The 225225-nt window shown below is 38.6% G+C and overlaps 4 protein-coding genes and 1 long non-coding RNA gene across 9 annotated transcripts; 1 reads left to right on the forward strand and 4 right to left on the reverse strand.

Moving 5' to 3' along the window:
- Window positions 1–40247: 40247 nt before the first annotated feature.
- Window positions 40248–98104, reverse strand: RBM38 (RNA binding motif protein 38). Of its 2 annotated transcripts, XR_015742682.1 has the most exons (6): window positions 97465–98101; window positions 89642–89765; window positions 84820–84874; window positions 59638–60439; window positions 42954–43023; window positions 40248–42566 (listed from the first exon to the last, which is right to left on the reverse strand). XR_015742682.1 is itself a non-coding variant. In XM_026697452.2 (4 exons), exons 1-4 carry the CDS (start codon window positions 97630–97632, stop codon window positions 60136–60138), a joined length of 651 nt encoding a protein of 216 aa, XP_026553237.1. In that variant the 5' UTR covers window positions 97633–98104; the 3' UTR covers window positions 58949–60135. The 2 variants fall into 2 exon arrangements, 1 of the variants encoding a protein (XP_026553237.1); XM_026697452.2 differs by lacking the exons at window positions 40248–42566; window positions 42954–43023 and having other exon boundaries at window positions 58949–60439; window positions 97465–98104.
- A 3511-nt stretch (window positions 98105–101615) lies between these two features.
- On the forward strand, window positions 101616–139863 carry LOC148126012 (uncharacterized). The gene is made up of 3 exons (XR_015742683.1): window positions 101616–101685; window positions 110730–110827; window positions 139741–139863. It is a non-coding gene; the product is annotated as an uncharacterized LOC148126012 (long non-coding RNA).
- On the reverse strand, window positions 107775–115996 carry LOC113434224 (uncharacterized). Of its 2 annotated transcripts, none has more exons than XM_026697290.2 (3): window positions 115862–115996; window positions 112333–112390; window positions 107775–109003 (listed from the first exon to the last, which is right to left on the reverse strand). In XM_026697290.2, exons 1-3 carry the CDS (start codon window positions 115994–115996, stop codon window positions 107835–107837), a joined length of 1362 nt encoding a protein of 453 aa, XP_026553075.1. In that variant the 3' UTR covers window positions 107775–107834. The 2 variants fall into 2 exon arrangements, with proteins under 2 accessions (XP_026553075.1, XP_087785086.1); XM_087928960.1 differs by having other exon boundaries at window positions 115844–115996.
- Window positions 124317–143511, reverse strand: RAE1 (ribonucleic acid export 1). 3 transcript variants are annotated; one of them, XM_026697453.2, is made up of 14 exons: window positions 143427–143511; window positions 141394–141490; window positions 140616–140720; window positions 139859–139951; window positions 139241–139327; window positions 138285–138371; window positions 137298–137369; window positions 136910–137017; window positions 136266–136372; window positions 136075–136150; window positions 134625–134819; window positions 132591–132676; window positions 130013–130046; window positions 124317–125170 (listed from the first exon to the last, which is right to left on the reverse strand). In XM_026697453.2, exons 2-13 carry the CDS (start codon window positions 141481–141483, stop codon window positions 130043–130045), a joined length of 1110 nt encoding a protein of 369 aa, XP_026553238.1. In that variant the 5' UTR covers window positions 141484–141490; window positions 143427–143511; the 3' UTR covers window positions 124317–125170; window positions 130013–130042. The 3 variants fall into 3 exon arrangements, with proteins under 3 accessions (XP_026553238.1, XP_026553239.1, XP_026553240.1); XM_026697454.2 differs by lacking the exon at window positions 130013–130046; XM_026697455.2 differs by lacking the exons at window positions 124317–125170; window positions 130013–130046 and having other exon boundaries at window positions 132590–132676.
- A 1595-nt stretch (window positions 143512–145106) lies between these two features.
- Window positions 145107–171455, reverse strand: SPO11 (SPO11 initiator of meiotic double strand breaks). Its single transcript, XM_087928963.1, has 11 exons — window positions 171337–171455; window positions 166301–166414; window positions 163199–163287; window positions 161931–161997; window positions 159131–159239; window positions 158222–158308; window positions 154056–154155; window positions 151841–151878; window positions 149663–149739; window positions 147643–147754; window positions 145107–145548 (listed from the first exon to the last, which is right to left on the reverse strand). Exons 1-11 carry the CDS (start codon window positions 171453–171455, stop codon window positions 145429–145431), a joined length of 1032 nt encoding a protein of 343 aa, XP_087785089.1. The 3' UTR covers window positions 145107–145428.
- Between the last annotated feature and the right edge of the window lie 53770 nt (window positions 171456–225225).

Genomic DNA, 225225 nt, shown 5'->3' on the forward strand with positions numbered 1-225225 from the left:
CCCGTGCCTGGTGCAATGGAACTCATCTGACTCTGCTGTCACATTTTTGCAAACTAAGGATTTTAATATTTTAATGATTTGTAGTAACAAAAAAGCCCATAAACATTAAAATACCTTTATTTATTCATCCAATTTGCTTGACACTAAGTATCAAAGCTTCCAAGTGGTTTACATTACCATAAACTCAAAGATATTAAAATTAATATTGAAGAACAACAATTAAAGCCTGCTTTAAAATTATATCGTTAGGTTCTTTTAAAAAGCCAACAAAGCAGCCAAGCCTTTAGCACAGAACCTGCTCCAGTTTATAAACCATAGGAACAAGGCAAATTAATGTGTAGCTTTAATGTGTAATTGCTGCTATTGCTTTTAATGGATTGCTCTTGTCTTGTTTCTATTAGGTGCTTTGGGTGCAATCCCAAAATATATAGAGCACCACTCGAATACTATTGGCATTGACAAAATCACAATCAGTCAGTTGCAGAAGGCAGTTTTTCTCAGAACAGCTTACATCCTGCAACGATACCTTTAATGCCATCAAACAACATATGCTTATCCCAGGTCTTTGGAAAGCACCTGACAGCTGGATAAAAATACCAAATCCAGTCTTAGCATCTGGCTGATTGTGCGACCAACTATAATAATAATAATAGTCTGAAAAAAAAATCATCAATAGAGAATAAATGCAGGATTTTCTCATAAGAATCACATGTTTGGATTTTAAGGCTGCAACTCAAAAATTGAACCTTGCAATTTCCATGCCAGCTATTTGGAAAATCATTAAACACCTGATGTCCTGCACAGGTTTCCATGCAAGTAAAAGATCTGTAACTGTCTCAGACTTGCTATGAATTCTTCCAGTATTGGGTGTCTTGTTCTAATTGCTGAAAGCTATCAACATCAGGTAGCATAAGGTGTGTGATGGTGGCAATGGATGAGTAGCATATGATATGGGTACCATAAACATTCACCTCCCTAAATTGGGTTATAAGGTGGGCAGCTATGTAAATAAAGTAGACAGATAGATGATAGATAGATGATGGATAGATAGATAGATAGATAATTGTGGAGTTTATGCAGGAAAGGTAAGTTTAAAATGATCACATGAGTAAGCAAGGCTAATTATAAGGGGAGGAATCTGATTATGATACTTTATTAGAGCTATTCTGATATCAAACAAGGATCAAGCATTTGTGTGTTTTTAGTCTTCCGACTTTAATAAAAGTTTGTGAAGGAGGAGGAAGGATAGCAGTAGCACTCACACTTATACACAGCTTTGCAGTGCTTTACAGCCTTCTCTAAACCGTTTACAAAGTCAGCATTTGGGTCCTCATTTTATTGACCTTGGAAGAATGGAAGGCTGAGTCCACCTTGAGCCTGGTGAGATTTGAACTGCCAAATTGCAGGCAGCTGGCAATCAGCAGAAGTAGCCTGCAGTACTGCATTCTAACCACTGCGCCACTGTGGCTTGTGGATGAATATGTTTAGTCTCCGGTAAGTATATTAAATGCTAATTTCATGGCATAAATATTGTTATTCTGTTCTTGGTTCCGACGTGCGTTGCTAGAATGATACTTTCCCCCATAATTCTTATAATAGGATCAACAGAGAGAATTAGGCCTAGCAGGACAAATAGAAGAGAGATGTGGTTCAAGCATCCAAAGAAATGGATCATTTCAAATTATAAGACTGCCTGCTAGAATCTCTAAAAATGAAAAGTGACCTGCAGGAGAATTAAGACTGTGGTTCTGACTCAATCAAAGTTGAAGTGAAAATTGATTTAGGAAGCATTCAAAGGAGAGAATAGACCAGTGGTGTGCAAATCATCCAAGATCCAATCTGAACCCACAATCAGTTAAAAGAGTTCCAACTTGTGGTTTGATTCAAAGATTAAAACTAAGTTAAGTTAAAATTGTACTTCAAATAATTGAAACAATTTTTTTTCAATGAAACGTGTGTGCACGCGTTTAAAGTCACTAAATCTTTGGAATCATTTAAAGTCAACTGATTTAATCTGATGCATCAAATTGATCCAAGAATGTGATCTGAACATTAATGTTGAAGGGATGATTTGATTGCTCTTTGAATGAAAACTTTGAAAACCCCAAAATAAGTCATCACTTAAGGATCTAAAATGTCTTTTCAATTAGTTTTCAATTAGTTTGATTTCTGGAGGTGTCCATTTATTAAAGCAAATTTATCACGCATCTCATTGTACTTTCATGATGCACCTGTAAAATGGGATTGCACCATTGACTGCATCATTGCAGTCCTTTCCAGGGGGAAGCAATACCTTGAGAACAACTCTGCCTACATTGCAGACTTTGCAGTAGTCTTATATCTAGTGCAGAAGGATACAGTGATAGATTGGGCAGGGTCCTTTAAGAGTTTGTCCCAGGCAGAACAGCTACCAACAATGGATTAAATAAATAAAAAATTCCACAAAAAAGCACATTCTAGTTTCCTTAATTTAAAACATATTTCCTTAATTTAAAACATGGCTAGTCTAGTGAAGAGAAGGACCATGATAACAGTATTCCAATATTTGAGGGGCTGCCACAGAGAGGAAGGGGCCAAGCTATTTTCCAAGGAACCCAAAGGCCAGACAAGGAATAATGGATGGAAATTGATCAAGGAGAGATTCAACCTAGAAATGAGAAATTTTCTAACACTGAGAACAATCAAACAATGGAACAGCTTGCCCTTGGAAGTTGCGGGGGCTTCATCACTGGAGGCTTTCAAGAAGAGACTGGACTGCCATCTGTCAACAATGATGTAGGGTCTCCTGCTTAAAAAGACATTGAAGGAGGTGCAATGCCTTTTAGATGTTTCTATAAAATGCCAGACTTTTTAGGGTTGAGGTTAATGTAGGAAGGTGGAAGAATTCTGAATGCACAAGGATTGAATGGCAGTATTTGGACCAAGAATGTCCACACCCAGTAAAACTGTTGGTTAACTGGCAGATTACCATTTATATGCTGCTTATCCCAGCCCCCTTTTTTCCTTTTCCACCAAAATCACTTTTTGCTGCTCCTCTGCTGCTGTTGAAATTTACCAGAAATTGTGGAGAATCAGCAATATAATTTTTCAAATATTGGGAGGAAAATTGGAAAATTGCACTTTGGCATCTGGAAAGTGGAGGAATCGTTATGTATTTTTAAAAAACTGCAGACTTCAGGCACAAAATGTCTCCAGCCTTGGTCTAATTTTTGTTCCTTTTTTTTTTGTCATGAGTATTCAATGAGAAGTTTTAGCTCAGCCCAAGAATATGTCAGATGCAGTATTCATTAGAAGGATAATTGCACTGGAATAGCATGAATCATCACTGCATGGCGGGATTTTTCTCATGGTCACCCTAGGAAGATTGCCTTTCTAATGCATTTGTTACCAAAAAAAATATGAAAAAACATGAAAGAAAAGAGGGCTTACCATGCAGCTGGCATCGCTAGTTCTGTAGAGTCTGCTGTTATGAATGATGACAGCTTGAGAATCATAAGGGAAAACTCCAGGGTAGAATAGAATAGAATAGAATAGAATAGAATAGAATAGAATAGAATAGAATAGAATAGAACAGCACAGAATTACAGAGTTGGAAGGGACCTTGGAGGTCTTCTAGTCCAACCCCCTGCTTAGGCAGGAAACCCTACACCACTTTAGACTCTCTTTTAAAATTTCCAGTGTTGGAGTATTTACAACTTCTGGAGGCAAGTTGTTCCATTGATTAATTGTTCTAACTGTCAGGAAAATATCTGGTTTGTAGATATTAATTCCCCTAATGAAAGTCAGCTACGTGCCAATCATAAAAATGGATGGAAAGATGATAAGGTAGATTGTAGACAAGGGTTAGATAAGAGACATGGTGGCACAGTGGTTAGACTAGAGTATTGCAGGCTGACTCTGTCCACTGCCAGGAGTTCGATCCTCAAGGTTGACTCAGCCTTCCATCCTTCTGAGGTGGGTAAAATGAGGACCCAGATTGTTGAGGGCAATATGCTGACTCTGTAAACCACTTAGAGAGGGTCTGTAAAGCACCATAAAATAGTATATAAGTCTAAGTGCTATTGCTATTATATCACTGCCAGAATGGAGGCTTTTCATCTCCTAGCTTATACCATTATGTTTAAACAAAATAATAATGATAATGCTTTCCCTCCAAATCTGTATGATTTCTTCTGAACAGAAACTCTTCCCTTGTGTTGATCAAAAATCCAAATAGTTGGAGTTTCATGTGCTGAAAGATGCCAGGTAAAAGAATGTCATTAAGATGGGGATTGCTCCCACCTTCCTTTTCATGGTCCCTTCAAATACAAACTCATCTCAGACTATATCAATTATTTCAGCTTCATCCCGTTATTGTAGGAGTAGACAATCTTTTGTTGCCAATAAAAGAGAATATTTATAACTCAAGGTTGAAATGAGGATTGTTTGATACTCTTTGAGCCTGGTTAGTTCCTTGCAGACATTTCATTACCCAAACTAAGTAACATCATCAGTGCTAGTCTAGCACTGATGATGTTACCTAGTTTGGGTAATGAAAGGTCTGCAAGAAAACAACCAAGCCCAGACAGAATCAAGGATCCCTAATCTTTTACTAGCCAGCAGTACATTTTTCTTGAGCTTTTTTATAACACTGCAGGGAGTGAGACTGCTATCGTGGACATCTTTCATTCCATTATTATTGTTGTTGTTGTTGTAGTTTGATCTCTAGTGAGATTCACAGCCTTTGGGCCTGGTTGATAGCTCACAGCTCAAGTCCTAACCAAGGACCTAGGAACTGTTCGGGTAGCGTCGGAGGATATAAGCTGTTCCAAGTAGGGTGGGTTTTTTTGTAGAATCAGGGTATTCAAGTCTGATAAATTCAGAATTTCCAAAGAGCAAAGTAGCCCTTTAGGTATTGCTCCAAGGGCTCCAATTACAATTGGGATAACACACGATTACTTTTTCCAAAGTTGCTCAACTTCAATTTGTAAGTCCCAATACTTGGTGATTTTTTCTTGCTGCGTGTCTTCAATTCATGCATCACCAGGTATTGCAATGTCAATGAACCAAATCTTTTTCTTTTCACCTATTGTTATGTCAGGGGTGTTGTGGGCCAAGTGCCTGTCAGTCTGAATTCTGAAGTCCCGCAAGATCTTGACTTTTTCATTCTCCAGAATCTTCTCAACCTGATGTTCCCAGTAGTTGTTACGATACTCAAAGCCAAACTTTTGGCACAGTTTCCAGTGAATAATATTTGCAATTCAGTTATGGCATTCTAGGTAGTCAGTTTGTGAAATTTTGCTGCATCCACTGATTAAATGGTCAACTGTTTCAACTTTCTCATTACAGAGGTGGCCTTTGCTGTTGTTGCTGTTATTGTTGTTATTATTATTGTAATTATTATTGTTATTGTAATTATGGTTGTTGTTGTCATTGTTATTAGTATTGTTGCTATTGTTATTGTTGTTATTATTGTTTTGATGTGGGGGTCATTAGATTTATTTTAGGATTTATTTTAGGACTTTCACCAGAAGTGAGAAATTGTTCAATTATTTGCTTTTATTCTTGTTTAACATTTTTACTGAGTTATAAGATAAAATAAGATGACAAAATACAAAAGTAAATAGGAGAACGGTGGGGAGGAAGAGGAGAAAGAGAAAGGGTAGGAAAAAAAGAAAAAGAAACATTAACTTCCGACACTCTCTGTTGCAGTAAAATAAAGCATTAACATTAAATCACAACTTTCCACAATTATTTGTGACTTGCCATTCAGTATAGGTGGCATGTTGGTTAACATTAAACAAAAAAAGAAAGAATAGAACAACTCAGCCTGATCATCCCTGGTTTTTCATGTCCACCCACAAGGGTGATTTATTCCCCTTCACAGATGACAGTCTTCTCTTTAAAGGCCTGCCTATTCATGTATTTATTTAAAGATAAGATGTCCTAAAAGTGCTTTTTTTCAAGAAGCAACTGGACTTTCTGTTTCTTGTTTTAAGACATTGCGCTTCTCATCCCAAAAGGTCCTTCAGCTCTGAATGAGATGAGATTCTTAGATGAGATTCTTGGATGAGAAGAGAAACTGTCCTCAAAGAAAAACCAGAAAGTCCAGTTGCCTCTTGAAAAAGCCCCTTTGGGACAACCATGACCTGGAGGACTGAGCATCTCCATAGACGTTTAAAGATAAGAAACTTTTTTTATTTGATTCAGTCTGGATGCTGTTCAACTCCAAACAAATCTGGGAGGCTCAAAACCACACCAGAACATAAAAACACCCCTGTCCAAAAAAACAAAAACAAAAACACAGAACTAGTACTAAAATATAGCTACAAAATAATTACAGGATAGCAGACAAAAACATCACAAACAGGGGAGCCCCATCCACCAATTCTTCAAACCTTGGGTAAACAGCCAACACCCCAAAAGTCTGAAAGTACCCAACAACAGCAGAGGGAGCAAATAATCACCAATTTGCCAATTATGATGTCTTTCTGTTATAATTATAGAAATTTATTTCTAAACATGCCTTATAGAAATTAACAGATGCGAATGTTACATGCATCAATAGCATCATTTGTCCTTTTTAAAAGCATCGGGTAAGCTGCTGTCCTGTCCTGATTCTTCATAAATATTAATAGTTATCTTTGCTACAACTTTGTAAGGCAAGTCAATTATTAGCGTATTCCAGATCATCATCATCTTAAACGAATCCATAATCCCTTGTGGGGTGGAGTCTGGGCAACTGAATGGAACTAGCAGAGTGTTTAATGGCCGGATGCCCTTCCTGTCACCAATGTGGAGTTTTGTTCAACAGATATATTATCATTGTGCCCAGAGAGGGAAATATCTGCCTCGACCTAGGATTGAAATCACAGCCTCCTGATTGTGAGGCGAGAGCTTCTCCTCTAGGCCATCGCACCATTCCTAAATTCTAGATATTGAGAGTAAATAAATTTCAGTATACTGTATAATTCATATACAGTATCAGTAGTTGACCAAGGCTGAGCTTGATTGTCAAATGCTTAACTGGGTTAGATCTGTTTAGTAGTTGGACTCAGTGGGTATTTGGATGGAAGGTCTCCAGAGAATATAGGAGACTGGAAAGTTGGGGGTGGGTGGGAACCTTCCTGGGGAAAAACATTGGCACACATAATTGATGTAGCTGACAATAAAACAATAGGGACATGTGTATGAAGTCATCAGGAGTCAGGCTAAAATTAATCCAATGTGTTTGAAATCTGGCTGAGCAGCAAAAGAGGCTCAAAGCCATAGAAAGGCAGAGTAAAAAGCAGATTACATTTGAGATCAACGCTGTACCCAGCACACTGTTCCAAGAGAAAAAAAGAGATATCTGCACGATTTTATCTAGTTATTAGTAATAGGAAAATAAAATGCCTGTAACAATTCTTACCAATCTAGATTCTAACGAGAATTCAGACAGCTATGAAACAGTATCTGTTAAATATTAGTTGGTCTGTTAAATAATTTTTATCCCACCTTTATTACTTTTATATGAATAACTCAAGAGGGTGAACATGATTATCTAATGCTCATTCCTCCTATTTTCCTTCAACAACAACCCTGTAAGGTGAGTTGGGCTGAGAGAGGGTAACTGGCCCAAGGTCAACCCAGCCAATTTTTCATGCCTAAGGCTGGACTAGAACTCCTGGTTTTTAGCCTAGAGTCATAACCACTAGACCTAACTGGCACTCCTTACCCAACTCCATATAGCCGGATTATAGTTGATTAAAATCTGAATCAACTTGGCTTCAAACTGGCAATGGAGTTTATAGTTTATAGCTACAACCAATAGCCATCGGAGATGTTGGACTTCAACCCTGAGATTTCTCAACTAGCCCCATTCTCTGAAGTTGAAGTCCAGCATATCTGTAGAACACCTATATATGAAGGTTGGAATATAATTTCTTAACCTCAAGCACCATTTATTTCTTCAGGTGCTTTCTTGTCTCATCAAATTCCAGTGCCATTTGCAAACATCCACATATCTGCTTTCCTAATTTGGATGGCATTCCTGATTTAGTTGATCTGTCTTGTATACTGAGGTTGTAGCCAAGAGTATATTTTGTAATATTTGATGCACGGAGTAACATCTTCAGTTTCCTATAAGTCAGTTTTAATAGCATCATGGAACTCTGCAATATGTTTGAAATTCTCCCGATCTTGCAATGATAAAATAACAGGTGCTGGGGATTTTTCTGCCATATGTATAATAATAAATTACCCTGTATGTTTCCCAAGCAGTAGTAATTAGCAAATCAAAGTCCTTTCTTCAGCAAGTATGTATTTTTAGCACCAAGCTGCTTTATAATTAATATGCACCATATCCTGGGATTAGTTTCTGGAACTGAGTTCTGGGTTACATCCAATACATGGTTTTTGAATCTGACCATACAGTAGCTAAAAATTTGAGAGTGTTGTTTGGGTACTTTATTGTAATGCCTTAGATATTAGAAGACTGTAGAATTTCTAGCAAGTAAATTAATGTATGAGATCTTGCTTTCAAAGAAATGTAGTCTATATTCAAGTAACTACTTTAGTTGCTATCTAGTATCTATATAGATGTGTGTTGTTGGGGGGTGTTTCCAGGCAGTTTTATAATTCAGGTTCTTTTTTTAAAGAATGAAGTATAATGAATGAAGTACAATGAAGTACAATGACACATTATAAAAATGATGTTGAGACTCTGGAAAAAGGTACAGAGAAGAGCAACCAGGATGATAAGGGGACTGGAGATTAAAACACATGAAGAATGGTTACAGGAACTGGGCATGACTAGACTGGTAAAGAGAAGGACCAGGGGAGACATGATAGCAGTCTTCCAATATTTGAGGGGCTGCCACAGAGAGGAAGGGGTCAAGCTATTTCCCAAGGCACCTGTAGGCCAGACAAGGAATAATGGATGGAAACTGAACAAGGAGAGATTTAACCTGGAAATAAGGAGAAACTTTCTGACAGTGAGAACAATCAACCAATGGAACAGCTTGTCCTTGGAAGTTGTGGGAGCGCCATCACTTGAGACGTTCAAGAAGAGATTGGAGTGCCACTTGTCAGAAATGGTGTAGGGTTTCCCGCTTGGGCAGGGGGTTGGACTAGATGACCTATAAGGTCCCTTCCAACTCTGATTATCTGTTATCTGACAATGGATAGAGATAGTTCCATTCCTCAGTGCATATGTCAAGAAACCATCTAATCTTTCAATACTATCAATTTTTTCTACAGAGGTGTACTAGCCCAGCAGTTACTTGCTAAAGGTCCCAGCTTTAATCCTTGAGATCTCTGAGTAAGATCAGGGAATACTCGTGTTGAAGATCTGCTGACTAGAGACATCAGTGGTCAAATAATTTTGACTAAGAGCAAAAGTATCTTAACAAGAGTTTCAAAAGTCTCTTGTAGTAAAAATATCATTGCATGAGCCAAAGGCTCTGAAGCTTTTTGGTATTTTAGATGCTTCCTACTCTCACAAAACAGCTGTCCATCTCAAAAGGGAAAACCATAGTGAGAATAGCTAGTCACAATTGTTTATTTAATAGACACAAACTATAGCATATTATCAAATCCTCCCCTGTTCTTTGTTAAATGATTCATGTTCTCAGATTACTTTCAGGACTATAAGCAAGTTCGTCAACTTTTTTCTTTCTTTTTTAATGTAACTTTTATTGAGATTATCAATATATACAGTACAAATGAAAATAAAGATAGTAGGGAAATGTGGAAAGAAAAGAAAAGGGAAAGAGAGGTGTGGGTTAAAGGGAAACAGAAGAAAAAAGCATCGACTTCCATCACTTTTTCCACCCATTCTTCCATTGTGTGGATTAACAAAACTTTCCATTTCTTCACATGAAGGATTTGAGCTGCAGTCAATTTTGCTAATATTGTTTTTTTTTAAGCCATTAGCAAGTTGCATTGCAAGATCCAGAGAACTAGAAATGTTGATGGATAACAAAGTTTCAGTTTGCATTGGTTTGAAAATGCAGAATTAGAAAATGCATTTGAAAATGCAGAATGAGTAAATTATTAAATCAGAGTAAATTAAGCCTCTGTTTTGAAATACATCAGAATAAAATGTTGAACCCTTTATAGTTGTCTCTCTCGGGATAAGACATTGCCCTTTTGCCCATTATGCTGAGCTATCTAAAAGAGAAGAAACAGACAGGATCCTGGAAGATTTTTTGCCTAAATAATATCTTCTTTCTAGTGTGCCACAAGAGCAGCACTGATTGCTGAAGTTCATCAGTAATGTAGATTTGAAGTGGGCAGTGTGCTGCAGAATTCTGCAGTGGAAAGATTTACGAGCGAGTGCTATCTAATGTGAAATGATCTTGAGGTTTTGCTCTGAAGTTCTCTGTGCTTGACCCTATTAATCTAACTGCATTTTCTATAACCTGAAGACTAAGATGGCCCATGGGATTTAGAAAGATCAAGAATCATTTTCTGAAGACAGAGCATTAGTATCACATCTTACCCCAAGACAATGTGGACATCACTGTGTACGGCCTTCAAAAAGTTTAGGAACTCCTACTAGGTAGGATTCAACTAGATTTTCATCTGTCCAAACTATCATAAACAGATTTTTGCATTCCTAAACAGATGCAGATGACAATGTAAAAAAAAAAAGTTTCTTAACTTTTTATTCAAATACATATTGAAATTAGGAGAATGGGGAGTAGGGAGAAACTGACCGGCAGTTCCCAGAGCAAGGGTTCCCAAAATGGTGAGCAAACATCCCTCAGGGGGCTGTGAAGAATATAAAATGCTAAAATTATAGAAGAAAATATTAGCGTTAAGAAAAACTGGGAAGATAGGTATGGGTGGGCAGGTTAGTGGGAAAGAGGAAGTGATCTAAGAGGATGGCGGGAAGATAAAGGATGGGTGAACTGATGAGAAGATCAGCAGGTGTTTGCGAAGATGAGGGTTGGAGAGCTGATATGTACATTCGCACATGTGCAAAATAGTAGGAAGATTAAATGGATCTTTAGGCGGGGAGACATAAGGGTACTGAAGAAAAGAGGGGGCATCATGCTGAGATGTTTAGGAGAGAGGCAGGGGCCAACTGCAGAGGCCAACTGAGCAGGATCCTGAAAAATTTGGAGGCTGGTTGACCTGGGAAACTGAAACACTGTCCCATCAAGCTCAATGATCTTCTGCGTGTAAGACCTCCAAGGTCTCTCCCAACTCTATTATTCTACATTATGTTCTGTATTCTTAATTAAAAGCAATTCATATGAAAGTATTCTAAATATGAAATATTATTTTTGATGGATGCAGAATCATAATTAGTTGGCTCTATCTACCATTGTTCCCTACTAGTTTGGAGAAATGTAAAGCAAACAAGTAAGGAACAATAATAGATAATGCTTTTTCTCCAGAAGCAGATCAGTGCCAAGTTAAAAGAAACAAATAAACAAGTGTGACTCAGTGGCTGTGATCACACAAAACATTTAATCTATCTGCTGCAGTGTCTGCATTTGCCCAACATGCTAAACTTGGTTATTCTGTTAGGAGAATTCAAATGACTTGGTTAGATTATGATTCAGTGTATTCTGCAAATGAAATAAAATGGCTCACTACATAACCAGGTTAAACTTTGATGCAGACAACTAAAATAAAGAATGCATGTTTATTATGGGACCCTTTCCTTGGAAAAATTGACCAGAAATTTTAGAAGAACACACATCATCCAGAATCAAGACGATGCCCAACACCTCTTGAAGTCCATTATCTGGCATTCCCATTTTAATTGGACTGAAGAACCCCTGGAATTCTCAAAACATACAATCCTGGGGTTCTTGTTTGCTACTACTGTTGTTATTGTGGTGGTGGTTTTCATGCATCTTCTGCTAAGAGCATACAAGATTTTTTTAAAAGCAAGTTTCCCCTTAGGGTTTTATAGTGGAAAAATGCTCACCACAAAAGCAGTTGAAATAGGAGCAGGAAATGAAGACAGGGGTTAACAGGGAGGAAATTGTCATGTCCATTTCAGCTTAATTGCCCTGTTATTTAAAGCTGCAGCTCGGTATAGTATCTTCTGATTACATAATAAGACGCCTATCTTTTCAAACGTTGCATAGTCTCCCTGAGCAAATGGGACGACGCAAGCAGCATTCATATAATGCACACACCATCCCTTTTCTGCTTCTCTCCATCATCCCACCCACCCCTGTGCTTCTTGTAAAGACTTTGGTATGACGAATTCTGTCAAACAATGCCTGGTGCCAGGTGCCTGGTGCCAGTTTTTTTTTTTTTAAACAAGAATCTCACACAATACCTAATGCCAAACATCCTCTTTAAACAATGCTGAAAGAAGGATCGCAAACACTCCGTGGTAGTCATAGAGTTAGTTGCTTGCAGACCATATATAGGCAAAAGGCAGGGGATTCCCTTTGCTGGGGAGACAGTCACCCAGTGACTGAGCACAGGCTCTCAGCAGAATCTGTAGCAACCTAACTGTTGTACACATCGCACAACTCTCTCCCAATGGACATGGTAGGGTATCTTATTGCAACACATGCACTGAAGATACAGCTCAAATTGCTGGGAGAAGCATAGAACAAACCAATACTGAACCCACCAGCCTTTGCCAAAGGAGCTCTATGTGCTGTCCCCTTAGTAGCAGAAGCCAGAACACACACACACACACACACACACACACACACACACACACACGCGGGAGAGAGAGAGAGAGAGAGATAAAGAAAGAAAGAAAGAAAGAAAGAAAGAAAGAAAGAAAGAAAGAAGATGAAAGAAAGAAGAAAGAAAGAAAAGAAAGAGAAAGAGATGAAGGAAAGAAAGACAGAAAAGAGAGAGAGAGAGGAAAGAGAGAAAGACAGAAAAAGAAAGAAAGAAAGAAAGAAAGAAAGAAAGAAAGAAAGAAAGAAAGAAAGAAAGAAAGAAAGAAAGAAAGAAAGAAAGAAAGAAAGAATCTCTCCTGGTAGTTGGGGAAGCCAACTACAGCTCACAATTGGAACAGTCCAATAATGAATTGGACTTTGTCACCTCATGGTGACAAAAGAACAGCCGAGGGAAGTTATAGCCAGAATGGCCTTGACTTTCGTCAGCAGAGAGGAAGAGAAAAGGTCTATTTGCTAGACAAACAGCTGCATTCGTGCAGTCTGAAGGAGTGGCAAAGAAACAAAGCAAAGGTAAAGTTTCTGTGGTTTAAGTGCCTTTCCCAATTTCCTTTCAGGCAAGGAATTTCCCAGTTCCACCACACCCTGCCCAGGCAGCCCTTGGGTTCTTCCCTTTTGGAGACACCCCGCCCCCTCCAAACAGTGCTTCCTCTAAATGGCGTTTCTTTCACGTTCCTCTTTCTCAGCCATACGCATGACATCTTGGCTGCTTTTGTGCCAAGGTGGTTTTGCCTTGGCTTCCTGCCCATCACTGGGTGTCCAGAGGATTCAGTGCAATTCACAGGCTGCACGCCAAGACAGTTCATCCTGGTTTAATGTTCTGAAGTGGCAGGTGCAACCGAGCTGAAGAACACACCCTTCACCTTTAAAGTCCTAGTGTTTGTGTAACTGGTTATGCTTTAAAATAATATTCTCTGTGTGCTCAGGTATAATATTCATCTTCACGAATACGTATCCGTATCCATTCCTGTGGGAGCTAGCCATTACCTAACTTATATCGTTCCCACAGCCCTGTAATGGGGTTTATAGGCAAGGTTTTCCTTGCTCACACCCCATATTATAAGTGTAGAAAGTTAGCGCCCACCCCTCTCCTAGAAGAATAAAATGTTTTAGGAAATATTAAAAAGGCAGAATATTATATTTCCCTAAATGAGAAATGGAGAAGGGTTTTTTTAGAGACAGGAAGCAGACTCATTTAATAGCCCCCAGCAGACATTTTGGTGCCCATTAAGAAAGATTGGTCAAGCCTATTCAGAAACAAAACTGAGGAGGCCACCTTTAGAAATGCAGATTTGGTAATCCATTCAAAACATGACATTTTGAAATAAAGGCAGAATGGTACGACTCAAGATGTAACATAGGACAAAGCATCAAGTCACAATAGTTATTATTGCATCACCCTCAGAGCAGTCCAAACTTCAACCAAGCGTAGCTCAGGCAAACACCTAAGATTTGTACTTAGCCTGTAGAGCCAGCTATAACCCCTACATAACCCCTACATGGCCCCATTGGAGTATGAGGACAGCCAATACAATGCATGTTCTTGCACAGGAACAGGAAGCTCAAGTGCAAAGGCCAAAGATAAAAACTCCCACTCTCAATTCCATTTTGGTCAGCTGCCCAGAACCCCTGTGGTTCTGCTCCATCATTAAACATCTTTCCAATCAGTCTCCATGTTTCCACTGTCTTTGTTCCAGCTTGGAATTGAACCAGATGGATATTTCTTCCCACACAAGGAAGGTGAGAGAAAAGCTCTATGATTACAAGGAAGTGAAAGCAAAACTTTACAATCTTGCTACTACTTTGAGGTTTGGCGATAAGCTGATTCCCAACTTTCTGCTATGGCAGAAGGGATGTACAGTCCCAGGATCTTGTGTGGATCTTGAATTCCTTCTGTGGGAGTTTGGTCAATGCAATACCTTCTTAATATGTTTCCTAAATATCAAGGCCATTGTATATCTCATTATTCAGAGGTAGGCAACACATAACGGTAGAATAAACTCTAAAACTGGGCTCTCCAACTTTAAGTCCTGTGGATTTCAATTTCCAGAATTCCCAGCCAGCCATGGGGAATTGAGGAAGGACACCCTTGCTCTAAAACATGCTTTAAAAGTTCAGAAAAACTAAGTCTCCTAAACTACCTATGGCAGCGGCTGCCAACCTTTTGGGCACCATGGACTGGTTTCATGGAAAGCAGTTTTTCCACAGACTGGAGGGGGCATGGTTTCATGTTCTGCCTGCATCCCACGGATGGGGTTTCTGGCATGCCGTGGCCCGGTATTGGTCCATGAACCTGGGATTGGGGACTCCTGAGCTGTGGCTCACTCCAAACATTTTGAAACTTATTAGTATGAATTGTCTGAGCTCAGAAAAAGTTCAAAATGAGTTGAAGTTAGAATAGGATGCAAAAATCACAGAAGGGGCTTCTTCAGATATAGTCAAAGAAAGGGAACAGGGGGAAGAATGAACAGAATAACAGAGTTGGCAAGGACCATGGAGGTCTTCTACTCCAAACCCCTTGCTCAGACAGGAGATGCTATACATTCTGGATGAAGGATTATCCAATCTTTTCTTGAAAACTTCCAGGGTTGGAGTATTTACAACTTCTGGAGGCAAGTTGTTCCACTGATTAATTGTTCTGACTGTCAGGAAATTCCTCCTTAGTTCTAGGTTTCTTCTCTCCTTGATTAGCTTCTTGTCCTGCCTTCAGGTGCTTTGGAGAACAGCTTGACTCCCTCTTCTTTGTGGCAGCCCCTGAGATATTGGAACACTGCTATCATGTCACCTCTAGTCCTTTTTTTCATTAAATTAGACATAGCCAAACACATATTCTGTAAAATCAGTTTGATCATGTGACCATTAAGAACATTACGGGCAGGGTCCATTACAACTGTAACTAGAGGACTACCTATATTATACTTAGTGGTAACCAGCCTTCCAAAATACTCAATCCTCAAGCCTTCTGACCATTTGCATTAAAAATTAAACCACTACATTCAATCACTCAAAAAGTGATTCCATATAAAATCCCTTTTCTTAGGGATAAGACAATCAAAATTCTTCTGCTTTGGTTGGAATTAAGCCAAGGAAATTTAGGAAATTAAATTAGAGAAGCAGTAAAACTAAAGCCAAGCCAACAAGCATAGTAAAGACTTTAAGATCAAAAGATGGGAATCATTTCTAGAGAGGAAAAAAATGAGTAGTTGGCACAGTTCATTTGACTCCTGATTATGCAATGAGACCGAGCTGAATTGTGGTAGGCAAACCAACTAACGTCTCGTTTGACAAACGAATAATAAACCACCTGCCCTCTTGGTCAGCATTAACAAAGCAGGCCAAGGAAACAGTAAATAAATAGCAACTAACTTTGTTAACGGATTTGCTAAGGAACAAACCCTCAAAAGAAAGGGCAAACAGCACCTGTTCAGAGTCCCAAAGAATTGTTTATACACTTAACCAACAGTCAGACGAGGCGGCAAAAAGGGCGCAATGCTTAATAATTTTGCAAGAAAGCGAAGCACTTGCAGTTTCACCTTCTTGCTTGATTTATCTAACAGGTGTAGGATCTAGTTGGTTTGATTTATTTCTTCCTCTTCCCATAGTAATAGTGGTTGGAAAAATTAAGCAAAGAGTCCATATCCATTCTTGGTTTCTGGGAGCTATGTTTTTTTGGAGGGGGGAAATCTTACAAATGATTCCTTACTTTTTCAGAATATGAAGAAATATCAAGAGTTCTTAGTTATTTTGACTGACAATATTATAATGTTGCAAGATCTCATGTGAGATTTGAAAGGAAAACCAAAGTGTGATGATGAAAGAGATTGAGCCAGAAGGAGCCATATTTTGGACTAAGGATCAAAATGGCCTTTGGACAACTATTGAGAATGATTGTTTGATTGTAGATGTCTTGTGAAGGAGGAAGATGAAGTAGTAGTAGGAGTGTGGGTAAAAAAGTCAAGTGTGAAGCTACACCCATTTTTTATGTGTAATTACATCTTTGTGGCTGCCAACTGTAAGCCAACGAAGCAATAATGAAGCCAAACCCCAGTTAACTATATCTTTAATAATATGTTGGTAACACTTTGCACAATTTCCCATTAAAAGAGTGGACATCAGGGTAGAGGGGCCTAAGTTTCAAATAAAAGTTGCATGGACCAGCAGGGAGTCTCAAAGGCCAAGTTAGATTCCAACTTTCTGTATCATATAGAGATATATGATTCAGGGATATCCCAAAGGTGCTTTTTTCAAGAGGCAACTGGACTTCCAAGAGTCCAGTTGTCTCTTGAAAAAGCATCTTTGGGACAAATTCAGGGATATCCATGAAGTATCAGGTGGTGAAAAATTCAAGAGGCATCTACAGCTACACACTCAAAGCCCTGTAACACACCGAGAGATGGGGCACTCAAATTGTGCATTTCATTCTTCATCTTGGCACACCCCTCCTTCTGCAAATTTTCCTGACAAAGTTAGAAATAACTGGAAGAAGCATGGATTGCAGCACAAAGATGTCACTCACACATCTTCCACTTTTGTAAGAATCTCAAAATACGATTAAGATAGCCCTTTGTTTCATTTTTATTCATTTACTCTTAGTGTGTGATCTGTTTTTATAAGCACAGTGCTCCTATCATAACTATGAGTCATTCATTCTTAGCTGATTAGCATAGAAAATGGTTTCCAAATTGGCCTTCGGGAAAAAGCTGCCCAGCAGGAATTAGTCTGTCAAGAAACTTCTACAATCTGCCAAGGATTCTGGGGTGGCATTCTCAGTCACATGTACAGTTTCCATGGGATATCTGGTTATCTCCCATTTGAACAGAGAATATAATGCTAGAACATACTTAATCATTCCATGCAAATGCAGATTTCAATGAGAGGTTTTCAAAAAATATGACGTAGTACTTTTGTATAATTAGTTAGAATTAAAAGTATCCACTATTGACTTCACCCCATTCCTAAGATGTCTATAAGCGGTGTGTATAAGTGTACCATTGTGCCTACTGTCCCTGTCCTATTGTCCCCATTTATTCCTACCAATTTCCTGTATTCTTACTCATGTTTATAATTATTCCTATTATCTTGTAAGTGATTGACAAATCAAATCAAATAAATAAATAAATAAGGGACATTTGCAACAAAGCTATTCCTTGCAAATAGGTTCAGCATCTTTTATTGCTTTCTGATTAACATGAGTAAGGTGACTAATGATACCTATTAATTATCCTTTGAATAAAACTATCCTTTAAATAATCCCTCAATTTTACTAATTGTGTCATTTCTTACCAAGCAGGTAAGGCCTTAATCATGGATTTCCCCATTTTATAGCAAAATGACAACCATTATGCAATACAATTGGCCCAAATAATCCCTACTAACAAGGTTACTAAGCTAAAACTTGACTTGTCAAGTTTTGTAGGTATTTAATTGGGGTGGGCTGCTGGGGGTTAGCAGGGGTTCGGAATATGCTCTAGCTAAGAACCCCCAAATCCCACTCCTGGCTGGCCCTGCCCACCCCACCCTGCCCCTCCGAGGAGTCCCCATGTGGCCTGTTTTGGATGCAGGTAAGTGCATGGTATGTGCAGAGGCTCAGGGAGGGCAAAAAATGGGCCTGCCAGAAGTTCAGGAAGGCCGGAAACAGGCCTGTTTCCAGCTTCCAGAGAGTCTCTGGAGCCTCGGGAAGCCGTTTCCCCCCCCCCCAGATGCTCGAGGAAAGCCTCTGGAGCCCGGGGAAGGCAAAAACGCCCCCCCCACCATGGTTCAGGAGGCCGACTAGGTCACACCCACCATAGCCATGCCCACCCAGCAACCAGACAGAGAACTCATTGCTAAAAAGTTTGAAGCCCACCCCTGCATTTAATCTTTATGTACGGTAAGAAGTCTCCATTTTGGGGTCTCCAAATGTTCATGAACTACAAATCCCAGAATCCCACGCTCTGTTAAACATAAAGCATGTATGACATGCCACAGCATAGAAGACTCAACAAGAAAAAAAATTCAATAAGTTCAAAGTACTTAAAATATATTTTCTAAAAATGTATTACCACAAATCAAGAACAAAAATAGGGATGAAATGTAAACAGTATGCAAATAGAACCAATGCAAAACATAAATATATGTGAATCAATTATAGTGGCTGAGAGCTTTGGTTGGGGCAGAGATGTTTCTAGCAAAACTTATATTACAAATAATAATAATAATGTTTGAACATAGCATTATATATTATGAGAATATAATTAAGAGTAAACCTTGACAAGTTATTAGCTACTTAGTTTCAACACATAAGAAATAGGTATGACCAGTAGCCATTAATTTGATAAACTGATTATTGTATGCAAGAGTTCAACAGTTCATGACAATTGATATTATGAATAGGCTTAGGTGACTCAGTACAATTTTAAAACGTGATAATTTACAGCATGGATGTCCAACCAATGAACAATGGTTGCAGGAATTGGGTATGTCTAGTCTAGCGAAAAGAAGGAATAGGGGAGACATGATAGCAATGTTCCAATATTTTAGGGGCTGCCAAAAGAAGAGGGGGTTGGACTAGAAAACCTCCAAGGTCCCTTCCAACTCTGTTATTCTGTTCTTGTTCCAACCTTGGCAACTCCAAGATTTGTGGATGTCAACAAGTCTTAAAGTTGCAGCTGCAGTGGAGGAGGAGGAGGAGGAGGAGGAGGAGGAGGAGGAGGAGGAGGAAGAAGAAGAAGAAGAAGAAGAAGAAGAAGAAGAAGAAGAAGAAGAAGAAGAAGAAGAAGAAGAAGAAGAAGAAGAAGAAGAAGAAGAAGAAGAAGAAGAAGAAGAAGAAGAAGAAGAAGAAGAAATAGAAATAACTTGGTTGAAGGAAATGACTAGGATAGTTATCTTTTCACTGTCAATACACTTTGGCTTTCCCAAAATCCCAAGAAGCAACAAAAAGAAGCTTGTTCAAGCTTTGTGCCAAATTGCAATAAGCAAAGAGAAAGAAACCCCATATTTTGCAGCCTAAGTTCTGATTAAGTCTGCTCTCCTGACTCCTCTTTCTGAACTCCCCACCTCTGCCTAATGGAATCCAGAGAACATTTTTGTTTATGCTAACTGCTGCACCATTAATATAAGCCAAAACTAGCTGTTACTGCAACAAGAGAGATTATTAATATTTATTGAATTTAGTCTATGTTTGGGGTTGCATTCGGGGTCATCTGTTTAAAAAAATGAAGGGTGTGGGAGATGCTTTGATCATGTGGCCACGGAGGTTCTTTTGACTTTTTAGACTCTCACTTTTTTGCAGACATCCCTGAGTTCTCTGTAGCTTTTCAATCAATTAACACAGGTTGCCTAAATATGGACTGGAATTAGATCAGGAGCATCTAGTTGTGATGCTGGCTCCTGCTTTGAGTGTATTTCTATTCCAGTACCCTATGTCCTATGCCTGCAGTTCTTTTCCCATGTTGAATAATGACAGAACAACCAAATTCCTGTAGGTTTATGCAAAATATTGCATAAGTTTTGCTTTGAAGATCTGTCCTTATTGCCAAATAGTCTCTGCATATAAGAAAGACCACCTAGCTAATAAATAGGTGCAGACTTGACTCATATGGAAGTACTAATGTTGATGTTTGAAGCAGTTTTTTTTCCCTGTTGCGGGATACACTTTATTTTTATTTTTTAATTATTGTTAGGCCTCCAGGCACTGCAGCACTGTAGGCATATAACTCAATGAAGTCATCAGATCATCCAGAGCCAACCCCTTATTGGCCCCAGTATACAGAAGTGTGGATTTGCCCTCTGCTACTGATAACATATGTATTTTAAGTCCTTATTTTTTTAGATGTCAAATGAGCCAATCTTTATAGTCTTTAGCATCATCTAAGATGCAAATGTTTGAGCTGAACTTTGAGCAAAACTTTGAGCTGAACCTTTGTTGTTTTGGCTTTTTGTGTATTTCTCTCAAATTCTTCTATGGGCGGTTTTAACATTTAGAATCCTGTGTAGTGGTATTAACTGAGTTATGTTTGGGTGCTTAATTGTAGTGGAATTGCAACATGTGCATAAATGAGTAAAACTGAAACACAGAAAAACTGAGAATCAACCCATTATTGAACTTCAGTGGTACAATCTCTTGGATCTGGGAGACTACACTCAATCCATAATCTTCAGATTGTTATCCCTATCCTAGATTGATATTGTCACAGTTATGTTTGAATAGTATTCTTCTGTAAGCCCATCTGTATTAATTTCAAATTGTGAAAACTGTTATCTTTAAATCTTGTGCTATATGTGATACAAACTCTGAGTTTGGGTCTACCATCTGTATCTGTTGACGTATCCTGTTAGTTTACAGTAAAAACAGTGTGTTGAATACTCCTGGACTTCTGCCATCACTTGTGTATGGTGCCCTTTTCATTTGGGCTGTTCTGGAAATTAAACACATGTTGTAAACATTCTCACAAAATGGCTGCCATGAGGAACCAGCCTGTTCATAAAATAATAGTTGCTGGGAATGTTGATTATAAGCTGCTGCCATTCTTACAATCAAGATGGGAAGATTTTTACCACCTGCTCCAAACCTTCTCTACACAGATGTCATCTGCCAAATAACAAAGGCTTGTCTTGAAAGCCTTTACTTGCTTTCTCAAACTGGGCTAGGCAACGGCGTGAAGCAATATAGCCATGTCGCACAGAAGAAAAAGAGAAACACGTGTGGTGTCTTAGTGCACTTCTGTTTCTTGAAATTCAATAGTTGATTGGTGATTGTATTCTCCTACTGACGGTAGCATCTCTTTGGGGACAACATGATATGGATGCTGCAAAAAAATGCAAAAAAATGCAGATTGATGCTTCCCTGATCCCCTGAATTTACAGTATTATGCAGCTTCATTTTATTCAAAGCAAGCTTTGGGACACCACACACAGAATCTAGTCCCCTTTGAACTGTTTTACTTTAAAGGATCTGAGGCTCTTTTCATTTAGCTCGATATCAAGGTTCAGACATCGCAGTAGAAACTAGTAGAGTGGGAGTTCTAGTCTCATCTTGGACACAAACTCAACCTTGGGACAGTCACTCTCTCAAGGCTCTAGAAGGGAGGCAATGGCAAACCACTTCTGAAAACTCACCAACAAAACTGCAGTTGCCAGAAGCTAAAGCTGACTACAAGCTTGAACAACTTATTAATTTTATTGTTTATCTCCATGCCAGCAATCAACACCCAGTTATCTAACTATTTCCCTGGTTTTAGTCCTTCCTCCTATCTCTCAAGGTCATTCCAACATACCATTACATTCAACAGTGGTCATACTTGCACAGAAGAATTTTATCACTTTTTCAAAGAAGGTGATCACAGGATCATGTTTGAAACCTGTGTTTGTATAAACCAGGGCACCATTTTTTTGCAAGAACATTAAACTGAACAAAATAATCCATTTAATTAAGTTTGATTTAAGGGTTCTCATATAAATTGTAAATGTTTTAAAACCAATTCTATTACATTACAGCCAACCGATGAAACATAGAAGAGTGAGCAGAATTAGGTTTCTTTCTCCAAGTTGGCATTTAACAACAGGCTGAAGTAATGACTTTATTTCTGTTCAATGCCAGCTTGAAGAAGGAAACCCAATGTGAAATGTTTCTGTTTTTACTTTTAAGTCACAAAAAGAAAAGAAAAGAAAAGAAAAGATTAATACATAAACAAAAGTACCAAGATAATGTAGCATCAGATTTTTACCAAGGAGAGGGAAATCTGGAGAAAATATTATACTCTTTCAATCCCCTTTCCTTCTTTCTGTGCCCTGGGGGAGCAGGTTTTGACAGATGGCTAAAACCAATTCTCCCTTAAGCAAGGGGATATGGTATGCTTAACCATTTAATTCACTGCCCCTTGATTGCACACAGCTGAAGTAAGTGGCTGTGGCCTGTTGGCCGCCACCGAATCAAATGAGGAGGAAGCGTGGTAGTCAGAGTCAGCATAAAGGCAACCTAAGAGCTCAGGGGGGCGGGGGGAGCAAGGGAATGGAGCTGTCAGAGAGAGAGAGAGAGAGACAGAACCTGGGCCATCCGTCAGCCCTCAGATGGAGAGTCAACAGCCCGCAGGCTTGGAGGTGGCTGATGAGGAAGTGGAGAAACAGCTGGGTCCAGTGCCTGACGCATGAATGCGCAGAAGGCAGAGGAGAGGAGAGCAGTGGAAATCTGTGGACAGATCCTCGGGATGGAAGAGCCACCGTGTTCTGACCCAGCCGAATTCCCTGAGAGCAAACACAGATAAACTCAATAACTCAAACTTTCACGGCTTTAATCTACAAATAAACCTCTTTGTAGATAACAGATGGCTTGCAGCCAATTAGTCCAATTAGAAAAACCTCGGCAGAAGTCTTCAAATAAATCAGAGTCTGTAATCACAACATTGAGTCCTTCGAACGTTTTTGCCTTTTGCAAAGGCAAAAAGCATTTGAAACCAAGCTTATATTCCTTAGAGGGAGGGGCCATTACATTGCATCCTTACTCCCGAGTTGTCAGCTGTTCTCTTCTATGAATCATCCTGCGCTCACGCCTACTTAGCATAGGCTCTTCTGGAACCTCCTCATCAGCCCCCACCATCCCTGAAGTCAGCAGTCCACTCCCTGATGGTCCCGGCCCCTCCTCTGAATCCTCACTCTCCTCACCATCCGCACCTGCTGCTGGCTAACCACAACACACTGCTGCTAGAGAAGCTCTGATGATAAAGGGCAGGGGGAAGAGGTGAATAAATGTGGCAGACAATTATTCATCTCCCTGCCGGACAGACTTGTTAGCCTGCTGTGTGAGAGAGACCTTTTGGGGGGGCTGCTGGCACTTCTAGTAAAGGAATCATTGCATTCACTACAGAGCAGTAGTGGGATTCAAGTTTTTTTTACTACTGGTTTTGTGGGCATGGCAGGGGAAGGATACTCTAAAATCTCCAGTCAGAGGTGGTATTTGTTGGTTCTTTGAACTACTCAAAATTTCTGCTACCAGTTCTCCAGAACTGGTCAGAACCTGCTGAATAACACCTCTGCTACAGACGGTTTGTTGTGATCAGGGAGCTAAGTCAGAACATAAGTTATAAATGGAAGGTTAAACCTAAGGTCCCCCTGTGTGGATCAGAGCAGCCCAATTTTATAGGGTCTTTTGTAAACTAATCAGAATAAAAAACCAGGACAAACCAGGTCAAACTAGAAGTAATCTTAAACAGAAGCATAAGAAGCACGGAAGATCTTCCTATCAGCTTTGCCCTCACCAAATGAGGCCAGCCATTTATGAATACATATATGAGCTAAACTGTCCTTCAAATTATGCAGGTTGGTATGAAATATGACCAAAAAAAGACATTTGCCAAGACATTTGCAAATGTTCAGCAGTGAGATGTTCATATAAGGGGAGAAATAAATAATTAAAGGAGCAGATATATAAACAGGGAGCTTTTTTTTCCAACACTACAAATATAGTTGTTGCCATGGTGTTCTCTGGATCAGAGATGAAATCAGGGATAGGTAGTCTTCAATGTACATCCACAGTCAGGACCAGAATTTCCACTGCTAAGCAGTGCAGTTGTTAAGTGAATCACACATTCATTAAGTGAATCCAGCTTCCCCTCCATTGACTTTGCTTGTGGAAGTTAGCTGGGAAGGTCATGATTGGCAATCACATGACCCCAGGACATTGCAACAGTCATAAATACATGCCAGTTACCAAGTACTAAATTTTGATCCGGTAACTGTGGAGAGGCTGCAACAGTCATAAATGCGAGGACCAGTTGTGAATTGACAGTCGCTAGTCATGGACTTCCTTGTATTCAGAATTGCTCAGGATTCTGTAGAATCCAATTCCCACAAAGGAGGAAGTGACATTACCATACAATACCACACACACTGGGCATCCATCACCCAGACCACACACTGGGGCCAATTAACTTACTTAAAGCCTCTAACAAATTGTTCAGTTCCTCTTAGAGAATCTTTGGCTCCACTTCTGGGTAAATAGACTGATGGTTTCTCAACAATAAATGTCAAAGGCGCAGCCAGCATGAAAAGGAGTTGGGTAGGTAATGCACCAGAATAAAGTGCGTTATTGTGAGGAAGCAGGTTGAGACATGTCCACAAAGCAAGGGAAAGTGCCCTATTCACCTCTTTTGATACAAGGAGAAACTCAAGTGCCAGTTTTATTAGGGAGTGCAACAGTAATTCAGATGGGGTGTGAGGGGAAGCTACAGAGGAACTCAACCCATTGGCAATATTATTTAAAATGGTAATTATGCTAAACGGCTCCTTTAGTTTTCTACGACCTGCCCAAAAGAAAAAAGTAAAGTATCAGTGCCATTTCTTTTAGTGAGAACTGAAGTCCAATCCTTTTGCAGGCCACCAGCCATGAAGGTGGTGTGGACATTTTAGATCAGAGGTGTCCAACCTTGGCAACTTTAAGACTTTTGGACTTCAACTCCCAGAATCAAGGAGAAAAGCAACCTGGAATTAAGGGGAAATTTCCTAACAGTGAGGACAATTGACCAATTGAACAGTTTGCATTCAGAAGTTGTGGGTGCTTCATCACTGGAAGTTTTTAAGAAGAGACTGGACAGTTACTTGTCTGAAATAGTACAGGGTCGTGATGGCGAACCTATGGCACACGTGCCACAGGTGGCACACAGAACCATTTGTGTGGGCAAGCAAGCCCCAGCCAAACTTACCTGCACTGCGCATGTGCGGACCTCCCACCTGATTTTTGGCCTGTTTGAAGCTTTTCCCCCCTTCCCGGGAGCTCAAGGGAAGCCTCTGCAATCTTTGGAGGCCAAAAAACAGGCCTGTTTCAGCATTTCTAGTATTTCCGGAAGGCCCTTTTTTCAGTCTCCCGAGGCTGCAGAGGCTTCCCTCGAGCCTCCAGGAGGGCGAAAAAGGCCTCAAACGGGCCAAAAATCAGCTAGGAGGCACGCCCATGTGCAGTGCAGGTAAGGGGGTGGAGGGAGTGTTCCATGCGCATGCACGGGGGGGGAACACATTGCATTGTGGGTGCCGGCACGTACGCACATGCACTATCTCTCTCACACGTGTTTTCAGCACACCACAACAAAAAGGTTTGCTATCACTTGTATAGGGTCTCCTGCATGAGCAGAGGGCTGACTAGAAGACCTCCAAGGTCTCTTCCAGCTCAATTCAACTCTACTCTATGCTACTATAGAATAGAATAGAATAGAATAGAATAGAATAGAATAGAATAGAATAGAATAGAATTCTTTATTGGCCAAGTGTGATTGGACACACAAGAAATCTGTCTTGGTGCAAATGCTCTCAGTGAACATAAAAGAAAAGATACATTCGTCAAGTGTCAAGAATCATAAGGTACAATACTTAATAATAGTCATAGGGTATAATAAGCAATCAAATCGTACTAGGAAATAGTCAATAAAAATAGGATACAAGCAACAAGATTACAGTCATATAGTCATATGTTCTATTCCCAGCTTGGGAGTTGAAGTCCATGGGTCTCAAAGCTGACAAAATAGAGAATCCTGTTTTAGATAATACTACCCTCTTGACAATTTGCAGCCACTTTGTTTTTCAGATCTATAGTATAAAAATGTTTTTTTTAAAGAATATGTTGATCGCCCCTCCCCTTGCAAAAGATGGCATTCATCTTACACTCCCTTCCTTTTTGTCTTTTTCTGCTTTGCTGCTCAGTTTCCGCTCAGTTAGCCTGAGCCAACAGCAGGGGGAACATCCTTTCCTGAAGCCCTCGGCTGTTGGCAACTGAGCCCCGAGACTTGCGGTGAGAAGCTGATAATCAGAGTGGAGCAGAGCGTAGTGCTGTGTCCATGATGGTTGCACAAACTCCCCTGGGCCAGGCGGTCAAAGCAAATCTCTAAATATAGAGAGGAAAATATTTATGTCTTCCGTCAGTTCAAAAGACATGGCTGCAGTATGTATTACTAACGGCAACCCGGTCTTCCTCTGTGTGAAAAAATGTTAAGAAGGAAGGTAACTTCCTAAATCTCAGTGGACCAGAATGTTTTGTGTGTGTGTGTGTGATCACCTGCAAAATGTTTTGGCATCTGTTAAATGGTATTAATTATTTTTTGTTGATTACATGTTTGGGAGTTCAGATGGATAGGTGGTTCCTTCTCTTTACAATTCTCACCATGAACTTGGGGAATATCTTCAAATAAGAGGCAGTGCTTCGTTGGAAGTCAACATAGTCGTGTATGGCTTTGAAATACATTTCTTCAGATTTAGTACAACTCACTCCCCCACCCCACCCCAAGCCAGGGCACTAGACAAACCTGTCTAGTTTCCCTTTAAATGCAGCTACTGTTTTTACACAACAAACAAAACTTGTTTATTCAACGTATTTGTTTTCTATCTTTACACAGTGCTGAACCATAAACAAAGCAAACTGACTGACTTTGCCCAATACATACAGACATACTACAGGCAACCAAGAAAAAACAAGACAGTCCAGTTGCCTCCTGAAAAAGCACCTTTGGGACAACCATGACTTGGATTACTTAGAATCTATACAGACATATAGGCAACCAAGTCTAGTAAATGCAGACTGTGTCTTTGTTTGATTGCATGAATGCAGCAGCCCTTGTTGCCAATCCCTTCCCTGATTGTGAGTAGACTTTAAAGCAGCAGGATGTGAGTTGCAAAGATCCAGACAACCCATAGATGGCGGTAAAGATTAGGAGCTGTCACTTTTCTGTCCCTTGTGGTCATGCAGATATTGACAGACCAGATCCAGTAGCCCTAAAATACAGAATATAGGTCAGAGCAGTATTTTTCAACTTTAGCAGCTTGAAGTTGTTTGGATCTCAATTGAATTTTGGGAATTGAAATTCACACATCTTCAAGCTACTAATGTTGAGAAACATTGGGCAAGAGTATACGTGGGCACGGCAAGTGTTTTTCTCTTATCTCATGTCTATTATAGGTTTCACACGACTGTTTTGGCAGATTGTCATTCTCAAAATGTAAGCATTTTTTTTCCAATCATGTTGCTATAAGCCTATATAAAAATACCTAAAACTGTAAAATGTTCTATAGCTGGCTCTTACCCCCAGCTAGATTAGCAAAAATGTTTCCAGATAGAGCGTCTGAATTTTGGAAATGTAAACAAAAGCAAGGAACATATTATCATATGTGGTGGATGTGCCCAGTAGCAAAAAAATATTGCATTAGGATAAAAAAAAAGGAAAGAGGAAATAACTAAGCAACAAATAGAGTTAAAACCAGATATATTCTTACTAGGTATAATAACAGGAAAATATGACAAACCCCCCCCCACAATATCTAATGCTACATTTAATAACAGAGGCTAGAATCGTTTATGCGCAAAACTGGAAAAATTATATTATGCCGTCAGAAGATAGTGTGATAAAGAAAGTATTAGAGTGTGCCGAGATGGACAGGCTGACAATGGAAATAAAAGACAGAGAAGAAACCGAATGTTATTTGATTTGGACTGCATGGTATAATTGGCTAAATGGCAGACATAAAGATAAATAAAGAATATGAAATATAGTATAACGATAAGAAATATATATGGTAGATATTACAGTGGAACAAAATATATAAAGGAATATATATAAATGTACATAGAGTTAAAAACTGTGTAAAAAGTATATATACTGACACTGAAGTGTTGCAATGAATGGAAACTGTGTTGCAAAATAAGGAAAACTATTTAATAAAAATTTATTTAAAAAAAAACACCTAAAACTGAACTTTGCTCAGTTTGCTGACTGTAACTTTTATTAAGAGCTTTTCCCTATCCTCTGCTAAATCAAAGTGTTCTCCATCCATCTTTAACTTCTCCATCAATCTCTGAGTTGGCAGAAAAGTATCTTGGCATAAAATCAGCTGCTCACGCTGTGAATCCATTTTCTGCCTCTATTGCCTCTGTAGCTAGTCATTGACAGGGGCCTAATTTTGCCTCAAACTATTAGTTACTAATAGGTTACTAACAAGGAACAAAGCCTAACAGAACTTACATACTTTGACACTGTCCTGGATGTGTTGGAATAAGGGGGAGAAACCACCCTCTCAATTTAAGCCTATGTAGCTGATGGACTGGGAATGAGATGAACAGCACGGAGATATCTGTAATGTTCTGGAACATGGCAAAAAAAAAAAAGATTTGTCCCAGTATGTTTGGGCTACGGTTAAGTGTCAATGATCCACAATCTGACTTTCCAAGTCAGGAAATGCACTTTGCATTCTAAGTGCGGTTAAACTTCCCTGGGAAGGTAGAAGTAGACAGCCATTTGTCTGGGGTGTTTTACAGTCAATCCTCAGCTACGGCTATTTATTTAGTGATTTTTTGAAGTTACGATGGTCCTGGAAAAAGTCCAGTCCTTGACCTTAGAACCATCAAGGCATCCTCACAGTCACGTGATCAAAATTCAGGTGCTTGGCAACTAGCATGCATTTATGGTAGTTGCAATGTCCCAGAGTCATGTGACTGGCATTTGTGACCTTCCCAGCTGGCTTCCAACAGGCAAAGCAAATGGGGAAAGTCAAATTCCCTTAATATCTTAACAACGATGGCAAATCAGTTCATAAAATTGGGTGCAACTTACTTAACAAACTCTCTTTTTAATTGAATTGGATTGAAATGAAGTTCTGGTCCCAACTGTGGTCATAAGTCAAGGGCTTTTTGTGTTTAGATATCTCCACTGAGCAAGCAGTTGGGCTCTCATGTTCTCAGTGGTCCTTCCCAACCCTTCCTACTGAAAGCAAAGCCAAAGCAGAAAAGAAAATTCCCACAATTTTTGTTCTAGTTCTATCGTTGTCCATTGCAATGTTCATTATACCACATACACAGCAAAAACTGGTCTGTCAGCTCACCCTAAGGGGGTGAAAAACTGCCTATCCTAAGCTAAAAAAGTGTGTAGGATGAGAAAATGTATTCATGACCCAGAGAGGCGGTGAATTTCCTTTCACTGGATATGTTCAAGGAAGCTCTGGCTGGGCTGCATTAATTGCAACAGAGAGGTGGATTCAGTGGTTCTGTGCCCTCAGTCAATTTGGCTTTTAGAGAGGGAGGGAGGGAGGGAGAGAGAGAGAGAGAATTACCAGTAAGGATCATTGGAGAATTCCATAAAGTCAAAATGATAGCAGATGGCACAGCTTTTCAGCTTTTTTTTTTTAAGTTTCTCTACCCAGTTGCCTAATCTTAGCGTTGTTACAAAAATAGTACTGAAAAAAACAGCCCCAATCTAAATAGTTTAAACTATCTGGTGATCTTTTTGCTTCACATGAATAAGGGTAGGCGGCATATGTGATTAGAACACTTAAACAAAGAAGGTTTAGTAGGTCGAGGTTCTCAGTTCCATTCTGCTCTCAAAGCTCAAAAAATGATCCCAGATCTTCCGCTATATTCCTGCAGAATTTGCAAAAAAAATATCTTTCTTTCTTTTTGTTTTTCTTTCTTTCTTTTTTCTTTCTCTCTCTCTCTCTCTCTTTCCTTCTTTCTCTTCTTTCATTTCTTTCTTTCCTCCTCTCTCCTTCTCTTTTTCTCTTTCTCTCTCTTTCTTCTCTTTCTCTCTTTCTCCTCCTTCCTTCCCTCCCTCCTTTCTCCCCTATCTCTTCTATAATTTTCTCTATGCTGCTCTATTCCCACAACCATAGAGCAGCATACAATAACCAGAAAATAAATTAAGGACCCAACAGAATAACAAATCATATAAACTCTAAACAGCAGTATCAACTCCTTCCATCAGAGATAGGTTAAATCTCAACCTTCTGTCAAAGCCACTTATTTTAACAGGAATTCACCAAGGACGTAGGGGTCCAAGATATGTCAATTTATTCCCCAGGAAGGGACCACCACTTACAAGGCTTTATTACATGATCCGTGGAGATGGAATTGTCTTGCTGATGGGACTTTAGCTAGCCTTTTCTCCCCAATCTTGTTGGACAGGCAGATTCAGCTTCATTGGTCCTGTAGATCAGGGGTGTCAAACTCGCAACAACACGTCACGTGATGTAGCTCAACTCCCCCCCTTTGCTAAAATGTGGGTGGGCATGGCCAGCACGTGGCGCATCCAGCCTGCAGGCCGTGAGTTTGACACCCCTGCTGTAGATTAACCCTCTCTGATAATGGTGGCCTTCAAGTGGGTTTTAATGACAGTTCTCACAATTTTCAGTCTTTATTGCCTTTGGCTGAGTATTAAGAGGTGTAGGCCAACACATCTGGAAGGCATCAAGTTGGGAGAGGATAGATGACCCTGATGACTCATAAACTTGATCGGTTCTTCAGATGAATATTGGGAGAGGACATGTGTTTATGGTGCAACAACAGCAGATATATATCTGACACAACTTGTGAAATGAGAATTAGGATAGGAATAGAGAAGCTGCCTTGATTCTTACAAAGATGCTATTCTTTGACATTAAGGCACTTTTCTGTGGTGGCCGCAAATTTCAGGGGTTGGGAAGAAAGGAATTAAACCACTTTCTCTTCCAGACAAGTAAATGCCATTTTATTTGCTCCCATCAGGGGCACGAAGGCTCAGTGTTTAAAGATGCTGAGCTTGTTAGCTGGAAAGCTGACGGCAGGGTTTCAAGACCTGAGCTCCGTGTGACGGGGTGAGCTCCTGTTATTTGCCCCAACTCCTGCCTACTTAGCAGTTTGAAAGTCTGCAAATGCAAATAGAGAAATAGGTACCACTTTGTTTGGAAGGTAACAGCATTCCATTCATCTTAGCCACCTGACTGTGGAAGTGTTTTCGGACAACCCCAGCTCCCTCAGCTTAAGAAATGGAGATGAGCCCCGCCTCTTAAAGTTGGACACCACTGGACAGGAGAAACATTTACTTTTACCTGTATTTGCCTCCAAATGCTATTTTTATTTATCTACTAAGTATTTTCCTCCTCTTTAAAGAAGAATGTTTACTCAACCCCAAGAGAAAGAAATCACAAATGCTATAGGAGGAAAATCTACAGGAGTTATTTCCAGTACAAGAAAGAAAAACACCTTTTTCTCTGAAAGAATTCCTGAATAACTCTTGGTAATTCCTGCTATTATGATGGTGCTTGGGATCTAGTGGAAAAAAGGATTTTAGACTCTACTGAATACACAGAGACTTTCCCAAAATACAAGTTTTTTGAAACAAGCGGGCTAAACCATTGTCAGCGAAGTCTGTCTGGAATAGCGTTTCTCAGCTCTCAGAATTGCCTTGCTGGCTGGGAATTCTGGGAGTCAAACTCAACACACTTTCCAGTTGCCAAGTTTGGGAAACACTGCTTTAGAGAACACAAGCACAGCACACCTTCAACTTCTCAGGTAAGTCTAAGCAGCATCCCTCGTTTTCTTGAATTCCATTTCCGGCTGGAGATTCTGGGAGTTGAAGTCCATAGATCTTCAAGGTGGCCAAGGTTGGGAATCACTGATTTGGAAAGCACACATTGGCTGAGAGAGAAAAGTAAACTGCCCATCTTTGCAAGGCCAAGGCAAACTTTTCAAGAAGAGAGGCAGGGAGATGGTGAGCTCCTGATGTCATAAATCTAAGCTCTTCGGAATCAGAGTCAAAAGAAGAATAAAAACTTCTTTCCCTATGTATGTCTATATTTGGCCATTTCACTACAAAAATAAATTACTGGTCAGATCAAGAGGAAGTAGAAGTTTCTGCAAAAAGAGGGGGGTAGGTTTCAGAGAGAAAAAGAAAGTTTTAGGTCTAGGGAATTATCTGCTGCTTAAAACCAGATAGAGAATGGCTGTGACTACTGTAGAACCTTCCAAACTAAAGGATTTTACAAGCTAAAGGCTCCGTTTAGCCTGCCCGTCCTATTCATTTTATCTGCCATTGTTTATCCTCCACTGATCTAAACTGTTAGGCACATACTTGGAGGGGAATGGAAGTTGCAATCAGAATATATTTCTGAGGGTGTCAGTTGAAGAAGGTTGATACAAACATAAATAAGCCATGGACATAATTCTAATTATTGTTATTGCCCCAAAGCAGTGTTTTTCGAGAACTTGAAGGTAGGCGGATTTCAACTCTCAGAATTCCAAACCAGTGAAGGAAAAACACTGCTCTTAGCAGCCTTATCTGAAAATGGCTTGTAGCCTGCCTTTAAAAAAAAAAAACATTTGGGAAAGCTTCTGTATTTCATAGAGTCCAAAATCCCTCATCACCCAGAATTCTGGAAATCAATGCACCTTCAAATGGTCAAAGTCAGTGGTGGGATTCAATTTTTTTTACTACCGGTTCTGTGGGCATGGCTTGGTGGGCATGGCAGGGGAAGGATACTGTAAAATCTCCAGTCAGAGGTGGTACTTGCCAGTTTCCCAAACTACTTAAAATTTCTGCTACTGGTTCTCCAGAACTGGTTAGAACCTGCTGAATACCACCTCTGGTCAAAGTTGAGAAACACTGCCCCAATCCAAACAACCCAAGGCAAGATGGAGGCCTTTTCATGAAAGGTTATGTCAGCTTTGGAAGCTATATTCCACGCTGCCACATAGCCTGAATGTTAGTGTTTGGGGACAAACCCCCAAGCAGAGTGCACAGCAGCAGTCAAGCCAGGCAGCCAAATGAGAGAGAGGCTGGGCCCAAAAGTATACACACACTGGAGACAAAAACACTGTTTGTAGTTTTAAATAGTTATTTTATTCATTTAGAGTTTAAGCATTGTCATTCAGTCCATATGTCATTATCCAATATATCCATCCAGTAACCTAGTCCATTAACTAGTCAGTACAATGTCCTTATCTGCTTGTAAATCTTCTCCTTCCGATACCTTTCTCTCGAGGACAACGCTGAGTATGCACAGGATATCAGCTCACCAAGTAAACAGTCCTTTTGTTCAGTAGAAACGGTATCCAGCACAGTAGCCAGCAAACATTAACAAGCAGACGTCTCAAACAGGAGTAAACAGCAGGCAGCAGACATCAGAGAGACCAGCAGACCAGTGACCAGGGACCAGAGACCAGGATCAGTAACCAGTGACCAGGAAGTGTTACGTTTCTCTTACTGCCTTATATTGCTGCTTGCAACCGCACCCTTAATGACATTGCAGTTTTGTGCTTAAAGCTACAAAACACTTAAACCTAGGTTTATATATTTAGTCACCCAAACCTAGTTGGTGTATCCATATACCCAACATTCTCCCCTTTTGGGTGATATAAATATATAATACCCTTACAATCTAAACCCATACTTTTCACAACTCTCTAGGTGCTTAATGGCACCTTGGGCTTTAGTAAAATTATCAGCTATATTGTCCTCCGACATGCAGTACTCCAGCTGTATCATTTTACTCTTTACAGATTGTCTAACGTTTAAATACCTTAAATCTGTATGCTTGCTCCTAGTTTTTACTGCAATATTTGTGGCCATTTGAATTGCTGCCTGATTATCTTCATGTACAATTATAGGATAATTTACAGTTAATCCCATGTCATTCAACATTTGTTTATACATAATTAATTCAGTACATAATAGCGATAAACAGGAGAATTCTGCCTCCATAGTAGACAAACTTATATGCTGTTGTCTTATTGACTTCCAACCTATTAATGTCTTACCCAGCATTATGGCTGTTCCTGAAGTCGACTTTCTTGTATCTCTTTCTGATGCAAAACTAGCATCTGCATAAGCACTCAGTATTAGTTCACCTTTTGGTTCTAGATACAGTGCATGGTGTAATGTTCCTTTAAGATATCTTAAAATTCTTTTCAATGCTATCCAATGACATTGAAGCGGATCATTGCTATGTCGTGCCAGTTGATTAATACTATAAGCTATATCTGGCCTTGACCAATTGCTAATGTATGATAAGCTACCAATCAAAGATTGATATATTGCCTTATTAAACTTGGGACTTTGAGCATCCATTTTGCAAATATCCTGACTCATTGGAGTCTTTGCAGGCTTACAAAGTTCCATCTTATAATCTATTAGCAATTTAGATATTTTATCTTCCTGAGATATCTTAAAACCTTTCTGTGTTTTCAGTATATTCAAACCTAGATATTTCTTTATCTCCCCTAATTGCTTGATTTTTATTTTCTTATCTAATGATGCTATTATTTTATTTGCTTCATCATTAGTCTCAGTAATCAAGGCAATATCATCAGTGAACAATAATAATAATGATATTTTACCATTTGTCTCTCTTTTAAATAGACATGGATCGGCTAAACCAGCTTTAAACCCTATATTGTTTAGCTCCTTCACAATATACTGGTTCCATTCATAGCCAGATTGTTTAAGACCATAGAGGCTCTTTTTTAACAACCAACAATCATTATTATTTTCACCTTTCAATCCACTAGGCTTTTTCATATATACAGTATGTCTTAGTGGAGCGTGCAAGTAAGCAGTTTCCACATCTAAATGGTTAACTATATACTTCTTGCTTGCTGCCCACACTAAAGCTGCTCTTAACGTTGCTGCTTTAAGACTAGGTGCAAATACTTCATCATAGTCATTGGCACTTTGTCTAAAACCTTGGGCTACTAATCTTGCCTTATGGATTATATTTCCATCCTTATCAGTTTTTATCTTAAAAATCCATTTGCAGCCAATGGGTTTTATATCACCAGGTAATCTCACATTTTCATAAACTTTCATATCCTTCAAGGATCTCAATTCCTTATTCATTGCTGCATACCAACTTTCCTTATCTTTAGAAGGATACTTTTTTATCTCATCCACAGTATATGGAACTTTATTTACCTGGCACACTGTGTTAGCCTGGTATCTATCAGGCGGTCTAGATATTCGTGTAGTTCTTCTGGGAATTACAGGGCTTGTATGAGGACTTTTATGAGTTACTACCTGTTCATGTTCCTCATCTTGCTCAGCTATTGGTTCTATTTCTTCTTCTATGGGCACAATTTCTTCCTGTATTTCTCTTTTTACTTTATTTTTAAAGTTACAGGGATAATTAATGGGATTTCTATAGGATTCAATAATCACTTCTTTATTGTTATCCTGTTCTAACTTATCCCATCCTACGTGCTCTAGAAATTGGGCATTAGCACTACATAACACCTTAGATGTGCCTTTCTCCCAAAATCTATATGCCCTATGGTTAGCTTGGTAACCAACGAAGAAAAATTGTTTAGCTCTGTGTTGCCCTTTACGCCTGAGTTGTGTAGGGATATGCACCCATGCTGGTGCACCAAATGTGTGCAGGTAACTCAAATCAGGCTTCCTGCCATGCCACATGGTGAATGGTATTTCACCAGTAGTTGAGTTAACAACGTTGTTCAATATGTTATTGGCACACATTACAGCCTCCCCCCACACAGAATCAGGTAATCCAGAATCAGTTAACATTGTTCTAACCATTGCCTGTAGTGTTTGGCCTCTTCTCTCTATAAATGCGTTGTGTTGCGGTCTGTATGGTGCAGATTTCTTGTGCTCTATTCCAGCTACCTTTAATCTGTTCTGGAATTTGCTGTTAACAAATTCCGTACCATTATCTGTCACCAGGGTTATCAGTTGCCGTTTAGTCTTTCTTTCTGCAAACTTTAACCAGTTGAAGAAATGTTGATATGTTTCAGTTTTGCTTTTCATTAAGTAGCAAAACCCATATCTAGAGTAATGGTCCATAATGCTCAGTATATATCGAGCACCCCCATACTGGGTTTCTTTGGACCTATAATGTCTGCAAATACTACTTCTAAAGGTTCTTTAGTTTTGAAACCATTTAGCCTATTTGCAGGCAATATTTTACTCTTATCTTCACAGCAGACATTACAACGCAAATATTTATCACAAGGTTTTAACCTTATTCCTTCAGATAACTCTACTGTACGTTTTAGCATTTTAAAATTTACATGCCCCAAACGCCTATGCAATAAATGGATACATTCATTATGAGGCTTTATATTGTTAAATACAGTCTGTGCCTCCCCTTTCTTACTATCATGTAAGACATACAATGCTCCATTTAAAGCTGCAGTTACCCTTTTGTTATCTTTTTCAAGTATGCACTTATTATTCTTAAATGTAATTACATAACCTAGTTTATCTAATACTCTTACAGAAAGTAAGTTCATCTTTAACTGTGGTACATACAACATTTTTATATTCTGGTTTAAACATGGACAATATGCAATACCTTCACCCTTGGCCTTGAGGTGCCAGCCATTCGCGAGTGATATATGTTGAGAGCTTGTAGACATTTTTATAAACTTTGTCTTATCTCTCGTGATGCAGTGGGATGCACCACTGTCCACCACCCATAAATCATTCTTCACATCACAGTTGCTAAACACGGCTAGTTCAAAGGATTTCTTTGGCTTCTTTACATTCTGGCTTTTTCCTTTTCTGCAGAATCTTGCCAAATGTCCTCTGCCTCCACAATTAAAACACTTTTTAATTGTGTATGCCGTCGAAGATAAATTCTCTTCTTCCGGGTGCTTTACTTTACTAAGCTGGTTTCTTTCAAGCTTTGAAGATAATTTCTCTTCTTTATTAGGTTTATCTTCTCTCAGCTGGTCACGCTCAAACCTTCTTCTGGCTTCTTCTAATAGCCTGCCGGTAATCTCAGTTACTGATAAACTGTCTTTTGGCAATACCTCTAAAGCAGTCACAAAATCATCATAACTTCGATCCAAAGAAGACAGTATGACGTATACTTGTTGCAACTCATTAAATATAAGCTCTTTTTCTTGTAATTCCTGAAAAATGCTTTTCATACAGTTTAAATGAGTTAACATGTCTCCATTCTTCTCAAGATGTGTTCTAAACAGCTTCCGTGTAAGATTGATATGAGCTCCTACACTGTCTCGAACATAAATCTTCCTGAGACTCTCCCAGCAGTTTGCAGCATTTTCCTCTCCACGGATATGAATCAGTTGCTGGTCTGAGAGAGTTAGTCCTATGATGCATAAAGCCTGCTCATTCTTTCGTTCATAGTCTTGTATCTTTTTGGCATCCTCTTCAACATTAGGATCTAAGTTAGATACATCTGGTGGGTTTGTTATTATGTCCCACAAACCTTCTCTTCGTAGCAGTAAACTACATTTCATTGACCATGAAACATAGTTTGTTCCATCTAGTCTGGATATCATGGACAGACTTGGCAAATTTACTTGTGCCATTGCTCTTCAGATAAATAACTATTCAACAAACAGTTTGTACAGTAATGTGCAACTCACACCAACTCTCACTGCTATATCCTGGTTAGTTAGACTGTGCTCACTGCTGGGCCCATAACCAATGTTAGTGTTTGGGGACAAACCCCCAAGCAGAGTGCACAGCAGCAGTCAAGCCAGGCAGCCAAATGAGAGAGAGGCTGGGCCCAAAAGTATACACACACTGGAGACAAAAACACTGTTTGTAGTTTTAAATAGTTATTTTATTCATTTAGAGTTTAAGCATTGTCATTCAGTCCATATGTCATTATCCAATATATCCATCCAGTAACCTAGTCCATTAACTAGTCAGTACAATGTCCTTATCTGCTTGTAAATCTTCTCCTTCCGATACCTTTCTCTCGAAGACAACGCTGAGTATGCACAGGATATCAGCTCACCAAGTAAACAGTCCTTTTGTTCAGTAGAAACGGTATCCAGCACAGTAGCCAGCAAACATTAACAAGCAGACGTCTCAAACAGGAGTAAACAGCAGGCAGCAGACATCAGAGAGACCAGCAGACCAGTGACCAGGGACCAGAGACCAGGATCAGTAACCAGTGACCAGGAAGTGTTACGTTTCTCTTACTGCCTTATATTGCTGCTTGCAACCGCACCCTTAATGACATTGCAGTTTTGTGCTTAAAGCTACAAAACACTTAAACCTAGGTTTATATATTTAGTCACCCAAACCTAGTTGGTGTATCCATATACCCAACACTGGGAGAGTGGAAGGGGGTTGATTTTAATTAAGTGGCTCTAAGAAGACCCAAATAAAGTTCTTTATTAATTCAAGATCATTTAGTATGGCGCAGGATGAAATAAGGATCTTACTTTTGGAAGGATCGTGATTGGGCCATGCGATCTGATGACGATCCAGGGGGGATGGATTTGTAGTTTGGGAAATTGTGGAAAGCTGAAAAAAACTTTTAGATTTGGGTTTCTACAGAAGTTCCAGGTGCTATTTTCTAATAAAGGTACTTTTGAGATATGTTTGTCTCTGAGTTACTGATTGGAATGGAAGTTTGCTGGAACGCTGACAGGGTATGGAGTGTGAGCTACCACAGTGGGCCAGCGTGGACTGGTGGATAGATATAATTTGATTTCCCAAAGAAATGAATGGTTCCTAGTTGGCTTCAATGCTGAAGGGAGAACTAGAATATAAGTCTCTCTGCATCTTAATCTCACTAGCTATGTCCTTGAGCATATGCAACTTCAACCCTCCTAGATTTTTTGAAGCAGGTTAAAACAATTTCATTTCATTTGTGAACTTGGTCCAAGCTGAATGGTGGCAGTATGGTAGCTTTTAGGCAGAAGCTGTCAATTGTTTAAACAGTATTATTTCTGTTCTACTACCCATTCACTAGAGCCTGTTGAGAGTATGGCAGATTAGAAATGTTGCAGAATAAATAATTGAGATATTTAGATACCAGATGTAGTTGACATGCATTTCTGACTGCAAACACCATCCCTTGAGGTGGATACCTACCATAATAAAGAATGCAGCTGCCAGATTGTAAGCAACATATTGTAGATAGAAAATGTTTTTCACTGGTTATAAAAGAACATCCTCAGTTGCCAACATGTTTCAAGATCAGGTCTAGGTGTTGTTGAAAGCCCAAAACAGTTTGGAATTGTGATATTTCATGGAACACCTTTCCAATTATATCTTAGTGGTTTGTTAAATTAAGTTGGAAACTGAGAAATTAAGATTGCCCATAACATGTTTATAAAATACCAGATGTATCCATTGGCTAAAAATTCACACCTGAAATATTCACACCTAAAATATTCACACCTAAAAATTAAAAAAGTCACACCTAAAATCCACATCTAAAATATTGAATACTTAACAGAATAACAAAACAACAGAGTTGGAAGGGATCTTGGAGGTCTTCTAGTCCAACCCCACTTCTCAAGCAGGAGACCCTATACCATTTCAGATAAATGGTTGTCCGATCTCTTCTTTAAAAACTCCAGTTTTGAAGCATCCACAACTTCTGAAAGCAAGCCATTCTACTGATTAATTGTTCTGTTAGGACGTTTTTCCTTAGTTCTAGGTTGCTTCTTTCCTTGATTAGTTTCCATCCATTCCTTCTTGCCTTGCCTTTTGGTGCTTTGGAAAACAGGTTGACCCTTTTTCTTTGTGTACTACACTTCTAAGTTTAAAAAAAATGGTTTGCGAAGGCCTAAATTAAACTCAGAGGTAAAAAGACGATTAAAGGCAAATTATTGTCCATCGTAGCTCCAGGGAAGGATCCTAGCTGAAAGAATTCCAGACAATCAATGATGGGAACTGTTTGAAAATCAGTTTTATTCATAAATGAAAGATCTCCAAAGATCCATCTCTGAAGTACAGTTTCCATGTATAAAGAAGTTATTTCTCTTTTAACAATCTTTCCTCCTCATTCCAAGACTTCAGATTTTGGCAATGTATTTGTAATCTTGTAACCCACCTCTGTTTAAACTGTTTCCTAGCCTTCTGTTTTTGCAACCATGGACTTCTAGCCTTATTGCCAGCAATGGAATGAAAATGTGAATTAAAAAAAAAAAAACACCTTTGTGTTTTGCAGAACCTTTGCAAAAAATAAAAAGCACGGACAATTGTACAAGGACCAGAATCAACTCTCTTATTTCAACTCTCTTTTTATGTCAACTCTCTTTTTTCCAAAGGATATGAGTAATCTTGGAGATTTTTTAATTGAATGATTGTGATGGTTTTATCGTTGGTGACAAACAAAGAAAGCTAAAACGTTTACATGTCTTAGAGTAACAAAGTTGATCAATGAGAAGAGAAAAAAAAAAGGGAGGAAAGATGACAGAAATGCATTTTAGTCTAATGCATATTTATTGAGAAGTACAGGCTAAAGTTTGGTCCTTTTCCCATTCAAATAAATCCCACATCATAATGGGCAGGTAGATTTACAGTGGCTTACAATACAGCCTTCAAAGTGGGTGCCAGTACATCAACACATCTTACAAACAGTCCTTTTAATCAACGCTAAAGTGCTTTTCTTGCTATTTTTTAAAAAGTTTAATTCCCTTTAATGGAATACCACTCTACACTATATAGCTTTTTCTTACTTTTTTTAAAAAAAGTTATCATATTCTGATCAGTGCTACCCTAGTAATGTAATAACAGTGGCCAGAAAGGTTTTGTTAAATCGTTTTTCCTAATGGAACTTATTCTATAGCATAACATAGCCTCTGTGGCGCAGTGGTTAGAGTGCAGTACTGCAACCTACTTCTGCTGCAGCCGGCTCCCTACAATTTAGCAGTTCAAATCCCATCAGGATCCAGGTTGACTTAGCCGTCCATCCTTCCGAGGTGGGTAAAATGAGGACCCAAATTGTTGGGGGCAATATGCTGACTCTGTAAACCACTTAGAGAAGGCTATAAAGCACTATAAAGTGGTATATAAATCTATGTGCTATTGCTATAATAGTATGTATTGTACTGGGCAATAGGATAAAATAATCCAGAGAGAAGATGAAATTATTTTCTCTGGGTGTTTCAAGGAGAGATTGAACTTCCGTCTGTTGGGATGCTTCATTCATTTGGATTTGCAAGAATGGTACTGAATAAGCTGGTTGGAAAGAAGGTATTCTTTATTCTAGAGCATCGTTCGAATGTAGGTTGCAAGATGAAGTAGAGAGGATGGCAATATTTATAGGACAGAAGGTCTTTTGTGAGGTGTGTGTCTGTGTGTGTGTGTGTGTGTGAATGATCCTTTTGTAATATTAAATGTGGTGGAATATTTAATGTGGAGCGCAGTCGTGCAAGCCGTCATAACTTTGAGTGGTGGCTAACCGACAAGTCATAAGTCAAAGACTACCTGTATCCGGTAGGATGTTCCAATTATTTCAGAAATAGGGATGAGTAAGTTTAGCCAATGGAAGCCTTGTCTTCCTTGACTTTGTCATTTGCCATGTTGTTCATTTCTGACTCTTCAAAGAGAGAAATTGTTCTGACCTAGGCTTCCCCAACAGCACAAAGGCAAGTCCTCATCCTGATAAACCTCCTTTATTTGATTTACAATGAATTTCCTATCCAACAAAGTCCCGGCCAACAGTCTTTCAAGATAGTTTCCAATTACAAAACTTTATCAAGCTTGGAGCATGGCCAGGCCGATATCCTTCAGATACCGCAATACTTGGCAAGCATGCTGGAAGGAACTAATTGTCTCCTGAAAAGCCTCATTCCCCTTTCGCTCCTCTTTTATTCTCTAGTGGAGGGGACATTCACTGTCTACCTGTGGCTTTACTTCCAAGTCAACCCTTGTTCCTCAGCTGTTCCCTTTGTCTGGCAACCCTGCGCATGTGCACACTGGGAACAGGCTCCAACTGTTCTTCTGCCTCACTGATGTTTGACTCTGAAGTCAGCTGATAACTGTCAGATGGCCCTGCCTGCATCTCTGCCTCTGATGCAGAGCACACATCAGAGCCTTACCCAGACTCCAGGAGTGGCCCATGTTCCTCCCCAACCTCCTCTCTGTCTAAACCTGCTGCCAGCTCCTCTGTCCACTGTCGGGCCACAACAAAAATACCACTGGGAATTTCTCCTGCACCTCTGGGCTGTTCCATTCCTTTTGAACAAATGCAGCACTGCGTTTCAGCATCTTTGCAAGCCAATGTATCAGGAATATGGAGAAGCTGGAAAGCGGCCATGTTGGACTCTCCACTCATGAAAACGTAGATCATTTGTCCCATCTGAAGACTAGCTTCCTCCACTGCTGTTTCTTGAGTGACATACAGTAAGTAATAGGGCCACACTGCTTTCACAATGTGCCATCTACAGCATCTGAGGAATGGCAGGGGCCTTACAGAGATCTCTTGCCTGACTGGATCCTTCATCTGGAAGGGAAACTGAGGCAGAAAAAGAAAGTGTTAGTAGCAGTATTGAATAAGCCTCCAGAGATTTCATTCATATTATGTACTTTTACTATGATTCAGATTTGCACATTAAAAGATCCCTAATGCCCCCTCAAAGAACAAATAAAAAGGTAGAACAAATAAAAAATGGCATGATGGAATGGATGCAAACTTTAAAGAAACAGTCACAAACCAACAATGGGAAGAATTATGGAATAAATAAATAAATATAAAGAGAAAACATATTAAATGTATTAAAGATGATATATAACTCTGTCAATAATCACCAAGGTAAACTGATAATGTTGAAAATGTCATGACCCAGAAAGAACCCTTTGCTGTATGTGATGGACACGTTAAAAAAAAAGTGGAAAGACAAACCCCTCAGAAAACTTTAGAAATCATACTTGAAATGAAGCATAATTCTTCTTCTTAGGCATAATTCCAAAATCTGTGAACAAAAAAAAATCACAGTTTACTAAAATACATGTTTATAACTGCAATGATAAGTTTAGTACAACACTGGAAAAAAGATACATTACCAAAGAAATGAAACTGTGATGACACAATAAACAGTGTATATTCTCAACAGACGTTTAACCAAATTTAACCAAGAATAGGTTTCACACATACTATATATTATATAGCAAGGCAAATACAAGTATTTAAAATATAGTTTTATAAAAGGAAGAAGAAATGACTAAAGAACTGAAATCAGAAACACACACAAATATGTAATGTCTATAAATATCGTAGAAAGCCAGTACAATGTAGTGGTTCAGATGCCATATTAGAAACAGGTAGAGTGTGAGTTCTAGTCCCACCTTAGCTATGAAAGCCAGTTGGGTGACCTTGCCAGTCCTCCTTGCTCATCTCTAGGAAGAAACCCCCCCAAGTACTTACAACATTATGTATCTGATATTAATACAATTGAGAAAGTCCAGAAATATTTCACAAGAAGAGTTCTCCACTCCTCTACTTGTTGCAGAATACCTTATGCCACCAGATTTCAAATTTTAGACCTAGACAACCTAGAACTACGCCACCTTTGGTCCGATCTAAGTATAGTATATAAAATCATAGATTGCAATGTCCTACCTGTCAATGAATACTTCAGCTTCAACCATAACAATACAAGAGCAAACAATAGATACAAACTCAAGGTAAACTGCACCAAACTTGATTGCAAGAAATACAATTTAAGCAACAGTACGGTCAATGTCTGGAATACTCTACCTGACTCTGGTTTCTTCCCCAAACCCCCAAAACTTTAACCTTAGACTGTCTACTATTGACCACACTCTTTTCCTAAAAGGTCTGTAGGGGCGTGCATAAGCGCACCACTGTGCCTACCATCCCTGTCCTATTGTTTTTTTATATATGTATCCATTTCATGTATTCATAACTATGTTTATACTTATACCTGTTATAATTGCTTGACAAAATAAAATAAAATAAAAATAAATAAATAAAGGAAAACTACTTCTGAAATCTTAGCAAAAGACTAAGCTAAGCTAAGACTTAGTGAGGATTTGGCAGTCCCCAGAAGCCAACACTGTCTTGAAAACAAACAAACATTATGCAGATAATCCCCCAGTTGTGGACATTTGAAGTTACAACATAACTCCCCCACCCAAGTACTTACAACACAGTCCTGAAATTATGAATGTTGCAGCACCACGGCAGTCGGTCACACTTACAAACAATTCAGAGGCTCTGCAACATTCGCCCTGCCTATTCCACCCCGCCCCCCCATCCCACCAGGTCTACTCCCCTTGGGAAGATCTAGAGAGCCTCTGGTTTCTTGGCCTGTTCAGTGCTTTAGGCCTTTGGTGCATTTGCAGAGAACTTAAAGTACCGCAAGAACATGCAAGATCAGTAATGCAAAGTGTCTCACTACTGATCTCACGGTACTTTGGACCTCTGTTCTCTGCAAACAGAGGCCTGGAACAAGATCTGCAGAAAAAAGCATTGCAAACGGAGAGCAAAAACCCTTTGCCACGTGCATCCCTCTGGGCCTCCATTTTTGTTGACAAAGGCCTCCTCAAGTCCTTTGCCAATGAGAACAGAGGCTTTGCTGATGAGAACGGAGGCCCAGAGGGATGGCTATGGCCATCCCAGCTCCATTCTCATCCACAAAGGGTTTTGCAAAAATAACCAGAGCCTATAGCAAGGGTCTTCAAACTTGGCAAGTTTAAGACTTGTGGACTTAAACTCCTAGAATTCCTGAGCTAACATGACTGGAGGAGGAATTCTGGGAGTTGAAGTCCACAAGTCTTAAAGCTTTCAAGTTTGAAGATCCATGGCCTATAGGGATGCAATATCTTGTCCATGCTCAAGGTGAAACCGCAGCAGAGAGCTGGAGAAAAGACAGCTCCATTGATCACTGAGATCTACCTATGTTAAGTGACCTCATCAGGCAGGAGGAGAAGCATGAGATATCTCAGTGGTTTGGAGAAAGCACTACCCCCCTCCCAATGGCTTTCCCCACCCTGAGATACCTCGGGCACTTAACAACCTGCATATTCGATTCGCAAATGTGTGGGCGAAAGCATAGAATGATCACGTCAAATTATGTGATTCACTCCTATGAATCCTTGGGTTACAAATGTAATTCGCAGGTTCTATTACATTAGTAACTTGAGAACTACCCGTACCTGAGTTGAGACTTTGGTACTTAGCTCAGTCATTCACATCCGCTTGTTGTCTTAAAATAATTCAATATACTTTGTTTCTTATGGTTAACTACTTGTCAACAATAAAATGCACATTAACTGGAGAGTAACTCCTTTATCCACTTATTCACATTGTACTACTCTATCAGTTTTTTTTAATGGCTGTCAAATGATCGATGAGAAAACTCAGTTTGGATGGGTTGCATTCAAAATACTTAAAAGAAGAAAAAAATGCATAAAACATTAGGCTGTGTGAAACTCAAGGACCGGGGCCAGATATGGCTTAGATCTGGCCCACAGGCCCTCCCAGGAAACAGCAAAGGACCAGCCCACAGTGCCTCTGCCAGCAAAAACGGAGCTCGGGAGTCCTGTGTGCAGTCCTCCTGAGCTCCGTTTTTACTGGCAGAGGTTTGCAGGAGGCCGTTGCAGCCTAAAATGGAGCTCCCAAAGGCTGCAGGCAGCAGTCCCAAGCTCCGTTTTCACTGGCAGAGGGTTGGAGGAGGCAGTCACAACCAAAAACTGAGCTCGTAAGTCTGTTTTTGCTGGCAGAGCTCAGGCCACCACAGGGCCCCCGACATGAGTGACGTTGAGCTTACCATGGCCTTTCCGGCCCCCAAGGTCAACCATAACCCTGATGCAGCCCTCAATGAAATTGAGTTTGATACCCCTGGGATAGGATGTGATGATTTATGGCCTTCAGAACCCCTCTAACTACTGTTGGAAGAAATATCCTTCTGGTTCAGTTCCAAATGGGGAAAAAGACACTGGAAACATGGAGGCTGTTTGAAAGGTTTAATGGTGGACAGGAGGACCACATGGCCAGAGTGAAAAGGAAGGATAATCACATGCTTCAAGGTGAAGTAAGAGATCAAGAAAGGGCTGAGGTGCTGAGAGTGCCTGGGTTTTATAACTTTTGTTGGGATTTGAATTGGATTCTGATTGGTTATCAGACTCCCATGGGGCCATGCAGGGCCAACTCTGTAGGCTGTCCTGAGTTCCAGGCTTGGTTGAGCCTTGCTGGATGATGATGCACTGAAAGGGCTTTTGAGCAATTGCTATAGCTTTACCTGGAGATCTTTGTTATGTAAAGTATTCTGGCCCAGGCCTTAATGGCCCACCCATTAACAAAGGTGGGGGGTGAGCTTCTACTTCTGAAGTGAGTTTCTGCTTCTGAGTTTCTTCTCTTTTTAGGGGAAATATTCTGCCTTTTAATATTTCCTAGGATATTTCAATTTTCTAGGAGACGGGTGGGTGCTAACTTCCTACACTACCAATGGCTAAAAACCTCCTCTTAAGGAAGCTAATAAAAATTAGGCATAAGCCATAAATTATGCACCTCATTTAAAAAAAAAACACAGCCAAATAATTCCCTCTGTTAAATGCTCCTTAAATATCCAGCCCTGCTCATAAGTAGGATCATGCCTGTTTTGCAGCACTCTGTCCCATTCTTGTGTCAAACTGGGTATTTTCTTTCCCAAAGAAAGAAATCAGCTATGTAGAAAACAAGAAGTTGATGGCCCTTTCACAGCCAACTAGGAAGGAGTTAAAAATTAGGCTTCATGCTCCTAGCAAACTGAAATGGCCTTTCATAGCACAGACTGGATTTTTTCCCCCAGCAATCTTTGTAGCCAGCATTCAGTGTCTGCCGCTTAACTGATGTGCCCTTGCAAAACTTGTGCAATTCATCCTAGCAAACAAAAGGCATAGTTGCTAAGAGAGTGTCAGCCTGGGGATACATAAAACAGAGGAAAAAAAGGGGGCGGCTTTAGGTCTTGCAAAAATGTTTTCTCTTCTTAAATGTTGTTTCTTTCTGTTCCTCCTCCCCAGCCCTGGGCTTTATCCTTTCAGCCAGAGTTGCTTTTCCTTTCAACAGCTTTGTACTTTTTGGGTGAAAGTAGCCAAATGACATTGGCCGAGAGGTTTAATTTCTTTGTTGCAAATGCCAGTTCTGGGCTCTATTTGGCACTTAGGACCAAAATGTTGTTCTGCATGATCTATCTGTGTTTTCACCTGGCAAGCTTGGAGGTCAAATCCTTTAAACACTTTCTTGTCTTCTGCAAACATAACAACATAACATTCTAGAACATAGAACAGTAGAGTTGGAAGGGACCTTGGAGGTCTTCTAGTCCAAACCCCTGCTTGAGCAGGAGATCCTATACCATTTCAGAAAAATGGCTGTCGAATCTCTTTTTGAAAGCCTCCAGCAATGGAGCATCCACACCTTCTGAAGACAAGCTATTTCATTGGTTCACTGTTCTCACTGTTAGAAAATTTCTCCTTCGTTCTAGGTTGCTTCTCTCCTTGGTTAGTTTCCATCCATTGTTTCTTGTCCTGCCTCCTGGTGCTTTTGGAGAATAGGTTCACACACACACACACACACACCCATCTTTGTAGGAGACCCTCAAATATTGGAGCACTCCTATCATGTCATGCCTAATCCTTCTTTTCATTAGACTAGACCAGGGGCGTCAAACTCAAGGCCCACAAGCTGGATGCATCATGTGCTGGCACCGTCCCATTTAGCGAAGGGGGGAAAAGTCCCGATATGTCATGTGATGACGCCGTGATCACGTGAGTTTGACACCCTTGGACTAGACATACCCAATTCCTGTAACCATTCTTGGTATGTTTTAGCCTGCAGTCCTTTAATCACTCTTGTTGCTCTTCTCTTTCAACATTCAACAGAGGAGAAGAAGGAAAGAATGTCATTAGATATATCATCAGTCCAATATATATTTACTTCCTTATCTAAAATGGAGCATAAATAGCCTGTCTCCCTCATCTGTTGGCCAAAACCTAGGTTGGCTTCATGTCCTATAATTTCCTTTGGTTTCAAGTGAGCTTTGTCAGTTGTGGTGCCTTTGGTTTACCATGGGTAAGCAAACAGAGGTGCCAGAGGTGGGTATTCAGCAGGTTCGGACCAGTTCTGGACAACCGTTAGTGGTTTTGAGTAGTTCGGAGAATCAGCAAATATCCCCTCTAACTGGAGATTTTACAGTATCTTTCCCCTGCCATGCCCACCAAGCCACACCCACAGAAACAGTAGTAAAAACAAATTGAATCCCACCACTGTACCAGAGGTGGGATTCAGCAGGTTCTGACCAGTTCTGGAGAACCAGCAGCAGAAATTTTGTGTTCGGAGAACCAGAAAATACCACCTCTGACTGGTCCTGCCCCCATCTCTTCTCTGCCTCCCAAGTCCCAGCTGATCATCTGGGTCTTCTTTGGTTGCCCTGCACAGGAGAACAGAGCTGAAAAGCAGGTGAGTGGGGTGGGGAGGGAATGGAGATTTTACAGTATCCTTCCCCTGCCATTCCCACAAAGCCACACCACGCCCACCAAGCCAAGCCCACAGAACTAGGAGTAACAATTTTTGAATCCCACCACTGGACTTAGTGCAATGTGTGAATAAGTTTGAGGGCCCTGGGGCAAAGTCAGGAGTGGGTTTCTACCAGTTATGTCTATCTCTGTAGAACCGGTAGCTCTGAAGAACCGGTTCTATGTCTGCTGGTGTTTTTGCCCACCCGCCCACCTGGGCTTTTATCTGATCTTTATTTCCTGATATTTCAACTTCAGCAGGAACGAGCCACAGCTGCAGTTAAAAAAAACAAGAAAAGAGGCCTGTTTCAAAGGCTGCTTCTCAGCAGGCCGCATGCTATGATTTATGACGATTTATAGGTGTGTGGCTCATAGAGGGCAGGGAAGCTCCTAAATCCTGAACCGGTAGATGACCCTTTCGTATCTCACCCCTGAGCAAAGTTCCACATTGTGCTTCTACTCAAAAACTGATAAAAATCTCACAAATGAATAAGAAATATCTTCTTCTGCATATTCCTTTGGTGGAGACAGATGGAAAAAGCTGCTTCTCTTCTTCAGGCCTTATTCAAGAAAACATTTGCTGAATGACATGCAAATTAAAACTCAGTTTCTAGAAAGGCCTACAGCTAATTGTGGAATGTGGAGGCTTAGCTTCGGATGAGCTAAGTTATCAGATGAATTTCAAGTAGTAAAAAAGAGGAAAAAAAACAGAAAAAACTAATTTCTTAAATATTTGCCTTCGTTTTAACAATGACTTGGCTTCTCAGTGTTCTTTCTATTTGGAGTATAAGTAGGTGTTTAGGAATTTTCTGGTAATGTGCCAAGAATGGACAATGACAACAGCTACTTGCATTGTCTTTAAAATCAGATGATGCATTTACTCACTCATGGATAAGAAGTGGGAGGGAAGAGAGAGAGAGAGAGAGAGAGAGAGAGAGAGAGAGAGAGAGCGAGAGCGCTTTAAATAATATGACTATTTAATTTAAATAATATGAGAATAATATGAGAAAGGAATAAGCAGAGCCAGGTGTATTTGGGCTACAAGATCTGGGCTGCAAAAATCCTACGTGACTGACTACTTAGGTGGCAGCAAATACATCCAGAATATTCTTATCACTAGGTTGCCATCTAGTGGCTGTACTGATTTTTGCAAAGCAGAATCCCAGGATAAAGAAACAGCTGCTTTAATGAGCTACTCATTAAGTCCTGCCGGTTCCCAAACACCTTTTCCAAAATCAAATCTGAAACACCTCATATCCATTATAATTTATCAATAGTAAAATTCATGGTAGAATTTCATTACATTTCAAATGACACACACATAAAAACAGGTGAAGATTCAATGACTTCCACTTTGACTTTTTTTTTTTTTACTGTATCTTGCAGGCATCCTTGGCAGGGGAGATTTATAGCACTGCTGTTTCTTTCTCTACCAATTTTCCTCTTTTTCTAAATAGGAGGGTTTTTTTCCAACTTCCCTTGCTGATAAAACTATTGAAAGGGGAAATTGGAAAGGGAAATAAAATATATTTCTTGAACTGGAAAAATTTCTTCTCTGCTTTTAGTTTGGGGTTTTTTGGGTAGTGGTAAGAGAAGATCCAAAATTGCCTTTCCTTTTTCTTTTGGGAAAATCCCTTTTTATCACATGGTAGCGATCTATAACCTAACAATGGCTGGTAGATGTTTACAGCTTTCGGTTGCTGTACTTGCCTTTCCTAGACCATTGGACTTGCCCCAATCATGCGCAATCCACTTTAACTAACAGATTAACAGAGTTGGAAGGGACTCTGAGGTGGTATTCAGCAGGTTCTGACCTGTTCTGGAGAACCGGTAGTGGAAATTTTGAATAGTTCAGAGAACCGGCAAATACCACCTCTGACTGGCCCCGCCCCCATCTATTCTCTGCCTCCCAAGTCCAGCTGATTGGCTGTGTTTTCTTTGGTTTCCCTGCACAAAAGAACGGAACTGGGAAGCAGGTTAGTGGGATGGGGAGGGAATGGGATTTTGCAGTAACCTTCCCCTGTCATACCCACCAAATCATGCCCACCAAGCCATGCCCACCAAGCAATGCCCACAGAACCGGTAGTAAAAATGTTTGAGTCCCACCACAGAAGGGACCTTGTAGGTCATCTAGTCCAACCCCCACCCCCATCCAAGCAGGAGACCTTACACCATTTCTGACAAATGGCAGTCCTATCTCTTCTTGAAAGCTTCCAGTGATGAATAAACAAGCCTTGTGTCAGGGCTCCAACAAATCCACCCTCATTCATTCCAAGAGTCTCTAGCCGCATCTCAGAGAAAAGAAAATTGGTTTATTAGAAATTGCCATGTTGGCGCGTGGCTGGGTGCAGCCAGTACTAAATCACATCATACATTTCCCCCTTGACCCTGGTCTTTCCCCTGGATGTGACTTCTCCAATGGGACACATCGGTCTCCAAGAGTCATCCATCATGCTCTCCGATAACCTTCTTATGCTCCGACAACTTTAGGCTACCGAGATGATTATCTAGGCATTTCAAGAATGCCTTGTTTTCTCCCACTCCTATTTTCGGGCAGCTAAAAAGACCAAAGGGTATCTTTTTAGTTGACACCTTGCTTATCATGAGAACTCATAAAACATTCTTATTCTAGTAGAAATGTAGATGGTCCTCGACTTATTAAGCCCAATATTTTTGTTGTTAAGTGAGACATTTGTTAAGTGAGTTTTGCCCCATTTTATGACCATTCTTGCCACAATTGTTAAGGGAATCACTGCAGTTGATAAGTTAGTAACCCTGGGAGTTAAATGAATATGGCTTCCCCATTGACTTTGCTTGTCTGAAGGTCACGAATGACATGACCCTGTGACACTAAAATGGTCATAAATGTGAACCTGTTGCTAAGCATTCGAAGTTTGATCACGTAACCCTGGGGATGCTGCAAAGGTCGCAACTCTGAAAAATGGTCATGTCACTTTTTTTCAGTGCCGTTGTAACTTTGAATGGTCACTGAGTGAACTGTTGAAAGTCGAGGACTACCTGTACTCTGGAAGTTTTAAAACATAAAAAGCACAGATAGTCCTCAACTTACAGCCACAACTGAGTCCAAAGTTTCCGTTGCTAAGCCAGGCAGTTGTTAACTGAGTTTTTACAACCTTTCTTTTAACCACAGTTGTTAAATGAATCACTGCCTTTGTTAACTGAATCACACTGTCGTGTGAATCTGGCTTCTCTCATTGACTTTGCTCAACAGAAGCCAGCTGAGAAGCTTACAAATAGTGACTATGTGACTCCCTGTTTTAAATTCATGCCAGTTGCCAAGTGCCCAAATTTTGATCATGGGAACAAGCGGATGCTGCCACGGTTGTAAGTGTGAAAAACGGTCATTAGTCACTTTATTGTCAGTACTGTAATAACTTCAGTCACTAAATGAATGGTTGTAAGTCAAGGACAAGCTGCCTGGGAAAGCCAAGGAAAATCATCAAAACCATGAAAAAGCGAAAGTTAGAATATTTTGGACATGGGATGCGGCACCCGGAATAATACGGCATACTTAATCCTCCAGGGAAAGATTGAAGGCAAATGAGGTCCAGGCAGAAGAAGAACATCATGGCTTCAAAATCTAAGGGACTGGTTTGGAGAAAACTCAGCAGCACTTTTTTGTGTGGCTGTTGATAAAAATAGAATCACCAACATGATTGCCAACGTCTGATGATGAATATAGGAGGAGGAGGAGGAGGAGGAGGAGGGGAGGAGGAGGAGGAGGAGGAGGAGGAGGAGGAGGAGGAGGAGGAGGAGGAGGAGGAGGAGGAGAAGAAGAAGAAGAAGAAGAAGAAGAAGAAGAAGAAGAAGAAGAAGAAGAAGAAGAAGAAGAAGAAGAAGAAGAAGAAGAAGAAGAAGAAGAAGAAGAAGAAGAAGAAGAAGAAGAAGAAGGGGAAAGAGGAGGAGGAGGAGTCAAGGACTACCTTCAGTAACAAAGTGTCCCATCTTGTATTTGCTTCTAGGCTCCCAGAACATCTTTTTTTTCAAATGATCTTTTCCAAAATTATTTTGCCACATGTTTAACACTGACAACTACCTTACTGGTGGTTTCTGCCTTGTACATGCTTATTTGGATTAATTAAAGGAAGCCAGTCTAGTCATGTCATAGCTCCTGACCAGGCACATCCTACTATGAGCTGGAAAGCCACAGATACGGACGAGAGAGTATTCTAGCGCAGAAAGCAGAAACTTCCAGGCATGAACTGGTGGCAGGCACACACACAAATTAGGCACACACTATGCCTCTTACCATGTTGCTCTAGGAGAGGTATTTCATATGAATTAGTTTTGTAATTCAAACGATTTCAGTAGGGTTTTTCGTTTTGTTTTGTTTTAAAGGTGGGAGGGTTGCTTTGGAACAAGCAAATCGCTCAGTTGACGAAAGTATACAAAGAGGGTAGGGAAGAAGGGAAAGAGTTTTTATTAACATTTTCTCTCTGGTAATACAAAGGTTGGTGCTGGTCATGGACATTCTTCTGCATTTTTTTCTTAACAACGTCACATCAACCAAGGAGAAATTGAGAAACAATCCTCTTGATGGATGCAGTTTTATTTACAAGGTAGTCAAAACTCATTAGAATCACAAAATCATTCGGGTTGGAAGTGATCTTGGGGACGTTTTAGTCCAACCCAGCCCAGTGTAGGCATCTTCATACCATCCCAGACAAATGCTCTCCAGTTTGAATCTCTCACTGTAGAGCATGGTTGTCAAAGTCATGGCCCACAGGCTGGATGTGTCATGTGCTGGCCATGCCCACGACCGGTTTAGTGGAGGGGGAAAAAGTCATGATACGTCACGTGACGCCACCATGAGGTCGCAAGTTTGACACCCCTGTTGTAGAGCTTCTAACCACTTCTTGCTTAAGCCTCTAACACTATGGGGAATAAATTCACATCCTCTTCCCGATGAAACCCCTTCATCTGTGGGAAGTGTGCTATCATGTCTCCCTTCTCTTCTTCAGACTAAACTTGCCAAGTTCTTTCAATTGCTCTTTATAGGATTTCACCTTCAAACTCCTTATGATCTTTCCACTGTTCTCTGCATTCTTTCTGGTTCCTCACTGTCCTTTTGTACTATGACGACCAGAACTGGAAACAATATTCTAGGTGTGCTTTGGACAGTGCAGTATGGAGCATTTCTAAAACTTCCCGTAAAATTGGATACTATATTTCTCTATTAATGCAAATTGCATCGGATCTCATGCAGCTGCGTCGCATTGCTGGCTCATCCTAATTTGTGGTCTACCAAAACCACAAATTAGGATAAGCAGCATTCCAATATTTGAGGGGCTGCCACAAAAAACAAGGGGTCAACCTAGTTTCCAAAGCACCAGAAGGCAAGACAAGAAACAATGGATGGAAACTAAACAAAGAGAGAAATTTCCTTACAGTTAGAACAAATAACCAGTGGAACAGCTTTGTCTTCAGAAGTTGTGGATGCTCCATTGCTGGAAGCTTTTAAGAAAGATAAGACACTTGTCTGGAATGGTATACGGTCTCCTGCTTGAGCAGGGGGTTGGACTAGAAGATCTCCAAGGTCCCTTCCAACTCAGTTATTATTGTCAGGGCTCCAACAAATGCACCCTCATTCATTCCAAAAGTCTCTAGCCACATCTCAGAAAAAGTACATTGGTTTATTAGAAATTGCCATGTTGGTGCATGGCTGGGTGCAGCCGATACTAAATCACATCATACATTTCCTCCTTGACCCCGGTCTTTCCCCCACCCCCTGGATGTGACTTCTTTAATGGGACACATCTCTCTCCAAGAGTCATCCATCATGCTCTCCAATAACCTTCTTATTCTCCGACAACTTTGGGCTGCCGAGGTAATTATCCAGGCATTTCAAGAATTCCTTGTTTTCCCCCACGATCTTTTTCTGGCAGCTAAAAAGACCAAAAAGTATTTTTTTTTTTTGAGTTGACAATTATGTTAAGAAACACAGATCATAAATGCTACTCCTAAACCAAATAATACCTTGGGGTAGGATTCAGCCGGGTTGGACCGGTTCAAGCAAACTGGTAGTTCCAGTGATTAGTTGGCTCCACCCACCCACCCCTGACCTAGTCTGTCCGATATTTCCATGTTTCTCAGCCCAGCTGATTCGCATGACAGAGTGTATTACCGCGCCTCAGCTGTTTTACTCACTGGGGCTGCAGCAGAAGGTAAGTTTGAGAGATGAAAATGGGCAGTTTTCAAATGTTGCGAGTGACCGCAAGGCGTGTTCTCACCGAACCGGTTGTTACACCCGTTGAATCCCACCACTGGTCATGCCCCCTGGCCATGCCCAACCACCCAGTCAGTCATTAGGGAAGAGAACTGGTTGTTAAATTATTTGAATCCCACCACTGTAATACCTGGTACCTGGTTATTTTTCCCTACCAAAGAACTGTGCATTTCTCCCCACATTTTATTCAATAGGGCCAAATGTTCAAGTCCATCAACAATTCTTTTGAATCTTGAGCCTCTCTTCTGATGTATTAGCAATTTCTCTCCCCACTCACCCTTTGTGCAATTAAACAAATGTATTAACGTTCATTTTAAAGACCCACTATAAAACGTTATTGCCTCATCGTGGCAGGACCTGGATAACCTTGAATGAACTTAGAAAGTAACCAGGGTCAGTATTTGATTGGAAGACTATTAGGAAATCCCAGGACTGCAGGCTGAGAAGCATAGTCGTGAGTGATCATATCCCTGGTAGAAAATTACAGGATTGTGCTTTTGAAGTCTCCGAAGAGTTGAATGTGATTTGGAGACTTTATTTTGATTAAAGTAAAAAATGAAAGCACATTTTATTTGCCTGCCCAGGCTGTGCTGGGAGTTTCCATTCCAGGGAATGGTTGAAAAGTTATGGCTTGGACTTGTGCTGATCAACAGTTCCTCTGCAGCCATTAGCTGGCTCGCTTGGCAACCATCTCAGGCTAGAGTTGCCCTTGCCAGAATGCCCTGTTACTGCCTGATAAGCATTCCTTCTACATTCTCTTCATTCCAGCATAATCTTCCTCCTGTTCATCATGAATGGTCTTTTGACAATCCCATCCATCAAAATATCCCAGCAACAAAACGCATGGAGAAATTTCCCTCTTCACTGCTCTCCTGTTGTAAAAACTGCCTTCCCCCAAATTCATTGAACCCCAACCAAGCTACGAAGATTCTTTTTAAATATTTATTATAGGTGGGGGTGAACTTTACAGCCTGTAAAAAAGAACCAGAATAGCACCCTCAAATTACAATTACAGAGTTCAAATTTTGTGTTGCTAAGCAGGACTGTTGGGTTTTGCCCCCATTTTATGATCCTTTTGCCACAGTTGTTAAGCGAATCACTGAAGTTGTTAAATAAATCATGGGGTTATTAGGTAAATCTGGCTTGCCCCATTGACTTTGTTTGTTAGAAGCCAGCAGGGAAGGTTACAAATGGCAATCACATGGCCTTGGGACAGTGCAACTGTCATATGCCAGTTGCCAAGTGCTTGAATTTAGATCACATGACTCAGGGGATGCTGCAGTGGTTATAGGTATGAGTTATAAGTCAGTGCCGTTATAACTTCAATCACTAAATGAGTGGTTATAAGCCAAGGACTATGCAATGGCTAAATACACTAGGATTGGGGAGTAAAAGGTAAAGGAATCCCTGCAGATTTTACTCCACCAGTCGTTGCTGACTCTAGGGGTTGGTGCTAATCTCCGTTTTAAGGCCATTGAGACAGCACTGTCTGAAGACATTTCCATGGTCATGTGACCAGCATGATGTCCTGGAGCACTGTTACCTTCCCAACAAAATGCTACATGAGACATTATAAGCTAAGAATAGACAAGAAAATCATGTTCATGACGTAAAACATTCAGAAACTAAATTGAAACAAGCTTGGAGAGCAAACCACTGCCAAAAGTGGTACCTATTTATCTATTCACATTTGCATGCTTTCGAACTGCTAGGTTGGCAGGAGCTGGGACGAAGATGGGAGTTCGTCCTTGCATGGCACTGAGGTCTCAAATCTGGGCTACCAACTTTCCAGCTGACAAGCCCAGCATCTTAACTGCCACTGAGGATTGGGGAGACCCATATTCAAATTCGACTTGGGCCTTAGAAGCCTAGTGAGCATTTGGGCTACTGTTGCTTTCTCTTGCCCCGACCTATTTTACAGGATTTTTGTGATCAAACATTTGGGGGGATTTGAATGTTCAGGCTCCCCAATGCCAGGGAATAATGTTCATGTTGCCCCCTAATTTGTAGCCCATCCCCTCTGCCAAGTAGCCGAAGGTAGTAGTATAAAGCACATCCTCAGAAATTGGGTTGTGATGAGTCAGCCAGCAACCAAGATATCAAAGAACAAATCATTAGCTGAATTTATGCTATGTCCTAAATGAGAAGTCATCAAATTTTTCTACGTTAAGGTTTGGTATGACGTACTAAGGAACAGATTTCCAAAAGCAAGAGATCAGTCAACAACATTAAATTTGAGTCTGCTGGTTTAAAATGTAATATATTAATATAATTATTCTCCACTTGGGTATTTAACCATGTTCATCTTCTGCATTATTGACAATTGCAGTTGGATAACTGGGGGATATATGAAACCTGGGGACCAGGGGTGTCTGTAGGGGTGGACTTCAAAAAAGCTAAGATGTCCACCACCAAGCAGATACCCGACTGGGCCCTCCAATTGTGCTTTTCTGCACGAAACAATAAACCATAGCTAGGTGCTACACATTGACTGTGACTAGTTTAATATAGCACAAAGGTAAAATCACATTATGGCTTTCTTCAATGTCTGAACCCAAGCAAGACTGCAAGGAATTTCCTCCTGGCTCAGCCAAGGACATCCTATTTATCATTAATATATTGCTTGCATTCTCTGGCAGCCATGAATAGCCTCTTGCCTATTGCCTGAGGCCAATCTGCTTATATCCTAAATTGATTCACATATTATACCAAGTTACGGTTTCTTCTCTGCTTTCCTCCCACTGCAGCAATTCTATAAATGCAATAGAAATATGATGGCAGAATGCAAAAAAAAAAAAAAAAACAAACCTTGTTCAGTTTTCCTCCACTTATCTGAAAGGAAATGTAATTTTTCCCCCTCATTCATTCACTGATTCATTCGTTCGTGTCATTGTTAAGATATTGAACCGGGATTGTGAAAACTCAAGTGCAAATAGATTCTCAGCCATGGAAACTCTCTGGACAAATTGATGTCTTTCTTTTTTTTTTCTCTCAGCCCAACCTACTTCACAGGGTTGTTGTTATGAGGATAAAAAGGAGATACGCCACCTTCAGCTTTTAGAGGAAAAATGGGATATAAACAGCGGTGGGTTTCTACCGGTTCTGTCCACCTCTGTAGAACCAGTAGCTCTGAAGAGCAACATAGAACCAGTTCTATGTCTGCTGATGTTTTTGTCCACTCGCCCACCGGGGCTCTTATCTGATCTTTATTTCCTGATTTTTCAACTTCAGCTGCCAAACGAGGCACAGCTGCAGTTAAAAAAGCAGGAAAAAAGGGCTTTTTCAAAGGCTGCTTCTCTACAGGCAGCGTGCTGATGACAATTTACAGGTGCGCCAGCGTGCAGGGAAGCACATCGTAAATCACCGAACCTCATAAATCATCGCACCGATAGTTAACCCTGTCGGATCCCACCCCTGGATATAAACCAGGTAAAATAGGATCTTTTTCAATTCTTGGAGATTTCTCGTAATGGAGCCAAGTGCTTTTCTGACTTTCCTTGGTTGGCCTGTCTTTATTATGGATAAACAGGGCAAGTGTGTTAGGCTTCAGATTAGGTCTACTGGAACTTCTTTTACTAAAGGTCATCTCCCTTCCACGTTTGTGTAAAAAGAGGAAAAATGTGAATAGTGTCATTGCTACACACAACAGGATCCACAAAGGCTGACCGTCAGTAGAGTTTTCTACTTAACGTAGTCCAGGATGCACAAAGCAGAACACTCTCATCGAAATCCTAAAGGTGTTTTTCAAAAGGCAACTGGACCTTCTTGGGTCTTTTTTTTTTTCTTGAAAACATTTCGCTTCTCATCCAAGAAGCTGCATCAGTTCTGAGTCCGGTTGCCTTTTGAAAAGCACCTTTGGGACAATCATGACCTGGAGGATTGAGAATCTCCATAGACACTCTAATCCAGTGGTGTCAAACTTACGGCGTCATGGCGGCGTCACCTGACGTATCGGGACTTTTCCCCATTTTGCTAAAAAGGGCATGGGCATGGCCAGTGCGTGTGCACCCATGGACCAGGAGTTTGACAGCCCAGCTCTAATCCAAGATATACAGGATAAGGATACATAATCCAGTGAGGTAGCAAGACACAAATATCTCCCAGTTTCTCATGAAGCAGCCAAGCACAACACGATCTTAAAATTCAAAATAGTTTATTGCTCTTCTTTGTAAAAATGCACTTCTTACACTGCCTTTTACCTATTCAGCACTTTGTATCATTGGGGGTCAACTTTTTCAACTCTCTTGTTTAAGTGTGTAACACCGTAATAGAACTCTAATTTATTCCTGACATTTGCCTAATAAAACAGTGCTGGTTGAAGACCCCGTTTGGCTTTTATATAAATACTGTAAAATTTCTCTAGACCTGCAGCATCATAAACAAAAGATCTATTAAAGTAGACAATGTGTTCAATATTTTTTTTTCTTGCTTTTCTTGCTTTAAAAAATATACCTAAAACTTTGAGATAATCTTAAAAGAGTAACAATTACAAATAAGAAAAATACAGTGCATCGACTTGAATATTGCACCGTCCTTAAAGCCAATATTACTTTTGCATGTCGAAAGCAATTTAGAACTCCTCCAATACACAAATAATTTAGGTGTGAACATTAGACAAGGCAGATATTACTATATTTTTCACCTGCAATTCACAGCCCCTGTGAATAGAGATCACAATAAATATTAAAATACGCTCTTTTTTTCCCTTTCCTATAAGGCATTTGAGTATTACGAAGCTTTTAATGGAAGGATCCTCCCACCCCTTGATCCCCAAAACTTGCTCCTTCCTCTCCCCCACCTCCCCATTTATGTAGTCTCCAAATACCTTTTGCAACAAGGCTAAATAACAGACGGCAAGAGTTGGATGGTGCATAGCAACTTAAGTAATAAAGCAGAAAATGGCTGGTGATGAAATGAACTGCTATGAAGTATTCAAGGGTTTGCAGTTTTCAACTTTTAAGCGCAGGAAGCGGGTGTGTGTGTCATTTTAGTCCATCTTTGCAATAATATCTGTCTCGATAAAAAGGAAGAGAGGGAAAGATGGAAAAAGAGATTTCCAACGTTCATTGTAAGTTAAAAATCTTTTTTTGTTGTTGTTGCAAGGATGTTTTTAAAAGTCTGTAACACTATAAATAGCTTAGGTATTGATATGCATTCTCCCTAATATGATAATTTTTTCTTTTTTTCTTTTTCTTTTTTTTTACAAAAGTTTGATTTTTTTTTTAAAAAAAATTATTATTGTTTTCTTCTTTGTTTTCTCGGCCCCTTCTATGTCTTTGCATTCCTTCATAGCCAGAAAGGTCTTTCCGAAGAAGATGGGTTTCTATTGCATACGGTCTGGTTGCAGCTGTGTTGGTGGATACTGCACAAAAGTTGTGGGTGCTGCTATTGGTAGACTGGCAGCCGTGGCAGGTTGAGGAACGGCGCCTGTGTACCCGTATCCCACAAAGCCAGAAGCAGGAGAAGGAGCATAGGGATACTGGTCGTAGGCAGCAGTGGTGAACTGCGAGTAGGCCTGGCTTGCCGTTGTGTAGTCTATGTAAGGAGAAGTGATGGACTGGACAGGAGTTGGGATCACCATGCTGGGCTGAACAATTGCTTGAGGGTAGATAAAGTGATGGGCCAACCTATAAGAGGAGAGAGAAAGAGGTACAATCAGATTTTTTTTCTCTAAACGGTAAGTCGAGTCGTAACTGCGATATGGAAAAGGAACAACACAGCTGAGGTGTAAATAAGAAATAAGGGTGACTGAAATCATGGAACGGTTGACCTGGTATATTCCTGGGAAGACATGGGTCATGAATAATGCAACACAGAAGCTTCTGTTCACACCTACAATCAGCCAACGGCTTCAGAAGTATTCTACGGCACCCGCTTTCACAACTTATCTGAATGTTTAAATGCATGCTCATATTTATTGTATTAATATTTTAATGTTTTAAATGGTATTTTAATTGCAGGACAGTTAGCTGTATAGAATCGATGTGGCAATGGGGGGGCACAGAAGAGATAGATAGAAAGATAGATAGATAGATAAACAGACAGACAGACAGATGATTGATTGACTGACTGACTGACTGCTCACATGTTCTCCAAAAGATACTACTCTTTAACAGGGATGCCACATGGATTTCTTTAAACCTTGGTGTTTCTTTCAGCCTGTTTGATTCCTTCATTTTAGGGCCAGTCAAATTCCATTCATATGGGGGCCATAGTGATCATAGTTAACACATGCAGAGAGAGGATGTTTAATTATTATCCTTCTGTGATGCAAATGACGACACTAGAGAGCCTTCATGAGTTCCTGCCATTTGTTTTTGGAATGTTTGGGATTACTACTACTAATACTACATTCGCATGGTTTGAGAAGACTCTGAGTGGCTAAAAAGGAAGAGAAATTCTTGTTGATTAACTCAGGTTCTACATTGGGGTACAAATTTCCTGTTGGTTTGAGACCCATGCTAGCCTTGGGTGGCATGTTTTTGGCAGCACTCCAGAAATAAACAGGGATGGGAACAAAAATAGGCCTGATTTTCATGGGAATGTGTAGTAAAATACATGTTTTGAATATGTGCAAGGCTTACCCTGTTTTACTCTCTAATTCACTGCATCCCACAAACAGGCCACAAGTGTCCGTGAAGGGCTTGTAAAAGGTGCGCCTAACTTTTCATACAAACTCTTATTTGCATTTCTATCACAATTATGACAGTAGATTTATAAGATAGGCTTCCCCTCTACCAAATGTATACATCACATTTAGTGTTAAGCCTCACACAGTAGCCCATAACCAAGAAAATAAGGTTCTCATATGGAGCCTGATTAGGAAGAATTACTGCAAGAAAAAAAGGGATAATTTAAAGGCCATTCTATTTCCCCCCCAAAATTATGCTAGGGAAGGCCCTCTCAGTTGGCTCTGATCTTTCTTTCTAACTGAATCTTGTTTTAATGAGGTGGGTGTTAATAGCTTATTTAAAACAATGAAATGGCCATCTGTTCTTCTGCAACATTTTGGAAATATTTATTTATTGTTTCCTTGCTCGGGAAATTCCAACACACTTGATAAAGTAATGATTTAGCAAGCCCGTTTGCGCCACATGCTGAAGAAAGTAAGCTTCACTGTTAATGCTTGATCGTTTTTTGGGAGGGAAGGGAATGGCTTAACATGTTGGACAAACCCAGCCCCTCTGATAAGTATATTGTAGATTGGATTGTGCTATGTGTTCTGCTGTGTGCTATGTGAGTACAAGGCAGTCCTTGATTACAACCACAATTGCGACCAGAATTTCAATGGCTAAGCAAGACAGTGGTTAAGTGAACTGAGCCCGACTTTATGATCTGTTTTGCCACAGTTGTTAAGCGGACCACTGCCGTTGTTAAGTGAATCATATGATTATTAAGGGAATCCAGCACTGACATTTTGTGTCAGAAGCTGGCTGGGAAGGTTGCAAATAGCAGTCATATGACCTGGAGTTCAAGTTCTAGCACTGTGTGGTGGAGTGAGCTCACATCACTTGCCTCATGCTACAAACATGATAAATACACACTGGTTGCTAAGTGGCCAAATTTTGATTGGGGGGATGCTGCAACGGTTGCAATTGCAAGGACTGATCATAACTCATGTTTTTTTTAGCGCTGTTGTAACTTTGTATGGTCATTAAATGAATGATTGTAAGCCAAGGACTACTTGTAGAAATACCAGGCAGCACAAAGATTATGGCAAACCACGAGTGCACCCAGCACTAGCTAGGACAAGGAATTGCTATGTACATCCATAGATGCCACTTAAGAAAGATATGATCATATCTCTTTCCAACAAGCAAAATCAACGTGGGAAGCCAGGTTTACTTAACAACCCATGTGATAAAAAGTTTGTAAAATCAGGCATGACTCACTCAACAACCATCTTACTTAGCAATGGAAATTCTGGTCCCAGTTACAGCAAAAAAAGATTGAGGTCTACCTGTATTTTGAGCTGGGAAACCGAACATCCTAGACTAAGTCCAAAACTGCTATGGATTTCCTGGAAGCTTGGCACTCAGACAAATCAGCCATCAGCAGGCACATAGAGATAAACAACGTTTACAGGCAATCATTAGACACTGAAAAAAACTAAAAAGGAAACAAAAGGACAAGAATACCACCTTGGCCAACAATCAGCACCCAGATAAGCAAAGCTTGACATTAGAATACTTAATACCAGAGCAACTATCCAGCACTAAATAATACCTCAATCAAGGAACTACCAACTCAGACAAATAACTGAACACTAAAAACCAACCTAATCAAGGAATTATCAAAACAACACCCCCGCAACCAGTACTGACCTAGCTAGCCGCTGTATACAAACAGAATGCAAACCCCTCACTCACTAACACTGATGAGGTCGGTTAATGAAACATCTGCAAGAAAACAACCAAACACAGAGAGCACCAAGGACTCCACAACGCATTCATAACTGTTGCAAAGCAGCTTGGAAATAGCTTCTTTAGATATTTTTCTTTCCCATTGTTTCATTCTCTTCTTTGATTTTTACAATTTCTTACTTTTTCTTTTCTCTTTTCATACTTCTTTTTCCCCTTGAATTTTCGCTTTTGATTTTGTAGCTTTTAATCCTGAATAAAATTATTTCTAAATATGATAAATAGCAATAGCACTTAGACTTATATACCACTTTACAGTGCTTTACAGCCCTCTCAAAGCGGTTTACAGAGTAAGCCTATTGCCCCCAACAATTTGGGTCCTCATTTTACCCACCTCGGAAGAATGGGAGGCTGAGTTAACCTTGAGCCTGGTGGGATTCAATCTGCCAAATTGCAGTAGGAGTAGCTTGCAGTACTGCACTCTAACCACTGCGCCACCAAGGCTAAGATAGATAGATAGATAGATAGATAGATAGATAGATAGATAGATAGATAGATAGATAGAGTGAGTGAGTGAGTGAGTGAGTGAGTGAGTGAGTGAGTGAGTGAGTGAGTGAGTGATAGGATTCAATTTTTTTTACTACCAGTTCTGTGGGCATGGCTTGGTGGGTGTGGCAGGGGAAGGATACTGTAAAATCTTCACTCCTTCCCCACCCCAGTAACCTGCTTCCCAGCTCCGTTCTCCTGTGCAGGGCAACAAAAGAAGACCCAGCCGATCAGATGGGACTTGGGAGGCAGAGAATAGATCGGGATGGGGCCAGTCAGAGGTGGTATTGCCGGTTCTCTGAACTACTCAGAATTTCCGCTACTGGTTCTCCAGAACTGGTCAGAACCCGCTGAATACCACCTCTGGATAGATAGACAGAATAGTAGAGAACATACATATAATATAATATATAAAAAGAAAAAGGCATGAAGTGTTGAGATTGAGGTTTCTATCCAAATGGAATTCCTCTTTACAATACCTATGAGGTAATAGCAAAGCTCCCCATACAGTCTGTTCTCTGATAGGCACAGATTAATTTATTCTGCATTGAATGATAGGAGCCCCTTTTCAAGTTTATGTAACATGTCAGGCTGTTGTGAAGGATCCCACATTTAGACATGTACTGGCACAACGCTGAAGGCTTCTTTTTCATTTTTTTATTTTTGCAGGACAGCAGTGACTTCAGGGGTCATCTGTTGTCAAGCTTGAAACGCTTATTCTATTCAATTTTCTTCCTCCTGCCTCCCTATCCCTATTTTTAAGACATAAGAATTTATTTGTCATTACACTCGCAAGCGGGTGCAACGAAATGAGGTGCTCTTCCACAAGTAAAACTGGACAACACCATTGAAAGAAAAATAAAACTAGACACAACAAACCATACAATAATCTCTATACAATTTAAAAATGTAAATACCCCATTACTCTCAGCCATTTTGATGAAATACCAAGCAAGCACCCTTTTTACTTCCTCTATAGACTGAGACCCGTACAGGTTTCGGCTGAAAGGGCACCAAAAGAGAGAGAGAGAGGGAGAGAGAATGTAACCGAGTGTAGCTAAGCATTTCACGCTATGCTCTATTAATTCCTTTTCAGAAGAAATGGCTAAAAATAGACTGGAGCAGGTGGGGGCATCCCACGGGGCTAGAAGGGATGGCAGAGAACAACTTCACAAGTAGATTTTATGGTTAGATGCTATATTTTGACTAATTTAGCAGCTCTTCCCTCCAAGGGGCCATTCTGAGGGGAAGACCCACCTACTTTCAAATTTCCAAATGCCATTAAATGGTGCAAAACTCTGTCTTACTCATGCAGTTGTTGCACAGATCTTAACATACTACTTCATCTGTCTGAAGTCCTATCTGCTTCATCAGTATCATCCTTGGAGGTCTTCTAGTAGTTCAAACCCTGCTCAACAGGAGACCTTGTACCAACCTGGACAAATGACTGACCAATCTCTTCTTAAAAACCTCCAGTGATGAAGCACCTACAACTTCTGGAGGCAAGTCGATTAATTGTTTTTAACTGTCAGGAAATTTCTACTTACTTCTAAGTTGCTTCTCTCCTTGATCAGATTCCACCCATTGCTTCTTGTCCTGCCCTCAGGTGCTTTGGAGAATAGCTTGACTCCCTCTTCTTTGTGGCAGCCCCTTAGATATTGGAACACTGCTATCATGTCACCCCTAGTCCTTCTTTTCATTAGACTAGACATACCCAGTTCCAGCAACTGTTCTTTAGATGGTTTAGCCTCCAATCCCCTAATCATCTTTGTTGCTCTTCTCTGAATTCTTTCTAGAGTCTCCACATCTTTTTTACATCATGGCGACCAAAACTGGATGCAGTATTCCAAGTATGATCTCATCAAAGCAGCATAAAGCAGAACTAACACTAACACTTCGTGTAATCTTGATACTACCCCTCTACTGAGGCAGCCTGGGACTGTGTTGGCTTTTTTGGTAGCTGCAAGTGGAAAGTGAAACAGTATTTGCTGTGTGAGCAAGGAGACAGCAAGGAGCCTGAATGCTCAACTATTCTGTACTAAATCTAGTTGCTGCTGTGAAACTAAAACTGAAACTCCTCTCCTCTGCTTGCGTTTTGCATTTGGAACAGATCTGTTTTCAGGTGGGGAGGGGGAATAAAAGTCCTAAGCATCACAGCGTGTTAATAATAATATATGAAATACTAATGCTCTGATGGTCATTTTGAAAAATGCCTTCTTAGTGAGCACCTAAAAGCCAAGAGGAACATCTGTGCCAAATTTCAAGTTTGTAGCCTCTACAGTTCTGGAGATCTTGTGATGATGCATGAGTGGTATTTCTCACACACGTCTATTACATTCTACATGATACACACACACACACACACACACACACACACACACACACCTCAATGGGCAAGAATCATTAGTTGAGGCAGAAATATTTTTTCATGTGTACCAATTTGGCATTTATCACACAGAGTTTTCTTGGGCCACCCCAAATCCTTGAGAAAAGCCATTTATATGAGAACTCAAGAGATCTGCACAAGGGTTTCCCCCTGTTCTTATGATTCTGAGCAGTTGATTATCCATGCTGCGTGCACCTCTGCAGGTCAACCATTCCTCATAGGGCACCATCCAAAAGTATTATGGCTACAACTTCCAAACTTTCCAGAAAGCAGGAGAAAAGAGGAAAAATTATTGGAGGTGAGTTGCAAAAAGATTGAGAAAGTACCACGTTGGGCACAGCTTTTCCAGTATAACAAGTGCTATTCTGATGTCTGGAGTTGTCAGCTATGGTCACAAAGTTAATGCAACAGCGCTCAAAATCATAAGGTAAGGGAACACACGTTTGCAGTTCTATGACTTTTCGCGTGAAACGCTTTCCTCAAGGATTTGGGACTGCCCAAGAGAACCTTCTAATAACCTGACATCTGGTTATTTGGTTTAGATTTTATTCATCATAGAACCTTTGGTTTAGATTTTTTTCATCACAGAGAACTGATTGCAACCATACTACTTGATTATAATGTTTCTCCCCACAAAAAGTCTGAAATTGATTCTGTCACTGTCCTAAATGATAGAAAATAATGATCTGGAATTGCTATACACAGTTGTCTTCATAGGGTTGTGGATGCTCCAACACTGGAGGTTTCTAAGAAGAGATGTTCCAATCATTTGTCTGAAATGTTATAGGGTCTCCTGCTTAAGCAGGGGGTTGGAGTAGAAGACCTCCAAGGGCCCTTAACAACTCTGCTATTCTGTTAAGTACAGTAGCTTCAAAAGGGGTTTCCATATCTTATTTAGTAGCAGCCCTTAGCCATTAATAACCAATGTTGGCAACTAAGCCGTAAATACTGTTAAGGAATGGGGTAGTGGGAATCTTAATTTAGACCAGGCAGAGAAACAATTCATTTATTCATCCTTAAGAGACAGCTGGTTTCTTATGGATTGCACTTTAAACAAATTTATATTTAGTCTGCTGCAGGAATAGAGAAGGCAGAGAGAGCCAAAGGTAGAAGCTATTTCTGCCCAGGAATGTCTCTGTAATTTCTTTAGAATTAAATTCCACATAATAAACATATTTTTATGTGTCTGAAAGCTTCCACACCTCCTTTTTCTTAGATGTGTAAGATGGCAGTTTTGTTTTAGCAATTTGAATTTAGCTTCTGTTCTGCATTCCTAACCATAGCAATTCACATGCATGCTCTAACACGATTGCCTATATTTTTCCTTAGTCAAACAAACATTGTAACCAAGTTAAAATAATTTGCAGCACTTCAAACATTACTGTATTACAACCCCTGGCTTCTCTTACCATTGGCTATGCTTCTTAGGAATAATGGATGTTATCTCCAGTGCCTATGCTTAGAATAAATCTTACAATCCTTCTTACATCAAACATAGATATTAATTTAATATGACCCAAATCTCAAACCTTTAAAAGTGGGTTGTTGGAAGCCTTAAACTGGAGGGGAAAAAAATTATCAAACAGAAATGGCAACAAGCTAAAAGTTTCCTAGAGTAAGAGCAATTATTTAAATTAAGCCTGGATTAAATTTGGGTGAAAGAAAATACATTGATATGCGAAGCTGATTGAGTTTTATTTTATTATATTTTATTTTTCTGACCAAAACAACACACCAATTTTGTGATAGTTATCTTCTGGCTAAATTATTAAAGATGCATCATAATGTGTTAAAAGTACAAGACTGTAATCTGAAAAGGCTGTTCTTTGATTTTTCATGTTTTGAAAATGAAAGCATGAATTTCCTCTGTGTTGCAATTCTGTTTAAAATGTGTGGGAATCCAAGGCAGCCCGAGACAACAACTCTAAACACCAGAAGAACATTTCATCTGAAACACAATTATGAAAAAACATCCATCTTGAAATGGTCAACACACATCAAATCTACCCTCTGAATGGGAGCTTGGGAGTTTTTCACAGCATTACTGATTAACTCCTGGCCAAGACCACAAACAGTCTGAGCACATACCAAGAAACATACTCAAACCTAAAATTAGAACCATTGAGGCTTGTTGCAGAAACACACGCCAGGTTTCTCTTGCTACCAGGAGAACAAAACGAGAAAGGCAGCATATGGCCACAATCAAGGTGAGACAGGAGTTACAGGGCTGGATGACTCACCAAAAAATCAACAAGACACAAGAACAGGATATACAGTATGCATTCATGGAAATTTGCAATACTTGGGAAAAATAAGACATACCTAGTTTTAACTTAAAGTCAGTTAATTTTATAAAAAGATTAACTCCATGTCTAAAATAGCCAATACATATATTCTCCAAGCATCTAACTGAAAAAGTGGAATATGAAAGACCTTCTGGCATGTTTTTCTCCTTCCTTCCTTCCTTCCCTTCCTCCCTCCCCTTCCATCAAAAGCCACAGTACACAATTAAACAGAATAACAGAGTTGAAAGGGACCTTGGAGGTCTTCTAGTCTAACCCCCTGCTCAAGCAGGAAACTCTATACCATTTGAGACAAATGGTTATCCAATCTCTTCTTAAAAACCTCTGGGGATGGAGCACCCACAACTTCTGAAGGCAAACTGTTCCACTGATTAATTGTTCTCACTGTTAGGAAATTTCTCCTTAGTTCTACGTTCTAGGTCCTCTTCTTGATCAGTTTCTTGCCTTCCAGTGCTTTGGAAAATAGGCTGACCCCTTACAACAATCAGCTCCATGATTGCCTGGAGATGTTGTCAGCTTGTTTGACTTCTATCCCATCTTACTTGCAGGAATGAAAGATGCTTTCCCTTATTTTCCATCACAACAACCCTGTGAGGCAGGTTGATCTGGCAGTGACTGGCCCAAAGTCACCCCATGTGCCTTTTGCATTTCACTGGCCTACCATCACACTGTTTACCACTTCTTTCCAAACAGGTCCTTATGTATGATACAATTGTCTATTGTTTTGGGTGTCTGGTATAATGAGCTCAAGTGCACCAAAGAGATGTGGTGCAATGGTTCAGCAATATACTAAAGGTGTGAAGGTCCAGGCTATGCAAGTTCACTAGTGACTATGGATCAGTCACACCCCGTCAGCCTAACCTACTTCACAGGGAAGTTGTTGCTGTGAAAAATTGGAGAAGGAACATTATGAATGAAAGTCTATGGAGATTCTCAGTCATCCAGATCATGGTTGTCCCAAAGGTGGTTTTATTCAAGACGCAACCGGACGTTCTGTTTTTTCTTTGAAGACATTTTGCCTCTCATCCAAGAAGTTTCTTCACCTCTGACTGGATGGTGGGGAATGGAAGGATGGAATAGAACATTGTCTGCAAGGAGTGTAAGTCCTTCCATTCTCCACCACCCAGTCAGAGATGAAGAAGCTTCCTGGATGAGAAGCAAAACATCTTCAAAGAAAAAAAGAGAACATCTAGTTGCCTCTTGAAAAAAGCACCTTTGGGACTAGGAATGAAAGCAAACATACGTGTCCCAGGATAATGGTGTGCGATCAGATTTGGGTCAGTCCCCGGGAGCAGAGACTTACTCTTCCGAGCTTTCAAACTCATGCAGGAGCCCATCTTCAGGGAATTTCTCTCTACTGAAATGCATGCTTTGGGCTGTTCTGTGAGTCGAGTTTAAGGAACACAATGTTTATGACTCTCAAAGAGAAGTTGGATATAGTCAGTGTGATCCTTATTAAGATGTTATGTTCTCAAGAGTTCCAAGAAGGTCAATGGTCTTGGACAATTCTTAGGGTTCTTCTAAATGCAGGAGTGCTGCTGTTTCTTATATCAGCCCTACCCCCTGAAGTGTCATGAAGCTTCCATGGGAACCTGTGGTTGAAAGTTGGGGGCTACCTGTAGTTAATTTTATTGCCAGGATTAGGCAAAGACATGTGAGTCATTTGACATGAGTGAACGCTGGCTGACATTTGATACTTTACCACAGGCTATACAATGTCTGGGGCCAGCCTTTTGCTAGATACTTGTCTCTTCAAATCCTGAAAGGATGGAGGTTGCATAGAATGCAATGCACAGGAAGGGCACATATGCATGGGCTTTAAAATGAAAATTTAAGGACCCAAAGTTCTGTACAAAGGATAGGGGATCCTCTGAGGCCTTGATTTATGTCCAACTTTGATTCTTTCATTGGCCTGTAACAGGATCCAGAACAGAGGTGGTATTCAGCAGGTTCTGACCTGTTCTGGAGAACTGGTAGTGGAAATTTTGAGTACTTCGGAGAACCGGCAAATAACACCTCTGACTGGCCCCGCCCCCATCTATTCTCTGCCTCCCAAGTCCCAGCAAACTGGCTGGGTCTTCTTTTGTTGCCCTGCACAGAACGGAGCTGGAAATCAGGTTAGTGGGGTGGGGAGGGAATGGAGATTTTGCAGTATCCTTCCCCTATCACGTCCACCAAACCATGCCCACAGAAGCGTAGTAAAAAAATTTGAATTCCACCACTGATCCAGAAGTGCCTGTGAATCATCAGGGCATCATACAATTTGTGCAGTTTCCAAGTTCTCATTTTGCTTCATGTTCATTCTTCTTCTGGCATCCTTTTAATCTTTGAAACATCTCCTTTTTCTCCAGCCTTTGACCACTGAAACCTTTCCAACCACCTACTCAGCTTTTTCTTTGGAAAGTCAGCATGTGCAAAGCTATGCCAACAAGTAGGAAACCAGAAGGGCTACAATATATATTTAAAAGGTCAGTTCATCAATGCAGTAGATTCGTTCCCTCCCCGCCAGTCAGAAGCTTCAACATTTCATTTCTAGACACAGGTTATCCACTGCAGCAATGAGGCACATTAAAGGCTGGAAAAATCAGAAATGATTCTAGGAAGTTTACAAAAGGTTGTTAAGCAACCAAAGGGAAGATATAATCGGCATGAAACAACAAAATACAAAGGCAAAGAGACAGTTTGTCAGCCAAGTGGAAAGAAAAAGAAAGAAAGAAACAGAGAGAGAGAGAGGGAAAGAGAGAGAGAGAGAGAGAGAGAGAGAGAGAGAGAAAGAAAGAAAGGAAGAAAGGAAGGAAGAGGGATTTGTCCCCTTTTCTAAGAAGGAAGAGAATAAATAAATAGGGCTGACTCTTCTAATCTGCAGAGGCAGAAAAAAATAATTTTCAAATGTGGACACCAACATAGAGTTAAGAAGATAGTTATGAAACCAGATATTTTCATAATTGATACTAACCATCCCATTTCTCTGTGGCTACTTAATGGTTGATTACAACACTCTGAAAAGGAATTGCCCCTGACTTTAAACCTTCCACTTTAATCATAGCTGGAGCTTATTATTATTATTTTTTTAGGTAAACTTAAACAGGAACTAGATGGGGGCGTAGCGAAGGAGAATTTGAGAGGAAACATCATACCGAGGGAGGAAGTAGATCATGTAACACTGCAACAAAACCAAAGTTACAACACAGGAGAGAGAAAAAGGAGAGGGAGGAACAAACGGATGAAAACATTTTCACTTCCATGTCTATCAATGTAGTGTTATCATCACCACTCCTTCTATTCCAATGTTTAAGTTATAAAACTGACCTGTGCCATCTGGATCATCAGCAGGGGTGAGGAGGTGATACATCAAAAAGTCAAGATGGTGACTTTGATTTTGTGATTGTAGTCACCATTCTGACTTTTTTTGACATATGCACACACACATACACACTCTTGTATGCATGCAAAAAGAATCCACCCACAAACACAGGAACTCATGAACAAAATTACAATTAGTTTCACTAACTTGTCCAGAGGTACTTCAGTTTCTATGTCCCATCTGCTTTTTTGTTTAATTGAAAAAAAAAACCTTGCACGAATGAAGATTGAGTGGGCCTGTAACAACAGGCTGGTTATTTGATTAGGAGTATCTTAATAGCAGAGCATACGCTTGTTATGTGCAGACTTTGGGTACATGTGCTCTCCCCCATCACTCTGGAATGGTCACCAATCGCCCTCCAAATGCTGTTAATACAATTTCATTTTTTGTGAGCTAGAGGTAGAAAATTAGTATCTGTATTACAGAATTAAAACTAGTATGTGCTCTGGTTACTCCCATTAGTTAATTCTGGATCTATTTCTGTTTTGGTGTTGTACTGGGCATGGCTCTGAACACCAGGTAGGGCACTGAAGTCTGAAAAAAATGTTGTATACGCTGATTTATGAGGGCTCGGTGTCAATATCTGTCCTTCAGAGAGTTCCTGGATAAGTTGTAGAAGTGATTTAATTCAGCTAAATTCAGTTTCCTAAAAACCTGGTGAGCTTAAGATTTAGTATCTTACACATTTCAGCAATTGGCTATTCTGACAGAATGCATCCTCAAATTGAACCAATTCTTCTGATCCCTCAACTCTTTACTTTGTCCCTCAAACTTACCGGTAGTTCACATCTTATCTTCACATCTCAATATCTGCATTACAGCTTTGAAGATGAAAACTCATGAGAAGTCTGCATCAGAAAGACTTTTCCTTGGTTTTCAGAAAGGGTATTAGGAATTTGCTTTTAATAGCTGTTTGTGGTTTGATTGCCATTTTAACGTTTTATGTTGGCTGGCTAGCACGTTTTTTAGGTTTTATGATGTTTTATGTGGGTTCATTGTGCATTATCTTGATGGTTGCTATAGTTTCTTTCAAAACAACTCAGGCGTATAATACAATCCCATCTTCCATTTCTAAGATTGGGATTCTATTGGGCATTTAGTACCACTGGATCTTCTGAAGAGGCAACAATTCTCTTTTGAGAACATTATCTGTTCTGTAACAAAATGGATGTGAGAGAAAAGGTATTTGTTCAAATGATGGACATTTTCTGCGCAAGGAGGCATATATCTGGACGAAATACCCATTTGCCAGACGGCAGATAGGTAAAGTTCTTCTGCTACAATCCTTTTATTTCAGGAGTAAGCAAATGGGCACACTCTCAAACAAAACATCTAATTGCACTTAATCGTAATTTTTTTTTCCTTCCTTCCTTCCTTCCTTCCTTCCTTCCTTCCTTCCTTCCTTCCTTCCTTCCCTCCCTTCCCTTCCCTTCCCTTCCATTCCATTCCATTCCATTCCATTCCATCTCCAAGATATTGCAATATTGTCTCCAAGTTATGGAGCTAGGCTTTTTGTTTTTTTCAGTAGCATCTGACTGATCATTGACCAGTTGAATTTTCAGTTCGATCCAGATATCTCCTTCTGGAAAGTTCTGCAAAAGGCTTCCCAATTAGCACATGCAATGCAGAATGTACTGACCACACAACTTTAGATGCTGGCCATTACAAAGCAGTCTTGTGTTAAGACAATCAATTCAAATCTTTTTTGCAATGGCATGAAAATAAATAAATGCTGAACCAACCACATTTGATGGTAATGCAGTGAAAGAAAAAATTGACTCCTTCAGTTTAAGCATGAGCAACTTGGAATGGCAAACTAAATAAAAGGCTCCATTTACCAGGGATGGCAACAAGTAATTGTTTCGGCCATCAGAATCATTACACATAAGCACAATTGCATGAATAATACTATCAGTGGAAATAATAGTTTAGTCATAAGGCTAAGAGATATTTATGAAAACAAGAGTGGTGCTAGCACTCTGTAGCCTTCCAGTTTCTACTTGATTTATTTTGTTAACTTTAAGAAGCATCTAAAATGCTTCAAATCAGGCAGATCACGTTGCCTGACAGATACAACTGCCCTTAGTGTGGGTACTATCCTTTCCCTTTTTCTCCGAGCTTCTTTATGAGCAGATGGGTCCAACCTTATGCCCGTACCATTCACCTTATCTTATGCTATCAAGGTTTCATTAGGCCATCAGTTTTATGGCTCATTTTTCATCAAAAGCCTGGCTGTTGGCTAATGCTGTATCCCTAGTAAAGCATGACTGAGCTTCCATCGCTTCTCTTAGTGGTATGAAATATCACAAAAGTGGTTTCTCTTGAGTCGCAAAGCACTTTGCCAAGTGCCAAGAGTAAGACCTCATTAATACAGTTGTTACTCCGCCCCTTTTCTAAATTATTTCCTATAGACTTTTAATCCTTAAACCCAATAAAACGAGCCAGACAGCAAGAGGGTATGGAAACTTCAGTGAAATCATAGACTTTAAAAACCGGTAAGGCTAACTGGAGAGGACTCCTCCAACTCCACCAAATTTATCTACAATGTCATAATGGTTTCTGGCTGCTTCTTGGCATGCATTATCCTCTAGGAAGATAATGCTTCTTTTGTCCATCTTGAGGCACAGAGTCTCCAGGGCATGTATGAACATGTTCCCCATGTGATCAGTTATATGGCTATACATTAGGAGGACAAGTTTACGTGATTCTTCTACCTTACAGGAATGGGAAGAAGTAACATGATTCTTCTCTCTCTCTCTCTCTCTCTTGTTGGCCAAATCATTCATTCATTTATACAAACACACACACACACACTCATATTCACATGCAAATATGCATGTGTGGTCAAGTAAAATATCAACTAAAGGCCTTAAACAAGACACAGTGGTCCCTCTACTTTGGTATGCACTTATTATCACTAGCAAATCTTCTTTTTCAGATTCATGGACCGAATCTTCTTAAGGGGGGAATTAGATGAGAGTTTAACTTGGGCACATATGTGTTCATTTGTGTTTTTAGAAGTATTAATATTTTTAGTATTTTTCCATTTTCTGAAAAATGGGGATTTGTTGAGCAAACAGCTGGTATTTGTGGCTGTTCCTTGAACTCACTCTGAACCTCTGAGAATTAGATTCTCTCCTTGAAACTGAAGAGCAAAAGGAAGCCTAAGAGATCAAAAGGATTGTGTTGCATTTTGAATATGCTGTGCTTGGGTCCTAGAAAACGGATCTTCTCTTAGCTTTAATATCGTTTCTCTCTGACTTTGGGCCAGTCACTCTCCCATAGCCTAACCTATGTCTCTGGATGTTTTTTTGGGGGGGTATCTTGTACTGCTTTTAGATGTAAGAATAAGAATTGAAATATGAGGTAGAGTTATATGTAGTAATTTTATACAGAGGCAAGTCATCTACAACATTCATTTTATGAATATAGCTACAATATTTTCTGAAAATTTCAAATATGCCCACCGGCTTTATGATCTCACACTACTTCCTAGAATTCTTAATCTATTATTTCATACATTGCCACAGAGCTACACCATCCAGTCAGAGCTGAAGAAGCTTCTTGGATGAGAAGCAAAATGTCTTCAAAGAAAAACCAGAAAGTCCAGTTTCCTCTTGAAAAAAAGCACCTTTGGGACAACCTGGAAGACTGAGATTCTCCACAGACAAGCCCTTTCTACAGTTTATATACATTATACGAATAGCAAAAAGCAAGTGTTCACTCATTATTTTATGTCTATTGCACTTCAGAAAGAATTTTCACATCAGAACGACAACAACAGCAACAACAAGTGAACATAACCACAGTGTTCAATGAAAAATGTTGGTAGCAAACTTTCCGTTGAACCTGCAACACTAAGACGTTACCATTATGAGTAATGCTGTCAAGAGAAGCTACGTGATACATTTCTAAAGTATTGGACAACAATGCTCAAAATCTCTCAAGAAACACAAACCAGCAAAGAAAATGGGACGATAGAGCCCAACACATGTGGAGATTGGGAAAAGCAAGTTAAAACACCGCAGTTGCTTTTTGTGGAATCATCGCTGGAATAAGGTGGCAACATCATCAAGGCCAAGTCCCTGAGAACCCAAATGAAAGCATTTCTGGAAAATGACTGTACAGCCTTTGTTTGAGGATATCTAATGAAAGAAAGATGGGCTCCATTGTTAGTAATTGGCTTCATCATCGCACATAAGTATGCTTCTTCCTAACATGTAAACAGAATCTACTAGGAGCTAATAAGTGTTTGAAAACTGCCACAGGACCAACTTTCTACTCTCCTCAGAATTAAGATCACCTAGTTAAGAGCTCCATTTGCAGTATTTCTATTCCCTGCTGATTAATGATAAAACGATTGCAACGATGTCACTTTATGCAGCAAACAAATCTACCAACTGACAAAAAGATCCATCCCTTGCAACCACGCTGATCTGTCAGCTAAGCTCTCCGCCTTCACACACACATTTGTATTTTTTTGGAATCATGAATGTGTTGAGCCCTTGTTTTAAAGCAAGCATCAGAGGGGCTTCCAAAAGAGAAGAGTTATATCAGTTTAATGGGAACAGTAAGTAAACTCAGAAGAGACAAAATCTGCTTCCTTTGACCTTCCTTATATACATACTCACACACACACTATCGGTTTAGCAAATTTGTTTTCACGGTTGTTTTAAAAGATCTGTAGCCACACAACGCTTAGAAATTTTGGTCTTTTTTTTTTTCTTCCTAAACTAAAGAATTCTTGGGTGTTCACAGTATGTTGCTTTAATGTTGCAGCCTATGTAATGCCAGTTGCCCCAGTTGGACAAGAATAGAGCAAGTTGCCAAGCCTACGTTGCTAGGAGAGTGTTTGATGCTTTGCTAGAAAAAAAAGGCTCCATAGTAACCGAGATCGTTCAAGCAAATGGCACGGGCCTTGCCAATCTGCATTTCTCATAATTAAACCACTGCTGGAACAGAATGTGGTGAAATTCTTGTTTACTGATCCAAATGATATATACTAATGATATATCCCCCACTTTCTTACCTCCATTCATCTCTCAGCAACCAATAAATAATTTATAACAAACACTGTCCAGTTGGCCAAGGGGGCGGTTGGGATGGTTTTGATCGGGGAAGTGGTTGTCTAAAATCTAGAAAGGTAATTGCTAAAGGCATGCGTATGGGCATTTGTGTCTACGTGCACACTCTTATACAGACATAAATATATGCCTGAACAATTCTTATCCATGCACGAAAGTTTTCTGTGTACAGGAATGGGGCGGGGGGGGGGGAGTTGCAAAAATCCTCAATTACATGCTTGGAGAGTAAACTTACAAGCGTATATATGGACAAATGTACTTGAGAAGGTGGCCATATTTAGCCAATGTTGGCTGACCTAAGAAGCAGTTTAAGAAGAAAAAGAAAAGAAGCAGTTCGTACTTGAAAAGAAGATTGCCTGGGAACTCCAAGCTCGTTGGCTCAACCGGAAAGTCAAAACACATCCAAGAAGGAAGTCACAAATCATTTCTAGAACATGCCAAGCTCCCTTACACGAATACAGATACTCCTCAACTTACAATCATTTGTTTAGTGACTGTTCAAAGTTACAACAGCCCTGGAAAAAAACATGGCAATTTTTTACGCTTACGATCACTGTAGCACCCCCATGGTCACATCATCAAGTGAGGTACTAATACCACTCTATAAAGCCTTAGTAAGACCACACCTAGAGTACTGCATCCAGTTTTGGTCACCACACTATAAAAAAGAGGTTGAGACTAGAAAAAGTGCAGAGAAGAGCAACCAGGATGATTAGGGGACTGGAGACTAAGGCATATGAAGAACGGTTACAGGAACTGGGCTTGGCTAGTCTGGTAAAGAGAAGGACCAGGGGAGACATGATAGCAGTCTACCAGTATTTTGAGGGGCTGCCACAGAGAGGAAGGGGTCAAGCTATTTTCTAAAGCATTTGAAGGCCAGACAAACTGAACAAGGAGAGATTTAACCTGGAAATAAGGAGAAACTTTCTGACAGTGAGAACAATCAAACAATGGAACATCTTGCCCTCAGGAGTTGTGGGAGCACCATCACTTGAGACCTTCAAGGAGAGATTGGACTGCCAAGTGTCAGAAATGGTGTAGGGTCTCCTGCTTGGGCGGGGGGTTGGACTAGATGACCTATAAGGTCCCTTACAACTCTGATTATCCGTTATCAAAATTTGGATGCCTGGTCCCTGGCATGTATCTATGACAGGATCATGTTATTGCCTTTTTGCTATCTTCTGACAAACAAAGTCAATGGGGAAGCCAGATAAGCATGTTACAACTTAAGAACTGCAGTGATTCATTTAACAACTGTGGCAAGAATGGTTGTAAAATAGGGCAAAACTCACTTATCTTATGGTGTAGCCACAGAAGTTTTGGGCTCAATTGTCTGTGGAGATTCTCTGTCATCCAGGTCATGGCTGTCCCAAGGATACCCTTTTTTCAAAAGGCAACTGGACTTTCTGGTTTTTCTTTGAAGATGTTTCGCTTCTCGTCCAACTAAGCTTTCTTGGATGAGAAGCAAAATGTCTTCAAAGAAAAACCAGAAAAAAAAGGCATCTTTGGGACAACTATGACCTGGATGACTGAGAACCTTCATAGGCAACTGGACTTTGTTTTTCCAACAAAATTCAGTTGCTTTTTGAAAAAAAAGCACCTATAGACTCAATTGTGATTATACATTGAGCTCTACCTATATATCCATGCCTATCCTTCACATGGAGCTTATAGTCCAAGCCCATAAGCTCCATGTGAAGGCTGATGCACTTTTCCTTCAAAGGACATGTGTTTACCTTTTCAATCCCTTAACTTGAATCTGTGAGCAGAAAGATTTGGGGACTGTTCACAACCATGTATGAATTCTCTCAGCATGCTCTAGGATTACCTTATTTAGGCTGACAGCTGTTCACACCAAACAATCTGTGCAACCATGTGCAAATGGTATCCTGGCAGCTGCTTTAACTGTGTCTACCTACATTTGAAGCCAAATGGTGCTTGGAAGTAGAGACAAAGAGATGAAAAAGAAACTGGAGGGGAAAGACCATGGGACGGTTGCAATTTCTACTATGTTAAGTGTCTTGTAGTTGGATGCGATTAAAAATAAAAGCATCAAGTGATGAATTGTCATACTTTGTCATCCAGTGAAGGGTGGAGAAGCTTTTTTACAGTGAATAAATATATTATGGTATTTGCTACTGGCTTTGTCCTGGTTCAGACTCGATCCCACAGGAATGCAAATGTAGTATTGGCCTGCAATTTGTTACAGCAGCTGTGCTTTTTTTTTCCTGGAATCACCTGGAAGCTGTGGATTCCTACAGATGACTTAAGGAGATGCAGACAGGTGCTGTGTTTGGGCCCCTTAAAGCACCTTTTTGGAAACTAATCTGAAGTACTGCACAAGCTATTAACTACTATATACCGTTCTTTAAAAATAGGACAGCTGTAAAGAGGAATACACACATTTTGGGGAAGATACAGTTATTGGTAGTTACTTGTCACATTTTTCTTATGCAAGTGCTTCCCCTCAACTGTTCCTTTTCTGCCCTCAGCTAAAATGGCTCTTCTTATCTTAAAGCCATCTGTCAAGGCAGCCCAGCCAATCTGCAGGGATTCAACTCAGCTATTTTTCCAAAGTCTTCATCCTCCCCAATTCCTTTTCTCCCTGTCATCCTTGTAGGTTCATGGCAAGAATCCTTCATCAAGAGTAGCCTTGTTATTTAATCCTTTGGGGGTGGTCACAATAACTAGCATATAGGAGCCTGTGTGAAAGCTTCCAAGGAAGAGTTTGTTTGAGAATTGAGTGACCTAGAAATGTGACAAATTAAATTCAAGTCACTCTTGGCACTTTGGAGATGCACATAGTCATAGAAATGAAAGGAACCACAACAATCACCCTGTCCCAACTTTCTGCAGTATGCTTGGAAGACCAGTCATGAATTGGTTTTCTGGGATTCATTCAGCCGGTGGGACAGGATTTGCATGACTGCCTGATTCTATTCTCCAGAGTGTTGTAAAGAAAGCTTGATTATGCTTTATTTATTTAAGTTCGAAGTATACGTTGGAGCTAATGAAAGCTGCTATTGAAGGAAATGATTGTTTTAGTTACACAATGGTTACACCTGGTCTTTGCTCAGAGTCACCCTTATCACATTGTCATACCATTAGTCCAGGGGTCCCCAAACTTGGCAACTTTAAGACATGTGGACTTCACCTCCCAGAATTCTGAGCATTGAAGTCCACAAGTCTTAAAAAGTTGTCACGTTTGGAGACCTCTGCATTAATCCCTAGAAACAAGGAGCAGTGGTAGAGCTATTCACCACATAGTCCATTCAGTCATAGCTTGTATACAGTACAGTTAAATATGGAATCTTGCTAGAAAGGTGCTGTTCTTCTTGGACTCTCACAAATGACTGCATTTTAAAGTAATAAAAAATAAGGAATTGGTATGTATGGTACACCACAAACTACATGGAAGATCCCAGTTAAAAAACACACAGGTCAAGTTACATGCTCTATTGTTGCAACCAAGCACAGTACACTACAATTTTCCTAAGGCCTGTTGGGAAAAGCAAAATGCAGACTCTTTTATTAAACACATTCAGTTGCATAGATAGATAGATAGATAGATAGATAGATAGATAGATAGATAGATAGATAGATAGATAGTTCTTGTCTTACATCTATTCATTTAATGAGCATCTGAAATTACAACGGCACTGAAAATGGGACTTACAACTGTTTTCACACTTAAAGACCGTTGCAGCATCCCCACGGTCACATGATCAAAATTTAGACATTGGGCAACTGGCATGTATTTATGATGGCTGCAATGTCTTGGGGTCATGTGATCACCTTTTGTGACTTTCCGACAAGCAAAGTCAATGGGGAAGCCAGATTCCCTTAACAACCAGGTTTTATTTATTTTATTTTTATTTGTCAATTGCTTACAAGATAATAGGTATAAGTATAAACATACTTATGAATACATGGATACCTATAAGAAAAATAAAAGAAACAGTAGGACAGGGATGGTAGGCACGTTTGTGCGCTTATGCACACCTTTTACAAACTCAACCATTAACTCAATAATTCAACAATTATAATAACTCAACCACTGCAGTGATTCACTTAATGGCTGTGGCAAGAAAGGTCGTGAAACCGGGCAAACCTCAGTGAACAACTGTCTTGCTTAGCCATATAAAAGTTGGCTCAATTGCGAGCGTAAGTCGAGGACTAGCTGTAAAGGATAAAGCTGGAAAATGGGAGCAAGCAAAACCACAAAAGGTCAGGTGACGAAAGAAGACGCCCCAAAAGGAAACAAGTCTCAGGAATTCTGGAGGGAAACTGAACCCAGAGTGCCAATGCATTATAGAGGGAGAGAGGGAGGGGTAGAGAGGGAGGAAGGAAGAAAGAGGGAGGGAAAGAAGGAGGGAGCGACTCCCACCAAACAGGTTCAAAATGCTTGCAGGAAGGGAAAGGAAAGGCTGCTTACAAATGGGAACTGGATTGTTCAGTTACAGAAACCCTCACATCCAGGAGGCCCAAGAGCAAGCATGCTACTCTTCGTCGTCTCTAGAGGCTCTTGGTGAGATTGGAGGTAATGAGTCTTCAGTCTTCAAAGTTAAAAAGAAGCTCTCTATGATGCCCCTTTTGCTTTTTGACCCATTGAGGTCATACAAGGAAGGGAAGGCTAGCCTAGGCATCCTACTCTTGCTGATGGTGAATAGATTTGCACTATTTTCATTAAACAGAGTTTAGGTCCTCTAAAATATTCCCCAAGTTTTTCCGGTCAGACAAGTTACCTCTGTAAGCACTCTACTCACCAACATCAAACACTTCTCCCCTCTTCTCTGTTTGCCCACCAACAAATCCACCTGCAGCACCTGATTTCTAGATGATTTCAGGGTGGACTGGAAATTACAGTGACCTTTGACCTGTATTTTCTCCTCTTACTACAGTTCTTACTCTGCATGTCCTTCTTGCCACTGCTGCTTCATCAGCTATATAACCAAAGCCCTCAAAATTGGGACTGACCCAATTCGTATTATTATGCAGTACCAAACTTTGTCATAAAAAGCTGATTTAAAACAAAGTTTTAAACAAATGCAAGATTCATATTCATAGCCTCTTACTGTTCTCTTTTTTGGGGGGGTGGGGGGAGCACTGTAAATTTAAAACACATACTCATAGACAGGTCAGGATTCAACTTCTCAAAGTCATTGTGCAAATGCCTATCTGGGCTTCTTCAGAGAAACTGCAGAATTAGGAAACATCAACAATTTGAGAAATGTGGCTATCAAAAACGCAGCTACAGAAAGCACCAAGTGAATCGAACAGGGCTCTTGTTATAATTTTCAACAACCTTTTCACCATAACAGAAAAACAGAGTTGAAAGAGACCTTGGAGTTCTTCTAATCCAACCCTCTGCTCAAGCAGGAAACCATTTATACCATTTCAGACAAATGGTTGTCCAATCTCTTCTTGAAAACCTCCAGCTTTGGAGCCCCCACAACTTATGGAGGCAAGTTGTTCCACTGGTTAATTGTTTTCATTGTCAGGAAATTTCTCCTGAGTTCTAGGTTGTAACAGACTTTACTGAACAAAAATGCTGCTGCTGATGACAGTAAGAAGACACATCAGAAATTTGAGTATTCTTACACTTGGCTATTAAGAACAAGAAAAAAAAAAAGATTTCTTACTTTTCTTCCGGAATAAAATGATCATTCCAAAATTAGCATTAAGAATAGTGTGGAAAAACTTGTTTGAACCCTCTATTCAAACCATACAGATATTAGCAATAGCCCTTAGACTTATATACCTCTTCATCATGCTTTACAGCACTCTCTAAGAGATTTATAGAGTCAGCCTATTGCCCCCAACAATCTGGGTCCTCATTTTACCCACCTCAGAAGGAGGCTGAGTCAACTTTGAGGCGGTCAGGATCGAACTCCTGGCTGTAGGTAAAGTTAGCCTGTAATACTGCATTCTAAGCACTGTGCCATCGTGGCTCCCTATTAATTCCCTATTATGATGCCACCAGACTAGCAAGACAAAAAAAAAAAAAACCACCACCACCACTGGAATTATAAACTCAGAAGAGTGGAATAATCCAGAGCAGGAAAGTTGGAGAGGGAAGCCCTAAAGAAAGACAGTCTATGTGTGGGTTTCTGGAGGGGGGAGACGGGGGAGAGACACAGAGGAGACTAAATATTAATTCCTCTTGGCAAAGAAAAAATGGTCCATTGTTTCTTAAACCATCAGCCTTCCAAAGTTTTTTCTCTCCTCTCCCCCCCGCCCCCCCCCAAAAAGAACCGAATTTTCCCAAATTCTTTAAAAGACACACACATACCCCCAAGCTTCCATTTCCAGAAAGCAGTGCTGGAGAGCGAAAGAGCGTGATTCAGAGAATTACATCAATCATTAAACAGTTAAATGAAGTTAGGATGACAGTTGCTATTGTTGTCTCTAAGCTCTCTTGGCTTTTCCAAAGCAGCTGCCAGGTCCTATTAGATGTATAAAAAGAGGATGCTTTAGACCAAAGAGAGCTGGGGTATTCTATTGAAAAGAGGAGACAATGGCTGATTTCTATAAACTCCTCAAGTCCTGTATAACATCTGTCCAGAATCAATTTTTGACCTAATGTTTCTTTTCACTGAATATTAGATTTACTATCTGAATGCAATTTGTTCTCTGGCCTGGAATTGTCACATGGAGCCCAAAACATTTGAGATGCAACCCGTTGCCAAGGCCTCTTGCATCGGCACCATTTAAATTAGAACTCAAAAAAACAAACAAACAACAAAGCTTTTCTTGGATTTTATAAAACTCACATGGCATGTCTTTGTAAGAAGTCTTTAGGTGCCTCAAGCCCAGAGAGACCACGGGACAAGACCTGACTAAGGTCCTGCCATGCATAAGAAACACAACCTCAGAGAATCATATGAAGGATTGTTTTAACTTCAAAGATAAGATAGAAATGCATGAGTTCGCATGTCCAGCTAAGCCATAAGTTGGCTGAAAAAACATCAATTGGTTAGATTTTTCATGTTGGGAGGATGTAGCATGTTAGGCTAAAGTAGAGCAAGCCACATTATGGGTTAGCATTTTATGTAAATGCAATCATTTTGCATAAGATATGTAAGCATAAAGGCTAAGCCATAATGGACTTATTTTTTCCCCCTGTATAAATCCAGTCAACCGTGGTTCATTTAAATAAACAATAAACTATGACTTTAGGTTCTGAATAAACCCAATCTTAGACTTGTCATGTGGGAAGCATTATGGGAAGACTGCAGGGGTACACACCACCCACTAAATCTTAAGCATCAGTCACATAACTACTGGGTATACATTAATGTTCTACCTAAGAAAATAAAATATATTAAAACTTAATATCATGGTCAAACTCTCAAAACATTTTAAGACCACTCAATACCTTTTGAGCTTAGCATAGTGCATGTATGTATAGAGTTACCCTGTAGTAAGATGGGTGACCAATAAATTTGATTAAATAAATAAAGAATGTATGAATTTAGCTGCTCTGCTTACCAGGATAGGGTAAGAACCATCACTCTGTTTCATCTTCAACTACAATAATGAAATAGAGGAATTCAATTTAGCAAAAGTGGAGATCATAGAACAAGCTTATAGAGGGTCTGTCTCCGTAACAGATCTGGGACATAATGAAGAGTACCAGAGAAACAGAAATGAATTGAGCTGTATTAGGAAGGAAATTTGTTTTTAATGTATTTTAAGATTATTCACACTGACTACAGTCAATTGCTGAGTTAGGTGGCCATACACATTGAATGAATGAATAAGTAAACAAATAAATCACTTGATCCAAGCACTTGTACAAAATGTTTGCTTCATATTCTAAGTGAGGACCAGGAATTCTTGTTTCAGATGCTATAGCCATACTAAGTTTTGTAACCTATAGCTTGTCTCCTCTTTCTTTGATGCTTTATTAATTAGTACCCAGAATGGCTGTTAACACAGATAAAAAGAAAAATTCCACTTACCCATAGGGTCTCTGAATAAGAGCTGGATGTAACTGCTGCACCCCTAAGGTAAAACCTAGGGAAAAATGGTTGAAGCAAAGTTAATCTAAATCATGCAACTTGGTGGCTTCTTCAACAGTGCAACCCTACTATAGGACTGTGCATCTTATCAATTTCACATGTTCAATTGTTAGTATGCACTAAGCTGTTTTGGACTGTGCTAGAAAGATGTATAATAATATCGCATGTCTTCCCTTTCTTTAAAACTTTCCATCCTCTCTTACACATTTGAGTAGAATAATGATAGATAGTTGATCAATCGACCCCAAACGTCTAGATTGATGTTCACATTTGTATCTTTTATTACTTTCTACTCAGGAGCTTCCAGTTTATTTATTTAGATTGTGATAAAATTCAATTCCCTTAATTTTCACCTTGAGATTGTATTACATTTACATCTTTGTTTCCTTTTGGTACACCTTCTGGAAGAAGATTAATATTTAAAAATAACTTCAGCATGAACTTTTGAAATGTTTTAACTCAAAATAGGGTCTCCTTGGGCTTCTCTATTTTTGACAAAGTTTCAAAAATATCGTCCCCAGGTGAAATAGTAAATACTGTGGAGATGCACTTAAATCACAGCCTAAACTTTATTAGCATCAATCTTAATTAGGTTTTCCTTAATTATTGTGAACTCCGTCCACTGCATTAACTCATAGTTCTGTAAACTGCACACCAACAAAATAATTTAATTCAGTAATCAGGTTTAGTATGTTTTGTGAACTTAACTAATGTGTACCATGAAAAGAGCTGGTTATGCTTTGTAGAAAAATCCATGTATTGCAGAAACCATATTCAAAATCTGCCTAATGTTGTTTTTTTCATACATTTTCAAAAAAGACGATTAAAGAAGAAATTGTACAGAACAGAGTATTGTTCAGATAAATGCAGCACTCACATGAACCTGATTTACACAAAACCACTCCTACCTAATTGGAAAATATTTGGCTGTAGTTTTTTCAATTCCGTATACAAATTGAAATCATTTTCATCTTTATGCAGCAATTTCTTTCTGTTTTTGCAATACATTTATTTTTAATGCATAATTCAAAATTGCAGATAATATATATTCAAATATACTGCACACACTAAAATATATTTGAATATACTTTCTGTTTTCTTTTTTTAAAACGATTAAGATCTTCAGCTTATATCTTTTCAGTTTCTATTTCATGTCTTACAAATTGCTAGAAACTGAGGAAACAGAATGTAAATTGAAGCACAGGGCTGAAGATTTCTGTTGCTGATTCCTATTTCCCCTCATTTTGGCTTTTATTTACAAGTGTGACATTTCGAGAAATCCTCTTGTTTTCGTGAACCTCACAATTTAGGATTCTACATAGGTGGTATTTTTATTAATGAAGCAGTAATACAGCTGCATATACCCTATGGGACATAGAAACACAGAGTTGGAAGGCTATTGAATCCACAAAATTCCACCCTCAGCTTCATGCAAGATTCCAAATTAAAGTCTCCTTCGAGATCACACCAAGAAAGAGAAAGTCAGCATCTTTCTGGGTCTACTGCACTTTCTCCAAGGAAAATATTTCTAACCTTCAATTGATAATTTATTATTCTCTGTCCTCTATCTGAAACAATCAAAAAGTTCTGGTGTTCTTCAGTCTAGCAGAGATATTTGAAGACTGCATTATATCCCCCTTCACTCTTCAGGTTAAACATACCAAGTTCCTTCAATCACCCTACTTAATTCAGAAAACAGATAATCAGAGTTGGAAGGGAACTTATAGGTCATCTAGTCCAACCCCCTGCCCAAGCAGGAGACCCTACACTGGTGCCCACCTTAATGTTCCTAGGCCAGTGATGGTGAATCTATGGCACGTGTGTCAAAGGTGAAATGCCACACTCTGTGACACACCAGCAATCCCCAACATCCAACCATTATTTTCAGAAGCATGCTTGGTTCTCAACACAATTTTTGGAGGCTGCAAGGACCATGAGACAATGGGGTGTACTTTTTGCATGGTCTCTGGTCTTTCCGAAAATGAGTTTGTTTTACTTATATTTCATTTTTGTAATAACTTGACATTTCTTTATATAATACATGATTGAACCGTATTTTTTAAATAAATGAACAAAGAATTGTTTCTCTTTTGTTCAAGGGGAGAAGGGTTGACACGCCAGCAGAGTCAAATTAGGTATTTTTTCAATTTTTGACCAGAGCTCAAATAAGTTCTCACCCCTCAAGGGGCATTCCAAGAAATTAAAATGGTAGCTTGGTTACAGCCCAACACTGTGATAGATAGTGTGTACATTTTCTAGTGGGGGAAAAGTCAAAGGTAAGATTGTTTTAATTTAAAAATAAATAAATGAGAAGCTAACATGCATCAAAGCGAAGTGCCAACTCAAGCATTATCATCATTTCCAGGAATGTTTCTGGGCTCAGAAGCTTTCTTGGAAAATACATTGACAGGACTTTCTGGCTGTCTTCTGTTTGGAAGTGTGCCTGTTCTCCCTACCAGGAGAAAGAAGATGGAAGATGAAGTGGTGCAGAGGATTCTGGGAAATTACATCAGTTGGTGGAAGCAATCCAGACAGATTGCCTTCCAAGAAATAAGTGATAGGTGATTGGTTTCACTCAGGGGTGGGATTCAAATGTTTTAAACAACCGGCTCTGTGGGCGTGGCTTAGTTGGTGGGCGTGGCTTGGTGGTCATGTGACTGGGTGGACATGGCTTGGTGGTCATGTTATTGGCTGGGCGTGGCCAACTCAATATCACTCACATCGAGGCACGCGTCTCCTCGCCTGGCCTCTCATGACTCTGAGGATGCTGCAACAGTCGTAAGTATGAAAAATGGTCATAAGTCACTTTTTTCAGTGCCATTGTAACTTTGAATGGTCACTCCACAGAAGGAAAGTGCCATCAAAGGAGGGGAAAAAAACTCCAGAGAAGTTCCAGAGACAGGAAGTCTAGTCCTGCCAAGAATGTAATAAGGGTTAACGGAGAGGCAGTTTCTGTAAGCAACACCAGAATGTTTCCTTCCTTCCTTCCTTACAGGATTAGGCCAGTAATTTCTTCTAATAACTGGTTCTCCGAACTGCTTAGAATGTTAACAACCGTTCTAGGGAATAGGTGCGAACTTGTAGAATCCCACCCCAGGTTTCACTCATTGTGGCTGCCATTTTGTGAAAGTGCTTGTGACATGCTCTCACCAATTCAAAACACTAACTCTGCAAGTTGTGGAAAATCAATTATACGTGCATATTTTAAAATATGCATCACAGTGGTTTTTAATTTCTCTTGAACAGCAAATGAAGGATGGGCAAAGCATTGCAAATTGAACTGTCCCAAATTCAAAACACCCAGTTTTGAGCACAAAACAGCCCTTTTAAGTATTTTGGAAACATTTCAAGTTTGCCAGTCAGAGTTTCAAGCTCAGAACAGTCAATCTTGATGGACTGTCGAAAGGCCTCAAAAACCAGTTTTGTGTCATAACCTAAAACAACTGGTTTGTACTCAAAAAGAGAGAGAGAGAGAGACTATTTAAATTTGAAATATTTGCTTATACCTAGCAAGAACATTTCATGTAAAGGCAAGTATTTTAAAGCATCAAATTGATGAGATCATGAGGATGATGCACTAATTCCAATTTCTGCTTTGCTTTGAATGTGCCCGTTTTGGATGGCATGACCAATTATGATTAAGGCAAACAAAAAAAAAAAAAAGGACAAAGCTTGGACAAAAATGAAAAAGGGAACATTCACACCCCCTTCTACCATCTGACTCTGGTAAACTGCTACAAAAGGTTGCCTAGCTTTGCTATTGAAGTATAAATTCCAGACACTGGTTTTGTGAACATTGTTCTTGATTCCCCATCATGATATTGGTCAGCTGAGCTTTCATACAATGCTTGTTAATAAAACAGAGAAAAAGATACTTAGTGAGTTACGAGCCTTAATTATTCCTGTCCCATGTCTGGGACCAGGGACCAGCACCGGTCTATGACCTGGGGGTTAGGGACTCCTGACTTAGTGCAGAGTTTCCCAACCTCAGCAACCTTTAAGCTGTATTATATGCACACAGGTGGGGAATTCTAGAAATTGAAGGCCACACAGCTTAAAACTGCGGGGGTTGAGAAACCATGGCAATGTCTGAACCTAATCCGTAGCTGTTTATTGGGGCTTCTGCTGCAGTGCCCCTGCATAATAGCACCTCTGCTGATAGCCAGGAGACTGTTGGTGGCTTTGGATATGCCAAGCTTGGCAGTAGAAAACAAGGGAGAAAAGACTGAAGGGTTTACTTGAATGCTGCATAAAGCATGAGAGTTGAATAAAATTGGACAGAGAGGGATACGGCTGTTGTGAGGGGGATACGACATCATCTATCCCCAGTCTACAACACAGTCCTTTCAGCAGTTCCAAGAAGATTCCACAACCATTTGCACCACTCAGGTGACCCTGAGGACACGGATAAACCTCCAACTGGCCTCAATGACTTTCTAAAATAATGCAAATGACCAGCTATCTGCAAGAAGTCTATAAATCCTTCCAAGTCAGAGCTGAAGAAGCTTCTTGGATGAGAAGCAAAATGTCTTCAAAGAAAAAAAAAAACCCGAACACCCCAGTTGCCTCTTGAAAAAAGTGCGTATACTGGATTATCTCTACTGAAGTCCATATAAAACAGTCTTTCTCAACCTTGGCAGCTTTAAGATGGGGAATTCTGGGAGTTGAAGTTCACCCATCTTAAAGCTGCCAAGGTTGAGAGAGACTGGCATGGAACATGAAATAACTTAAGTGACGGTAAGAGAAGAGCTATTGGCCTCACCAGTTTGAATACTCCTTGGCTTTGCTCCCAGATACGCTAGGTTGACGTTTGCTTTCCGCCCATCAATGATGGGATTGGGATCTTTACAGGCTCTTTCAGCTGCAGCTCTGTCAGTCATGGTGACCTGGAAAGAAGCAGACAATTTCCCTTTGTAGAAAGACAGATCAAGCACAGATTTTGTTTTAGAAATGCACAGCACAGCTTCCCTCCAAATGGATCGGACAGGGATGTATGCAACAATTAAAAACAAGATGTAGGAAAAGCAACCTTAACATTAAAGCATAATCAGGAGCGTTAAAATTGCATGCATTGTCTTAAAAATTGGCTTTACATTAGATAAAGGTAAAATTTACATTTTTTTCACTTAGTGTTAGCATTGCACAGGTGTAGCTCCCATCAATTAAGATGGAATCAGAGAGTCCACAGGAATCATCTCTGTATATGCTTGGTACGTATTCTTGCAAATTATATAGTCATATATGATATAATAAAAACAAAATTAAAGCCAAGGTAATGGGTACTACTGCATGATCAAATCCCTGTCCTTTTTTATACCCACCACCCTGATTTTTTTTAACCCTAACCCAGACCACCCCAATAAAAACTTGCAGATAAGAGCCATATTTATCTGTTCACTATAGTGTTGTGGCAATGAGTCAATTTCAAAAACCATGCAAAGATCAAGGACAGTCAACACAACAGTCCATTTTGACAGGTATTGTAACCAGACGGGTCTTCATATACCCACCCCAGTTTGTTTGTTTTTAAAATATCTTAGCTTGATTATCCCCTGTGCATGTAAATATTGGCTTGGTTTGGACACTGTTTACCACTGTTTATCATTTAGCAGGAATAGCCAGTACCCCAGAAGACAAGTTCAGGATCCAAAAAGATCTTGACAGACTTAAACAATAGACCCTATTCAACAAAATGAAGTTTAATGTAGAGAAAAGCAAAGATTTACATGTAGGCAGGAAAAGCCAAAGGTATAAGTATAAATTAAGTGAGACCTGGCTCAAAAACAGTAACTGAGAGGGTTAGGGAGTCCTAGTGGATGATCACTTGAATATGGACCAGCAGTGTGTGGCAGCAGCCCAGAAAATCAAATACAATCCTGGGCTGTATAAACAGAGGCACAGAATCAAAATCACGTGACGTATTAGTACCACTTTATAAAACCCTAGTAAGACCAAACCTGGAATACTGCAACCAGTTTGGTCACCACACTACAAAAAACATATCGAGACTTTGGAAGAAGTTCAGAGAAGAGAAACTAAGATGATCAAAGGCCTAAAAACTAATACATATGAAGAACGGTTGCAAGATTTGAGTTTGCTAGTCTAAAGAAAAGAAGAATTAGGAGCGACATGATAGCAATATTCCAGTATTTGAGGGGCTGCCACAAAGAAAAGGGGGTCAAATTATTCTCCAAAGTACCAGAGGGCAGGACAAGAAACAATGGATGGAAACTAATCAAGGAGAGAAGCAACCTGGAATTAAGCAGAAACTTCCTAACAGTAAGGACAATTAACCAGGGGAACAGCTTTGCCTTCAGAAATTGTGGGTGCTTCATCACTGGAGGCTTTTACCAAGAGGCTGGACAACCACTTATCTGAAATGGTATGTTTGAGTAGGAGACTGGATTAGAAGACCTTCAATGTTCCTTTTAGCTCTATTCTATTCTAAAATTATGTTAATCTGTCTAATCTGGTAAAAATTATTTTTGAGAAATCCAAGTCAAATTTGAATAAATTAGAAGTTAAAACTATATGGTCTGCTCTGGAACTGGAATTTTAAAAAAGGACATTTCAAACACAATATGTTGCCTGGGTTCCCATATTGCTCTAATGTGTGGATCACTGATCTGAGCTAATGGATAACTTAACCATTACATTTATAAACCATGATTTATGGCTAGTCCTGCACCAACAAGACATAAACACATATTGAAATGCAAATTATATCAATAAAACATTGATGGTTAGAAGAGCCCTGGTGGTCCGGTGGTTAGAATGCAGTATGGACGGTTGACTCTGCTCACTGCCATGAGTTCGATCCTGACTGGCTCAAGGTTGACTCAGCCTTCCATCCTTCTGAGGTCGGTAAAATGAGGACAATATACTGACTCTGTAAATTATGTAGAGAGGGCTGTAAAGCACTATGAAGTGGTATATAAATCTAAAAGCTATTGCTATTTAGGTATGGCAGCCAATTTGGTGTAATAATTAAGGCACGAAGTTAGAAATCAGGAAACTGTGAGTTCTAGTCCCACCTTAAGGACAAAGCCAGCTGGGTGACCTTAGTCACTCCCTTTCTCTCGAGTCTTAGAAAGAAGACAGGAAGGGAAAATCACTGCTAAAAATCTTTGCCAAGAATAAGTAGTCCAGGAAGCCACTAGGAATCAACACAGACTCAGAGCACACTTCCCTCCCCTATTGTAGTAGATTAAGTATCCTCCACTGGGTGGGTTTGAAGAACACCAAATTGCTTCATTATTCATTCCAAGATACAAGTTCCTAAGCAAGACAAGAAAACAAAACGTTATTCTTTGGAACTTTTTACAATTGCATGGGGTGAGGTAAGAGTTCATTTGCTGGTCAGGAAACTGAGCCTCACCTGTTGCTCTTAACAACAGATTTCCTCTCCACAATCTTTTTTTTTTTTTTTTGGTCAGGGGTTTTAAGAAAACAATCAGGACAAGGGAAAGGGATGAACTGTACAAAAAGGCCTTTAGCTGCAATCCCCAGCATCTTTAAGAAGGCATGTGGGGGGGGGGGGGAATGCTCCTTTCTGAATTCCTAGCAAACTGGCTCTCTCTGCGGAACACACTTAAATCAAATCAATTGTGGGATGAGTCACACAATCACTGAACCTCAGTCAGCAGTGGGGTGGGAGAGAGTTTATTTTAATCCCCCAACAGCCTTGAGTTTTCAGGGTTAAGCTACATTCATCTGGTCAGTTACATTGTATGAACGTTACTGCTTGATCCACTACTTTCCAACCCTTATCGAGTCTTTCCGCTAAGGCGGCATATGCTGGCTGCGGAATCCTGGGAGCTGAAGTCTACACATCTTAAAAGTTGCCAAGGTTGAGAAACACAGTGATAAGAAAAAAAAGTTGGCAACACGTGCTGGCTGAACACAAAGAAGCTTTTATTTTACTGAACTTTCTATCAAGACCATAACAGCGGCCAGGGGTCACCCCACCCCCTCAAGCACGGATTGACTCCATGGTCATGGTGAAGCTATGCCTTTATGGAAGAGGTGTTTGATGAGGAGTGGTAAAACTTTGCCAATCATGGACAAACACAACTTTAGATAGGTTAGCAGGCATCATCTGAAGAAAACAGATGAGGGCTCTGTAGTCCCACCATATCAACTTTTGACTCAGTTACTGGGGCTATAAGCTGCAGAACTAGGAAATTTGACCAGGTTACATACTATGTGGACAAGGTCAACAGAGAAAATATAGAACAACAAGGGGCTGTGATCAACAAGGATGCTGCAGTCTACGACACCTTCCTAATTCAGCATGCTTCCTCATCTAACTACATCTTCTTTCTAGTAATAACAATATTCTGAGATGCCCAACAGCAATATCCAAGACTACGTTCTGTCTCCTGCTGCACATTCCAAACAACTCGTGCCTACAGGTGTGCTATTTCTGAACCTGGGGTAATACTTCGCCATAATTTGTACCCTCCTCATGCATGGAAGAACTGATCTCTTGCCCTTTGACACTGATGGCCGACTGAGAGCATCTGCTATATAAAAAGATTCCAGGGACAGTCACAACACAGCATAGTGGAGCACATTCTTTGCAAGTGCTGCTTGCGAAATACTGTTGTTCTATCCTAGGATATTCCATGTCATCATGCATTTCATGCCTTCATGCTTTTGAGCTTTTCCCCAGAAACTCAGCCAGCAGTTAGTGCATTTAGCATCATTGAAAAATTTAGTTCTCCTATCAATCTCCATTTTTGGAGAATTTAATTCTTGTTTTCCACATTCCGATAAGTCTATTGGTAAGACACTGTTTTGCTTGGCCTTTGGCTACAATACTCACAATAAAGGTAAGGTTGGTCACTGCTAATAATTATGTGGAAATATAATGACGGCAATATCATGTAAGATCTGAAGTTTCATGTGCTATTATGTCGAGGAAGGCGAAGTTACAGACTTACAGCTGATCAAGGAAGAGGGAAAGGGTAGACTGTGTGGCCATTTCTGTAGGCAGATTTGGAAGTTTGAGAGAATGTCACAGGTGTGCTTACAAAATGGCTGCTGCAGAGGGCCTGCCTCTTTAAAACATGACTATCAAGGTGAACATGTCCAGTCACAAAACACAGATTCACCAAGAAGGTAAACTGCCAAAGTTACTCTCTGCCACTCTCTTTAGTATCTAATCTTATATTGATCTTTGCTAGGTAAAAAAAAAAGATCAAAGTAAGATTAGAGATTAAATACTTCGCTAGATGGCATCCTTCCAAAGAAATCACAGGGCAAAAAAAATCTAACTTTTAATTTTTTTTCTAGGAATGCTTAGGGGAAGTCCAGAGGCATTCTTGTAAATGAAGATACTAGAGGCCAATGTTTGTAATATGGCTACTTTTAATTCAGTTTCTCTATATAGTTAAACCCATTAACAGATTTCATAAGATTGCCCTGGACTGGATCAAAAGCAAGTGACAGTATTTGTGTTGGCTGACTGCAATTGTTTTACATAGTGCATTTAAGGAAAAAAAGAGCTTAAAAGTGTTCTGCATGTGTTTGTGCCTATTTGTGAGGCATTTTAATCTACAAATTGATTTTAGGATATCTCAGTGCTTCCTTAGTCATGCTTTAATTATCAAAAAATAGTCAACAATTCCCATTGTTACTGTGTCTTTGAAATTAAACTGAAGTATGGTATATGTTCCTTCCTCTCTAGCAAACCTTTGTTCCTGGCTGCTCATGGCTTCCTACGCTTCCTCCCTTCTCCAATAATCAGATTTAGTATCTTCCTCCCTTCTGACTGTTGGCAATTTTTGTTTCAATCTTCCCAGGGAGAAAAACTTCCAATAGAAACTTTTGTTCTAATACTCAGTGACTATTAAATGTCCATTCTTCTTATTGTCCAGCTAGGTGAGAATATCTGGCTATTTTGGACAATCTCAAAAAGCTAAAGGAGAGTCAGATAATACTTGGGTGGGAGACTGTTAGGAAATTGCAAGCTGTAGATTCTTCAAGAAGGTGAAAATATATCCTGGAAAGTAGCCCCCAAATGAACTTTATTCAAATAAGATTTCTTTTATTTGCTTGTATACTTGAAAGGAGAGATATACAATATATCTCCTTCCTCAAATAGGCATCTCACAGCATACAGTGTTTCTCCCTCACCATCATGTCTAAATACCTTCCTGATATTAATTCCCTGGAAGCTCAATAATGTAGAGATAGAACAGTAATATATAAGCAGTTGCCATCCAATCTCTCTACCATTTTGAATGACCCAGAACTCACTATGGAGACAGTTTCTGTTTTCTATCCTCTACTTTTCTGAATCAGTAGTGGAAAATGGTTAAGAACCACAACAGGCAAGGAACTTATCTTCAGTATAGCATTGTATCCACAAAAACTGCATGGCTTAGAATTGACAGTTGTGGGATATGGAAGACTGACACCATCAGTGTTTACAAAACTAGAATATAGCTGTATCAAGGAGGATGTAAAGTAATCCTGTCTGACAAAAACATGTCTTTCAATTGTTCAGAGATCAGGGAAAGCAACCACCAATTCATAGTTACATCTCTATTTTTCAAGAGAAAGAATGTACCATTTTCCAAGAGAATACCATCACAAAGAATCCATATTTGGTTTTATCCCATCTCTTTGTCCATTGTTGAGGCCCATTGATCCATCATCCTACCATTCTGCAAAATGAGTTCAGTTACAATCTGGAATCATTAGAAAGAATTTCTTTATAAGATCCTATTTCAGAAGACGATTTCCCCATACAGGATAGACAGTGCTCCCAAGGCTGCATATACAGATATTAGATGATACAGCAGTGAGCCAAATATTTCTATTTATTCATAAACTTACTAGACCAGCAAACTGCCCCACGCTGTTATCAAGCCTCCTTTCTCTTATTGTGGACAATAATTCTTATCTACAATTAAATGGAATCTGGCAAGACTATAAACAGCATTTTTGAACTCAGCTCTTTAGATCTAGGGAGCTGCTTCTGATCTCTAAAGAATCGTCAAAAACAGCAATCGCTGAACCCAACTGTTCACTTTCTATTCTGTTTAAAATTGGCAGCCAACGATCTTCACCAATTCTCTCCTCCACCCCACCCCGCATCAATGATTCATCCTACCTCTGTTATGCCAAACACAGGCACTTTTGAAACTCATTCTCTAGGGACTCCTCTCAATCCATTTCAGAAAACTTGAAAAGGACCGGTTGTTCTGGGGATGCTTAATGCACGATATATTCCTTCTCATGTTTTACATTCCATTCCTCCTTCCCCAGTTCCTTCCTACCTGCTTAAAGGTCAAAACAAGAAACACAACCCAGTCAGGACCCATAAACGTGAACTGGAAGGTGTCTATGTTCAGACCACATTTTTAATCTTAGTACACATAGTCCTCGAATTACAACGGTTTGTTTAGTGACAGTTCCGAAATTACAATGGCACTGAAAAAAGTGACTTATGACCGTTTTTCACCATTATGACCGTTGCAGCATCCCTATGGTCATGTGATTTACATTTGGATGCTTGACAACGGACTCATATTTATGACGGTTGCATTGCCCCAGGGTCATGTGATCCCTTTTGTGACCTTCTGACAAGCATTTGTTTTCCAGATTTTGTTCTATTGTACTTTATTATTTGATTCTTTTTGTTAGTTTTTATTGTTTTTTGTTTTAAATATGGTTTTACATTCTGTAAGCTGCCTCGAATAGCCATGGGCAAATAGGTGGCAATATAAATAAAATAAATAAATAAAATAAATAAAGTCAATTATTCACTTAACAACTGTGTTACTAATTTAACAACTGCAGTAGTTCATTTAGAAAAGTCATAACATGGAACAAAACTCACTTAACATGTCTCAATTAGAAACAAATTTTGGGCTCAATCACGGTGGTAAGTTGAGTTAAGTACCATTACAGATTTCATTCACTGTCTGAGTACATTATAACATCTTAGATGTCATAACTACTGTAGGTGAGGTGGGTTCACAAAAATAAGCCACAAACTAAGCCCCAGCAAAACAGAACCAAGCCAGCATGAATTGGGCTGTAAATGCGATCCAGTTAAGTGGAGCTGTGAGAAAACAGCTGGGGATCTCTTGAAGAATCCCCTCACAATGAAAATGCTGTATGCTTCAAATCCAGGATGGAGGAGGGGGAAGAAGAAAAGAGTTAAGAGTTTTCCTGCATTGTGTAAAGAGGGAAGCCAAGTAGGGCTAAAAGGGGGAAGAAAGCTGTTGCTTTAAGCCAGTGAGGAGCTGAAGAGGAGATTCAGAAAGGGCATTTTCAGCGATGGTCTGGACCAATCCTTCTTCAACTGGTTTGCCCCCCCCCCCCAAAAAATAAAAAAAATAAAACGCCAGGTGGTACAGATGTGCAAAAGGGAGCGAGCCCGATACGCACAGCTGGGGATGATAGGTTGTAGCCCAAACCATCCCTACGGGACCCGCCATGGAAAGGCGACTCAGCAATGTCGCCTTTGTTAGAAGTGTCTGGAGATTAGGGGGGGTGGGCAGTCCGACGGCTCCGGGGCAAGACTCCTGGCGAAGCGGTCCCGCTCCACCCTCCGCCCCGCGCACTTACAAAGCCATATCCTCGGGATTTGCCCGTCTGCCGGTCCGTGATGACCACGGCTTCGTCGATGTCCCCAAACACCTCGAAGTACTTCCTCAGCGAGGAGTCCGTGGTGTGGTAGGGCAGCCCCCCGACGAAGATCTTGGTGAAGGTAGTGTCCTTTTGCACCGTGTGCATGGCGCTGCCGCTGACGGAGCAACCCCGGCGGCCGGGGCAGCAGCGGAAGCTGTCGCTCGGGGACGAGAAAGCGCCGGCGGCGGGTGCTGGGCAAGAGGAGAGGTTGGAAAAAGCATCCAAAAGAGGCGCGGGGAAGCCGAGGCGCGAGGGGAAAAGTTCCAGGGTGAAAGGAAAGGCGCTTACGGAGCCCGGCTCGGGGAGCTCAGGCACGCGGGCCACGGCGGGGAAGGCAAACCTGCTCGCCCGGGAGATCCGGCGCAAGGCTTACGGGCGGACCGGCAGCCCCGCGTCCCATGCACGGGCTGAGGCGGCGGCAACAGCAGCAGCATCGGCGCCCGTTGCAAAAGCGCACCGCGTTGCGCGCCAAGATCGCCGCTCCGAGCCGCCGAGGACGAAAGTAATTTGTGGCGGATGCGACCAGCGGGCTTTGTACCCATCCTTCTTTCTCCCCCCGCCCCCCGGCCGCTTCCACCCAAGACCCAACCACGCCTCCCCGTGCTTTGGCCGGTGGAGAGAGGGAGAGAGAGCCGCAGAGGACCCTGGGCTTCGTAGTTCGCCGCTCTCGGTCAAGGGCAATGGGCACGGGACTCTAAAATGCTCGGGTAGAATGAATGAGCTGGAAGGGACCTTGGAGGTCTTCTAGTCCAGCCCCCTGCTCAAAGCAGGAGGCCCTATACCATTTCAGATAAGTGATTACCTGAAATCCGGAAGAGTGCACAGGTGTTTCAAGTCACAAAATGGTGGTGTAATTAAAAATGAAGAAGTTTTCACTTTCTCAGAGGGTCATACCTACCGAATTAAAAAAAAAACCTGAACTGCATTAGAGTAACATAACTTTAGAATAGAATAGACCTAGGCGGGACCTTGGAGGTCTTCTAGTCCAGCCCCCTGCTCAAGCAGGAGAACCTATACCATTTCAGATAAGCGACTGTCTATATTCTTTTTAAAAACCTCCAGGGATGAAGCACCCACAATTGCTGAAGGCAAAGCTGTTCCACTGGTTAATTGTTCTCACTGTTCGGAAGTTTCTCCTTAGTTAAATGTTGCTTGTCTTCTAGATTAGTTTCCATCCATTGTTGGAAGCATTCTTGTCCTGCCCTCTGGTGCTTTGGATAATAATTTGACCCCCTCTTCTTTGTGGCAGCCCCTCAAATATTGTAATACTGCTATCATGTCACCCCTAATTCTTCTTTTCTTTAGACTAGCCAAACCCAAATCCTACAACCGTTCTTCATGTTTTAGTCTCCAGGCCTTTAATCATCTTAATTGCTGTTCTCTGATTTTTTTTCCCTCCAAAATCTCAACATCTTTTTTTGTAGTGTGGTGACCAAAAATAGTTGCAGTATTCCAAATGTGGTCTTGCATATAGTTTTGTAAAGCGGTACTAATACTTCACATCATTTTGATTCTATGCCTCTGTTTATACAGCCCAGGGTTGTATTAGCTTTTTTGGCTGCTGCTGCACATTGCTGGCTCATATTCAAGTGATCATCCACTAGGACTCCAAGGTCCCTCTCAGTTATTTTTGAGCCAGGTGTTGCCTAATTGGTACTTATACCTTTGTTTTTTCCTGCCTAAAATGTAAACCTTTGCTTTTCTCCACATTGAAATTCATTTTGTTGGATAAGGCCCATTGTTCAAGTTTGTCAAAATCTTTTTGGATCCTTTTTAGAACAGCATAGGAGCGGCATGCTTTCAGACTTCAAGGAATCAACTTAGACAGCAGACCTACACCCCCCGTGTGGTTCCCCAGGCTGACTCGGGCATCTCTTGTTCCCCGTTTGAATTCTCAGAAACCTCAAATGGGCTTTCTAAGGCAGTTGCTAGATATCTCCTCTAAGGTGAGGGGAAATTGTTTCTGGCTAAGTACAGGTAGCCCTCGACTTACAATTGAGCTCAATATTTCTGTTGCTAAGTGACGCATTTGTTCAGTGAGTTTTGTCCTGTTTTTTTTTTTATGACTTTTTTGCCACAGTTGTTGTGAATCACTGCAGAGGTTCAGTTAGTAGCACGTTTGTTAAGTGAGTCTGGCTTTCCCATTGACTCTGCTTGTCAAAAAAATTGCAAAAGGGGATCATTGCATGATACTTGGACCCTGCCATTGTCATAAATATGAGTCAGTTGCTAAGGATCTGAATTTTGACCATGCACATGCTGCAAGGGTTGTTAGTGTAAAAAATGGTCGTAAGTCACTTTTTTCAGTGCTGCTGTAACTGAACAATCATTAAATGAACTGTTGTAAGTTGAGGACTACCTGTATGTTCCTCGCAGCTGCAGTGCTGTGTATCGGCCAGCATCTTGTTATCCTTGGCGACTTTAAAATGGGTGGACTTCAAGCTGGCTGGGAAATTCTGGGAATTGAGGTCCACCTATCTTAAAGCTCTCAAGGTTGGGAAAACATTGGCTTAGTCTGAGGTGTAAAACACCTTATTCAGATGTAGTTGAGTCATAAGAACTGGACTTCTTTTCTTTTTGGTTTGAAACTTTTTGCTGCTTATCCAAGTAGCTTCTTCAGTCTGAGCAAGTTGGTTAGGAGAACTCCATTATATTTCCTCCAGGATGGTTTCATTTCTCACCTAATTTAAATAGGCCCATTAGGTGAGTAGGCGGAAAGTCATTAAGAGTAGTTGCTCCTAAATCCTTTCTCCTAGGTGAGTTGGGGTAGAAACACCACCAGACCAGAGTCAACAGTGTACCTTCATTTAAAAGAAAGGGACATTCTTTTGAGGACAATAACATTCATATTTTGGATAAAGATAGATGGTTTAAGTGAGGAACAAAGGAATCCATTTGGCAACCCTGAAGTTGTTGAGATGGCTTCGGTCAGGGCAACTTCAGAAACCCTGAAACCATTGATGCCAAAGTGGAAAATTCTTCCCTCAATAGAGGTGGAGGCCAACCTGTCTGCCATTTTTTAGGCTGTTCTTTCATCATTCCCCAGGAAGATTAAGACCACAGGTTCACCAGGGAGGATACACCTAACCCACCCACTAGGGTAAAGGATTTAGTAGCTACGACTCTTAATGACTCTCTGCCTATTCTCCTAGAAAGCCTATTCAGATTAGATGGGAAATTAAGGATTTACGTAGGGTAACCAGCTTGCTCAGACTGAAGAAGCTACTCGAATAAACAGCAAAATGTTTCAAACCAAAAAGGGAAAGTTCGGTTGCCACCACTCAACTTTAGACAACTCCACCTGGAAGACACAAAAACTTCACTGACATGTTTCAGTGGGGTGGCCAAGTTGAATCACTAAATCTTGAAGTTCATTGGTAAATCAAACTGTATGCTCTAAAATAGGACTGATGTAGGAAAAAAATGGAAGGAAAAAAAATGAAACGGGAGAAAAACCCTGAACCCTGAATTTGGCCAATTCCCCCATCAATTCTCCCCAAGTTGCCCTGTGTCCTAGTTGAGCCTTGCCTACTTCACAAAATAGATTAAGCAGATGGTGCAGGAAATGGTCATGAGAACCTCCTGAGAAGACACGTGTAGTTTACGCAGATTTAACAGATTAACACAGTTGGAAGGGATCTTGTAGGTCTTCTTCAGCCCCCACCCCCACAAGCAGAAGACCCTACACCATTTCTGACAGATGGCAGTCCAAAGTCTTCTTTGAAAGCTTCCAGTGGTGAAGCTCCCATAACTTCTGAAAGCGATCTCTTCCATTGGTTGATTGTTCTCACTGTCAGAAAATTCCTCCCTATTTCTACATTGAATCTCTCCTTGATCAGATACACATTTTATAAGGTTGAAAAAGAGCCCCCTTTTGTGGAACAAGAGTTTATGTGAACAGGGGAAAAAAGATAATTGGCTTTATATGCATGCCAGATAACCCGCACACTGAACAGTAATGGGGCATTCCCCAATCTACAGCTTAAAACGGAAATCGATTTGAGCGGTTGCGTGCGGACTCTTCCGCTGAAACTACATTCCCCAGCAGCCACCGCGGGAGCGGCCTTTCTCTTTTTTTCCCCCTTCGCGATTACGAAACGTCGCTTTGCAAGCGGAGAAATCAACCGAGCAATTTGCAAGGAGGCGGGAGAAGAAGAGGTGAGGAAGGAGCGCCTAATTTGATTAAGAAATGCATCTTTTGCAAGGCAAATGTTTTTGGTTTTTTTGTCCAGAAGCCCGCCGGTGGAAACCGCCTTAGGAGAGACTTTGTTTGAAATCATTTTTTTTAAAAAAATAAAAGTGGATGAAAGATGGGAGGACATTTTTTGCGCAAATCGCGATGCCGAACATTTGCAAGCGAACGGTGGCGTTTGGAGAAGGTCAAAGGGAGATTTTGGCGGGACGGGGATCGCGAGGAGAGGCTGCCTTCTGCCTCCCATCCCCTTTTTACTTGCCTTTTAAATTATTAATTATTACAAAGGCAGGAGAGAAAGGAAGGAGTTGCCCGAAACGTATTTTTCCTACAGGGCCTGGTATTTAAAGAACCGAAATTATTTATAAACTTATTATGGTATATCACGTGAACTTTAAGAAACACACAAACACCAAGAAAAAAACAAAATTATTTTAAGAGAATTGCACTTCCTCTTAATTTTCTTTGGGTTCACACTGTGCTCTAAAACCACAAGGTAATCATGACCTAAGTCCACACACCTGGCTAGGAAAAAACCGGAGAAAGTTGAGCACTAACTAAACTTAGCATTGCTAACTGATGTGGTTGATTGTGTAAACTCAAGCTGCTGTTTGGCTTAGCCTGATGTATTAACCCAGTAACAGAATACACATTTAGTTTTAGCTTTGTTCGTTCAGCCATTTTTGTAAGTTACAGCTTTTGCACTCCGGTTTGTGTGAACTCATTTTTACTTAATTCAAACCTATGATTAAGAAACCTTGGCTTAGTGTGATACATGGCTTACTGCCTTGAACCATTTGCACTAGTTTGTGGGATATACTTTTCAAACTTACTTCTTTTATCCAACTTGAAGAAAGATTTCAGCTACCAGAGACTGATGAAACAGTCGTGCAAGGCATCTAATTAATCAACTAACTTCATATGGAGGCTTTGGTTAGTTATTGCCTTGCACGACTTATTAAAAAAAAAAGTCTTAATTTGCAAGCAAGAAAACTAGTTGGAAGGCCTGGGATGATCCCACCCTTATGCATGTTATGAAATTAGCTGTTATGGGATCTGGAATATGGATGAAACCTAAGTAAATAGGCACAGGACTTGGACCTTTGATTAGGACTTGGATATGGGACATCATGGTAAACAGGACCTGGGTGGATGGGAAAATCTCAGAATAAAATATTTCTCTATTTTGCCAAGATCCCAACATGGAGGAGTCAATATGTAGCTTGATAGAAAGGAGCTTTATTTTTTTCCTCCTCTGCCATGGGAAGGACAAACTCCAATGTTTTATTGGAGATCTAAATAGTTTGCTTGCCAAAGACTTTTGAGACAGGCTAAAAGTGAAACCCACGTAGTTCTTAGTTTTATACATCTGCAAAATGCATGGTTTGTGTGGCAGAAATCTAGGATTTTGTGCTCAGCAGAAGAGAGTGCTTATAATTTACTTGGCTGCAAATCTTTATAATTTTTCCTTTAAATCTGCCTTCCTGGGATTTATATGACTGTTTGGATGAAGGAACCAGTTTCTTCAGAAGCAGCATAGCTGAATCAAGTTAAGATCTCTTTAATGCTTTTTTTTTTCTCTTTCTAGTTCACAAACCAGATTTCCCCCCATCATTATTTATAGCAGCAGCACTGAGATTTCAAAGGGCATAGTGCATTCAAGGCAATTAGAAAAGCAGAGACAAAAAGAGAAACCCCTTGGATACAGCATGGCGGCTGCTGCTTCAAACTGAAGAGGATTTAGAGTACCTTTTTTCAAGAATGCCTCATAGCCTGGAGACTAGCTTCCATCTCGATCTCATGTTCTTCCCACTAAATCTTGTAGTGGAGTTCATAACAGCTGCCCCTGGGATTATTACATCATTATAGTCTTACATTCCTTTTTAGGAAAGAGATCTAGCGTTAGAATTTGGGTCTGTTAACGTGTGAAGCTTATAGATTCTTGGAAAAGACTAAAGTCCTTTAAAGGTGGAGGAAAGACACTAGGAAAAATAAAACATACTGAACATACAGAAGAACTGACTGGTTATATATGACATCCCAGTATAGCTATAGCACTTAGACTTATATACTGCTTCATAGAGTTTTTACAGCCCTCTTTAAGCAGTTTTACAGAGTCAGCCTATTGTCCCCAACAATCTGGGTCCTCATTTTACCCACTTTGAAAGGATGGAAGGCTGAGTCAACCTCGAGCCTGGTGAGATTCGAACTGCCAAATTGCAGGCAGCCGGCAGGCAGCAGAAGTAGCCTGCAGTACCTGGACCCCCTTGGATCCTCTCCTTTGCTATTTTCTGACTTCTTTAAATTAACAAATTGACAAGCTGGCATGCTGCAAAATGAGAGTCAGTTTGGTGTAGTGGTTTGAGATCCCGGCCTAGAAGCCTTTGAGTTCAAGTTTCACCTCAAGCATGAAAAACCATCTGGGTGAATTTGAACCAGTCACTCACTCAACTTAATTCATCTCACTGGATTGCTGTGGGGAAATAACAGAGGAAGGAGTATTAGGTCTATTCACCACTTTGAATTATACAGGTAGTCCTCGGTTTACAACAGTTCACTTAGTGACCGAAGTTACAACAACACTGAAAAAAACGACTTATGACAGTTTTTCACACTTATGGCTGTTGCAGCATCCCTATAGTCACGTGATCAAAATTCAGACTGACTCATATTTATGATGGTTGCAGTGTGGAATGATGTTTTGATCCTCTTCTGACGAGCAAAGTCAAAGGGGAAGCCAGTTTCACTTAACAACTATGTTACTAATTTCACAACTGCAGGGATTCACTTAACAACTGCAGCAAGAAAGGTCATAAAATGGGGCAAAAATTAATTCACTTAAATGTCTCACTTAGCAACAAAAACTTGGGGCTTAATTGTGATCGTAAGTCGAGGACTACCTGTATATGAAAAGAAAGGTGGGATAAAGATGTAAAAAAAATAAAAAGTCTCTAGAACAGTCTGCATTTCCAAGGAGCCCATGGAGCTCCAGGTGAATTTCAGAAGCTTTCTGGATAAATAAAAATAATGGCTGGATGCAATCTACTACTTAGTTGGGCATGTCTACTTACCTAGAAAAAAGGCAGATGAACAGGTGTAGTAGAATATGAGTATAGAAGTTTGAGTATGGGAGTATGTCGGGGGCTGGCGTAATAGCATTATGACAAACCAGGAGTTTATAATTCTAACTCAAAGTCTCACTACCTGAATGGGAACATGCCAACAAGGGCCATTTCACAGTGGACCCATAACGTTTCCTGCAATTTGAGAGGTCTTCATTTGAAAATCAGAGACCTCTGTGGTTTCTTGCTGGCCTTCTTAATTTTTAGTTTAGTTTACTTTATTGTCATTGCACCGCGTACAACGAAATCCAAACACCATCTTCAGTGCACATTATGACTATGAAAATAAACACACATCCTTCACCCTCCACACATTGAGCCGAATCCCCCTGACACTGCACCAATACTGCACTATACAGCAGAATTCAAAACAGCTACTGCCCTGGGATAGAAGCTGTTTTTCAGCCTGTTTGTCCTTGTTTTTATTATTCTGTACAGTCTGCCAGATGGTAATAGTTAAAAAAAAAATGGTGGAAGCAGGTGACTTCACCAGTCCACTATGAAGGAACAATTATCTTGAGTATCCAGCTGAGAATCTCCTTGGCTTCATCCCCCAAACCTCATTTTACAACTGCCAACTTCTGACAGCTGAATATATGGCTCAGTTAGGTAATTTTAACCTGGCAATCGAGACTCCTCTCCATGCAGATCTTTAAACAGAAATGTATGTTACTTGTAGTCCTCGACTTAAAACAGTTCATTTAATGACCGTTGGAAGTTACAATGGCACTGAAAAACATCATTTTTCACACTTATGACCGTTGCAGCATCCCCATGGTCACGTGATTTGCATTCAGATGCTTATTAGCCGGTTTATATTTATGACAGTAGCTGTGTCTCCTGGGGGTGGGTGGGGGGTGTTTCATGCCATCCCCTTTTGCGCCTTGAGAAGCAAAGTCAATGGGGAAGCCAGATTCATTTAACCGTGTTACTAATTTAACAACTGCAGTGATTTCACTGAACAAATGTGGCAAGAAAAGTCGTAAAATGGAACAAAACTCACTTGATACATTTCTCCCCTTTTAGCCACATAAATTCTGGACTCAATTGTGGTCGTAAGTGGAGGACTACCTGTATTTTCCTAAATTCAAAAACTGATAAACCAAGACTACTGTATAGAACTGTGATGGCAAACCTATGGCACTTGTGCCACAGGTGGCACGCAGAGCCATTTGTGCCGGCATGTGAGCTGTAGGCAAGCTTGCCTCACTGGGTATCTGCGTGCCTCACAGCTTATTTTCGGCCGGTTTGAGGCCTTTTTTAGCCTCCCAAAGGCTTGAGGAAGGCTTCCGCAAGCTTTGTAGGCTGAAAACTAGTCCCGTTTCATCACTTCCGGTATTTTCGGAAAAACACGAAGTGATGAAACGGGGCCTGCAAAGCTTGCAGAAGCCTTCCTCAAGCCTTTGGGAGGCTAAAAATGTCCTCAAACCGGCAGAAAATCAGCTGTGAGGTGCAGTGCAGGTAAGGGGGTGGCGGGGGGGTGTAGAGATTGTGTGCGCATGCATATGGAACATGGGGGGGTGCATTGCTTTCTGGGTGCTGGCACGTGAGCGTGCAAGCGCGTGCACAATTTTTGGCACAGGAGCCCAAAAAGGTTACCCACCACTGGTATAGAATTTCCTTTTCTGGTTCTGGCCTTCATCTCTAATGGTACTATGAATGCCAGCAATGTGTGATATCCATTAGAAAGCACCTATATTTGGTGATGAGAGCAGCTCTACATCAGATAGGACAAAATGGCCCATGCTGTGGAAAACGTGGATATAATTCCCCTCCACACACACAAAGTTAGGATTGTTGGCACTGTGGATGGTTGTAGGATCAATAAAGAGAAGTTAAAATTCTACAGTCAAGTTGTGGAATCTGCTGAGTTCAAAGTGAGATGGGGCTACGTGTAGCTATTGATCTTGACAACTGTTCTTATCACAAGGAAAAATAGGCATTCCTGGAACACCAGCACCCCTGGAAGAGAAGCACCCCTGGAAGAGAGGTTTTTAACCCTTCTGACTAGGTTTATGAGCTTTCTGAAAGCATCTGGTTCACTAGTGTGAGACACAATGTTGAGTTAGATCAAGGGCCCTCAAACCTGGTAAGTTTAAGACTTGTGGACTTCAACTCCCAGAATTCCTGTGCTAACATGACTGGAGGAGGAATTCTGGGTATTGAAGTCCACAAATCTTAAAACTTGCCAAGTTTGAAGTCCCCTGAGTTAGATTGTCCGTTAGCCTAATGCAGAAGGATTCCATATGTCCTTACAAGTTGGAGAGGAGATTATGTCTTTAAAGCCTTCAGAGTCTCCCTTTTCCCTCAAATAACTTCCTCAACAAAGAACCTAGTTGCTGAATGTCTCTGGAGATTCTCAGTCATCCAAGTCATGGTTGTCCCAAGTGTGCTTTTTTTCAAGAGGCAACTGGACTTTCTGTTTTTTCCTAGAAGACTTTTCACTTCTCATCCAAGAAGCTTCTTCAGCTCTAACTGGATGGAGGGAAATGGAAGGAATTATGCTCCTTGCAGACAGCTGGTCATTTGCATTCTTTTACTTTTAGTCAAGTTGTTAAGGCCACTTGGAGGTTTATTTGTGTCAAGGTCACCTGGGTGGTGCAAATGGGCGTGGGAGCCTTCTTGGAACTGTTGAAAGGATTGTGTTGTAGACTAGAGATAGATGATGTCTTCAGATGATGATAAACGTCTTCAAAGAAAAACAATGTGCAGTTGCCTCTTGCGGCGGCGGGGGGGAAGCACCTTTGGGACCTACCGTAGTTGCTGAGGATCTCGGCTGTCATTTTGGATTAGCCTATCAATAGGACAGGTTCTGTATCTTTGCCACACCAATATGGTGCTTTATGAATCAGATTCCATAAGTGCTTTGTGCTTTGCCTTTATTTTAATGACCCCAGATATGTACCAAAGCGTTGAGGGAAGCAGCAGGAAAGGCTGTTCCTTCCTTTCTCAAGAATTCCACCTGATCTCCAGAGCCTAAAAGGATCTTATCTTCAGCTGGCAATATTGGGTGTAGTTGCATCAAGACTTTCCTTCCCTCTATCAACCAAGAGAGATGGGCTATGAGAAAACGGCTCATGGGCCCCGAGGTTAACTCCACCGTTGCTCCCTATTAATTTCTCATGGTCTGAGGTTGGCTGCAGTGATCTTCTCTGGCGCTTTCTCTCCCAGATGCTCTTGCGTGGCTTATTAGAATCGCTGCCCCCTTGGACTGCAGGGCCTTGATTACTGCCGCCCCTGCTCTGGTTGAGGGAGATTCTGTTCTCCAGCATTTCCTTCCTGGAGATGGTCTGAGAGGTTGGGAATGCTTGGTTGGGTTGCTCAGAACGGTGTTCTAGTCTAGGGTGGGGTGGACTGACCAGATAGACATAGACCTCTGCTTGCTGTGCTGCTGGCAAGTGCTGATGCCACTCTAGGCCAAGGCGGGGCTGATGAACTCTGGGAGAATGTGGGTAGACATATTCCTCAGCATTAAGGTGGGTTCTAGATGCCGTATCTGGAGCAAAGGTAGAATACAGCACCCTCCGGGGACCAGGTAAGATTGGGCTGGGGATGAAATTGGTCTCACTGTTTGGGTGATGAAAGGGCTCATGGGGCTGAGCTAAGTGGTGGGGAGCAGGCCCCTCTGTGTTTAGGCCCACTGAGCGTGTCAGGAAGCGTTGGCCGTGGGAACTACCTCCTGTGACTTCTGAACTCTGCAGCTTATCACCTGTGGCCCTTTGGTGGCTCCTTGCCAAAACGCCATAGTTGGCTGAACTGTTTACTGTGTCAGGGGTGCGTACTGGTGAGCTGAAGCTGAAACGAACCCAGGAAGCAACCGATCCCACAGGACACGCTGGCTGGGGGGTCTCGGGGTCAGACAGATGGGAGCTTCCTTGGCTGTCCTGGAGTTGTTGGTTCTTGTGCCAACTGGCTTTCTTGTCATCCATATCATGGTGGCTTGACCATTCTCCAGAATAGTAGGCCTTGTTTTTCCTGCCCAGCTGAGTGCAGAAGGCTTTGGACTCATGAGGGTTGCCGATTTTCACAGTCACTTTCACAGGATCTACAATGCAACGGAAGCGCAGAGTTGAGGGCTTTCTCTGGCTCCTGAAAAGGGCCGATTCTTTCCATAGCCTCTTGCTGCTGGAGAGAATCTTCATGGTTTTGAGCAGCCGACTGCCTGCAAACCAAGGAGAAGCAGCCTAAAAACCTTGAAAACGGGCAAGAAAACCAGGAAAGGCGGCTCACAGCTAGACGTGTATGTCTATGGAGATTCTCAGCCATCCAGGTCATAGCTGTCCCAAAGGTGCTTTTTCAAGAAGCAACTGGACTTTCTGGTTTTTCTTTTCTTTTGCTGAAGAAGCTTCTTGGATGAGAAGCAAAATGTCTTCAAAGAAAAACCAGAAAGTCCAGTTGCCTCTTGAAAAAGCACCTTTGGGACAGCTAGAGGTGTCATTCAGCAATATCCTTGCTGACCTACATCTCCCAGCATCTCTGAGAGCTAGCCTGATAGGGCTCTGGCGCATTCAGTGCTTTGGACTCACAATTTATTGAATTCTTGACTGAGCAAAAGTCAAGAGCTAGTTGTATTATTTTGCCTATTATGGAAGCAATGAATGTGAGATGAGGTGGGAAAGGAAAGATCACTTTCCTAGAATTCTCTGGAAGAGCAGTGAAGAGAACGTGAAACAAACCCCCAATTGATCCATAGGCTCAGCAAAGTGATCTCCCTGGACCTGGGGGGGATCATGTGCTAAGCCACCTCCTATACCGATGACCCCTAGCTGTGGGGTTAATTGCTGACTGTGGAAAGTGGCTGTGAGCCACTATTGGAAATTAGCAAGTACAATGTAGATACTTCCTTATTCACTCTCTCTGAATCACCCATGTGCCCCTTTTGTTGTTCTAACCAGTCAGCTGGCTAGGATGTGATGGGCATTGTAGTCTAAATATCTGCAAGGCATCAGAAGGGCAAAAGTGGATCTTAACAATTAGTTCACAATCTAATCTTAAGGCCATTTCCCATTTACACCTAACCACAACACCAGCAGTGGGATCCTACTTGTTCCACCTCTGGTTTGGTGATCACGCGTGTGCACCTAATATGTGTGCGCGCGCGCATCTTTCACACACCAGCTGAGGCCTGCAGCACCAATCAGCTGATGAGAAAGAAGAGAAAAGCGCAGTGCTGGCTGGGAGGGCTGATTCTCCTCTCAGCTGATCGTTGGAGGCTTTTTTCACTACCAGTTCAGCCAAACCGGTAGGAATTTTTGCTACCGGTTCAGATGAACCGGGCAGAACCGGTAGCATACCACCACTGCACAACACCAATGTTGTCAAACTTTGTCCCCTACTGGCTTTGTCCCCTGCAACTTATCCAATCTTCTCCGTGTCTCTCTCCGTGAGACAGCTGTATGCCATCCTTAGCTGTGCGGTGAACAATTATTTCCCCTATTCAGATAGACGTTGTGCGTGATCTATTACGCTTCGTCACCAATCATTGTCCAAGATGAACAACTATGGGTGGGGTTGGAATTAAACTTGACTCTTTCAGGCTAATGGGGGGAGGGAGCTCCCCCCACTCCCTGACCAGCCTTATCTGCCCCATTATTCCACTTCCAGAGAGTAGAAGCACTGATGATGTTAGTAGCATTACATTGTTCAGCTGGCTGTGTGCGAAGTGCTTTAAACCTACACCATTTACCATTTTAGGACATAGCTAAAATAGTAACAGTGAAAATGACAGGTCCAAACCCTCCTGGCCCCCACCCCTCATTGCCAAAATACCCCTGATTCTGGCATTTGTTGCCTATATTTGTTGTGTGTTTGGGTGTGAATAGAAGTATTCTGAATAAGCGCCTTCATTACTCTGACCTATTTTTCTTGCTCTTTCAAACTTTATCCAGAATGGAGTGAAGGGGCACAACAAGGGAGCCTGGAGATGACAGGGTCTGGCCTGCAGCCACATTTCCTCTGTTCTACTGCAACACCATGATTGGCGCACGTAAGCAGGAGGAGAAGGGCAAAGCCCGAGGAATCAACCAGTTACTGCTTATCACACGCAGAGACAAAATCAGGATGGCACAGTTCAGCAATGAGTCAAAGCAGAGGCAGGATAGGAATCAGCAATAAGGATAGCAGCCATATATATATATATATATATTGCCATTTCAAGCAACACAGCCCTTTATATCAACAGTAGAGAAGGCTCCTCAGGTTATTTTCCCTAATGCATTACACCAGTGGTGGGATTCAAATTTTTTTACTACTGTTTCTGTGGGCATGGTGTGGCTTGGTGGGCGTGGCAGGGGAAGGATACTGTAAAATCTCCATTTCATCCCCACCCCACTAACCTGCTTTCCAGCTCCATTCTCCAGTGCAGGGCAACAAAAGAAGACCCAGCCGATCAGCTGGGACTCGGGAGGCAGAGAATAGATGGGGGCGGGGCCAATCAGAGGTGGGATTTGCCGGTTCTCTGAACTATTCAAAATTTTTGCTACCAGAAATTTCTCCAGAACTGGTCAGGACCTGCTGAATGCCATATCTGCATTACACCTAATGGTGGCACAAATGTGTGTTGGCAATTGTTTTCTGCCAAGTTCCCCATGATGCCTCAATTTTGTTTTCAGTTCAAGGGTGAGATAGTTTTGGGTTTTCAATAAAGGGGAATATTTTCAGCTCAGGAGTGAAATGAGGCTGCTGTCTCTGAGCTTGGTTGCTTTCTTGCAGATGTTTCATTACCCAAACTAGGTAACAGAGCCAGTGATAGTAGTCTTAATTATTTTGCTTGTTGTAGATATTGTGATGTCTGGTTCAGCTTTCACTGGTAGGATAATTATGGTCTGGCCCCTTTTTTTAGGTTTTTGAGGGCTGGTCTGTCCTCTGCTGTAAGTTGATCCTGTTCTCGTCTTCTGGTCTGTGGAATGATGTTTTGTCTGATGTTTTCTTGGACCTCTGGGAAGTTTAGCAGTTTTAAATGCTCCCAAAACTACAAAGAATTGCAGATCATTGACATCACCTATAGTTGAGGCCTTTCTGTAGCATTCAGTATTTTGCAATGGATAGTGGACAGCTGGACTACTAGCTCTGATTAACATTTTGGATAATGAAATGTCTTCAAGAAAACAGCCAAGCTCAAAGAACCAAGGGCTCCTCTTCTTGGGTTTTCCTTAGCTTTATCCATGGTTAAAATGATGTTACAATTTACTGAGACTTTTCACTGCTCCGCTGTTTCTTTGACTAGGATCTTTTTTGATTATGAATTATCCCAGTTTTCTGTAATCTAGGCGTATAGCTTGTATTAAGCCACATTTACTGAATGCTTTATTCAATAAGCTATGGCTTTGTGGTTTTGTGCAGCATGTTAAAGCAAAGAGAACTAGAGCTCATCTCAACTTTGTGTCATATGTGAGTTGAGCTGATGATTTTTGAAGGCTGAAGAGAAAAGAATTGGCTGGAAAGGGGAATTTGGTTGTTTCCCTCCTACTTTTTTATGCATCTGTAAAATACCTTTCTTGAAGAAAGAATCATATATTTTCCTCAGGAATGGGGGAAAGGTAATCCACAACTGAAGAAGAGAGAGAGAGAGAAAAATAGCATTAAATTAAGTATCTTAGCATACTGAAATAGTTTGGATGGTTCATTGCTCATCAGAGCCTCCAACCAAGTTTTCTGATGCTCTTGAGTAAAACTGGAAGAACTTAAGTCAAGCTATACGAGATGATGCTGTGGTTATTTTACATCTAGATGACTGCCCAGAACTCCTGCAATTATAACACGAGAATTAGCTGGAATAGTAAGAATGGGCAGCCCAGGGAACAGGATTTTGCTGGTCTATGGGTGGCATGGCAGAGGGTGCTTTCCATGCTTTCATTGGACATTCCTGAAGGCGTCCTCCTATTCATTGCCTGGGTGGAAAGCAAATATTATCTTCTAATAAAAAGGACAAAATATAGATACTTTTGGGTACGGGTATAAGTAACCAGTAGGGATATAAAGACATTACTCATTGCATATAGACACAACTACCACATCCAGAACTGCCCAGAGGACGACTAGGGATCCAGCTACTGGGAATTCAACTACAGCTAGTTGAATACAGCTAGATTCAACTATAGCTACAGCTTCCCCAACAGTATAAGAAGGGATGACTGGAAATATAGTTCAGGGGCAGGATATCTCTCTGTATATAGCACTAGCAATAGTACTTAGACTTATATACCACTTTACAGCCCTCTCTAAGCGGTTTTACAGAGTCAGCATATTGCCCACAATAATCTGGGTCCTCATTTTACCTACCTCGGAAGGATAAAAGGCTGAGTCATCTTTGAGCCTGGTAAGATTTGAACTGCCAAATTGCAGTCAGTCGGCAGTCAGTCAGCAGTCAGCAGAAGTAGCTTGCAGTACTGCACTCTAACCACTGTACCACCATGGCTCATATATATTTCCTTTTAAACCCAATGCATGACTTGCAGTTGGCCTGTTTATCCCTCTCCTTCACACTACTGTTCTGAGTATCAGTGGCTATTCCAAATTTCCTATCTTCCTACTGAATGAACATTCTCACAACCTACTTATCAAAAAGAGTCATTAGCAAGAGTCATTATCTAGTTTCAAAACATAAGGAATTCAGGAGATCAGATTTGGATTCTCCAACATTTCTATTTTATGCCTATGGAGATTCTTAGTCATCCAGGTCATGGTTGTCCCAATGATGCTTTTTCCAGAGGCAACTGGACTTTCTGGTTTTTCTTTGAAGATGTTTCGCTTCTCATCCAAGAAACACCTTCAGTGCTGAAGAAGCTTCTTGGATGAGAAGCAAAACATCTTCAAAGAAAAAGCAAAAAGTCCAGTTGCCTCTGGAAAAAGCACCTTTGGGATTTCTACTTTTAGTTTTTTCAACAGCTGCAGGGCTCCTGGAATTAGGTCAGGGCAGCAGTTTGGGGAAGAGGAATTCAATCTGGGTCCAGTTACGCCTGGATAAGAGTTATGCTGTGTAATAAATTTTACAAATAAGTGACATCAGGAGACCTTGCTCATAGTGACTCACGCTTTCTTTACCTCCTGATTGGATTATTGCAGTGCCCTCTATGTGGGGGCTGTTCTTGAAGATCATTTAGAAGCCTCCAGGGGTTCATGTGGGTACTTATGGACATAGGTCATTCCCCCCACCCCCCAACATGATTGCTCTGAGAGCTGCGTTACAATAGGATGCAATTCAAGGCGCTGGTTATCACCTTAAACCTCCCATGATGCAGAACTGGGATAACTATGAGGATCACCTGTTCACAAGATTATCTGCCTGCACCCCAAATTCCCATGGGGAGGCCATGGTGCTGGTCTCTTCATTTAAGGGTTGCCCTGTCATGGTACCAAAGTGACGTGCATTTTGTGTGATTGTCACCTTCCAATGGAACTGTCTTCTCTCTCAAATGCTGCCTTTAGCAAGGAGGGGAAGACTGGGGTCCTTCCCAGACATTTGGGTCTAGTTCAATAGAATACCTTACAGCAGGCACGGCCAACCCACAGCCCACGGGCTACATGCAGCCATGGACCTCTGATAATGTGACCCCGCAAGATCCTAACTTTTAATATTATTGTGTGATTTTATATTATAAAACTATATTATGTATTTTATATGTGGCCCAAGACCATTCCTCTTTACTTGATGTAGCCCAGGCAAGTCAAAAGGTTAGACACTCATGCCCTATAGCATCAGTTGTTTTAATCTGTTCTGTCAGTTTGTCATTTTTGCATATTTGAGTTATTTTTACAAACGATATATGCTTTGGGATTTTTTTTCTTGCTTAATGTTTTTTATATGCTGCCCATGCTTCTTGAGTTCAGCGGCTGTGTAAATCCCTGCAATAAATAAATCAATAAATACTGTATATATTCTCCTCCTTTACCTGGATCTGCTATTTGTCTCTGAGTTGGGCAGCTGTATAAAAGCAGTCCATTTATGTTCCTCTCCTTTATCTGAGTCTGTTTTTTGTTACTTTAATTCATATTCACATTTTTTGCAGGGCCAAAATGCTGGAGAATAGAAGCCTGTTGTGTTAGGAGTTAGAAGCTTTTTGTGGGTTAAAGGAATGGTGTTTTTGTAATTGTTGGAAAGGCTAACATACTCTCACTAATATTAAATGTACATTCCCTGACTCTCATAGGAGAAAGCAAAGTATAATAGGTAACTTAGTAGTCAGTCCTGAGTTGCTTTTCTAGAAAATTGAATTATTGGGGATCTGTGTATGTATCTCCTATGTCCCACTTCTTTTGATTCTGAGGCAATTCCTCAGGATTTTCTTTGTAAGGAAAACCTTTATAAGAGGGCTTCCTAGCAGAACCCTTTTTTTCTTCTTATTGTTTATTTAAAAAGTAAAACTTTGTTCAGTCAACCTGGGACTTCAAGTCCCCTTTGCTTTCTTGGCAGCTATTTAGAAGTAGTTTTTATTGCCATTTTGCAAAAACTTTCTTCAGCTCCCCGTTATAGTCAACTGTGCTGATCCTCTAGTGCAGAGGTATCAAACTCGCAGCCTGTGGGCTGGATGCGTCATGTGCTGGCCACGCCCAGCCCCATATTAACAAAGGGGGAAAAAGTTGTGATACGACACATGACAATGTGTCATCACAGATTTGACACCCTTGCTCTAGTGATCCAGTACCAGTCAGGTTGAGACCACTTACTTTTTTTCTGGGATTAACCAAATTGTGGTAACATGCTGCAGCTTGATTATTTTAAGTGCTCACTGTTGACTTGTCTTGCAAACCTAGACCTAATTCACGCCTTCACCACTATCATCCAGGAAAGAACAAGCCTTGTTTTAACTACGATCATTTGCTTGGAGAAAAAGCATCTCAGCAAAAAGCCTTATATCCAGAAGAGGCTCTTAGGTCCAGTAGAGAAGTTCATAGAAGCCTCAGTGCCTTAATGCCCAGGGATGCTCACCCAATGCCGACAACTTGGAAGGGCAAATATTCCCTGTGGCCCATCCTGCTTGTGAGGACATGCGTTAATACCCACCTGATTCATTTTGCTTACCAAGGCAATCAGTTTAACGGCATATTCCAGTAAAGCAAAAAGGCCCAACACAATCAGGATGGTGGCTAAGAGTTTCTGATGGGTCTCACCAAAAGGGAGGCAACTGTTGTACATCTTGTCCCCTGGCATGGCCATGGTTGGCAAGGGAGAAACAAAAAACAGGCAAGCTGAGAATCAGAAGAGCATCTTCCCTGTCATGGCTGTGTTGCCAGCTGCAGCCACAGCGCCAGCTGCAGCTGTGGAGGATCTCCAAAGGATGGATAAGTCCAAGCATCTGCACAAGCCCTTTGTGACATTTCTTCACTGGTGAGTCAAGCTAGAATTGTCTTGGTTGGGCCAATCAGAAGTTTTCTACAAAGCTACAAGAGATCTTCACCCATTGGATAGATGTCATACCATGTAAGCCTTTGAAACCTAGGGTTTGGTGGACAACCTACTGTGACCTTCTTTTCAAATCAGGCTAAACTGTAGTGGCTGTGTTAACGTCCCATACTCAGTCAAGAACCCCATCATGTGAACCATTGAGGTCAGGAGGAAGCATGTTCACTGATTTATTCCCAAATCATACTGGAGAAATGGAATTTTTATTGTCCCCAAAGCTAGTGGGATGCTATTATCTCCTGAAATGCCAGAAAACGCTTCTTGGACAGTGAAAATGAGGGCTTCTCCAATAATTCTGTCCCATTCTCTGCCTCATTCTTCACTGGCCTTTGATTCTGCTCCAATTATTTTGGCTAGAGATTTCCAGAATTTGTAGCCAGCCAGCACCCCGACTGAAGTCCTTTTTAATGGGAGATGCTAAAAATGTAAAGCAACTGTCGTTCCTGCTGAGTTTTAGACCTTTGCCAGAATAGCTCTTTAAATAGGTTCTGCTGATTTCGACAATTCTTCTGTTATTTGTCTGTATGTGCTTTTAAACATTTTTTTCATTTATTAAACATTTAAGAAACAAATTGAGAGACTACATAAAGACAGCAGAAAAAGGATATGGTGGATGGTAAATAAAATTTCAATACGTAAAATAGTGAATGTACAATTGATAAAAGATTTAAAATGCATTATTCCATGGACTGCCTATATTAAACTAGATTTAAATCATCTTGAGAAACCACTGCAAATTACTGCAAAACACTAAACATTAATTCCAAGGTGTTTCTGGTGCCCAAGCAAATCTGTAGGCCTCTTTAAAATAATTCAGTCATGAACTATGAAACCAGCCTTATAAATACAGGTAGTCCTTGACTTACAATTCATTTAGTGACCATTCAAAGTTATAACATCACTGGAGTGACTTATGACCGTTTTTCACACTTACGACCGTTGCAGCATCCCCATTCCTGATTTACATTCAGATGCTTCATGACTGACTCACATTTATGACCACTGCTGTGTACTGGGATCTTGTGATACCCTCTTGCAACCTTCGGACAAGCAAACGGGGAAACCAGATTCACTTAACAAACCTGGCATTGGGTTAAAAAGGATATATATATATAAGCCATGATGGCACAGTGGTTAGAGTGAAGTACTGCAGGCAACTTATGTTGACTGCCGGCTGCCTGCAATTTGGCAGATCGAATCCCACCAGGCTGAAGGTTGACTCAGCCTTCCATCCTTCTGAGGTCGGTAAAATGAGGACTCAGATTGTTGGGGGCAATAGGCTGACTCTGTAAACCGCTTAGAGAGGGCTGAAAAAGCACTGTGGAGCTACTCAGTATTTCACTTAACAAATGTGGCAAGAAAAGTCGTAAAATGGGGCAAAACACACTGAACAAATTTCTCGCTTAACAACATAAGTTTGGGGCTCAATTGTGGTTGTATGTTGAGGACTACCTGTATGATGAAATCATACTGAATCAAGCGGAAATTTACCCCAAATGTCTGCACAGAAAAAGGGCCTTCACTATCTATGAGCATTTGCTGAACATTGGTACCGAGCTGATGCCAGGTTTGTTACATTTTTATGTTCCACTTTTTAGGAATTTGTACAGGTAGCCCTCAACCACAACTAAGCCCACAATTTTGGTTGTTAAGCAAGACAATCGTTAAATGAGTTTTGCCCCATTTTGCAGCCTTTCTTGCTGGAATTGTTACGTGAATCACTGCAGTTGTTAATAACGTGGTTCAAGGAGTCTGGCTTCCCTATTGGCTTTGCTCTTCAAAAGGTCACAAAAAGTGATCAAATGATCCCGGGGCACTGCAACCGTCATAAATACATACCAAGTGCCAAGCATCTGGATTTTGCAATGGTCGTAAGTGTGAAGATAGCAATAGCAATGGCACTTAGACTTATATACCACTTTATAGTGCATTACAGCCCTCTCTAAGCGGTTTACAGAGTCAGCCTATTGCCTCCAACAATTTGGGCCCTCATTTTACCCACCTCGGAAGAATGGAAGGCTGAGTTAACCTTGAGCCTAGTGGGATTCGATCTGCCAAATTGCAGTGGGAGTAGCTTGCAGTACTGCACTCTAACCACTGCGACCATTGAGGTTCAAGATGGTCATAAGTTACCCTTTTCAGTGCCATTATAACTGGTTACTAAACAAATGGTTGTAAGTCAAAGACTATCTGTATTACATATCACTAATACACACTTTGGAAAAAAATAGGCATAGCATATTTGGGCTACAAAAAGCTGAGTGGCCCTGAATGACATCACAGAGTTTTAGTTGTCTCCTTGCTGCCATCTCATGGGTATTCATGTGTTTGCAGTTGAGGTATACCTACAAAGCAATCTAGTTGCTTGGATAGAGTAGAATGAGTTGGAAGGGACCATGGAGGTCTTCTAGTCCAACCCCCTGCTCAAGCAGGAGACCCTATACCATTCCAGTCAAGTGGCTGTCCGGTCTCTTCTTAAAAGCCTCCAGTGATGGAGCACCTACAACTTCTGAAGACAAAGCTGTTCCACTGGTTAATTGTTCTCACTGTTAGGATGTTTCTCCTTAATTCCAGGTTGCTTCTCTCCTTGATTTAGTTTCCATCCATTGTTTCTTGTCCTGCCCTCTAGTGCTTTGGAGAATAATAACCCCCTCTTCTTTGTGGCAGCCCGTCAAATAGTGGAATATTGCTATCATGTTGCTCCCAGTTCTTCTTTTCTTTAGACTAGCCACATCCAAATCCTGCAGCTGGTCCTTCATTTTTTAGTCTCCAGGCCTATGATCATCTTAGTTGCTCTTCTCTGAACTTTTTCCAAAGTCTGAACATCTTTTTTGTAGTATGGTGACCAAAATTGGTTGCAGTACTCCAGGCGTGGTCTTACTAGGGTTTTATAAAGCAGTACTAATACTTTACGTGACCTTGACTCAATGCCTGTTTATATAATCCAGGATTGTATTAGCTTTTTTGGTTGCTGCTGCACACTGCTTGAAAGGCCACCAATGTAGATTAGCAATTCTTGCCTTCCCAGGCTTGTAACTTTTGGTACATATTATTGGGTTTGCAATATCATTTGTAAGTCAAGCACAAGATGCAACAGCTGGCATTGTTGCCTTCTTAAAGTGAACAGTTTTTCTCCTCATGATTAATTACTTAGCATACGTATTCAGCTCAGGAAGACATTAATTACTCAGTAGTTATTTATGTAGAATGTTCCTTTGTCTTTCAATTCCTTCAGGTTAGTGATTCTCAAACTTGGGAACTTTTAAGATGTATGGTTGTCAACTCCCAGAATGTCGAATTGAAGACTACATGTCTTAAAGTTCCCAAGTTTGAAAAAGACTATTTTAAATTATATCACTTGAAAAACCAGTTCCTGTTTGGAGTATATAATGCTTCAAAATACCCATGTCCCGCAGACATCTTACATAGTGCAAGAGCTACAGGAGATATCTAGTGTGATGAGACAGTTAAGGAATTGGGAAAAGAAACCCCAACATTCAAGTCTACTTCAGCCACCAAATGGTTTAACAGGAGATCCAAGCGAATCTATGGTGGTACCTTAGGGTTCAACATCAAGCTAGCCAGACTAGTCATCTTATGAAGTCGGCTGCAGAACATGGAAGTTTTCACCTGTTAATTAAATTGGTTATTTGGAAAAGAAGCTCCCTGGGCACCCTAGGGACAGTTCTGCTCTTAGCTCAATCTAGTTCACAGAGTTGATGGTGTGCGGATTAGAAGATCTCCAAGGTCCCTTCCAACTCTCATATTCTCTCTCTCTCTCTCTCTCAGACACACACACACACACACACTCTGTTGGAGGAATTTAATATATGGGAATTACTTGAGAGAGAGGAGAAAGATTCATGTATTAGACAATGGACAAATGGCATCTGGGTTTGTAGAAGGCATGAGGACATGGTAGAATACAGAATTGCAGAGTTGGAAGGCACTTTGGAAGTCTTCTAGTCCAAACCCCAGCCCAAGCAGAAGACCCTATACTATTCTGGACAAATGGCTGTGGAATGTATTATTGAAAACTTCCAGTATTGGAGCGCCCACAACTTCTCAAAGCAAGTTGTTTCACTGCTTATTTGTTCTGTCAGGAAATTTCTCAATTCTAGGTTGGATCTCTCTTTGATAGGTTTCCATCCATTATGTGGGTTGCCCTTAGATACTTTGGAGAATAGGATGTCTCCTTCTTTGTGACAAGTCTCAAATATCGGAAGACTGCTATGTCACTCCTGGTCCTTCTATTAGACTAGATATACCTAGTTCTTGCAATTGTTTATTTTATGTTTTGACCTCAAGACCCCAATCATCTTTGTTGCTCTTCTTGGCACTCTTTCCAGAGTCCCAACATCTTTTTGGTAATGATCAGAACTGGACGTAGTATTCCAGGTGTGGTCTTAGCAAGATAGTATATAGTGGTACTAATTCTTCATGTGTTCTTGATATTACCCTTCTATTGATGCAGTCTGGGACTGCATTAGCTTTTTTGACGGCTGTAGCAAATTGCTGGCTCATACTTAAGTGGTTATCCACTAGGACTCCAGTGGATAGTGGATAACTATCAATAATTACTACTGTTGAGCCAGGCTCCACCTATTCTTTAACGTGCATTTGGTTTTTCTTGCCTAAGTGTACAGCCTTACTTTTCTAGCCACTGAATTGCATTTTGTTGAATAGGGCCCAGTATTCAAGTCTGTCAAAATCTATCTGGATCTTGATCCTATCTTTCGAAGTGTTGGTTAATCATCCTGGTTTGGTCATCTGCAAATTTGAGGGGTTCCCCTTCTACTCCCTTATCTAAATCATTCATGAATATGTTGTAGAGTACTGGGGCTAAGATAGTACCCCACTGCATACTTCCTTCCACGTAAATGTAGTTTCTATTGAGGACTACACATTTGAATGTGGTTTGTCAGCCAGTTACAAATTCATCTGATAGTGATACTGTCTATCCACATTTTCTATCTTATCAAGAAGTAGGTTGTGGTCTACTGAAATTGGAGCAAACTTGAGCATTTCACTGGCCCACTGATTTTGTCACTTTGAAAAGAATGAAGTAAGATTAGTTTGGCATACAAACATCTTAAAGGGGCCTTTCCTATATTGTAAAGACAGACTTGGGATGAGATGCATTTTCAGTTTTGCAAGATTCTCTTAATATAACCTTACAATAAAGTGTATGCTTTTTGTCTGGACTACCTCACAAGACTGACGAGGAAGGAATGAAATTGAAGGTTTTGAATGAAAAGCAGGATAAAGGGCATTTTTTACTTTCCTGAAACCTTTAAGTTGTATATCTCACACAAGTACATATACACCCATGCTGATGAATACATACCCTAAGTTCTAATGTTTATGTGGTCAAAATGGCACTTCCAATGCCAAATGGCATATTGACACAAAGGGGGAAAGGATTGTTGCATGCTGTTGTGGAACTATAAAGAGAATGTTAGGAAATGAGAAAGGACGGAGGAAGTTCTCTCATCTCTCAGTCAAATGAAGGATATATGTCTTGCTGTTGAGGTTGTCTAAAGTTTGGAGGTGAGCCGGGAATGGAAAGCTATACTGAAAAAAATCTTTGGCAGGCTGAGCATATCACCTCCCAATATTTCATTGCAAGCTCAGCATGTAAATAAAACAATTCTTCTTTTGAAGAAATTAGCGTGCCTGGTCAGTTGACAGAAAAGGTTATTCTTATAAATGGCTTTAGGAAGTATCTAAATTCATCCTGGAACACCAGAAGGAAGCACCTGAATTTGAGACTGTCATCTATAATTATTAGGAAATCCAAAAGAAGGAATCTGACTTTTGGATGGTTCCAGCTTCCTAAGTTTGATAAGCACTTAAAGAAGTGGACTTTTGAATTTTAATTTCCTGTAATTTTAATTCGCTTTTATTAGTTTTAGGCTGATTAGAACAAGCCTTCCAAACTTTCTTTTTTCAACCTGCAGTAGATACAAATGCTGCCATCTTCTGGCTTAAGTCATGTTTAGTATCAACAATACTTTTCTTTTTAAATGTAACCTTTTAAATTTTTTTATCATTCATCCATTTTTTTTATTTACAGTGGGCAGTTAATTTCTGAAAAATTGCTTTTCAGTGCCAGGCCAAATATCATGTACAGAGATTTGTGTGGCTGTTCAGAAACATAAATCAACATAAGCAATTTGTAGATTTTTTTAAAAAAATATATATTTTAAAAATTTCATAGAAAAGACTAGCCAAAAGGGGAGGGGGAAAGGAGAAAAAAGTGCAGTACTTACTTATTTGTGCTTCGAAGACACACGCTTAGGAATTGTTTATGAAGAACTTGTGACACTTGCTCGAATCCCATCCATTTCTTGTTTCTTTAATGGTTAGTAAAAGTTTTCAATAGTAAAAACTCCTTTTACAACCTTGTAATCCTTGTTCGGGGTAGAATCGGGGCAACTGGATGGAGCTGAACATTTACTGGCCAGATGACCTCCCTGATGCCCACATGTAGTTTTACAGATAATATTACCTTGTTTTAGTAGAAATTCCAGTTTTTAGTAAAGTTTTAGTGTTTCTGATTTGATATCTAAAATATCTCAAGGGATTGGGGTCTGCAGGATTGATTTATTTATGTAAAGTTTTCACAGGGCTGTTCGAGCAAAGCTGACTACCATACTGTATACCAGTTAATAAAAATATCTGTAACAAAATGAATATCAGTTAAAAACAAGTATAACAATTATTCAGTGAGTGTAACAATTGGCCTCAAATTTATTGTGATCAGTCGTTGTAATCATTGTCCCAAATGCCCAAGGACTCTGCGAATGCCTTAAAGCAGTTATGCCTGCCATGGAAGTTGTACTTACCAAAACACTGTGGACGTGTGTAGTTCTCAACTTACAACAGTTCTGACTGGAATTTTGGTTATGAAATGATTCAGTCATTAAATGAGTTATCATGTGACCAGATCCATTTTTACGACCATTTTTAATGCAAAGTTCCCAGGGGACTTTGTTTGTTGGAAGCTGACTGGGAAGGTCACAAACCAAGACTCCACAACCATTTTAAGTATGAGCTGGTTGCCAAGAGCCCAGATTGCAATCAGGTAACCGTGGGGTATATGTGAAGCGATGGTCCTAACTTTGTGGATGTCGCCTTTTTCAAGGTGGTTGTAACTTTGAACTGTCATTGAATGGTCTTAAATTAAGGACCCCTTGTACAGTTGATCAGCAAAAGTGCATTAAGTTGATGGGGCAAACTGATTTCTGAAGTACCTTAAATGTAGATTTAAACAATTAGCAGAGGAAGGATAACATGCTTCTGGGACCTTTCCATTTCAGGTCTATGTACAAGGAATCATCAACAAATGAAAAGTTATACCGTTGATTTGTTCCCTCTAGACAGATAAAGAAGCGTAAGTCATATGGTCAACCACCTACAATTAGGAAGAGAACATTCCATAAATAATTGTACTCTATTTGCTCTTCGTGTGGCTTCAGCCTGCTTATACTACGTACAACGCCAGGGTGTAATGCTGGGGGTGGCAGAGCTCTATTAATCCTTGTTTTGCCAGCAGTGCACCAACAACTGCCATCTATGAACATGTGAGAAGAATTATTAAAATGATTCCCCTAGCAGTTCCTATATAATATTTTTAATACCTGGCAAGAATTGATCAATAAAAGATAAAGAGTGCCAGAAACAAAGAGAAATAAAGGCAAGTTATTGTTTTTTGTGTGTGTGTGGTAAAGGAACAAACTGATGATATGATACAACAGGGTATAGAATAGAATCCGCATGGTGAAAATCGTAAAATAAAACTTTTCTACCATAAGCAAAGCCAGTGTTTTGTGAAATCATCATGCAGGTTCATCATCTCTCTACATAGTTTTGTCATAGCGTAGCAACCTATTTCAGAAATTGTCAATCTGCATTTTCTTATCTGTTGTCTTTTCTGCATCAATTTGGGGCAATTAAGAGGTTCTGATAAGATGCCCAACTTTTATTTTAAAACATGGACCGCTTGCAAATTGTTAGACAGCTTAGTGAGCCTCTTAGTAAGCAGTTCGAATTCCAGCACGTACATAACTCATATAGAAAAAATGTTGCTTTATTCAGTAGCACCATCATTGTTGAAAAGAAGCATCTTGTGAAACTCTGGGGCCTGAAGTTTACAGGTTAATTCAACCAGGCTATGAAGTCTGTTCTTAGAAAATAAATCAAGTTCGAGGCCAAAGCATAAATAATAGTTGACTTTTCGATAGATATCCTGAATGGAGTTCACTGGACCACAATGTGAAAACTGATTTCTTAAAATCCCCACTGAGGCACCTTCACATTGTGCTGAAGAAGATGAGTAATAACAACCAGATTGCTGCTAAGGACACTTGCTTAACTTCCTACTAGGAAAAAAAGGTAAATTTTTAAATAACTTATAAAGATGGCACCAGAACCAAGTTAGGGCAAAAATGTAGGATCCCAACTGTGGTGAAAAGAACTTAAAAATATTTTGTTCATGATTTTATACCTTTTCGTATACTGTAAATCTTTGAGAGATGTTAAAATATTTTAAGCTGTTTGTTTTCTCACTGTTAACTATTCCACAATTCTGTTCCAAGTCCTGTTAAAGGAGGGAGCACTACGGCTGTCAGGCACAGTGCGATCCTATGCATGATTACTTGAAATTAAGCCACAGGTTATAGGCCCACAGCCTTCTAGTATAGGTAGGAACAAATGGCCAATGTACAACACTTAAAGTGAATGCAGTTCCCATAAAAACAACATGTAAAAACAGGGGAAAGGAAAAGACAACTGAGCATTTTTCTTTCTTTTTTGATTGTTCTTATTTTGGCCTCATTAAAAGCACAAGGAAGAAGCCCAACTGACAGGCACGGTTAGTTAAGTTTCTGGTAGAAATTCCTTCCTCAGTTGAAGTTCTTGTGGCACCTTCAAAATAAAAAGGAACACAAGGATTTGTAAGATAGGTTGTTTCAGAAATCATCCAATCCAAATATGGGCACAAGGATCCAAACATTTATTTTATGAACCAATTAACTCATGTCAGACATGGAAAGAACAATTGTTATGCTAAGATAAACTGACCCATTAATTCCTACAAAATCTGTAACATTTTGTTTTTTTAGTTAAGATTCATGTATATATAATAATACAATATAAGAATAATTTTATTGATGTTTGATGGTAATACTCTACTTTACAAATCCAAATTGTACTCTCCTATTACAGGTATTCCTCAACTTAGGACTATAGCTGGGACCAGAATTATCTTAAATTGTGCAGATCATTAAGGAAATCATCACACGATCTACCAGATTTTCTAACATTTTTGCGTTTCATTAAGTGAATCACCATGGTTGTTAAGTGAATGCTATGGTCGTTAAACAAATTCATTGTCTACAATGGGCTCCCCCCACAAAACCGGAAGTAAATGCTATCTGGCAAAAAAGCCACAAATCAGGGTCATATGACCACAGGGCACTGCAAACGGCTACAAATATGAGCTGGGCACAAAAAATGAATCATGTTTGAATTCTGGTCCTAAGAACATTTTGAGGGTGCATCATAACATCAAATGTTTGCTAAGCAGCCTGTCATACATTAAAAAGTACCTGTATATTTAATCTGCTTAACAGGGCTGAGAAGTATTTCAGGTTTAAAAGGGAAAACCTTCTTTGGAAAATGGTACCTGTTGGCAACTCCTAAAACTAAATACGTGAAGCTCACAGTGGAAGAGTGATTCTTAGAAAAGATGCATTTTTGCTGAATTAACTACAATTACTCAATATGTTCCCCGCTAACCTTGATTTACCAGCAAGCAGTGCAAACTAAAATTTTGGGGTCTTTTGAAGATCTATTATTCTGAGATGCACACAAATAACTGATCTCTAAGCACATGCGCCAGCACCTTTTCCATTAACCTGAACAGCTGCTAGAAAAATATAAAGAACAAAGCACATTTTCAAAGCTGACAATATTATATATACACAAACACATTCATACTCAAACTCTGAATTAAAAACGTCTCACAATGTTGTGAGTACCTTTTGTAACTTTCTTTACAAAACACCTTGGACTTAAGAGCCCCCAACATAGCATTGTAGATGTATGGGACAGAAACCCAGTTCGCCAAAAGCTTTCTATCAGAAATGTGAAAGAACTTAAAATATATTATATTACTTTAGATTGTTCTAATATTGTCCAAACATGTACATGAGAAGGTACAGCATGATGCAGGGCACTTTGGAAGCTTTTCTTTATGGCTACCACTGACTAAGGAAATAGAACATTTTGCAACATAAATGCTAGCAGAAATACATAATAGGCCAATTTTAAAAGACAAAACATAATCAAATCTGTAATATTTAATGGCAAATTGTATTTTCAAAAAGATGTATTTTTAAGATGAAATATTTGAAAAGAAAATTTGCAAAAATATAATTTAAGTATCACTTTTCTAATTAAGTCCACATAGTTAAGATTTAAATCAGTCCATGTGGATGTTATTGTTTTATCTCAAGTAGTCAATATACTTTATGAAAAAAAAACTGTTCTTCTTTGCTCCCAGTAACAGTATATCAACCACATACTACAGCAACTAACCTCCACAATTCTATATATGGAAAATCTATCAATTGCGCACACACATGGGCGTGCTGACTCTTAAATGGTTGGCCTCAAATGAACAGTAATATTGGTTGCCCTGGCTTAACAATGGTAATTAGGAATAACCAGTGCAGTAGTAAAGCACAATATCACATGACAGTGCCACTTAGAGACAGAAGTTCTGACAGTCTCCAGTTACCATTGTTAACCAAGGACCATACAGCTCATTAAGTGAGGCCCTCAAATGGCTGCAACTTCCAAACTCCTGCCAGCTTCCTCCAGTAACTTTGCTAATGGGAAGCCAGGAGGAAAGGTGGAAATTGCAATCACATAAAAATGTATGACACTGCAGCTGTTGGAAATCTGGGTCAGTTGCTGAGCGGCTGGATTGTGATCACGATTGTGAGGATGGGGACATTGTAATAGCTAGAATTTCAAGCACCGGTCTTGTTCAGTGCTGTTACAAGTTTCAACAGTCACTAAATGAGTGCTTGTTAAACACAGACTCTGTTGTATAGTTTATATTATTTTAAAACACACACACACACACTCTCCATGGCATGCCCTTAACTCCAGCATTTGCTGTGTTGGAGCAAAATAGGCATGCTCTCACCTCATATGCGTTTTCCAAAGACATAATCCAAAGACAAAAACTCCTTGAGAACACAAGGAGGAAAGGCAGAAGAGGAAACCCTTGGCTTCTTTTATTCTATCTCAAGGGCTGCCTCCCCTTCCCCCCCATTATGCACATGTATGTCTGAGATGCCATTTGTGATTTTTGTCAGTACTAAATGCCCTATTCCACCCATTTGTCATTGCTCTGGATATTTGACTACGTAAGGTTAAATGGATATTGTACTTTTTCTTGTTTTTAATTTTTTTAAAAAATTGGTGCTCTTGCTTTCTTTTAAAAGTAAAGATAACTATATTAAAGTTACTAGGCCGTACAGATGATGCTATAGAGCTTCCTATTCCATTACTACCAGTATTAGTGCTACTATTACTACTATCATTATACCTGGTTTTCAGGAAAGAAACTGCTCAAATTGAGAGATGGCCCCTCTCTCTTGTAAGCTAATACTACTGGAAGAAGAGCCAGCTCACAGCATTCCCTTCTCTTGGGAAGACAACTGGTGGCAGTAGACAAGTATTACATAAGTGGTGCACCAAAAATGTAGACCCTAATATGTTGTCACTCTTAGGCAACTTTTGAGAAAGGAGATTTTTCTATGAGCAGTCATAATCTGTCATGGCAGCATAGAAACCATGTCCTTTTCAAAAGAGGAAGAAAAAATAACTAATAAAAACAAAAATAATGAAGAAAACTAGACTGTAAAAACAGAAGTTCTGTTAAACCTAAATGAACAAAAATGTTTCATGTGGTATAAAAAAGGCCAATTAAATGCCTCCTTAGAGAAAGATTTCTTCTACCTTATGATTCAATAATGAGTATCACTTGATCCATCTACCTTATTTTAATTGATGGGAGTGTCTATACTCCTGATGAAAATTTTACAGAGAAGACAACCACGCATAAGAAATAATGATCTTTAAGGTATCTTGGTTCTATCCCATTAAAAGCACTTTACCTTGGGCCTAGAAGCCCAACTAACAAAGTATTGGTAGCCCAAATTAATAATCTGCCAGTCTTTTTCTAAACCATCTGTAGTTTCAGAACTATTTTAAAAAGCAACAAATTGCAGAAGTTGAAATGAGACGTTACAAAATTGCAGGCAATTGTGGTTTAGCTCTCAGTTTGGAGTTATAGTTGCATATAGCATATCTGCTGACATATCTTAATGACTGTAGTAAAATAATAAGCATTATTGTTAAACATTAACTTCCATTCCCTTGATGATAGCCTACTCCAACAATAGCATAGCAACTGGTTTCTGGTTGATGTTTTACTTTTGTTGTATACCTAAAAGTGCCATTGTAAAGAAGCTATGTCTTAAAGTCAAATACATGGGATTTATATTTGCAAAAAAGTAAGGCTGATACTTATAACCATGCGAAAACTTAATATTACAATTAGCTTTTGAAAAAATAGCCACCATAATGCCTGATCTGTCTTTTAGCATATTATGCATAAAATAAAGTTTTCTTGCAAAGCCTGTTACAATTATTTAATAGTTCAGATCTCTTGAATAAAAAGCACTGCATTAATTGTGGGTTTCGTAATATATTATTCTTTTTAAAAAAAGCTTTTCATAGCTGAGAATATTATTTAAATACAGGTAATCCTCAACATGGCAGAAATCTAGACCAGAATTTCCATCGCTAAATGATGCGGTCATAAAGTGCAACCACATTGCTTAGCAACAGCAATCCCTGAAATCGCGTTTGCTCTACACTAACGTAACCCCACAATTGTTGGCTGAGGCAACTTCCTGCTGGTTTCTCACGACATGTCAGTGGGGAAACCAGCAGGAAATTGCAAGTCTCAGGCCGGCAACCAGGTAAGTGGCAGCTACTGGGTGGGGGACAGAGTGAAGTATCAGGAAAGGTTGTTGGGGGACGATGCTTAAGAGGATGCAAGGAGATTCAGGAGACGCATAGCATGGGCCAGGGAAAGTACATGGGGATGAAAGGGATAACGCAAGAGGTGGAGCATGGGTCAAGAAAGATGGGCGAGCGGCAGGGCATAGATCACAAAGGGTGTGTGAGAGAGTGGCAGGGCATGGGTCATGAAGCATAATGTGAGGCAGAGAAGAAGAGTGTGAGAGAGAATTGGGAAGGGTATGGCACAGATCAGGGAGGTGCAGCAATGATTGGGGAATAGTCCCCTGAGCATAGCATAGAGGGGCTGGGAAAGTTGCTCAGGTGATGGAGACTTACCCCAGCAATTAGCCACCTTCCCTGTTGGCTTCCCCAGTGACTTTCTGAGTTAGTCATCAGAGAAGGTTGTAAATAGCAATGAGGAGGATCCAGGGCATTGCAAACTGTGAAACAGATGCATAGTGCCCAGTCTGTGAGGATGACCATAGGGATGCTGCAAGGGCTGGAATGACCATAATATCATTCGTTCAGCACTGCAGTAACTTCAAATAGTCACTGAACAAATGGCCACAGGTAGAGGACTATAATTATAGTCTAGTTAAACCAGGAGTACATTCCTCTGCATGAGTAATTGGGGTCACACACATAAACACAAAGAATGGTTACCTGCTAGAATCATAATGACTTCCATAAGATTTAACTGTAAAAATGAAAAACGCTTTTTTATAATCAGAAAGAGTATGCATTTAGTCTATATTACATTAGTTACAGCTCAGCACTCCAACACAAACGTTTAAATGTTTATGAGCTACTGTCTATGATCTAGAAATAGCACAATCAGATTCTTGCCATAAGCAGATGGTTAGGGCCAGATCTGTTCTTCCTAAAAGCCTAATGCATGCAAAGGTGATTTCAAAATATTGGCAGATAACAGTATTGGTGCAGTCAGAGTTGCTGCAGGACAGATATGTATTTTCTTGTGGCCTTCACAGTGAAACTCTGGATTGACTTGAACAAAATATTGGGCATGCACATACCTGCCTATCTGGCAGGAAGAATTCTCTCTAGTCCTACATCTAATCTCACAGATTCACATCAAAACAATCTATGGCTCTTTGGGGAGACATTTAGGTTATGTGAACTTGAAGGTAACTTTTCAACAGTGGGTAGAAGAAGGTCATTATAGGAGATGCTAATATATCAGGAATCCTTGTAAGATATCAAGCAACATGAAAACATGTGGATTAAATGTCTTTCAGATTCAGTTCTAGCATCCTCAGTTAAAATAGCATTAACTAACATTGTTCTCATCAGACACTTTCTAATCTCAAGAGGAATAGAATATTGTATTGGGATGAACTGTCTGAAGCTGCACAAATTAACTTTTTAACTTAGTATTAGCCAACCAGGAACATCAGACATGCGCTCTTTATGTAGTAGCACAACCGTGTAGTTATTGAACTGAGAAGTGTAGCAAGATTACACAATGCATAGATAAGCAGATTTCTCATTTACAGTGAAGTTAGTGATTAGTATATATATATATATGGTAGTGGTTAGTATATATATATATATATATGGTATTATATATATATATATATGGTATTCAGCTTTGTTTGGGTATTTTCCCATGTCATTATAGTTGTGCTTGTGTTCGTCTGTGTGATGGCAGATGAGATTCTGCTGAAACGTTGCTACAACTTTAAAAGCACAACTATGACGTGGGAAAATACCCGAACAAAGCTGAATACCATAAATGTAAGTACCCGCAAAAACTTAAGAAAAAAAATAATATATATATATATAATAAATAAGCAGACTTCTGCTAAATGATTAGAAAGAGCAATTGCCATCTGCCTCTATTTCCCTGCCTAACTCCAGATTATAAGCATTTGACCATTAGTCTATTAATGTGAAAAATATTTTAATTCAAATCAGTTTTATTTAAACTGTAGCAAATATTACAACATACCAACTTACAGAGATTGAATTGACAGAAATATCATAATATACAAGTTCTACAATCATGTTTTGCTCCCATTCATTATAAATAGCCATAGCATCAACCTTGAAAAAACAGTCCCTTGGCAGTCACACAGAAGATTCCGAAATAAAAATAAACCTCAACTGGAGTAACATTATAAAAGTCTTCAAACCATTTTTATTTGGTGGTATTCTGATTTGATTCCCATGCTTGATAATGTTGGAATTGGCATAAAAATGCTGAGGGCAAAACAGTTGGTAATATTTGGTAATACTTGGTAATATTATTTGGGGGGGACGGACATCCCTGTATCTACAGTCTGTTAGGGCACAGATTGGTTTACAGAAATAATCATATGCAACTGAGTCACAGAAGGTATTCGTCAATCTAAAACACTGTCCTTCATTTTTTGTTGATACCACAAGTATGGGCACAATACAATGTTAACATTTGTCCTGTTCACTCAGTCCCTGTCACTTAATACAGACCCATGGAAATGGAAGGCAGGATTCTAAATTTTAAAATTTCACAAAGATATACGGTATCATATGGTGCTTCTACATGATACAGAGCCTCAAGGCCAATAATTATCCTTTAACGCATTGCTTAAAGTTTTCAAGTTATGGTTGCATGCAGGAATTGCCCTCATTTCAAATATATAGGCCTGGTCTAGCTTGGGATTTTTAATCACAAATTTATTGTTCACGTTCATAGGTAGAAAAATAATGCATACAGGAGAAAAATAAGAACACATTATTTTGTTCTAAGTGGACAGTAGTTTAATATTAAATTGTACATTTCCATTATAAAAAGAAAAATCATTGCCTTGAGTTTTTATTGAAATAGAAAGGTGACCTATAAATATAACAACAAAATATACAAAATGTCTTCAATCACAGCTGTCTTTTTAGGTTTATTTCCTTGATCCCAGTTGTTAGCCTTTCTTTTACCTCCATCAAGGGGGAAAAAGGGGGGGGTGTTTCAGATTTTCTGCATAATATGTTTTTCAAACTGTTAAGTACCTTTAAAAGATGCAACTATTGTCTCTTGATCTAATGCAAGGATTTTGCCTCTATTAAGAAAAAGGACACACCTTCATGCACATGTCAGGCATTCCTTGCAAGGTAATTTTCCAGCCAATCAAATATGCTTTGATGTTAGTTATAGAATGTCCTGCTAAGAATTAAGAGGCAACTCCATTGAGACCAAAGACCAGGTGGCAGGAAAACAACATGGAATAATGGATAGAGATATACTCACTACTTTTTATTTCTAGGTTTTAGTTCTTCAGCAGCGTTGCGCAGAAAAATATAGTTTTTCTTTTGGGGATTATAGAATTCATGCCCCTGAGGAACAAAAAGGTTGAACACAACATTACATATAAACCTGAATAACAGCATTATAAATTAGGCACACAATATTTGTGATATTCAATTAGATTTTTCTTCACAATTACTGAGCAATCATTAATGCTATAGAAACCTTTAGTAAAGCCCAGTACCAGTTGTTCCTCGACTTAAAACTTTATGTGAAAATCTGAAAAGCAGATATGTAAGAGAAGTTAAATTCAGATGTCAGGTAAAAAGCAAGATCGAAGAGAATAAAACAATTGCTAAGTTACAGAAATTCCAGTCCCAATTGCTGTTGTAATCTGAAGACTACCTGAGGTTCTATCACCAACTGGATGAAAGGGAAAGGAGAAATTATATATATTTGTATATAATAAGAATCTATTCATACTATGGATAATGTACTAATTTTTCCAATAATCCTCTGTTATCCATCATTAGAATATGTAACACAACTGTAACAGATCTATAGGATGTTCGGTATCTTCACCTTCTTACCTGTGCCACTTCAGTTAAAATTTGCTATGAAAACTTAATATTGGTTTTCTACTTGGTACCAAGTCTTGCACCAGTGCAAGATGGAGTTCAGTGGCATCAAAATGTTGAGGTGGAATATAATGCTTAATGCTTATCATTGGCAGACATCTGAAAATTAAGTTTTTCCTTATAAAAATGTGGTTGGTATTCTGGAAGATTTCAGATTTGCTAATGTAGTAGCAAATCACAACATTCTGTCATATTAGCAATTATACAGGTAGCCCTCACTTAACAGCCACTGTTCAATGACAATTCAAAGTTAGGACAGCACTGAGCAATATATATTTATGACTAATTCTTGGAGTTGTAACCACTGCAGTGCCCCAATGGTAATGTGACTGAAATTCGGGTGCTTGGCACTGTCTCCATTTATGATCTCAGGGTATACTTCAACTCTCCTTACCCAACTATCTCTCCACCCCCCACCTCACCTTTCTGCCTGCCTCGCACTCCTCTGCCCCTGCCCCGCCCCGAGCTGGCCATAATTTCTTCTTCCTTTTGCTGATCAGGTATGTGTGGCATGGCCCTTCCTGAGGCAGCTGCTGGCTGTGTGAGACCTTCCCAAGGGTAGGAGTGAAAACGAGTGCAGTAGGATAAGAAAAGCGTGAGATCCTATCCCCGTGATGGCAAACCTATGGCACACGTGCCACAGGTGGCACACAGAGCCATTTGTGCTGGCACACAAGCTGCAGGCAAACTTACCTCACTGCGCAAGCGTGTGCCTAACAGCTGATTTTCGGCCTCCCAGAGGCTTCTGGGAGGCTTCTGCAGGCTTTTCAGGATGAAAACTAGGCCCATTTCATCACTTCCTGTTTTTCCGGAAATACTAGAAATGACTAAACGGGCCGAGTTTTTGGCCTGAGAAGCCTGCAGAAGCCTTCCTGAAGCCTCTGGGAGGCCAAAAAAAGGCCTCAAGCCTGCTGAAAATCAGCTGTGAGGCGCAGTGCAAGTAAGGGGGTGGCGGGTGTGTGTGTGTGGATTGCGTGCGCATGTGTAGGGTTGTGGGGGGCACGCATTGCCTTCTGGATGCTGGCACGTGAGCGCGAGTGTGCAAGCACGCACACAATTTTGGCACAGGAGCCCCCAAAGGTTAGCCACCACTGTCCTATCCTAACAACTAGAACTACCAATACTACTGTCATTAAATGCCATGGTTATATTTCACCCCCATTGCTTAGCAATGGAAATTCCAATTCAATTAGGGTGGTTAAGAGAGGACTACCTGTATTCAAAATCCTTTATATTTTTCAACTACTAAGCACATTATTACAGAGATCTCACTGGAAGTGTGTTCCAATTGTTAGGAACAGCAATGGAGATGTTTACTAGATATTTCAGTGCACTGGAGATGCTCACTTTTTCTAACAACTGCTAGTTGATAGAAATTATCTTAAGCAAACTCTATTACCTTTGACCAGTCATAACTAGAAGCATATGCAAATATGTTGCCATTATGGTTGAAGCAGCAAGCAGATATTGGCTGGTCTAGCTGTTCAGATGTTTTTAGCTTTGTCCGTGCATCTTTATCCCAGAAACTGAATCTGCCATCAGACCCCACAGTTGCAAGAGTGCCATGGACAGGATGGAAAGCAATCCCATTTACCTGTTAAGTAAAAATTAAAATATAATTTGAATGTTCACGTACTCTCAGTAATGAAAATTGAAAACCCACCTTACCAAGCTTATAATTTAAAAAGTATGAGGAAAAAAATGAAACAGGAAAAACAGTAATTATTTCCACAATCTGAAGACTTGTATCCTAAAGTACAGAACAAAAGCTATGTATTTGTGGCACAAAAAAGCTCCAAATAAAAGCTCCATTTTACTCTGCAACAATCAACTCCAGATCCAGTTCTGGCACTTTATTTTAAGAAGGATTCACAATAATTGGAATCAGCTCAGTTAAGCTAAATAAGTATGAACTGGAAACCTAAGAGGGACAGAAGGTTCTGAAAATATTTAACCCTGGCACAAGAAGACTAAGGGGCATATGGCAGCATTCTTCAAATATTTGAAATGATATATCATGAGAAAAAAAATCAAGACCTGTTATCTACCATTTTAGAATTCCACCAAATAATAGATTCAATATACAGGGAAGCAAAGCCCAAGTGAATGTTAGGAAAAAAAACAATCCTTCCTAACAGTAAAATCAGTTTGATAATGGCTGCAATTATTAAATGCAGTGGGCACTCCTTGCTGGTTGCGTTCAAGTGGAATGTAGGCAATTATCTGTCAGAGATACTTTAGGTTAGCTTCCCATACTGACATAACTGGATTCAGAAAACACCAACTGTGAACAATGTGGTTCTTAAACAGCCAGTATCCTTTACATTTGACTTAGTAATCCGAGTTTAGATTCAGCAATATATGATAGACTGCCAACTGCAACCTCTGCTTTAGACAATGAGAGACAGTACTACTTTCCCATATGAGATGATGATTAATGCACTCACTTTCATTACTTTTTTCACCATCAATTTTATTCTCACAAAATAAATGATTGCAATTAATTTATAAGGGAAAGAGTGACTGGAGTCATTGGTCAAATGCAAGCATTTGAAATAGGAAGGACTGTTCTTTTCATTTCCTCAAGTTAAAGCATAATTGCTTTACCGGTAGAATTAAATCAGAACCAAGCCATACTGTAACTTCTCTTTCTTTTGTATTAGCTAAATTCTGAATCCTACTTATCAAATATACTAGAGCTTGTCAGAGTAGGTTTCCACTCAGATGTGTGATATTAAATGAAAATGTACTGAGTTGAAAACACAGCAATTATTTTTGCAATATCTATCTATTTTTTTCCTTTATTTTGTCCTAGAGGAAACTTACTGCATAATCCACACAATACTTACTGCATAGATATCCTGAGGTGCAGATGTGTTTGTACCATTGGATCGATGGCATTTGAACGTAAAGTTGTCTTTGGCGCTGAAAAAAAAAAGCATTCCTTCATTTGAAGCTGCATGCAACACACACAGTTATTCTAAAAGCCTGCATTTCTTGGAATTCAACATTAAACAGCAGATCACTTCCAGATACTTACGGATTTGGTGGGTTAATATAATGAATGGCAACTCTTCCTTCGATACTTCCAAGGGCAAAGCCTGTTGGTTTGTTCACTTTGTCTTTGAAAATAGCCACACAGCGATGCTAAATAAAAGGGACTGTATTTTAATCAGGTACTATCATATATGGCAGTTGCAGCTTTCTGATTATCCCATTAGGAATAAGAAACCAATGCTGGTGTTACAGGTAGTCCTTTACTTACAACAATTTATTTAGTGACCTTTCAAAATTATGTCACTGATAAAGTGACTTATGACTGTCTTTCACACTTACAACTATTGCTACATCCCCAAGGTCACGTGATCAAAATTTATTCACTTGCTAACTGACTCATATTTGATGGTTGCAGTGTCCCAGGGTCATGTGATCACCTTTTGCGACCTTCTGACAAGCAAAGTCAATGGGAAGAAGCCAGGTTTACTTAACAACAAGCCTACTAACTTAACAACTGCAGTGATTCACTTAACTCTGGAAGGACAGGTCGTAAAACGGGACAAAATTCACTTAACAAATGTCTCTCTTAGAAACAGAAATTTTGGGTTCAATCATGGTCATATGTCGAGGACCACCATTACAATTAAAAACAAGCCATACTGCGGAAATCAAGAAAACGTAAGTTACCTGATGTTTAAGTGGAGAGTCTATCCTTCTAAATTCAGAAGGCTGATTCTCTAACTGATAAACTATCAAGCCCCTTTCTGCAGTAGCAACAACAGCCATGGGATATATCTAAAAAAGAGAAATTGTGTGAGAGCAGACCGAGAATTTTCAATTCTGATTTTATATAGTTATGTAGTAAAGAGTGTTTTATTTCACATTTACATCTAAACAGAAAAGTAATACAAAATTCAATCACATGCTTTTTTCCTGCAGTAAACGTACATCTATTTTATTATCATAACACATAATACAAATACCACTAACTACCACGGTATAAAGAAAAGACTCATGTCAAGTGTGGCATGATTCTAACTAATCAAGGCCCAAAGGCTTCTGAAATTCATCTTACCACATCGGCACAATAGCATCGTTCAGGCAGCTGCAGCGTCATCATTGGAGTGGGGGTTCGTGTATCCCAAAACTAAAAAAAAAAAAAAAAAAAGCTCAATAAGGCCTGAATAAATTCTTTTATGTAGTAGCAAAATGATCATTCATCATTTCACTTTGAAATGCCTCCAAACCCTATCCAAATTGATTCAGGAAACATATTTACAATGAATGTGGGAGACTGAAGATGCAAATGAACACATGGTTGAATAAGTCCTGCTTAGACTCAGTTGTCACCTTTCCAACTGAAGGAATAAGGATCAATTCAAAAGACTTGCAAGCATTTTTTTAATATTGGAATCAGATATACTTAGGGTAAGATTCTCTTTGTTGCAACTCTCAATATTGACTTCTCTACCATCTGAAGTACTTCAAGTATGGCCCAGTTTCTGAAAATGTACTTTTTATTGATATAAATAATTCTGGAGCATTCATCTGTATTTTTATGATATTTAAAAAAACTGTATTTATGTCAGGATACAAAATAAACTAGAACTATTCTCTTGGAAGCTCATCACTATTGTGTTCATCTATTTTGTTCACATTTTCTTTTCTGTTTGTTGCTTGTAGTTTAATTTTTAATCTGCTGCATTTTTAAAAAACATTGCTAAAAATAGTGTTACAAATGTAATACATAAAAACAGTTGTTCCTAATTGTAAAAGTTTGAAGCATTTTAAACCTTTATAATACCTAGAAATGTATTGGCACTAACTGGGAAAGAATATGTTAAATGGACACTATGGAATAGAGACTTCCCTCAAAAAACTGATACTTGAATCAATCATTAGATTTTACTCTCAAGTTCATTCACTTGGAAATAAGGCCCACATTTACAGGAATGCATTGCACCTTACTCTACCATGTATTAGCAATAATTTTTCCACAATAATTATTACACAGAACAACAGAAAACCTTTTTACACATTAAAAAAAACTTACAAGGCTTACCTTTAATGTTTTATCCCAACTTCCAGTCATCACACAACTATAATTTGGTGCTTTAATCCAATGGACTGTCTTTACAGGAGCTTCATGCTGAAGAATGTTTAAAAGAATTATTTAAACACTTTCCATTCATGCAATTATAGATTTCACTTTTCTGTAAAAAAAAAACAACCATTGGCCTAGCCTTGCTTTTACAATGCCTTTGGTAAGGCTCTTATTTCTTTCCTCTGCTCTTCCATTTAATATATAGACTGTTTACATTTCTGGTCCCATTAAAAACACATCAAACCCACAGAATTCAAACCCACAGAATTCACTCTATTAGCACTAAGATTATTATATTTCAGTCGGTTCATAGTTTTCAAATTATCTGGAAACCACCTCATAGAGAACAAATCATTTGAAAAGTGTATATTACATTCCAGTGAATAATAATCAATCTTTTATCCCACTTAAGGAAAAAAAATGCTTAGGGACAAGACTGTGTGATCAAAGCATTGTGTATAATTTCTTCCCATGCAGCTCCATCATTTAAAATGTTTGTTTTTGAGTATACCCTAAAATATTGACAAAGGTTTGTATCCTTTCTTAGAAATTAGAATTAAGTGAGGCCAATTCATTAGTATCTATCTGTGGTCCCCAACCTTTCTGACTCCAGACCGGCAGCGACGAGGGGATGGTTTCGCGCATGCAATTTAATCCTGCACATGTGAAAAGGGAACTTTGTGTGCTTGCTCACTTGCGCAGCCTAGTTCCCAACAGGCCGTGGACTGGTTCTGATCCACAGAGCATGAATTGAGGACCCCTGGTATACATAACCAATTATTTTGAGTATTATGCACTCAATGCTTTTAAGTACTGTTTCTAACAAGCTTTCCCCCCATTTTGTGGGAGAAACATTCATCAAAATTTGTGTTAAATTTGTTACAAAGACAAAAATGTACATTTGAAAATTGTACCTGTGCGATTTGTATTGCTTGATTACTGTTAAGATCCCACATTTTGGCTGTTTTGTCACAGGACCCTGTGAATACTTTACTTCCATCCTATTAAATAATAGAGAACAAAAAAACCTCATATGTATTCCATAGTGCTTAGTGAGGGTGGAGACATTTTAAAAAAGAAATACAGGTAGTACTCAATTACAAGTTCATTTGGTGACTGTTCAAAGTTACAACAGCACTGAAAAATGACTTATGACCATATTTCACAGTTATGACCTCTGCAACATTCCCAGAATCATGTGATCAAAATTCTAAGAACTATGTTACTAATTTATTAACTGCAGTGATTCACTTAACTGTGGAAAAAAAGGCCGTAAAATGGGAAAACTCATGTAACAAACGATACACTTAACAACAAAAATTTTGGGCTCAATTGTGGTCTGAAGTTGAGGACTACGTGTAGCATGATTGTTAGTAGTTAAAACTCTAAAATGGGGTTGCTTTTCTTATTCCAGGATAATTTCCTCCACAAAAGAAATTGCTTTCAGACAGTGGTTTTGATCTCACATTCCTCCTCATCTGAAAACCACTATAAACCTTTAAGTACATCTCTTCTGAAAGAATGGAACTTACATCACTCCAGCAAACATCTAGTACTGGTCCTGTATGCATCTGTTGGGCTTTTGGAATAGTTTGTCCGTTATCTTGGATTTCCCAACAACGAACCTGAAATAAATGGAAACATTTGTAAATATGAATAGCACCTGGAATGTAAGTATTTTACCCTTTTTGACAATGAAGTGCATTTAGCTTTATAAAAATGCAACAAGATATTAAGATTAGACTATCCATCGAGAAGCTCAATTCAAGGCCCCTGAGATCAATTTATACAGCAACTGGGCTATACTTCTTAATAGTTTTCCATTCCATGAGAGAATGTTTCATAAATAGAAACTTGAAAAAAGGTGTTTTTTTTGATGAAACAGATACTAGCTCATAAAGTCCAAGCAGTAATAATACATTGCCCCAGATTTTAATATTATAAAAGAACTTTCTACTTTAATGCATCTTTAGAAAAAAATAAAATAGAAATTTGACTAAATGAAATCAATTAATAGCCCAGTCCTGAAATTTTTACCTAACTCATTTCCACTTCAATACTTTGAGAGGTTTTGTTTTGATACCTTTAAAACAAATTATTAAATTGCAGCACTTCTTCATTGTTAATACTTTTTACAAACTCACTGTGTCTCATAGAGATAGCATACAGTTACCTCAACCATTGCCCACTTACGGATATCACATTTTGTCTGCAGTCATTTTCCATGCAGTAAATGCAGGGAAAGGTGAACGCATGATATGCCTCTATCTATTTTCATTTGTTACTTACATCATTTGCCCATGATCCTGCAATAAGGAAATTACCCGGCAATGTTGGTGGGCTGAAAGCCAAACAACCTATGCTGTCATCAGGTGGGGAAGTAACTTCAATATCCTGCGGAAAAAGTCAAAGTTAAAACTTCTTGTAAACACATACCATACACTTTTTAAAAATCCAATTAGTTCCAAATTGAGAGTCACATCTACCCTTCTACAATGGGGAAAAAAACCTTAGAAAAATAAAATTACAGTTTGCTCCAGTAAATATCTGCATTTAAATCTCATCACTGTGTCAAAAATGATATGCTACAGAGAATATACTCACAACCTAAAATTGGTATATTTTGTAAGCAAAAAATTAGTATCTATTAAAGATAACACTTTATAACGTCAATATAGCACTCTTTCTCCTTTCCTTTCTTCAGTCAAAGAACCTATTAAATCATATATTGCATACTTCAAAAGTGAAGTGGAAATATGAAAGGTCAGGTTCTTAAAAAAAAAAATAGCGGAGGCTTGTATCCTTGTGTGTGGTCCAAAGCACTTTTTTTCTGAATATTCTTAAGAGTCTACAACTGTAGTAACTATTTGAATGACAGTTCTAACAGCTACTTTATAGCATTCTCAAAATTTCACAGCAAATAATGCATAAACCTAAACCATTTTAATTCAGCCAAAGAAATTATATACATACACCAGTAGACAAACATGCCATCTTTTGAACTTAATTTTCAAAATATTTATGTGAAGTGATTTAGTTTTTCTCATAGCATCCAGTGGCTTAATACCTTCATTGGGTTGTGATTATCTGTAGCAGTGCTGCCAAACATACTGGTGCCTCCAGTTCCAAATCCTGATGTTGACCCAAACAAACTCATCTTGGTCCTGTTATAAGAATGCAAATGAATTTTTGGAAGTTATTTATTACAGGGTGCTCAAAATCAATATAACATATTAAATAACTCTTATTTATAATATAGGCTTTTATAATTGAAAACAGTTTACACAGAAATCAATGTAAATACACAATCATCACATGCCTTTTTTTCCTCCGCAGTTACTCTCTAGACAGGTGATATCTGCCCTAGGCTTAAGGCGTTTCCAGAACATTATTTCCATTTTATTTGGAAAATCTGTAGTCTGAAACCTTATCAAGCTTTAATGTCAAAGTTGCTCATTACGAGACTTACATGGGCTTAAGTACTCCAGTATCTTCTACAACATATTTTAAACTTGGGTTTATACTGTCAATTGAAGTGTATTTAATCTGTATATACCAGCCACATTACTTTTATTTTTAATATGGAGAAGAACTTTCTTCACACATTTTAGTGTTTCTTAAAGTACACTACATTACATTCTAGGACAGCCACTTCACTAACATATCTTTGAGCAGAATCATAAGGGTATTTGTTAGATGTGAATTAGAGCGAGCTATTTTGGTTCAGGGATTTGGGTGCTGGCCTACAAACCAGGAGACTGTGAGTTTGAACAGATCCCACTCCCTCCACTCTGCCTCTGCCCTCCCCACTTGTCATTAGATTTTAATGTTTGGTTTTAATTTATTTATGTTTTAATGTATATGTATAAATACATTTTTAATGATTGTGAGCTGCCCAGTAACCCTGTGGTAAGATAGGTGGCCAGTAAAATAGGAAGGAAGGAAGGAAGGCTGTCCCAAAGGTGCTTTTTGGGGGGGCAACTGGACTTTATTTTTTCTTTTTGAAGATGTTTCGCTTCTCATCCAAGAAACTTCTTCAGCTCTGGCAGGATAGTGGGGAATGGAAGGATTACTATCCTGTCAGAGATGAAGAAGTTTCTTGGATGAAAAGCAAAATGTCTTTGAAAGAAAAAACAAAAAAGTCCAGTTGCCTCCTGAAAAAGCAACTTTGGGACAACCATGACCTGGATAACTGAGAATCTCTACAGACTATTTTAGGCATGAAAGATTGGGTGACTTCTGGTCACTCTCTACCAAACCCATCTCATGAGGTTGTTGTTGTGGGGAAGTAACGACAAGTATTTATATATTTCTTGTCTTGAGATAGATCCATCCATTAAATAAAAAAAAAAACTTGGCAAACTCGACTCCCAGAATTTCCCAGTCAGCACTCAGGCTGAAGAAGTATCTTAAAGTTGCCAAATTTGGGGGGGTGAGAGAGAGAAGGGGAGAAATGGTATAGATTTAGGTTCAATGGGGTCGTCCTTCAGAACCGATGTGGATGTTGCCATAAGATCATTCCGGTATGGACTCAGTAGTACTCTTGACAGCCGGATTTTGGGTTTCCATGGGAACCAAAATGTCCCGCTGGGTGGCCAATTTTAGTTCAGAAAATCTCCCTTCAGCCTCAGCGAGTCTCCCCAAACCCAGCCCGTTGCCTGACTGATGGGACAACGAGGACTCAGATCGTATTTGTCTTCTCTTCTCGCCACGAATGGGGGCTGCAGATCCAACAACCTCAGGTGAGCTGGCTGGGAATTATGGGGAAAGCGGTCCAACGCACCGCGGACGGGATGCCGGTTAAGGGAACAGCACGACCGACTAGGAAGCGGTAGAAGGCAGGCAAATGCTCTCCTCCCGATAAGAGTTGGGGAAGTAAGAGGAGCTATTTAGCTCATTCTATCTAACGGTAGTTTTGTCGGCGCCCCATCCGCCCCAAAAGGACAGGGACCCGGAGAGCGAAGCAGAAGGATGGAGCCCCGGCCGACCTTAAGCCGCCTCGGCTATCTTGGAGGCCCTTTTCCGGAGAGGAGCCTTATCCGAAGAGGCACACACGCGACTTGGTCCGGCCGAGAGGAGAGAAAAAAACATTACACCCACCTATCAATCCTTCTCCCTCAAACTAGCACGCCGGTCAGGACGGCTGGGATTGTCCGCGAAGCCTAGGCCCTTCTTTACTGCGCATGCGCTAAGCCACAGTCCGCTCTCATTCGTCAACAGCAACTGGTGTTAATGGTGGGGCGTGACGTGTCGACATTGGTCCATTTCGCTGGATGGACGGCGTTCTTGCAGAACGTGATGTAAAAGTAGCCGCCCAGACTTGGGGAGGTCTCAGGGTGTTCTAGATGCTTATTAATCTCTCAGCCTCTTGACCTGATGTACTTAGACTTATATATCGCTTCACAGTGCTTTACTGCCCTCTTTAAGCGGTTTATATGTCATTTTATTGCCCCCCAACAATCTGGGTCCTCATTTTACCCACCTCGGAAGGATGGAAGGCTGAGTCAACTTTGGGCTGGTGAGACTCGAACTGCTGGCATCCAGCAGAAGTAACCCTGCAGTATTGCACTCTAATCATTGCACCACCACGGCTGTGCTGTGGATTTTACCAAGGGAAGACAGATGGAATGCTAATGATTCCACATAAATCCCAAAGGTGTTTTTCTTTGAAGACGTTTTGCTTCTCATCCAAGAAGCTTCTTCAGCTCTGACTTGGATGGTGGGGAATGGGAGAGGATTTATACTCCTTGTAGGCAGCTGATCATTTGCATTCTTCTTAGAGAATAATTGAGGTCACTAGGAGGTTTCTTCAGTCAGAGCAGAAGCTTCTTGGATGAGAAGCAAAATGTCTTCAAAGAAAAAAACAGAAAGCCCAGCTGCCTCTTGAAAAACACCTTTCAGACAACCATGACCTGGATGAATGAGAATCTCCATAGAGGATTGCATCTGATGTGTGTTAATGGATCTTTTACCCGTGTTTTTCTCTGATAGAAAATTGTTTATGAGTTGCATTAGTGAGTATTGAGGACAGAATATATACTGAATGCTGTTTCTTACTTGGAACCAATATTTTTGGTGTGATGGTTTTCTTCAGTATTGTCAAAAGACATATTACTCACCTACAGGTAGTCCTCGACTTACAACAGTTCATTTAGTGACCTTTCAAAGTTACATAGGCATTGAAAAAAGTGACCTATGACCATTTTTCACACTTACAACCTTTGTAGCATCCCCACGATGTGATCAAAATTCAGATGCTTAGCAACTGTCTCATGCTTATGACCGTTGGTGTTTCCCAAGATCATGTGATCACCTTTTGCAACCTTTTGACAAGCAAAATAAACAGGGAAGCGAAATTCACTTAACCGTGTTACCAAGTTATCAGTTGCAGTGATTCACTTAACAACTGTGGCAAGAAAAGTGGTAAAATTGGGTAAATTCATTTCACAAACATTTCACATAACAGAAATTTTGGGTGTGTCTATATGTAACTGTTTCTTGCCTTTTAGAAGAAGACTGTATTCAAAACATTTAAATTAAGACCATGTGCAAATTTACACACTTTACAAAAAAGGGGAAATCCTTAACAATTTTTCATTCATGTTTGATTTCATTAAGATGTAAACTATTTTAAAAAACCTGATTCTTTGGCTTATTTAAAATGTGTAAATAATGATAGCAAAGATTTTCTTACTCGTTTTATTATAACTTTATATCATATTTTTAAACTTAGCACATCATGAAGTTCTTTTAATTAACTAGTAAATTGATAAAGCATTTGTGAGACAATATTGACATCCTTTTGTCATCTATATATTTTCTTTAAAACAAGCAGTTATAAAATATGAAAATTAATGTTAGATCAGAAATCTTTCTTCCTATCAAAAACAAAAAAAGAGAAATACTAATTCACATAGAAAGTATTTTACATAACTGAAAATTTTGTATGAACTGCCTTAACACCTCTGAAATAAATTGGAGTCCACTAGGAATATCTATACCTTCTCTTTTGTTCTCTTATATTTCTCTTATATCTTTTTATTTTTTTCTTTTATATTTCTTCAAAATAGTCATTAAAAATCTTTAAAATGTATCTTGATATTCATATCCATCCACCGAATTGCAACTTGTTTGGCAAATATATCCTGGAAAGATAATCTGTTGAAAATGAAGTCAGAGCCTGAATTTCAGCCTTCATTTTAGATGTTTCCATAATATCTAACTGTAAAAGAAAAGCATTGGAAATTAGCAATTCAATCAACATTGATATAGATTCATAATTCAAAAGACAAGCATTTTATGCCATGTGTTCCACATTACAAATATAAAATGTAAAAATACAAAATCAAAATACATAAATACAGACAAACGGAGGTTATTTGTAGCAAAAAGGTAATTTTGCTACAATATTGTGCCTCATTTACATCTTTTAAATTCAGTGCATTGTCAGGACAAGCCAAGCCTATACATCTCAGACATTTCCTTTAGCACGTAGGCAGCTACGAAATGCCAATGTTCTTTGCCTTTTTAGGTAGGCATTTAAGCCTCAACTGTGACAAGACAACTTTCTGATGTTCTCTTCTAGATTAGAATCTGTAAAGTCCTCCAGTTCAAAGCTGTTTAGGCCAAGGTGCTCCCCCGCCTCTCTATATATACATATATATATATACATACATACATACATACATACATACATATATATATATATATGGTATTCAGCTTTGTTCGGGTATTTTCCCACGTCATTATAGTTGTGCTTTTAAAGTTGTAGCAACGTTTCAGCAGAATCTTATGTGCCATCATCAGGCTTCTGTATTGTGTTCGTCTGTGAGTCAGACTTTTACAGTTGTTTCGGTTTTAAATTTGGGGCTAGCCTACTGCTGTGCCAGAATGGTTTTTTCTTCATCCTGATTGGTTGGGAGTCTTGCTCTGTGTTTATTGGTCTTGGAGTTTGCTGTGTTCTGCTTGATTGGTGTTTCTAATATCTTCTGTCTGTTTTGTGGCTTTTTTTGTGTCTTGATTGGCTGGCAACATTGTGTTCCTGTATTGGAGGCTTTTAGTGCAGCTTGGCTCTGAGTAAATGGATGGCTATCATTTGTTAGGAAGCTAGGTTTCATCTGGGTGCCTGGTTGGGGTGTGTTTGAGCTGGAGGTATCAGGGGGGATCTGTTTGTGCCCAGGTTTTTGCCTGGCTTGTGGTGTGGAGATTTTTTTGTTTGTGAGTGCAGGCTTCCAAATAATTGACAGTCTGATGGAATCATCTCTTCTGTTCATGCTTTCAGGTCTTTTTTCAATCTCTATGGCTTCTCTGATAATTCTGTGGCTGGGGTTTTCTATAGTGGCTACTTTTGGTGCCATTGAAGTTGATGCTGTGACCTGTTGTTTTCATGTGTTGGACTAGTGAGGAAGTGTGTTCCAGCTTTTTTACTGCATTTTTGTGTTCATCCAGGCGGGTGCTTATTCTTCTATTGGTCTGTCCAATGTATGTGGCAGGGCATGATGCACAAGAGACTTCATATATGCCTTGTTTTTCCAGGTCAATTTTATCTTTGGGTTTTCTTAGGATGGCTGCTATTTTTCTGTCTGTTTTGAAGGCAGTCTTGATGTGATGCCTGTGTAGTATCTTACTGATTTTTTTCTGTAGTACCGCTTATGTAGGGCAGGACAGCTGTTCCATATGTCTGTTCATCTTCTAGGTCTCCATTATGTCTCATGTTCATCTTCTAGGTCTCCATTATGTGTTTTTGTGGATCAAGCTGGTGCTTTTGCTTTTGTGGAAGCCGTTAGCTGTCAGTACTTTAGTCAGGGTGCATAGTTCAGTCTTTATGTGTGTCTTGTCTGCCAGACTCTTGATTGGTTGATGGAGTTGATGTTGGTATAATGGGCTGTGTGGTGGCCTTGTGAGTTTTCTTGTGGAGATATCCTGGATCTTGTGCTGTAATCTCCTGGGTCCTGTAATCACTACAAAACAAATGACCCAGGAGATTACAGCACAGTCAAGTAGCCAATAGATGATGGGCAAATTATTATATAATTACTTCATCTCTGTCAAATGCAACGTATCTTCTAAGCTTTTGCCAGGAAATGTTGAAAAAAACACTCATTAAAATTTGGCTAAGAGCAACCAGTCCGTTAACATCAGCTATGGGCTGAAGATGTGAAGAAGGCTCATGTGGAGTTATTTAATTAGTCATTCTCAAGTTAAAGAGGGGACTTGTAGTTATCTCATATATTAGAACTCTACCAACAGAATATAAATGAATCTTCCCAAACTGCTTATAATACAAAATACAGAATTTATTATGATCTATACGTACTTCTTTTTTCCAAGCTGACTCATGAGCAATATATGGTCTTGCCTGTAAAGCAGTTAGCTTACTCTGATCTTCTTTAGTTAGTGGAATTAGTGCACTCATAGGAACATTCAATCTAAAAAAACAGTTTGATTAGTCTGTGCTTATTTTTACAATTAAAGATTTTTTTTCATAAATAATAGTATGAAACTGAAGTAAAGGTCCAGTAATATTAATGCCATCAAATATTAATGTTCAACTAAAGGCTTTGCACATTTTAAGGACCATGAAGTGGCTCATCATATAATTGGAACACTAACATACTTAATATGTTTCCTTGCCACATGTCATTAAGTGCTTGCCTGTTTTGTCATTTTGCTACAGGGAAAGGAATGACGGAGGATGATAGTTTAGGATGCTTCATATCTGCTCTAAGACTCTTAGAAACTGGTGCTGTCTTTTGCTACACATTTTTTCTCTCATCCAGGCATTGAGATAGAGCTACTAGTGCTACTGAAAACCTAGATGTGATAAAATTGTATATAATACTGTTATATAGAGGGAGTATGTTTAAAATTTAAATCAAAGTGGGCAGAGAAAGTCCTCCCATCATATCTCCAATAGAGATTTAGCATGCAGCAATGCACATTCTATGAAATTAAGATACAGCATATCTATATTCTTACATGAACATAGTGCCCAAATAGCAAATTTTTGTTTTTTCTAAATTGTATGATTATTCTTTAAATAATTCATTTTTACAGTCTGAAATATAGATACTAATTGAAAGCCTGCTATTTGAGCTAAATATTCAAGGTTTGGGCAAAAATAGATTTGGAAATGAGTTGATAGCACTATTCCAATATTTGAGGGGTTCTTACAAAAATGAGAGGGTCAACCTATTTTCCAAAGCACCAGAAGGCAAGACAATGGTTGGAAACTAATCAAGAAGAGAACCTAGAACTAAGAAGGAATTTCCTAATGGTGCAAACAATCAACCAATGGAACAGCTTGCCTTCAGAAGTTGTGGGTGCTCCATCACTGAAGGCTTTTGAAAAGAGACTCACTTATCTGAAACAGTATAGGTTCTCCTACTTGAGCAGGGGGCTGGTCTAGAAGACCTCCAATGTCCCTTCCAATTCTATTCTATGTTCTATGGATCAGTATTTCATGTTATTTGGAAGAGACTTGGAAATTCTGGCAGAAATCCCTAATAGATCAGAATATATATTGTAAGCATGGGACTTGAAATTCTGAAATTAAATTGGTATATATTTACTGTTTATTTCTACATTTATACAGGTAGTCCTTGACTGAACCCCAAATTTCTGTTGCTAAGTGAAACAGTTGTTAAGTGAGTTTTGCCCCATTTTATGATCTTCCTTACCACAGCTGTCAAATGAATCACTGCAATTGTTAAGTTTGTAACACAGTTGTTAGGTGAATATGGCTTCCCTATTGACTTTGCTTGTCGGAAGGTCACAAAAGGTAATCACATGACTTTGGGACACTGCAACCATCATAAATATGAATCAGTTGCCAAGCGTCTGAGTTTTGATCATGTGACCATGGGGAGGCTGGTGTGAGTGTGAAAAACTGTTATCAGTCACTTTTTCAGTGCCATTATAACTTGAAATAGTCACTAAATGAACTGTTGTAAGTCTAGACTACCTATACTTATTAAATCATGGAATAGACATAGTTTGGTGTGCCACAACTGAATGAAAAATTGTAAATAAGTCAAAGTTCTAGTCATGCAATACCCTTACATGTATTAGGGTCTTCAGAAATCATGGGCGCTCCATCACTGAAGGTTTTTAAGAAGCGACTAGACAGTCAATTGTCTGAAAAGGTAGGTTCTCCTGCTTGAGCAGGGGCTGGACTAGAAGACCTCCCAAGTCCCTTCCAGCTTTATTCTATTCTAATTCTAATTATCCGGCAGCCTTCTCCCTTGTAAAATTGTGCAGAAAAAAACAATAGAACTCTTCTAACTATTAAGAAAAAAATGAACTTTGCTTTTTTAAAAAATTAAAAGTAAACTAACCGATAAACGTCAGATGGAAGGAGGCCAAGCCATCTTACAGCTGGAACTGTGAGGCGATGGGCTTCAAACGACATAGACTGAAATATGAAATCACAATTTTTTGCTCAATATGTCTGTTTTTAGTAGACTGAAACTTAATAAAACAAGGCTTTTAATGATTAATATCGTTGTAGCCATATCTACTTTGATTGACTGGTTATCTGCCATCATGTCATTGTTGACACTTAGCATCCAAATAGATAGATAGTCTCCATGAGGATCAGTCCCCAATCTGGTCCTTTAGTTCTTCCAATTGTGCCCTCACGGCTAGTGTAACTGAGTCCTATCCATGTTGCTGGAATCGTTTACTTGGAAATTTATTATTTTTATTCTCCAAATTGTGGCACTGCTAATTAATTAGATAATGAGAGAATCAAGTTCTCTTTTGTGCTGCATTATTTGAATCAGCTCTTGTAAAATTTCAGCAGGAGTATAAAAATTATGGGTTACATCCATTTTTGAATTAATGTATTCTATATTAGACCTAAGCAAAACAGAAAGCATGATTAAAAAAAAAAGCCCCACTTCTTTATGTGTCAAAAAGCAGTTAAATTAGCCAAAGGGGAGAACAACAAAGGTTACAGTATGCAATGGAGTCTAATTCTCTAGGGAACTAGGTGCAAAGTGAGCATTTGCAGGCTGAGGCAACATGTGGGAGTGTGTTTATTTGTTTCTCTCTCTGCAAGGTTTTGATGAACTGCTTTTATACCACATCAGATGTATGAGAGATATCTGGTTATCAAGTAAGTAAATACAGTTAAGAGGAAAGGCTGTTGAAGAAATACCTTCCATCTCAAGCCTAGGTATTTTTAAATGCTGCCAGTGCCATAAGCATACAATGCTGCAGCAAACATATGGTTGGGTATTCTATATTGGTGGCTCAACTTGTTATTCTTTACAGAAGGGAAGAGGGAGTGAAGCATTTTCCCATACAGTACATTGGTGTGCCATAGCTAACCTTATGCTTGATTTTTTTAAAAAAAAAAAGCATTGGAAGGATTTGGGATAGAATGACATTTATCTCACAGACTGGGAGTGAAATAAAAATTGAGCTATACCTCTGTTGAATTACTAATATAAATATGCCCTAAAAGCGTTCTTCACTGAAAATTTAATAACAAAAGTGGTTCATGTTGTGAGTGAACACTTTTTATATTTATTCTCTTCTCAGAATAGAGAAGATTGGGTGGTACTATAATTGAAGTGTTCGACACTCAGGTCTTTCTATCTACCCTTTTGTATACTTTAGACTCTGGGCCAATGACTGTCTCAGTCCAATCTCCAACCCAGAAGTGTTGAGGGGAAAATAGGAGAAAGGAATATAATGTATGCCATTTTTAGCTTCTGAGTATGAGCATGGTATTCTGTAATCTAATAAGTAAATAATAAAATATTAATGACACATAGGATATGTGCATTTTTTTTTGAAGTACCATAAATCTGTGTGATTTTTTGCATGCTTTCCTTCTTATTTTAAGACATAGGTGTTGTCGTGATACAATTTTAACCAGCTAAAGCTTTTTAAAATACTTTTATCATCTTTAGTCCATCAGTTTTTCAGTCTAATTTTGTCTTGCGATTCATGCAGGCTTGACATTCTCATTATATCTCAGCCTGTTCTTTTAAAATTCTTTTACCCTTTTTATTCTTCAAACATAACTGTTAAAGTATGACATGCAACTCAACCTCTCTCTTCCCCCCCTGAAAGCACAGGCAGATACTTGTCAACAAGGCACAAGTGTCCCCTTGATTTGTCTCTCTAGGGATCTTGTGGTTCTGTAGGTTAAATATTTCTGTAGTCTGATTTGGAGTTTCTCCTGACTTCCATGTTACCACTGATTATTGTTAATGCCCAGAAGGATACTCTCTTGCTCTGAATGAACTGTCAGTATATTTTTGACGTTTTTATCTGCCTGAATCCTCAATATTTGAATTGATGTTCTAATTGTGTGACCAATCCCAATCTACCTTTCCTGATCATTTAAAAGATATGAAAAGTTTGGTTTCAAAACAACCTTTTAATTCCAAGCCAAAATATGAGAAAGAGATAAAGTATGTGTGTATGTGTGTGCATACGCACAAGCTGTTACATTTCATTCACTGTGAAATAATATAAGTTTAAATTTAATAAAAACTTACCACAGATCCATATTTGTAGATACTCATTATTTCAATACCTGTACAGAAACAATATTTTCCAGGAGTTTTTTTACAACGTTTTAGCAATGAATCCAAAGGAATGAATTAATATTAAGTATATGCATAACACAGATGTCCTAGAGAAGACACAGAGTTTTGAAGTTCCTAATCAGTAACAATGCCAGACAGAAATAATGAACGTATTTTTCACCTTGCATTATGTGTGCACATATTACCATCTTCGTAGTGTCAAGAGAGATTATTGGAAGAAAAATAGACAAAGAAGAAAAAAGAAGTGAAAGAAAGTGAAGAAAATAGAATGTAGTAGAATGTCTGGAGGAAGAGAAAAAGAGTTTTGTATGAAACAGTATTAGTAGATGGATTAATCTTCCAACAGAATAAACTGTAAATAAACTGGCTGATTGAAGCAGAATGAAAAGTTCATTCCAAAATGCAACATAACTATGTTGAATAATGGGAAATATGAAAAAATTGACAGGTAAAATGACAAAGGAAAAAAGACTGGATGAAAAAAAAAATGTTAAGCAAACAGCAAAATAATTTGCAAAATCTGAGAAGTGTAGTGCACTTTTTGCAAAGGGCATAGAAACCAGATTTCTGTTCTTCAGGAAATCAGTGAGAAATATACTAATGTAATAAAACATTATATCTTTGTTAATTTAGAGATAGTATATGATAGTCAAGAAGCTTGAATTAGTTCCTATAGAAAAGGTGAAATACAAATCAAATCAATTAATCAAAAACGTTTTGCATGAATATGCAGTTGAAGTCCATTGCTAAAGAGGGTAAAAAGAGTATACAGCATGTGTGAGAATTAAATGCTTAGCAAATAGCTCATATCTGAATGTGACAGAAGATATGGATGCGTGATGTTCCCTTTTCTTTTAAAATTACTGAATGTATAAGGAATTATTTTGGTGATTTTCGAGGAATGGTAGTTGGCGATGTGAATGTGTGCATTTTTTGTATGCAGATCAGATAGCAAGTACAGTACTGCAATCCAAGCCCCTCCCCACACCTGGCTTGTACATAGATCAGTTTCTTCCCCATATACAAAAAGAGCAGGGCTTAGATCACAACACTATGCCTCTTTGGCTCTTCTGCAAAAGCCACTGATTCAGAAGATAAGTTTTATTGCCTGAAAACTTGGATGGTTTGCAATGAATGTTAAGTGGATTGTATGATCTACACAACATTCAACAAGAACTGAAAATTAAAGATCTGAAAATTAAAGTAACAGTAAACCAGACAGTTGTGTTTGACAGGAAAGAAAGGATTTGATTAGAGAAAGGAGATGCATTTGTCTATCACGGTAAAATGTTTAAATTTTAAGATGTCAAATACTGATAGAAAGTTAGTGGGCAGTAAGTCGTTTGTAGCAACAAATGAAAGTTTGTTTTTTTAAATACCCAAATGGCTTGTAAAAAGTGTATATACTTTTGCTTATGTTGTTATATAAGAGTATGTCAGGAGAAACATAATATAAATTGAATACAATGGAAATAAGTATCTGTGGTCAGAAGAGGAAAGGTCATGAATGGATTAGTGTTGAATGCTAAATAAAACCATTATAACCATAAAACATAATTTGTGGAAGAGTGCAGTCAGTTTCCCTAACAATATAACCAATGTACAGATTCCACATCTGCATTACTGGATCCCCAGGCCAGAGGGCAAAGACATGGAAAAGAATAGCAAATGATATACGTTTATATAAATTACTTTGATCTATATTTTCTTTCTCTTAGTTAGAGCCTTCATTTTTTTTATTACTGTTTCTTATTCTTTTTTGCATAGCATACTTCCTTTGAAATGAAATAGATTACAGGGTCGTAAAAAAGGAGTTTTAGTGTGATGGCTATTTATGTCTGTATGTAATATATACCAGTGTGTTAAAATTTTTTAGAGTGTGGTTACTGAATCTGAATGTAGAAAAATGGGCTGATCACTGGAGCAAAAGGTTTATTCTAAATGTTTACTGCCATCTATGGATGATTTGGATTTTCCCCACCACAATCTGTTATCCCTAAAAGAAAGGGAAGACGAAGGCTGAAATCTATCCCTTTTCAGACAGGGCAGCATTGGGAGAGAAACAGAAAAAGAATTCTTTCTCTATGCTCAGACAGAAAGTGCCCATCATCATATCTACATTGCCAGACATATGGTATAAATAGTAGAGAATCCCCATATTTACCGTGTGGGTCAGCATCCATGAGAGCAAAGATTGGTACATGACAAGTATCCCATAATTTTCTGACTAGTAGTCTTGTATTGATATCTGGTACACCTTTTCCCTGAAGAAATAATTACCATATTTATAACAATGATACATTTTTTAATATATGTTTAGACACGTTTTTTCTTCTACTCAACAAAATGCTTTATTACAGAATTGTAAATTCAGCTTCCAATGAGTATAATTATGTTTTACAATTGTTCACATTAAATGGATGAAACATTAATATAAAGACAATAAAATCTACACCCTTAAAATTAATATTTAAAAGCTATATTAAAAAGATTGGTGAAAACTGGGAATTAGGGCATAACATACAATGATCATTAAAGGAATTGAAGAAAAAAAAACCCAAAGGGTAAACCTGCTTTTAGATACAAATCAGGCAGATATCACAATTTAAAAGACTTGCAATTTCCAGTGTCTCAAAATACATTTGGGTAAATGCCAAGAAGATCTCACTGTGTAATGATGAGGTGATCACCCATCTGAAAGGTTTGCTTGGTCCCCACAGTGCTCTATTCACACCCCTGAGTAGAGATAGTGTCAGTAATTCTTCCCACATATTTTATATCAACCAAAGGTCTGGATTCAGAGCACATTTCACAATGAAAGCTGGAATTTCATTTCACAATGAAAGCTGGAATTCTGCTCTGTGTGCACTAGCTTTCTTTACCTATAAACCTACTGGTCCAGAGGTGGTATTCAGCAGGTTCTGACCAGTTCTGGAGAACCAATAGCAGAAAGTTTGAGTAGTTCAGAAAACCAGCAAATACCACCTCTGACTGGCCCCGCCCCCATCTATTCTTTGCCTCTCGAGTCCCAGCTGATTAGCTGGGTCTTCTTTTGTTGGCCTGCACAGGAGAATGTAGCTGGAAAACAGGTTAGTGGGGTGGGGATGGAGGTTTTGCAGTAACCTTCCCCTGGAGTGGGGAGGGAAGGAGATTTTACAGATCCTTCCCCTGGAGTCGGGAGGGAATGGGGATTTTTCAGTAACCTTCCCCTAGGAATGGAGAGGGAATGGAGATTTTACAGTATCTGTCCCCTGCCATGCCAACCAAGCCACGCCCAGGGAACTGGTAGTAAAAAATTTTTGAATCCCATCACTGGTCACTATGGACAATAGATGCAGGGACAGTCATCGGGCGGCCTTTGTATTTTTATCTCCATTCCTTCTCTTAAAAGACCCAGTTTGCACAACTACATGGTAACACATATCCTTTTTATTAAATTAGCATTCTCAGGAATTTCATCACTTTCTTTTTTTTTCCCTCTCTCTTTCCTCTCTCTTTTTCTTTTCACTTTGATCAGACACTCTGATCAGGTACTGGGCCACTCTTTTTGCATGATGTAAGCTCACACTATGAACTCTTATCTGTAGATAAAATAACTAAGGCTTTCCTATCACTGAATTATTTTCTAAATAAAGCTTATCTTTATTTTCTTTCATACAAGAAGCAGCAGCCTCAAGAATACCTTCAGTTACACTCCTAACTCTCTTACACTCTCTTTCCATGCATTCTTTCCACTATATAAAGCTCTCTGCTATCCAACAATGCATTGTTGTTGGAACTAATGAAGCCAGAGAAATCTCGGTTAAGTAGGAAAGATATTGTGCCTTAATGACAAAGATAAATCTTCAACCCCTTCTAAGCCAGCACTTGACCCTTAGAGCCATGTGGCATTGCCGATATACTGTAGATTGTGCAACATTTTCCTGGATAGGCAAACCACCAAGCTTCTACTTTAACTAGCCTGAGCTTTAACTCATCAGCTATCTGTCAGTACAGTCCCACAATCAAACACAGATTAAGATTTCCAATGATTCAGATGATATATTACTGTCTGTAGCTAAGTCTTCAGAAGATGAAAGAAAGAAAGGTGACAAGACTCTAGGAAGATTTGGCTCCTGCTATTTTAGCCTTAGAACCTTTTTTTATTACTTCCGCAGAGTATGAGAAGAACTATAAGTCTTCAGTCCAAGAGTGTCAGTGCCACTGTGTGAAAGCTGTGTAAATATGAGGCTGAAACCTTGGCTTTCGGGGAGTAATGGGCACCCGTTATTAGTTAATCATCTAGCTGGGCTTGTGTGGTTTGACCATAAATAAATGGTTCACCAAGCAAATGGTTGGAAATAACACTTCCAATTTCCTATCTTACCTCTCCTTACTTGGAAACCCAGAGTTGTTGAGATTTACCTGGATTCTTTTCTTTTTGATTATTGCTCCTTCCTACTAGGTAAATCAGATTTGGCTTAACAATACTGCTTACATTATTCTTTGGTGATGATTTTTGGTGATGACCATGTTGTCATCTTGGGATGATAGGATAATCCCTCCATTGTACCCCAGGAATAGAACAGATCAGCCTACAATCACCATGCCGGGGCCATTGCATTCTTAACATCTGAATTACTTCAGTTACCAGTTTCACATGGCATGGAAAATAACATGAAATCTTCCACATAGTCCCAGAGCACAAATGTCATTGTGGTTGAGCACAAACACCTTAGCACCATTTTCTCAAAAATAATCTAGCTATCAGTAGAATCAATATAAAATGTTAAACAAAGTCTTTACAAGAAGGGCATAATTGATAGCATTGAAAATTGCTGAAATGAATACAGGAGAATTTTAACAGGATTATGCTTTCAGATTATACTGGTAATAGCCCACCACATAGTATGACCAATGCAGTTTCTCTTCTGAAACCAGACCTAAATACAATTGAAATGAATCTGGACAATTAATTTTATTTGGGAATGTTTGGATTTGCTTAGAAAAATGTAAACTTGTACCGTAATTATTATACTTGGGGACATTTTACAGCAGAAGTTGTCATCTAACAATCTCTGAAAAGTTGCATCTTTTTCTATAATTAGGATAAATTTTGCATCTGTAATTAAATCTGTAATGTTAAAGGATTCAAGAAAATATACTGGAATTAAATTGCACTACATAAAGTATTGGATATTATATAATTTTCTATTACTATAATGTGAACAATATTAGCATCAGCGATGCCACTTTATATGGAATCTTTAGTAAATGTTTTATTCAAGTATTCATTTTGTTTTTTACTTTCTTTAATCTATACATTTTGCTTAAAGGATACTTCTTATTCCTTCTACATTAGATGGTACAGGTGTCTGAAAGAACAGACATCAAATTGTTTTAGAAACTGAGAAAAATAATTCTTTTTATTTAATAATGAAATAAAAAGCAAAAGTAAATGTCTAAAAGTCTTTTCCAAAATAATTAACTATAGTAATTGTTCATTACTTTGTAAGTGTTATGATTTTATATATTAACACAATAATTCTAATCATCCTTCAAGAGTCATTATCTTATAGTGTGATGGGATCCATACACTAGAAATATTCTATGAACTGGGGGTTTATTAGACTAAATAAAATCCATTGGAGCAAAAAAAGCAACCCTCTCTAGTATTTTGTTAGTAAAATCCACGTAACATTCACAACTCAGAGGTAAAGTGAAGACTATATCATGTGCAGAAAAAGATTTTTCTACAATGTGCATTAGTTAGGTGCAAGTTGAGAAAGTTCAGATATTCAGTTCAGTAAAATTATACCCAAGCCCCAATAATTGGATTATCATATTAGAAACCTAATGAATATAAATAATTATTCTGTTTCTGAATATATACAGTAATGCCATGAAATATTTGAGTGCTTAATTTCTCTAAATTTGGGATGATTCAATGTTAATTTTTTCTCTAGCGATTTAAACATATTATACCTAATGCTATTGCAGATTGTCATGTTGAAGTCAGATTGAAAATTATTATGCAGATTGCACTAATTCTGTTTTTGATGGAATGATAATTCCATCAAAATAATTGTAAACTATCTACAGTGTAACACTATGTGTTTGCGATCCAGAGTTTAGCAGCAATTATGAAAGAAGAACATTTTTTTGTAATTTTGCAAAACAACCAAAACATTTTTGTCATTTTTTTTAAAAGAACTGAAGTGGGAAATGTTGCTCCTGAATAAAAAATTACAAGGCCTCATAATGCATTGAGCAAAAATATGTCATCTATGTACTTCAACTAGTATAGAGCACCTTATATAAAATTGGGAAATAATAATGCAGTATACATACTGTGGTACTACAAGTACAATTTACTTTTGTACCATCCTCCTCAATATAACTAAGATCACCAGCAATGCACCCTTTGCTAGTGGAGAGCTGCAAAGAAAAAAAAAAGTAACTTCAGATAGTAATTACATAGTTATCAGGATAATAATATATTTAATCATTATTTATAGGCTAGCTTGGAAAAAATGTTAATCCTATGCGAACACAAGTGATGTGATAGTGTTATAAATTACTGTAGTCACAGGAAATTTTATCAGTTCTTGGATTGGCTGAACTTAATATTGTCTTAGGCAACTACTTCCTCATGTTCATAAATAGCATGACTTATTTCCATACCAATTTGACATTTTTAGAAATTTGACCACTATCCTCCAAACCTTTCCCTAGACAATGTATAAGTTCTTTAATAACTGATCCCTCAAAACTATCCAACTGCATTTTTTGTTTGGCTAATGGGGAAAGCTCAGGAAATTTTCTGGGCATGATAGTCTTGCTAGAGCATAGGAGGATGGTATTTCCCTTTTACACTACAGTACTGAAACAATACACTGAAATGTTTCTTTTTCAAGGTAGATTATAGTGTAAGTCAGCAGTCACAGAAAGAGCAAATAAGAATTATTTTGTTTTCTTTTGGCTATACTGAATAGTTTGCTTCTTGAGTGTCATTAGAGAAAGGAAATGACAAAAGACTATCCCATATACACAAATATACACTTTATTCTCCTTTCTATGATTTGCACCTGCCAACAAATCTATTCATTAGATATAGATATGAGTTTTCTATTTTTATTTTGTCATGCCTATCTGTGCTTACTATTGTCAGAAATTAATAAAAATGTTATTTTCTACCTCCCCCCTCCCCAAATGTACTAAATTATTATTAGATCGTGTAAGAGACATTTAATACTTAACAATATGTAGAGTCCTTCTGGGTATCTTGAGCATACAGGAAATGTCATTTATAATATTGTCCACAACCCTCTGATTACCAAAAAGTACTGTATCGGTGTAAAAGATATCTCTGTGAGAATAAAATGTTGTTTTAAAGCAAAATAAAGATAGTCTCAAGAGATTTCAATGCTACTTAGAAAAATACGTAGTACTCATTAATATTTAGTAAAGGGCATCCCGTAAGTATTGCCAGTGGACATCATCCTGTCCCCATTCTGTCATCTTCCTTGAATCTTATGTTTGGTCTCTTCTAAATGGAACCTACAATAAGTGAAAATTTAGGGAAAACCCCCAAGGCAGTGTTCAGGACTATTCTTATGCAGAATTTTTCAACAATGATTTTTACAAGTTGTCAGAGTTTGTTGATCTAACATGAGGAACAAAATATTGAAACCATTAAAATAATAATAATAATAATAATAATAATAATAACAACAGTAACAATATCAATAACAATAGTAATAAATAGTAAAACAGACTGGAAGAGAATGTAACCAGCCCATTTTTTAGAATAAACATGTTTATGCTTATATATATTATCAAATGCATGCCTGACATATTATTATTATTATTATTATTATTATTATTATTATTATTATTATTATTATTATATCTCTAGTGAGATTCACAGCCTTTGGGGCTGATTGGTAGCTCAACAGCTCGAGTCCTAACCAAGGACTTAGAAACTGTTACGGTAGCGTCGGAGGATATAAGTTGTTCCAAGTAGGGTGGTTTTTTTGTAGAATCAGGGTATTCAAGTCTGATAAATTCAGAATTTCCAAATAGCGAGGTAGCACTTTAGGTATTGCTCCAAGGGCTCCAATCACAATTGGGATAACACACAATTTCTTTTTCCAAAGTCTCTAAACTTCAATTTGTAAGTCCTGACACTTTGTGATTTTTTCTTGCTGGGTGTCTTCAATTTGTGCATCACCAGGTATTGCAATGTCAATGAACCAACCCTTTTTCTTTTCAACTATTGTTATGTCAGGTGTGCCGTGGACCAAGTTGTTAAATTATTATTATTGTTGTTGTTGTTGTTGTTGCTGTTATTTTGTCAAGCATGCATTTGATAATATGTATAAGTATAAACATGATTATTCTAAAAAATGGGCTGGTAACATTCTCTTCCAGTCTGTTTTACCATAAAAAAGGACAAAAGCTTGGGAAGTGGCATTGAAAACGATGAATCCTGAATTGAGATGCTTAGAGAAAAACTTTAATATAATAAATATTATTGTTAATGTGTGCTAACTTACTAGACTGCTCTTGTGGCATCTCTAAAGTTTGGATCTGTTTAGAGAATAAATGATTCCTTTCATTCCGTTATTGGTATATCATTAAATGACCAAATTTGATCAGCCATATTAATTTATCTGAAACTTGAAACAGCTACTCTGGCATCATAAAAACACAGCAGTCTTGTAGGCTAATTAGGTAATCTCATATATAATATATTTGGTAGAATTACTTTCAAAAATATTTTAGAAGGGTGAACTAGATTTTATGTTTCAATGAATAACTTCACTGCCTCAATATTTCAAATAATATCATGGTAGTGAAGAAGGTCACAATAGAAATGCTACCACAGAGGCTATGTTTGTACAATGCAAATGAGCTGTTATGAAATTAATTCACTGTTGCACAATAAGCTCACAGGGTAAGAGTCACATCATAGGTGTCTGTTACAAGCCACAGCCACAGCATCAAAATGATGACATATACATCATATGCCAGCATACTAATGATATAGTTATATATTTTTTGCCATGATATCTAACATAAGTATTAAATAATTTTGTATGATGTTGTTAAAATGCAGATATCATTTGATACCTCTCTTGAAGTTGTTTCTATGAAATTATAATTGGCAGTAGGGATAACTCTGAAGAAGAATCACTACTAAGCAGGGGTGGGATTCAAAAATTTTAACAACTGGTTCTGTGGGCGTGGCTTTTGGTGGACGTGGCTTGGTGGTCATGTGACTGGGTGGGCATTGCTTGGTGGTCATGTTATTGGCTAGAACTCAATTTCACTCACATCGAGACACACATCTCCTCGCCTGGCCTCTCATCACTGTGGGGATGCTGCAACAGTCATAAGTGTGAAAAATGGTCATAAGTCACTTTTTTTTAATGCCATTGTAACTTTAAATGGTCACTCCACACAAGCAAAGTACCAGAAAAGGAGGGGAAAAAAAACTTCAGGGAAGTTCCTGAGACTGGACGTCTAGTCCTGCCAAGAATGTAATAAGGGTTAACGGCAAGGCAGTTTCTGTAAGCAACACCAGAATGTTTCCTTCCTGCCTTCCTTACAGGATTAGGCCAGTAATTTCTTCTAACAGCCGGTTCTCTGAACTGCTTAGAATGTTAACAACCAGTTCTAGTGAATAGGTGCGAACTGGTAGAATCCCATCCCTGCTGCTAAGACAATATTTCTATAAAAGGCAGAAATGTAACTTGAGAAGATTTCCCAGACTTGATCCTCGCTAGTTGTCACAAAGATAAAGTGAATAAAGATAAACACAGAAATATGTAGCTTGGATCATTTTCCTTAATAAATAAATTAGGAAATATAAAGCTTTCGACTCATTTGTTTTATTGGGTTCTCTTTAACTAGTGTTAGAATTTGTCTGGAGAACAGATCACATTTTAGGCCAAATTTATGCAGAAATATTGAAAATTCAAATGGATTCACTAACTTTTAAGCACAACTGTATATGTTTATTTTAACCTTACAAATACATTTATATGATTATTACCTTTTTGTTGCATACGTGTTTGTCTGAACCATCTTGTAGATTATAGATAATATTTTAAGACACAAAGCTGAAACATAAAGCAAAACCTCATGCAGTTGCCACCTGAAACATTTGCATCCCTTGTATTTTACCTTTAAGTGCTTGGCAGACAATTTATTTCTGTTACTGTCAGCACTATTTCCAAAGATCTGACAACCTAGTCTAAACCTTATCTGACAGTAAGGCTTTATGTCAACACCTCAGTTGATGAAAACCATAACAGACAATGGAGATCAATATTTATTCACTTACCTGGTAACAACCATAGCATAGAAAAATTCCAGCTTGGAATAAAAAGGCTTAAATGGTAAAGAGCATGAATTAATAAATGAAATGAACTGAGAGAAAAATACTTATAGTGTGTGTTGGTGGAACTAAGAGAAAGGGAAAGTATATAATCAATCTGAAGAAAGTGATCTGATAATATAGAGTATAATTGTTGAATACATGCAGAGAAGTGAAGGTTTTCGAAGATTTAATTGAATAAAAGAGCTAAAAGATGTCAGGAAATATGAACTGAGGTAATTGGGGTTATTTAGAGGTATAGGTTGGAAATACTGCAAAGGAACCCATAGGTTGGTAATAACTCTAAGTTATCTTCCAGTGAATGGTGATAATGGAATACATTTTTTTTAAATAGGATATTCTGAATAAATGTGATCCAGAAGAAAAAAAAAGAACTAGGTGGCATGAAGAGAATAGGAATAGCGGGAATGATATAAAAGAGTGTAGAATGTTGAATTGAAGAATGTTAAGGCTTCATATGTAGATGGTATAATGGAAAATGCATTAAAATATGGAGATGGATTCATTTTGGTATGGCTTATGATTTCTTTAAAATATATGCAATGACTACATCTCTGCTTATCAATAAGAACAATGCCATAATTACACGACTATGCAGAGGGAAAAGTAACAAGAATGCATGCAAAATTACAGGAGGATTAGCTTATTATGTAGATCCAGGAAGCTTCAACCCAAAGATATTTTAGCAACTTGCTTATTTCTATATTATTCTTCCTAAATAGACCTATAAAACTTTGGATTTTATGAAGCAAGGTTTATGCTTCAAGTCAAAACAAACTGTTGTACAATTTATCCTGAAGCAAAGAGGACAAAAGTAGACCCCAATTAAATGATACGATCCATCCATTTGTGCATTATTTGGATTGGAATAAAATGTTTTTGAACAAAATAAATCAATATATTGCTGAGTTTCTTTAACTTACCAAACTTTGTTGCTGATTTAGGACTGTCACTTCTTATTTGTTGTGTGGTACAATTAGATATCATCTGGAAACCTACAGCTTCTGTAAAACTAGTTTTGAAAACCAAATCAGGAATTTTAAAGAAGAACTAATAATCTGATATTTTATTCATCAGGATTGGTAGCGCATAAAAGTCAAGAATATTTTTAACACTAAAGATTAGGGAAAAAGATAAAATGTACAGGTAATCCTCAATTTATGACCACAGTTGAGCCTAATATTTTCAGGCCACTAGATGGCTATCCGTAGCTGCACTAAGGGTTGGGAAGCATTGAAGTTTCACTGTATTTACCATTTCAAGTTAATTCTCAATATGGGCTTTGAATCATTAAAACCAGTCTGGTTCTTTGTCTTCCTCCAATGGAGCTCCAGATGTCTAAGCTGGTGCTTCAGTCCTGGGGTGCATTCACAAGATGCACCCCAGGACCACACCCAGGGAGTATATAATGGGTGTTTAGGGAAATGCACAGTACTATCATATAATACAGAGAGATACAAAGGGAAAGGCTTCTAGGGACAGTATAATCCACTACCAGTATTCCAGGAAGTGACTAAGGCCTCAGTCAAACTGCTCACCTCAGAGAAAACCTCCAAATTTCAAACATTCAAATTTTCCTCTAAAATTCAACAGGATTCATAAATGTAGGGACAAAGAAGATGACCTTGGTGGAAAGAGGCAGTTACCATTACCTACACAAAAGGGGCTGAAACATTTTTAAAGTCCAGAATGAAACACATTTTGTACACTCCCATTTATTTAATAAATTGAAATCTTAATTATATCTGTTATTTATGAGCAGATTGCCTATAGACATAGACTTTGTATGCATAAGTATAATGAAATATGGGACTCATTTATACAAAATGCACTGGGTTAAAAAAAGGTTGATACTTATATAAGTCTATTAGAAACACGCACACACACACACACACACACAAACACACACACGGACAGTTTATTTTCTGCATTCAGATGAATTAGAGTCCAGTTTACCTGCAAGCCTTCCCTGTCTAATAAGAGAAACAGAATGGACAGAATAGATTTATGATACATCTCCTTATGCTTTCTCCATTCTTTGATTATTCAAATGCCTGAGCTGTGCTTATTTATAAATAAGACCACTGCATTTGTAACCCTAGCTTCTTTAATTTGAGAGCTCATATATTCTCTTTTTAGTTGGATAAATGTTTTCTTTTAAATCCACTGAACATATTCCCAAAGTACTGTATAATGTAATTATACCAATATTTGATTATTATGGTATTAGAAAACAATCATTGAAGCTGCATTTCGCTATTCAAAGTCATTACTTTTTATATCCTTAAGGTGGCAGAAGACACTACATTATAAAATCATAATAAATCTTCTAGCCTTTAAAAAACTTGTGACTTCTCAAGGTACTGAAATGGATCCAGAGTAAGTTAGTCATCTTGTCTAATTTCATTTTACTTCAGTAGTTGCACAGAAAACTCTTTGTCATTTAAATTTGATACAAATTACAGTCAATTTTCAGTTTTCCTTATATTTAGAAAGAATGTGATTAGCTAACATGATTAGGTAATAACATTATATATAAAATTGTTTTGGTTTGCTTTATTGTCAGGTGAATCTAAACTCAGAAATGGGTTACTTTTTACTTATTTTCTTTGTGTTTAAACTTTGGTCTCAAATTAAGTAGTCCAGCCCTTATTATAGTACTCAAGGTGAACATAGAATCCAACATTTCCTATTCTAAAGTTCACAAACCCAGATTAAATTAACTCCAACAAAACATGTTAGCCAAACCTTTAGTTATAGATTGAGCTAGAGTTGCTGTGTTTAATCTATCATGTAGCTTTTGGTTATGCTGTTGTTCCTGAAAATTTCTGAATGTAACATTTTTGCTCTATCATCAATGTGGTCCCTCCCAAATTTTCGTAGACTAAAACTGAAGAATGTAAAATTGAAAAATAGTAACAATAATTTTCATGTTACCAAATGTAATACCGTTTAAGTCAATTTCAAATTTCTGAACTATAAAATCGAAAAACCTATTATGTAGCTGCATAATAAATGAAGTGAAAATATAGAATAAATTCTTCACTAGTATCATTAATCTTGATTTCTAGTGCATTCATAGTTCTTAAAACATTTTAAGAAAAAATAGATAATAAAAATACAATTATTAACAGTTCTATATTTTTAAATCTCTATTTATGAGATTCAGGAACATTTCTATTATAGTGACTTGCCTATAATCTGTAATCTCTACTATGGAAATTCCACACTATTTATTTGACAATTATTTGATTTTCTAGATTTTTGTTATTTGTCTTTTTCTCTTTTTTGTCAACCATCTCAATCAGCTTCCATATTAAGCTAACAGTTCGAATCACTGTTTAATTTCCTGAATAGTGAGCACTTAATTGGCAGCTGATTTGTTTCCATGTCATGTCACTAGTAACAAGGAGGTTACTAGTGTTAATAATCACACTTCCATGCTTTACCTCTTCTCCTGAGAACATCAATCAGCTGGCTAGGATAAACTCCATTCAGTGGATCATTTAAGCATGCAAAAAGTAGAATTTGATCAATCCCACTCCAAATTACACAAGGTTCTGAAGTTTCAAAAATCTCTTATCCTCACCTTACACAGGTATCTGTCAAACCCACAGTTCTGTTCATAAACTGAACAGCTCCTGCTGGGAAAGGAAATTCCTTAAAGTGTCAGCATAAGTCCTGCAGTGAGGATTTGGGGTGGAGCTAAAGGGAAGGATACCTGTTCACAATTACTGCAGAGCATCAGAATTTCAATGGAAAAACTATTTTAGTGAGATTTTTAAATATGCTGCAGGTAAATCAGAAATAAACAAAAGCCTTGTTGATCATGAATAGGTACAAAATTAGATTCTGGTTCAGACTATAGAATTGCTTGAGTCTAATGCTTCAGAATGTATGTTGTTAACCAAAAGTGTTCATAATGTTATCTTTGGCATTTGCAATTTAAATCACAGGTTACAGATTTAATAAGATATATATATAATATTTTACCTATAATATTTGCACAAGCATGGTTTACTTACTGTATATTTCCCCAGTCAGATCTGTTTCTTAAGATAAGAATAGGTGCTTTATTTTTGGACAAACTCATGATAACATCTTCAATAACATTTTCTATTGATCTCAGTACCTCGGAGCTGAAAGATGTTATAAGATATAATTTCATATGGATTGTATATCATTTTCCAGGTTTCCCAAAATATTTTTCCTTATTGCCTTCTAACTATTTTTTTTAGATTTCTGAAGATTCTAGAAACATTTTATAGTGCTTTGTCTTGCTTCCAGTAGTAGAAATAGGTTCATATGTTCAAGATTCTGCCTTAAGAAGTGCATTTCTAGCCAATACTCACAAGATTTTTTTCATCAAGCCAAATATTTGGATCAACTGATTTAAAACAACTATGATTAATGTTTTTCAATCATATGATGTAATATTAGCTTTGGCCAGAGTTTGACTTAACTTGTTTTTAAATGCTGTAAACTTAAAATAAAAGTTCAAGGATATAATATAAGTACTTCCTCTCTACCATAGCACATTAACCTTTTGATCTGACACTTTGAATGAATGCCTGTGGTTTTTAATTATATAAAGGTTTTGGCTGGATAACAACATTGTGTGTGTGTGGCAGGGGGAGGCGAAATATATCATGGACTGAAGTAAGTATATTAGTACTGCTTTCTCTCTCTACATACTTGTGTGTGTGTGTGTGTGTGTGTGTGTATTTTGATGGAATAGATAGAAGATAGATAGATGAAAGATCGATAGTCTTTCCCATTTGAATGAAGATGATGATTAGGATTTTTTACCGCAGTTCACATACACATACACACACACACAAATCAAAAGTCTCTTTTGACACATAATATGAACCGTTAATTTCCTAACTAAAATTATGTATTAAATGTAATACTGCTTACATTTGGTTGAAATCCGAATATGGTACTTTCTTAGATGGGAACTCAATGATGTAATGAATGGTAAAAGAGTTTCAACATTTAGCATTTTTTTACTGCTACTTTTGAGTGCTTTTTAAATATGATTCTACAGGTATTGTTAAGAGGACTAATATTTGTTATTCAAAAAGATTAGGGATATCTTTCTCTACTTTTTATTGCTCATGTTTTAGACTTAAATGTTTCAGAATAAAATTGAGTTAATGGGAAATGGACAACCCTGGTATTATTGATTAGCCATTCCTTTTTCTAAATTATTTCACTTCTTACAGTACTTACAGTTGTAATAATGATCCATGTATATTAAACAATATTATTGTTCTTTGTAAATCAAATCATTTAACCAGATAGATTTCTATTTAATCTTTAGAAATGTGTAAATAAGTAATGAGGCCAAGATGGTAGATCCAGGTTTCATGTGCAGGGTTAAGATTTTTGGAGCCAGCAAAGTTTGAGAGCATTTTAAATATGGGAAGAGAAAGATTTGAATGACATACTCATTCAAAGAAATTGCATAAGTTCCTTCCTACGTTTTAGCTCTCGCTGCTTAAAAATGAAGTAACCCTCAATAAAAAGTTATATGACTGGCCAAACATGCCAAGTTAAAAAGAAAAAAACCCACCTCAGCAGTAATTAAAGACAAATTTAAACTGTTGAACGGCAAGGAACAACAGTGTATCACACAAGGATAAAGCCTGTCAGCTCATTTCGAACAAGTCACAGCATGAGTATAGTTTCTTTTCTTTTGGCAACAGAAATAGAAATACCCCTAATACATTATTTCACAATAGAAATTTTAAAAGATGCAGAATTAATCTCTTGTAGTGTGTTTGTTTCAGCAATTGTGTGTTAGGATTTATTATTTCAAATTAAAGTTAGAAATACTAAATTGTTCATGGCAATTATATCAGATGACAAATTCCTTAAATTAGAAAACAATAACGTTTCCAATTTCATTTGTGGAATGCAAACTTTCAAATGATTTGTGTTTGTATGTACAAAAAGGATAATTCAAAGCATTAGAGCTGCTTGTGTACAATTAATATAGGCTGAAAAATTAGCCAATCATTGTTTATTACAGATGTCACAGTGAATAATGCTAATGAAAGTAGCAATGCAAGCTACATTTCAACTAGAAATCCATATTTCAATTTTTTCATTTATTTTTTTTATTTATTAAATTTTTATGCCACCCATCTCTCCTACAAGGTGAATCTGGTCAGCTTATTATTCATTTGTTGGTGATACCTAAAAGCAAAATCATTTACTAGATATTGAAGATATTTTTAAAAATTAAAACAATGCCACTCTTTGCATTGTATATTCTTGTATATATTGATGTTATAGTTACTAGGTTTAATATTGTTATTTTTACATGATTCAATTAATATTTTATGAATGCATTAATTTTAATTTTTAGGGTAATCATGATAAATATAACCCAAACAAACAGAAGTTCTTTTGGGGTCCTCCCTAATTTTTAAAAATGGGAAGGGATCCTAAGAGCAAAAAACATTGCATAGGTAGTCCTCGAATTATGACCACAACGGAGCCCAAATTTAATGAGACATTTGTTAAGTGAGTTTTGTCCCATTTTATGACTTTTCTTACCATAGTTGTTAAGTGAATCAATATAGTAACACAGTTGTTAATTAAAACGGGATTCCCCGTTGTCTTTGCTTGTCAGAAGGTCACAAAACGACATGCAACCATCCCTGGACACTGCAACCATCATAAATACGAGCTAGTTGCCAAGAAACCCTATTTTGATCACGTAACCATGGGCATGCTGCAATGGTGATAAGTGTGAAAAATTGTCACATCACTTTTTTCAGTGCTTGTAACTTCGACTGCCACTAAATGAATTATAGAATGATCTGTACTAAGGACTGGAAATCAATAAATAGCAGGAAAGCTTGCACATATGGCATTGGGCATAATGCAGGGCTCTCCAACCTTGGCAACTTTAAGACTTGTGTACTTCAACTTCAGCTTGCTGGCTGAAGAATTCTAGGAGTTGAAGTCCACAAGTCTTAAAGTTGCCAAGGTTGGAGACCAGGGGTGGGATGCTACCAGTTCTGCCCAACTCTATAGAACTGGTAGCTCTGAAGAGCAGCAGACACCAAACTGGTTCTGTGTTTGCTGCTGTTTGGCCCGCCCACCCACCCGCCTGGGCTCTTACCTGTCCTTTATTTCCTGCTTTTTCAACTTCTGCAGCTGACGTTGAAAAAGCAGGAAAAAAGAGGCTTTTCAAACGCTGCGCACCCACACGCAGCACTTTTTAGCTGTCCAGGCAGCACAGCTCAAGGGTTTTTTACATGTGCGCACACAAAACATAGTCACCAAACCAGTAGTAACACCAGTTGAATCCCACCCCTGTTGGAGACCCTTGGCGTAGAGCCTTTCTCCATTCTCTTCCTCCAGCCTTTACTAGACATTTATATATGAGACTGAGAATATGCAAGGCAGCTTTACATTTTCAAAACAGAAGCAGGGGTGGGATTCTACCAGTTCGCACCTATTCGCTAGAACTGGTTGTTAACATTCTAAGCAGTTCAGAGAACCGGTTGTTAGAAGAAATTACTGGCCTAATCCTGTAAGGAAGGCAGGAAGGAAACATTCTGGTGTTGCTTACAGAAACTGCCTCTCCAGTAACCCTTATTACATTCTTGGCAGGACTAGACTTCCTGTCTCAGGAACGTCTCTGGAGATTTCCCCCCCTCCTTTTCTGGTACTTTGCTTGTGTGGAGTGACCATTCAAAGTTACAATGGCACTGAAAAAAGTGACTTATGACCATTTTTCACACTTATGACTGTTGAGGCATCCCCACAGTCATGAGAAGTCAGGCAAAGAGATGCGTGCCTCGATGTGAGTGATACTGAGTTGGCCACACCCAGCCAATAACATGACCACTATGCCACTCCTACCACCTAAGCCACACCCACAGAATTGGTTGTTAAATTTGAATCCCACCCCTGAACAGAAGCAATAATAAAGCAGCCAATACAAAATAGAAACATAGAAAACTGATGTCGGTAAAAGACCCAGCAATCTATTGAGTCTGCTTTTGAGAGTGTTTTTTTTTCCTCTTTATTCATTATTTATTATTTTTATTTTTATTATCTTAATTCTATTTTTTATTTATTTTTGCCAAATGATAGGCTTGTATTTATCCCAAGCAGTAACTCAGTTACTTCTGATTGACCCATTATTTGTGTTGGAAGTTGTTTCCAACCTTCCATAAAACCAGATTTTAACAGAAACAGATTTTTACTGATTTAAATATCAGCTATTTTTTAAAGTCAGCATAACTTTTAGGGAATGTTGTTAAACTAACATTTTACTGGGCAAGAGAAAAATCTTAACTGCCTAAAAATTGAGCTTTTTAAAGCTAAAGTGTTTCAAATAAAAGCTTTAGAAGCAGCGTAATAAACACTGCTTTTCCTGTTTCCAATCATGGATGTTCTTGTGTGCTACAAAAGTGTGAAAATATTTCTGTGCAGCTAAGTATAGTATAGTGCATACTAGCTGATGCATTTTCATCAGACTAAACTCATTAAATTATCTTACTTCAAAACAAGTACAGGTAATCCTGGTTTGGCGACTGTTCACAGTTAAGACAGTGATGAAAATATAACTATAAGATGAATTCTTGAAATATAACTATAAATGAATTCTCATTTACAGCATTCATAGCTCTGTAAAGCAAAGCAAAGTTGATGTAAGGTGAAGCACAGTTGCGGTTACACTTAGCAAGTATGTTCCCAATCCCAATTGTGATCAATAAACGAGGACTACCTATAATCCTGCTATTATGTGGTAACAGAAATTTGGGTTCCTGCTCTATCTTTTTGAAGTAGCCCCTGAAGAATGTCAACCCCTTTGGTGAGGTCTGACATGGTCTGTTACTTGGAGCGACAGACATTTGTGGGTTATTTTGGGAGGCAGCCATGGGAAGTTACCAGGATGCTAGTGAGAACGGGCTTCAGCAACAATTAGCGCTTGGCCTGTTCAACCATCTTTTGATGAGGAGATCACCTCTCTCTTGGTTCCTTAACATAACAGACTCAAATTATAATCCGGGTTATATTAGGATGATATTACCTAGAGATTTCACAACTGAGGCTGGCCACATGGGGTTTTGCTGAAGTTTTTCTGAGGGCCAGTTTGTGTCGATCCAATAAAGCGAACAAAGACCAGTCTGTCTCTGTCGAATAAGCCATAAGGAAACAAACAAATATTAAAAACAAAAACAGGAAAGAACGTGTTACACTCAACCCATAGAAAAAAGCAGATTCAGACAGAAAGCCTGGCTTTAATTTGCCCCTAAATTTCTGTCAGTTTTTGGCTGAGCCGGCCAGGCAACCAATCAAATCATGGTAAAGGCGGGCCTAGTCTACTTGCTGGGCTGCAGTGTGGACACACCTGTTTGTACTCTGAGGGCTGATGAAGCAAATTGGCTACCATTATCTTTTTTAAAAAAGCCTCCAGTGTTACTAGTGCATATATTACCCGGATGTGCCCAGCAGGGCATGAATTAACCATGGCTGTTGTGGGTTGACTTTGGGGGGCTCCTGTTCTTTGTAGGGGATTGATTTACCTAGCATTTGCAATATTCAGGTCTCTATTATTCCATACTTTCTAGGAACATGGACATTCTTTTACTTTTGTAAAGATTTAATCTGTTAGTCTTTCCTTCTGAGGTAATGAAAGCCATAAGGCTTTGGTTTTCTTCTTTCATAAGTTGGGGAGACATTTCCAGCTCTAATTGTTTCCTCCTCAACTTGCTTCAGAAGGATTAGTGCTGTACAGTGTTTCTCAACATCAGCCACTTTAAGATAGGTGAACTTCAACTCCCAGAATTCCCCATGCTGGCTGAGGAATTCTGACAGTTGTCATCTACACTTCTTAAAAGTTGCTGAGGTTAAGAAATGTTAGGGAAAAAACTATAACAAGATTAAGTGGGAATTCCACACAAGTCTCTGAAATATGAACTATAAATGTCTATTTGAATAGATCCTACCAACTATACTTTTTATTTGACATGGGCATATTTATTTGGATGTTTGTTTAAAAAAACTTTTGCCATATGGCCTTAAATTACACAAACCTTCAGATTTAGCAGCAACACTTGTACCCTGCCACAGAATCATCTCTATTGTGGATGAACTTTAATATTTTAAATAAATACATCAAGAAAAAGAGGACTTTTTTTCCACCCTTGACATTCTAACTATTCTAAGTGTTAGTTTCTGTCATAAAAGAAAAGTGCCCTTAATAGATAGATCAAATAAATGAATACTTTTACATTTAACACACTTTCCTCTTTAGATATAATCAGTCTGACAGGAAGTTTTTATAAAAGCCCCTATAATCCTTTTTAAGAACTCATTCTCTCTCTCCCTCACTTTCTACATATACAGATTTCCTTGATATACACTTTGATAAATATGTGTCAGGAACTTAAATAACTGACAAATTAAGGAGACATTTTGAAGAGTTCTGTTGCATCAAGTGTTATTAGTTACCATGACTCCAATGTGCAATATCATTTCCTGATTTTTGCCTTGAATAGAATAAATATAAATACAATATGTATTTAAATTATGGTTCCAGCTAAACTTGAAAATATAAAGATCAAGTGGTAGAAAAATCTAAGTGAAATGGTTTCCATTACTCAAATTACAGATAATTAGTTAAATATACACTGCATTCAGCTATAAAGGTAATCCTCTATTCACAACCATTTGTTTAGTGACTGAAGTTACAACAGCACTGAAAAAATGACTTACGACCAGTCCTTACACTTATGATCATTGCAGCACCCTCATAGTCATATGGTCAAAATTTGGACAGTTGGCAACAGATATGTATTTACAATGGTTGAAGCACACTGGGATCATGTGATCATCATTTGCCACCTTCCCAGCTGGCTCCCAAAAAGCAAAGTCAATGGAGAACTTGGGGTCACTTAATGGCCACTTAACTACAGTGGTTCATTCAACAACCATAGCAAAAAAAAATTATAAAATCAAGTGTAAGTCATTTAATTTTCTTGTTTAGCAGTGGAAATTCTAGTCTCAATTGTCATAAATAAATGTGCAATACATAATTTGTTAGATTAAAGAATATTTCAGTGTAGAAACAGTTTAATCGCTTGGCTCATCTTCTGTGCTAAAATGGTGGTTACTGTTTGCTGACAGAACAAATATTTTTATGTTCATAATAATTTCCTAATGGGGGGACTTCCGGTTTGAGCTTCTTCAGTGACAGACTGAAACCTCGTCTTTCCAAGGCTTCGATTGAGCGATTGAAGAGGGGGGGAGACTGCCTGCAGGGTTGAGGAGAGCCACATCTCTCCTCCCCAGCTGGCCATTACTCCCTTTCCTGAAGGCGGTTGTAGTGGTGATCAGAAATGGCCACCACAAAGAAGAACTCGACCGGAAAAGAATGTGCAGAAGGAAGATAAGAAGAGAAAGTTTTGGTTGACCAGGTCAAACAGCAAAAGCAACAAATAAGGTACCCTGGAATTTAAACTTAACAACATTGTTCCCAAAGAAGATTTTGAAGCTGCGAAGGAGAGAGAGAAGGTAAAGGATTAGGTTTTTTTTCTTCCCTTCCTTATACTGACAGCTAAGAGACTTAAGCAAGAAACTGAAAAAAAAAACTACTTTGACATTAATAGGCATCTAAGCTGAAAATAAAAGTCAAATGAATAAATAAAGATTTTTGGACATTTAAACATTTTTAAAAACTGGAAAGGAGAAAAAAAATAGAAGGGCAGGATCTGGAAAAATGGAGGAGACTGCCTGGAATAAAGGAATGGAACTGTAATTAAAAGGAACTTACAGTGAAATTTTAACAAGATTCCTCAAAGATACATTTTAATGGAAACTTGGTAACAAAAATAATAGAACCCCAGGAAGAGAAAGTGGAAAAAATAAGCAAGTAGAAACAGCCTTGGATTATTTGGATTACTTGGTGATTTTTGGTTTTTGCATCTAGATGACTAAAATTAACTGGGTGGTTGTTTAAAAGTTTTTAAAATGGTATCACTCTTAGAAGAACTGAAAACAGAACTTTAAAAATGGAAAGAAGATGCACAAGAAGGGAGAAGTTCTTTTGGCTTCATGTTTCAATTCTTAGAAATGGAGATCTGGAACTATGAGAAGCAACAAGAAATGCTTGTGGAACAAGAAGATTGGGACAAAGACGAAGCCATCTTTAATGATCAAATAATTTTAATTGGGGGGAAAAAGAAAAGTGGGGAAAGAGAGTGAAAGGTTTAAGATTAGTAAAAACAACCAAAAAGAAGAAGAATTTGAAAAATAAGTATAAGATTAGAAAGCAACAGAAGAGGGGATTACAGATGAGAGAGTTAGAAGTAGAGAGACGAGGGAGTAAAAAGGGGAGGGAGAAGAAGAGGGGGAAGAAGGCAAGGAAAAGAAGTTGTAAAAGACAGAAAAAAGAAATGGAAAAACAGGGAAAAGATATAAGGATTGTAACCATAAGTTTGTTTAGAGATAATGGGTGAAAATTTAATTGTAAAAGGGATTCTGCAAAGGTACATAAGATAGCTTTGTTATATTACAAATAGAAATAACTTTAGAAAATATGATGATGGATAAAATATTTATTGTAATGCAGTGGGATGTTTGTTAATAAATGAATTAAAATGATTGAGAGAATTAAAAGGGAACATTTTTAATTATTAGTAATGATTTATAAAAATATAAGTGAGAAATATGGGAAAGTGTTCCCAAGGAAGTATGATGTTCAATTGAAAAGAAATGTTGAAGATGTTAGGATTTTAATGCATATTAATGATAGAATTGAATTGGAATGGAATGTGTTTTATTTACACACATACACACACACACACACACACACACACACACACACACACACACACATATAACTTTTTCTCTTTAAGAATATAGTGTCTATTTTAAGAATGTACCAAGCAGAATTCGATTGGAAGTTATGTATTATATTGAATGCTATAATCTTAAAGCTATACATTGAAGCTTAAATAAGAGCTTGAATGGATAAAATTAAAGGATATAAAGGTGTCATACTCTAATTGGTAACTACAGGGAAAAATTTGCATAATAAGAAAAGATAATGTGAAATTGTAACAGGACAGACAAAAGTATAAATATAATGATTTGAATTGAGATAATTAAAACAAAGTTGAGAAAATTAGAAGAGGGGAAAAACTATTTAGAAAATATAAAATGGTAATAAGATATGGAATAGAATATAAAAATGAGCATGAAATTGAGCTTTGTGTCTATATGAAGAAATGATAACCTGGGACCATGCCATTTTCAAAAAAGATGTTTTATTTGTATTTTGTTTTTGTGAAAACCCAAATAAAATTTTCAAAAAAAATAAATTCCTAATGAGATCTGAAGAAAATCCAACTGATAACCATGAAATCTTCATGACTGTGAGAAAAGTCCTCCATTGAGGTAGCCTGATTTCATTGAACAAGTTAGCTGAGTATGGGAACTAAACCCATGGACAGACAGATGCCAATCTTTTTTAAGTGAACAAAGCCTCTAATATAGAAACAGGAGACAAAAAGTCATTCACAGCAAAGAGCATAAAACAGGCATATCCTTTCTGATTTAATATGCCTTGTTTAAAGAAGAAAATCCAATATATTTTAAGCTTACCCAATATTTGAATAAGAACCACCTGTAAGTAATTTAGTAATGGCAACCAAGCCAGTACAATAGATCAACTTTATTTCCAGACTATTGTTCTTGGTTTTGTATCTTTAAATCACTTACAAATATAATAGGACCTTTCTTTAAAAAGAAGGAATTTTATGCTTATCTCAAAAATGCAAGATACTTCCACTTCTATGTAGCATGAAAACATATCAAGGAGATGCAGTAATGTTAAAGGAACTACACTAAATATATTTCTTCACAGCAGTTTGCAATGTTTTGTGTGAAATAATACATGTTACCACTTTTCTGAAATTTAAACAACTGTGTTTTTCATTGTTCCTTTTGAATCATGAGAATAAACACTTTAGAGTTGTCAAAGACTCAAGCCAAACCACACATACAATGCAAAAAGCATATTTCTTAACCTTTTCAAAATTTTAATATTTGATGACTGGAAGGTGAAAGTGTTAAATTACACAATTTAAAACAATTGGCTTAAATGCATCAGACTACAGGTCCTCGACTTACGATCACAATTGAGCCTAACATTTCTGTTGCTAGGTGAAACATTTGTTAAGTGAGTTTTGCCCCATTTTACGACCTTTCTTGCTACAGTTGTTAAGTGAATCACTGCAGTTGTTTAGTATCATGGTTGTTAAGGGAAATTGGCTTCCCCATTGACTTTACTTGTAAGAAGGTCGCAAAAGGTGATCGCATGACCATGGGACATTGCAACCATCATAAATATGAGTCAGTTGCCCAGCTTCTGAATTTTGATCATGTGACTATGGGGATGCTGCAATGGTTGTAAGGGTGAAAAATGGTCATGTTACTTTTTTCAGTGCCATTGCAATTTTGAACGGTCACGGAATGAACTGTTGTAACCACAATGGAGCCCAAAATTTCTGTTGCTAAGTGAGACATTTGTTAAGTGAGTTTTGCCCCATTTTACAATCTTTCTTGCCACAATTGTTATGTGAATCACTCAGTTGTTAAGTTAGTAACATCATGGTTATTAAGTGAATCTGGCTTCCTTTACTTGTCAGAAGGCTACAAAAGGTGATCACATGATCCAGGAATACTGCAACAGTCATAAATATGATTTACCAAACAACTGAATTTTGATCAAGTGACCATGGGGATACTGTAATTGTCTTAAGTGTTAAAAATTAAGTGTCTTAAGTCACTTATTTTAGTACCATTGTAACTTCAAATGGTCACTAAATGAACTGTTGTAAGTCAAGGACTCTCTTTATGCTGGTTGCTTGAACCATTCTGATATTCTTCATTGTTTCCAAGTGTTTTCATTTATTTATTGGCTTTTTTGTCTCAAAATGCAAAAGGTGGGCTTTTAAACTTCCATTGAACAATCCTATCAATAATGTACAATTGCATTTTATGCTACTTCAGGAAGAAGCAATAGGGCATATTATATCTTTAGATGCTGCAACAAAAGTTGTTTTTGAGAATTGGTCTGAAATTACCTTTCTGGCAAGTGTTCTAAGAATATGGTTTAAAATTTTATATTTATATTTTGTTAAGTTGTAACAAGTTAACCAAATCTTAAGGAAATGGAGTTTGTAAAATGTGTGTAAAACTGAAACTTATTAGTAAACAGATTAAAAATTCAATAATTTTGTTCTTGCATTCTGTTTTTGTACCACAAAAAGTCATAAGTCATTTTTTTTCAGTGCCATTGTAACTTTGAACGGTCACTAAATGAACTGTTGTAAGTCAAGGACTATCTGTACTGCAATTTCTATGTTTGAGGAAATCTGCTCACTTTATAAAGCTAGAAATGTCAGGAGAAAAAGAAAAATGAATTAAATGCAAGGGGAATATATTGCTTAAGAAGTGTACATGGTAAAAATAGATGTGGGGCTCAAGAATGTGAGTTGTATACCAAAGTGAATGACCAATAGAAAAGGAGTAAAATGAAATGGTTTGGTCAAAGAAAGATAATAAATGAAGATACAATTGCAAAGCAGTTATACAAAAGAAAACCTGGTTGAGAGGACTGGATGAAATAATGAGAGTCTCAAAACAAAAGATATGAGATATTTAAAAGAGAAAAGACAACATATGAAACTATGTATGTATGTGGTGGAGGCAAGCATGATTTGCAAGGATAGAAAGGTATGAAGAAATATGATAAATGGTATTGGTGTAATGTTACATTTCATTTTTAAATTTCAGGGTTTTAATTGTTTTGAATATTTCTTGCTATCCTGCTGTGCTGTTTATCCCCAAATGGAACATAGTGAAGGTATGTATTTATAAGTTTGATGTTTGGTATTCAATCCATAACTTGGTATCTAGCAGCTTTTCATTAAAAAAAAATTAATGGAATGTAAGTATTGTTAGAAATTGTGGGATTCATTGAATCCAATCCCTTGCAAAATGGAGAATTCTACTCTCATGGCATCCCCAATGATCAGTTGAACATCTTTTAGCATTAAGAAATCTACTTCCTTGGACAATATTTAAACTTACTGTTTTTGTGGTGGTGCATTCTTGCTAGACTGTTTATCATTTTGGTTGCTCCTCTCAGCCCAGTCTCTAATTTATCAGTACCTTTCCAAGTGTGGTACCTAGAACTGGATACAATATTACAGGTATGATCTGATCCATGCAGAATAGAAGATAATAATTACATTTCATTAAATCAAAATGAATAAGAAAATAATAAAGTAACAGCTTCATATACAATCTGTACTTCCAACATTTCTGGGTCCCCAGTACACCTGGACAATCATTTGTAGAAAATGAAAAGAATAAGAAAGTCTGCTCACCTGTTTGGATAAAAGTCAACAATAAATGGTGGATATTATGATAGGAGTGACTAGTTTCATGTCTGATAAATGCACATTTTATAATTATCAAGGAACTATCAGGATAGTCATTTAGTGGTGGTGCACCTTCCATGTTCTTCACATTCTAAATATGCCAATCAGTCAGTAATGCAGTTTGAAAAACTGTATTAAGAACAGAAATATCTTAAATGGAAATTTCAGCAAACTGGCTTTTTTGCTGTAAGGAAAACTTGATAAACTTTTTGTTACGGTGATTGTGTTATATCAGTCTTTTATTGTGTTCTTTTTTCAGTTTCCATAAGTTGGTGAAATATAGAATTATTTCCAGAATTCAAAATTGTCCAAAATAATTTAAGATACAGGCTGCTTGCAGTTATACTTGTATCAAATTGCTGAGATGAAGGGTGTGGTTCTGTTAGAATTTAAACACTCAGAATTGAGGGTGGAATAGAAACTTGCATTACTAACTACCTAATAATGCCTGGAGAAATCAAGCTAAAATAATGTAACACCCTAGATTGACAACAATACTTTGCAGGCCTTCAAATAATAAGCAAGGTGTGGTGTCTATTAAATCTAGATACATATGAACTTTGTTGAAATACATGTAAGACAGTCCATTTTAAGTAGGAATATTAGTAATGTAAAGACACCTTTGAATTGAACTAAATTCTGGGTGACTACATGGTCAGTTCTTTTCAAAAAAATAATCAATGCAGAATTAGTTTGGCATTCATTCACTTAGATTTTTTAAAACTATCCCAATCTAAGTTATAGTCCTGAGATTTCCTTGTGGTCTCCTATCTAGGAATTTACCAAGTTCTGACTCTATTCCACAATTAGCCAAGGTTGGGTAGTTGCTGTCACTACTTAGCTAAAGGATATAATTGGGCAAAAAAACCTTGACAATTGTGCAATTGCTCAGCTTTATTCACAAAATTTTACAAGAGCTAAAGTAATTATATGGTGCCTTCTGTCTGGTGAGGAATAGTTCCTCTGGAAACAGTTGAGGATTTATAAATGAAGCATGCTATTCTAAACCCCTAGAAAAATGCTAAAATATTCAGTCAACATCTTGATTTGTGGAACAGACATGTACACAAATATGAAAAATTGTTTGATATTGTCATCCCTTTGAGGTAGACCATGTTAAGGAATGATTACTGTGAGCATTCCAGAAATGCTGGTTTACTGTTATGGGGCATATTAATAAAATTTTCCATCAATTGCTTCAACCCAGTAGCTTTGTTAATTTTTTGATGACCTTATGTAGATTTAATTGCAGAACCACTTGCAATAGATGCTGCAACAATGCTTCAAGAACTTCTTCTCCAGATAACAAGGTGCTCCAAGAATCACTTGCCATTTTGAAGGTCTAAAATAGGGGTTCTGTTTTCACTGGTAGAGAGTTGCAAGATATCGATCTGGCCATGCCTACCCTGGTCACACCCACCCCATCCATGTCCACTTGGCCCCCGAGATCAAACACAAACCTGATGTGGCTGTCAATGAAATTGAGTTTGGCACCCCTGGTCTAAAAGTAGGATTCAGTACCTCTCTGATGAGAGAATAGTGAGTTTTTCAAGTTGGATGTCCACCCTTTGAGATAGGCCAGTTCAAAAACAGACATCTGGGGGGATACTAGAAGTGCTATTTGAATAATTGGAGAATATATTATCAGGATCTTAAAATCCTTCCTCAAAACCTTAACTGCCTATTTTCAAGAATGAAAGTAGGTATCAGTCCTTCAAAATAGGCCAGATCAGGAATTGCCCACTACAAGAACTACTTAAATTTTACTTTATTGTTGTAGGGCATCATAATTTTGAAATCTGTCGGAATTCCTTTTGTCTTCTCTTACTACACAGAGATTCAGTATGGAGTTACTTTGAGTATCTTTCTTGCACTTCTTTCACAGGGCTGAGATTAACCGTTGCTTTTATCTATGAATGGCTCTGCATTCCTTGGCTATCTGCACATCCCTCTACCCCCGAAGCCATTCCTTTTCTTATACTTTCTACTTTCCCGGGGTGAATGACCATTTTCTCCCCTTTCTTTCTTAAGGTGAACACTAAAGTCCTCTAGAGATACTTTCAAATTCTTCATTTAAACAAGATGTTAAAGAAGGAGATTGGAAAGCAGGAACAACTTGGCTTCCGTAATTCTTTCCAAATTCTTAATAATAATTCCTCATTAGGGCTTAAGAAAGGTGTAGTCACCAACTTTCCCAGTCAATGAATCATTCAAGGGATTGTTGGGAGATTTTCCTCCCCCAACCTGAATCTTTTTCTTTTTGACAACCTCCAGTTAGATCTAGTGCAGTGTTTCTCAACCTTAGCCTCTTAAAGATGTGTGGGAGCTGAAGTCCACACATCGTCAAATGGCCAAGGTGGAAAAACACTGATCTAGTGTACTGTAGAGTCCTTCGTGCTTACTGAGCTTTGTTGTTTGTTGTAGACATTTCATTGCCCAATTAGGTAACATCTTCTGAAGAGAGCACTAAGGATTCCATGTTTCAGTCTCAGCTACAAATATTCTCTTCTATTAATCTAGTGTATTTCAGATCTCAATCTTCCATATGTTTGCTTCTCTCTCAACACAAGATTTGGCCGTGTATTCTTCAATTTTTAGAGGGTTATTCTAATAGACATAAATAATGACATATTTTGTATAAAACTGAGTTGGAAAGAGTAAAAAAAAGTGAAGAGGAAAGGAAGAAAGCATGATGATGGTATGAAAATCAGTAAGACTTCCATGGTTAGAGTCCTAAGATGAAAAGGGGGAAGAAAAACATTTTTATAAATGCCCTATAGGTTTAAATTTACCCTAGGCACAATGAGGACATGAAAGCTCATGTGGCTGATTCCACATTAAAAAAAATATGTAATTTTTTTTAATTTATCATTTTTAATGCTAACTAAAATGTTTACAATGGAGCAAAAAGGAAGAGGTTGTAAGAGAAAGAGTGGAGGTTAATTTTGTATGAAATAGTCAGGAAAAACAATCAGTAGAGGTCAAACTGGTAGGATTGGAGGGAGGTTTATTTTAGCTTGGTTATCTTTATACTGAAATAAAAAGTACTGCAGGCATTTCTCACCTCATCCTTCAAATAAATTTAAAACTGGGGACTTTGAAAAGTTGAAAAGACATTGGCAAAGCTTCATTATTTCATTTCATTTTTCAGAGGCATTACCAAAAATGTACTTCAATCTGCTAAGACACCTATATATTAATATCCTTCTTGTTTAATAAATGCTTGGAATGTTTTTTTGAGTACCATTTTTTTAAATTAGAGGAAATATGTTTCATTTTCACTTTTTAGAACAGACTGTTTTCTGTCTGTCTGTAACTCTTTCTTTTCTCCTGGCTTAGAGCAAACACAAATGACTCAGACAGATCTCTTTGTTAAAAAACATATGCCATATATGGACAAGAAGAAAAGCATGGCATTTCTTTGCGGTTGGCTGTGGGAAACTGGGAGGGATCCGAACTGATTAGCTCCATGAATTTTGCTTTCAAATACTATTTTTTTCTTGAATTATTAAATGTTCTATAATGAAACTGTTATAAGGCCAATATAAAGACAAAAGATTAGTGTGTTGACCTTTTCATTGAGGTCAAGAAGCTCAACACATCTTCAGATTAGTCAAGTATATCTCTAGTCCATGCGCTAGGTATTTCATCCAGAGTTCAGATTTGATTTGATCAGGGTAATTGAAAACAGAATTTAATTTTTATTTAGGACAAAGAAGAAGCACCTGAATCCGCTCCTTTAGATTCTGGATTAAGATAGAATTAAGACGGGATTCGGAACATTTATTTATTTAAATAAATAATGGTGGGGGGGGGAGAGGACAGATTGCTCTGGCATACAATATTCCAAAGGCAGTATGTGCTTTAGTAGTCATGCTAAAATGCATTTTTTTTAATTTACTGGAAGTATAAGTAACAAACTACTGAAATCGTTTCATGTGTCCTGTGTGCTGTCTTAAAGAAGTTCTGACTTCAGTTTGAAATGAATGATGAGCATGTTCCATGAAGCAAACCTGTTCAATTCCTAGAAAAATGCTATGAATATCAACCAATCAATCAGAGTAGAACTGGAAGGGACCTTGGAGGTCTTCTAGTCCAATCTCCTGCTCAAGCAGGGCACCCTATACAAGTTGAGGCAAGCGGCTGTCCAGTCTCTTTTTAAAAGTCTCCAGTGATGAAACACCCACAACTTCTGATGGCAAGTTGTTCCACTGGTTAATTCTTCTCATTATTAGGAAGTTTCTCCTTAATTCCAGGTGGCGTCTTTCCTTAATTAGTTTCTGTTCATTGTTTCGCCTCTTGCCATATAGTGCTTTGAAAAATAAGTTGATCAGAAAATGAATGTTGATCAGAAAATAAATCAAATCACTTATTTAAACTATTTGCATTGCCTATATTATACCAAACTATGGGCATCTCCCAATCAAGAATTAAAAATAATAAACACCATATAAAACTATTAAAATCTTAGATGTTAAAAACAAAATCCTGATGCCAAGTCAACTTCCAACATGTAGTCATTTCATCCTATCACCTCAATTTCCTGGGTGAGAAGCCGGGTCACAATAAGCCAATTATAAGTAAAGAGTTAGAATAAAGAGATCTAAATCTGTTGTAGGTCACTGTGTCGCTTGGTTTTTTCTGTCAGTTCTGTTAGAGAGTAAGCATGGAGGGTTGGCAAGTATCAGTAAATGCTAACAGTGTACAGTGGTTAACATATTAGACTAGGGTCAAGGAGACACAATCAAAACTCCTTCAGACATGTTGCCCACTGAATTACTTTGAGTAAGACTCAATTCAACCTGGTTCATGGAGTATCTTGTGCAATAAACCTAAGAAAGGTGTTTATATATAAAAACATTAATATATAATGAATTGGATTGGTGGATGAGTGGATGCATGCGTAGATAAGACAGAAGTAGGTAAACGTCTTTATCACCAAGGGTGCTTGAAAAAGCGATAGGTAAATAGATAGCTAATTAGATAGAAAAATCAATCTTAGTTCTTCCCATGTGATCGGCTTTTATGACCTGCTGGCAAGCAAGCGAGATTCACTTAACAACTGCAGAACTTGTCAACTACAATGATTCACTTTAACAACTGTGGCAAGAAAAGCCATTAAAGGGCAAAACTCACTTAACAAATGTCTCACTTAACAACAGAAATTTTGGGCTCAATTATGATCATAAGTCGAGGACTACCTGTAATAAACAATTACAGTAGTTTCAGCTGGAGTTGGTACCCCTTGTTTGTTGTGATGGGTATTCCAGAGAACCTTTGTCTGTATTTATTCATTTTTTGTGGTGGTGATAGTGGAGAAATTTTCACTTTGGGGCACTGTTCTTTTGGGTAAATACAGGAAGAACATATTAAGGGTCATCCATATTTACTATAAATTGCATTATATACAAGTAAGTCCTCAACTTACGATCACAATTGAACCCATCGACTTTGCTTGTCAGAAGGTCACAAAAGGGGAACACATGACTCTGGGACACTGCAACTGTCATAAATGTGAGTCAATTGTCATTTGTGAGTCAGAAAGTTTACATGGTCATTGCTTCAATCATGACAAGTAAAGTGCAAACTAGATTATTCATCAGATTTCCATACCGCACAAGTGCAGTTTGATTCCTGGTAAAAAATAAAATTTAAACTGTTGACTGAATTGCATTATTGACTGAATTGTCATTGTTGTAATGGCAGATATGAAGATGCTTAAACCACTAAACTAAAACAAACTGTAATTGTTATCAATTTTGCATAATTTCTCTTCAAAATAAACCTATGAGCCCTGTATATTGAATTTAAATTAAATCAAGTAAATATATGGTCACTCTGAAATCTAAAAAGCTGTTCTAAAAAGCATTCTTCATCCCAACATCCTCCAGATGAACTGGGAGAACATTTCCAACCGAGTGCCAACCTCCCCCATAATGGGAGGGATAATGTGCTAAGCATATGTAGCAGCAGGAACTCTGAACTATATTGTTTCTAGTATGGTTTACATGTCCCTGTGCTTGGCTGCTATGTAGATACCAGGAAATGTTGGGGCTGTCCTGCAAAAGGCCTCCTACAAGCTTTGTGTTAGGACAGAGAAACAATCAGCGGTAGGAATGAAAATATTGAGACTGCCCTAACAGCAGAGACATTTTGTTTTAATTTAGAAAGATTCTGGAAAAGGCAAGCTCCGAATTTCACTTAAGCATGTTCTCAATCCACACATCTTTTACACAGACCCACTTGAAGCTAGTTAAGGCAATATTAAATCATGTTGCTTAAAAATAGTGGTAAACTCTAATGCTAATCAAATGGCTTGTATTTGCATTTTTTTTAAAAATGCAGCAACATTTTTACACATTCCTAATCAAAAGTGTAACTGAATTCTGTTCTATTCTTTAGGTTAAACTATGGGCATCTACAATTAATAATTAACTAATAGTGATGCTTTCTTTCATTAACATATTCCTCTGAAGTAGTATTTATAATGCCAGTGGGAAAGTTTCTGTTCTTTTTATTATTTCTACTATTTAAAAATGTAAGCCATCTGGAGTTGTTTTGGAGTTAGCTGGCCTTTAAAATCAATCAATCTAAATAAATAAAAATCCTCTAAGATTTGTTGATACAAGCTCCATGTATTCCAAAAGAGTTCTCTAAGGGATTTAGATGCTAATTTATAACTGGAGGGTTGTAAATTGTCTTCAAAATGGATTATTCACAGTTTCCCCAATCTGCTGTAAACCTATAAATTCTTTATGTGGAGCAAAAAATAATAATCTTCTAATAGAATTTATTCTGTTTGAGGTGAGAAATATCCTTTGAAGATATAATCTTTTCATATATAATCCAAACAAAGTGCACATGGGAGATTTTTGGACATTAGTGTTTCTGATAAATTGGTAATTTATTTCAGCTGTTAATTCCAATTCCCAATTCCAATTTGAATTGTAAACCTAAACCAAACTGAGTTCAAGGGATTGACTGCTGTGTATTTACAAAATCTTTTCTGAACAGATAAGAAAGCAATTCTTGCTATAACTATTCAGAAAGCAGGTATTTATTATTAAACATTTAAGTCAATCAAAGATTTGTCCATAAAGAAATATGAGGTTTTCCACAGATGTATAAAATAAAATTATAATAAATAGATTAAATCATATTGATTTATTTTAATTATGTTTAAGTAGATAGGATTTTTTTATTAATTCTAATTTTATTTATACATTTACATTTTTTCTAAAGTCTGTCTTGAACTCAGAAATGAATGGCAATGTAATTTGTAAATTTAATAAATTAAAATAAGTTATTGTTTCATGGCATCTTGTCTGCTGGATTGAGAGACAGCTTCAAAAAAAGTTTAGATTCCTATAATTAGGTATTATTCATTTATGGTGATTCTTGGTCATGGCCCCTATTTTCTCTGAAGAATTTAGTTAGTACTGTAGATTGAATAAAACTCTAGGCTTCATGTGATTAGGATAATAAAAACATTTAATCTATAGTTATTTTTTCCCCTTTGCTGTAAATATCAATGGGAAGAAATTGGACAGATTACTCCATCTTCTTGGTTGATGTCCTTCACTGATATAAACTGTAGGGGGCACTTTGTACACTTTGTTGGAACATCTAGCTGCTAGAGTACATCAAAATAAGACTTCTAAAAATTAAATGGAATATTTGATGTGGTAATTCCATGAAATGATCTGAGATAGTATGGTTTCTAATGAAACAAGGGACTACTTGCAAATGGTTTGCAGTGGATGAGCTCATGTTTTTATTTAAGTTATATATTTATTTAATCCCAGTTCAATATTATTTCATCTTGGATTTCCTTCAGTTTTTAGTTATATAATAATATAAATTAGACTGAATAGTCCTTGGATAAGTTGTTCTTGGGTTTAATCTCAGTCACTTCTTAATGTTTTGTGCCATTTCATTACAATGTGCCTGTACTTTAAGTTTTTTTATTGTAGAAGGGAATGCAAACTGCTAAAAGTCCTGTTGAATTGGAGAAGTATAGAAGTTCCAATAAATAAATAAAAGTAATAATTGGGTTGCCAGGTTTTTTATAAAGTGCCTTACATAATAAACTGATTATTATTATTTTTAAAAAATGAATGATTACTCTGAGAAATGGGAAGTAACTGACTTTATGCCTGCCACATATGCTAACCAATCAGTGTCATGTATAATTTTTTAAAATATCAGAACAAAAGTGACAAGAACGCAGTAAATTCTTAAAATGTTTGGATCACCTTGTGAGAAAAGAAATATTGCTTATATTATCATTTTAATACATACCTACTTTTCTAATTGTGGGCCATGCATTGCCTCAAGCCAATTTTCTCCCTAAAATTCAAACTAACAAAAAAAGAAAAAAAACATAAGCACTTAGCACTAACTTCATGTTAGGAGGAAATTGCTATAGAGATCAAACAGGTTAGATTCACTGGGAGACAGCTTTCTTTCATTTGAACAAAGCTATTCTTTGAAAACCTTTGGTATCCAATTTTTTTGAAACTTGACTGCAAGTCACAGGTTAAACTGTAAAATAAAAATGAAGACATAGAATAATTTGAAATGATATGCTTCCTTAGGAACAATGTAGAAGCTATCAACTGGATATGTAGATACTTAACAATTATTACTCTATAAATGATTGATAAATACTTTTAAGATTTTGTGGTTAGGAGTTTGATTAACAAATACAGCATATATAAATATATGTGAATACCACAACAATATGAATAATAATGTAAGATTACTTAGGACTGGATATATGTTTGGCTCGATGCAAATCTATATCCACCAAAAGTTGTTTCACAAGCAATCTGGTTCAACTGGTTTTCTTTTCTTTTTTTCCTTTAAAGTCATCCAACTCATTCAGCAAAGTGACGTTCAAAGTAATACAATGCTAGCTTAGGAAATGAAAAAAGGGGGGAAACCCAATGTGCATGTCTTTTCTCCAGAGCACAATTTGCCATTGAAAACAGGATCCTATTATTTTACAGATGAATTGGTTATCTCCAGTGTGTTGACTAAATAGGGAAAAGACTCTTAGATGGTTTGTACAAATGTCTAAATCCTTCACAAACCTGTGGCTGTAACTACTTTGCAACCTGTGCAGCCAGGAAATATATGAAAAATAATTTCTGCCTTGACGTAACTTATCATATTTTTTAAAAAAGCACAGACGTCCCTCCCTGTTTCCTCCTCGAGGCTAATTCAAGGCTCACTTACAAAAAAACCCCAATAATTTGATAATAAATTAATAGGCTAGGCTTTCAGTTGCACAATTAACAGATCTACTGAAAGGGCATTGTTGGAGTTACAGCCAAATTATTAGAGTTTGAGTACTGTACAGTTACATCTTTTTCAGACAATCCCCTTTTTGTTTTACTCTAATGCTCAAGTAATCCTGACCAAAACAAAGAAGAAGCACATAGGACCAAAATCAAATAGGCCAATTTATAACTTACTCAGTTTTCTGAATCCAGCCAATTGTTATTTATTTGATAATTCATGAGTCACCTAATGTGAAATACAAGTCCAGTAAAATGTTTTGTCCCTACTTAATGAGAATCTTGAAGAAATGTTGATGCTTCATGAAAACTTATACCTCTGGCTTTGTTCTTCTTGCGATTCTCTTCTATCCATTTATCCTCTATTACCCCTCTAGCAAGTGGGGAATTCCCTGGGGTTGAGAAATGTTCAGCTTAAAAACATTATTTTTCACTGCACATATTTCCCCCCAGAAATCAATAAATCCAGCCTTAAAACTTTTATTTTGACAAACCATAGACGTGCACTATTAATACATATAACTATTGCATTGCAAAATACTTTTTTGTAGAGCCCCCCAAAAATCCATTCAGTTTTATTTGGTGGTTAAGGCATCAGGCTAGAAATCAACAGCCTGTGAGTTCTAGTCCCACCTTAAGCATCAAAGCCAATTGGCTACTTTGGGCCAGTCACTCTCTTTCAATCCAGCCCACCTCACAGCGTTGTTGTTGTGGGTAACATAATAAGGGAAGGAGGATTAGGTATGTTTGCTGCCTCGAGTATAAATACAGGTGGGATATAAATAAATAAATAATGAATACAATATTGCTATTTAACTTGTAAGGCAGTAATATAAATTAAAAATGAAAATAATAATAGTAATACCAGTTGTGATTGGAGTTATACTAAAGGACTTCCTCAATATCTGGATATATTGAATTCATCAGACCTGAGCATCCTAATTTTACACCCCTCCCCCCCAAAAAAGCCACCTGCTCTGGCCTACCTATAATTAGATGCTACTTTAATCTTTCTTGGGTCCTTGGTTAGGTCTTGCATTATTAAATTTCCACCAGTCTTCGACGGTTATTCTGTCTGGATTACCCACCTAAAATAATGCTTTTCATTTTGAATCATTATAATGAGGCTGGTACTAATGACCTATACTGATTGCTGTGAAGGAAAACATCTCCCCCTGAGCTAAAATAAATTCCTTGGGATTACATGGACATCTTCATGTAGTTCTTTTGGCAACAATTCAGAAGTGATTATTTTACTTCTTTCTTCCAGGATCATCATCATCATCCTTCCCCCCACTCCCCTTTCCAGTCTAATAGATCTTTGAGATTTTCTGGTGTTCTCTTCAGAGTCTTAGTCAAGTCTTAACTTGACTAAGTTAAAAGTTAACCAATACTTAACTTTTTCAAGATCACTCAAAGTCAGCTCAGTGCTGCCCCCTATTCTAAATGTGATAAATATTCTGAAATCTTAATTTTTTATATTCATGCTAAATATTGTTAAATTTGCTTAAACCAAGAGAGAGGGCAAACAACAAATATATATGATAATGTTGTGACACACGTTCTGTCCCGTATTATTTTCTGATCTCATGATTTAAGATTGGGCATGTCTTCTGTTGTGATGTCATAATGTATGTTGCATAATTTTGCTGTTATCATAGGTAGGAATATTCACAAATGTGTCAAAACTTGAGTTGTATTTTCAATGTAATTCCCACCAAAATGTGATTGATCCAAATATCTGCAATAGTAATATTTTAAATATTACTTTTTTCCCTGTCCCATCCCACTCCAAATGTTGGATTCTCTCACAATTCTAGTACATCTACTTTTGTATAATTTCTTTTTATTACAGTTTATTGTGATATAGAATACAAATGGAAATAAATACCAGTGTGGAGAGGACAAGGAAAAGGAAAAAGTTAAAAAAAGTAGTTAATTCTAACTCTTTTTGGTGCAGTAGAATAAAGTAATACAGTTACAAACACAGATTTTTGCTTCACATTTCTGATAGATAAAAGCCATTTCTATAACAACAAAGATAATTTAGTTATCAAAATTTAAGATCCAATTTTCATTTTTTTCTCTTTTGAGCATAAAGTCCAGAAGTGATTACCAAACAGAAATGAAACGGAATAAATTCTCCTTAATTAAAACAGTTAATTTTGCTATCTCCGCCAACTCCAATATTTTTTCTATCCATTCTTCCATTGTAGGAATTGACATGTCTTTCCATCTTTGCATATATAAGATTCTCACCACTCTCAATATATATATTAACACAGTTCCAAATTTTCTTTTATATCCAATAGCCCTAAAAAGAAAACTGTTTTCAGCTTTATATTTCTTCTGAATTAATACACAAATTTGGCCCAATTATTTCATAACTCATTACATCTTCTAGGCTGAAGATAAGTTGGAATTCCTTTGAAAAAATACCTCCAGATTATTTTCCTTTTACATTACTAACAGTGTATTCATTGTTTACTTGTTAAAGTACAGCAAGGATACAGAACCCACAATCCAACAGCCGTCTGGTAAATCAGAGCTGGGAACTGATTATCTTTGAACAAGTTGTAATGATATTCCTTTTCACACTTCTTTTCAAGATGTGAACTAACACAAATGTTTTGCAGATAAACACACTTTTTTCTTATTAGGAGCAAGATTCCCCAATAAGGCTTGGTAATGATAAAATCTCTGAGGGTGTTAAATATGACTAGGATGCTCGACTATTATGTATAGTTAAAGATTAATAAGCTACAATGATTGGTTTGATATGGATTTATTACCTAATTAACTATTTACCTTTTATATGTTACAGTGGCACAAAAGGTGATGAAGTTCCTCCCCATTCAATAAAATAGTCCATTAAGATAATTCATTAACATTACAAAGAGGGCTGCAGCTTTTATTGGTGCCAGCAAACGTCTGGGAAAGTGTAAGCTGCATTACTACAGGAAATTCTTTTTATGCCAAATGTGTGCTGATAGAATCTAAAAACTGTTTTCCATAGATAATATCCTCCCTTTTTTTGACATGTTACCCAACCAGATTTACATGAAGGCTTTATGCAGTTTTCATGCCTTGGGCCTGAGAGTTATCTTATCTTCCCAACACCACAGATATTGGAGGAGAGTAACAATATAATTCAAGCGTTAAAACTTCACGTTCTCTTTGAAGCAGCTCAGATGGAATGTCGAACCACTGGTTGCACCAGCAGACAATTTGGGGGAGAGTGCAATAAACAATAGAGTGTGGCTACGAAGGCCAATACTTGATTAAATATATGCAAAATGAAAAGAAGTATAATGTGATAATTTCTGGACAAATAATAACAGGTAACTGAGGGGTTTCCTTTAAAAAGCAAGAAGTAACACCATGCTTTTAATAGCAATAGTATTTAGACATATACCGCTTCACAGTGCTTTATAGCTGTAAGCAGTTTTACAGAGTCAGCATATTGTCCCCAACAATCTGGGTCCTCATTTTACCCACCTTGGAAGGATGGAAGGCTGAGTCAACCTTGAGCCTGGTGAGATTCAAACTGCCAAAGTGCAGTCAGCTGGCAGTCAGCAAAAGTAGCCTGCAGTACTGTACTCTAACCACTGGACTACCGCGGCTTTTAAACAATGATTTAGAACTGTACAGGTTGTCCTAAACTTATGACTCCAATTGAGCCCAAATTTTCTGCTGTTAAGGGAGACATTTGTTAAGTGAGGTTTGCCTCATTTTATGACCTTACCATAGTTGTTAAGTGAATCACTGTAGTTGGTAAATTAATAACAAAGTGAATCTGGCTTCCCCATTGATTTTGCTTGTCAAAAGGTTGCAAAAGGTGATCACATGACCCTAGAACATTGCAATCGTCATAAATATGGGTGAAGCATTTGAATTTTGATCATGTGACCATGGAGATGCTATGATGGTCATGAGTGAAAATAGGTCATAAGTCACTTTTTCAGTGCTGTTGTAACTTTGAATGGTCACTAAATGAACTATTGTAGTTCAAGGACTACCTGGAGTATCCCGTCTTTGTAAAGCTTTGGTTACAAATTGATCAATCTTTCTATAATATTAGCCAACAGGACTTCTTTTTCATTGTTGCCATTGCAAATTCCTGTGCTGGTACCAGTGACTTTCAGAAAATGTAACAGAAGAAGGCTTTTTTGACTCTGCTTTTTGGTGATTACTATTGGGGAGCACAAGGGAGAATTCTACTTATGGCCTCCTAAAACAGAACTTAGTAGCGACTAGCAATGATTTTATTGAAGGTATTACTTCACATCCCAAGCATAAGGCTCTAAACCAGGATGATCTAACCTTGGCAACTTTAAGACTTGTGGACTTCAACTCCCAGAATTCCCCAGAAAGCAGGGAGTTGAACTCTACAGGTCTTAAAATTGCCAAGGTTGGACATGTCTGCTTTAAACCATAACACAAATTATTTGATTTTGGCTTAATATGCTGTGTAAATCTCCCGAGTTTTATAATCCATATTTCCTGTGAGAATGTATTGCATAATTCCTGTCACCTGGTTTAAACAATAAACCATGCTTAATGGAAATTAGAATTAGAATATTTTTTATTGGCCAAGTGTCATAGGATACAAAAAGATGGACAATGATTGGACTCATGAATGATGATTTAACCATCTTGAGTCCAAAGTATAGTAAGATAGATAGAATTTGAGCGTTGAAATTTAAAAACCTTGCTCATCCTAGGTGATATGGGTGATCTTGAGCTAATCATTGTCTTTCAGCCTAACTTCATTCATAGAATTGTTGGGAAGGGCATAAGGACTAAATGACTGTTTACTATTTCAATGTCTTTTGTAAGAAGCAGTCAGTCAAATGTTCACCACTTCAATCTGTCCCCAATATATATAAATATTTGTCAGCAGAGGGATTATATTCTGATGATTTAGGAGGGCTGAAATCAGTTGGACTCTTTATACTTGAGGAAGTCTTTGAAAGTGATCCTTGCCTAGAGTGGCAAATTGATGTTGAACTGATATAACTAATGAAGATAGTACATTGGATCAAAGGAAGAAGTTCCATAATACCCAACAGGCAAATGACTAAACAATAACTTAGGCCTATTGTTGACATTCCTTTTGAATATAGATTAAAGAGATAAAAAGAGGTGTTTCTTTTTTTAAAAAAAGAAAATGATAACATTTTTTTTAAAAAAACCTACAATTTCATAATTTTGTCCTGAATAAATTACAAAGTTATGTGAGCTTCTCTGAGAGTTTTTTTTTTTTTTTTAAGAAAATATGATAAAGTGTTTTCAAACATATCTAGAAATCTGTCTGGAATTTCCAAATTGTCTTTGAAGCTACAGCCAGCAGACTGTAGTCAAGTTTAGTCAACCATTTATCAGAAAGCTTCACATGTAAACAGCTGTCTTTTGGTCCAAAGACTTTGAAGTTAAGAGAGACAATATGTGACATAGTTTAATCTTAGAAAGCTATAATATACGACACCTTAACTGGTCCATTTTGTCCCCAAATAAATTTTAAACGTATACAAATGAGCATATTGCTGCACAACACAAAGCCTCTGAGCTTTTTATATTAAATAGAATCAGCCAGCTGTGTTGTTTGGGCCTGATGACTCTGCCAACTGTTCATTTTTTTTTCTTCTGAAGTGAGGCCCCATCCATTCTTCAGGCATCATCTTCAGATCTTTGAGCTCACTTCCTGTTATAGCAGCCCTTTCAAGACTGTAGTGAAAATCTGATGCTTTATACATTTGGATTTTCCTACAGAGATTATGGGGTCCTTTTAGCATAGTGGTTCGTAGTTCCAGGTTAATTGTAGGAGGTTTTTAAATATTCACATTTCCTACTGTTCCCCCCACAACTTTCTAGTTCTTACTTATCATGAGAGGGGGGGGAGGGAGAGGGAGAGAGAGAGAGAAATCCAATGTCTGTCCATCTCTATGATTTTCTACTCTGACTACATATGATTTATCCTTGTCATGGGACTGGTTTTTGTCCTCTTGACTTACATCTCCATCATCCTGTGGTCCTGACTTGTGCTGCTTCCTAAAGCTGTAACATTAACCACAGACAGAAGCCGGGAGTATTTCAAACATGACCCCATCTTAACAGGTCCGTTCTAGCACAGACAATTTGCAGATACAGCATGATCTCACCCAGTTTTAGTCATCATGAGTTTCAGTATGAATGCAAGAAAAGCTACTGGCATTTTAAACCATCTGTAAAACTAGACACTTTTAATCTCTGAGGCAAGACATATTGCAAAGATAGGATCTTGAAGGAATTATTCACACAGTGAGAAAAGAGTGTGTAGTGAGTCAGTTCGTGTCCTGATATAAACCTGATTATACCAAGCAACTGGATCACATGAGTTCACAGTGTTCCTGACTCTTTTCTGAAGAAATTAGATTTTTTCCTACGGCACTTGAAACCAATGCCAGTCTCAAACCCATCCAAATGAATACAATCTAACTTTAAATCAATCATCATCTCTTAATCACTGAAAAAAGCAAGACATTCAGGTATGAGTTTCCTTTCTCTTTACTTTTCTTTGCAAAGTCACCCTTTCCATTACTCAGAAACTTCTATACCATCAAACAAAGAATGGCGGTTAAATAAAAGTTATTTATCAGTTTTGTAATCCCTCTACTACAAAAATATCAATTTCTCTGACAGGTACAGATACTAACTTTCTATAGAAAATGGGCATGAATTCAGGTCATCAGACAGCTTGGATTTGACAGAAGTTAAACAGTTTGAGCTTGGGATCTATGTAGGCATCTATTTTCCTATAGATTTCTCTACACCCAAGAACTGATTTCCATTTCATTTCTCCTCTTCCTCTAATCCAGAGGTTGCTATATATCCTTTGCTTAACCTTACTGGTCACTCATTTATCAGCAGGAAGGCTCAAATCCAGGAAACCCCTACTGGCACTTGAGTAACATCTGCCCAACAACTTGAACATTGATTCCCAATGGAAAGCCGAATGGATCACTGAACACTCAGTTATAGGAAAACATGTAAATGAGCCCAAAAAAAAGGTCCCAATGTTTGAACTGCCACATCAGCAATGGACAATGGACAATCCTGAACAGGATTCGCATCTTCCATGGCATCTGCCAGGACTCTCCATGTAAATGGGGCATAGTATCCTTCTCTCAGTGTGATTATGTGGTCCCACATCAAACTGTAGATCACATTGTGACCAACTGTAAACTGAGATCCTATACCACTCCAGTATCTGATTTTTTTAAATATAAAAGATACTGTACTTCAATGGTTAGATGACTTAGACATTCACATTTGAACATAGATATTTTAAACATATATATTTTATTGAGCTCTATTAAGCTAGTTGAAATGTTAATCTATATTGCTAGTCTATGTATGATATGCTTTATGCTAAATAAATTCCTAACTGATCTCTCAGATATGCCCTAAGAAGAATTGGGAAGGATAGCAACCGATTGCGTGCCACTACTAAAAAGGATTACAAGAATCTTTACCATTCATCACTTGAATGTCATTTAAAAAAAAAGTTTTATTGTTTTTTAAGACAAACATAGACAAACACAACATAAAAACATCAAGCCATCTTCCATATATATACATAGTGTGTCAGTTGGTTTACAAATTGTTTTGTGCCTCCACTTCATAGCTGTCACTTACAATTACATTGTATATGTTCTCATATTGTCAATCAAATATTCCTAAATACATTAATATAATTGTTAACCAATCATTTGACTATACTATTACTCATTCATGTTTTACAAGATAATCCATATTTTACTTAATTTGTTTTATGACAATTCATATTATCATCCCAAATCTATCCTATAATTATTTTGTAGTTATTATAAAAATAATACATCTTTATATATTCATCATATTCTAAAAATCTACATATTTCATTAGCATGTTTTATTGTTTAACCGTTGATAAAATAGATCCCAAATGTTATAAAATTGTTTATCTTCTTGTTCTCTGATTTCAAATGTCAATCTACTCATTTCAGCACATTGCAATATTTTCTTAATAACTTCCTCCTGTGTTGGTATTTTCTCATTTTTCCAGTTTTTAGCAAAGACAATCCTAGCCACTGTTAATACATTTACAATCAAATATTTCAATTCCTTACTGTATATTTCAGGTAAAATTCCCAATAAAAATATCTCTGGTTTCAAGTCTACATGCTTTTTTGACATTTTTTCCAACCATGTGTGGATTTTAGTCCAATATATTTTAGCATCCGCACACGTCCACCACATATGGTAATATGAGCCAGGTATCTGATGACATTTCCAACATTTTTCAGATTTGTTCTTAAACATTCTTGCTAGGGGGAAATGCCACCTGTAAAACATCTTATACAAATTTTCTTTATATGCTGTTGACATTGTCATTTTATAATTTTGAGACCACAATTTTTGCCATTTCTCTAGATCAATCCCATATCCAAAATTTTTCCCCCAAGCAATCATTGTTTCTTTGACTTGTTCTTCTTCTAGTTTAATTTCTAATAAATATCCATATAATTTTTAATCACCTTTTCATCAGTTCCTGTAAAAATCTTATCTAAATCAGTCAATTTATCATAGAAACCTTCTGTTTTAGAATCTTTATCATACTTAGAACGTATTTGCACATATGAAAACCAATTCATCTTTATACCTTGTTCTTCCAGTTTTTGCATAGATTTAAGTTCACCCTTTTCGTTCAATATTTCACCATATCTAACTGTTTGTTCCTTTTTATATATTATAGGATAAGAAAATGCTTCAATAGTCGATAACCAGACTGGAATTTTCAAATAACATTGCCTTTTAGTCTTCTCCCAATTTAACCACAGAGCCTCCCGTATATACTATCTTCTAAAATACCTCTGTGTTTTAGTTCCTTTATACCCTAGGAAGGCATGCCACCTCAACAACAGATCATGTCCTTCTAATGTCAGCAATCTAGTATTTCTTAATGCTATCCATTGTTTAAAGCACATCAGATTTGTAGCTTGGTAGTACAACTCCCAATTAGGCAAACCAAATCTTCCTCTTATTCTAGCATCTTGCAAAAGTTTTAGTTTTATTCTCACTTTCGTACCCTGCCATCTATATTTCAACACAATTTTACTTAAGTCTTCAAAATAGTCTTTTCCAAGCCTAATTGGAATTGTTTGGAACAAATATAAAATTCTGGGTAATATATTCATCTTGATTGTTGATATCACTTGAATGTCATTTTGTGAAGAAAATGAAGACAGCAACTAGTTTGGAACTCCTACTTAAGAACAGTCTAACACCTTTCAGCAACAGTTCCATTACTTTTCTGCCCACATTTTCTGCTTTGAGAAACATGCTACGCCAAAGAATAAGCATGTGCCTCTACCTCCCTCCTCCACTATTTTGACATGGTTGTTTCCCACCATTTTTTTTGAGGAGTAGATATTAGCTCCCAGGTTAAATAGCATGTTCTTCCGAAAATCTCCTATATTTTCCTATAATTTAAAATGATCGCCTTGACCTTACAATGATTTTGATTTATTTTTAGTATTAATTGTAAGTGTTGAAACTGCTGAGTTGGGAACCATTCCTTCTCACACTAGAAAAAGTCATTTCAAGCTTGGGAAATGAATAGCCACGAAGTTGTTGACTCAAAAAAGATGGAAGGGAGATACTTGGGATTCACCCTTGGGAATACTTTTTTTTTTATATATAAAAGTTTTATTTAAGTTTTCACAAAACATACAAATACAAATAAAATATCTTTTTTTGAGAACAGCGTGACCGCGGGTTATCACTTCTCCATACAGACATAAACTCAGTACATATTTATCTTTATCTTATACATTCTAATCCATATCTTATAACTATTTTTGCAAATTTTTTCAATAGCTTTTCCCTTTCTTTACTTCCTATGGCCTTATTTTAAATTATCTCATTCCTTAATTCAATTACATATCTTTTTCTAATTTTTAAAATCTTTCTAATCAATGTTTTTATACTTTTGTCTGTCTTGTTTACAATTTCATATTATCTTTTCTCATAAAACAAATTTTCCCCTGTAATTACTAGACTGGAGTGTAACACCTAGACTGGAGTGTAACACCTAGACTGGAGTGTAATTGGAGTGTATCTTTTTTGAAATCTTGTTTAAAAATTTAAGGTACACCTTTACAGTTATAACATTTTTTAACCTCTATTTTATAACACATACCTATTTCAATTGAATTCTGCTTGGTACATTCCCTTAAAAATACACACTAAATTTTTAAAAGAAAAAAGTATATATGTATATATATCTGTGTATATATGTATAAGAATAGTAAATGGAATAATTATTCTATTCCAGTACGTTCTGCCATTAATATTAATGACAATCTTTTACATTTCTATTTCTTTTAACAAACATTACCTAGTAATATCAGTTGTCTTTCACTTTAATCATCTATATTTCATATTTTATTTATTACCGTCTTTAAATAAAAAACAAAACAATAGTTATTAACAGTAGTCAATAAAATTATTATTCTTATTCAAATTCATCTTGTCAACTGATAAAAATCTTCCATGTTTCTTTTCAGTTTTTTTAACTTTCTTTTTAAATCATTGAGAGCCTTATTCTTTTTACAAACAAATATTTCATAAATACAATTTTTTTTATCACTTTAATCATCTAAACATATTTTCTAACCCTTTTCTATTTCTAATATAACAATGAATCCTCTCAAGTTAAATTTTAACCATTGTCTGTGTGTCTTTTAAATAGGTTTATACCTTTAATTCTTGTACGCTTTTCCTGTACCCTTATATCCTTTTTTCTGTCCTTTCTGCTTCTTTTCCTTTCCCTCTTTTTCTCCCTCCCCTTTTTATTCCCTTTTCTATCTGATTCTCCCTTCTGTGATCCTCCCTTCTGCTTCTTCCTGATATTATGATTGCTTTTTAAATGACTCTTTTTTTTGGTTGTTGTTTCGATGCTTAATTTTTTAACTCCCTTTCCCCGCTTTCCCTTTTTTACCCCACTTAAAGTTGCTTGGTCATGAAAGATGGCTTCTTCTTTATCCCACTCTTCTGGTTCTGCCAGCATTTCTTGTTGTTTTCCATAGTTCAAAATCTCCATTTCTAAAAATTGAAGTACGAAGCCAAAAGATCCTCTTCCCTCTTGCGCTTCTTCTTTTTGCTCTTTAAGTCTCATTTTTAACTCTTCAAGGAGTGATGCCGTTTAAAAAAAATTTAAACAACCCCCAATTGATTTTATTTTGTTTCATTAGGATCCTCCATCCAAAGTTCCAGGAATCATCCAATAATCCAAAACTGTTTCTTGCTTCTTTTCTCACTTTCTCTTTCCAGGGGCTTTGTTCTCTTGTAACAAAGTTTCAACTACAATGTATCTTTTGCAAGCCTTGTTAAAATTCCACTATCGATTTTTTTAAGTTCCAGGTGGTCTCCTCTATTTTCTAGATTCCACCCTCTTGTTTCCTTTTTCCCTCCTCTGCTTTCTTTCTTTTTTTAAGAAAAATTTTAAATTATCCCAGAATCTTTATCCCTTTGACACTTTATTTTCAGCTAGAAATAGCCTATTATTGTCAAAGTGGATTAGTATCAATTTCTTATTTGAATCTCTTCTTCTTAATGTTCCAAATCAATTAAAACTGTCAATATGAGAGGAAAATAAGCCAATTCCGTTTCCTTTCCCTTTCTCTTTCGCCGCTTAAGAACTTTTTTAGGAATAGTATTAGTCTTTAAAATTCAGGTTCCAGGTACCATAAATAGATGTTCCCCATTCAATCCGGTCAGTCAAACTTTCTCCTTTAAACTTCCTCCTGCACAATCTTGTCCGGTCAGGTTCTTCTTTGAGGTGGCCATTTCTGACCACTGCTGCAACCGCCTTTGGGAAAGGGAGTAATGGCCAGCCAAGGAGGAGAGATGCGGCTCTCAACCCCGCTGATGGCTCCCCCTTCTTCACCACCTCTACGGGGTGGCTTCAGCCCCGAATCTGGGCAGCTCAAGGTGCTCCAGCGGCGAGCACGGATCAAAACCTTGCACGATTGTGGATTTTGGTCCATCGCCAAAGAAGCCTGAACTGAAAGTCCCCACCCTTGGGAATATTTGATGTAAATGTCTGGAATGTCAGGATTCCTGGATTCATGGTGGCGCAGTGTTTAAGAGTGCAGTACTGCAGGCTACTTCTGCTGGTTGCAGGTTGCTTGCAATTCGGCAGTTCAAATCTCCCCAGGCTCAAGATTGACTCCGCCTTCCATCCTTCTGAGGTTGGTAAAATGAGGACCCAGATTGTTGGGGGTAAATATGGTGACTCTGTAAACCTCTTAGAGAGGGCTGTAAAGCACTCTAAAGCAGTATATAAGTCTAAGTGCTATTGCTATGATAGTAGGTGGACCATTTCTTGTATGTATAGCTTTTAAGTGGACCATGTCAAAACAGATCCTGCCATAGCACAGGAATAACTCTAGGAAGAATTATATGGAGAATCTCTGGTACGTATAGCTTTCTATATGTGTGCGGTGGCTCAGTGGCTAAGACGTTGAGCTTGTCAATCAGAAAGGTTGGAAGTTCCGTGGTTCGAATCCCTAGTGCTGCATAACGGAGTGAGCTCCCATTACTTGTCCCAGCTTCTGCCAACCTAGCAGTCCGAAAGCATATAAAAATGCAAGTAGAAAAATAGGGACCACTTTGGTGGGAACGTAACAGTGTTCTGTGCTCTTTCGGCATTTAGTTGTGCTGGGCACATGACCATGGAGACGTCGGATAGCACTGGCTCTTTTGTAACAGAGATAAGCACCACCCCTCAGAGCCAGAAATGAATAGCACATATGTGTGAGGGGAACCTTTACCTTTATAGCTTTCTAGTCCTCTGTGATAAATCTACCTGTCCAGAGGTGGGCTGCACTTACATTAACTGGTTCACTAGTTAGCTTCAAACATGCAGCTAATCTACTCAGGCAACTCCAGTGAGTACAGCAGGCATGGTGCAGAACTCAGCTGGTCAGTTTGGGCTGGGAGAACAAGCCAGAAAGTTAGTTATATATGGAAAAGATAGCGCAGGGGTGGCTGGGCAGGGCCCAGCCAGTGATCACAACTATCAGTTCACCCAAACCGTAGCAGCCCACCACTGTACCTATCCAACCTTCTGATATCTGCTTGGAAGCGCAGAGTAGGGAGAGTTTAGTTGCCATACTTGGTATGAAAATAAATGATTGTTTGCAGTTGCCCACTAAATGTCTGCCTCCTTTTCCATGTGAGGCAAAGGTCTTTGACAAAAAAAGGCTGCTCATATCCTGCATTCTCATTTGTTAGTCTATTGCATTTTGTACACATGCTTTCTGATGAGAAACCAAGATTATTGTTCCCTGTCGGGCACATTGTGCACTGCTCAAAGAATACCAAGGCAGCCTTTCCTTACTAAATGCTCTCCATATGTGTTGGAACAACAATTTCTGGAGCCCTTAAATTTTGTAATCCCAGTACCACTGCCATCCTGTCACTGCAGATTCACCTATCTGGATCTCCAGTATTTGAGAAAGCTCTTTCACCTTGTTTCATATGTGATTATTTCCATTAAATTCCACATGCCCAGTGGCAGATTAAGGCTTACTGGTGCCCTAAGCACTGACAAATCTTGGTGCCCCCCTCCTTTATACATACTGTACAAATGAAGCCATTTTTAGGCTACATAAAAGTTTTTGTGGTGCCCCTTTGGCCCTGGTGTCCTAAGCATGTGCTTAGTCTGCTTAATGGTTAATACACCACTGCACACGCCTTTACTTGCAGTCTTTTATTTAGAAGTGAAATGAAGGCCCCAGGGCAAAATTTTATTTATAGGATGATTTATATATTCCCCCTTTTCCTCTTAGTTTTTGGAACCTATTTCTCCGCACCCAGTTTATGAGACCACCAACATGGTGTAAAGAGCTAGTAAACACTGAGAGTTTCTACTTCATGTTCTGCTCTGTTTGGCCTTTTGAAAGGGACTTAGTGCTAGGCCTTGTGAATTAATGGCATTGCTGGTACAGAAGATCATTAGGAATAGTTTGGTCTTAACAAAAGACGGTTTGTTCCCATTGTCTTGTCACTGGATGTTTTAAAATGCAGAAAAATCGTATTAATTGTCTAACGATATAAATTTACCTACAGTGTTAAAAAAAAAACACTCTAAGGAAAAGTTACCACTCGTTACTGAAAAGCTGGATACTTTATTAAAGAAGATTTCCATATAGTAAGTACAGTTCTGTTTGCTGGTATTTTAGTGAAAATGTGTGAAAATAAGTGAACTACTCTACTTTTGCAAATAGAATTATATAGATTGATGGATCACTCTCTCCTACATCACACCGCACAGAGATAAATGCTCTCCGCATTTTATATGAATTACAGTAACAAGTCAGACAGCAGTGTGGACATTATGCTGAATATTTTCTCTTGATAAATTTCTTAACTCCATAACTTTAAAAAAAAATGTTTCAGGTTGTTCCTCTCTGTAACCAACCACTTTCTTGTCGGTCAGAGGTGTCAAACTTGCGGAATCATGTGATATATCATGACTTTTTCCCTTCGCTAAACTGGGGGTGGGCGTCGCCAGCACGTGATGCATCCTATAGCAAGTTTGACACACCTGCTATAGGTGGAAAATGAAGACATTATGGACTAATGCCTTCTCTAAACATCTGCTATAGAACTTATATGTACCATACACATCATACCAATTCCTTTTAGGGCAAGCAGTATTTTTTTCTACAAAAGAAAAAAGAAAAAGAAGAAACAAATAAACAAAAGAGATTCAAGTTGTAATATAAAAGATATAGTAATATACACACCTTTTCTTAATACCATTCATAGTGCCTATCTTGACCTATGTTCCGTCTTTGCAGACTGTTCTTATTTCCATCATGTCTATACATTGTCTTCTGTTCTTTAAATATAAAACATTCTAAATAGAAGAGCATTTTAAAATAGTACCTTCAGAGATAAAGATTATTTTTTATGACCCTGTAACTCCTTTTACCAGGGTGGAGTTAGAGCAACTGAGTGGAGCTGAACATTTACTGGCCGGATGCCCTTCCTGATGCCTCTGTGCAGTTCACAGCAGATACTTTTCTTTGCATCCTGATAGAGAAACATTTTTCACTGCCTAGGATTGGATTTTCAACCTTCCGAGTGGGAGTTGAGCATCTTCACTTCTAGGCAAATGTGTTGCTCTACCTTCATAGATAAAGAATAAAAGATGAAATAACAATTTCATTTCTCAGTTGTACCTTGTATACTTTTTCCTTTGCTACTGAAAGGGAATAATCTTTTTAATGCAACTCCAATGGATTATCCCCACACGCAGCGAAATGGCTGAACTACTGCATTTTATACCATAGGTGAATGTTTCAACTTTCATAGTTCCACAGTAAACCACCGCGCCCCACATTTCAGATAATAAATATCCAAGAAGTCTTATATATAATATACAATTTAGATTAAACAAAATTAAAATGTTGAAAATATAGCCAGTGTTGCACAGTATTTTGAACAAACCTTCTCAGGATGTATTCATTCATTTTCTATTTCCTGCATATTCACCATTACACATCCACAATCAAGTAATAAAACAGCAAGCCCATAAAAGCACAACATAAGTCTCACTTAAAACAATAGAAAAGTAAGATAGCATCCTACCCAAATGATGTGGGCAAGCAAAGATACTACTCTCCCAAAGCTTGTCAGAACAGCCATATTTTAATAGCTTTATGGAAGATGACTAAGTGAAGGCCAGCTAGATCTTAGAAATAGATTATTGGGACAGCAATGAAGAAATTTTCATGACTTACCTTAAACTAAAGATACCTGGAGTATCTTCTTAGGAGCAAATGGAAAACTAATCAGAGTCTACTGGCCCAGAAGTTCCAAAATCAGTGCTAGGACCACAGTTTTCTATCACTACATGGATATGCAAAGTCTAAAAGCCACCACCTTTTAAGCTGAATTCCTACAATCTGGGCTGGTATTTTTGTTTTGCTTTTAATGAGTGGAGGAATTAAAAAAAATAGGTCTGTACAAGTGGTTCAAGTCTTCTAAGATAAAAGGGAAAGCTTGTTGGCAGGAAAATAAGTCTCTTATTTATGAATGAAATGATAGGGAAGATCCAGCAGGTGCAAGTCGGGAACCAACTTAATTATATCCTAATGCTATTAGATTCAAGTTGCCAAAATCCAGACCAAAACAAGATGGCAGCTAAAAATGAATTTCTGCCACCTAGTGGCCCTTCAGATATTTCAAGTCCCAATCTGGCAGCCTCATTCTTTACATGGCCTTCATGAGTTTAAGAAACACATTTCAGCGATCAGACTTTCTACACAACAATACAAAGGTCATGGGAGGACAGGTAAACTTGTCTAGAAACCCAAACATTGGTTAGAGATGTGGAAATGTTAGATCCTCAGTTAGATCCCTATACTTAACATGAACCTGACTCATACAAATGTTGCATCTTTTGTGGTTCTTTTATTTAACATAGAAGAAAAATGCATGTTTTTTTTTTCTTTAAAGAAAGCAATTCCTACTCTTTATTTTTTATTTTTTTTAAAAATCACCCCTTTTAACCTAGGATGTACTTCTAGATGAAATGTTTATTGTGCAAGCAGTCTACTTTGTATAGCATAGGCAAATTTAGAAGTGAAGACAATAGGGCATTCAGGTCTTTGGGTGAATTTCCAATCTTCCCTTACTTGGTTAAAAAAAAGGGAGAAAGGACTTCTGGGTTGAGCCCTCCTCGCTGACGGACTGTAGATCGCAACTATCCGTGGCTATGGTCCATGCTCTTTTGTTGGAGAGCCCCGATCATTGTGTTTAGGGGCTGAAGCTGCCTTGGAGGGGCAGTGGAGTAAGGGGAAGCCGCAAGCCAGGTTGAGGGGAGCCGCATCTTCTCTCCTGGGCTTGGTCCTTTTCCCCCGAAGACGACTGAAGCGGTGGTCCAAAATGGCCACCCCAAAGAAGAGGACTCAGCTGGACTAAGATTTGTGTAGGAGTGAAGAAAGAGGTGGATAACATCTGAGACAGGACAATTGGGCGAAACAACTAAACAAAAGTACCCCGGGATTAAGGTAACATTGAACTTTTAAGAAAAGAAAAGTGAGCGGCGAAAATACAAAGGGACAGGAAAAAAAATAAGAAAATAATTTTGACAGCTAAGCAGGGCTTCGAACTGGGAAAGGAAGAAGCCGGAACTAAAGACTTAATTAAATTGGACTAAAATATTTTGGCAATAAAAAGGCATAAAATAAAGCTGGACTTAAAATTGTCAAAAAATAATAATAATAAAAATTACAAATTGGAGACTGGATTGTGCTGGAATATTGAGGTTCGAAAAACCCTAAATAATAAAATAGGGGAAAAGGTGAGAACTTTGCATGATGGAGAGTGCCATTTTCTGACAAATAACTTAAACTCAAACAAAAGGGAAATCATCCTGTTTCTGTATGAACTTATGTTGATATAATGTTAAAGAAATATTGAAACAAAGTAAGAATTTTAGAAAGTGAAAGCGGAACCAGAATAAAGAAAGAAGCAAGGAAAGACTGCCTGTGGGATTGATTGATGTTTTTGGTATAGACCCTGGGTTGGAATAATTGAGAACTTTAGAAAACTTGAAGAAGAAAGAAGGAAAGTAAATGTGTTTTTTGTGGACTTCAATGATTATAAAATATAAGAGTGTGTAATGATGATATCTCTTCGGGAATTAAGAATGGAACTTAAAAATATGAGAGAATTACTACAGAAAAGAGGCGAACCACTTTGCTCTGTGTTAGAAGAAATGGAAAGGGCGATTGAAGAAAAAAGAAGAAAGAACTTCAGAGGAGGTGGAATCGGCTCAAGGAGAAGCCATTTTAAATAGACAATTAACACAAAGAACACTACAAAGACAAGGGGAAAGAAGGAAGGCTAAAAAGCTGAGATTTAAGAAGATAATCAAAAAGGGGAATACCTGTGAAATCAGGAGAGGTAGAAAGCTGCAGCAGAAAAGGGGAAAGGAAGATATCAAGAAAAAGAGGGATATAAACTAGAATGAGAAAAGATATGGGAAAAAGAGGGGGAGGAGAGGCAGTAAGAAACAGGTGCAAGAAATAAAGAAACACGGAAATAGTAAAATGATGAAAAATGGTTTTTTTCAGAGATAATGGTTGATGAATTAAAAGGGGGATTCTGCAGGGTGACGTGGTAACAAGAATATATTTGCAATTAAAAAATACTTAGAAAATAGGGTAATATAAATTATTAATGGAGGGTTAGATACTGATAAATCTTATTAGATGAATATACATTTTATTTGTATCTTTAAAAGAAAAATTAAGGTCTATTGAAGAAATTGTAATAATTGAAATGAATGTGAAGATGTTTAAAAATGAGGTAAACATCAGTGACCAGGAATTAAATAGTCAATCTTTCCCTTTTATTTTATTTTTTTGAAATTAGAAATGAAATTAAGGGGGGAAAATATATTTTGCGGAATCCAAATGAAAAGATGTAATGATTATTATTGTAACTACTTAAAAATAAAGGTTTATTGGGAATTAAGATGAGGGAATAAAGGTATATTTTAACCAATGAGGTGTCATGCTCAAAGCAATAAAAGGGGGGAAACCTATGCTTGTTTCTTTTTCTTTTGTGTTAAAACTTGTATTAATCTAGAATTTATAGAAAGAATGTGTGATGGAAAGAAAATGTGACAGATTAAAGAACTATTTAAATTAATAAGTTAATACTGACTATTAAAAGGAAGGAGAGACATTGGTAACTTTTTTTTATTAGGCAAACATATATTGTTATGTTTTTGTTTTTAAAATAAATATCAAAGGATTATATTTGAAATAATTGAAATGAAATGAAAGGATGTTTGGATTGAGATTAATTTAAGAGACTAGAATTAAATTGCCTGTTTCTCTCCTTTCTGAAAGTTTGGAATGGAAAAGGTAATAATAGAATTAAGTATGCATATATGAATGTATAACTATTATCATATTTGTATGTTAAAGTGATGACCTGGAAATATGTTGTCCATTAAAAAGAGCTTTTTGTTTTTATGCGAAAAACTGAATAAATTTTTTTTTTAAAAAAAGGAGGGGGAAACAATACACGTGAAAAAGATGGACAAGAGAGACCACTAGCATATGGAGCTGCCATTAACCTGAAGGATGCTCAAGATTGTGTTATTGTTATCAGTGCAATAACAGACAATGGTAACTCTTTTCTACTGCTCACTCAATAATTTTGCCTTCAATCCCTTCGTTGAAGGATTCTCTAAGTTAGACGGGGACAACTTGCTCTGATAATTAGCAGACTTTTCAATAAGCTTGTTAAAGTAATTATAAGCCTACCACCAGCATTTAGTTGTCAGTGAAGATACAAGATCCCATAGGTTCCTAAGGCCTTTCCCATATACATGTCTTCCAATGAAAACAAATCCATTTGGTAATTTGGAATCAGTCAGAGCTGAGGACTAGATGAGCTCCTTTAACCTCAAAAACTGGGAAAGGCCAGCACTCAGTTTTAGATAGGTTTGAGACTGATGTGCAAAAAAGAGAAATATTTAAGAACATTTGTTCAGGTGGTTTCTCCTTATTATTTTGAAATGCATCTTTAAATAAAAAAAATATTTTTTAAATAAAATATTTTTAATAAAAAAACTTTATTAGATTTTTATTCCACTTTTATTCCTTTATAAGTAACTCAAGGGAGCAAATATACCTAATATTCCTTCCTCCTATCTCCCTCACTACAACAAGCCTGGGAGGTGGGCTGGACTGAGAAAGGATGACTGTCTCAAAGTTACCCAACTGGCTTCCATGCCTAAGGCAGGATTAGAATTCACATTCTCCTGGTGATTAGTCCAAAGTTATGCAGCTGGCTTTCATGTCTAAGGTGGGAATAGAACTCATACTCTCCTGGTTTCTAGGACAGCACCCTAACCACTACCCCAAATTAGCTCTTATGCTAACACCAACACATGGTTGATGCAAGTGAAACATCATTCACACTTTACAAAGCCCAGTCCAATGGATAGAGCACAAAGCTGCCTCCATCCTGCAGAAGCAAAATAGCAAGCAATCAGGATTCTGAAACAAAAAGGCAGGTCAGAGGAGAGGGGGCTATGTAGTGCAAGGCCCTTTACCCATCATGGATTTCCTTTAGACAGGCGCTTTTTCCCAGCTAGGACCTTGACATTAGAGCTGATCCCTGGGAGAAAGGAAAGAAGGAAGGAAGGAAAAAAGGAAGGAAGGAAGGCTAACCTTTTCACATTATTGTTTTTATTTGTAAAGTTTTATGGCTTCTGCTTTTTTTTTTCTGGGGAAAATCCCAATCTTCAAAGCACGTTTGCCTGCAAAAACAAGTTTTAGGGAACCTGTAAAAGTTTGAAGAGGTACCATTTTACCCCAAATTATTAAAGAAGGCCTAATGGAGAGAGAATATAAAATGGTCCATGGAGGTAAGAATCTGATAGGTAGCTAGCTGAAAGCTGGCTAGTAATTGGAGAGATGAAACACAAAACCAGGAGTGGAGTAATCTGGAAAAAGGCACCATGAAATCAGTTGTACCCTGAGGACTAGTACTTTAGACTGTACTATTTTGTGGACAGGCACAAAACTGTGTATTAAACAGGTGTCTGCAGGATACAATCAAAAAAGTCAAGCTAGTGGCCATAGTGATGCCATCAAAAGCTCTGCCTGTTTACCTCTAATGCTGGTCTGGCCATCATTTTTATTTTTACTTACCATACTCTGTGGATATCCTGGTTTTAAAATTGAGCGTTAAAAACACTTTCTCAGTCTCTAATGTTCAATTGTGAAAGCACAACAACATACATTTACCCTTCTGTTTCTAATCTATAGCCTCAGCTCTAACTGTATTAGTTATATTTCAGTTGATTTGGTTTTGATTTCCTGTTCATTTTTGACCAAAGCAGGCAATCCTACAATATTTTAAACATCAACTTCTGAGCTTTCAGTTCCATTTAAAACTGTTTCTCCTGGTGCTGAGATTTAACTGCCTTTTAGTACAGGGCGGGGTTGGAAGGGGGAAATTCCCATAGCTCCATTAGAAACAGAGAACATTCACTCTTTGAAAATGTGATGGCCATATTTCCAGTAGTCTAACTACTGGAATGTATTGGCTGTCTTGGGAGTTAATGCTGTGCAGATTCTCTGCGAGATTATAGCAGAAATGGTAAACATGACAAGTGTTGCCTGAAAAATGGCACGTTGTTTTTTGGCTATTATGAAGCTTCCTTTCGTCAGGAGCCAGTCTTCACTTGTCCAGGGCACTTTGGTAGCTGCATAACAAATCTGAGAAAGAAGCCAGCATCATATATTGATGTAGGATGAAGCCAAAAAAAGGTCCCTGGGGAAAAAAAAAGGAAGTATTGCTGACCTGGTCATATGGCCTGAGTGAACTCTGCAAGGAGGCTTGTATTCGTAATCTCCAGGAAAGATCAGAAATAACAGCTGCCAGCTCATAGGTTGCTTCATCTTGGAAGACACTTGGAGAGGACTAAAAGGAAGGTGATAAAGAAGAGAAACTGGTTTTCCCGTTGTTCTAGAATGAGTTCATGGATGTGTAATATTCCCTACTGCTTTCATTATCTGGAAGCTTATGAGTGAGGAATGTTTCCCAATTAATGCTAACAGCATAAATGCCTTCCTACAAGTTTGAAAACAACTTGGGAAAGACATAAACAGGCTTTGGTTTTGTTTTGGTTTTTTTTTTAAAAAAAAACCACACCTACAAGTGCACGTGTTAAACATGGGAATGCATTTATTGCTTTCACAGCTCCTTTGCAAGTAGATTGCTATATCGGGTTAATTCTTACTCTTTTTTCTAAGCCTTTTCTAAACTTTAGAACAGCCAGTGAAAAAGAAAGAGGGTCTCCTTCCCCTTTAATAAATCTGCCCCTAAGCAAATGTTAAAGAGGTGCAGCTAGATATGTAAGCCAAGCTTGCTGAAATTTCTTTTACTACAAAACTCTTAGAAATGGAGGTGCTGTACATCTGCCTCTATCCTGCTGAACACGCAAGATCTAGCAAAACTACATATTTAGGAGGGTTCCCTAGAGGTTATTTTAGCTCATTTGGTTCACTGTCATTTTGCTATTGTTTCTAAAACTGGACTGGAAAAGATTCCTTTGGATGCTCCTAATGCAGACTTTATAGCAGTTTCACTGGACCGGAGACATGGCCCGAGGAGACACGAAGCTACTGAAGCCAGGCCTATTTTGGTCTCAACAGGAGATCATTGTGTGAATTGCAAGGAAGCCATCCTGGGATCCAAAGCTTGGGTATAAATCCCAAAGGTGCTTTTTAAAAAGGCAACTGGTCTTTGTTTTTTTCCCTGAAGACATTTTGCTTTTCACCCAGGAAGCTTCTTCAGTTCTGAAGATTCAGAACTGAAGACGCTTCTTGGATGAGAAGCGAAACGTCTTCAAAGAAAAACCAGAAAGTCCAGTTGCCTTTTGAAAAAGCACCTTTGTGACAACTGTTCTGTATTGCGGTGCCGATCCGCCAACACAACAACAACCATGACTTGGATGACTGAGAATCTCTGGAGACACTTGGGTATTAATGAATAATGCACTTTCTGCAAAGTGCAAGAGTAGATGGTGAATTCTGGGTTAAAGAGCTTTATTTTTGCTACTGCCAGCTTTTCCTGCTCAAGGTATATGGTTGCCTGGGCTGTTACTAAAAAGCTCCAGAGCCAGGATATAGAAAAGGGAGCAACTTTGTCTGCAAGCTATTGCAGCATTCTTTCCCACCTTGGTGACTTGCAGATGTGTTTGGCTATAACTCTCCAAAGGTCCCAGCTCACAGGGAATGTGGCTGCTGAAAACATCTGGAGGACACCAGATCATGGAGGTTACATTAGAAGGCAGAGTTGAGATATCCCTCAGAGTATCATTTTCTCTCCCACCTTGTACAGTAAGATGAGAAGGAAGGGAGAGGCAACAAACTCTTTGTTATTCTCCCAGGATAAAACTCTTATTCAGTGTTAAGAACTTCTTTTCCCCTTTCTGTAATTTTATCTGGATTGGGTACAATATTTCAGGGACACTAGGCACAACAGAGGCAAATCTGTATTTGTAACAAACAAGCCAATAAAATAAGTAGAAATATAATTCCCAAATCTTGGAAAGTAAGTGTTCCATTCTATTCCCAGATACTCTATTGTCTACTTGACCATTTGTGTTGACCCAATCCTAGGCTTAAAGGGCAACAAAGATGACCAAGGAGCTGGAATCATTCAATAAAATGGAAAGACCTAGGCATTTTAGCCTGGAGAAAAGATGGATGAGTACAGATATAATAGCACTCTTTAAATATATGAAAGGATATCAGTAGTAGAAGATTTCTAGAGTCTAAGATTAAGGATAATAATGCTAATTTACTGGATTAGAAAATCCTCCAAAGCAAATTAACATTTTTACAATGGAATCAATGTTTCATAGAAGTGGTTTCCTAAAAGTGTGGCTATATGTAAGTGGAGGCTAAATAACCATCTGTATTAAGATGTTTTAATCTGGATGTGTGCCCTAAATAGAGGATTAGACACAGTGGCCCTTCTATCTCTACGAAGGGTCCACTTCTGGTACACTTCATTACATAGTCATTGTTTTTTCCCTGTTCTTTTCTATCCTTGAAGGCTCTGCATGAAATAAGAACATATAGGGTTGCCTTATAATGGGTGAATTCATAGTATCACACTAAGGTATGGACCATGAGATTTGGCTGGGTCCACATACCATGTGGTCTCATAAAACACAGATTATATAGTAGCAAGGGCAGGTTCACACAAGATAAATTGGTTGGAGCCCAGATATACTTTTCCAAAAGGCAACTGGACTTTCTTAGTTTCTTTTTCTTTAAAAACATTTTGCTTCCCACCAAAGAAGCTTCTTCAGTTCAGACCTGAAGAAGCTTCTTGGATGAGGAGTGAAATGTTTTCAAAGAAAAAACTCCCAAGAAAGTCCAGTTGTCTTTTAGAAAAAGCACCTTTGGGATAACCATGATCTGGATGATTGAGAATCTCCATAGATATATGTCATGGTGCAAAATAAAAAAGTTCCTGTTATCATTTGGTTGGCAGTGGCTTTCCAAAATGTAGTCAGGATTCTTTTTCAGGGTTAACTTGACACACTGGGGCCTAATGTTGGAACATTAGTAGACAAAGTATATGCATTACTTTTCCCTTCATAGTACTTAATGATGTCTGTTTGGTATGCTAATATAGAATTCTGGATAATTCTAGTTCATTGTGCACAAGCTCAATTGTTCTTACGTGCCCCAGCTGGCAATGGGAATACTAGTTCCTTGTAGTTTGTTGGGTGTGACATACAAACTATGAACCTAAGTGAGAATTAGAATCCAAAAAGAAAATGACTTCCAGTTTTGACTTCTCAGGAAAACAAAGTAGAATTCTCCAAATCATGCTAAACTGGGAATTCAATATTTTTAGATTGTCTGGATAAAATTAATCTAGCTGCCGCTGAGGAGAACACCAGTTAAAAACTTTTGAGGATATCCGATGGTTGACTTTTGAATAGGTAAAGCACATCCATGATTTATTCAGCCATTACTCTGAACAGTAAAATATTGTTCAATGTGAAAAATATTCTGCATTTAGGCAGGAAAAAAGATGCACAGGTGCAGGGGTGGTCATACCTGGCTTAGTATGTGAGTAGGATTTGGGCATGCTGGTAGGCCACAAATTAAGTACAAGCCAACAATGTGCCACAGCTGCCAAAATATCCAATGCACTTTGATTCAAGAGATGTCATGTGAACATCAGGGGAAGTGACACTGCTCTGTGTTGCACTGATCGGGTCACACCTAGAATACTGTGTCCTGTTTTGCCTGCCATAATACAAAAAGGACACTGAGAACCTGGAAAGAGTGCAGAGAATAGTGAAAAGATGGTAAGGGACTTGGAGGCTAAATCTCACGAAAAGCAGATCTTGGTATGTTTAGCTTAAAGAAGAGAAAGGAGACATAATAGCAGTCTTTCATGCATGAAGTGATGCTACACAGAAGACGGTGTGGATTTATTGCCTGAGAAGCCTGAGAGTAAAACAAGAACCGATGGATGGGAACTTCACAGGGGAACAGCCAAACTTAAAATAAGAAGGAATTTCCTGTCTGGGAGAACTAGTACATAATGGAATCAGGCTCTCCTCTGAAGTTGTATGCAGACATTTTCAAGAAAAGATTGGATACTCATTTGTCTGGGATAATATGAAGATTCCTGCATTTGGCTAGGTTCACATTAAAAGACCTCCAGGGTCTTTCAACCCTGTGATGCTCTGCCAGCAGGATGAGTCAAATGGCTAAAGCTGTATGGGTCAGCAAGGTGATCAATCAGTCAATTTTTTATTGTCTCTCTTTAGAAATGTCAGTATGTCACTACATGGGTTGCATTATCACGAGTGTAATGTTCCCAAATAGTGTATTAGATCTATAGTGGGTAACCTCCTACAGTCCACAGAGAGTGTCTGTCAAAAAAATGAATAGCTATGATTATGATATTCAAGCTCCACCCCTTTGTCACCTGCGTCATGTAATTCATGTAAACAAAGGGCAATACTTTGATCATACAGTGATGGCTACTATTTGACGTACTTTACTCCATGCCCCCCCCCATCACCTCACTTCCTCTCAAAGGTGACCACAAAAATCAGAATATAAAGCACTTTTGGCTTTTCCCTAGGATGAGGAAAGAGAAACTACTGCTGAACTTTTATCAGGCACGTTAGTCAGCAAGCTGGGAACTGGGCTATGAACACATTGGTTGCAGTGTCGCAAGTTAATAATCAATAGTAAATGCTTCAGGACATGTGTGGCATAATATATTTAACATTAGTTGACTCATATTGGCAGGTGTTTGTTTTCAGTATCTTTATATTTGTTGGCAGAAGAAAGAATATAAGAAATAGTAAATACTCCAAAACTGTCTGCTTCAATTGATAGCTTTCGGAAGTCTCAGGAAATGATCTTCAAGGAGTCAGACAGAGGTACAGGTAGTCTTTGTCTTACTGTAGAAGAGCAGGAAGAGTGTGTGGGGGCAGAGATAATTGAGTTATCAGCCTTGTCCTTTCATTCCTACTAATGATGTAAATCGGGGTGGGGTTTAAATTTTTTAACAAGCGGTTCTGTGGGCGTGGCTTAGTTGGTGGGCATGGCTTGGTGGTCATGTGACCATGTGGACGTGGCTTGGTGGTCATGTTATTGGCTGGGCGTGGCCAACTCAATCACATTGAGACACGCATCTCCTCGCCTGGCCTCTCATGACTATGGGGATGCTGCAACAGTCGTAAGTGTGAAAAATGGTAATAAGTCACTTTTTTCAGTGCCTTTATAACTTTGAATGGTCACTCCACACAAGCAAAGTACCAACAAAGGAGGGGAAATAATTCCAGAGATGTTCCTGAGACAGGAAGTTTACTCCTGCCAAGATTGTAATAAGGGTTAACGGAGAGGCAGTTTCTCTAAGCAACACCAGAATGTTTCCTTCCTGCCTTCCTTACAGGATTAGGCCAGTAATTTCTTCTAACAACCAGTTCTCCGAACTGCTTAGAATGTTAACAACCGGTTCTAGCGAATAGGTGCAAACTGGTAGAATCCCACCCCTGATGTAAGTCCAACCCCTCTTGAATTCCATTGACTTTATTAGGCACCAATTTAGCACTGAACCATAGTAGACTAGATACTTTGTATAGGCTTCAGCAGTAAAGCTTCTTAATTGCAACTTAACTTATGGTCCTGATTCTTTGTGCCTGACACAACTGTAATTGTTTGCTGCCCAGTTACCCTGTAGCAAGACGGACAGCCAATAAATTTAATAATACATAAATTAAGCCTGGCAATTCAAGAGATTGTAAACAGGGATGTATTTTTCTGCAGAGGTTATTAAACAAATGCAATTGGTCATAAAGACCATGCTGCAGTCATCAGCAAAATCATCATAAAATCCGGTCAAGTGATTGGGCGATATTGGAACTTCAAAACTGGGTCATAAGTATCTTTTTGTGGGTCTGTTGTAACTTTGAACAATGACTAAGTGACCAGTTGTAAGTCGATAACTACCAGTATGCAAATGTTTTGAGGTGAAATTGTCCAGCACTTAAAGCATCTTTGAGCTTCAAAACATTTCATCTGGCCTTTTAAAGAGTCATTGTAACTTCATTGGAAGACTTACAGGCTCACAATTTTACAGTCAGAAAGAGTTGATTTGAGGTCAGGACACTTCCATAAAGTCAGAAGAGCCCCTTCTGATCTGAGAACATCTTTGGAGAAATCAGAACCTGCCTCAAATATTATTTATTCCATTGCATAGGGTGTCTAATCATTTCTAGTTATTTAAATTGTTAGGCTTACGAAAGGATTAAGGGAGTGTTTTGGTTATTACTCAGCTAGTTGTGATATTTCTTAAAGGCAATTATAGAACTAAATATGCAGTGTTTGATCATGAACCAAAGAATGGGTTCTCACAGAGGTTAACATTCATGGAAAACTATGTCCTTAGAAAAACTCTGAGAAGTACCAGAAACCATGGAACAATTCTGCTTTGACAAAAAGATTATTTTTCAGCTGCCCCGATGACTAAGAAATATGTTGCTAAACAATTCAATATTTATCAACATTGTGCAAAGAAGTGGTGACCTTTGTAAAACATGTATAGTCAATGTTGTTAATTTATCATTTCTTTCCCATAGCTTCTGCCATTTATCTAACTCTATAGTGTACCCAAAATTTTTTGCCCATGCTATCATAGTTTTTTTTCCGTGCTCTTCTAGTTTAACACCTAGTAAGTAACGGTACAATTTTGAAAATCAACTTGTGTTCTGTTCCTGTTAATATTTTATCCAGTTGTGTCAGCTCCTTATAGATATCTTCAGCTTTAACATCTTTTTCATATCTTGATTGTATTTGCATATATGAATACCAATGCATATAACCCCTTGTTCATTCAATTCTTGTTTGGTTTTGAGCTCACCCTTTTCCTTTAATTTATCTTTCTATCTAACAGTAGTTCCCATTTTACTGATATTTGGGTGTACAAGTGCTTCTATTGTTGATAACCAGACTGGAATTTTCAAATAAAATATTCCTAACAAAGTGTCTTCGAAAATAACCATGTATCTTACTTCCCCTGTAGCATAGAAATGCAGGCCAACCCAATTGCAAATCATTTCCCTCCAGTGTCAACACCTTGTGTTTCTTAACATAATTCATTCTTTCATCTAAGTTAGTACCATGGCCTGATAATATATGTCCCAGTTAGGTAATCCAAACCCTTCTCTGGTTCTTTCATCCTGTAACATTTTAAGGTTAATTCTTGCTTTCTTCCCTTGCCATATATATTTCAATACTATTTTAATAATGTCTTCAAAGTATTTTTTCTCCAGTTTTATTGGAATTGTTTGAAACAGATACAACACTTTTGGTAATAAATTTACCTTAATCGTTGCAATTCTTCCTATTAATGATAATTGTATATTACCCCATTTTTCCAAGCCTGTCTTAATTTGTTGTTTTAATTTATAGTAATTATGTTCCTTAATCGTTCCACATCTGGCCATTAACTGGATCCCTACATATTTTACTTTCTTTGTAATCTGAATATCTAATCTCTCCATTAACTCTTTTGTTCTGTTTATCATATTTTTTACCAAAATCTTAGTTTCCCTTTATTTATTTTCAGTTCTGCCACTTTTCCATATTCTTCTATCTTATTTATCAGCTTAGGTCCTGTTCCTAGTGGTTCTTCTAATATAAAAACCAAGTTTACATGCCTAACCTGACATGAACATGAAAAAAATAATATTTATACCAATTTTAAATTACGTATTTTGACTAGATGATTATTGGGCAACCCAGCCAGAAATGAGTCCCTGAGACATGGGTTGAAATACATAGACCTGCTCGTGTTTCCAATAATCTAATTTTATGATTATTATATTAGATAAATTCAACCTGGCTTCTACTACCCATGTCCTGTTTCTAAATCTTGGAATTCCAGTTTAAGGAATGAATGATCAAAGACTGAAATTCTGTTTCCTAAATAGTTTCCTAAGCAGTGTTTCCTAAGCATCACATCTAAACTTTGTGGAAAAAGGTTTTATGTGTCCAATTACTTCAAACAGCTAATTCAAACACCAATTATGTCAAGGGGAAAAAGAAGAAATTGATTATAAAGGAAATACAATAGTCGTGCATGAACACAGCTAGCATAAGGATATTAAGAGACGGATCTATAAATAATCTGATCAGGCTGGCCCAGAATGCGATAACCTGTGCACTTTGGGTACACTGCAGTGTCGTCATGTAACATTGCTGCTTTGTGAATTGCAGTGGCTCCCATTTGGGTGCAAGAAGGCCCTACATGGCATGGGACCAAGTTATTTGTGGAGCCATCTAACCCTGGTGTTTTCTTCTGTCTGCCAGATCCAGCAGAATGGCCAGCTCTGGAACAGGGTTGCCTGTTGAGTCTTTGGAAGTGTGCCTTCTCTGTCATGTTAGAATAGAATAGAATAGAATAGAATAGAATAGAATAGAATAGAATAGAATAGAATAGAATAGAATAGAATAGCTTTATTGCCATTGCATTCTACAAATACAATGAAATTTGAAATGTTGCCTGCCTGTTGGAAAAAAAAATTCTCCCAGACATTTGGATAGGTTGCTGAAGACCTGGCTGGGATACTAATGAAGCTCAGCAGATATGTGGAGGATATATTGGCAAGCTGTTTTTACGGCTTGGTCTCAACTTGACTGTTTTAGTTGATATGTGTATTATGTTTTATTTTTTTGTTTACTGTCCAGAGCAATGTGATACGATGTGATATGATACAATACAGTACAGAGATAAGATTGAAACATGAGACTGATAAAGTGTATTCTGGATGACCAGCTAAATTGCACTGTACTAAAGGACCGTCTTCCTGATCTGATCACAGATCTCATCAGGAGGAAGTTCCCTTAGTATTTATTTGCATTTACATGAGTATGTATTTACTCCTGAAAAATCCTGGAGAAGGAGTGAAGTACCAAACTGAAGAATTAACAAAAAGGAGGAAGCAGGCTAGTTATCTAAATTCAGTTTCTCCCAAATTCTATAGGAATTGTGGTAAAACATACTAGGTATATCTAAGTACCATCAAAACAAATGCATTAATGATCTGAAGTCAGCATAAATTTGTCTAGAATAAGTCATTTTAAAACAGTTAATTGAATTCTGCACTCAGCTCCATGGGATTCTTAGCTTTCTCCTCTTCTTTTTAACATAAGGCCGTTGGATGAACTCATCTGTCACCATGGGGTGAGATATCATCAGTATGCTGATATCCAATTATATATCTCTGTGATTTAAGCAGTGCCATAAGCATTTTATCTCAGTATCTGGAGAGTATCTGGTCTGGATGGGGAACAACAGGCTTCATCTGAACCCTAGAAAGACTGAGTGGCTGCAGTTTGAAGGCCTGCTGTATTTAGGACTATAGCATCTTTGATCCTGGATGAAGTTGCACTGCTCAGGACTGATTCTATGTGCAACCTCACAACTGCTCAAGAAGCAGGTGCTGACTGTGGCTAGGAGGGCCTTTGCATAGTATCATCTTCAGAAGTGGTATTCAGCAGGTTCTGACCAGTTCTGGAGAATAGCGGAAATTTTGAGTAGTTTGGGGAACCAGCAAATCCCACCTCTGACTGGCCCTGCCCCCATCTATTCTCTGCCTCCTGAGTCCCAGCTGATTGGCTGGGTCTTCTTTTGTTGCCCTGCATAGGAGAATGGCACTGGAAAGCAGGTTAATGGGGAGGGGAGGGAATGGGATTTTGCAGTATCCTTCCCCTGCCACGCCCACCAAGCCACACCCACCAAGCCATGCCCACAGAACTGCTAGTAATTTTTTTTTTAAATCACAACTCTCTTCATCTTGTGTGCCAGTTGCACCTCGATCGGCAGCCTGTTTACAGTCATTCATACCTTAGTAACCTCCAGATTGGACTATTGCAATATGCTCCACATTGTAACGATTGTAATGTTGCCCTTGAAGAGTACCCACAAGCTTCAGCTGGTATTTTCCAAAACACCAGAAGGCAGGACAAGAAACAATGGATGGAAACTAATGAAGGAGAGAAGCAACCCGGAATTAAGGAGAGACTTCCTAACAGTGAGGACAATTAACCAGTGGAACAGCTTCGCCTCCAGAAGTTGTAGGTGCTTCATCATTAGATATTTCTAAGAAGAGACTGGACAGTCACTTGTCTGAAATGTAAAGGGTCTCTTGCTTGAGCAGTGGGCTGGACTAAAAGACCTCCAAGGTCCCTTCCAGCTCTATTCTGATGAAAGGTACAGAATGCAGTGGCATGAGCAAGAACGGAACAGAAGAGAATAGCTTTATTTGGCCAAGTATGTTTAGACACACAAGAAATTTGTCTCCGGTGCAGAAGCTCTCAGTGTACCTGCAAAGTTAGTGTGATAGTACTCATAATAATGGGTATCATAATAATGGTACAATCATGTGTTTGATGAAAGAGGCAAATGCATTGCCTCCTCCATAAATACAGCATAGCTCATCTATTTGTCTAGTACAGTGGCTCCCTAACCTTTGGGGCACCAGAGACCGGTTCCGTGGAGAGAGGTTTTCCCGCAGGTCAGAGGGAGCCTGTTTTTTGTGTGCTGCATACATTCTACAAATGGAGCTTCGCTTGTTTGCACGGCCCGGTTTCTGACATGCCACAGCCCAGTGACAGTCCACAGACGAGGGATTGGGGACCCAAGGTATAGCAAGATAGAAGAGTCTCTGTGCTGGGCCAATGGAGGAAGAGCAGTGGCCTTGCTATAGGTGTTGACATTTTGGGGATGACAAAGAGAAATACTTGTGCCAAGAGACCATGTCTGGAATATATAACTGCAGCCACTTCATTCCCAAGATAACAGGTTCCTTGCAAGGAAGCAGTTTCGGCACAGTGCAAAAGCTTTGTGTGATCTTCTACCATCAATTGCAATGGGTTGGTACACCACAACGCATCTGTTGTCTGGGGGCATAAATTCAACTTTTTTAGACTGGACTGATCTATACAATTAGTGGTTGTTCCTCTGTCTAAAAGAAGAAAAAGTTGTCCCTGCTGACCTGAATCTAAACAAAGAACAGGAACAATAAAGTGTGCTTGCCTGCTGTTGGCCATCGGAACTCTCCTTAACTGTTTCCCAAGAGTTCCAATTGTCCTTGGGAACTCTTGAGAGAAAAAGAGAGGCCTATGACGTTTCCTGACACTGTGCTCTTGAAGCAAGTGGAGCTTTTGCTATTACTTGCTGGCTATATCAGTGGTCACCAACCAGTGGGCCAGGGACCTCTGGTGGTCCGTGAGAAAATGTTGGTGGTCCGCAGAGAAATGTCACCCCCAGAGCACCCACCAAAGCAATTAATCCAGGCTGCGTGGGAACACAAGGCTGCACTGCCCACATGGCCCGCGGGAACACAAGGCTTGCGTCGCTTGCATTGTGAACAACATGAGGTAGTGGGGGGGGGGAAGGCAGGGGGGAACTTGCCCCACTTGCCTGGCCTGGCCACCGGGCTGCTTCTTTCCACTTCTTTCTTCTTCTGGTTTTGGCTGCATGCAGGGAAAGCAACAAAAGTCTTTCTTTCTCTCCCCCAACCTCTGCCAGAAACCAGTCTTTGGGACCCTGCAAGGCATCCTGTTCCAAAAGGCTGCGCTGGTGCGTCAAGTCTCACAAAGACTCATTTCTGGTGGAGTTTGGGGGAGAGAAAGAAAGACTTCTGCTGATTTCCTTGCATGAAGCCAAAAGTCTCCCCCCGCCATCCCCCGAGAACGGAGTTGGAGACAGTATCCTGCGATCCCAAGTAAAGACTGATTGGTAGGAAAACAGGGTGGGGGATTTTTTGGGATTTTCCCAGGGTCTCTGGTCCACTGGATTTAAAATTATGAGTTTGGTGATCCCTGAGGTCCAAAAGGTTGGTGACTCCTGAACTATATGACCTGTCGATCTTTAGCTGTGTAGGATCTGACTACATATACCTGAAAGTATCACAGTAAAAGCATAATCCTGATTCCCTTCTTCTTTATTTCTCTCCTGAGGATAGCAATCTTTCAATTAATCCACTTTACATGGATTACACAGGATTCCCAAGAGGTCACTGAGAGAGGGGACACAGAAGAGACAATGCAAAACCTTGCCAGTTCTCCCCTGCATCAACTCTTCCGGTCAGCCATCAGTTATAAAAGCTCTTCCAAAGTATCTGAGGTGCCCTGTCTCACCAGTTCATCTCTCAGTTTGTCAGCAAGCCCTTCTCTAAATTGGTCAGTTAGAGCCAAATCATTCTATCCCACATATCTGGAAATAATTTAAAAACTGTTATATTCACCTGTACCCCACACTGCGGATTTCATGGTTGATGGTCACTCGTTTCATGATATTTTGAAAGAAATGTCTAAATCTTTGCATGACATTTTGATAACTGTCCAGCGTGTGGGTGATTGCCCTCAATGACAGATATGGCTCCTTTGGCTACCACTTCTTTCAGCAAACTGAGCACAAAAATCACTTTAGTGTGATCAGTGTGATCTGGGAGAAACTCTGCTGGCCAACCCACCATAAACTGTTCATATCGAGTCATGAAGATCAGGAGTTGGTCTTGGTCTCCTCTGAATTTCTCTGATAAACTCCCATGAGAACTCAGAAATGCTGGCAGCTGTGTGGCTGGCAGTTTTGCTGTTGCTGATTGAGGCGAATTCTCTCCCAACTGTTGTGGTAGTTGCATCAAGGCATTTTGCAAGTTAGTTACTTATCTGTTGTGTTGCAATTGCACTTAGCAAGATGCTCAGTGGATAGTGAGGTGCCCTGAAATTGGGGGGCCATTTCTACAGAGAAAGGTGAGATCTTAAGCCTCTTATTTAAGAGCCCTGCAAGATTAAAGTTAGCTCCACTAGGTAGACCAGCCCAGGAAATCAACTTCATAGGAAGAGAAGAACTACCTTTATTAAGAGGGAGTATAACAATACAATTTTGCAAGTCTCATTATGCTATAGCTCTTCCCACTTCTTATACCACAGAGAACCAAGGGTGGTGCCTGTCTGAGGTGCTTCCAACTATTAAATTCTCAGAGATTAAACACATTTTCAGTCTCTTTTGTGTAAGTAACAGTTCTTGGATATTTCCATCAAAGTCATTTCCCTTACTTTCTATAGTCCCCCTCCTGTAGAAACCATCATTGGATTCAATAAAGCTGGATAGTTTTCATCCAAGTTGAAAAAGAAGACTTTCCCTTCTATTTTTTAGGGAAAGTTGAGATAGAACGTGCTTTCAATCAGGTTAGGATATAGTACTAAGATGGCTGTCCAGAGGTTCTGATCAGTTCTGGAGAACCAGTAGCAGAAATTTTGAGTAGTTCAGAGAACTGGCAAATACCACTTCTGACTGGCCCCACCCCCATCTATTCTCTGCCTCCTGAGTCCCAGCTGATTGGCTGGGTCTTCTTTGGTTGCCCTGCACAGGAGAATGGAGTTGGAAAACAGGTTAGTGGGGTGGGGAGGGAATGGGGATTTTGCAGTATCCTTCCCCTGGAGTGGGGTGGGAATGGAGATTTTGCATTATCTTTCCCCTGCCATGCCCACCAAGCCACGCCCACCAAGCCATGTCATGCCCACCAAGCCACGCCCACAGAACCAGTAGTAAAAAAAATTGAATCCCACCACTGTGGCAGTCCCAAAATGCTTTTTCAAGAGGCGACTGGACTTCGTTTTTCTTTAGTTGTGAACTGAAGAAGCTTCTTGGATGAGAAGCAAAATGTCTTCAAGGAAAACCAAAGAAAGTCCATTTCTCTCTTGAAAAAAGCACCTTGGGGCAACCATGTCCTGGATGACTCAGAATCTTCACGGATATTAAGGTGGCACTGTAGATGATCTCAGGTGGGACTGGGATGTTGGGCATCCATTCTAGTTTTCCTTGATATCTTGGTGCTCTTCAATATCCTTGGTCATGATATCTTTCTGGACCAGCTTAGGTGTTGAGACAATGGGGCCTAGTTTTGCAGTGTTTTTCCTCCTTCATCCAAGGTCAGTTCCTGTTGGTGTTTAGAGCAAAGAGACCTGGATTTAAGCTTCTGCTCAGCTGCATGCCTCATTCTCTTCCATTCCTACTCAATGCAGCATAACCCTAACCCAACATGCAACCCTTGGGGAGGTAATTAACATGGGCTAAATGCCTACATAATTCAAAGTTACGTATCTCAACCCCCCCCCCCCAGCTGACCAGATGATGATGTTAAGGCTCTTTCCCTGTATCTGGAGGCTCTGGATGAGGAAGAAACGAAGTGGCTGTGTGTTTAGGGAAATTCTTTCCCTTTGGCAAACATTCATTGTTAGATCTGGATTGGGCACCACTCTCTCAAATGAATTGGTACACAATCCGGGGATCCTCTTGAACCCTCGAAGGACCAGGTGGCAAATGCAGCCAAGAGGGGCTTTGCTTTGCAGAAATCCATTTTGTGTGCATATTGCACTTTCCTGGATTAGGTGGTCCTGCTCCAGTCACTCGTGCCTTGGTCATCTCCCATGTGGACTACTGCAATACAGTCTACATAGGTCTGCAGTTGAAGACTACCCAGAAGCTACCGTACTGGTAGAGTTGCCTTTCTCCAAATATCTCCGGTTTTTCAACCAGGTCCACCAAGGGTGGGGATGCTTTCTTTCTTTCTTTTTTTAAAATTTGTATCCTGCTTTTAATTATTTTTTACAAATAACTCAAGGAGGTGAACATATCCAACACTCACCACCTCCTATTTTCTCCACAACCACCACCTTGTGAAGTGGGTTGGACTGAGAGAGACTGACTGGCCAGCTGGATTTCCTGGCTAAGGCTGGACTTGAACTCATATCATCTCCTGTTTTCTAGCCTGCTGCCTTAACCACCAGACTAAATTGGCTCTCTTTGGGCCTCCTCTCTGAAACAAAGCCACCTGATGGGACCCAAATGTGCCTCCTCCTCCTCTGTTGCAAGACTGGTCCTATGAAGCAGGGGTCTCCAACCTTGGCAACTTTAAGACTTGTGGACTTCAACTCCCAGCTTTGCTGGCTTGTGGACTTCAACTCCCAGCTTTGCTGGCTGAGGAATTCTGGGAGTTGAAGTCCACAAGTCTTAAAGTTGCCAAGGTTGGAGACCTTTGGAGGTCTCCAGTTGCCAAGGTTGGAGACCAAGGTTGGAGAGCTTTGCTGGCTGAGGAATTCTGGGAATCCACAAGTCTTAAAGTTGCCAAGGTTGGAGACCCCTGCTATGAAGGAGCAGAGGTCCTGAAATGCAGATGGTCTCAATCCTTCTGGCCTTTTGCAAGCCTCTTTTCCCTGGGCACTGGAGTAGCTGGTGGGTGGGATTGATGAGCTTATTCTGAAAAGGGTAAGAGTATGATTGTGGGTTGCCTTATTATTTTTAATTATTTGGGGAAGGGGGAGGTTGTTGACTTCTTTTTAAGTCAATGTTAAAAGCTCAGAGTCACGATTGCAAGTGAAGGATACGAGTATGTTTGATGAAATGAAATGAATTCCCAACTTTAATTAACTGCTAAGAAATATATTACTAGGTGATAGATAAACCACTTTTCAATAAAATTAACTTGTCACCTAAATCATATTTGGCAAATAGCTCCTAAACCTGGCACCCAATGAAGCAAAAATGTAAAATATGAAGGTGAAAGAAGAAAAAAACCCTCATATCACCACACACGTCTAATTATAAAAACATTTGAGTTGAAATAGCTCCAAATACATTTTTAAGTGTAAGTCGATATAATCATTTTTAACCAAAATTTGAATTCATTCTCACCTGGCAATACAATTTATTTGAAGCCTATAACCAAACCAAAATGACAGGAAAGAAACGAACGAAGAACAAATGAAAAAAAAAAAAGAGAACAGAAGGACAACTTTTAAAAGAACGCCCTTTATCAAAAACAAAACAAAACAAAAAAACAGGTCAGGAAAGGAAGAAAGGAAAGGATCTCCATACATTTAGATACAATGTGGCTTCTTAGCATAACCAAGTTCTCGCCATCCAAACCATCCCCTTCCCTGCTGTGGAGACTCAAGCCCCGCGTGGAACCGGCCGC

This window comes from Pseudonaja textilis, chromosome 3 (assembly GCF_049901715.1).
Source record: "Pseudonaja textilis isolate UNSWEBS1 chromosome 3, rPseTex1.2, whole genome shotgun sequence".
NCBI lineage: Eukaryota > Metazoa > Chordata > Lepidosauria > Squamata > Elapidae > Pseudonaja > Pseudonaja textilis.

What these genes read in the sequence shown, in the direction of transcription:
- RBM38 (XM_026697452.2), bottom strand. Translation starts at nt 97,632, where the DNA reads ATGCACACGGTGCAAAAGGACACTACCTTCACCAAGATCTTCGTCGGG. An exon ending in AATCCCGAGGATATGGCTTT is followed by an intron (nt 89,766 to 97,464) that starts GTAAGTGCGCGG and finishes GCTTCTTTCCAG; the next exon opens with GTCACCATGACTGACAGAGC. An exon ending in CTTATTCAGAGACCCTATGG is followed by an intron (nt 60,440 to 84,819) that starts GTAAGTGGAATT and finishes CTCCTCTTATAG; the next exon opens with GTTGGCCCATCACTTTATCT.
- LOC113434224 (XM_087928960.1), bottom strand. Translation starts at nt 115,996, where the DNA reads ATGGCCATGCCAGGGGACAAGATGTACAACAGTTGCCTCCCTTTTGGT. An exon ending in TGGTAAGCAAAATGAATCAG is followed by an intron (nt 112,391 to 115,843) that starts GTGGGTATTAAC and finishes TCTCTTCTTCAG; the next exon opens with TTGTGGATTACCTTTCCCCC. An exon ending in TGATTCTTTCTTCAAGAAAG is followed by an intron (nt 109,004 to 112,332) that starts GTATTTTACAGA and finishes CTTGGTTTGCAG; the next exon opens with GCAGTCGGCTGCTCAAAACC.
- RAE1 (XM_026697453.2), bottom strand. Translation starts at nt 141,483, where the DNA reads ATGAGTTTGTTTGGGTCAACATCAGGATTTGGAACTGGAGGCACCAGT. An exon ending in ATAATCACAACCCAATGAAG is followed by an intron (nt 140,721 to 141,393) that starts GTATTAAGCCAC and finishes CTTTTTCCGCAG; the next exon opens with GATATTGAAGTTACTTCCCC. An exon ending in CAGGATCATGGGCAAATGAT is followed by an intron (nt 139,952 to 140,615) that starts GTAAGTAACAAA and finishes CATTTATTTCAG; the next exon opens with GTTCGTTGTTGGGAAATCCA.
- SPO11 (XM_087928963.1), bottom strand. Translation starts at nt 171,455, where the DNA reads ATGGCTTATTCGACAGAGACAGACTGGTCTTTGTTCGCTTTATTGGAT. An exon ending in ATTGTACTTGTAGTACCACA is followed by an intron (nt 154,156 to 158,221) that starts GTATGTATACTG and finishes TTATTTCTTCAG; the next exon opens with GGAAAAGGTGTACCAGATAT. An exon ending in TCTACAAATATGGATCTGTG is followed by an intron (nt 149,740 to 151,840) that starts GTAAGTTTTTAT and finishes TTCATATTTCAG; the next exon opens with TCTATGTCGTTTGAAGCCCA.